The sequence below is a fragment of the Polyergus mexicanus genome, unplaced genomic scaffold, assembly GCF_030449975.1.
Source record: "Polyergus mexicanus isolate NDT 795.1 unplaced genomic scaffold, iyPolMexi1.0 SCAF_12, whole genome shotgun sequence".
NCBI classification, from domain to species: domain Eukaryota; kingdom Metazoa; phylum Arthropoda; class Insecta; order Hymenoptera; family Formicidae; genus Polyergus; species Polyergus mexicanus.
Genome location: NW_027223332.1, coordinates 1,271,670 through 1,560,027, shown reverse-complemented (window position 1 = coordinate 1,560,027; position 288,358 = coordinate 1,271,670). Strand labels below are relative to the sequence as shown.

Genomic DNA, 288,358 nt, shown 5'->3' with positions numbered 1-288,358 from the left:
GTATAATTTCGTGAAATTGTATACTACTTCGATAACAATTTCAGCACAAACTATACCACAGATACGAAATACACGCGGGAAATTTACTGCCCTTTAGCCGCGGATGTCGCGGAATTCCACGACGAAATTGTTTCGGAACTATGTGGCTAGCTTTTTGTTTCGGTAGCGTTACAAAAATCCTAGCGAACGACAGTGAAAAAATGCTCTTCTTCCTTTCGTTGCCGTTTTGGCGGTGGGTTTCCGCTCCGGGAATTTTCGCTTGTCGCAAAACTTTCTCGTCGACACGTACACGCCAGCATACGCGAACGGTTTTTCGAACATTTTTAATACCTGCTGCAGTGCTAACGAGTTAACTTGATAAATGGCAATATTCCTCTCTTACTATTACACATCGCTATTTTATCGGAACGCACGTTGCATATCTAAATTTTCAACACCTTCATACGTTTAATTATTCGATCGTATTTATCATATTTGCATAATACTAAACACATACACAGACATTTTAATATATTTTAGAGAATATAAAACATACATACACGCACATGTCCGAAATATAAAAAAGAAAACAATTATTATTAGAGAGAGAAATGTTATTAGAAAAGATAGAAATAGAATGATAAATCTTTTCAGAGAAAAATATAATAAAAATATATAACGAAAAAGGACGATGTATGGAACGACGATAAAAATAATAGTTAATGATATCGGACGGCATTTAATTTAGCCTGACATATTTCCGTTTCGTTTAAACGAAGGGTATTTAAAGGCGTACATAAGTTGGTTAATTTATTCGACACGCACAATTCTTTGCTACATCGGTGGCTGTTAATTTCAGTTTTCATCATTTACGATTGGATTCCCCGGGGGCGCAATTCTCGATAAGATCTCAACTACCTCCACATCCTTCACGATCTTCCTTTCGTTAGCGCATGCGGTAATCTTTTCCCGTATGAAACGGTCGTATACCCTTCTTATCCTCCTTCATTTCCTTTCGACGAAAAGTAATTATTTGAAAGACGATATACCGACGGGTTTTGCGTTACACGCACGTTCGGCGACCTGTGTAAAGCCATACACTGACCGCGAGGTGCACACCATTACTCGGGAAACATATACACGTCTTTTTACAACCATGTTTTATTATGGATAAGTCCACTCTCTGACAGGTCGCGTGCGCATCTCAAATTTTTAATGAGATCGCATTGTGAAAAAAATATACCGACTGACCTCCCTCGTTAATAGCTAATGTCATTCAAATCTCAAAAAATCCTCGTTGCATTTAAAAATGAACACCTTCGTTTGACTTTATGTATGTTTTGACTTTAACATCTCAAGATTTATGATTTAACGTATGTATTGTAATTGTAATAATAATGTATTAATTATTATATATTTTATTTTGATTGTATATTAATTCAATAATAATCGTTATTTATTTTAATACAATAAAATTAATTTAATTCGATAAAAATAAAAAATAATACATATATTAATTATAATATATCATCAATCAACTTCTATGAGGTAAAAATTAATTCTAAATCGAATCCATAGAATCTGTAGTTGAAAACATTGGCGGTTGTTATATTTGATCGCCTCATGTAGGCCTACGGCATGAATTAATGACTTTACCGGGCACACGTACAAAGTCGATTCCACGTCATTCGATCGTGATATGTCTGGCCGATTCATAAGCCACCCTCGAGCGGTACTCTGGCGTGGCGTGGGTGTTTTATACGTACGCGGTAGCCGGGGTCCGGTGCCAGTGCGTTGCGCGTGTGCGTGTGCGTGACTTCGCGGTGCGTTAACGGAAACGGATAAAGCGCCGCGCGTACAATCTGATTGGACGATCCTTCTCGTAATTGCCTGTAGATCCCAATCGCGATTAGTCTGGAAATTAATACGATACTGTGTCTGTGCGATTTATGTGACCCACCCGTGGATTACGCACGAACCGTGACTCGTGCGTAACCGCAACGTTGTATACAACGCCTAAAGATCTGTCGAAGGGAATGCAAACGCTCTTTGTGGACGTTAATTCCTCGCTGTCGAGTGTATGTCTTGAAATATGATATTGCGCTATTTTCGAAATAAATTTATGAAATAAGAATTATATTGAAAATAATCATAATATTAGTTAATATCTTTCTGAAATGATTGATTTATTTATGTGATAATTTATAGTTAACTAAATCCTGTTATTCATTTTTTATTATATGCAAGATGTACAGTTTTTATCAGATTTATACAAAACTTGATTAATATACTGCTGAGATTTTTTTATCTTTTGATTTTGACGTGACATTTTAATATTATTAACAATCGAACAATTGACCACCGTATTTCTCCATCGCATCATAAATGACAGAAAGAAGAGAAGAATAAACGAAGGCATCGAGAGAGGAATGAGATAACGAAAGTTCGCGAAAGAAAGAAAAGAAAGAGAGAGAGAGAGAGAGTTTGGGTTCGTGGTTTGCGAATCGCATAGCGATTAAAGGGTGACCATCCCCGAGTCGGGTCAACAGGCATTGTCCGGTGGAATTACCACCAACGGGCCCCTGTGATTAAATGCTACTGCCCCTCCGTCTCTCATCCTTCCAAGAGGATCCAGAGAGGAAGCGAGAGGAGAAACAGAGAGAGAGAGAGAGAGAGAGAGAGAGAGAGAGAGAGAGAGAGAGAGAGAGAGAGAGCAACTAATACGAATGCCAAGAGGAAACCAATGGCGGAAGGGAGATGGTAGAGAAAGCAGAGAGATACGTACATACCTATATGGGGGCTGCTGGCTCTGCCATTCGTACTTGCATACCGATACCTTGCCGAACCTCTCGACCCTTACCCCTATACGGAGACGGGATAATGCCCATTGTTTCGAGCATCCTATGCATCCCTGGTCCAAGACACGATACCTGGGAGCCTTCCTCGAATGCTTGCGTCGCGATACGATACGTCTAAATGGCATCTAAATACCCGCCTATCCACAACTGGATCCTCTAACGGACTTCCGCCTTCCGTTTGATTTTGCTCGATGATCGCCGGATACCTGACGACGATTGGCATTCAGGTGCAAATTGGGCATATGCGACTATGAATATCATCTGTAATTTCCGATCTTCTCGAGCGCTCCGTCATATCGTTTGTTAAAGACCGTTTCATTAGATGGAATTTGCATTGATTATCGAATGCAATTAGTTGGAATTAATGAATATAGAAATGAATTGTTATTAATATTAATTTTAATAATAATAATAATAATAATAAATCGATTATAAGAAAAAGAAACTAATGTAAAAGAAAAAAAATTTATTAAATAATTAAAAAAATATATCTAGTTGTTCTCAAAAATATATAATAATATTACAAAGAGCTTTCTTTGTAAAATATATATGTTTTCGTCGACAGAAACGTTATCAATAAAATTTGATTTATTCAACTAAAATTTTTTAACAATATATTTCCATTTTTTTATTTAATAAAAATAAAGACTTAATAATTACGATGAAATAATGACGATTCTTTTAATTTACGGGTAAAGAGGATCATACAATGAGGATGTGAAAAAATATTGCATGACATATAAGTATTTGTTGTAAAGGACTTTTATGTACAAATATGACCAATATTTATACAACATAATTCTACGTCCATTTTGTTAATATATCATATAATGACTATTCTATTTACAAAACTTTTGTCTCTCGCGTTATAAATTTGGATATCGTTTATTTGTGGCAGTGTAAGTTTTTTATAATCTCTTAGATCCATGGCCCCAGACGACTCTCTAGTACGTTAGCCGCGTCAACGCGTCCCATCAGTCTTAAATGGTTTAATAAATCTGCTAGAGCCGTAGCTTCGCGATGTCTGGCTTCCCATAAGTCCAAAATATGTTCCGTTGGACTCGCCTTCGTCGCAAAATAGTCGACATATCTGTTAAAATGTTACGCCGGTGTAAATTTATCTCGCAAATCCGCAAAAGAAAGATAGATTGCAAAAGATTATTTTAAAACTCACCGATCTACTTGTAGTCTCTGAGCCAGCATCCGCCAATCATTTCCGCGTACGCTTGGCGGATCTAGACATTGGCATAGTTGCTTTCTAAGCGTCTTGGAAAATCTACAGCGAATCGAAATAAAATTTCATTGGTTTCGTTATATCTATCAATTTTGATCTCTTTTAAATTAAAAATAAATGTAATAAATACCTAAAGGGTCTCGGTACAACGGATTCCGTGGATCTTGCGGAATTTTTCGTTCGTAAGACAACCGAGGATTCCGTCTTATTGGCATTCCTCTTTCCACTCATGTTATTCCTTTTTACAAAATCAAGATCGATCCTAAGCAGCAAGCATTGATCTTCAAAACCACGTTGACAAGCACGAAGCTCGAAGCCGAGTCTGAGCTCGCCGACAATTTTTTCTATTCTAAAAGAAAGCCGGATACTGATCCTCGAGGATGCCCAAATACGCCGGTAAGGTACTTCCAATCGTTCGGCAAAACCGCTCTCTCTGTCTTCGAGATCGATACGAAGCGAAGTGCCACTTGCACGAAATCCGAGGGTACCATGATCGATGTGAGTGCTACCTAAACGACATTCCTGCGAAAAGAACACAACTCGACATGACAAACGCGAAAGAAGATTCCCTATACGAACTATAACTGCAATCTCTATATACACATACCATATTTATGATAGACATGCAAATTTTAAATACATATTTCGAACTCACCTGTTCGCTTACGAGCTTGAATGACGCTTTAGTGTCTTCGAATACGCGGCATCTGACGTGATCGCGTTCGCGAGACAGGAAAACCGCTACGCAGAGCCGCTTCACTGCCAATCCAGGCGCGACTACTGAATTTTCTCCAGCGACTGCGTAAACACTGGGTGTTTCCGTAACAAGGAACACACCGGCATGATCGAGTTGCGCGAATGGTTGGCCAGGCATATTCGTTGGATCACCGCCGAGCATCAGTATCTTGCGCCACGTTGTCACAGAAGTCGAAGCGCTCGAACTCATCGATGAGCTCGTCGAGTTGTTTGAGCGAGTCTCTAGATCGATCTCTGCGGACCACAGACTCAGCTCCCAGTTTCCGGTTCTCAATTCGGCGCAATGCTCGAACTGAAGGATCACAGGCTTCACGAGATCGATACCTGCGGGTCCACATGCCACCACAGCGGATAACAAGGTGAGTCCAGGTGGAAGATTCGGTCTGAAGCAATTTTCTCCCAGAACAGCGAGATGTAAACTATGTCGACGACCGCGTGGGATCGCACCTTCCGGCACAGACATCGAAACGCCGACTTCGGGTACGACCAGGAGAGCACCTTGCTCATCGATTATGGCTTTCACGATAAAGCCACTACCGTCATCCGACGCGGATCGCTCGTTCTCGTCTGGCCTTTCATCGTCGTCCTGTTCGTCATCGTCTTCGTTCGTGCTTTCTGGATTCGCTTGATATGTCGAGCCTGAGATCATATAAATATAATTTGCCATAGATGAAGAAAGTATTCATCTGTGCACGCGGAAAGGAGAAGTGTATTTAAATTTATTGGACATTTTGATGACGTATTAATTTTTCAACTTTGATTGAGTAAGAGATCCGAGTTATTTGTTTGCAGAATTATTTTGCAAAAGAATAGATTTATCGAAACTGATTACATAACGAGTTCTTGTGTTCTCAAATTTATAAGAATTTCTTACGAGAAGATCGTCCCTCCTCGTTATCCGACATGCCGCGTCCTCGTTGAGAATTCTTGCAAGAAGACCTAGTTACGGAGGAACTCGGCGATGGTCTCGTTGTCGACGGTAATGACAATTGTGGAACATCATAATGATGCTCGGAACAAGATCTGCACATTGCGTCAGCGCGTCGTAAAATTATGTAGATGTAATCGGATTTATGTATCGTGTACCTTGTTATCTTGATCAGAAATATATATATATATATATATATATATACCTGGGTAATCTGACGGCGTTCGATTCATCGATTACATGTTCGAGACGTCTATCGCTAGCCAAGACGGAGCGTTCGTTCTTAGAAACGACTGATTTTGCGAGATCACCCGGACGACGGAAGTCTAATCTCGCAACACCATATAACGCTTCCATTCTTTCTTTTCGGCGCATTAGACGAACGAAGAAAATTGTCGTTACCGCCAAAATTATCGCGGCTAAGCTTAAAGTAATCCACAGTGCGAGAATGTTTCTGTAATCGACTGCTCTAGTCGCTAGAAGAAAAAAATATTTTTTCTCTTTGGGAAATGAAAGTCTTGTCAAAAATCATTCAATCGTGTTTTTTTACCTTCTTTGAATACTCTTGGACCATCTTGTCCGAGTGCTACGTATAACAAGGAAGGAAATATTTCAGTCTCTAATTTATATGATAAAAGTATAACACATAATTTCACATCAAGAAAGAGTTTACATCGAGTTTACGAGATTTAGAAGAATTAATCACTTTGGGACATCTTTGAAAATATCTCAATTTAAGCATTTTATCGATGAATCATCGCGCATGCAAAGTCATCAAGTTTTACGAATAGCAATCGAATGCGGGGCGATTAAAAGAACGCTTGTCCCAGATAAAGCATCGAACGCGGGTCACGAAGAACAATAAGAAACAGAAACTCGGCTGGAGCTCACCGTTACATCGATCCGTGGAGCAGGACTCGACGATGACGTCCTTGCCTTGACAGGGACGACCGCCGTTGCTCGCCGGGGGGTCGTTGCAGGATCTCCTTCTTACCCTCGAACAATCAGGACCGCATACGGACCACGAGGACCAAGTTGACCATCTGCCGTCAATCGCTGTATGCAACGGGGTGAAGTTGAAAATCTCGATTAAATTGCGATTATCTGATTTGCGAGCCAGCGAAAGAATAGATACATCTGTACCCGCGTATCTTGATCGGGCTACACATATTTACAGCGTTTAAACGTCTAGTTTCTATCTACATTTCAATATAGGGTGTGTTTGTTAATTCGTACTCTATAATAATTCACGCGACGTTGCTCTATATTATTTTGCGTGTGCCGCGTGAATGAGTCTTTGTAGTTTACCTACCCGGGCAGGAAGGATTGCATTCTACCCTTTGTGTGGCTGGCCCTGGGCACGTTTGACCGCCGTTGATTGGAACAGGATTTGTACATGTTCTTGTCCTCTTTTGTACGCCTCTACCGCAGCGAACGCTGCACTCTGACCACCCGGACCAGGACGACCACCCGCCGTTCACTGAGAATGGATCGGGTAGAAAGAAAAAAAAATATCGACGAAATTAAAACGGGAACAAATAACATCTTGTTATGCCCCGCGGCTTCAAACGACCAAGACGTGAATGATTTGCTTATCCAATGCAACGTCAATTAAAAATAAAAAAATCAAAGTTTAATCACCGTGAAATCTGCAAGCGCATCGATTTCGAATTTAGTTCGTGACAAAGAGCTATGAATCTGCGGTGTAGATATTGACTATACAATTCTTATCTTGAGAATACAATATAAAATGTAAATAAGAAGAAAGAAATTTTAGCAATGCGTAAAATAAGAAGATAAATATATATATATATATAACAATATAATAAATAGAGAATAAAGAAAAGATTAACTTTATATATAATATAAGCTGATAAAATCATAAATTCTCTTTAGTATCTCTATCTAGTATTACTTCTTAATCACCAAGCATTTTTAAATCGCATCCGTTTTGCGATTTACATAGATGAATAAAAGGAAGATTGCTCACCGTAAATGGTGAGCACCGCCGGTTCGCTGACTCTCCTCGCAGCGAGGTTCTCGGCGACGCACGAATAGTTCCCTTGATGCCTCAATTCGGCCTCTCCGAGGAGTAAATGTCCGTCGGCGGATTGCACGAAGCCGGACGCGGATACCTCGTTGGGATCCGCGTCGGAAGAGGCGGAAGCGACGCCGGCGGCCGTTGTTTCGAGAGGCGAACCGTTCCTCAACCAATATACCTTCGGCGTCGGTACACCCAAAGGTGGCGAACATCGTAATTCCGCGTTACGGCCGACTTCCACCGACAACGAGTACGGCGGCGACAGGAAGTGCTTCTTCAGATCTATACATCGGTCGCGATACCAGAGGCAGTTTTTTAATATTCGCTCGGGAAACGCGCTCGAGAGGACGTCGGGACGACGAACGAGAAATAAAGAAGGAAAGAGTGGTACTCAGCGATATTAGGGGGTCGCGTACAAACGCGAAAGGGCTTTTACGATTTTGCCATCGGAAAGGCGGAAAAAGATTTGCGGCGCGAGAACCACGGAATGCATAACGGCGGTCATTCGTTCAACGTGGGCTATCCGTCGCGGCATTATTTGCCACGCCACGTCCGCGCGCAAAAAGCGAGGCTTTCATATCGCTCTCGCTGAAGAGCATAAGCATCGGCCGAAGCTCGACGTTATAGTAGTGCTGCGATGCAACGGTTGCGATGCGCTTTAGAACGTGGAAGAATTCTATGCCACGGTATGTAGACCGGACTGATAAATGATACGTCCGGCATCACAAAGTCCACGTTATGGACCATCTACAGATGCATCAATTCAAATGCATTCGTGTTGCCTTTGTGGCTTTAAGATTTTCTCGCGTCATATGTCATAAGTCAAACACAATTTTAATACGTCACTTTAATTCACGCTTCTTTTCGAAAAATTTAAAAATTTTTTTTCCATTCACATAGACTCGCGTACGAATGACTCAACGCGAAAGTTATTTTTACTTCGCGATCATTTATGAGTAATAAACTTCTATTTCGAACTCTGGTATCCTCAAATAGCAATTACGATCGTTTAATGTCCACGCAATTCATTTTCTTCGTAATTGTCGTCGTCCGCGCAAATGTATTTTATATGAGCGCAAAATATTTAAACGTTAAACACGCGCGTGTAATTAATCGCCTGCGCTTCGTTTATTCGAAAGTAGAATAAGATTGTTGTGCAGAGAATCGTTCTACGGCAAATCGCGTACACATCGATTCGATCGACATCATGGATTCAATTTCGAAAGCGCGTCTGCTTTCTGTTTGAACGCAAATATCGATTTAATTTTGTATCCTGTTTGCCACGCTTATTTGCGCGGGATAGTGCGACTCGAAATGTCTAAATGAAAATTGCTCTTGCCCTACACCTTTTACGAGGCGCCCGCACCACACACTCCCAATGCAATCGCGTATCGTTATTGGAATTCAATACGCGAAATACCAAAATACACTTTTCATACAGCTTATCGCGATGTATATGCGACTTTATTTTAGCTTTGATAACCGACGAGTGTTCTGCATTAAATGACAGAGATTGTCCCTCGTTTCCTCTTTGAAAAAAAAGAAACGCAACGCTATTCCGAGGCTTACGCGCCTGTCGTTCGTTTTCAATAGAATATCGATTGGATTTTGTATTCGATTTGCGCGTCACAGGACACTTGATGAAAACCTAATCGCGCTCGCTCTGTTGCTTTAATTTGTTGCATCTTCCAGCTCATTGCAAAATGTGAAGATAAACTTTACATCGAGCGTCACGTACGCGCGAGCGTCAAAAACTTTAAACGAATTACAAAAATATCATATTAATAAAGTTACTAAATAACTAACACATTTAACGAAACGTAAATAATTTGCATGAGACGTTTCTGGAATTTCTCTTTACACGCAGGTGCAATTATATAGAAAAAGAATATCGACAAATATAATTATATATTACAATATCTCTACAAATATAATAATCTTATAATAATTTATTTTTACAATACGAATTAGCTCGCCTAAATTATGAGAACGTTCTTTGAAATAGTTATTATTATTGTCCGTTCAAGGGCTTCGTACTTCCCCTCATATTAGCGCGAGTGAAAGTGACGTAATCTCCTGAGTTAAAGCACGTCGTGTAACGCGGGAACGAGCGGCGCATGGTCATTACCGCAACGAGAAAAAGAAAATCCTTTCGTTGCGCCGGTGAAGAATAATTCAAAGGGAACCGAGGGAGAGGACAGGGAATAAATATAGGATAGCAGGGAGAGAGAGAGAGAGAGAGATAGACACACACACACACACAGTGGAGGACTCTCTACTTACAGGCGACCTCAACCGTAGCGGGTTGCCCTCGAATTTGACCTGGTCCCGACCATGCCACGCACTCGCACTTGAATCTCTCTTTCCCGAAGTACTCCTCGACCTCGTTCCTCGTCACGTTCAACTCGACCTCGACGACCCTCGTTCCAGTACGAGGGTCGACGAAATCCTGCTGCTGCGAACGCTCGGCCCGGTCGCCGTTGCAGCGAAAATACACCTGCGGAAAAAAAGAGCGTGGTGGAGCGTGCAGTTTCGCGTGCCATGAAAGAAACAGCTTGTCTTCGTTAAATTGCGGCTAAGTGGGTAATAAGAACGTGGAGAGAGGAGAGAGAGAGAGAGAGAGAGAGAGCTCGAAAACTCGAACCAAGAAGGAAATAAAGACAAAAGCATTCTGCGAAAAGTCCTAAGAAGCATTGTATGAGAATAATACTTTTATGAATAACGTGTAATATAAAAGAGTAAGTTGTAATACGAATAACGAGAAAATATGTACGTAATAAAGCAAGAAATCTTCATACAAAACGTAATGTAAAGAGGTAGGAATTATAATAGTAATTATGAACAAGCGCAATGCATTACCTGAAGAGCGTGCGCGGCGCGACAGTGCAACGTCGCCGGTTTCCCTTTGACGACAAACGTGTCGACGGGCTCCGCCAAGAAAATCGGCAGGAAACCGCCAGCGATGAGATCGGTATCGCTCGTTATAGTCGCGCTCTCGTAGTCACCGTAATCATAATCTTCGACAGGATAACTCTCCTCGTCATCCTCCTCTGCGTCATCCTCTTCCTTCGTACCTAGCGAGCAGCGCAGCATACGCTTATCCTCTTTTGCGCGAGCGGAAAAAAATCGATAATCCCAACGCGATTCATTCCGCTAATCCGATAGACCCGTTAGCGTAATCCCTCCCGACACCATTATCCATACGTTCCCAAATTTTTCATATCGAATCGATTGAATTAAATCGTCGCCGCGGGGCTCGCTCTTGGTCCATCGGGGAGAAAGGGGGAGGATTAAAGTCGCGTCACCACGATAAAGAGAAACGGCGATGCGTGGTGACGGTGTTATCGGATTACTAATGGTGCATTACCGGATCCGATAACGTGTCGAAGGTATATTTCCACTCGTCTTTTCCTGAAAGTCTATCGCTATCCGAAGACACAGCGTTCTCGCGACGCGATATATTTAGACGTCGAGCCGGATACGATGTAGAACGAGCTTAACGATACGTAGCGGATTTTACATCGCGCGTATCAACCCCACGCTCAACGCTTACATCTCGCGGACTTTACGCTTCGTGTTCGCCGTCCCGCTTCTAAGTCCCCGCAGGAACTTTATTACACCCCGAAACGACTGCGCCTCTCTTTTTTCACTCGTCGCAGTAAGCCAAGCACCGGCGGACGATGATTATACCCCCGCTGTCACGCTCATGAGAAAACATGTCACGATCCGTAACGAGGGGCTTTCGCGAAGAACGCGTGGCGTAAATTTACGCCGCGATTCGAACGACTATATGCACGTCGGCCGGAAGCGAGTCGAAATGAATTTTCAGTCGTCGCGGAAGCGCCCGGCGTTGCAATAATAATTATTGGTATTTAGATCGATTTTTCCTTGGTGCGCTCAACAATATAACATGATGCGTATAAAAATTTTTAACGAATGCGATATTACATTTCATTTCAAATAATCAACATGCGAGATGCAGTTGTATATTACGCAAATATTCAAGTTAATTAAAAAAAATCTTAACATTTTTAAGATAATTAAAAAAGACATTGTCAAACATAAATCTACTTATTTATTTACTTCGTTACTTACTTTCGAGCGTACTGGCAAGGCGAAGAAGCGTTAAAAGAAGAATACTGATCCTCAGCTCCATCGTTACCTCACATTTCACTCAAACCGACGCCGTTTTATTCGATGCCACTTAGACAAATTGGGCACAACAAATTTCATGCTCTACGCTGATACGTCTTACTAGCGTCTCGCTTCTTATCACTCTCATACGATTTTAACTTCATCACCTTAATAATTATTCTGTCAAATTTCATTTAATATCTCGTACGATTTTAATAAATATCCTCAATGCTCACAATCAGTCGCGCGTTATCACCGATGACTCGTGTATCAGGACAAATCGAATTTACCATTGATCGAGCAATGGAAGCAATCCCGATCGATTGTTGGTCGCACGCGAAATTCATATGGCAGATCCAACGATCGGGCGTCATATTTATAACTGTGCATTCAAATTTTTCAATTTGCAAAAAGAGATCCGTCTCTTGGAAAAATATCATCGATAATTAGTCGCGGCTCATCTCGAAGGCTATATGACGAATCTGAACGAGGGTGCCTCGCACTTGCATGGTTGCACTCGCGTTCGAGCGTGCGAAAGGGGGGACACGTGACCGGCCTAGAACCCCTCGTACACGACAGCGAGCGAAACGGGGGAAACGAGGAATTCGTTAAGGGAGGGTGGCTGCGCGATGCTCGCGGGTCGGCACGCGGTGGACGACTGAACTTGCCGACGTGCGCGCACCTCTATATATACATATATATACGTCTCACTTCGACACCAACGCTCTTCTTCATCCCCTTGTCGTCGGGGGTGTTGCTGCTGCTGCTGCTGCTGCTGCTGCTGCCAATGGTGGCGGTATTTGCGGCGGCGGCAACGACGACGACGATGACGGTGATAGTGGTGGTGGTGCTTGCGATGCCGGAGGCTGCGCTTTCTTCCGCGAATGTTCTCCTTTCGCGCTCAACGATGATCGACAGATCTCTCGATATATGCACACATATCCGTCTGAGTCTTATATCCGCTTTCATGAAAGGAAGTCGTTTAATTTTCTTAACATGTTTATTGGCATATTAAATTACGAGTAAAAATAATAAGAATTAAACGATTGTTGTTGTGGATATATTTTAAAGAAATATATTTTTTCAAATTATATCAAATATTATATTAAAGTAATTATAGCAAATTAAATCTGTATTTCTTTAAAAAATATTTTAGCTTATATATATTTTAGATTAAATTTGATATAATTTGAAATGTGAAATATATTATATATATGCGAGAAAAATATATATAATTAATTTTCACGATGTTAAAGAAAGCGATCGTGAAAAGTAATATCGGAACATCGATGACACAATCGACAACGATCGAAGTCGGGGATGAAAGCATGATTGAGGGTCATTTATTTCTTAACTAAGATCCCATTTGTCCAGGACATCTTCTCGAATAAAGTCGAGTACTTATTGGCTCGTCGGGGAACGCATTGTTGTGTTCGAAACGTCGATACGTCCGTTCCTTGACGATTCAATATTCATACACCCCTTCATTCATGGCATGTCGTAAAGCCAGCGCTGTTAGCCTCGAGGTCATTGTTATCGCACCTCGTCTACCGTCGAGATCCTTTGGTAAGAATCGAATGGATATCACTCGAGCATCCGCTTGGTGGTGAAGGGGTCCTAGAAGAGGATCCTTGCGGGAACATATGGCATTTCCTACAGAGTCGATCACTACCGATCCACTCGAACGTGAAATCGCATCCAACCGCGAGGACGAGTTCGAGTTCGTCGTCGCGGCGACGGCCCTTTAACCTCACGACTTCGTATGAAGGTGGGTGTAACGGTAAACGAGTTTCCGAATCGCTTGGTTACACATTCGGGAAACCGATACCTTGTTGCTACTTCGTGTAAATAGATCGGAGAGTTTAGAACGTGCTCGCATCGACACGATGCGACACAGCACTCTCTACGGGAGAAATCTTGCATGAAAACGTTATGTGCGATATAGATTTTTTTATAGACGATGTTAGGTAACAGATATTTTTAATGAATATCGTAAATGAATCCTTTATATTTTTGAGCTCACTTATTGTCAGATAGAAAAATAGAGATACCAAATTTAGAAATATTTTTCCATCGGTCTATCGCCTTTTCTGCAGATACAGCTAACGTACCTTGACAAACATTAAAATGCATTCGAGCATCTTTCCACGGAATTTCGTTTCGCTTTATTTATTTTAGGTATTTCGCGACGTTCAACCAGATAGGAAGATCCCCGCAACGTTTACCGTAATTAATGATATCCTATAGAAAGGATTAACGTGTACACAAAGTATATAAGTACACATTAGTGCTCGATCCAAGTTCGGCATATATCGCGATAACGTTTAAGTTGCTCTATACCCATGGTATTAAAGAGGCTGTAGCATCGAATGGCCTTAATCCGGATCTATACGTCGTGTATTCCGTCATTATACATTATACTCAGGTGTATGTATATCGGTTCACCGAGACGTCGAAGCTTGACTTATGCCGATGGCCCTCACTCGCAGATGGTTATCTCCTTGCCTTTACGAGAGAATCGATCCCTTCGTGCAAGCGCAGAGCGCTTAAGCGATTTAACGTAAACACACGTAGCAATTTGTCCCGGGCTTTATGTCGCCCTCGGGAAAAAGGAACCCACGCGCTCGTTCCGTACCGTTCTGGATGAAGCGGAGAGAGAAACGTATCCGCGATATGACAGAACACATACGACGAGAACGACGAGTGATAGGAGAAGAAAGGAGTAAAATGTAGAGTAATTAAAAAAGAGACGCGTCTTGTTGTGTTTGCCCGCGGATATTACGGATAGAAATAAATAAAGAAAATATCTGTTAGTAATGATGGCCAAATACGGTTGTACGAGATATCAAGATTAGTCTTGGTTATTGTCTCGAAATTCGAGACATGATCAGGATAAGATATTTATTTAATTATCAAGACAATAGCAAGATTAATATTGTCAAGATTATTGATTATTATTGATCTTGTCCAGTTTATTGGTTTTCAAAAAAAAGCTAAAATATGTATATTTGTGTAAATTAGATGAGAAAAAAGATCACTATATTGTAAAAACTTAAAAAATTTGATTTAATAAATAAAAACATTTATATTAACAAATTTAGAAATAATTAATACAATAAATAAATTTTTTTGTCTTGAGCCTTGTTAAACTCTAATCCCAAAGACGAATATTACATCTTACTGTGCGAGTCGTTTTATCAGCGACGATTAATCACACGCGCGATCGCTAATCTTGCATGTTTCGATAGAGCGCCGGTATGTGAGAAAGAATTTTTGCGTTAAATTCTCCATTCTTAATGAAGGTGATTAAAGAAATAAAGTAGGCAAATTTATTATCAAGGCAGGCTCTTCATAGATATTATGTCATATCCAAACTAAATCCCGTGAATATAAATTATTACGTATTTGTTTCGCGTTTTACAGCATATTATATATCATAATAAATATATTTAGATAAGGCGCCGTTAGAATTATTAACGCGTGTGGCCGTCGCTCTGGCAAAGGCAATTATTTATTAGCAGTTATTTGAAGAGAATTAAAATGCACATAAGCTTATTGAATCGCTATAATTATCTAAATCATTATTAGATAAGCTAAATCATCACGAACAGATCGAAGTAACAATTTTAATATTAACTCTGTTTTTTATGTCGATATATAACTCTTAGAAAAAGATGAGATTTTTTTTTTTTAATGAAATGAAAGTAAATTTAGAGCCCTAAATATGTCATTAGTCATGGATCAATGACGTTAATTGGTCGTTTTGGAATGCAAATGCGCAACGATACGAATGATCCCACCGTAACCATTGTTATCCATCTTTGTCCGCATCATGACATGGGCTATCTACGGGGGCGCGCGTGTTTGTGTCGGGCGACGTTTAGTGGAAATCACAATTCGCATAACGAGATAATCGGCGGGCGTAATTAAAAACAATGTCGCGTCACATATGATTACGCGCGGCTAGCAAACCAGTGACAATGAATATTGCCCGTTTGCAAACAGACACCGCGCGTAATTGGCTTCCGCGCTGCGGCCGTTAAACGCCGGACGATAAACACGCTTAACGCGTTTCACCAAATATGTCGCGCGATGATCAATGCGATTGACAGAATACGCGGATAACGCGACGACGCATCCGACGATTTAATCGTTAAACCGGCGACAGTGTGTTGCGTGTGTTCCGTGACGTATGCTCACAAATAAACTCTGCGCGCCAGACAAGACCGTACAAAGACCAAGTTGGCCAAGTTGTGTGCGAATCGAACAAATCGAAGATATTGAGCCGCGAAATATCAATTTTGGATGCATCCACAGATTTCTATATTATACCTAGACTGCGAACGGCAATGTGACAGGCAGCCAATCAATACTTATTTTTGAAGAGAAAGTTGCAATATTTAATATAACTTTTATATTAAATATGTACAAAATTTTTATATTGATATTGCAGTTATCCCTTGAAAAATAAGTATCGATTGACAACCTGGTTATACTCTATGATAAATGGTTGCCATGGCTTCATCTGCGAGCGCATCATCGACCGGAGATAATGCATCGCGAAAATAGTAGGTCTGTTTTTTATAGCTGAACTGGCTGCACTAGTTCAGAGTTTATCTTTCTGCTTCCAATATGGAAAAGAGATGAGCTCTGAATTAGTGAAGCCGATTAGCTATAAAGAACAGACCTCAATTCTTTATTTAATTTCTTCTGCGCGAGTGCACAATCATACTATAAACATCTTTCATTCATATTCTTGTCTCATAAAACTTCTCGAAAAATCGACATCCTCGCTGTCTTTTTAAATTTAACATAAGAATGAATCGTGTAAATTTTATTTACACGAGGATAATCTTATTTCGAAAATGTATAAAAATCTATCTATAAAAATTGTTATTTCCGTAATTTTAGAAGAAAATTTTTGAATTTACTCGAAAAATGTAGTTTCTCTGGATATATTTTTTTCAAGATATAAAGACATGTATATACCCTCGAGCTATTCTCACTGATACGACATATGTAGGTACAATGTTGCGCCGTCTGCCACGTATTATGTCATTTCAAGCGGATGACCATCTTTTACGCCGCTTTCGCGTTTATACAGTTCAAGAGAACGTCGTCAGTATGTATATACGTATCGAGCATGCACGGGGTTGAGGAACCGTTGGTGGAACGTTACTATCTCTCTCATGGATTGTATCCCTCCTAAAGGGTTGTCCGTAGGATCTACCTCTTGCGTAGAAACTTCTTAATATTTCAGCGAGCGTGCAGCTGTTGTCTTCGCAAACTCGAGAGAAAACCTAGAGTTCTCTTATATATCTCCCAACGAAAGTGTTTATGTGTGCGGTTGTGACGAGGTATAAGGAACTTGGCCCGGTATATAGTTCATTCGCGGCGATGTCGTCCGTTTCGGAAACGCGCGGGCAATTGTAATGCAATTGTTATTAATTCAACAGGGGCTAAGAGGACCCCACGGACCGACCGCGGAGCAAGCCGAAATACCCATTAGCCATCGGTTATTCATGTCGAAAGTTCGTCGCACGCAAAACGGTCATGTCGCAGCTGTCTCGACGAAACAACGCGCGATACACGGGTATCGCAATGTCAAAATGCGTGATCGGACAACCTGGGTTGCGGCGAAATTGATGGATATCAGCGAGGAAAATAATCGTGGGATGGTACGTATAGTTTAGCAGGATTCGTGTAATTATATTATCACTATTAATGCCATGTAAATCGATTCACCTGAAAGAGAACGTTTAGACAATGTTGAACATTTAAATTAATTTATTTAATTAATATAAACGGAAAATATCTCTTTGATAATAAATGAATTACGTGAAGTGCGCTACAACAAAAATAACAATTAAAAAGGAATACAAAGAAAAAGGAAATAGAAAATTATTAAAGATCACATATTAAAATTATAATTTTTATATTCTTCACTTTCTCTTGAATTTTTAAAAGAATATTTTTGTCATACGTAAAAAATAATTTATTGATTAAACGTTTCGACGTTCATCAATATATTCGAAGAAAAAATGTTTTGCAAAATGAAAATAGATATCACCAAGCTTTCACCACTTGCGGTTGCACGTATGCATGGTGAACTTTTTCGACGTAAGACCGAACAAAGAAAAGGGATCCGATCTAGGGATACGTTGACGTTACTTATAATGCATGAGTCTCGAGGTAATAGAATACTCGTACATGCAAAGCGGCGACCAGCGCTCCAGGAAAACAAGTCGCTTTCAACCCCTTCGACAGAATTTTACTTCCGCGTTACATGCCGGCACAGAGCATCTGTATCTAAGTTTAGAATTATGTATCATACACAGTAAGCGCGTCTCTTCAAACTTTCACGATTGCGACGAGGAAGAAACTTAATGTAGAGAGAACGAGTATAATATAATTTGCTAAGGGACGTTTGACTCTTGATCGGAAATAGCTGAATGCATTTTGATAAATCTTCAACCTCTTCCTTTTTTTAATTAATCTTTTACTGAATATACAAACTTAAAAACAAAGCTCCATACTTTGTTTTAATTTTCTTAATTGCATAATAATACTTACCTCCATGTCACGACTATGACAATACGGCATTCCTCGTAAAAATAAGAGCACCCTTTTCACTCGGCGCATAATGGCCTTATTCGCGAAACGTTCACCACCAAGAAGAAACAAAGACCTTGCTTTGAGACCAAACTTTCATCATTCTCAAGGGCATGCTTCGCAATTTGCAGCGACTTGTCGCGCGGCGAGAACTCCCTTAAGCCGAACTTTTCTCTATAAGACTTAGCGAAAAAGAGCAACTATCTTCGACGCAGTCTACTTCTCGGCATTACGGGAGCGGGACAAAGCTCCCAATTCCTGAAAGCACTCCGCGAGATACGTTCCCAGATCTCGACACACACTCTGGAATCGGCAGCGATTCCACCGATAAGCGAGGATTTGCTCGCGTTCGCAAAAGTACGCGGAAGAAGTCGATCGTGTTCTCCTCTCATAAAGAGCGGGAGAATCGCGGATGGCGACAGAAGAGCGAAGGAGCACCGCTCTCGAAAGGATACTCTCCGGAGGATTTTCCGGCATCGGAGGTAGGAAGTCCCGGCGGGCCTTTCACAACGAGAGGTCCTCACAATACGTCGTTACGAGACGGCTAACCCTCCCCCGGCGAGGGCCCGTCGAGTGGATAATCGTTTTAGGGAGGACGCCACAGCCACGGTATTACCGCCTTTGTGGTCCGTGTTTGAACGCCGCCGGCACTCGGGCAATCAGGTCGATTCACAATCAGCGCACTTTTCGTACTGTATGACCGATCGCCGACGTTCTTGTATGACGGAAATCGCTCCTTGCCCGATCGCGCGCTCGCGTGCGCAACGAGAGACGGTGTGCAAATATTGCGGGTTTCAGCTTCATTTTGTTCGATCGGTCCTGCATCGGAAAATTTCGCGTTTCAATATTCAATGCGCGCATAATATATTTACTTTCTATTTCTTTTTCGATATCGAAGAAAGTTATAAAAATTGGCATATTGAATAAATATACATATAATAATTGTACGTATAGTTTTTTACAAACGTTATTAATAAATCAATTAAAAATATGAAAAAATAATGAAAAAATATGACAAACTATGCAAGAATAGCAACAACTATTCAAGGTCCTATTCGGGGTCCCAGACAGAATACATTTGCAAGTGATGACTAATTCATCGGCTCATGAATTAAAATGTTCACGATCTCCATTGTAACAGTGAATGTACCTTCAACCATTGACGATGCAGCATTTCGACGCGTGAATCCGATGTTATATACACGAGAGGAAACCGTTATGTGCGAATGGAGAGTTAATTTTGAACTGTCAAAAAAGTACAATAGTAGTAGTAGCCATCGCTGAGAGAATTCCGAATGAGACAGTAAATCATTTCGTTTTATTCATTTCCATAAAATCTTTGTTTGTTTCAGATTTATCAAAATGATTCGTAATATGTGAGAAAAGATGAGAAAAGCGTGATGTAAAACTGAACTTAATTCTCAGAGAAAATCATTATTTTTATTTTAATAAGCATAAAAAAATTAATTGGAAATTTTACGAATTAGTATTACAATATATTTTTTAGATTCAAGAATATTTTCTCCAAATCTCACGAAATACGTCATATATTATACAATAATTCTTACAATATTATAGGATGATCTAATCAATAATTCGCTCATGTGTAATAATAAATAAATATGTTATATCAATCCAATGCAATATCGGTAAAATCTTGAATACTTTTCGTGCAGAAGTTGAACTCCCTCAGCTGACGTAGTTGTATATACGAAAGTGATTTACTGTACCAAAATCTATGTGGGATTAAACAGGAACTGTGTGTTCGCTCGCTATAAAGCACATACGTGTCAAACTGGAAGTACGAGATTTCGGTATAGATGCGGGTTCGCGACACGCGGTCCGGCGAGAAAATCGGAAGCCACGAGAAATTCAGCTTTTCGGATTCGCACGATATCGTCCAATTACCTCGTATATAGCATTTACATAACGTATACAAACGCCTATTCGCCCGACGACGAAACCGCCGCTCAATGTCGCCACCCTCACGAGGCGACGGCCTCACGGCAACCGAAGTAATTACAGACGCGTTTCAGGGAGCGCCGACTGAATACAGAAATTATGCAGATGGCGTAATAATATTCGCTACACGTTTGCTCGGGTCAATATTGAACTAAGCTTCCTCGTAATTCCTCACGAAAGACGCCACCGCGCGATTCACCGTTGGCGAATACACGTCCTGCGAGAGATGCGCGCGAGCCTTTAAATTTTGTTGCTCACTGTAACCAATAAAACTGCCTAAAATCAAAATCGTTCGGACGTGCCTGTTAAAACCGACGCTCGGTCGATTCACGAAAACTGTCTGGTTTCTCTACACTTTGCAATTATAATAATATCTCGTCTCCGATACGACGGCATATTCGTCTCCCTTGAATAAATCAGCTGTTAGTCATTGAAGCCAGATGTCATAAAACTTTTATCGAGACGATTAATTCGTCATCCTAATTCGACGAGCGTTACAGTCGTGATATTCAATTTTGATAAAAATATCAAGCTTGAAATCTAGATTATTCTAAACATTATTTGAATATTCTCAAAATTTTATACGTCAAATATTAACGCAATTTCCGTAAGTTACATAAGAGTAATTACGACGGATTAAACACCATAATCGGACGCTTAAATAGTATCGGATGTTCAAGTCTACGTACACCGAGTTTCGCCCGATTCTGTTTCGATGCGTTTACTCGACTTCACCGAGTTCGCGGCGCGTCTGCGGGATAGAGATATATAATCCATTCTCGCGCGTGAGAGAAAACGGTCGGAGAATCTCGCATCTTCTCGTAACGCTCTCGAGCGGGTGGAGTGGAGGATCGGCCGTGGAGAATCGCGCTATAAATCAGCCGTTACCGAGTCAATTGAGACGTCGCGAGCACTCTTTGCGTTCTGAGTCCGCGCCGTTGGTGGCTTTTTGTCGAGCACATCGAAAGGACGAGTGAGGAAGAAGTAGAAAGGGTCGGGCGGGGGTGCTTCGACCCTTTTCCACTGCGCGGTCGTTAAACGCAGCCGTATTCGAGTGCCGAAGTAACGATATGCTAAAAGGGCGAGGGAGTCTCACCGTTCTTCCCCGATCGCTACTATGCGATGATATACGACCCGATACGTCCTCTCGCGCGCGTACTTTTGTTACTTCCTCCTCTTTCGTCGCAGACTCTCTCTCTTCTGAAATTCTCTTTCCGACGCCTTCTCGTTCCTTCGTACCATCCGACTCGCAACGACGCAGCCGACAGTAAAGTGGCCCCTCCACGATGAATTACGCCGAAACTTCCGTTTCGCCAAGATCGATATACAGCCATCTAATTACCGATGCGTAGACAGAGGCAGAAGAGAAGAGGAAAGCACGAACATTCGAGCAAATATGTACAATAACCGCGTCTCGTTACATCAAACATGTGGCATGAGTTTGTTGTGAGCGTTTGTTCGCAGCTTCCATCGTTTCGCGTTGCAGTGACCATATGCCACCAGATTCAGGTGCACTCGCGAAGATCTAATTACGTACATGCGTTATCCTTTTCCCCCGAGTCGCGATCGCACAACACAATTAGTATCGAAACATTATTATTGATTATTATTGCCATTAGAACTATTATATATTTATATGTGCTGTTATATCAGGGGAGATTAGAAGACGAAATGATAAAAATTATATGAAAGAAATGCGTGTTTATTTTTCTCCCGATAAATTCATACGAGTAAGATGTACACACAAGAGTAACAGAATTGCAATACATCGCAAATTAATTCTGGAAAATATATCTATAGCTGTAAATTTTCCGCTATTCGATATGAAATATATGAAATAAAATTGAGTCTTTCGTAATTAAGACTTACGAGTGACTTGGTAAATCAAGTTTATAGAATGCAATAATGTATTAATTCATCACACATAATTATTCCGAGATTAAATTGATAACACGCCCTACCTGGTCAAAATTCATAATCAGACTAGGAACACAATCGAAACTTTCGCAATGCCGCGCCATTGTTTCCACGTCGGTACTAGTTCGCGAGCGACTATCAGTGTTATGCTATTAAAAGTTGTAGCATTAGTGAGCGCTAGTTTCCTAACTCGTTGAGCATTATGATTATACCGCGAAAGTTCTAAACATTATATCACTGCACAAATACGATATTTATCAAAGTTTGCGCGCGTATGGGAAGAGACTTTCCTCGCGATAAGTTATGTCCGGCGAAACTTCTTCCATCGAAAGCAGCGGCAATGCTAACATAAGCGTCGTCGATCGTGTTCGGTTCTGTTCAACTAACGAGTTTTACTGACGTCCGAAATTTGCTCGGTCGTCGCGGCTACAGCCGAGTCTGGCGAGGATCGGTGACAGATGAAATGTCAGGAGACGCGTCAAGCCACTGCCGAGCATTCGTTTTTTTCCTGTCTAACGATTAAGTATATTCGGTTTTGGAGTATTTGAAAAATAATGTATGTAGTCGATATACGATTATATATTTATATATATGATCTATAAACGAGATACTTAGCAGCATCGCTATTACTTTGTCACCTTCGACGTGGCGTGTATAAAAGCGGATCACGTCGGGACGTTAAAGAAACCAGCTTTATCTCTCGCATTTCTTTTTCTCGCTCAGGTTGTCTGTAAAGTTCGAATAGAACGGGGGGAGCGTATCAGGTGGAATTTAATCATATAAATGGACGAGCGTCCAAACTCGGCCCGATGCAAAAAAATAAAAGTTCTACACGCGCACGGCACCTCGTCCCGTCCGGAAGAGGAAAGGAAATCCGCTCGGAATTTTTTCCGATCGAATTAGCCCCGGTGAAACTTTATTTCGCAGCGCTTGCGAACCTGCTTTCCCCCTTCTTCGTGCGTCTATTTTTTTTAATTTGCCAAAGAGAACGTGCATTCAACCATGGGGTAAAGTTACCCCATGTTTATTCAGGACGATTTTTACGCGGTTTAGAGACAAACACCGAGGTAATTATACAGAGTAAAAAAGAAAAGAAGAAAATATTATCTAAAATTTATTTTCTTTGTTTATTCTAACAAAAGTACTCGTAAATAAGTATGTTTATAACGCTAACTTGGTGAATTAAATAGTTACAACATACAATATATATAGGCGCGTTTGTAACGATAAGATACTTGTCGAGCATTATCGCGCAGTTTTCTAAATGTCATATTTTTTCCCCATAATATAATACAATAACTTTTTATATATTGCCCTAGAGATAAAGGTCCCTATAAAACATTGATCTCAATTCCGTTGTGGCCGAACGTGTCCGAAATCAGCGCAAGTCGTGAGAACGTGGCAAGAAAACAACAGTCGTGAGACTTTTGTTTCATTTTGCCGTCACGTTCGTGGGGCTTCGCGTGCCATCGCGTCGCGGATACTAATCGAACGTAAAAGAAAGCAACTAAGTCGTCCGCAGGATCGACGTCGCCGAGATTTTTTTTTTTTCGAGCCCGAGGGTAGCTTCCCGGTGCTCGTCGAAAGAACAATTACTATTGTCGAACGAACTCAAACTCCCGTGCGATGTGCTGCTTCGAACATAGTTACTCCGGGATTTTTCAGGATAGAGCCAATCGTAGAACCTGCTTTATCGATGTCAGTATTTTCGAAGTTCTCGACAAGTCTTTTCATGCTGGAGTAGCGGCCGTCGAACTTTCGTACATACAGTGACATCAAGAATAAATGGATTTGATTTATTGAATATACTTATTGAGTTTTTTCTGTATTAAATTTTTAATAATAATTCTAATATTTTAACGCATTATAATAATAATTATTATTATTATATTTCTCTAGTTATTTTTAGATAAAATTTGGTAATCGTGATATGTAATATACATATATCTAATTATGTAAATTATATATATATATGGTTATTGTAGACCAACCATCAAGACATATCTGTCTCCACGAATTGTAACAATTACTGTTCTAGCGTGAGTATATTTTTAATAATATTTATTTCTCTAATATTATTTTTAAATTATAAATAATTTTACAAAGGTATTGATCCATAATTATTACAGAATCTTTTATTTGCTGACGGCTGTTCTTCATTTTGTACTACTTAAAAACTCCAAGTCGCTATGTTTCCAATTAATATTTACTACGATTGTGGTAAAAGATAATTTGCATTCATATCATTAAAATAAAAACAAATTTGCGCTGCAATTCGTGACAGCATTAATTAAAAATAATAGTTTCGTTATTCATAGAAAGTGGTGCTTGTGCTTTTGCTTTTGACGCTATTATCCATGACAAAAATGGAAGATTGGAATGCTACTGGTCTAGTGTCATTAACGTTAATCACTATCGTTATCATAAAACTCTTCAGTATCGCCATTGCGTATCCTGATTTGGTATAATCTCCCTCTCTCTCTCTCTGTAAATTATATTAAAGAAACGTTTATAGCGAATGAAATAAATTGCATTGGCCATTGCGTCGAAGCTTGTTCACAAGCATTATCGCTCGCGTTAAACTCGACAAATCAATTGGTCGACAGGTGGACATGAGCGGCGACTGGTCGTATTTAATAGAATTTGCTTTCGGCGTTATATTAATCGCCATCGTAGTCGGGATAGAATTGCTCGTAATCATGCACACGTTGACAGTAGTGGCTATTATTGCCGCTGTATTCGGTACATTCCTCAGCTTGGTAAATATCATACGGAACAAACGTTGCATTTAGCGATCAAGCATGTTATCATTAAACTAATAACCGTTTATTTTAAGATATCGCTGATGGATCTTCATCAGAATATGAGTATCAATTCTTGGTGGTGGGATGAAAATATACTCAACGGATGCATGTATCACGTGTTCAGGCAATACACATTGTTGTGGTGTTTACGGATCGAGGAGAGACCACGCGTGATAACGATGTTTGATAGTACGGCTCGGGTGCAAGAACAGGATGTGACCGTGTTAAATGGCCAATGAAGTCTGCCTCTTCTTAATGCTACGGTAATGCTTGCTACGAATTTACACACGCAGTATCGGAATCAAGGATTACGTTTCTGATTTAAAAGATATCACCTGGTCTTATCGCGGGATACGACGTTTCTCAAATTGCATTCCGCGCACGGTATGGCACCGTCACAAGCGCATAAAGTATCATTAAAGTATCATATACGTAAAATATCGTCGATTCGATATCCTTACGATCCACGTACGCGCATAACGGCTAACTAGAGGGACTTTGACAGACGGTATTCCAAAGAAAACACTGCACGCCGATAATCCCGGCCACGATATCAGCGTAGAAACTGAGCTCGCCTTAAATTAAGAGACTCGGTTTTACGGCTGTCTCCGTTCCTTAAGTGTTATGGGATAGTGTATATGTGTGTGTGTGTGTGTGTGTATTGATGTCCCATCGAATATCTTTTGAATCTATTTTACGAGCAGCTCGCGGTCTAAGCGCGTACTACCGGTTACACTGCTTCTTCTCGAAATTTAGACTACACGCATGCGGATATCCAAGTTTTTAAATTTTATTTTACTCCAATATATTTTTCTCTTTCCTCTTTATTTTTCTCTGACATTTATATATTTTTTATTATAAAGAGTAAAAGTTTATATGTATGTCATAATCTCGTCTTCTTTTTGAAAGTTGTAAATATTATATTCGTCGCACATAAAGCAATAGTAAGGAAACAGCCTCCATGTCAAATGTGTATTTGACAAGCATTCTGCAATTCTTTCATGCTTTCTGAGCTTTTCACGCCAACAAAATAAAATGTTTCAAGGATGTCCTTTTTGCGTTTGACAATCAGGCAAAGAGAGAAAATAAAGACAGAAAAAGAAGCAAAAAGGCACGGTAAATATTTCGCCATCTTCGCTGGGACTTATCGGTCATAAAATGGTACTTGGAGGATCTCGAGGGAATGTCGCGGTGCACTCATGGTCGAGGGACAAATCTTATCGACCTGTAGCGCGGGACGGAAGGTGTGCGTTCTGTCGGATCACTTTCGGAAAAGCAAACAGCGGCGCCGGGCAAGCCTGGCGAAGAAGGATCGTGACAAGAGGGAGAGAGAAAATAAAACACGTAGCGATCTATGCCGGGGAAGAGGAAGTAAGACGGATCAAGGGTCGGATGTGCGACGAAGAAGTAAGGAAGCACCTTTCCCAGTTCCCACGAGATTTTGCGGCTCGTGGTCGAGCCCGAGGGAGCCGATGGAAGCGAATCAATTTTACGGACGGCCGGCCATCGATACCATGCCGATTGGCATCGATCCGATAGAGACAAGGGAAGAGAAAGAGAGAGAAAGATCAATGCATTCCTTCTATCCTCGCAGAGGGACGCGACGTGACGCGATATTACCCGCCCTTGCAATCCGGACGTTCCGCTCTCGTCGAAGCGGCTTACAAGTCCTTGCCTCTTCCAATTTGCAGGAACCGGCTAGCGACCGTCTTGTATACCGACGACGAAACAAGGTTGCCACTCGCGTTATTTCCATCAAGCTGCTGTTCCCTCATTCCCGCATGACGACTACCTGCCGAGCTTATTCCTCATGAAAGTTCGCACAGTTTCGGAGATACCGCATGTATGACAGAGTCGATTTTCCTAGAATGGAGAGTCATGCTGGAAAGCTTCCGTCGAAGCAATCAGTGCGATTAAAGATTTTCCCGTTATCGTTCATCTAAGAAACATCGTAAACACAATATCATTTTTTTATTTCAAGAGACAATTGTCATTTATTGTAAGCTTAATGCAACGATATCTTCTATAAAAGTTTGACGAAAAACACATGTGTAGAATGTGTGCGAAAGACAGATGATATTTACCGGTTAAAATTTTTTTTAAGATCGACTCAGACAAATCACCTCTCTTATTCCTAGCGATTTCTCTTCCAGAGTCTTCGTGATTCAATCGTTTACAAGGTGTTGCGCGATATAACGGTATTGTCGAATCTTACGATAATAATAGGTTGAATACGATTTATTAATCGTAACCGTTCGACACAACGATTAAATCGATAAGAAATATAAATGCCGAAGACTAGGTAGAATCGTGCATTTGTGCAGCAATAGTACGAGCCGATAAAAAAGAGGGATAAGAAAATGTGACGAGCGTAGTAAAACTACGTGCATTTATTATTCTTATAATAATGCCGGAGAAGGTATTTGCACGTCATACGTAGAATAAAAATAATGATTCTTTATCTAACATTGGGGCTCGTAAACACACACGAATCTCTATATCTTCGAAATAAAAATTCTCCTGTAAATCAAATACAGCTTAAATAATTAAACAATGTTATATACATACGTAATGATTCTCGTATAGATCTTCAATTAAAAATTAATAATATAATGTATATGCGTGTGCAAAATCAATATGAATCTCCAATATTACATGTATAAATCACAAACAACGAGATTACATTTACTTCATGGAATGTTTAATTGAGAAACTGTATACAAATACGAAACGGATATCGTTTACCGAACGGCTCGTGGCAAATAGTTAAGATGATTTACGGCGATGTTAAAGTCGAAGGTGGTGCAACGTGCGGTAGTCGCGTGATTCGCTTTCGCCCGAGCAATAGGCGTCTAAGAGAAGATAATTATCTCGGATCTTTCGTGCCGCCTCGTGAAACGTTATTAAATCAGGCAATCAGTTTTTTCAGACTCAAAGCAAAAGGAGGATAAGCGCGAGAAATACGCGACGCGAGCCAGACTGATTTGCAGCTAGCCGGCAAGGCGCCGGTCTCAACGAGCGACTAACGACAGCCACTTTATGACACCCACGCTCAGCACTCTTGCCGCTCGAACGATTATTAATTACGCGGCGCTGGGTTTTCGTGTTCGCCTCCACCCTTGGTTTTCTCCGTCGTATTTTTCTCGCATGCACCGCTCTCGACGACGCTTTGAAGCCGCGCGCTTCGATCGATCTCGCGACGATATCTCGCACTGTCCGCGCATTTTTTTTTTTTTACTTTTAAGTTTGTATCCTAATGGCTCTCGATGTGTCTTTCAAAGTAGACGTTCCTTATCGTTTGTTCGCATGAATCATCTCCGATTCGAGACACGAAGCTCTTCAAAACCTACCTTGTTAGTCCAAATGGAATTCTCTTCGACATACATATTTTGAAAAATTAAAAGCTAATTTATCGATTGGTACCGCTAATCGACATTTAAGGATGTTTTGACTATACAACAGTATTGTAGCAAAAAGCTGTTAAAATTTTAAAAAGGACATGTTTCTTTTATTTTTACTGCCTGGAAAATCAAATAAATCTGGATTATAGAAAGAATTAAAATGTCACAAAATAATATTTTAACGTCTTTCTAAAAGAAAATAATTGTAATTAATATTTCAATTCAAGAAACAAAAAGGAAGGAATAATTTACAGAAAGATTTTGGGTTACTATAAGTATTTTGAAATAATTTTTAGTAAATAACTTTTAAACGAGTAAGTGGATCAAAATCAAATTATGCAAGAATATTTATTAGAGTTTTATTAATACATGTAAAGAGTTTTATTTCGCTGACAATGTTCTTTTCTTGTCAAATTTTTCAATAAGTGCTACAATACGCGATTTTCCATAAGAATCGATACAAACACTTCAAACTTAAATAATTTTCAAACCGTTGAGAAAATTGTATTCAAGTTTTGCACAGATACTCAGAAGAGATAGTAAAACAATCTACAAAATTTTCATGCTTTTGTCAATGGTTTGACATATAACGCATACACCCTTAAAAATATTAAAAGTATGCGGATGTGTCCTCGAGAAAAACACATTCAGATTCTATTGTATAATTTACATATGACGCGCATATATTTAATCGACGCTCGATACGTTGCGGGCTATAAACCGCCAAAGAAATGCAAAATGTCCTGAAATATCATTACTCGTGAAACACGGATACAGTTCTTCTTTCTAAGTTCTCTCTTTGAACACGGCAACGCTTTGCGACGTCGTCGGCCTCTGTCATTCATCTGAAACGAATGGCGGCATAGTATATTCTTTTTTTTACATATCGTAACAGGTCCCCTCTCTTGCCGGCTTTGACGCTCTTTGTCGCGTGCCGCTAGGGGAAGTTTCGACGCAGTAGACCTTCTTGAAACTTTCTCATTCGTCAAAATAGAATTCGCCTTTTCGTCGACGCATCGCGACGGCGGACTCCCCGGGGGTTCTTCAACGACGCCTCGCATCTCTCCCGTCAAGACAATGGATCAAAGGATCACGGCTGTACCTATCAACTGTACCGTATTTCCCCTGGACCCTGGATACCGTACACTTGCTAGGCGCGCGAAACAATCTGATGGAAGAGCAGATCGAATGACGACATTGTTGGCGTTGAGCGTGTAGGAGGGAATGCGGAAACGAGAAACTACGAGAAAACCGCATTTCTCCGACTTGGATTCATTCGTATACTTTTTTTTCTCTTTCGTTCCTTCTTGTTTTTGCACGAGAAAATTAGAATGTCGGAGGTACCTGTTGCAACGAGAACGAGATGGCATTCGCGGGAGAGAAGTAGCATTGGATAAAAAACTCGGAGCTTTCTATCTGTACTCGTCCTTCCGTGTTGTACGTGAAAGGAGACTGTGCAGCTAACGCGAGCCAATATCCCGAATAAATCCATCTTAAATCAATCTTAATAAAAATAAAAGGAGAGAGAACGCGTGGAGCAAAACCAACCAGGAGTTCTCCTTCCTGGCGCTTCATCGACAGCCAATAAAGCCGCCTGGAAAAACACTGGCTGATAGAAGTTTAATCAAAGTCTTCCACTTCGTCATCCAGCGTTATATAACTCACCCCGGTCTGCCTAGAATAAGCAAGCTGGCATCGTAACCGTTCAATCGGTTTGTTTTCACGACTTAAAGTTACGACATCGCGATCGGGAAATGTTCGTCTCGAGACTGCAGTCGAGAAATCAATTTCGAAATCCGTCATAGAAGTTACCTGGCGCGGCGGAAAATATCCGATATCAAACGTCGAGATAGCATGATATGGGGGTATGAATGGAAAAGGAAGAAAGACCGGGGAGTGGAAGTGACTGGTCAGACTTATATAAGGCGACTCAATTAGGATTAGCCCGCCGTCAGCTCGGAATCTTTCGGTCTTTGCGCGCTGATCTTCGAGACTCATCTCATCGTCTTAGGATTTACCTAAGGATCTTATTGGCATCGAGGCCGAACGATCGATACGCCTACCATTTACGAAGACCCGCGCGTTCACGAAGTCACGAAATCGTGATCCGACAATGAGACGAATACGACGGCCATCAGTAGACGTACCACGAACGTAGGAACGGATAAAGAAACTTTGAAAAAACGTTTTCCCCTTGCGAACGGTGACGTAATAAAGGCACCCTTTTCAATAATTATCGAGCAATGCCTCGCAGACTTCGATGCCGCGAAAGATCGGCCGGTTAATTGAACGAATTTCAATGCTTCTCGCCGGAGGTACGTTTACCTTTCTAATTGAAGACTCGGATCGGCGCCGCGCTAAAAGTTCGACGTCGACAGTTACAGGGAACGTCCATCACGCGGGATATCATAAAAATTTATTTCTGCGTAATCAAACTTTACGCTCGCGAGCACCACGATCGTGAGCGCGTACACGATGATATTTTTATCGAAAATGCGCGCGATCGAGAATCGAATCTAAACGAGACGGAAGTTCTTTATCATGTCACACGTATCGCCATTGGTCTATTTGTGAAACGTACGGTCGCAGTCGCCGGTGTATAGGATTCTCTTGCTTTTTGTCTCTCGATTCCACGTGCATCAACGGGTCAATCTTGTCTCTGTCTCTCTCTCTCTCTCTTTCTCTCTTCCTACCTGTTACCTGTATTTATCCTCTCTCTTTCTCTCCGTTGTCCCTTCTACCGGAGAATAATAAGTTTCCGGCGATGTGATCCGTGAAAATCGAATACGCTTGCACCGGTTGCAGCGACAGCTCGGTCGACAAGGCAACTCCGCGTCCGGTCTCTCTCGACTCGGTTATGGAAATCCCTTCGGCGCTGGCTCATCACTACCACAGTTTCTCCATGATGTTTCCAGCGAGTTCACTTCTCGCCCCGATCTCTGTTCAAAGCCGATAGCGAAATCTCGTTATTTCATACCTTGCCCGCGATAACGAGAAAAATTGCGTCTGGTTATACGCGGCATGATTCGACGCGGCGCAAGAATTCACGCGGCAATATTTCAAGCGCTTTATCGCCGCTGCTAGTTTGCGTGACGTTATTAAAGCAATGATATATCCGCGAAAGTATTTTAAATACCACTTACGCGGCGGAGTTTTATGCGGTAGCGGATATCGAAATAATAGAAGACAGGTTTCTCTACATCGTTAGCAATTATAAATTTGAAGAAGGAGAAGCAAAGGAGAGGGAAAGAAAAGCCGGACTGTCATCACACTCGCGATGTATGTATTTATATATTAAAATATATATCCTTATGTCATTCGGCTGACATTAATTCTTACTTTTCAATTTTTAAGTTATTTCTCTCTCGCAAGAGTTACGGCCACGTCATTTCATAAAGTTCGCAAAGACTGGTAAACTTTTCCCATAAATTTGCGTCTTCTCTTTTCCATTTCCAGAGACTCGGTACATCGATCATCATAATAATTTCTCCATTGCTTCTGCACCTTTCACGCTGACGATTGCCAAATTCCTCCCAACCGACACAAGTTCTAACGAAGCTATCTAATTAATAGATAAATTCCGAAGAATCTGCGAAAGTCCTTACTTTGCTTAACTTGAAGCGTAATGCAGAATTTTTGCTAATAATATTTAATTAAAAATGGAATTTTGAAATTATTCTTTATCATAATATAGTATTTAAATGTATGCTATGCTATCTACGCTATGCGTCTAATCTTGGATTTTTCATAACACGAGAAAATAAGAGACATCATCATGATTAAATTATATATATTTAACTTTTTACAATTTTATTTCAATCTTCTAAAAAGATTTTATTTTCTTCTCGCAACCCAATTGACGGTACAATAAATATTTAAAAAACTCATTAAGTCACTTGGGGGAGAAGGGAAGGGCGGGAAACCCAGTTTCTCCGATTAGACATGAGGAGTTTACGTTACAAGAAGGCTGGAACTTCTTGCGAGGGGTGACGAAGTTTAGCAGTTCAAGGAGGGCGGTCGGACGTACCGAAGGGCACGATTGGAAGGGTACCGACTTGTCTAAACCGCCTCATTGTTTACCCGAAACTCGATTATGGGTTAATAACGTTATCGTGACCCTTCGTTTCGTCTCGTACAACGTGTATACGTTCCGGCGGTTTTGAGGAAGACCACATTGCTCGCCATATAATGGTGTAGCTGATACATAAAGGAGTCGATCGAACGATCCAATTACCGACTAGCTGTTTCTTAGTTCGTGGCTCGTTAACGGAAAGAAGAGTCCGGGCTTAAGGCGAGCTCGTAAGACTTCCTCGGCATCTCATCGGGAACGTCTCGGCGACCGCGACGATCATTCGCGACTCGAGTTACTACCCGAGATTGCACGCAAGAACCAGACGCGAACGCTCGCGTGGGTCTTCCTGCGGGCGTGTACGTTCCTGGGGGAATTGCGAGCTGTCGGCTAAGATTTCTTTAAGCCGGCAAACCGCGCGATCCGCCTTTGCCGAGACTCTTTTCGGGGACGCAACGAAATGGTAATACACCGCACGAAATCGGATTATCCGACGCTATCCCTCGCATCGTTAATAATACGTCGATATTGCGGTGGAAAATCCGAAAGCAAAGTTGCTAGTGATATTATTGGAAGCTGAAAAAAGAAAGAAACGATGGTCGAAAAGTTAAAAGAGAGAGATATTGAAAATTATATTTAACATTTAGTTAGAAAGAATAAAACATTTAGAAAATATACGCGTCCTAGAATTAATCTATTAAATTTATTAAAAGTAGTTTTATCAATATTATGAAAATTAAAAAAGAAGTCTTTCCGAACGAACGACGGGTGTCGTTTGAACCAGTTATACCACTGAATCTAATTCAATTACTTAAAGATATTATACTCACGCATCTTGAAAGATGCGTTACTCTGGCAATAATTAATGATGACAGTCACAGGAACGAATGAATACGCGATCGAAAAAAAAAAAAAAAAAAAAAAAAAAAAATTCTATATGTAAAGCTGATGTTATTTCGGATTTAATTTTGCCGTACAGAGATGAATATGTCAAACAACGTTCGAAATTTATCGCCTTCGTGCTTCGAATAGCAATTAACGCTTGTAGGAGAAACCGGTGCACATAAAACCCGAGAATCATCAAAGTGCGAAGAAGTTTATTCCAGTTTGGCGACGTGACGTCGTCGTCGAGGAGAGAAGGCATACGCAGCCGCGGCGGCCGACCTTGATCGGGTTTGCGAAAAATTACGACGGATTGTAAAGAGGATTTAACGATTTTCGTCTGGCCGGGCACGCCCTGCCGCCGTCGCCGAAAACAACGAAAGCTTGCATTCGATAATTTGTGGCTCGCGAGCCACCGGGCGGCGTGGAACCGGCCTCGCTGTAATTACCAAGGTAAATAATGCTTTCCCGGCGTCCAATGGCGTAACACCGTTCGCGAATAAATTCGACTCTATATACGTGCCTGGGATGTGGAATGTCGTTCCGTCGCGCTCCCCGCGCGTTCACTTTGAACGAGAAAACGAAGAGATCGTTACGATAATCACGGATTCGTTTTTTGCTACGGAGATTTGTTCCGCCGGGAGGATTACATTTCCGGTGGCGTTCCCTAATAAGCTGCAATGGAGTATCGACTAATGTATTTTATAATACCGGCATCGCATGAGGCAATTTTTTTTAATTACATTGCGACATCTTTCACCGCGATATCTTTGACTAGCTATAGTTTTCGACACGAGCTGCTTCCATTTATCATAAATTCTTAAAATCGGTTGCACTAAATAAAGAATATGTGTATAATTATTTACATTTATTAACTCTAGTTCTCCATTTTTTCAAAATCAATTAAACAAAAATTATATACATACCCACTTCATATTTGAACTTTCAAATACGTCGCTCAGTCGTGATAGACTTTTATTAAACAGACTGATATAAACCGCATAGCGCAGCGAGATAACCAATCATCAGCATCACGAAAAAAAAAAAATAATAATGCGAATATCGATTCAACATGCCTTTTTAAGAATAGATATCTCGATGAGAGTTACTCATGGCATATTATTAGAATATTACGAAATGTATGTGTGTGTTATATAAAATATTATGAAATGTGCCATTTAGTTTTCATAAATGGTAATAAATAAAAATGATATCTTTTGCAATATTGGTTTGAACATAAAAATGTTGAAAGTTTCTTCTTTATTTTGTGGGATATTATCCAGAACTAAATAAAAAACCAGAAATGCGAAAAAATCTACCTCTCTCAATACTTGGATATATCTTTATACGATACATATGAAAAATTGTGATTTTTCCAAAACGCGGAGATCTATTCTATTATAATTATTATGTTTTCCTATAGTTTTTACTGTATTCTTTCGAAATCGATAAAGTTTTAATTATTAACAGCGTTAATTAATTCTTTCATGTTCATATGATCGCCTGATGATAGATATACCTGCCAGGTTTTCGCAAAATGTCATGAAAAACGATGATATCCCTTGTAATATGGGGTTTGGAGTGTAAAAATGTTAAGTTTCATTTATATCTCGTGGGATGCTATCCAGAACTCTAAATAAAAAGCTGGAATTACAGAAAGATTTATCTTTAAAATATTTAAAATTAATTTAAAATATATACTTGTATATATAAAATTTAATATTTTATGTATGTATATATTTATATATAAATTACAATTTTTCATATGTGTCGTATAAGGATATATTCAAGCATTAGGAGAAGTAGATTTTTTCGCATTTCCGGTTTTTTATTTAGTTCTGGGTAGTACCCCACGAAATAGAAAAGAAATTTTTATATATATATATATATTCGCTCTCCCTTGAATTCCTTTTCTAAATACGATCACGATGAGTATCGGAAAATTATTTGCTATTATAATATAATTAATAATTAATTAACATTTAGTAATATGTAACTACATATATATATATATTACGACGATAGATCTCGAATCGCTTATTTCGTAATTTATTTATTTAATCAAATAAAAATTAAAGTAATAGAAAACCAAATTATAAATTATCATGTCTCGTTGAAATCTTTACGGACAAAAATTATTTTTTTAATAACACATAAAATCAAATATATTTTGTCCACGATGCTATATCATTTGATTTTTCAATGATGTAGATATACTTTGGATTAAGAACGTGTAGAATGATGGAATCGCAAAATTAAAAATTAATATAACGATAAGCTCTGTGATACATTATTTGTTTAATAAATAATTGATCTATAATTTAAAATACTTATATAATTTAATATTTCGTATATATATTTTATAATATCTAAAATATTTTTCGGCAGCAAGTTAGCAATATCTAATATGATATTCGGCCTTGGCATAGACATTGGCGCGCTATTCTTTACGTATCATAGACTTATTATTTATACGGAGACATTTGAAAATAGAACTATAGTGGGCCGAGACGCTCAAATTCCTTTCCTTTCGTGTTATCATTTGCATGGCGATACTGAAAGTATCAAGATCGCGCAATTAAACAATCAAATTGCAAAATCGAGTAATTAATATAATGAAAGGCTTCTCGTAATACATCAATCGTTAAATAAATAGTTAATCATAATTAAAAATATACTTTATATACTTTAATATTCCGCGTACACATACACCGTATATATACCGTATATAATATAATAGTACGTAAAATATTTCGGCAGCAAATTAAGACAGTACCTAACATAGGCCTTGGCGGCGTAAACATTGACGCGCGTCAACATTGTTTACGTATCACGGTCTTGTTATCATTTATACCAAGGCACTTGAATAGAACTGTAGTGGGGAGAGACGCTCGAATTCCTTTCTTACGTGTTTGTTATCATTCGCGCGGCGATACTCGAGCAGTAATGTAGCAGTGCGAGACTCCATAAAATTCCTTTCTTAAACGCGATCGCGACAGATATCGAGAAGATTAATAATTAATTAATCGTCGGTACCGTCATCGTGCCGCGGACGGTTTTCGCGTGTTTCGCGTCGCGTGTCACCACAGCATTGCCACGAGTCGCACAATGGCTCATATGTGGCACGCGCATTCGTGCGTTGAACGCACCTTGGTGCGTCGTCGTTGCCGTCATCGTGTCGCACGAGCAACGATGCGTCGCGTTTTCGCGTTTTCGCGTTTTCGCGTCGTCGCGTTTTCGCGTTGGACCTTTATCTCGTTTTCACGATTGTAATCGAGAATCATACTTCGTTGCCGGCTAAATGGGATGTCTCTCAGCGTTGCAATCTTTAATATATTAATACCTATTAATACAATTAATTTTATATCAATATCAATTAATATTAATACTATATTAATATTATATATTATATAAATATTTATATATTAATAAATTTAATATATTAATGTAGGCGCAATGTTAAAACGCCTCAGTATCGCGGCTGAGGTGAATGCCGACCGCGTAGCAACGTATGTTCGTGCATAGTATAGATGCATGTTCGCGCGGTTAATCTTGAACTTCGGTTCGAGAATCGGCTGTTGAGGGCACGTTCTGCTCCGACGAACGGTTCGGCCCGAATCGGTTAGAGTTCGGTCGATTGTTTTGGAATCGTCGTTAATGGGTCCCTTCTCTTGTACCGTCTAACAGCACATTGTAGAAATACTAACATGTTTGGCATCTGAGGAGTCGGCTGTTCTAATTAGGTTCGATTTTCGCTCGCTAGAGAAGTTGATCTCCCGCTTTCGAAGTGCTAGATTGTTAGCACGTAGAAGGTGGGTATCTTCATTCTCGACCCGTCTATCAGCCTTACGATAAACCCGGCTCAGTCTGTATGATAGAGACTTGGTGGTTCGTATGAAATCGTTCCTAACGATGTTCTAGTCGGCCCTCGATGGGAGCAGGCGCGGGTCAAGAGTCGAGCGAACCCCATTCGCGATTATTCCATCGATCGATTTCGTCTTCTTCCGCTTCCGCTTAACCTTTGCTCGAAGTAATCGGTGAATTCCCGACTTGTCGACTCGAAGTGTGATTCTCACGTGAAGCGGGGTTCGATCGTGCCGAAATTCGAAAGTGCGGGAGTGTCGTTCAAAGTATCGCGCGTACAAGTGCGGAAGTAATCTTTTAATAAAAGTGCGGGAATGCGGGAGTTTAAGTATCGCGTGTGTGAATCAACCTGAGAGGAGGAGGAGGCCTAGGAGAGGCATCGGGCATCGGTGGACCAATCCTGTGGTAAGTAATTTATTTGTAAATTAATTATTTATTAATTGCGTATATACAATTTAATTTAAAAATTAATCGCGTAATTTGGTTTTTTATTTATATGATATAGACAAGAGAGAATTAGAGAAAAAGATTTTTATATGAAAGCTATAATCTTGTAAAAGTTTCTACTTTTAGATTATAGCTTGTATATGAAATTATTAGTAAAAGTGTTTTTTTTTTCTTCAAAATTTGTAAAATTATTTTATTAATCTACATATTATTGTATGCGTCGAATATAAAATTCAATGCGTATAATGAATTTTTTAAAATGTTAATTATTTTGAGCGCTGCTACAATTTGGATCTTCTATTTGTATGTTACAGATCAACGTAGCGACTTTGACATTCTGAGAGGAGGAGGAGGCCTAGGAGAGGCATCCTGCATCAGCGGAGCAACCCAAGGGTGAGTAATTATTATTTGTATTCTGTTTGATAAAAATCGCGTACGCGCATTAATTCGGTCTAATTTATTTGAATGAATTAAACAAGAGAAAATTAGAAAGAAAGACTTTTACATAAATCCGATAAATGTTTTTATTATTAGAACAAACAATTTATTTAGAATTTATAAAATTATTATCATTCGCATTGAATATAAAATTTAGCATGTAAAATAATAATTTTTTTGAAATATTAATTATATTTTGGGCTCTGTTATAATTTGAATTTTATATTTGTATGTTACAGACAACGTAGCCTCAAGACCAACAACTCCGCTGTTGCGCATCAGTGCCGGTGAGTTACAAACTTTTGTTTAATTTTAAAGTAACGGATTTGTAGAAATTGTAGATATAGACTGTAGATTGTAGATTGTAGATAAATCCGTTACTTTTAAATGGATGAGCTAAAATAGATCAAATTGAATAACTTTTAATAAATTTTTTTGATATGCATTACATCCATTGCAAAAGTAAATTAAAATCTAAATTATAAAAAGAAGATTATAGAAAATATTTTTTGTCCAATTTGTAGATTTGATTTGATTTGATTTATATAAGACTAAAGAAGAATAAAAACCGTTAGTAATTTTATCAATTATATTATTTTATAATTAATTACGTGTGATGAATTAATTTTTGTAACGCACGCCGATCTTATCCTAATTTCTTACAGCTCATCCATTTCGTAGAATTTGTTTGTAGACATTGTTTTTAAACTTTATTTCAACTGATATAAGAGAGACCAAATGATCAATTTAATTATCTGTAATATAATAATAAATGGCATAAATATTGTATAAATTAATTTTATTTTATAATAAATTAAATATTATTATGTATTATTATTATATATATGTATTATAATATTATATATTAATATAGAAATTTTAATCACATTTATATATTTATTATAATTTATCATAATTTTTTAATCAAAATTTTGATTGATAATTTGGTTTTGTCTCAGTTAAAATAAAATTATATTAAAATGAACGTCTAACGAACGATCGTTATTGAGCGTGAAATGTTTACGCTCATCTGCCGATGACAATAATTACTCGGCAAAAAAAGGAGTTTATCTCCTTACGAGCGCAAAAAGAATCTTGCGCCTATCCGCCGGCGACAAAAGGAGTGTGTATGTCCTTTTTCGATCTCGGTTTAGAGATCGATCCAGAAAGTGGCCAGGAGCATCGAAAGGTAGATCTAACTGGCCCGAAGAATGGATATAGGCTACGCAAAATAAGCGGCCAATATTGGCCAAAATACGTAGCGAGAAATACATAAGGTACTAAGATTAGGGTGCGCGAATAGGGCACGCGAATAGGGCACGCGGTTAGGGCATGCGGTTAGGGATATGTTTTCCAAATCTCCGCTGCTTCAGTCAGCAAATAGGATTGTTAAGGCTATAGGGATTATTAGGACATTAAAGAAAAATCTAGAGAAATAAGATCAAAATATATAATAATAATATTCAATTTAAATTTTATTTTCAGAAAAATTTTTAAAAATAGATCACAATAAAAAATATTATAAAACATTCTAATATATATTTTATGTTAAAAATTTACAAGTTACAAAAATATTTATATATATATATATATATATATATATATATATATATATATTGTGCAACTTATGTAAATATGTATAAGTCCAAATGTATGTTAATGCTTTCAGTATCTAATTATTTGCATTATAAAATATTTATATGAATCAATATATATATTTGATAGTGGTCAATTATCAATTTCTAAATTACATAATTAAAATTATATTTTAATTTAATATTATAATTATAATTGTATTATATAAAATTATTTATTATAATTGTATGTAAATTATATGAAATTTGTATTCTTTTGTAAATTACACGAAAAATATATTTCTTAATAATGGAAGAACATGTTTTCTCGCGCAATTTTCAATCTCGCGAAATGAAGATAAATGGTAACTGTCGTTGATTCATTACCGAAATCATTGCTATCGGGAGCAGTCCGGAAGATCCGGGATTCGTTCCCTCCTGCAGCGGCTCTAACGTTCAACGGATCATTTAACTTTTCTTTGCGGATCGATCTTGCAGAAACTGATGTAGAAACAAGACGTTGGTCGTTCTCCATTTTTAGGATCGTTCTTCTCTTTGTCGGATATTAACCAACGTGTCACTCGGCAGAGGGAGAGCCTTGTTAAAATCGTTAAGTCTGTTATTCTCGTATAAAACGTGGCAATAACGCGATCTTTTATCAAAATATATTTTAAGATTTATAAGATCCATTTTATCCTGTTAAAAGTCATCCGCGAGATAGAATATATATCTTATTTTAGTTGATCGTGATATTCGTATAAAATGGCGTATTGGAAAATAAATCGGGCGGTCGATGCCATATTACAGATTTCGGATGTCTGTCGAAATATCTTTGTATATAAAAATGATAATGATTACATTACGCGCGCGTACATGTGTATGGGTTTCGATTATTATAGAAATTACGCGTATCGCAATCGAATATTACGAATATTGTCGCTTTATTTATTTGTTTGTCGCGTTTGCTCGCAAATTTAAAATCACAATTTATCTTATAATTGAATCGTTAATTTCCATCTCGAAGCTTTGTCTATAATTTTGCATTTTGAATATTTCCTTTGAAAGTCTACGCAAAATGTGCCAGTAGTATAAGTACTTTCTTCTACAATTAAAGACGATTAATAAATTTATTAATGACTCTTTTGGTCGCGAACTTTACATTATATAAAACTTATTAAGCTTTATAATTTTATGTCGAATATTAATAATAAATATCGCGTAATTAATCGTCGACTAAAAAATCTTCTCTAGTCTAAAAACTTCTAATAAATTTTTTATTATACGCATATTTTGGACATTTCCGTGTAATAAATTATTTTGCATTAAACTGTAGATTATGTTTTGTATTATATTTTGTATATTAAATTTATTATATTATTTTGTTTATATCAAAATAAGAATAAAAATAAAATAAACCCTAACCTTGTGAAATGAAAAAGAGGAAAAAGCCTATCCTCACACATTTTTCCTCCTCGATGGTATCTCCACCTTAACGAAGGCATTTGCCGGGTGAGGAGGTTTGCGTACTCTAATGAACCTAAGAGTTATGCCGGCGGCCAAACGTATAGCGTTTTCAAGTAAAGCAAATTTGATCGTTCTGAAACCGATTAATGAATAAAACTCATAAACTCTGTCTTGGATTTTAGGAATACTTGGGTTATTAGATTAATTAATGAATACTTCGAGTAAGCCTTTGATTGATTAATCAGAGCAAAGAATCTTGTACTTTAAAGACAAACTAGCGGGAAAAACGGAGAATGTACTTTATATTATTTATATTATCCACATATTCTTTCAAAACATATTTTTGATCAAATATATATTCATCTTAAATTGAGTTTAATCGCGATTAAACTTTGCTTCATTCGAAAACGCTAATAAATTACTGGTAGGGTTACCCATGCCGGACAGGTCAAGGGGAAAAGTCAGACTAAAAGAGATACCGTAATTATTATATATATATATATTTATTTATTTATTATATTAGTATTTCTATTATGATTATTATATTTTCTTATAGTTTTAATCGTATCCTTTTGAATCGAAAAATATGGAATTTTAATCATTAACAGCAATCATTAATTAATTCTTTTCACACACAAACACATATTTATAAAATTACTTAATATTAACTCTAGTTGTCCGTGTTTCAAAATCGATTAAATCAAAACTATACATATATTTATTGACATAAAGTAACGCACAGCGCAATGTCGAGATAACCAATTAACATCGCGGGAAAGAGGCAACAATACTTGCGAGTATCGATTTAACATGTTTTTGTTAGGAGTGCATTGTATAAAGTGGATAAGATTTTATATGCGTAACAAAAGATACATTGGTCTTAGCAAATTGTACATGTTAACAAATATTAGAATTTAAATTATATATCCCCATAAAATCTCGTACTACAGTTTACAGTTTCTTAGATTAAGTCTTGCAGCCTGAAATACGGAATAAAGGCCTATACTTTGTAATCTTGTAAGTAGTAAGTAACAAAAGTAGATAATTCTGAGAAGAAACATACATTCGCTCTTGATTCACTTGGGCAGCTTTTTCCGCGAATCCATAATTGCGATTACCGAGCTGCATTGAAGACGATAAAGGAGTTAAGATTGCATTTATTATCCGCCGCGAAACAGCTCTTCTCTCGCGCCGAAATTATCTTGGCAGCCGTCCAATACCGATTGCGAGATGCTCGAAACGTTGGGCGAAATGAGAAAATAATCGAGTCCACTTGAAATAAAGAAGAAGTTGAATAAACTGCGCTGAAAGCGAAGGTGCTGGAGGCGACGACAATGAATCGCCGTCCATCACCTCGCCGACGTCAATGATTTTCAAAGGAGGAAGGATGCGAAATTTCCATCTCCCCTATTCTTCCGTTTATTTTTGCGCTCTCCTTCCGGATCTTTTGCCGTTTCTCATTTGCCGAGGAACATCTTTCTTCGCAAAGTCCGCGGGGCGCAACCGCGCCTCGATCGCCCGAAACCATACGGAAAGAACGACGGTAGACGTGTTTTTCGTTCTTTGATCATCCGCGACTCAATTGAATTAGAGATGAAGCCCTGCGCGACGGCTGTCTCGCGTACACGCTCGCTCGAATTGTTAGTTGTCTCGTTACATCCTGCGAGGAGCTCGATCTACACAATTGCTTCCTTTCCCGCGCCTCAAAGACCCGATCGAGTCCTCGCTGGAGTTTGATTGAGCATCAGTTATATATCAGTTGCCTTGTCTATTGCTCTTTGATAATAGAAAGTAAACGTTTTCTCTATCAAAATTTTTATATCATTCTAAAATTATATTTTTAAAATATTACCGTTTACACGACCGTTAATATTTTTGTTAAATCCCACATCTGTTCATTTATCAACCTAGATTCAAAATATGAAATCATATATAATTTTGACAAATTACGTGCGTAAAAAAATAAATAATATAAAAATAAATTTACATATTTATAAAGACGATTTTTCTAAATTTGTTCGAATCTTGATCGAGATTCTGCATTTATGACTCAATGTTTAGAAAAATAAAGGCGTTTGATCGCGACATATATCACGTTCTCATTATCGGGAAATAGCGTCGATTTCGATAGGGAAAAGCGCCAATTTGCGCCGAGAGCCGAGATCCCCAGAGACACCGCTGTTAAAAAGTCTTCGGAAAGCAATTGAGAGATCTCGCAGGGAGGATTCGGAGCTTAATCGTAGTCTTACGACATATAAAATAATACAGTATTTATATCTACAACAAATCCTTATTATCGTAATAACATTAAATGTAACAATTGCAAAGAACATTTTTGCAAATATAAAATACTAAATATCTTTCATCTTGTAAAGCTTTTATCATCAGAATTTTGTAAAAGTTAACGCGCACACCCTTGAAGCCCTTGCTAAACGTCTTCGTAAAATACACCGAAACGTTTCTCGTTCCATGCCGAATCCTTTCTCTTGCAGGGAGCAAAGAACACTTCTCTTGACATTCTAACGTAAGTACTGCGCCATTCAGATTCGAGGGGAGTCTCCAATTTGCGCCGATGCCCGACGGTCAGGGTCGCGTCCCCGCGGGTCGTGTGATTTAAGCCTCGTTCCAGTCTCGTCAACGGGAAAGAGAACACGAGAGAAAGAAAGAGAGACACGAGCGTTAAGCGTTAAGCCGTGCCGCGCGGGGATTCGATGAAAAGGCAATTAGCCGAATGAAAATGTAACACGAGACCGCACGTGACTAGGAAATACGAGGGGGGGTTTACGGCACCCCCTATCCCCCTTCCCTGTTGAAGCGACCGCCTGTACTCGTGGATGCGTGCCGCGTAATTGTCACTTTGTCAACGTGCACTCTGCTTAGCCCGAGGGGCTTCTCGTCTTGTCGAGCGTGAGAATAGAGAGTCACTTCTCTTTTAATTGGCGCGAGGAGCTCGTCGCGAAAAGAAGACTGGCGTAAAGAGAATGCACGGGAAAAGGAGCGAGATGAAATGAAGAAAAGAAGAAGAGAACCCGTGAGGAGATGTCGGACAGAGCCGAGGAAAAGAGAGGCAGAGTCTTCCGGTCGTAACAGTAAGTCACGGAAGGGGGCCCGAGTCGCAAGGAAGCTGTCTTCGAGGTTGCGGAGATGAAGCATGAGGAGAGGAGGGAGATGCCGCCAGACCGCCATAGAAAGAAGAAATCAGGCGTGATCGAGCATCCACCCGCGCTTCGCCTTCACCGTCATCGTCGCGCCGGCTTTCCCTCCGAAAGAGCAGCAGTCTTCGACACACAGGATGCTCTTGCGAGCGGAGAATCGTTACTATGCCGCGGTTCCCTGTCCTTCCTTTCTTCCTTCCTTCCTTCCTTTCTGTCACTTCCTAACGATGTATTTCCCGCTATTGGTTTCCCGCGCGAACAATGGCCAGAAGAGAGGACGAAACATCGAGGGGGGAAAAGGAGATCCCCGGGGGAAAGGGAGAAAAGCGCGAGGAAGAAAAAAAACAGATAGCGCGCATCCTTTCCTCCATCTACCATTTTTTTCCTTCGCTTCACGATATGTATATATGCACAAAGCGATGGGGAAAAGGAAGAGGAAGGGAACCGACGGAAGAACGATAGAAGGATCTATCGAGGAGCGAGAAAGGAGGCAACAGGACCGGATCAATTGGAGGTAATCCCTCGGGTAGAGTCTCCCGCTTCGCAGAGCATGAAATTCTTCCTGTCTCCTCGCTGCACAGGCCTGCTCGAAGAGTGGCCCTCTCTCTTTCTCCTCCCGTGTCTCTTACACGCGTATTCGGGAATGTATGGGTGCGTTTGAGAATACACATACACGTTCTCGCTTTCGTATCCTTCTCCTTTGCTCTAATCGCTCCTTATCCGCCCCCTCGGGCCGAACGGGGGTTACGCGCCTTGATTCGAGCCAATTACATCGGCGGTTCACAATTCAATTTCACCTAGAGAGCGTCTCGGCTCTACCGGTTCGCGACTCGATGTATCGATTATCGATCTACTTTTGCCTGCGCCAGCCGAAAGAGAATTTCGGAGGAACCTCAAGCTCGGGGGTATCGTACATTGCGATGCGAATGCAGGAAATGATTCGCTGCAATGACGAAAATAATGCAATGAGCAATTGAGCCATGGCAATAATTTTCAAAAATTTTATTTGCTTTTGTCTTCTTCTTCATAAATAATACACTGCCGTTACATTTAAATAAAATTAAAAATCTATAAAACGGAATATTTTTATTTGTCGCAAATGTATCGGTTCTGTTTTAAAGACAGCACTTTTCGTAAATAAAATTCAGACAGAAAAAGCCGTAGGTGCTTACTGGCTTACTATTTTTTTTATCGGCGCAACAAAATTGATCACCGACAATTTTTCCATCTTCCTATCTTCCGTTCCGTCTCTCTTCGCCCGACTAAAAATCAAAGGAATGAGAAAATAAAGAAACGCGAGAGAATGAGAAGATGCAATAATAATGCAACAATGAGCAATCGAGCTATGGCAAGAAATTTCAATAATTTTATTTACTTTTGTCTTCTTTATTAAATAACACACCGTCGTTATATTTAAATAGAATAACATAAAATAATAAATAAAATCCATAAAGCAGAATATTTTTATTTGTCGCGTATATATGTATCGATTCTATTTTAAAGGTAGCATTCTTTTCGCGAATCAAATTCAGGCAGAAAAAAAAACCGTGGCTCTTTACTCGCACATTTTTTATCGGCGCAAAATTGATCACCGACAATTTTTCCATCTTTCTATCTCCCGCTCTGTCTCTCTTCACCGGACCGAAGATCAAAGGAGTGAGAAAATGAAGAAGCGAATGAGAATGAGAGGAGGACCACGGTCCGAATGAATATCGACGGTTCGAGAGTCGCGTGGGCGAACCCGCGCGCCGCTTTCCGTCTCGTATATCGCCTCGCATTGTTTCTGACACGAAAGATTTATATTTGCCGCCACGGCCGAGCACTTTTTCCATCGATTGAGCTCATTGTTCGCGAGACGATCGTGATTAAGAGACACGTTAACGAGCCGCATTGAGCGGCTCCGGTTGGCATGCGCGCAAAACGCGCGCGCCTGTTTCACGGAAGATCGAAGATTCATTACACTTACGTGTAACCGATCGGGAAAAAACGGAAGGACCCATAAGTATTCGCGCGAATGCACCGCCGCTGCAACTGCCTGCGAATGACCGGTTCTCGTTCGATAAATTTCTGGCGACGCCATCCACGTTACGTTTCTCGATTTATAGCGTTTAACGGGACGAGTGTTTTCGTTGGATATAGGATCGCGCGCGCGTCACACTCGGCCGAGCAACCCAACAAACGTATATAAAAGGCAAATCGATCAAACCCGTTGTTCGTTTACTCGTTTTGGCGGATTAATCGAACGGACATTTGCTCGTTTTGGCTGGCCAGTTGGGTGACCGATTATTCGTTTCGATCGGAATCGAATCAAATGATTAATCCCTTATCCCCGGTTAGCGCGAAAACTTCTTGAGCTAAATCGAGTAGTTAATCTTCATTCATTATTACGTTTTTTTGTGTTATATGGCAAAAAGTATATAGAATTAAATTAGTAGAAATCGATCTTTACCAATTCAAAGTACTTTACAAGAGGCACCACAAATGCACTCTCTCTTTAAATATTTATAAATATTTTTAATTATATAATATTGTACTTTTGTAAAGAGAGAAAGAGAGAGAGAGAGAGAGAAAAGGCACTAAATGTCACGAATGTATGCCATATGCGAAGGAATGTTTTTAATTAAGACGTGGACATGTGTGTGTCGCGCACTATCTGAAACGGAAGTTAGGCGATGGAGATGAACAGACGAGCTCTAAACTCTAAGAGAACGATTTCATACACGAAGTGGCAATCTACAGGACGCTTTGAAGACAACGTGTGGTTCGAATTAAATTTCTCGCTACAAACTTCCGTTAAAACCGTACGAGGAGGAGACTCCCAAGCGCGGCGCCAAGAGACGATAACATCGGGCATCGCACGTGTTTTCATTTTACGTGTTGTACTCGCATCCGCGTACGGACGCCAAGAATATTTTTGTACCGTTCCTTTATGCTTGGCACCACGTAGAAGTATCGATGAACGAACTTCCAACGACGCGTATACAATACTAAAAAAAAAAAAAAAAACCGAAGCATAAAAGTTATTTTGTAAAAATTATCTGTGCAAATAATACAGATTTATTTCCAATAAAATAAGAATTTTAATTTCTTCATGAATAAATTTTTCCATCATTATTATAATATTGATAAAAATTTTATAAAAGATTAGACTTGCGCGTATTATTTACGCGAGAGATACAGAATTATTATTATTTTTTTTATGTGTCAAAATAATTAATTTAATTTAGTGTTAATTAGCATAAATATCAATATTTGTGGCAGACTATATCAGATTGACATTCCTCAACGAATTGCGCTGATATCGTCGTAATTAAATTTTTAATAAATTCTCGGCACGAATGGACATCCGAGGCAATAATCTTTCGCGATATACAAAATAATTCGCGCGTACGAGCAAACGAAGTGGGATTTCTGCAAAGCCATTGTCGTGACAACAAAGCCGCCATTCGGCACAACGCCGGGTACTTCGGGATCGACGTTAAGGAGCCGACGATAGATCGTCGTAGTGACGGAGAGGCCGGGAATTTCGCTCGTTGAATATGGAGAGGCCAGAGGCCTGTCGATCGCCCCTAAACGACGTGCATTCAAACTCGCGTCCGTTGTCATGGAAATGGAAGGACGACTTCGTCGTAGGTACCCGTTGCGAACGTGACGCCGTCAACGTGTTCTCGTACAAAAAAGCTGCGAGATTTCAGTCTTCTGATCTGTCGCGAGTTGCAAAACATGCGGGTAAATTTAACATTTGTAGTTGCATTTTGTACCAGATAGTTGATTATTATTGAAAACAAACTGAAAATCTCTCTCTCATAAGTTGAAGATTTTTATAAATTGCGAAATAAAATTATTTTATATATTGAAAAATATATTGAAAAAGAGCGATCTGAAAAGCATGTAATTTTGCTTTTTAAAACATTTAGCAGCTTGCGATAACCACCCACGCATTGAAAAATGTAACTATAAAAAAAAAAGATACCACTGTCCCTCGTGTGATTAGCGAAAGTGGCGAGTATTCGCCAAAAAAAAAATTGGCGTATCCCGCTTTATCTGAGCCTTCAGACCGGAATGAACTTAATCCATAATCTGCTTTCCGGGAAAATCACATTCGCAATCAGGGTTGGTGGGCATATCAAAAAGATTCGCGCGTGAACGACTCGGCGAGCAATTATGTTTCTGTCCGCCTGGGATTCTCCTCGTCCGAGAGCCAACCCTTAGATCCGTAATTTCCCGCTCTCTGACAAAAAAGTCACCTCTTAATGTTTCCCATCTACCAATAATTCTTTAAGGCAAAAGATATTCGCGCGTCAGCCGAAAGGTATAATCGCGTCGCACGATTCGAAAAACACGTATCGCGCTTCGCCATGATATTATGGTTGCTTTCGCATACGATCGCTCTCTTTTCGTCACGCGACGTCCCGCCTGACATCCCTTTTTTGACACTCGACGCGATCGCCGTCTTCTTGTCAAATATTGACCTTTCAATACGAGGGAAGACGTACTCCCCCTCTTTCTCGCTCCTGCTGTCTGTCTACTTTCTCAGTAGGAACATATCGAAATCGCGTCTCGTAGAAAGAAATGAGATTTCGCCATGGATCGGAGCTTACGTCGAATGCAAAAAATAGCGAGGGTTCGAAATATCCTTCCGTTTCTCCAATCCGGGATTTCTCTGCCGTTTTATTCCGACATAAGACACGACGGCGATATTATTGTCTTTGCGCTGCGCTAGATATCAGTGAAATATGTAGCGGCGACTCTGCTGCCGACACTTCATTAATTACAGTGGAATAAATTGATGCTGAGGGAGAGGGGAAGGAGCAAAAATAATGTAAGATGGTAGATTAAAAGTAGAACTTTTTAATTAAATGAAACCATTATGTCTCTCTCTCCCCCCCCCCTCTCTCTCTCTTTCTCTTCATTTTTCTCTTTATCCAGAAAGATTCAGGAAAGATTTAGTCTGTTGATGTATATATATCATATCATAATTTAGATTATATTATAAAACTTAGTGAATGCCTTGTAAAAATTTATTGGATAAATTACTCTTTATATGTATTTCTTCTAATTTATTCTCATATATTATTCAAGAAAAGTAGCAATGTGCTTAACAAATACAAAAGTTTGCCATTGTTCTGAAATCATTCTCACTAAAACAAGTTATAAGAAAATTGGAACGGTAGACGAAAAAGTGTGTAAATTTATTGAAAAATTCATGTACTTAATCTCGTGATCGTGATCATAAAAAGAATTGAATAGTGAACCAACAGCAATTGTATTATCGTTCCGCTGACACTTTTGAACGAAATTTCATATATCGTAACTAGCAACCCCCTCGCAATCGTTAGTACGCCACCAACGAGGGGTGACTTACCCAAACGTACGCAAACTTGTTAATTGCCGATATAAACACTGCAGTTTCCGGGCTGGCGCCAGAGACGCGGGCGTCCGACCCCGTCGTCAAAATTCTCCCCCAAGCGATTCCGGTTTTATAACACCAATACCCATTTTACAGCATTTCTCTGATGAGCTCCGATCGACGAGATTGTCTAACGGGCGAATCCCTATTTTCCTATTCCGACTTTCATACCTCTAGCAAAAATCTGGTTCTCGCAAAAACGACGATTTTATCATAAAAATTGTCGATTTTTACATCGCATGGATATCTCTTTTAAAACGATATTCGGAACATCCTGACCAGACATCTCGTCGACGATCAATCCCTTTATGTCATCTATTGTCCTTTATCGCTCGTGAAACTTCCGTGTTGCATGTAATAATCCAACGTCTTCTTCATTGACGATCTTTGCAATTCCATTCGACAATTTCCTCTCGATAAAATAGTAATGGTATTCTTAGTCAGACATGATAACAGTGGAACAAATATACTTGTAAAAGTCAATGGAAACTTACGTTAACTTTTATTGTTACGGCATTATTTTATAGAGTATTTTATGAAGTATAAAATAATGATATGTAGAAAAGTCACTGTTTTATTTGATTAAACTTGATATCGCATTCGCGAGAAACTTTTCTAAAGCTGCCAAAAATCGAACAATAACGTATATAAATACGTTGGTACATACGTACGCAAAATGATTACTTTTCATTTACATTTACGTGATTCTCGAAATCTATGATTCGCGGTTCGATATTCTCATGCCGAAACGCGCATGCCTGAGTTTCTGATATAACCCGACGCGTGCAACTCTCGCGTCAAGATATCCGTACGGTAATTCGAATTTCAAACAGTCTGGCGAATTTCCATTGTGCTCGCAACGCAATATATGTAATTGCTACGCTTGGATATCTGTAACTGGCTTGCTGCTGTGCTGCTGATTGGATGGCACGCTAGGTACATGAAACGTTCTCTGACCGAATTCAACGAAGCTCCAGATTATTTCAATGCGAGGGAGATCCAACTTTTTAATGATCTGTCGCATACAATAGCTTTTTCCTACGCAAAAAGGATTTGTCTAGCAAATTTTATGACAGTAAACTTTTGGACGCATTTTTTACGATTTTTTGTCGATTATATTTTTTATTATATAGTTATCAAATCAGCAATCGCGACATCAGATCGCGTAATCAAACCGATTTGTTAATGCAAGAGAGAACCGAGATGGATTTATTCACATACATAATGCATGTCCTTATCGCAATGTCCGTGATACACAGACGATCCCATCAAGACCGGTTCATAAAACGAGACTTGGTTCTGTGGAAGGAAATTGAATTATTACATAGCTTTTCATATTTACGATATTAATCGAAGACTAAATTGCTGTCCTCGATGCAATAATTTCTTTCCTCTCTTTCTCCAAAATCCTCACCCCACCACTCGCGTTCGCACGTCGTTTCATCGTTTTCCTGCGGCATAACGAAAAATATCTACCCTCCAGAATTTGCTCTCTCGCAGGAGAACCGAAACAAAGTTCTCCCTTTAATCCGTATCTCGCGTTCACGCCTCGATTGCCAAGCTACGCGGCATAGTTATTAAGAGAAACTTTGCCCTACGGACTCGCATCTCCCTCGTACTATCTTCCCCCTATCTGTCTATCTATCTCTTCTATCTGTCTCCTCCATCTCTTACTTTCTCGCTACTACCGCTTTGCTGCCAGCGCTGATGCTGCTGCTGCTGCTGCTTCGGTGTCTCCAAACTTTCGAACGTCTCAGGCAGACCGTGAAATCTGTCGCCAACGAAAATTTCAAGTAATTCGTCGACGATGCGGAGCTGGTCCCACCGTCGCTCATCGTCGATCGAGCCCCCCAGACGCGTACGTCTCTTTGCTCGTCAGGAGACAGGCGGACGATCAGTCGTGATTCGCGCGTTTCTACTATGCCAGTTATTCGAGAGAATTTACGTGTTACGCGGATTGTTTCAAGTTACGCAGTTCGCGAATACGGTACAAAGAAGCGAAAAGTTTAAAACGTCTTTCGATTACGCCGCTGGCTTTGTCAGTTTATTTCAATTAAAAGAATAGACGTAATTCGTATCCGAATAAAAAAAAATTGATTTTAAGCAATTTAATTTATTATATAAGCTCCTCTTTCCAAGATCGAATTCTGTGCATATAATATTAATTTAATAATGAATAAACTTATGTTGAACTTGCGTAGATATTTCTTAGAGATAAATTCTTGACAAATTAAAGATATATCTGCTCGATATGTTAATGTTGCGCAAACGCAGAGACCTTTATCGCGCGATTCGACGGCATAGCTACGATAAATATTCGTGAAGTCCCAACAATGATAGGGCAAGCCGACCGACCCACTCCGGGAACCGGCGGTATCCACAATGCCCTCGGATCGCAGGAGGGAAGAAAGGGAGCTCCGTACGACCTCCGACCTTACGTCGTAACCGGTTCGAACAACGAGCGAGTATAAGCGTCGTATACTCCTTTCGTACGCGCACACATGCAGCAAGTAGGTGAGTTATCCCGTGGGAAAGGCGATCGCGCGTGAGCCGAAATATCCGAGAAGGGAGGGTCAGAGGAAACGCGAGACCGCGAAAAACCCGAGAGGCTCGATACGTCAAGAGGACGGTGAAAAGTGTCGCGTCACGTCGGGTCAAAACGGAGTTTTTACGCGGTAGCGACTATTACGGTCGTCACCGACGATGACGACGACGACGACGACGACGACGACAACATCGAGGACGAGGACATCAGTGCGACGCTGGTACTTCGGAGGTGAAAGTTTCTCGAGGGTGGCCGAGGAAAATTACGACAAAAAGAAGAAGGAAAACGAGCACGACGACGTGTCTCTCGTTTCGAAGTTCGAGACTCCGCGCACCGATTACTCTCTGCTACTTGGTTGGTCCTTGGTCCGTTTCGTCCACCTCGTCCCATCTGCTGGCTCCGCGACGAGAGAAACAAAGTTTATTCGTTTCGAGGTAGCCAAGTCTCTCTGTCTCTCCTTCTTTCTCTCTCCTGTACATCTCGCTCCTTCTCGCCGACCGTTATACCGTAAAAAGGTTTCCGAGAAACTGTAAAAAACGTGATTAAACGGCGGGTACAATGTAACATTGCTCGTTGAATGTGCGCGCCGCAAGAGAAACTTGGAAACTCGACGCGATCACGCCAGTCTGAACCGCTAATTTAAACGTCGTCCCAAGCAAGTTCGCTTTCTCCTCTTGATCATTTATTCGTTTTTCTTTCTTCATGACTTACTCGCGCACGGGCGGTCACAAAGGAACAACCGCAGGCGGACCGCCCCGTTGTTTTAAGAATGAATCTCTTTACTAATCGCTACTTTACTTACCGCTTCGCTACTGCTGATCGACGAATGAATCGCAATCGCACACTTCGAGCTTTTTCGAAACGTATGCAGATCAGTCAAAGTCCAATTGTATCATTCGCTATTTATTAGTCGCGACAGCTTCGGACACGGGCAAGGGTTCGAAACGTAAAAGGAGTGGTAAGGGACGTGAGATCTCGGGTGAAGGGTGCGTCCAACGATACGCCGGATCGTGCGAGGCATTTGTGTACGGCGAAAAACAATTAATGGGCGCGGTGTATCCGGTACACTTGTAAGCGAGAAGGGTACCTGGCACATACGACACATGGCCCATTACGAATTAATGTAGCATTTCACGGCAAATTAATTACACGAAGCAGAGCCTCTCGAGTGTTCTCAGATGAGAGCGAAAGAGTCGGGCGAACCCCGCTGATTCACCGAGGTACTCGAGTACCAAATCGTTTTAATGGAACAACTGTTACCCGTTGAACGTGTACAACCGTGGACTGAACATAAGTATCGTGGCGTATTTTTTGAGGGAGAATCGGCAAGTAGGTTTTCTGTGTGCTTGGAATAATTCATGCAATCTGTAATTACAAAGTTTAAAAAGTTACAAAGTTTAATTAAAAATTAAATCAAGAAAAATCAAGGAAAATACTTTCAAATTTTTAATTATTTATTTTTAGAATACATATATTGAAAAATACATATTTATCAAGCTACATTTCTGGATCCTTAATTTATGATTCGTTATCAGCAGTGATCTTTGACAACTGAGGTAAATAAAAATAAATAAATAACTAAACAAAACGTGTAAAATTAAAACGCGCCGTTTAAAATTATTATAGTGGTTAGAAGCATGGCGAATAAATCCAAGAAAAATATAGAGATGCCAGCGGGCAAGAACCTGATACCATAGGAGAAATGTACCACTTAAGCTTACATGTACCGCGCATCTGCAGCAACTATTTTTCATTAACGTATTCTACATTTATTCCGTTAGACATATGACGCAATGATTTTCATCTAAACAATATGTTTTATTGCTTTAAAAATCCAAGAACTTGAAAGTTCTTGCACAAGCGCGAAAATACTTTGGATTTCACGTTTCACAGAAATAACTAATTAATTACTAATATAAATAAATTATGTATAGTTGGCGACGTTAATTAGAGAATATATATATACATATGTATTTCTAATACCGCATATGCTATTGTTATACTATACAATACTATATAAATATTTTCTGTCCAATTAAAAAAAAATTGCAGTATTAATCTAAATTTGGATATATTTCCGTTTCTAGTAAAATTAATTCCTGTAATATTGTTATTTCACAGCGATTATTTACACACTGCAGATTTTATTTCTTTTAGAATGCGAGTGTGGTGTGAAAAAAAAGAACGACGAGACGCGACCGCTAAATTTCGGCAAACGAAATCGTAGGTCGTGTGTATCGCGCGCGCTGCAACCCTCGCGTCGTTTCTCGTTCGATTTATGACGCAATCAGATACCATGGCGCACGGAACTGACCATAAAACATGGGAAACTACGTTGTCACCCAGTGGTAGTGGTACAGTCCTGGCCAGAAATCATCGTGCCGGTTCTTCCACCCTTTTTTCTTCCTTCCCGTTCTACCGCCACCGAGAGAGAGAGAGAGAGAGAGAGAGAGAGAGAGAAAGAGAGAGACAGACAGATCGGTCCTGAAAACAGAATAAATAATAATTATTACGCGCCGCCAAACAGTCGCGTCGAATTAATTATTTCGCGTTTTAATAGAGCTAACAATAATTTGTGGCTTCGCCATTGGTATACCGGACGATGCGCGATGTACAGCGGTACTACGTCATGTGTTTCCCATTTTTGCTCTCGAATTTATACATTATAATCGTAGTATAATCGTAGATTACGAGAGAAGTACTCAGCCGCGTGTCGCCCTTCTGTCTGGATTTTGACACGATGCCGTATATAGAGCGCGTTGCCAATACAGGCACGCGATGCACCTGTCACATTCGTCGAAACGTCCATAAAAATGAGCTGCCATCCCGGACGTATAATCTCGGAAACGACATCTGTCGTTTAAATTTTACCGCGTATATTTTTGTCAAAAATCAATACGTCGCGCATCGCCGGCAACGCGTTCACGACTACGAATAATAACGAACGTCGTAAACATGACGAGACTATAACTTCGGAGATCATTTCCAATATTCATAATCCGCGGGAAACAATCGCGAATGCAGGAGTGTTTTCCTTTCAGCAACGGCACGCTCGCAATAGCTATATAGCGATTGCAATTCGATAAACCAAAATGATTGGCGTGTATCGAGTTGCGTATATTTTTTTTATTTTCACCCCCTCCGTTGATTTTTCTCGCTAGCTCCGGAAACGGTTGGCTTTTTTTCCAAATCGCAACAACTGCTATGATAGCCACACCGTGGGGGAGGAAAAAAAGAACAGGATCGCAACATCACCGAGTTTTTAATTCGATCAACGTGACTCACGGCGGTGGCTACATGCCAAGTGAAAATCCATAAACTGTACAGTTTTGTCGTGTCGGATGAACGACTATCCACCGACGGCGGCGTGGTGGGAAAACCGACGGTAACCGAAAATCGAATTATTGCACTACGGGCGATAAATGTTCGTTAACGCGTAGTAGTCCTCGTATAACGCTGTCCGTTTCGATTTCGATTAATCGAGCAAGGCGCCTGGTTCGACGCCCGGCGTCGCCCCGCGTCGCGTCGCGTCGATGCGCCGGAGCATTGGCGTGTGAGCAAGAGAAGGATATAAAGGAGAAGAGAGCGAAAGAGTTACGTACGCGTACGAAATTGTGATCGACGGTAGAGCGGATAGGTAGATTGACATTGACGTGGCAGCTTCACCAATTTGTTTAAATTGCATTTCCGGCTAAACTGCAACGGATTGTGGCTGCGCGCGAATTATACTAACGGAGATTTAAATGTGTCTTTTTTTTTCCTCTTGTTATACTGTCCGTTCTCTTTCCGCAATAATCAGCGACTAGAACAAGCAGATATTTCCCTTGTCCTTCCGCCAAGAATAAGTCAGCTTTTTATCGATCAACCGATTGATCTTCTTCTTTTGCCGATATCTGTGCTGTATTTCGTTCTTCGTTCTCGAACGTAATTATGATAAATATTAGATCGGGAGAGTTCTTTCGGTTCTCGCGATATCATTGCGATGCAAATGATACCGCGTCGGATATTAAATTAAATCACATTAATTGTTACATTAATCTTCCGACTATCATTTTAAGAATGTATGTCATATGTCAACACAAATGCACATGAAAGCTTTGTAAACTATTTTATTATTTATTCTGCGTATCTGTACAAAATCTGAGCAAAATTCTCTAATTTGGAAATTATTTAAGTTTAAAGTTTGTATTGATTCTTATGAAAAATCATTTCTTATGAAAGGAAAAGATATTGCCAGCAAAATAAAGATTTTCACAAGTATTAACAAAATTCTAATAAACATTTGTGGAAAAACTTGATTTAAATCCTCTTATTCGTTTAAAAGTTATATACTAAAAATTATAGCAAAATACTTATAGTAACTCGAAATCTTTCTGTAAATTACTCGGTTTTTTTCTCGTTTCTTCCAATTAATTTCAGGGGGTATTCACGACCAAAAGTTTTTGTCATGAATTAGAAAAAAATATTAATTACAACTATTTTCTTTTACGAAGATGTTAAAATATCATTTAATTCTTTTTATAATCTAGATTTATATTGATTTTCTAAACAACATAAACACAAGAAATGTATTTTTTTTTTTTTTTAATTTCGACAGCTTTTTGCTACTCTTGTATAGTCAAAACATCCTTAATATCATTATCATCCTTATCGCAATGAATTAAGATCTGGTCAAAGAGTTGGCGCCGTTGAAAGTATCGCGTAGTCGCATAAATTGCACTTTTAAAGTGATAAACAATACTGTGAGAAACTTATGACAGTGTGTAACGATGATATACTCTCGATATTGTTTCGCAAGCGGAAGACAAGAAAAGGTTTTAAATATACGCGCAAAAAGACGTATCGCTTATAGAACTTTCAGCGTTATCTAACGGTTTGAATACCACGCACGGGCATTCAATCAGAAGAACGAGGCAAGCAAATAATAACGAGCAGCACGTTGCTCGTGCGCGGAATAATTGAAGCCGTGCAGTTAACCGCCGAGATATATACAAGTTGGGTCAGTACTGAGAACTTTATATACTCGGAGGAGTTGCAAAACGATAGCTTGCTTAACGAACCAAAGTTCATTCCTACCGACAGACAGACAGACGCGCGAAACAATCGATCAGCGCGCGTTTCAGACGTGATTAGCATGAAAAGAGATGCATGCACGCCGTCGCGCATTCTGTCAAGAATGAGAAAAAAAAAGAGTATTCAAAGAAGAATATCGAGAAGGTCCAGTAGACGCGTCGGCGAAAAACTTGCCTCACACGATTATTTTCTTAACGGCATTCTTTGCGCGAATAATGTAAAAAATATCTCGCGCGACGACAGTTACGTACACGCGAATAATTCTTGATTTCCCGCAACGGACATTTCGCCATTTAAGCCATTAATTCACTCGGAAGAGCGCCCAGCGACAGATCGTATAAATAAAAAACGAGAAGCGATCTGTCAGACCGCGTTTCACGTGGGACGCAGTCACGAGCTTACGCGGCGGTAAACCGGTGTTTACGATCGCGCGACGAGGCGTTCGTCGTCGCGGTAGAAGAGGAAAGGAAGGAGGCGAAATCGTCGTCGTCGTGGTGCGGCATGTAAATCTTCAAAGAGCCGTCGCGCTTCGATCGTTCCGATCGATCGATCGATCGTGATTTAGAACGAGCGGTCGCGTGCGTCGCGTGACTCCGGCGTTAACGATTTTGACCATACAAAAAGTATCGCGCGCCTAGAGGGGACATTTATTCACGGGGCGGATATCATTTCTGTCGTCCAGGACACAGTAATTTCTACGACCGTCTCGCTCATTTCCTCTCTCTCTCTCTCTCTTTCTGTTTTTAAAATGACGACAATCTACCGATGCCGGTGTATCTTTTCCGTTAAAAAAGGGCCTCTCGCGAATTTTATGCGTACTACCTTATCAGCGATAGAGCTGCCGTGGCTATATTCGTTTACCCCTTCTGTTACTTCCGCTTTACTACCCAATTTACCGTGGAAGAAGCGCCCGGGGGAATTAGGTTCGTTCCTCTTCGGGAATCTCCTCGAAAATTTGCCCTCGTCATCGGTCCCAGGAGAATCGGAAACGATTCTCCGGGTTCGAATGCATGCTCCTTTCCCTCGCGAGTACCGCCTCCTCCCAATCGTTTTTTGGATGAAGTGGATGAAAACGGATTAGGAAAGTACTTTACTCTTAAAAAGGAGGCGCCGAGATATAGCTCGTTGCCTCAGTATCGTACGCATTATTATACGAAATACCGATAAGTAATCAAGCTTCGTAAGCGTTTCAAATAATTGAATTTCTTGTGAAAAAGCAAGTATGGGTCTTGTGAAAAAATATAAAGAAACAAAATATCTTAAATAACGAGCACAATATTAGTGAAATTAAGGTACAAATAAAATGAATGTAAAAAATATATCTTTGCGGAAGAAGCATTTTCCTCGGTAAATAATTATGCCAAATAGCCATGCGCGTTACAGAAACGAAATTCGAATATAATTAGAGCCTCGCAGATATACGTGTTAATTGCGAGTGTGTCTCTAGCAAGTATTTAATATTTCCCAAGCCGTAATTACGTCTCTCACGGTAAGATTATGTATTTTTATTTGGAAAGAGGCATTACGAGACGAAGGCATAACGACCAAGTAGGTGAGCAATTTTTCAAGCCGCTAATTACAAAGAGATTATTTCATTACCATTGTAATAAAAAATTATATATACGTCTCGTGTGCTCTAAGCGTACGATTTAACTCGCTTCCCACTCGAAGACTTAACATACAATCACGCGATACACACCCACGCCGTATGTACAACGAGATAATTTATTTCAATAAAAATTAATTAATTCACAGCAAAACATAATCATCTGCATTTTATGGCATGATTAAAAGAGTTTCTTCGCGATGTTAATTATTTCTCGCTTTCTTCACACTGTCATTTACCTAATTGAAGTTCGGAAAAAAGTACATCATCATTGCTCTCGCTACGATCATTCGTCTGCATCGAAAAATATGATCGACCGACTACAGTAGGAATTAGCATTAATTAATCTCGATGCGCGGATTTCGACGCGCTTTGTCGCATGAACGGCGTAATCGAAAAATCGACGGACGCACGCGCTAATAATTAATCCAAATAACGATACGCGTGACAAAACGCTTCCCTAACAAGGTATCCTCGCGTTGCATACGTGAGAGTGGATTTTTTTATTTATTTTCCGGCAACAACGACCATCATACGAATATCGCAATCCACAATCACGCAGTGCAAAAGCGAGCGGAGGGTGACAGCGGCAACCGCTTATTAGAATCGTGGAAGAGGAATGAAATTTTGTTTCCCGAAACGGGGAATAAGTGAGACCGCCGTCTCTCTCGCGCGATTCGTACACCCGCGAGTGCGAAACTACGTAATTTCGCGCCCGGCTAAACAGGTGCCCCGATTGTACGGGACTCGAATAAAGGTGAGAAGCGCGGTACTTTGCGATCTGCGACCAACGACCAACATGCTGCTCGACTTTTCCCCTCTCTCTCTCTCTTCCTCTTTTATCATTCGCGACCGCTGCCACCGGTCATCGCCGCCGTGGAAATTCGACGAACGTGCGAGCTTGGACGCAATTAAATTTCACACGACATGGGCGCAATTGGTCCTCGACCGACGTCTCGTGCATTCGTTAGAAAAAGTAGAGTATTTGCGAGGTATGTGTAAATTAGCCAAATTCGAATAAAATTTATAACTCTCACAATACGATGATCTCGTACGATTTGAAGGAAAGAACGCATCATGAAAATGTGCTTCACGAATCGTTAACTTTGCATAGATAAGAATCTAATAATGCACTTAAACAATATAAGAATGAATTAAAATTTTTACATCAATAGACGAAAAATCTTTTTCTTATATTTCAAATAATATGAATCGTAAAAAACCTGCTGTAACTATATATCATTGAATGCTAAACGTGAGCTCTTTGAATATAACGTTTAAATAGAAAGCTCGTTTACATTCTTTCACTTTTTTCTTTCGTAACGCGATAATTATCCGTTACATAATATATAAATAAGCACAAAGTATAAATAAACAAAAGAAACTTCGTTAATTTTTCTCAAGACTTCGCTTCATCATTGTCCTCTCTCGTATCACTTGGCAAAGTATGTATCACGTTTGTACAAGAATCGATTCGTTGCGTGCAAGCGCGCGTCTTTTTAACAAGCTTAATTATTAGTAAGGCACTCGAGACAGCTTCTAACAGCGTCAATCCGTTTTCATCGCCGTTTTTCTCTGGCTTTGCCTCTCCTTCACCGTCCACTCGTCGCGCTCCTCTCTTTCGGACGAACGAAGAGACGGCTATCCGGACACCGTCAAGTGGTTATAATTAAAGTTTCACTAACGAGAATTCGTTCGGTTTGAGATAACGAGGTCTTCGATTTAAAGGGACCTCGGGGAACACGTGGCAAGCGAGAGATGAGATGTAGAGCACACGGTGTAGAGGAAGAGTTAGAGAGAGGAGGCCCCCATCGTGAGAGGATCTTTACTACCCGCGCAAGCGATGCGTGCGCGCGCATACATTTGCGTATGTATACATATGGAGGCAATGCCTACGCAGAAAGTAACGAAAAAAGAAACTGTATTCCCGGAGAGAGAGAAAAAAAAAACGACACTCACGCATACATGAAGGGAGACTCGCGTCCGTCTACTTCCTCTCTCCCTTCCTCCCACCACCACATTCGATTGGTCGGTTAATATTTTATTCAGGGCGGAGTCGGATTTGCATACGTAGTAGGGTTCCGTTCCCTTCTTCCTCTCTATATCTCTCCTTCTTTCGGGACGTACGTATCTGCTTGGGACATAATACGGATGATACTGTAATCGGGAAACGAAAAGTGCATACCGTTCCAACGCGAATTTCAATTTTGATTCTCGTAAAAGAGACTCCCTTGCGTGTCTCTGACATAATATAATTAGAGTCGGTATAGAAATACGATTATAATTAATAAATATTAATCTCTCTCTCTCTCTCTCTCTCTCTCTCTCTTTCTCTCTTAACAAAGAATCATTTAGTCGTTATCCATTAAAATCTTAAATTTTTCATGAACTCTCGGGAAACAGCGACGACGGTACGAATTTTACAAAATCGATAATGCAATAATATGGCCTGACATATGCATAAGCGGTGTCTGTGTAACAAGTGTTCTATTGTAACGGCGAAGCGCAATGTAAAAGATTAGGACGAGTTAACGCGACATTTCCATATCGCAATGGAATATGCATGAGAGGATGTATCGCAGCATCTGTGGTCCAAATAACGAAAGCAGGTCAGCATGTTTCATCTAGATGAATTTTACTTTATGATTCCACGCTAATAAAGTACCGCGACGACGAGCCACAGCCACCGATTCCTTTATAACCGACTAAACATTCAGCTAGAATTGTATATATAATAAAATCTCTGCAGAGGGGAATCTCGTAAATTATGCGATTGCATTTTTTTTTCAAAACATATACAATATTAATAAACGAAAAACGATAAAAATTTAACACGGTTTTCGAAACAGAAGCAATCATTCAAACCAAATGTATAGGACTGGATTATTACCGATCCCCAGTAAAATCTCCTGCATAGGGCATCCAATTAAACTCTCTGAATTTATGGCGGTTCGAAAATTCGTGAACAATTTGACTAAAGTTTATCACTGACTTGCCAATTAGCTATGCTTACGCTACGCAGTGCTTTCACCGCTACAAACGACGATATGTTACAGGGTGACAAGTATATTAAAAAAAAAAAAAAAAAAAAAAAAAAAAAAAAAATCGTCGCGCCGGATAAGGTTCCGGCGGAACGCATCGCTAATTAGTCGATTACCGTTCGCGTAAACGCTTTCACGTACTCCAATCGTCGCGTTCTCGGACTGGCAAAGCCTTTACGCGGCTACGCGTAATCTGATCACGCGCGGGGAGCTGGTAACGCGCTCGCAAATACTCCTCGTCACGTACCGGGGCTTAAGGCCTGATACGCGCCGACCCTGGAATGCACGACACGGAAATCGCGAACACGATCCCGCGTCGTGTGAAATATCCGCGAAACTTGGTGCCCGTTCATAGAGTGGTACTGTGGTTAAGGAAAGGGGTAGATTGTGCGTCGGAGGGGCGAACGCGGACTAAAAGCGTTACTTTCGGGCAACGAAAGAGGCACAAATGCATATTGATGGGAATCAATCACGCGACGATCAAATCATCGGCGCGCACGACCCAAGTGATACGGAAAAAAATTACGACGATTACGCGATTCGTGTGTGTTTGCGATGCGTGAATGGAGGCGGCGAAACGGAGAATGGAACGCGCGGGACGATAAATCTGTCGCTCGATAATTCGTTCGTTCGTGGCAAACGTGAGAGGTATAACGTTATCCGACAAGGCGTGGCGTGCCCCGAATACGAAGAACGTGTCACAAATGCGTAGATTCGAGAAAATGTAAGAGCGTTTAATGTTACAAGGGAAATGTATCATTTGTCGAGAAATAAGAAATGTTGCGTAATCAAATGACAAAGAACATATGGTAATAAAGTTTTTTAATATCGCATAAGTCGGGAAGTGTGCGCCTTAGGAATATATTTCTTTAATTTTTTCTCCTAAATTTTTCTCTACATGAATTGTACACCAGAATAAAAAAAAAAAAAAGTAATTTTAAGTAATATGTCGCGATATGCTTACGAGAAAAATTTTGAGAAACGGATGTTTCTTTAGTATTGATCGCGAAAGGAAATAAAAAGAAAATAATTTCACAATCAATTAAATAAATTACTCGTGGAAATATATATATATATATATATATAGTTGAAAATCATTACGAATAAGCTCGTTAAAAACTACATGTTGGCGCTGAAGGGCCAACGGGATCAATACTGACAATCGGACCGAGATACCTTGTTAATCTTACTACCGGTCACGTCTCTATCCAGATTGATCATCACCGTGAACATACAAATGTATAAAGCGAATCTCGATCGGTCTGCTCCGGTGTCACATCGGCGGAATTAAGCGACGAAAAATCATGTACGATCCTTTCTAAGCTCACCTCTTACTAAACCGACTTCGTCGTCTCGTCCCCTCCTTTCGACCGCAATGTCTTCGCGAGTAAATAGTATCCGAGTATATGTAGAGTCTTGTCACACCGAACAGTAGACTGGTTAGAGAAGACGCTTATCGTAAGGAGGGATCTCTCTGACAGCCGCCAATTAAAACATGCTAACGAGCTGCTGATTCTGCGATATCTCGAAGCGGGGCCTAATTAAACTCGCGGAAAAGAGAAACGGAGAACAGAGCGGAGAGAGAAAGAGAAAGAGAGAGAGAGAGAGAGAGAGAGAGAGAGAGAGAGAGAGAGAGAGAGAGACGCAAACATGGAGCGGGAAGGCGGAGTAGAAAAGGTGAAGGAAGCGGGAATCTACGAGATCTCGAAGCATCTGTACTTATCGTCGATGGGTTTAACGTCGATCTCACCTACCACCGATGAACCCTAATGACGCGATTTCCAAGTTCGAGATAGAGTTCTCCAACTGATTTATACGCGTGTATTGTACGTGATCGCTGTAGAGCGATAGAAGTTAAGCTAAATTCTCGATGAGAATATTCTGGCAATAGAATTTCTGTCAAATTGTATACTTTTTTCGTAGAGAAAGAATAATAGTTATTTGTATATATGTATCTCTCTCTCTCTCTCTCTCGCCATTTTTATGAAATACTTTGAAATTGTGCAATTTTTGTTTAAATATGACAAGAAATCTATTTACTTAAACGTAACAAAAAAATATAACGAGAAATACGTTAGAGAGTAGGGCGGTTGTATGGTATATTTCACTTGAGATTCCGCAAGTCTTGGAGTTTTCTAAGAGCAGGGGAGTCCCCTGGCATTATCGTGCAAGATGATTTGTAATTCGTGATAAAAGCGTGGAGGGAACGTTTCAGCGAAAAAATATGTATGAGTTAAGAAAGAAGAATAACATCTTTGCATTCGACCCTTCCTGCATAGTAGGGAGAAAATCGCTTTAGAGATCGAAACACGTGAGCTTAATGTTTCTTTATCCCATAATGTCGCATCAATTTTACTTAAGATTTTGATTTCGTCGTGATCCTCAAGCTTACACATGCACACACAGCGCGAAGCGAGTTAAAATAATTTATCATAAATAAATTCGTATCAGATATTGTGCAATTTCGTATACGTATCATAAATGTCATAAAATAAAATAATTATATTCAAATCAAGATAAATAAAATACATGCAAGAGTTTACTTTGCTGAAACGTTCGTGATAAGCAGTACAGCAATATTAATGATAAGAGACAATGTTAATTTTGTTCGATGTAATATCTACTTTGGTGTTGTAAAAGATACGTCGAAATCCAATAAAATGATTAACTAAAAGAATAACGAAAGTATACTATCGCGGAATGCACTTCTGTCGAGGATAAAATTATCATCACAATTTTACACCAGTGTTTCTGATAAGCGCATAATCTCTGCGGTAACGGAGAGAAAGAGAGAGAGAGAGAGAGAGCGATAAGAAGTATATGTTGCATCCGCCTCTGCTCACTGAAATTTCAACGCATTTTAAGAAGCCATCGCGCGATATTCTCGCGAGAGCTTTTTCATTAATGGCGGACGATTCGTTTCGCAGGATCGCGATCGCGTAATGGAACAAGGATTCTGTTAAAAGGACGCTCAGTCAGTTGCCTTACAGATGTACAATATATATTTTATCAGCACTTTGCTCGCCGTTACCGCCGGCGCGCATTACTCAGCGGACATTATCTCGAGAGAAGAACCGCCATTGCGACGAGCGAGCGCCTCGGCCATTTTCGCGTCCCGGAATCGGTCTATGCAATCTACTGCTTCTTAGCGCTATCAGTTTACTACCATCGACCATCGTCGACTAATATATAAATGAAGGCGACGTTCATGGAATAATCCGCGACTCGCAGATCCGGTTTCCCTTCCACGATGTGGCGATTTGAACGGAACGTCTCGAAATGTAGCACTCGAAGTAATATTGCTACCTAAAGGCCCGGGTATATCAGCTTTACACATTGAATGGTTCCCGATGCCGGTTCGGCAGTGAATATCCTGCGAGACAAGTGGACAGAAGAAAGAGAGAGAGAGAGAGAGTAAGGGGTTGGAGCTACCATTCTGAGTAACCAGAATCTCTATTTGCAGTAGGATTTTGGAACTAAGCCCAGGTTTGCCCAGACAGATGCACCCACTTGCCGCCCTTAATAGCATAGCTTACGCACCGGTCGCACCGATAGACCGCCAAAGCTCCAAGTAACGTTGCGCGCTTCCTTCATTCATTCGCCGATCGTTTTACCCTCGTCGGGAAGAATAGAGTTGGGCTTGATTGTTGGGAGATAGACTCTCCGCGCTACCGATCGCGCTCGGTTGTAGGGAGAACACCTACTCTTTTATTTCAATCGCGCTCCATCGTCCCCCGAGATTCGAATACGGAGATTAAGCGCTTAAACGGTACCCAATTGCATAAATACCGCGCATAAGAACTGGATTAACGCACTAATTACTGTACGAGATACGTGAATATCAATATTAATGAGATCATTTATAACGCGAAGCGACGCAAATGATTTAAGAATGGTTAACTGCTCCCGAAAATATTATCAAACTTTAAATTAGACTAAGATACAACAAGGAAGAAAAAAAGAATAAATCGTCATTCATAAGCTCGTTTTGGAAAAAGTCAATCTCATTTTATATCGCATCTGTGTACGCCGATATACATATAAGCCGTTTGAACAGCGTAATTAGACATATTCTATGCATTCGCAGATCGAAAATTATATATACCGTGAGACGAGAAGAACTCATTATTCGAACACTAATTAAGCTTGAGTTCTCTATCGAGTGTCGAGTGTCGACATTGTCCGCCATCGTCGACGCGCTATCCTCGTCTCCTGTAATTTTGCATTTCACAATGCAGCAACTGATTAGAACGCCATACACCGCGGGCTCAATCCGCGCGCTCCATGTAATCATCGACACGATGCTTTAGCCGGAGGGGGAGGAAAAGCGGAAGGGGACGAGGTTTTACGGGAGTGCGACATATCCGTGCAGCTTCTATCCGCACAATGCCGCTGTAACGAGATGATTACAGGCGTGTCGTCGATGCTCTCGGGATCCCGTGGATCAGCAAGCCCCCCTTCCCCCCCCCCCCCTCCGCCTCCCATCCGGTTTCCCGTCTCCCACGCCCCGTTCCGTCCCGCCGTCCCTTCGACGAAACCGAAAATACCTGATCCGAAGATTCCCGGTGTCTCGATTTAAGTGGACGCGCAAACGCCCGCTCCCGTGCTCAGATTTGTCGAATCTCGGCATTGGACGAACATTCGTATTCCGGTTACGTGCGTCGCCTCGCCGTCTTTCCGGAAAAGATCACGTAAAGGGATGATCTCCCGAGTGGGTAGTATTTGTAAGATGAAAGTTCCGAAAGCCGTTCCTGCCATGTAAAACGAGACTTGTGCGTAATATACAAGTACAACTTGGGAATGTTGTTTGTAACTGAAAATATATATCTACATAATATGTGTGCGTTATATTTTTTATAATATAACGATATAATATTATTTTTTATACAGCAGTAATTGTATAAAATATTTACAAGGGGATTAGACACGATTAGATACGTCAAACTTTTTCTGCCAACTTTTTAATCGGGATATATCGAGAATGCTTCCGCGTAACTGTTTTCATCTGGTTTCGAAGTACGGCGCGTTTATGATAGATACCGATCACGTCCCTTTCAAGCCGGCGCCTCAACGAGGGCAAGGAGGCGAACTAAAAAGCGGATGGTGAATGTCGCGAGAACTTGAGAATAAAACGGAAAGCCGTGCTTTGAGGGTAGCGACAGCTGGCTCATAGTTTCGTCGAAATCGACGGCACCAACCTGTGCCAGAATCGTCGCGATTCACTCAGAACCCAGCTGACGTTACGACCCTTACGAAGAGAAGTCTCGAGCTACATTCCCCTTCCTCTGTTACATCTCCCGCACCCCTGACATCCGAGAGAGCCTACGCATACCTTTTCCATTTCAGCAGCTGGTGATACGAAATAGCAAAGGAGACTGTTTTTCGAATAACATTCTTCCCAACTTTTCGAAATTTATCCTCGAACCGTTGTATTATCAGAGATATATTGCGGTGCTTGTCTAATTGTTTTTAGATATTATTTAGATTTACATTTTGGTATAACGCAAGTTGCTTTTGATATTTACGCATTAATAGTATCTCTAGCATTATATATATTTATATATTCCAGAAATCGATCAATTTGATAACAATAGACTCCTCAAAGCCCACTCAAGAGCTTCCTAGCCGCATGATTCCATATATCGATGCGCTTCCATCCCATAATTGCGAGTACGTCCCTCGAGTGCTCTCGCGATAACGCTTACACCAATAGCACGGTTGCATTGTACATTAGCAGATCAAATTCCGCAGCGGTTAACCGAGGCATCTACGATCCTCCGGTCGTCGTGAGACAAAGATCCTCCGCAGATGATCATCTTTGTTGCTTCGTTACAATTGGAACGCAGAACTGAAAATGCAGCGTAACAACGAGATACCGGGTGTATCCGCGTCCGAGTAATAACTCTATCTCTCGGCCGTCGTTCAATTATCGGAAAGCCTTCAGTTTCGCTGACTAGTTTTATCTTCGGTCGCTCGCATTCGCGCAGAAATCGACATGGGCAGTGGGTTTCGCGCGACTCGAAAAACATTGTCCGCCCCGATCTGGCAAGAGGAGCCTGGACGCAGGCACGGTTGCGCAAACTCGATTAAAACGAGCGTTAAGCGATCGAGCGTCCGCCCGCGGGGGTGGAAAGCGCACCGCTTAATAGGGTGTGATAGATCGGGTAAATTGCATCGGTGCTAATGGGATTGCACGCGATGGTGCTATAACCATTACCGCGGCCGTAGAGACTGGGTATCCATGCCCTGAAACCACCCCATAGAGCAATCCTGCCGGTCGCTTCTATCTCGCCTCCTACCTCTTGTCTGCCCATGTCTCTCTTTATCTGCTTCGTCCTATCCTTCGTTTCTTGCCTGTCGCTCGTTTTCGTTTCGCGCCGCCTTCTATCCCTCATCTCGTCCATCCTGGCTGCTCGTCCTGCACGAATCTATCGCTATCTCCTTTCCTCTCTCTCTCTCTCTCTCTCTCTCTCTCTCTCTCTCTCTCTCTCTCTGTTACGCTAACACACACACACACACGTTGCCCGATTTAATAATCCTCCATGACCGCGACATCCTTTTTTCCGAACAAAAGTTACTCACAGGCCGGCGATTGCACGGCAATGCACGCTCTCGCATCCATCAGAATCGATCGGCTTCAGATCTTTATCAAATATGACGTACGGTCCGAGCGACCGGTCGTGCTTCAAAATTTGGACAGGCTCCTAGAGGGTGAACCACGTAATCGTTTTAGAGGCAGTTTGAAATTTCATGCTAAATTTATCGGACTTTCTCTCTCTCTCTCTCTGTCTCTCTATCTGTGTGGGTATGTGTGCGTATGTGTAATTTTGCCGTGGATAAAATTTCGGCTCATTGATAAAATTAATACAATTTAACTATAAATCGTGTTAAATATCGACTATAAATTGTATTAAATGTACACTAATGTAGACTAATCTCATGTTAACGACGCGAGAAAACTAATTATCGCACGCTATATTAAATAGATAATATGCGCATCTATTCATTATCCAGATTATAATTTAATCATACATGAAGCTTTAAGCTTTAACGAAAACAATGTAACAGTGTAATTATTTTAATTTTCTAAAAATCTGGAACAAATATAAATTATTTCCATAAATATTGTCATTAAGATAAGCACCAGTTTGGCTTTAAAGATAAATTTCGATGATTGTTTACCATCTAATGATTTTGGACCTTGGGGACGACCGCGACGGAAATGCAATCCAACCGATATAGAAAGGTCGCGTCGGCATCCTGGCAAATATTTCCTGCTTCAACAATTCCATTTTATCGTTCCCCGAGCACAGGAGGTTCGCGAATAGTTGGAAAAATCGGTGTCACGACGTGGATGGAGAGACTGCGAGGGTTGCGACAACTCTCTCCCCCCTTTCATCTCCTACCACCATACGATTGATTTCTCCCGACAAAACATAAACCCGGGCCGTTCCCCACGCTTCCGCAGAACGAAGCCGACGACAAGAATAACGAATGCGAAGAATCGCCGATCAAAACGATTCTCTTGCTCCCTTTTGCTTCCTCGCAATAGATAGAGGAGCGATGACGAAGATAGAGCGGGGTAGAAGGAGAGATGGCGAGTTTCATTGACATTTAGCATGATGAAGAAAAAGCGCGGACAACGAGGGGACAATGCCTGTCGAATTCTTTGTCCCGCTCCCGTAGTCTACGGTGGATTTTTAATAACGGCGCAAAAATAATGGAGATACCGCGGCGACAATGGGGCGGTGGGTCTTCATTAGAGGGCCCGCCGCTGTTCGTGATCAAATACTTGTCTAGCGGCTGCCGTAAGCCGTGTCGCGGTGGTTTGCAGCTGCATGATGTAACGAACGACGAGGGAAAACGGGAAATTTTACAACAGAGATCATAGCGTGGTCGTAGTACAGGCGTTTTACTGCCTGTCGTGCCACCCTCGCGCGCCGACCATTACTACGCTCGCACGAGTTCGTTCCGAAAGCGCGACACGAGGGTAATCCGGATTCGCCTTGGGCGCCAAACCGAGCTATCCAATAGATGTTTTAGGCGGTAAGGTTAATACCTACAGTGCGGAAAATACAGAGTTAAATATTGCCTGGAGAAATTACGGCTCCTCAACGTGTATTTATTAAAAAAAAAAAAAAAAAAAAACTATAATAATATTTTTCTTCTTCAAGACGTCTGGTGATACGAACATTTTTAGATCGATGTGCATATACTATCTTAATTATTATTTTTAGGATATAACTGCATGTTGTTACCATGCAAATAAAAAATAAAAATTATAATTAAATTAAAGAATTATATTTTTAAGAAATATATTTTGATTAATATAATTCTTTTTAGAGGAAGAAAAATTATATAGTTGAATTTCTTCTTTAAATATTTTACTGCTACTATATTACTTTCACAAATTCATTCATTTAACACAATAGATGATTGATAAAGAAGAAACACTAATATAATTAATTTTATCTCACTCCGCTTAAATTCCGTGTCACGCGGCTGTTATATTTTATACATGCTGAAAGAAATTAATGTCACTTTGCTAGAACGATAATTGGACAGAACAAGAATCTATTGCATAATAAAAGCTTTCTTAAAATAAGTGGCGGAGATGGAATAATATTTAAACGATGAAGGAAAGAGCTCAATCAAATGTCTGCATTAATTCTGACTGCATCATCTTTGATGCCGATTCTCATAAGGAATACAAAGACTTTTTTTATCCTACTTTACAGAATTTAATGCGTACTAATGAAGGAATAAATCTTCATTCTTTCTAAAATTGTCCGAGCAATTGTTAGAAATAATATTTCGTCAATATAATGACTGTATCTCTCCCTCTCTCTCTCTCAGTTTCTCTGAGAAAGACATATAGCGTGCGATGCCATCCGCGCACAATCCCTCAACACAGGTCAGATAAATAAATAGCGGGAAGATTCAGCAAATATTTGTATATCCTCGTGCACACCTGAAGAGGCGATCGGGACACAGTAGTATTCATTGCGGATGCTTGTCACTCTCGAATTTTAATCTCACATTTTCCCACTATTCAATGCGAAACGAATATACCAGAATTTTATTTTACCATGGATAATACAATTTCGCGTAGAATAATAAATCATGTATAATTTATTTAAACAACGCGAACTTGGTTTATATAAAAAAGCAATCCTCACTTTAAAAAAAAAAACTTGAGATAAAATCCAGTATAAAAATACATAAATGCTAGTCTCTCACATATGTGTAATTTGTAATAATATATATATATATATATATATTAGATCTCTTTCTTATATTTATGCTTATTTTTTATAAGAATAAATATATTCTTCACGCGAATATATCTGTTATTTGCATTATAATTATGTTCGACTCTGCAAGATACCGTTATTTTTTTCATGACATTACCGGATGCAAAAGACTGACATAACTAAGACGTATACGCCCGGAAAAGGACGTAAACGGGAATTATGGTGCGTGTGAAGGGGATTACACCGGCATATCGCTACCATCGCACTTAACTTCTTGTGAGCTCGCGACGTTGCGGAGGGTGTTTGTTAATTCATACGCTGGTGTCACTGTAAAGCGTCGTCTTCGCAGACTGAAATACACAGTTAGTGGTATATTCCCGCGGTATATTGCATTGCTCTCGTGAACCGTACATATTTCACGCTTCTAAATATATCTCAAGCGAAGATCCCGACCGCATCTGGAAGTGTTACCAAGAAATATAATCTGTATAAAAACAAGTTAAACTTTTAACGCGTGTGCAATACTTGATTCTTGACTCTTTTTAATCACAAAACGGCGTGATTGAATTCGCGTTTCGACGCGATCGTTATACTTATTGTCAAAGGTTTAATCGCCAAATTGTATTTTAATTCAGAGTTGGAATTCTTGTCAATTTGTAAACAGAAAGCCTTTACACACGTCTACACGCGACTTGTAACAATGAAACATATATATCGTATATAAATTATCGAATTATTGATAAGCGTGCTCGGCGTATTGTTGGCGTGGCTTTTGAAAACTTTGATGCCGCGGTAACTCTATGTCAAGCCGAATCTCGGTGGATATTACATTGACGCTGCAGATTACCAGGCCGAACCATCGTTTGCTCAGTACATATTACGAACCACCCTCATTCTCGGTATGTCAAATATTTAACCGAGTTTCAACGCGGAATATCAAATGGTGCGCGATCGATAGGAGTCAGCGGCTTTAACCGCGCGACTTGGACGTTGTCGGTTACGCGCACACGAATGTGTCCCCAGGTTTGCCTTCCCTTTCCTTGTAAGCGAACCACCATCCTCACTTTTGTACCGTCTTTCTTTTCGGCTCACGACTTTCTCCCGGGATCATAAACGTGCGCAAGAATTCGAAATATATATATTCGTCCCCAGGCAAACGTATCATTTTACGACTTTTGCTGTGCACGGCAGAGCACCGGGATATAATCGCGATATATGAATTATTTGAATTGGCGAAATCTAAGAAAAGAACCGCATCGAACTGGTCGAGCGGCGCGAAATGAATTCTAAGAAGAGATATCCGCGAGAGAGCTCTTTCTTGCGATTGCTCAAATATCCGCGAGCTCTATTTGCATTCAAGTCTCTTTATTATCGGATGTGAAATTTTATATTTCTCAATATTTCGCAATATCTCTTATATAAAAATAGGCTACATATTATATATAATACATTGTGTATGTGTGTGTGTGTTGATATAGAAGAGTATAGTAAAAATAATTTCCTTATTTTAAGGAACAAAAGAAAATTTCGTAAAAATACCTAATGTGTAAAAAACTGCTTTATTTCATAGCTTTATTTAAAAAAGTAAAAAATGCAAATAAAACAATTAAATAATAAAAAATAATCCATTAAATTTTTTATTATATCTAAAGTAATTTGCATGAAAGCTACTTTATTCGACAATTCTTATTTCACGCGTTAAAATCTAAAAGAAACAAATATATAACCTTTTCATTTATAAGTAATGGAAAAAAAATAATGCATCTTTGTCATGAGAAAATCGCTGACTTTTAAAAGTTCCTGTGAAAATCAGTCGATCTTTACAATCCTTATCCTTACATTCGTCCCTTCCATCTCTCTCAGCGCCTTCACTGGGTGGTTGTCACAATACGACCGCTCAAGCGTGTCGCCCTGATATCTCTCCCTAGTATCAACGACCTCAACGAGTTCTACGTCATCCAGAATACATTGGAAGTACCTAAGACCACGAAGTTAGCTCAAACTAGTAACTACGAGGGAGCTCTTCGAGATATGTAGTAACCTATGAGAGTCTAAGTATAAACCAGTTATGCTAAAATAGAATCAACCAAGCTATGCTTCGCCTTCGAGCAATGTCGAGTATCCCAAGTGTTGCCAAGTAAAATAGGCATTTATATACTAACGTCAAATTAATAATATTTATGCTTGAAATTGCTCGTACAGAAGTTAAATGCATTTAACGTTACAATCGTAAAGTATAAATTCGTAACAGGATAACAGGAAATACTTGGTACGGATAGCAATATACGTTTAGTACAAGCCCTTACTTTAATACAATTTACAAGGATGCGTCGCATTTTCCATGATAATAAATTCTAATATTTTCTCAACACCGGTAACAGCGGTAATTGCGCGCGCCGCGTGCCGCGAAATAATTTTTTAACAAGCGCTAATTTATGCCACGAGGTCGCGACACGTCCGTATCAAGCGTGTCTTCAACATGCGGACGATGATTCTTCTCACGTAAGGATTACGATTTACGTCGGCACGTGCTCCTTGTGATTTCTAAAGCCATCGGGGGCAAAGGATAATGATCGCGAGAAGAGAAGCGCGGAGCCGGCGAGAAGGATAGCAAGGGAGATGAGAGAGAAAGATCACAAAGAAAGACGGATGGACCGGCAAACTTGGTGGATTCGACGAAGCCGAGGGTCTTCCAGTCTCCTCCAGCTTATCGATTCTGGAAGCTGACTCGCGGGTGGTCTCTCAGCGTCTTCCCGATCTTTCATCGTGCTCTTCTTTTCTTTGTACGAAAGACGGCACGAAAATACACAGGCACTGGTCCGCGAATTGCCCCCGGGAGGAGGGGGAGCGGATCCTTCCACGTGGGTGGCTCTCGCGTGCCGGGGCCTAATACGCTTCTAATTGAAATGTTTATCGAGAGGCTCCGAAGGATCGTTGGCAAATAGTTTAGATGGATTCTCGATAAACTGGACGCACGAAAGAGGCGAGTGTTAATCAACCGTACGTCAAGTTAAAAGTGATTGATTCGCAAATTAGATTTCTGACACAATATTTTTTGTGCTTTTTTTTCTATTTTTCAAAAATGACGTCCCTCCAGAAATCAATAAATATAAAATGACATTAAAGTCAAGACAAGATCCGCAAATTACGTTTGATTCGTATTACGGGTGAGAAAGCGAAGTAATAACAACACGGGAATAAAAGCGAAAAACGAAGTTACTCTTACAAGGACGTTCACGATCTATTACGACTTCAAATGCGGATATTTGAAGTCTTCTTTGATCCGAAGTCTTGTACCTACAAGGAAAGTGTCTCCAGACAGCGAAATGAAAGATTGCTAGGGAGAACTGTCTGCCTGCCATTCGCGCCGCCCGTCCTCTCTTCGCGTCTTACGCGCTGACGGGAGAGCATAATCCAGCTTAACCGATCGCAGCCGTAGTGCATGATGGCACGTGCGCTAAAGGGATGTTTGTCATTGCCCGTCGGCTTCGTATCTCGTGCTATGCGTAATTGATTTCGCGCTGGCTCCGGGTCCGTCTGGCAGGCAGCGACGATAGCGGAGAGAAGAACGAGTAGAGACATCCTCGTCTCCTTTCAAATTATCTCACCACACGCAGCCGCACAGTCATCGGCGTAAACGATTTACGGTCTATAATGAATTTAAATTTGTAAAATTCTTCGATGCCATTCTCACTGCAATGCACTCTACAAATATTAATCTAATTAATTCTAAATTTATATCATCACATTTACATTATTGATTTATATTATATATTGTATATATAAAATAAATCAAGAAATAGAAAATTATATTCTATATATGTATAATATGTACATATATATCGTGTATAATTTTTCATTTTCTTTTCCTAAGAGAAAACTATTAATGTCGAAATTTAAAACGTGATTGGATTAATGTTGAATGAGACACGGAAAGCGGATTTTACAAGATTTACGTGTCAAGAACACTCCAAAATGTTCCAATTTCAAGATATATAAATATAACTGTGAAGCACGTTCACCATTTTAATCAGAGACCAAAGACGGCGCGCACTGTACTCTCGACGCGCGACGGTGGTCCAGGACGTGCAACGCGCCGCGATCGCGTGCGCTGCTCGCACGCTCTCTCAGAAACGCTTAGATCCCGCGCGACAAATTCTCAAGCGCACCGCTTCGTAATTGCGATTTACGACTGCGGTCCTCGCTCTCTTGCGGCCCTCCCTCTCCCCCACCGACCTTCTTCTTCCATCTCCTTTCCAGCGGGTCGAGCACTTAATGGCGTGTTGAATAACGGATTTATATACGGGGCCTGAAATACGCGCCGGGACGCTCGCGATACGCGAGACGGACGTGTTTACGACGCCGAAAATACAAATTACATCGCGCGGACGCACGATGATGCTGCGCTTCTTCGGGCGTCGCAAAAAAGGTCCTTCCGCGCGACGGATTCATGAAAAATGAAAGACCGCCTCCTACATGCTTCATTAGGCCGCTGGCCGATGAGCGAAAGAAAGAAAGGGGGAAAAAAAAAAGAGAAAGAAATAATTTCGGATCCAAGTCTCTTGTTAACGACGTTCAGGAGTGTGTTATGTCTTGTGTATCCGGTTGCCGAACAACTTTCGTAAGCTAATCACGAATGTAAATAGTAGGATGAACTCCGGTAGAAAGATCTGTCTGTGGTCAGATAATTATAGGTTGCGTTGGGATTATTTTAAGAAACTTCATTTCGTATCAAAGCGGCCATGTATATATTAATACGAAATTTTTAGAATGCTACGTTTATTTATATATAACCATTTTAAATTAACAAAAATTGGCTGCAGAATTTTTAAAAATATATCCACAGTTATTTCGGTTTTTTTCTCAGCCGAGTTTCACAAATGCAATGTAAATAATTTCAAGAGTAATATTTTAGTATAACAAAAAATAATTTGATTATAACGCAACACAGATATTAGAACCTCATAGCCCTTTTTTGGTTTTATTTGAGGTATAATCAATCCCTGTTTTTACTAGAAATGATGAATACATATGTACGGGGACTCGCTGCATCGAAAAAGCCGGTCTCCAGCTGTGTGTGGCTGCCATCCAGACTAGCGTATAGGAGAATGAATAGCCATAACTAACAAACACGCAAAACATCAACGGACTCTAAATCATTTGTATACACGCTAGAACTTACGAATCTTTGTTTCTTCTCTTTATTATAACTAATATCGCGCGCATAATTTAGAAAGACTATCTGCCAATAAAAGATACCGCAAATCAATCTGAATCTCAAATATTAAAATGATAGTTGCGAGAATCTTCTCACAAACCTTTCTCCGTGACGGACAATTTCCCCGGGAAGAAATGCACAGTAGGATATTATGCGAGAGTTCCGAGTACTTATCGTTCGGATAAACTATCGGAAAGACTCCGATTGCGTGTAGTTGCTATCCAAATTCGTAGAAGCGATTACGAGAACGCACACTCACCGTACAGTTCTATACGGGAAACGTAACGATGGCATGCAACGCGGAGTGAGTCGGCCAAAGTCGAAGACGAAGCGTAAGGGAAGAAGTATCGAGAGCACACGCGAAAGGAGGATGAGAGTCGGGTGGACTCGCCGGCGTGTAGTTGGCAATCGAAGGAAGCGATAAACCACGAAGACAATGCGAGTCCTCCATTGTCGGAGCCACAGAGTCTGGGACGGTGGGTTCTCCTTGGAGAAGACGATGTAGAAGAAATGAGAGAGAGAGAGAGAGAGAAATAGGACAAGCAAGAGGAATACGAGAGGCAACGTCGCGAAGGTCCGCGCAAAAAGTAAACCGACTACCGCGGCTCTTAGTCCTATTGACTAACTTCAGCATTCGCTGCGGGTACCCGTTTCCTTCACCGTTTTCCTATCCCCCTGCGAGCCGCACGCTTCCCTATTTCTCCCCCCCCCCTCCCTCCCCCTCCTTCCGTTTCTGCAATTAATTAGCTCTCGACCACGGCGATCGGGCAAGCCGATGTTCGGCGAACTTTTAATCCCGACCACTCGTGATTCCTTTCTAACCCCCGTCTTCCTAGCTCCCTCGTCACCGTGCTCCGCAGAATTCGCTAGGTCGGTCGGTACTCTTTCTACTTCTGCATCCTCGGCGTCCGTTTCCACCCCCGTCTCCCGATGCGCGCGCGCAACTCTTTCTTCAGGAAGCCGCCGTGTATTTCTTCCAGTCGGGCCCGCACGACACATGTGCTCATCCCACTCGCGTTTCTCCCAGGACGCTTTTTACATCGAGCACGAGCGAACTAAAGATCGAAGCTACATCCACGTAATTGCGAAACGCAATTTTTTACCGTGTCCGGGCATTGATCACGAGCCAGGGATTATCGGAGTACATCGAAGAGAAAAGTTCTACGCGGTCGTGTAAAATCTCGATTTATTTCAATATCGAGCTCACATCTATGTGAAAGTAAACCGAGGGTGGATACTAGCTGAAAAATAAAGGTCGAATCCCCGCACTCGCCGTATCTATAAAACATTTCGACAAATCTTACTGCTTCTTATATCGTTTATCAGTATATTGGAATGTTTATAATAAGAGAGAAGATACTTGACAAAATTTTCAATTTGATTAATATTCTCTTGATTCGAATTGCAATTTGATTTTTTAATAAAATCGTAAAAATATTTACACGAAACTATTTATTACGATCTTTTATATATATTTTTTTTTATGTATATAAAATATAAAAAGCATTACTTCCAATATTGATGATAATGAGTATTCATCTCAGAATCCTTTCTGAATTAATAGAACGAGAACATATATATAAATTATATATTTTTCGATATCCGCAATGCAATTAAGCCCAACTAGTCCATCATGTCCAGACATCCCCGGGAAAGTACCGGCCTATTCTCGGGTCAGGAATCTATCGATTATCCCCGACGAGGATCCATTTGATATCATTTCTCGCTCGTCCTTCTAAGGAACCTTTCGTCCTCCAGACCGTATAAATGATTGTCTCCGTCCGTTCGCTGCCACCGCAAGCGTTTTTCTCCATCGCGACCGGTCCCCTCACCATCCACTCACACCAATGTCTCGAATTCTCCGCCATACGGATTTGTCCTCGACGATAATCGACGGGCGGATACCGGCTGCGTCTTGTGCATTATCAATCCCGAGTAAAATCCCGACGACAATCGCTGCCACTGCCGGCGAGGATGTGCCGTAAGAAAACCGCCGGAAAAACACGTCTGTACGTTCGAGGAGATTTCCCGCTCGAACTGAGGGACGGGAAGTGGAAGGGATATCGCGGAAGAGAAAGGGAAGAAGCGGCCGTAGCGGCGGGCCAAGGAAGATAGCTGAAAAAAGATGAAGCGGTCGTTTTCTCGCGGAAAATATGATTCCCTTCCGGCACGAGACGTTGATCGAGAATCCCTCGATTAGGAGGGTTTTCTTTTCTTTTTTTCCCCCGACGTACCTCTTTCCTTTTGAAGGGAAGAGATTTCTCGGCGATCGCTGCGCTTGAAGTTGGTAAAAGGGAGAAGGGAACGGCCCATTGGCAACGTCCTTGCAAGTTTTCCGCGCGAGAAGGGCAGAAATAGAAAGAACGGAGAGAGTTTATATTCCGTTGCTGAAAAATATCGTCGCGTTGTGGCTCCTCGAAAAGGATGAAAACTTAGGTGAGAAAATGTAGCGCGTAGCTGCGCATCTCGCCCGGTCGTAATGGAGAGAAGCGATTTATGGCTGTTATAACTCAGGAATACGCTAACCAACTTACCGTCATCGATCGCCAATCGCACACGATGGCGAAAGTCTCGAAGGAGACAAAGCGTCCGTGCTCGCGCGACGAGCGCTTATCGCGCGAAATAAATAAGGTATCAGCTTGTGCATTATAGTTTCCTCTTTATATTAAACCCGGCAAATTTGCGTGGTTCGTGGCGTCAAATTTTTTTATTAAATCTTTCTCGCTATTTATTCCCGTTTGCACCGTTCGCTTACGAAGATAGAACAAAGATATAAAGTATAAAATGGAAAAATTACAATTTCGTTTTACAATTTCACTCTCGCGTCACTACAAAGTAATTTCTCAAATCTGTAGACGTAGCAATTATAACATTTTTCTCCGGGCTCGAAACCGCTAATAACTCATCGTGTGAAGTGAAGCATTAGCGAATGCTCTTCTCTCACAAGCGGAGCGTGTCTTCTGCGTGAGAGCTGTGCCGAAAAGAGCATCCGGCATGAAAGAGAGAAAGCGCGAAAAGAGAGGACTGAAAGAGAATGAGAGAAAAAATTCTCGTCCTGGTTCGAGTTCCCACCGTCGCGAAATTGCAAGGATGACCCCGGAGGTCGCAGGACTAATGTATGCGGACGTATAGTTCTTTACACGCATTGCCCTATCTCCCTCCACCTCCCCTCCCCTGGTCCTTCCACTGCTCTTCCTCTTTTTCTCGTAATTTCTTTCCGTCTAAACGCCGGTTCTTGCTGTGCATGTCTACATATAAAACGTACCCAGTGTACTCTTCTACAACCTTTCGCACTTTCCTCGTAACTTCAAGTAATACAGCTGTAGCTTAAAAGTAATCGCGTTGACACTAAAGTATTTTACTAAAGTATTTTACGCGAAAGATAAAATGACATAACGAATATTAAATACATGGCAACCAGAAGAAATATTGTTTGTTTCCTAATTTTTATATTAATATCATATAATTCTAATTAATATTCGAAGAATTCGAACCTGTGATATCTGCTTAAGAAATCTTTTTCAGAAATAAATAATTATAAAAATATAATCTGTAATAAAAATATAATAAATTCTTCCGGGCAAAAATGTCTCTTGGACTTTCTGTAAAATGCAAGTATTGTACATTACGAACGTTTACATGATAACTATATTAAGCCGCAATCGCTCTATATCAAGCCCAATTTTCGACGATGCGCTTTTAAGCTTTGCGAGCCGGTCTCTCGCGACATAAATGCAATACGGCAGCCGCGTAAACGACGTTGTCATAAAGCGGTGGGTTTGATCGAGTCTGCGCGGCCGCATCGAACGAGCCGTGCGATTATCTCTCGCGCATCTCGCGTAACACAATTTGTAATAGCGCGACACGGCTCGCTTCCATCACGAGCGAGCGAGACGAACGAGCGTACCGGTCGCTTTCCATGATTAATGACGAGGCTTGATTTAGTGGCCGGTTACGCACGCGTTACGCGCGTGTGCTGGCTCACGCGCGCGACGACGATCGCGTGACTCGACGGAAGAGAGACTTCGGCGAAAAATGCCGAGTCGATAACATTAACAATTCTTTCGGCGTTGTAATGCGGTATCGACCCTTCAAAAGATCGGGAATCTTCGGATAATATCCGGCCGGCGACGATGGCGAATGTGCCCTTTGGCGAGTGAGCCCTTTGGAGTCCAATTTCGCGGTGAATTCATTACGGTTAGTTGATTATCTTATCGGTATCAGATGGCGAGCATTTTTCAAATGAAAGGCGACGATTACTTCGATCCGACGAAGAAAGACCGATGCGTATCGAATGTATCGAGCGTTTAATTAAATGAATACCTACAAGGCACCCGAACGGGGGTCAAATAAATTTTTCGCGTGAAAAGATATTACGAACGACTTTAAACACTCGAGACCGTCTGCCCAATATTACACTTTCCGCTCGACGCTTTCTTCCCGGTTAATTTCTTCCTCGATGATCGTGCTTTTACGACGCCCGTTTCCTCGAACGTCACGGGCGTTTCTCGTTATTACAGGAACCTTCGTACGACGAGGGATGACGGACGTTACTCGTTCGCTTCGCAAAGTCATTTATCACGAGAACCGTGGATGCGTTGGAAGGGCGTGGTAAGGAGCATCCGCTCGCTGGAGTTTTCCAATGTCTCATCGGGGGGGGGGGGGGGCGCAGCAGCTTCGTTAAAACAGTCGTCACCTCGCTAGGAGATAAAAGCAGCGACGTGCGAAAAGGAGCGCGGATTCTGCGGCAGTATCGCGGGGAACGGTATAACGACGAGCGGAGAACGCCGTTACGGATTTCGCCGATCGGCTTAGACTGAGCCACCGTGAGCCCGGTCGCAGCTGTCGCGTCCGGAGAGCGGAAACTCTCCCTGTCGTTCGGAATCCCAGACACGGTAGAGCTAGCGCTCCTGTTGCGACGCCGTCATTACTTATGCAAGCTCCACTTACAGACCGTCCTGAAAGCCGTCCCGCACCCTTCCCCGTCGAAGAATGCGGTACCCGTGTGCGACTCGCAACCCCTTGGCTCAAGGTCGGCCCACCGCGGAAAAGCGCGCTCCCCCGAGTCCTTTTCCTCGATTTTCCGCTTGTTTTCGAATGTCTCGAGTGCGACGGATTTCTCTCCGTGCGCGCGCGGATCGGGAGTGGGCTCTCCGCTAAACAGATGCCATTAAGCGACCCTCGCCAAGTGGAGGAGATGTATCCAGCGATGTCTAGCGCGTCGCCGATCGGATTTCAAGGTAAAAGTGACGCAGCTGCCACCCTCCCCCTCCAGCCCCTTATTGCAGGGAATTGGTTATTTCTCTGGGATGGGTAAAACACGGAATGACAATGAGAGCATTGCAGATATATATGTATATGTACAGATATGAAAGAAAGAAGAGAGAAAGAGAGAGAAAATGCGCGATAAAATTTAAAAAAATTCAACAACGAAACTTACTTTCCGTTCGATAAAATCTCGATGGCGTCTTGCCGTGAAAAACTCGACAGCTTTCATGGACAACTGAATATATTTAGCCGAAAAATATCGTCTAATATGCAGGATAATCGTAGATCGACGATAATTGCTGAAACATGTAACAGGAAAGAGGCCGGAGAAATGAAGGGAGATCGGTTCTTCGTTCTAAAGGCACACGTGCTCGCGCGAGCGCTCGTACGTTCGCTTCCTGCTTTTGCTACCTCGAAACGAAACGAGTCTAAGCTAACGGATAAGCATGGCCACAAAGAATCGTCCTTAACGACTCGACGGACGAAACGAGGGCGAGCACGCGGTTTGCATCGTTTTCTCGCCGACGATATTGCTCGTAAAGTCTTAATTGGAGTACCTCACGGCACTCGCCACTAAAGGGAAACCTCTCCGCCTAAAAAAAAAATCTCTTCTTTTTCTCTCTTTCTCGAGGATCGACAGACTCTTCGATGATTGATTTTTTTAAATTTATGTAGCATTAAATTTACATATATTATACCGTCGTCGCGATGAAATTGCAAACAAATATTCTCAAAGTACAATACATCTTCTTTTCATTAATGAATGCTCACGAATGACTAGCGAATATCGAATCAATGTTCGTGATAATTAATTCACGAGCCGTGGAAATAGAAATAGAAATAACCATCACTGGTATAACCACGATCAATGATGTGTTGCAGAATGATTCGATCGCGTGATATCTCGCGATCGTATAACGTATCAACGATCTGTTTTGCGAGGAAGGTTTTTGCTCTTTTGTCAGGAGTGTCATATGCTTTGTATAAAATGGCGGTAACGAAAAAGCCAGTGCAAAAGCACACCGTTGAATAACGCAAGGCGCTTGCCATTCGATTTAATACGTGTAATAAGTGTTGTAAAATTAACTGGAATTTTTGCTATATTTTGCATTTTATGCGCGATTAAATTCGAGAGTGTCCGATATGAAAAATATATAATGTACGTATTGCTTCATTGAGAGGCTATTAATCTTGAACGAAATCCATTATGGACATTAAAATTGAACATTGTCAAAAGTGTCCATTTAATACCAAAGTATCAGATATTCACATATCAGATAATTATTAGGATTGGAAGTTGAACGTCATTACTATTATGGAAATATTAACAATCACTTAATTAAGCGCTACGAATTTATACAAGTAATGGCTTTTTCATTAAAAAAAAAAAAAAAAAAAAAAACGCTCGTACATGTGCGAAGGATTCTTCTACACGGAATCATGAATCATAGCAAGTTTAGAAATGTGTGTATGCGCGCAATATATTTAAACCGCGCAGTGATAAATGGTAGTTACATTCTCTCCCAATAAAAGTATCCGATAATTTATGCAGATGAAATGTACCGAGAAGCGTATTAAAAATATTGGCTCATTTTCACGAACGGATGTGTCCGAAATAAAGTATGCACTTTGTCTCATCCATCGAAAGCGACGAGCTGCCACCTCTATTAAGCTAGCAGGACCAAATCAGCAGAATCAAACTGGACCTATCAGATTATTTAGTACCCATTTTGTACTAATTTGTACCAATAATAATAATTTTGTACCTTGTGCCATTTTCAAAAAAACCGTGGCGCTGCTACCATCAAATTAAGCTAGCAGGACCAAACTAAAACAAAACAAAAAAATAAAAATAAGACCAGAAATAGAAAGGGCTGAATTTGTACTAATTTGTACCACCCAAATAAACTCAATATATTTAGCCCTTATGCTTAAAACAACCCCCAATTGAATTTAGCCCAATTAAGCTCAAGAGTAAAGTACTCTTTCCAATCAGCAGAATCAATCGCTACTTACACACTGGACGCGGCATAATTTGTACCGCCAAAATGTGAAGTTTCAAATTTTGTACCCCCGCCGTTCCTTCGAAAACTACCCCCGACCCATCTCAATCTCAAGAGTAAAGTACCTTTCGCCACGAGCAGAATCAATCGCTACTTGTACACACAACGCGACATAATTTGTACCATCAAAATCTAAAGTTACAGATTTTGTACCCCCGCCGTTCATTCGAAAACTACCCCCGACCCATCTCAGTCTCAAGAGTAAAGTACCTTTCGCCACGAGCAGAATCAATCGCTACTTGTACACACAATGCGACATAATTTGTACCATCAAAATCTAAAGTTACAGATTTTGTACCCCCGCCGTTCATTCGAAAACTACCCCCGACCCATCTCAGTCTCAAGAGTAAAGTACCTTTCGCCACGAGCACAATCAATCTCAACTTGTACACTCGGCGCGGCATAATTTGTACCGCCAAAATGTGAAGTCTCAAATTTTGTACCCCCGCCGTTCCTTCGAAAACTACCCCCGACCCATCTCAATCTTAAGAGTAAAGTACCTTTCGCCACGAGCAGAATCAATCGCTACTTGTACACTCGGCGGGACATAATTTGTACCGCCAAAATGTGAAGTCTCAAATTTTGTACCCCCGCCGTTCCTTCGAAAACTACCCCCGACTTCTATCTGTCTCAAAAGTAAAGTACTCTTCGCGACGAGCAGAATCAATCACTACTTGTACACACAACGCGACATAATTCGTACCATCAAAATCTAAAGTTTCAGATTTTGTAGCCCGTTTTTTTTTTTATTATGTTTTTCATGTAGTTTTTCGTTCACAAACACATACATACACATCCTCATGCATACCCGTATACATGCAAGTACGTATGTTTATTTCAATACCTTTATACGTAGAATCATTAAAAAAATTTAGAATAAATTCATTACTGAAAAACATAATAAAAAAAAAACAGGGTACAAAATCTGAAACTTTAGATTTTGATGGTACGAATTATGTCGCGTTGTGTGTACAAGTAGCGATTGATTCTGCTCGTGGCGAAAGGTACTTTACTCTTGAGATTGAGATGGGTCGGGGGTAATTTTCGAATGAACGGCGGGGGTACAAAATCTGTAACTTCAGATTTTGATGGTACAAATTATGTCGCGTTGTGTGTACAAGTAGCGATTGATTCTGCTCGTCGCGAAGGGTACTTTACTCTTAAGACGGATAGAAGTCGGGGGTAGTTTACGAAGGAACGCCGGGGGTACAAAATTTGAAACTTCACATTTTGGCGGTACAAATTATGTCGCGCCGAGTGTACAAGTAGCGATTGATTCTGCTCGTGGCGAAAGGTACTTTACTCTTGAGATTGAGATGGGTCGGGGGTAGTTTTCGAAGGAACGGCGGGGGTACAAAATCTGTAACTTTAGATTTTGATGGTACAAATTATGTCGCGTTGTGTGTACAAGTAGCGATTGATTCTGCTCGTGGCGAAAGGTACTTTACTCTTGAGATTGAGATGGGTCGGGGGTAGTTTTCGAAGGAACGGCGGGGGTACAAAATTTGAAACTTCACATTTTGGCGGTACAAATTATGCCGCGTCCAGTGTACAAGTAGCGATTGATTCTGCTCGTGGCGAAAGGTACTTTACTCTTAAGATTGAGATGGGTCGGGGGTAGTTTTCGAAGGAACGGCGGGGGTACAAAATCTGTAACTTTAGATTTTGATGGTACAAATTATGTCGCGTTGTGTGTACAAGTAGCGATTGATTCTGCTCGTGGCGAAAGGTACTTTACTCTTGAGATTGAGATGGGTCGGGGGTAGTTTTCGAAGGAACGGCGGGGGTACAAAATTTGAAACTTCACATTTTGGCGGTACAAATTATCCCGCGTCCAGTGTGTAAGTAGCGATTGATTCTGCTGATTGGAAAGAGTACTTTACTCTTGAGCTTAATAGGGCTAAATTCAATTGGGGGTTGTTTTAAGCATAAGGGCTAAATATATTGAGTTTATTTGGGTGGTACAAATTAGTACAAATTCAGCCCTTTCTATTTCTGGTCTTATTTTTATTTTTTTTGTTTTGTTTTAGTTTGGTCCTGCTAGCTTAATTTGATGGTATCATCGCCACGGTTTTTTTGAAAATGGCACGAGGTACAAAATTATTATTATTGGTACAAATTAGTACAAAATGGGTACTAAATAATCTGATAGGTCCAGTTTGATTCTGCTGATTTGGTCCTGCTAGCTTAATAGAGGTCGAGCTGCCATTAATACCAATCGCCAATACATAGCGCGAGAGAGATCGATACTGCGAACAATATACCGCACATCCCTTCTTTTGTCTCTTTGTGGATAATGGCGACTATAAAATTAAAGTTCCATCTCTCGGCACGGCTTATTACTCTTCCCCCTTATCGTGAAAATTTCTTCTCTCATTATAGCCATTTGCTTTATTCTGCAAATGATTACATTTTTTTTTTTTTTTTTTTAATAGCGATAATTCCGCTGCAATTTGTTATAATCGATAAAAAACAAAGCATTTAAAACCAGACGGCAATAGAATTGTCCTGAGAAATTGTAAGGTCGCGTCTATTTCTGTACTATTTGTAACTAATGATATATAAACATGACAAGTCTCTCTCTGCCGTTTCCCTTTCTCTCCGACGATTATAAATTTTAACGAATTTACCGCGACGGTATTTCCAAGTCTTGAGTTTCACCGTCTTTATCATTGTATGTCCTCGAACGAGGGTTACAACTTACTCGATTAACCTGAAAATCAGGCACCAATTTTCAAAGTTCTCAGCGCAGAGTCATCGTTCGACACGATGAGATCGTTCCACCTGCTACATAGGATAGGCGCGACACCGTCGCTTGGTGACGAAAGTTGCGTGCTATTGTTTAAGTTTCACAAAAGAAGAGTGGACAGCGGGAAGGAAGGGACGCGGGATCTCCTCCTCTCCGAGAAGGAAGGGACGGAGGGACAGAACTTTCCCGGACGCTCGGTCGTATGGGTTCTTTCTTTCCGAGGTTCTTTATTCTGTCGGCCACAGACACCGAGACGTATGATGATTCATAAGAACGCGATCTTCTGGAGGGTTCGACTTTCTTCCGCCATTCCTCTTCTAGCGCGGGTTTCCCCCTCGGACTCGCCCGGGGAACACCACATCGATCTCGTCGATCGTCGCGTGAGTTTCAGCGATCTCGTAAACAACGCTAGTTTCGCGAAGATCGTCGACGGGGAGGAAAGGTGGCGGGCGATAAGGGCAAAGGCGACGCGGGGCAGATGAAAAATTCGTAAACGCAACTCGCGCAACTCCATGAATATTGCATTGCGAGCGGTGGTCAGTACGTCCGACGTGGGCCGAAATATTTGCCGCCGCGCGGGCCCGCGCCCGAAGGGCTCCTAAATTATTCCCTACGTGTCTCACTTTCCGGGCTGGAAGCGCCATCGTCGAGGCTCCAATCTCGCGGATACGCCGCCGGGGCGCCGCAACCCGTTGGGCGTTTACATCGCGCGGGGGATTTTATGATAGTCGTTTCTCTTTCGGCGTATTACATTATTCGGCGTCGAATTGCGTGCGCACCCGCACCTAACACGGAATGCTCGGCACGTATCTCAGCTTTGTTAGCCCGGGATTTTTAATTATCCTCGCGATATTCCTATCCACCGTATATATCCGTTGAAACACAAGCCGCGCAAGATAAAAGAGGATATCTTACGTTTAGGTGTGCTGCTTTGAATATAAATATTATTCAGATATGTAATAGCGGACTACCATAAATCCTGATTTCACATCGCTTTTAAAATCATATGACAGAGTAGTGATAGATGAATGTGATATGAATCTAATTTGATACAAATCATTTGACTAAAAAAAAATTTTAATATAAATAAAAGCATATCAACAAATGAGCTTAAAAATAAGGAGAAATTTTTAAATATTGTAAATTTTATATTAAATTGTATCGCCATCAATGCATAATCACGATCAATAGGAAATGAACGTATGTACAGAATAAAGGGAACACGCAGACATTGCTATACATGCGCTGCTATTAATTCCGTTCAATCATGATAAGCTAAAGTCAATGTGTGCGGACAGTCGTGTCAGACATTAGAGGGGGTCGCTTACGCATGAACTGTCTGTGCAATTATATGTGACACGGGACAAACCCGCTATCGTCTCTGTATAATGATCAACCAGATCACAGTAGCGTGGATACCTTGAAGGACAGTTGAGGCTATTGTGCTAAACTAAATGCAATATCAGATAGATGTCAGAATGCACGTCCAGAATTGCAAGTGTTGCAATGAGCTAAACGTCACTTGGAAGATTATCATAAATTAGAACTTTTTGTTATGTTGTAATACATATAACACTTCAAAAATAAAAAAATACGATTCACAACATCCCATTCTATATAAATTTCCTGACAGACCTCACTTCGTGCTTCTTTCCCATCCTGCCAACCTGCGGGACACTCTATACCCGGTTATTAAGCTGTGGATCCTCGACATTCTTTCGTAATCTCACGATGAAGAGACTGCAATGCCTGGGAATTCGGGGCCCCAGGGGGGCCATTGCTCGTCGCAACCGGTAAGGGGAAAGCGATAGAAGGGAAATAGACGATGTGGATAGTACGAGAGGGAAAAAAAGTCACAGAGAGAACGGCGTTCTCTCTACGACCATTAAGACTAATTTGCGTCAAATCGCATTGGAACGCGACGGCGGCTTTTTCGAGAGAAACGCAGCGGAGGCAGTGGAGGTACTTCAGGAATGGCGCGAGCACTCGTCGATGCCCGCGGCGTGTATGTTCCACGTGTTGTCTACGTGACGCGAACAAATTGTATCAATTTTCTACACAAATCCCCTCCTATTCTTACGCACGATCCGCTCGCACGTCCGTCTCGTTGCGCGCGTTCTTAGCGCGTGCAGATTTTATCATGTTTCGAACACGCATCCAGTTACTTTAACCCTTAAATGACATGCAATAATTTCAGAATCTACCGCTACAATTGTTCCCCTTCGTTTCTCGTCACAAAAGATTAAAAAAGAAAACATAACGTTAGTCATAAAATAACTTTTTCTCTCTTTATTAATAAAGCGAAAATTGTTGGCAAATTTTGCGTCAATCACATGTTTTGGTTCCATCGTACAATAATTTCCCACGGTAAGTAAATAAGTAATACTACCTATTGACGCAATGATAAACGATAATCAAAGATTTTCTGGCGATACGAGAATTGATGTATAATAATTCCGCTGTAATATTATAGTAGTTCGAAATTAAAGTTTTAACAGCGTATCATACCGGCGAACTTTACGCTAACAAAATAAATGATAACTAGGGCGAGCGCACTAATAAAATCGCGATAAAACGGCAGGTGGCGGCGGCTGGGTCCGAGTAATTATGTTAATTCATCTGCTGTGGTATGTAAAGTAAAATGCGCGCAGCACGATGTTTAACGGGCGCCGCTGTGATATTCGTTTACTCCAATTAACTTAATCGTCACGTATTCAGCGCAGATATCGGCGATACGAGTTAAGGAGATTGTAAGACAGGAAGCTGCGTATTGAAATTATGGTCATTAATAGCGTATCCCTACTCGACGCGTAATTTTTAACCGTTATCCTGAAAGCAGCGGCGGCACGATTACCAATCTGCTGAGCAAAAGATTACGCAGGGAAATTGATACGCCGCTGGTAGTTATTGTCATCTATGGTCGTTATGCGTACGTGCGCTGGAAGCACAAACCGGTTAAGAGATGTCTTCATGGTCTGTCATCAAAGCCTCGTGTAAACGGGCACATGAATCTCATAAAAATTCTCATGGTTACGTCGAAAGAAAAAGAAGAACCAGTAAATGTATTAAAGAATCTTTTATGGAAATTATTAATCACTGCCTACGTCGAGAATATTACGATGTCGTGCCCCATTAAAACTGTGTTTAACATTTTTACTATTAACATATACGAAACTCGGACCAATTTCCTGGGAATGAAGAAGCGCGCGAGTGAATTCGAAAAACACGTTTTATTTCATTTCTGAAAGTTAGATATATCGCATTACAGAAAAAAAGAAAACGTTTCCTCTCGAACGTTTTCGACATAAATTTTATTCATCGGAAAAGATTTTTACGATTATCGGAACGAGACAGCATTCTGCACCATTGCGCCCGCAATCTTCGATAGCTGTAAAGTTTATATCGCTATAAAGCGCGCGAGTGAATTTTTTTTTATCAACCATTCCTATCGCACTCTAAGCTGAAGAAGCGGAAGTACGCGGGAAAACGAAGAAACGAGATTTTCGCAAAATTTATCATTTGCATTATATTGCATGTTATTTCTTCATCCGTGTATGAAGAAAGCGCGGGTAATCATGCGTGGAAATTTGCGGAATCGGTGTAGCGTCGTTTTACTCTATTCGCAAAGAGAGAGACCATCTGGTCATTATCCGTAAGAGTACCACCAGCGAGTAACAGCTATAATTTTCTGATGTAAATTTTTCACATCATGATTTTTACACACAAACACCTATTTTCGCTGGTCACTCGCGAGCATTGGTATGAGATGACTTCGGCATAATTTACTCTGTGAATAAATGCGGTCGAAAAAAAAAAGCAAACCGCGCTTTAAAAATTTGTTCGCGCAAATGTGGCCTCGCGTGATCAGGAATTATGGATACGATCAGGAATTAAAATCCTATTCTAATTGTCTCGCGATAATTATCGTGCGATCAGAAGAGAGAGAAAGGGAGAGAGAGAAAAAAAGAAGAAAACAAGAGTTTCGACGCAGGTGCAGATATCGTTTATTCAAACTAGGTACTTAAAAGATTGCTTTGTTATATAATGAAAGGTTTTCCTCTAATTTTCCAGTTTTCTTTTCCAGTTTTCTTTTTTTTTTGATAGGATCTAGCATCGTTGCGACTAGCGGGAGTAAAAATTAAATGTCGACCTCTTCATCTACGAGCAGCTACTAATTTCACAACTACTTTAAACGCGTAGCTTTACGAAGGGCGTTTTCACCCTTTTAACAAATGACTTTTACGAACCCGTTTTTTTTTTCTAGCGGCACTTAACGCCAGAAAGATAATAACCTAATGCGCGCGAGTTTGGATAAAAAGTAATCTGCGTTATTTAAATCATAGAGCGTAATTTGTTCGCCGCCCTTAACGCACAAACACACGCATCGTCGTCGATACGCGGAGGATGACGTCGAGGACGACGCGTGTGTAGACAGAATGGGAGGCTATTTCATTCCTTCTCAGCAATTTCCAATAAATCTTTTGTCCGCGAGACACGCACTCGCGTCTAGGGGAAGAGAGATACTAGCCCCCGGGAAGAGATTGCGTCTCGACTTCCCGCTGAGAAGAGAGATTTAGGGTCCCCTAACCGAAAATTCGCGCCAGCCTACGCGCGACCCTGGCATTATATTTTCATTTGCGAGGCGCAAATTTCGAAATCGCAAACTGGCGGGACACAATCGCACCGCATAATACGCAAATGATAGTCGCTTCCAGAGACATTCCGGCGAAAATCCGGGTCCTGGAATTCGCTTCTAGCCACGCTTAACATCCCTAGACTTTGCATATCCCTTTACTAAATATTATTTGCGTGACATTTTAAGCGCCTATTGTATTCGTTCGTTGAATATGAATCGTATTCATTTTATTAATGTAACTAATATACATCTTGGATAAAAAGAAACTTAGACAAAAAATTCAATCGTAAATCATAAAAAAAAGTTTTATACATTCTCAAAATAATTCGTGAATAGTAATGCGACAAATAAATTAGTACAATTTATTAAAGATAAAAGAGAGGAAGAAAAATTTCCACGAATTTTTATAAATGCTTATATCCAGCGAATAAATAGTGGTATTCTATACTTTATTGAAAACGTTATTAGATTCGTTCAAAATACATATTAAATTCGTAATTTTTTACATTTCACCGCCCGTGAAAGTCGTATCGTTCCCTATTACAACGGTATGTATTTGAATTTTATCCGGCGTCGTTTTTCAACCTTGTAGAATCCTTCGCACGATCCATTTGTCCGGTATTCGCCGTTTTCGGTGAACAGCAAGAAAAGATACGCAATACGAAAAGTGGTGCAAAAGGAAAAAGACCGAGTGTACGTGGAGAATAAGAAAACGCGGCCTTTAGGGAAATAAATACTAAACATACCTCCGTCTCGTTGCCGCTTTCCCGGCTTTATTTCACTCGACCGGGTAAAACGCCTTTTCCCGGGGTTTTTCGCGAATTCGAAAGGAAACACTCGCCACTAGACCGCGCTTTTGTCGATTGACGAGGATGCGCGTCTTATCGAACGGAAATGTCGGAGCCACCACGAAAAGCGTCCATTCTCGACACGGCGAAGTGATAAAGTTCGCTGATATCTCTTTGGAAACTATGTTTCGCGCGGCACAACTGTGGAAAGTGTGTTATCGACAGACGATCGTTACATCTGTGAGAGTCAAAGTTTTCCTTCGCAATTTCTAAAACGCTCGGCGGAGAGATGAAAAGTCCGCGGACAGAAAAAAAGGATCAGTCGAGAAAAAAAAAAGAAAAGAAGAGAGAGAGAGAGAGAGAGAGAGAAAGAGAGAAAAAAAGAGCGAGAAAATCTATGGGCGTGACGGGTTTATTATACTCCCGAATGTAAACTCACTTACCTTGTTCCCCGTTCCGATGGGAACCGAGCAAGAAAGTTTGAACGTTAAGAAACTCATAATCAGAGCGACTAGAAGCCGTAAGAGTACCAACAAGACAAACACGAACATGAATGAGATTGCGATTAAGGGGCCAATGTCTTGTATTACGCGAGGCTTTCACAATCTTTGAACTTTGTTAATAAGCGTTCAAGAATCTGTACCTGTTATATCATGAAAGATGAAATCATCGAGAAAATTTAATTTTGAAATTAGAAGTTGACTTTTATATCTTCTTCAATCTTTTTTTCGAATAAGATCGGATAAGGTTGCCTTAATTGAATGAGGAACAAAGACTATCGTCCAATAAACCGACATTAAAGATAGCAATCAAGATGGGTGCGACGAAAGTAGATATCTTTTCAAGAAGAAAAGGAATGCGATGAAACCGAGCGTTCCTCGTCACATCGTCCATGATTACAGTAACAATCGTTCTTCGTTTCAATGGCAGACTCGCGCTGCGCCGAAGGTTACTCTAATGGTTCGTACTCCGCCGTACGACTACTTCAAGATTTCGAGGACAATGGGAATCCGTTAAAATGGCCGTGGAGGAATATACATCCGACGGGTGGAGAGTGCGCGTCTTCACCGAAAGAGGTGAAAAAGATGGCGGTTGTTGGGACGCGACGAGTACAGAGGAGGAGGCGACGATTCCCCAACGAGTATACCGAAAGCTTTTATCGAACAACGAAGAGAGGCGAACGGAGATAGAGGAGAGTTGTCGTATCTATATACCAGCATTATTCTTTCAAGAGGCTTGCGAATGGAGAAAAAAGTGAGACGCCTTCATCGTTCGCACTTTATCGACGCGCATATAGAAATACATATGAGAACGGTGCATTGATCGGCGATCGATAGTAAGGGCTACTTATAAATAATCATCCCGGAAGAATATATATTTCCGCGAACGAAAAAAATGCTGGCATAGTTTGAACAAAGCATTTGCCGTATTTGCAGGAAGGATTTCTCTTACGTGGTACGCTTGAATTTATGACCCTTCGCTACCGCTCGCGAGAATTAATATCTTTCTCGTATCTGCCACTTTAATAATGTCAATGAAAGAGATGCGTCATAGCACGGAGAAATATACGAGCGTGTAATTTTTAGTGTCTCTATCATATATATTACACATGCTTCGATATAGAAAATAATGGGATTAAAGAAAATTTCGAAAAATATTCTTATAATCATTGAAAAATACTAAATTATTTTCCATGGAAGTTTTGTAAATCAATTTTCATTCTTTGTTAATATTTCGCAAAATGTATTCATCAATCTTGTATCTTATATCACCTGTTTGAAATGGCCGGTGCAATTGCTTGCTTCGTCAATAAGAGCTTGCCCCGATTTAGCTATATCGATTGTGCCAGCCGAGTGGAAACAGACACTAGCTACGTGCTCCGCTTACGATCTTTAGACTGAGTGGCTCGATTAAACGTGGGAGGCGTTTCTTCTCGGATTCCATTCGGCGCGTGGTAATGACTATAAGGACTGTCGTTTCCTGACTGTCGAGCTCCAGGAACTTATCTCGTCTCTCGATGCCACGTCGAGAGTGAAAGAGAGAGAGAGAGAGAGAGAGAAAGAGAGATCAAGCTACGGCGTCGTTGCCGAGACGAGATTAATCGACGTCCCGTCGACGTCGTCGTCTCGGTTTTATCGTTCCAACTATACCGCGTCAGATCCGTTCGAACGCTTTGTCAAGGAGAAGTTTTGGCAGCGACAGTGTGCGCGTCCCTCGTCTCTACGGAAATGGAATATCGTCGATTCGGCTTTCGTGTCAGCCACGACGAACTTACCGTACTTTCCGGCCAACTGCTAACGATTTCTTCCACTCCACCGCGAGCAACCAGAACTGTTATCTTTGTCTGCGACACGGGAATCCCGTCATTCCGCTCGCGAAAAGTGAGAACTAGCCAGAAATGCTACGTTTATTCGTAAATCGAAGGGAGCGAATCGTGCTGGAATACAGAACTCTCGGATTAAGACGGAATCACGCTTTAAGGATATCCAGTCCTGATATAATACGATTCGATAAATCTGCTACATCTGGTATTGTATATACGTACATGTATATCAAGAAACAAGTTCCGCACCATTGAATTATTTAACGATTTCCTATCGAGATGACGATATTATTGATTTTTCTCGTTAGACGACTCTTTTGACAAGTTGTTGAAGGAGAAACGCTCTCGATAAGTCTCGTCATCTTTCCGTTCAATGAAATTACCACTCTTTGATCCGTGTGATTTCTCTCAAAGAATGACATAAGTCTGATCAAGAGTGCATAAATAAACTCTACGCGCAATTAAGGTCTGGAAAGATGATGAAATTGATTACATGACAGAGTTATGTGATAAAAGAGGGAGAACCAGATGAAAGCTTATTCTCATTCGATGCAAATATTCAAATGTATTAAAAATTAAAATCTTTTTGACGCACGTATTCTCCTTTAAGCAATCATAATAAACTCTTCTCTTCATCTCGTTTGGAAAAAGAGAGGAACGATTTTTATTTTTCCTCTCGTTTATCGAAGATAAGTAAAAGCGACGATTTTATTGAATGAGAAGGAACAGTTCCTGGCGCTAAATCACACCGCGGGTAGTCCAACCGTTCTGCCGGAAAGGGCCTCATAACTTCACGCACCCAGCAGCCACCCTCCTATCCCTGGCACCCCTTTTTACCGCGGCTCAAACCTGCGGCCTCGCCCTTTCCATTTTCTCAACGCCGGAACAGCCGGGCACATGAAATATTAACTTCGGCGCTATTCCGGATGTTGGGCAGAGAAAGAAAAAAGAAAAAAAAGATGAGTAGAAAAGAATGGCGGGACGCCACTCTGCGACATTAACAATTCCGCCGACGCACACATATCATTGTTATTATAATATCAGATCGTTGTATCTCCTTTACTTGTTTTCGAGAAAATCTTATTTTTTACGCGTTACTCTCGTGACAAAATAATATTGTTTCGCGAATATTCTTTCTTGTTATACGTTATATGTTATATCTGGAGATGCGCATGAGCTTGTTCGATAAACAACCATACGTTTACTAAAAGCGGTCGGGAAACTTCGAATAGACTAATCTGCTATATAACAACTAAACGGTAAATTCTAAACTATGCGTACATTCTGTTTTCTATCGTAAGTCTGAACACGACGAAGCTCCGATGCAACCATGTTCTGGCGAAATTATGCGAAACGAGATAACTTTATATTCTCGCAACGCGTTTCATTACAAACACAAGAGAATAGTGCACATGATTTCATCTACAAGTATCAGTAAAACAAAAATTATATATATATATATGCACACACATATAGAAATGAACGTAAGATTACGGGAAAATACACGGAAAATAAGAAGACTGGTAACATGAAAGTTAGTAAAAATATCGTCTCCGTAAAGTAATCTCGAATAGAAGAAAATTTCTCTCCATTTTTTCTCTCTAGCCGATTATTTCTGTTGAATTACCAAAAGCGCGGTACAACTCTTTTGTCGTAATACGCTTATATCTGACGACAAAATATGATATCCGACCGTAGATTTCGCCGCGACGGCGACGACGATTCAACCGACAGGCTCGGTCAAGATGCAATTAAATCTGCAAAGCGCGGACTGCAGTGAATCCACAACAGCCCATCCATTTTAAATTCATGAAAACTTAATGACTCCCCGCTCGGATATGAAGAATGAGATAATGTATTTAGAACAGAAAATTAACGAACGAATTGGGAAGAAAAGCAGATATAATTTTAGCAATCTTTTAATATTTTTGCATAATAATGTTTCCATAAAATATAAAGAAAAAAAAAACTGAAAATTCTTCTCGAATTTAAAGAAAATATCTTACTGTCAATAGAATTTATTCGAAATATTCTTATACTAAAGCGCGTACCGCGATGCCATTTCGAAGATCCTTTCATCGGATCTGGCAAAATCTCCCTCGGTGAAGAAATTCAAATCGAGTTAATCCTGATGTGACATTGCTCGAGAGATTTCACCGCGTAAGTCGTATCGCGGATGTCAACGACGAGACCGCGCCAGCGGCTCGTCGGTCAAGTCGCAATTAAATTGACGGGACTCCGGCTTCCGCTCAGCGTGGCGGTGTTGTAAAAGGAAGGGGAGGCCGAGACGGATTTTAGAGAGGAAACAGAGACGATGGTGGAGCACGGTAGACGCCCGCGGGGTTTGCAAATAAGGTTAGTTAGCGGCAACGCGTGTATAATTGGGACGCCGACGCCGTCAACAAGGAGGCCTCGCACATCCCACGGCCAAGTTATAATGAACCAGGGACTCGAGTCGAAACCGCGCGCGGGACGAGAGGCGCGTCTACATCTCCTGGGCGCTTAGCAGACACGCGCCGAAGTGAGAGAAAGCGGACGGATCAGCTGTTCCGTTCACGCTTGCATGCCCGTCCGTCGCGATCGGCCACTGCCGGAACAGTCGGAGGCGTCTTTCGCCTCCGCGTCGCGACGCGCACTTGTGCTTAATCGTCGAACTTTGTCCAACTTTCGCGGAACTTTCACCGCCGCCACTACGAATGCTTTTCAAGCGATTGTCGAGGACTGAAGAAGAAGACTGCGAAGACAGGGAAATCGACAGGGAAGAGAGGGAACGTTCGAGGCACTTCCGTTTACACGCGCGCTCGTTCGTGCCTTCCTATGAGTATGCATAACGCCAGCGATTACGGAATAAAACGGCTGGCGTTACATCCTCGTCGAATACGCACTCTCGCTCGTGACTAGAATGGTAATCTGTCTGGCGGCTTCTTCTCCTTAAAGCGACGGACTTTCGGATTATGCGTGAATGTCATGCAGCGAGACCTATTCGAAATCGATAATAGCTGTCACGATTTACCATATACAATCAATATATTTCTATAAATTAAAAACCAGCATTATCCGATTAACGAATATTTACTTTGCGCTTTATCTACGCTTTTGTAATATCTCATGTGTGTATATATCTATACTAAGATATTTTATTTTAAAGATTTTCAAGATATTTTATTTTATTTTAAGATTGTTATTTTAAAGAATTATTTCTTCTTGATAGTATTTTGATATTTTTTTATTTGTTTGAGCCCTTAATGTGTAAAACTACATCAAAGACCATATTATCATTGCGTTTCTAATAAAAAAATTATATGCGATAATAAAAGCAATTTTGTTCCTCGAACGAGAGCGTTGCAGTAGGTTGGAAGAAGTCTCCTTTAACAGATTGCCGAGAAGTTTTTTTCTAAGAGCAAGACTCACCTCAAGAATGGAGTCTGCTTTATTTCACGGGCGTCTCCCGCGACGGACGTCTGGGCCGACAGGAGGGGGCAGGAGATCGGGGTTCAGCCCTCTCGAGACTAGATTGACACTTTAATGAACGAGAAAGACCTTCGGCCTGTATCGATTGTCACGAAAGGGAAAGCGACAAAGAAAAAGAGGCGATGCGCGCGGAGGAAATCGAGCGCCCCCGAGAGGCGATAATGTCTAGTGCCGTGGCGCGTAATTGCCTTCGTTTCGAGTCGGACTCTATCGTCGGAGCTAGAACGGACGGGCGAAGAGCCTTCGCGAGTAAAATGGTGATCGCGATAAACCAGCGGAGAGACTGCCTTATTACTCGAAAGATGCACGGCATCGCGATGGGATCGATGGAGCGAGAGTCGACGACGGCGCGACTTAATTCGCGGGATTTATTTACGTCGTATACGTCGTCGGATTTTACAACACCGAGAAGTAGGGAAGTAAGCATGAACTACGGCGTTGGACGGATTAAAGGATCACCCGCCGCCACTGCACCCGAGGACGCGAAACTTTATTTTCACGCAAGCTGCTTAGCGTAGCGAGAACAAGAGCTTGACAGTAAATATATCAATGGTATTACGAAATAAATATAGCTTTCGTCGACAGAGGGAAAGAGATAAAAGCGTACAAGCTGAGAAATGTTTCCATTTTATAATATCGACGTGACATCGTCACTATTTCTTTCCAGTATGCAATATCTTCTGGAAGAAATATCGCTGTAATATTTGCGCAAAACTGCGATGTGTAAATACAGCTACTAGTTCGAAACTTCTTAACTCCTACCTAAACCACATTCCAAGTTCGCTAACAATAGAGAAGCGGTATATAGATACACAACGCCCTGTGTTACTCGAGGGAACATTTATGACAATATATAGCTTCAATAAAATAAGCGCGCAGATTTAGTCATAAGAATTAATATGCGAAACAAGCTAAGATCACTGTCGACCCTTATTCCCCGGGGTTTAGAATTATTGCGGAGTCATTGGGCGTAAAACCTTTATTCATAAATTTACTCGTGACAAGGCAATAAAATTACTTGGGCATTAAATCACAGAATCGCGAAATAAGGCAGTCCGATTTAAAGTGGAATGGCATATAATTTTTACAAATTGCCTGAATAAAGTCGTTTCGCTTTCACTGGCGAGGCAGCCGCTTTGTTCCTCTCACTCAGATAGCAGGCGAGTGCAATGTTCACGATTGGTCGTTGAGCTTGAGGCTTAGCTTTTAAGCTTCCTTACGTACGACGCGGCCTTAACACGTCGTGCGCGTTCGCTCGGGATCCTCTTCTGCAGACGCGCACTTGTGAGTCGAGAGAGCGTCTCTCTCTCTCTCGAGAGGATTGTGGCTTTTCTCGTCGTTTTCCATCCTGCTCTCCCGAACCTTTACCTTGCACTCGAAGCCGGTGGTACCGGCTGCACCGAGAGGATGTGGAGAGAATGTGGACGCGAGTGTGCGGAGCGAGAGAGCGAATCACTTTGCCGCTGAATCATATATACGTATCTCCCTGTATTTTTCATCCCTCTATAGCTACTTCTACAGTCACCGTCCTGTTTGCCAGCGTGCGAGGTGACTTGAAACGAAGCCGAACTCTTTGCGGATTTCAAACTGCTTCACGAGCGACCGATTCGTGAAGATTTCCGACATCAATTCCCCCTGAACATCTCAACTAGCAAATCTTTTCGAGAATATGAGAGTATGCTTCGATAAAGTTACTTTAGAATTCGTCGCTACATTTTAATAAATACGGCAAATTAATGTATCGAATTAGCAGATATTGATCGTATGAAAAGAGAAAAAACGTACGATTACATGATTAAATATATACGCTAGTATTATTTACTGATAATTATATTGTAAAATAGATATTTTCGATATCATAAAATCTTTTTTAACGATTTCCCTATCAAATATTATTGAAATTAAATAAAATTTTTGACAAATACTCAAAACCGCTTAATCGTGAAAAAAAAATCGCGGATTATACGAATTAAAAAAAGCTTTTATGCTTGCAGGATTTACACTTTATATACGATTAATTGTATTGTGAAAAAACCAAATATACGTCGCAAATTGCTTTTTTATCAGAATGCAGATACATATACCTAAAGCGAAACTGTTATATCCCATCAATAAATAATCAAATAATTATTTGAAGAAATTATTAAATATTTCAACGACTCGCGGAAGCTACGAATAATAAATGAATAATGCTCGATCGACTGACGAGAAATTTCATCAAAGTTCTCGTTAATATCCGACTTGGAAGTCTAATGAAGTAACATTATCAAGTGACGTCTATCGATGAACATCTCGATGTAAGCTCTCGAAAAAATCTCGAGGATCGTTACAATGGCGAGAGAGACAATGTTCGCGACGATCGAATCGATTCGTAGTCGTGAAAACGCAACCGATGCAGAAAAATCTCTCTCCACTCGGCGATCGAGTCAAGGCACGCACGAGACAAAGAGACGACGGTGAAACGGCACGAAGAAGCGAGACGGAACGAAAGCAGTCAGTCTCACGAGTTTCAATCCGATAGGCACTCCGCGAGCGGAAGGGAAACGTCGTCGAAGCGATTTGTAAGCTGATTTTAATGTCGCGTTTACAGAGCTCCCCGTAGGGCGCTTTGGGAAATCCCTTTTGCCCTTCATTCTTTCCCCGCTTCTTTCGCCGTCCCCCGCCTTCCCCGTCGTCGATCCAACTCGTCGGTGAATTTTTGTCCGCGGGTGTCCTCCTTGCGTTTCCAGCGCGAAAAAGTTCCGCTCGCGTCTCGGCTTTCCCTCCGCTCCATGACTGTACGCTATCCATTCCCCCCTCTTTCTCTTTGTCGCTACGCTTCGTCATTCGCGTCGGTGTTTTTCGATAATAAATCACGTTTCGGGCTTTTCTCACTTTACGCACGACTTCACCTCAGATAAGGTCAACCCCAGGGTCATTAGAGGGCCATTAAGACGACGCTAATGAATGCAGCGCGAAGGATTGATTTCTCCACGCGCGAGGGCGCATACCCGGCTACGGTAAAACTTGTCCGTATCTTTGCACTTCCGTTGTTCCTCGCTGCAGCAAAGAAAGGAGTACAGAACCCGGAGGACTTGCTTGGTAATGAGATGGGATTCGAGATTTCGGTCTGCTTATCGCATGTAACAATAAAATCCAAACGCTCGAATTAAAATTCGCGTAACATAAATTCGTAATTACGGCGAAAAAGTTTATTTAAATGTAAAATGCTTCAATAGTAATAAGTAACTTGATTTATGATCTCAAGTTTTTCAATGTGCCCTTTATAGGTATACCCTCCCAGTATGTCGATAGCGCAACAAAGGGCACTATCATAAGTGATAATAGCCTATCGACGACAGAGACCGTCGTCGTATAGCGCGTGGAATGTCAACGACGTAAAGTGACTTCGATTCCCTCGTTCTAATCCGGTGAGCGTTCCCATAACTGTCGTGAGAACGTTTACACAACGGCGGCTCGTAACACGTGAGTTCCGTCCCGACTTATTCTTCGCTTGAGCTCAATGCTCTTTAAAGGTCGTCTTAGCCGTAAATTCTTATATTGCGCGCCAGTGCGACAGCTTTCTGTCCGATTTCTCGCGACTCCACAGATACACGCGAGATCGCCGAGGAAAAAAAAAAAAAAAAAAGACAGATAAAAACGCCTCGAAACGCGCGCACGAAGGCCTGGAAGAAATTAGATGGTTTCGGGCTTCGTGCGTCTCCGTTCTTTCGCGGATCCCCTCGCCATTTCCGCCGCAGCTTTCTTTCTTGTTTCCGCAGTCACGCGAGATTTCTGTGCTTTTTTTTCCCTCCCCCTTTCCGGACAGCGATATTTCTCTCGTCTTGCGATCGTTTACACACACCGCGTGTCGGATCAAGAGCGAGGAACGGGCGAAGATGCGAAAAGACGTCGCGCCGGTAGGAAGCGCGATGAAACGAACGTCGAGACCGGCACTTTACAGATATTAAAAATCTCGTCGCCATTAATCACTCGCGCAGGGTAGACCGCTCGGTTTTATATATATATATATCTGTCGCGCGCGTTCTGCTTTTCGCGTCTTAATGAACGCGCGATAATTTAATTCCGGCGAATTCGCCGCAGACGGAGCGACACGGGATTGAATGCGTTATTTCAATATCGTTGATTTAAAATTTTGCTACTTTAATTTGACAGTTATTCAATTAAGGCTATCTTCCCCGCGATGTTAGGATAGCAAGCGCGGGGATTCTTCGGAGCTGAAAAAAAGTTAAATTGCTTCTTCCACGGTCGTCAGTCATTCGGCTTTTTCGTCGTTTCATTTGTCCTACCGCGTCTTTTTTTTCCATTTCCAATGTCACGAATGATGGGTCGAAGCGATAGAAAATAATTTTAACGATACCGATAACGCTAGAAGAATATTCATCTTCGTGGATCTTTAGAAGATCACGTAGATAATCATGTCTCGCCATCTATCAATCTATTATTTATATCTAACGATAGTTTAAATGTTTAACTACTCCAATAAAATTTGCTCCGATATCATTATTCTTCCATTAGATATCATTTCCTCCAATAATAGACTCTAAGATATCGTTTATTAATTCGGCGCCATTTCGACTTGATGTCGACAACCATCTCTCGTGTCTTTTAATCATGGAATTACATTTCAATTTAGACGAATCTATATCCGTAATGGATATTTTATTTCTCTAATCCTTCACGTCACGAGTTTCTTTGAAACGATCCTCTACTCTTCCTCCCCTTTTCTCTTCCCTGTCGCTCCCATCGATCGTACGTCCCCCGTTTCATCGGGCGCTTTTTCAGTCCCGCGTCCTTTCGCTCGACGGGCACGTGACTCGTTGGATCGTACTTCCGGCCTGCGAGCGGAGGTAGAGCCAGCCCCTTTACTCGTATTCTGTCACAAAGTCGACATATATACGTATAGTATAGTTAGCCGCGCTGGCTCATCAGTTTCTCCTTGGACTTCCACGAATGATTCCGAGGGTATCGGGATGGCAGGTTGACTCCACCGCACTGCCGGCTGCCCTTACCGAGGCGTACTTCCTGACTGAGTCATAGATCAACTCAAACCCTCCTCCCGCTTCTCTCGTATGCCAAGGGATGACACAAGCATCAAATACTTATCCCCCCTCGTGTCTCTTGTGGGCATACATATAATATACATATATCCCGCTCGTAGCCGCTCTGACCTCTGTCAGATCTCTGTCCCTAAGGGAGGATATTGATTTCCTTAAAGGTCAATATCTTTTGAGCGCAGATCTCTCTTAATTTCATAAGAAATCGATTTGTTAACTCGGCACAATCAGCTGTTAATTTTCCAAAAGTATTTTCCAGAACTGTAAGTGTATTATGGAATCAATTAACGCGTTATTGTTTATCATAAATTATCGATACTTAATCTTTAATGATACACTGACATTTCATATAGAAAATAAGGTATAACGTATTACTATAAAATGGTTTACTTCATACTCCCGTTTATTCTGCGGGAGACTGTTAAATATTTGTAGGCAACTACATTCGGATAAACTATTCGTGTTAATCATTTTTCGCGATAACCATGCACGTGTTTTCTAACAACCGATAATACTTTACTGATTGTAAATAAATGATTTTCGTGTAAATTTTGTATTCATCTCAAATAAATCGATCTGAAATATTTAATTAGAATCTGCTTGCTTTGCATGTAATACTGATAAAACAATCTAACATTTCCCTTTCTGATATCAATATACATATATCCATTGGTTCTCGTTGCAAATTTTAGAAACTGGAAAGTATATTTATGAAAGAAATTGATTTGTATTCAAATCCGTACATAGCAAATATGCCGAACGATATTTTTCGCTAGTGAATTTACCCTCACGCGCGATTTAGTCGAAGAATTATATGTTGAAAGGCAGACATTCATGGATGCAGAATGACAGAGTGAGATAAAAGGGTGGAAGCGCAGTAATTACGCACGTACCACGCAAGACATCGTCATCGCTGAAGCAGCGCTGGAGATTCGTTTTATTGCGAGAGGTGCTATCCTAATTTTAGTCGGCTTTATTTCTGTACATCCGACAACTATCTTCTCGACGGCGACGGGTAGCCCGGTGTATATGGCGGGAACGCCTCCATTCGTCGACGAACGATGATAGTCAACGAGAGTTGCGAACCTACACGTGTTCCATATTCGAAGCGGCTTTCTCTCAGATCTCGATGCGGCGTGTTACGTTGTCAAACACATGGCGTTTAATGCTCGCGGTATTGCTTACGGGTCAGAGAAGCGGGGCCCTTTAATCTTCCAGAGCCAAGCCAACCAACGTTTTTCTGTTCCGGGCGAGTTAATCGTTCCGCGCGCAATCCGCCAATTCGGAGTATCGAATGATTCTTGGAAAACCACTTGTGCTTGTCGAGAGAGAATCCCGTGAATAATCGATTTTCATCCGCGTAGTTGAACGGATCGGAATGTATCTTATAAAATTTCAAAATTTTTAACGCAATATCATACACACGCGTACGTTACTTCTGTCACAAGACGATAAATAGGTTTTTTAAAAATCATAAAATATATCATCGCATATTCAGTTTCTTTTAAACATATTTGGTTTTAATATACGATACATATATATATAAGAACAGATTAATATTATGTGCGTGCGTGTTGTAATATTAATTTTCAAACCCCTCGAATGAATAATGCGACGAGTAATAAACAATGTTTCGCACTGCAATGACGAAAGAATCCTCATAATCGCCTTACACTCGCCCACGAAAAGCCTTTCCCGGAATTCTTCGAACCGCGGTTATTAATTTCAGACACTCATGGATCACGCGCATTTACAATGACTCCTTAACATTATAATGCTAGCGGTAGCAAACCGTTTTCTGGAATATTCAGTGTGTCACATTAATTAGAACATTGAGTCAACAGCAGAGGACGTTTAAATTTGCCGCAAGTAACGTCTGCGAAAGGCACGGATACCGTTATGCCGCAGGGCCCTAAGGCCCTAATATACCTGCAGCGTGCATAATAATTAATAATAAGTCGGGTTTACCTGAGAGAAAGAGACGGACGTTCAGGTACTAGTATCCGAGTCGTCGAGTAGTCGTGGCGACGATCAATTAAGCGCAGCCCACAAAGTGCTAAGACGTTTATGGCCGACATCTTATTATACCGAGCAGATGGGGTGTACACGACGCGACTGAGCCGGGTCGTCGTCCTCCTCCTCCTCCTCGGGCGGTTGCTCACGATCGCGAGCAACTGCAACGACCAACTATCGAAGAAGCGGAACCCGTGAAGCCCCAGTGGAACGCGACTGTCTCCAGTTGGATGTCTTACAAGATTCGGTTACGCTAATCTCAATGCGATCCCGTTGCTTTGATAACGACGCGCGATGAAATTAGTATTCGTTAGGGGTTCACTATTGAACATCACCGACCATAACGGCGCCCAGGAACCGCTGGGAATACCCTATATCAAAGACGTTTCTAAAACACATTAGCGTTTACTAGAAATGGACACGAGAAGAATTTATACATCAAGATTAAAGTGTACATGTGCGCGCCCCAAAGTATTCGGCACGAAAGAAATGGTAATCGTAGGAAAAACAATACATCTCCGTGGGCCAAGAGAGGAGGAGTTTGGTCGGTCTCGCAAAAATTGCTATCTAAATCATAAGATTCCGCGTGGATGCGCTGACGTGTGTGCGCGAGAGCGGTCCGCACGGAGGAAGACAATGCGGAGAAGACAATGGGAGAGAGAAAGCGAGCATTCGCGCGGTTCACGCGAGGCAGCCCGCTTATCCGGCGACCGCCGTAAATCAACTTGGGGAATAAATGAAAACCCGGATCCTCTCGACTCTCCGGAGAAGTTGTACGAGAGCGCAAAGTCCGATTCGAAACATACATACGGCCGTGTTCCGGTCGCGCGCGCGACCGTATGTATTAAGCCTTGGGTATTGCTGTCAAGAATTCGACGCGGCTCTCTTATCAGATCGGTGAAAGCCGTGTACGCGCTTCTTGTTAAGACGGACCGGTACTTGAACGCGCGTTCGACTAAATTTTTTGTAAGTTTAATCAACCGTCGTCCTCTCTAAGCTCGCAATGGTGCTCGAGAATGTCGCCCGGGGCGATCGCTCACCGTCGTTGTCGCCCGGGTGCGGCCTCTACGTTTAATATGCACGCGTAAAGAGACCTGCGTCAAATTGTTAATTAAAGTTAATGCATGCGTCGCTTGCGCGGCGTTATTATCCCCGGGCGCGTCAGCTGGTGCATGACCCGATGCCGAAGAACGTGCTCAGTGGCTGCCACCACCGGCTGTATCGGCAGATCGCCCGCTCCTTCTTCACTTCCCTTTTTTATATACCGGGCATTATTGCATGAATTCGCTCCGCCGGGACGCATAGTTAAGACCAGGGCGATGCAGCAATGCCCCGTTGATGGCTGTCGACGATCTAAAGTGCGCGCCCCGAGCTAGAAATTTAATGCACTCGAACACGCGCTTCTTACTTTCAGAACTCTGCATCGCCTCGCTCTTAAATGGACTTGTTAATGCATACATCGTCAATAAATGAAATGATATTTTTAGCCGCGTTTAAAAATAACGATGAAACTCTTCAATATTGTCACATGCAATTCAATAGTTATAAAATTAAACGAAATATTATAAGTTTTTCTCCTTCAATATAGCTGCTAAAAATAAAAATTGATATTTGTGTCCATCAGACAAATTCGATTCGTTATATTAATATAAATTGATTCGTATCACACGGACTCACAAAACGTCGACGATACGTGTCACGCTTTCATCGAAAGTTTTCGAACGAACATAAAGATACACGCGCTAACTACCGTCGCACACGAGTTTCCTTCGACACCTACGTACAGGCCTGAAGCAATAATTCATTGCGAGGATTCGACCTTTCGACGACGATTGACCCGTAGCATCTGCGCGACGAGAACCAACGGGACGATGAAAGGGCAAGATTTTTTACGAAAGATGACCCCGAGGTATCGGTTGACCTACCCTCGGCCAAAACGATAATCCGCCTTTTTCGTGGACTCGCGTTCATCGTGAACGCGCGGTATGTACAATAAATACACGCACCGTGTGATAAACGTTCTCGAGCACTGGCACCGCTCTCGAACGTCCATCCAGACGGCCCGGCCGGCCCTTCGAAACTCTTTCGTGTCTACCAGCACGTTTTCAACCAACCAACGGATCTGGTTCTTGTCCTACGATACGATCTACTCCGCGAGTATAATAACGCTATTATCCTAAGTCCATGACGTTTCCTTCTTGCGCCTTCTCACGCGTGCGCGATATTCCTGTTGAAGCGCTCTCGATTAATGGTCTTTGGTCTCATCGATTCGTTTTGCGAGAATAAATACAGCGAGCACTTCACGCTCCGTATTAGCGAGGCAAAGAGAAACGAAAGAAAAATTCCTCGATAACAAAATACATTATAATTATCATTTCTGTATCTCTTTTTTAGGCGCAAAATCAGAAAAAATACATCATCATATAATAATTTCACGAATTCACAATTTTGATACAAACTCGATTTATTACAAAATTAGAATCATAACTTTTTTTATCGTTTTATCACAACATTAAATCTTTATAAAAAGATCATAGCTAATCACACAATATTTATATATATTATAAAAATTATACATAAAATCGGAATTTTTTTCCCTCTTTTGTAGAAATATTCTAGTGCGTAATAATCGACGCGCAAAGGATAATATTAACTTCTTCGATAACGCGTCAAAGTAAGAGTATGGCAGGCAATCGAGTTAGCCCGCTGGTCATCCGTCGTATAATTCGTCGTGCACCAGCGACAGAAGCACCATCCCCTATTCTACTACGAAAGCCGACCACTTCGGCACGAGACCGCCGAATTAAATTAAAACTTTCCTTCCAGTCGACTTTTGCCTCGCTGCTCTCCGCATTAAAAGCGGATACAGACTTAACTTGAGATTTTAATAAGATATCCTAAATTTTCCTAATAATAAATGATTCAGCAGAAAAAATGAGTAACTATTAATAGCAATAATGACTTCTTCTTCGTAAGAAATGTATAAATTATTGTATATAAAATATATAAGTTGTATGAAATTAATTTACACTATCTATCATATTTCTTTGTCAATAACTCGAATAGCTTGATTTTATTAACATCTTTTTACATCTTAATAAGAGATAATTCTCATATTTTCTAATTTTTCCCGGCAATGCTCATAATAAAGTTATAAAATCACAAGAAATAATTATATTTTACTTTAATTGCGATAGGCGAAAAGAAAAAACATTTTATATCGACGTTTTTAACGCATGCATTAGATGCTGACTGCATATCCAGAGATCCTGCAGAATGAAAATAACAGTTATCGGAACACTTGCGAGATTGTGTATTGCAGAGTAAGTTATAAGAGAGTGCTGCAGAAAGAAGCTGCAGGAATTGCTCGATCCCGCTGGTCTCTGGTTAAGCTCGAAAACGATAACGGCTTATCGATTCGCGGTCCGCTTTGAATTTAGCCGAGTTATCTGACGAGCGTGAGGCACGCATCGGCTACCGAGTAATCGGGGAGGCATCTGTTCAAGTTCCTCAAGTTCTCCAGCAGCGTTCCCGGCTGCGCCAGCCTGCCCGTCTATCTACGGAGATCGGTATATGCGCACTCGAGCGATGAGACACGTACTCGTCATACTTGGAAGGCGGTCGGTCGCTCGAGTGATGCTCGAATTCCCGATTGGAGATGTCGAATGCCGATCTTCAACGACGGATCTCCGATCCGAGAGAGATATCTCTGTATACCTCTGTAACTTTAACAGATAATAATCGCGTATCGATAACTCGTGGAAAATGACGCGAATTATTTCACTGTAAGATATTTTAATCGGACCGATGGAAAAAAGAAATTCGCCAAAAACTAAGAGCAAATTAGAAAAATAAATAATACGAGTATATATTGTATAATATACGGCCGATAAATTATGCGAAAAGTGAAAACTTTCTATATTTTGCGATATAGCTGCGCGTTTCTCCGCGAATAAATCGCTCTTTGAGTTCAGTACGAATATACGAGAAATGATTAATGACGCCGAATTCATAATTTCTACGAGCCCCTATTCATGTCCATTAGTTAATAACGATTAGGCAGTAAATCTCATTTGCGGCCGCATGTAGTGCAATATTTTCGCAGTCGGTATAATCCTACGATTAACGATAGGGAAATATTCCGCGCGCGCCATAATCGTGTTTCATACGCCAGGATACATTATGTTCGCGGCCATGAAATTAGAGCCACTAAAGTCGCATATAAGCTGTCCTTCCTCCCCTCACCCCTTCAAAAAATCTTGAATGCGCTCCTTTATATGCGGCACCAAGAGAACCCGTCAAAAACAGCACGGTAGATACGTTATCGTAACATGACTTTGACGACCTCTATAACTCCGTAATAACGCGTCGCGAACGTTACAAAGTCGTAAAATTTAAGACGACAATCTCGTAACAATGCACGCTTTTCCGAAGCGCTCTTTAACGTTAAATTTTGCTTCAAAAGGCGTAAAACGAAATTGTTTCATTCTGACGCCGAGTAAGAGGCGGTTTCCTCTGGCGACACTTAAAGATTGGTTCCTCTGAATCAGAGTCTTATATATTATCGCACACAATTGCGCATATATTATCTTACTTGTAGATATTATACAATAGTAATTTCAAATTACAATTGATCCTTCTATTGTTAGTGTATAATTACAATGCAATTATCTTGCTAGTGAGTAAATTTTAAACTGAAACGACAACATTTGAGATGAAACAATCTTCTCCAACTTTGATCTTTGAGCCTCACCTGCTTTCACTCTCCGCTTGGATATTCTCCAAGTAGATCCTGGCGACTTTCGTTAAGCGACGTTTATCCAATTTACAAGACATCGGTTTGCAGTATCTGCGTTTCTGCGGATCAGCCGCCAGTGAAAGAAGCGCCCGTAACTTTGCCAGCCATTAGAGGTAATAAGCTACGAGAGTCTTAAATAACACGAGGGCAGTAGATGGTTGGAGGACAGTTATGACAGGCACGGCCCATTGTTCTCAGATACCAGTAATTATTGGAGTTGCGGCAGTAGCGTTACAGCGAGCCCAGGATTCACAGAAAGTACTTCTACTACCTCACCTATCCGCGATATTTCAACTTCAGCGACCGAAAGCGGGGTCGGATAGGCAAGGGAAGAGTGAAGGGAATAGGTGGGTACTTCATGCGCCATTTAGGAGGGTAATGAAAAGACCGGCGTCGGATATGACGAGGGAGAGTAATTGCGTGTATACCCGAGGACGTTCCCCACGTCGCACTTCCGTTCCATCTTCGTCTAATCGCGCTCTCATCCTCAGCCGCGCGACTTACCGCGAGAAGGACGGAAAGAGAAAAAGAGAGAACGATGGACAACAGTCGCGTCTACTCTAATTTCATTCTTGGAGCGTTTGGCATCTTGAACGGGGGCAGCCGGCTCCGTTCTCCGGAGCGTCGTCATTCGTTTGATCGTTCCAGCAGTCCTCGTTAGTAGACACCGTGGAATTTGCAGACGCGGCGCGCGTAAAATATTAGCAAGGACGTTAATGATCGGTGATAAAAGCCGGAGGAAATTTCACTGGCTCGATACGCCAGCGAGGTGAGCGCGACTCGCCGCGTGAAATTGCGCGATCTCAGGAAAAGATTCATATCTGCCGGGTATTCATAATAATGGATAAAACATACGAAATAGATATCATTTTTCTCAGATATTATTGGTTAATTCATTTGACTCGAGGCCATGTCTCGGATATGAAAATTATAAAGAAAGAATTCAAATTTCAAATCTAAACGAAAAGTCTGTTTATTAAAAGTCAATGAATTTCTAATTAAACGTCATACTCTTTTAATTATTAAAATATCTAAATCATAAATTGAAACAGATTATTTTGAAAACGCAAGCTGCAAAATGAAAGTTTAGCCTTCCCTTTAATCATTTCATCCGCTTCCGCGATAACGATCGGAATATGCCATGCAACAAGCTGTCACGTTAGTACATTTTCCCGCCATAAAATCTGATAGGTCCAACGAAATGGACAATAGAATGCTATTCGAAACATTACGTACAAGACTATAATATGACGGCATGAATGAATATACCATCTTATCGTCGATCGCCACGCGATACTGGCTCAGAATCGGATTGTTATACTTTCAAATCAGTCGAGTCCGGGAATACGAAATCGAGGACCTTCTCCCCTCTTCATCTCTCTTCGTTTTTCGCTCCGCTTCTTCCCTCGCATCCGTCGCGCAAAGACGATTCGGCGGTCAGTCAACGGCTGTATTTTCCGAGCTTCTTTTCGACAGTAGTCTTCCTCTACCGAAAAGGAAGAAGTAGGAGAGCGAAGGAAGCCGGATACGCGATAAAAGAGAAAGAGAAGAACGACAGGGGTCGAAGTCGGAGGGGAAAGGAGTCTGGTCAATGCTCGCGAAAATTGGCTTCTAAATCTTGCGGCCGGAATGAGTGCCGCACACCCTCCTCCACCCGTTCCCCTCTCCATGGCGACCTCAAACCACCACCACCACCATCACCACCACCTTCTCACGATCCTTTCCCTTAGGTCCAGCGAATCGCTAAGGTGGAGGGAATGAGAAACTGCTGCGGTCGGGAACGAAGAGACGGGATGAGGGGGCGAAGACGGGAACGGAATGGAAGGCCATTGTCGACGACGTGGAGGCTTACGGCCCATCCCACAGGCCGAAAATCCGCGAGGCAACTTTGCCGAACGGACTTCCATAAGTTGCATTCAATGGGACATCGGTATAAAGAGGGTATAAAGAGGAGGAAAGGGGAGGAATAGGGAGGTCGTATTGTCGCAGCGGTGAGAGGATGTCCCTATATTCCCCGTCTGCGTTTGTATCTTATTCCGCTGCCTTTTGCGCTTTTTCGCTCTGCTCTCATCGAGAGACCATTGTCTGCTCATTTGACTCAATGCGCACAATTATCCACGTAATATCCCTCTTCTGCGATTTTTTAATTCCCGTTTTGCCCTTTTTCGCGTCGCGGTATTATTTATATTTCCATTAACGTTAATTTTAACATCACGCTCGCATTACCGTCAGTATTACACTCATCTAACATTGTTTGCGTAGATAATGCTCGCACGGTCATAGTAATCAATATAATAATCAGTATAGAACAGTATAGAGATTATTAATTCCCTGCTCGTATGGATAGTAATCAATATAATGATCGTAGTAAAAAACAATAAAAAGGAAGATTATTAATTCCCACATTTTTTTGCAAAAATAAATCAATCATTCAATTAATGAGAATAAATGAATATTGCATGTATATGATTTCCAAGTTTGCAGGAGAGTAAATGTGACAGGTGACGCGCGCCGCATTTATTACAATTTCTTGGAATTCTGTAAGCAGAAATTTGCATGTAAATAGTTTTTATCTGGAGTTACCGGAAGTCGTTTCGGCTCGACTTCTTCTTCGTTGCTTCGTGACGGTCACAGGATCGTTACTTCCACGGAGGTAGCTATTGGTTGCCACTCCGCGTCGACATAATCAAACCTGTCCATCTCGCGCGAACCGCGAGCACTTGTTTCCATCCGGATCTTAATAGAGAATTTGCTTTGCAGATTAGACTTGTCTCGGTTATGGATCCGAGAGAGGCGTCGATTATACGTACGCCAAAATAAAAATGAATTAAAATTCTACTCAGCAAGCTCGTGATAAATATTGTAATATATAAAATGATCATCAAAAAATAAATTATGCAAATCAATAAAGAATTTTGCACGAAATCTTAGAATCTCAAATTATTGTATATTCGTGCCTTCAAATGACTTTTGAAAATTAAACGTTGTTGAGACAGTTTTTTTTTTTTTTTTTTTTTTTTTTTTTAAGTACAACCACGATAAAAAGCAAGATTTTAAATATGGGATTTTATTTCTCGCGATTTCGATAACATTCGCACATTCCACAAATACGTTGCAGGACAATTTTTTTTTTTTTTTTTTAAGTATAACCACGATGAAGCGAGATTTCAAATATGGGATTTTATTTCTCGCAATTTCGATAACATTCCATAAATATAACGGTATATTACTTATGACACGATTGAAATTCGAGCAAGAATCGAAGATGCTAGATAGTAGATGTCGAGTGTACGGTCTCTTGCTCTTAAGTATTCCGAATGCATCGGCAGCCTTATCTCCGACATTATCATATCAGGAAGCTCTGGGAAGGATGGGACGCGCACGCACGCACGTGCGTACCCCACATGTAGCCCAGGGGCAACTAACGCCGCGTGCAAATACTAACAGGCTGCCGGGTGTGGTCCCGGCCGTAGAAACGTGATCTCCGTGGCAAACCGCTGTTTAGATAGAGAAGTGGCCTCCTCCTTTCGATAGAGAAGCTGTCCATCGAGTTGATCGATGTACACGCGTTAATCTCTGTTTAAGAATGTCTATTCCTTCCGGTTATCTCTGAGGACGGACAGTTTCCGTCGTTAACGCGTATAGATGTCTTGACGGCCAGGTGTGATAATGAAAAATAATCTTGTCCAAGGAAATTCAGATTTTCTTCGTGTGCCATTTTTGTTAAAATGACAAGATACATACGTGACATACAGAACAATGCCGTGATAATCACGCGCAATACCTATCTAATATTTTTTCGATACCGTATGTAAACTGTAAATAGATCAAAGCGAGAAGGAAAGTAACTCGTCTTTTGTTTCTCTGAATGATAGAACTGTGCGTTCTCTAAATCGCAAATTGACGTATTTCGCTATTATCGACGACGTAATAGAATAACGTTATAGCGTGATATGAAAGTTATGCCACTCTCTACGCGGTGATCTAGCGAGATTATACAGAGCAGAAGAAAGCAGTTGTACGCTTTGCATGACAGGAAGTTATCTGTTTGTTGTCTTAGCTTGAATCCGAATGAAACGCGAGCGCTTCGATGTCGGCAGCGTTTGGAAATTCTTGGTGTCATCCTAAATAAACATACGAGACGCCAGCAGTTATGAACGGGTTATGAGAAAACAATAGTTTCCGGATAAAGAAACCAAGCACCTGCGATCTTTAATAAAAATTGCAAGTTGATGTTTTCGCGCTCATGTGCGATTTATTTCCGCGTTTGTATCTCGATCAATTCCGACAGACTCGTCATTCGGCAAAGAAATTCAATCTTTCATAAATCGAACAAATATTTCAATTTCGCATATTGCTAAATAATAAAAACAATATTTCCATTGTTTTTAATTAATGAATTCCAAGATCGTGATTATCGAAATTAATTATTAATTATTTGTAGAAAAAATATTAAAAGTTAAAATTAGCCAAAAATTATAAAACAATTGTGGCGAAAAAATACAATATAATACAAGTGGATACACACAATAAATATAATTGCATCACGACTTTCCTTCCGTGAATAAACTGATTGCTTAATAATCGTGTTTCACAAAGCGTTTGCATGATTGAATGTTAACACAAGAACTAGGCGCCAGTTGTATAACTTGTAAAGATAGCATTACGTATCGGACGTTTCATAGAAATCTTTGCAGAAACAGCTACGCGTCGAAACGTTTTTTTTTTTGCGGTAACTTTCCTCATCTCTCATAAATTCTCTCTCTCTCTCTCTTTCTCTGTGTGTGTGTGAAATTTTCTATATTTTTTCCAATCCCTCTTATCTCCTCGCATTGTCAGCTTCGCTGTGGTCCTATCGGGGGAGAACTCGAAATGGGAATTCGGCCAGGGACAAACTTTTGTCAATCTAACAAAGTCGCTCGGATAAGACGATTATTTTCTTTTCCTCTTTGGCAAAGATGCCATTTGATGTATAACGAGAGAAATACATCTTGTGTCGTACCAATAAAAGTTTCTCGTATGATTCCAATAAATCAATTATATTCTTGATTAATTATTTCATTGGTTTGATTCAAAAATAATCTTATATAATTTGTTCAAACATGGTTATAAACAATATCTCAATCTCAAATTTTGACACTTAATCATTTTAGAATTATAGCAGTATAATTTTCCTGTGCATCAATATTGAATTATAATATTTTTTGAACATCGTTTCTTATACCGGCTCCAAAGTAGGACGCGACTAGATACGTAAACAAAAAGCAAAAGGGATCGGCACAGCTGTTGAGATGATATTACGGCTGTCGTTTACATGTTACAGAAGGATCCAGCTCGAATTACAACACTCGTTACGCGAACCACAGGCGTCTCTAGTTCCGGAGCGCACTTTTAATGAGTCTCTGCCACGGTCAATTAGTTCTGAACTCGCTGCCCTCGCAAGACCGGAAGATTTGGATCGTTTGAGTGTTGGAACTTGCTCTAATGCGACGAGAATTGTAAGATAATCGTTATGACCTTTATAGCGTTCCAGAGGAATGGCGAAATTGCATTTAAATGAACATTTAATTAGTGACGAAAAGTTGCCTGACAAGATTGAAATTAAAAGATACGTTTTGCCTTTCCCAATAAATTATGTCAAAAATTAAGGATATTAATAAACCACTCGTTAAATTTATTCTCGAGTTTATCAACTCCAAGAATGAGGCGTTTATAAGAAATTAATTGCGTGATAAAATATAGAAGTTATTTCACACAGATTTCGCGCAATATCAATTAGTATAAGTTTAATATAACTTAGTTATATTACAAGATTATAACTTAGTTTTAAAAATATGTTCTTTTATTGAAACATAGTCATACAAAATAATCAAGTTTCTCAATATCACGAATTGTACTATTCGTTACAGATAGTAAGAGCGGCATTATTTATAAATGAGAGTGTAGTAATTTTGTGTCAGATAACGCGAGAACGAGGAAGGAGTGATCCGATATCATAGTCACGACTGTGCGATGGTGCTTTTACGGTAGCAAGTAGGCCGACCATGCAGAAGAAAGTAGAGCGCAACGACATAAAGGTTAACGATCCACAAATGTCTGAGCGCTGATGAGAAATGCCAGTCTCGAAAATGAATAGCGCCAACTTAACCAAGTACAGGCAGCTGATAAGGCCGGAGTTCTCTCGTTCAAACAGCGCTATCGCGTGAAATGTACTTGTTCCGTACGTTGATATGGTACGCAATTCGACATCCGAGAAATGGGGACGGTAGGAATAATTTACAGCGATACTTCCTGGCAACGATGACGAATCGAAGGCAACAGACTGCGCTCGATTCTCACAATTAGAATAACGAAGAATGCCGACAAAAGAGCGACACATGTCAGCGCTAGAAATATATTCCAACCGACGAGAGCGAGAGCTTCGTCGGTTCGTTCCGCCGATCTTTATCATCTAACAATGCAATAACGAGGAGCATTAGCTTTTTGCTTTATTGCGTTACGAGTTCCTGCGTCGTCGACGACACGAGGGATCAAATAACTCTCATTAAGACAAACGGCTTAAACAATGCACGAATCACGTCTCGTAGTCGCAAGCGACTACGTCGGCCAATGGCCTGATGCCATCCGAGTACCGACACATTATCGATACTTCTTTCGTTAGCGAGCACAATCGACACGTTTATAATTAAAACTATCGATTAATGCCGCGAGCATCTAATCAGATTCCCAACTTTTCCAGGAAGCGATCGGAGCATAATAGTTATGGAGGATTGCGAAACCGTTACCATTATGGCACGAACGTGCTTTCTCATCTTATTTAATCCGACACTGATCGCGAAGCAATCTATCAAGTGTCAGCTCTCGATATATCTTACTGACGATCTGCATTTTATTGGTCTCACTTTTATTCAAAGTCATCCTATATGTGCAAAAATTAAAAAGAAAGTTGTGAGAAGAAATAATTAATTGCTTATGCCGTTTTTTTATGATAAAAAAAATTTTTATATTCTTATACTCATATATATATATATGCGTGTGATGATAAAAATTCCTAAAAGATCCAGTTTCAAAATATCAGTCTTATAGAATATGTATTCTCTCTCTTCCTCTCGCACACACAAAACACATAATATAAAATAATATATAATATATATTATTCGATAATTAGAGAGAGAAAGCGAATAGCTCATCTCTAGTTTCTGTACAATCTCTTTCACATTTTTCAACGTATAAACATATTTCATGCGTCAAAATTATCATGTTATCGGAAACACATCCTCCGATTCTGTTCCCAAGATTATCTAAAGACGGATAAAAAAAAACTGAAATTTTTTTTGACATTACAGCAGCTCTCAGACGTCACTAAATTTGTTTCTTAAAAAAAAAAAGCATCTATATAAAAGCTTTTTAGAGATTGTACAGACAAGTATATATGGATATTGATAGCGGAAATGGACCAACTGATGTAACATGCATTCAGTCATCTCTTAATTACTATCTTCTTCTCTTTATTTTCCTTTAATTTTATTAACAATTTTTATTTGGCTTTTAAAATATCCAAATCAAAATTAATATTTATTTATTATGATGATCTAATCTTGTTATAATAATCAAATCTCCAAAATTTAACTATAATTTAAGCATTAATATCTTTAAAGCTTGATAAAATAGCGAGAACTCGCTCAATGATTTTCTTTCTTTAAAGTCATATCTAAAATGATCTCCCCTCATTCACTTTTTCGTTGCCTAGATTAGATTTATTACAACGATCTCGTTTCAAGATATAAATAACAAAGCGACACGAGGTGCGAAACAACACGAGATATAATTGCTACTGAAAAATTTCGCTCCGGAAACGAACGGTAAAGTTATGATTCTTTAAAAGAAATGACGTTTGTTGTAATGATGCAGCCTCTCCTTCTTGTCAGGGAGAGAAGAGAGGGACAGTACAACTAACGACGTGGCAGACCAACTAAATCAGAAGGGAGAGTGACGATAAGTTTTTGCTCGTTACAACCGGCCTGGGAAGCTCATTACGCGGCTCCCGCGCTAACCCCACCAGAAGGGCGAGATGAAGGTGGAGGATGCGAGGTGGGTAGAAAGAGCAACGCGGAGGCAGGCTTCAACCTTTTCACCCTCGACCAGCCGGCCGAACCAGAGAGCGGTCGGTTGCTCGAAAAGTTTCGCATGAGTTTGTTACTTCGTCGGAGCTTTCGGTGAAAAGCAGACGAGAGGAAACCGCCGATGCCCAGCTTCCTGCGGCGTGCAATTGCTAGAAATCCCGTCTAAAACTATGGTTAAGCGAGAAATGTAAAAAACGTGGCGGGAGATTGATGCGATGGTGCGAGACGCCGCTCGTTCGTCGTAAGAGCGTACAGCACGATCCTCGCGGACGGAAGCTATAGGAGGGTGAGAGCTCTCCGTAATTGGATCTATCCGCTTTAAGGTAAACACGAACATTGCCGGCTCCCCAACAATTAGCAGAGCAATCGAACGGAAACATGCTATGCCTATTCTGAGGCGTACGTAACGGTAACATGCTTTTTTGATCACAATCCTACATTTGTTATGAACGCGATTGAGTATAAGTAGAATTGTATAATCGGCAGTATTTTAATATTATTGATAACATATACAGAAGAGAGAGATGTCGAAAGCAGGCTTATATGTTCATTTAACATGTAGATTACATTTATAAAAAAAAAAAAATAGAAAATAAATTTCACCCTCGGAATGAAAACGAAAGAGAATGCGCGCTCATCGAATGAACGAAACATTCCAGAATACGTATGTACAGGTTCGTCGACCGAATCAGCGAAATTCCAAGATTAAGTGCGCGAAGTTAATGTACGCTTCTACCGCGCGGCAGGCAAAGGGTCGACGAAATAAATTTGACGGTGACACCAGACTTTCCCGTTCGCGGTCGTGGCGAAGCCCAACGACGCGACGGACGCTCATCGTCGTCCATGCTCGGGCTTTAACGTCGCCTCCAATTACGTCCCAAACCAGTTTACGGAAGGGTTTGCCGGCCAGGGACTGCCAACCGATCGGTGGCTGGCAAACGGCGTGCAAAGAGTATACCGGGCAACGGCGTGTTTTTTTCCCAGGGACGATCGCGCGCGTAAAGTGTCCCACCGTGAGTCGTTACTTTTAATTACGCGAAGGGGAATATCCGACGGTATCGCGCGAGAAACCCCGCCGATCTTCTCCATTGCTTTCCCCTCCTCCCCCCCCCCCCTCCAGATAAAACGGTTAATAATTAGAGAGGTTGTTCTGGTCCGGGAACTGCTTCCCCGGCCTATGCCTCTCTCGGCGAGATGCCAGACGCATCTTCCTACTTCGTTCTGCCGGTGCGGCGTCTCCGCCCGTCAGGATTTATAATCCACTTGGCGGCCGATTAGCTCCTTTCGTTCCTTCCGCAATCGGGAGATTAGAGTCACGGAACGGAGAGCGGGAAATGCGCTAATTTTCCACGAAAAGTCCGACCCTATTCCCGCGCTTCATCCTGAGAAAAATAATGAGCGGTCGACATCGCGACTCGCGCTGAAGAACTTCTTCTTCAACTTTTTTTCTGCCTTTTTCCTCATAATTATAAAAGTTTGCCACCGCTACGAGAAATCAGAAAGGAAAATCGAAAAAAGGTATTAAATTTTATTTCGTTTAGTTGTAAAGATTTTGCGCATAATTTCTTCTTCATCAATGTTGCTGAGATAATGAGATGATGTGAAATAAGAGCAAAGAATGTTCGATAATACTTTCTTTCTTCATTATCAGATCCGAGCGGTAATAAACTAATTATGTGAAATTATAATTATTTTATCACGCGAATTGACAGTTTTATACAAAGTTATCTGCGCAGGTTTTAACAAAAGAAATATAATAATCCCTGCTATATAAAAAAAATGTGTAATTTCCTGAAACGTTTCCGCAATAGCCGTTACTGCAGCGTGCAATCAAATACCTACACACAGCCTTCGCGTCGAGCGGCGACATAAAGGAAATAAATTGCGGCGCTTTTGCGGAGCGAACGGCAGCATCGGGAGGAGGATCGATCGATTGTCAGTCGGAGAGTAGAAATATACAGCGGGCCTGCCTCTCTTCCCCGAGCATGTCGAAAAGTAATATAATATTTTGCCGAGCGCGCATCGCGCGTCTGGTTCCGGTCGAGTACAGCGGTCGCGAACAGTCCATTGTCTTCTAATCGCGTATGCACCCCCTCGGTGGCTATCTCCATGAGATAATAACGGGAGCGCGCACCTGACGCGGGGACGCGCGCGGAAAATTATCGTTCGACGACAACGTACGCGAATATCAAGTTTTCTTCGTCGTATGGCGTGTCGCGCGGTCTCTCCACGTACTGGTTACCAATTTATAGCGTCTATCCGACGGTCAGACGGTGGTGTGTATCCGCGTCGTGTCTACAAGCGTTCGCTACAAGCATCTAACATGCGTAGTCCATTAATCGAGAGAGCGTACGGCTCGCGGTGGCATGATGGTATCCTCCTCTAACCCTGAGGCCCTTCCACCCCGCTCGTTCCTACCTCGAAACGTCGCCGTGGAAACGCAAGCCGGGCATATACGTTTTCCTTGAAACTCGAGCGGTGTTGAAGGTGAGATAGGACTGTTTCGAGGACGAGCACGAGAAAGTGGAGAAGTGGGAACAGCGCGGAGATGGGGCGAAGACAACCATCGTCTACGTTCGCTAAGACCAAGATATTCAGGGTATGCATTTTTTTTCCCCTTTCTTTCTCTCTCGGTACATTCCTCAACATCGTGCAGATATATGCCTGGTCCCAAGGCACCCGGTGATCCTTAAAAACGACTTGGTCTTATGTTGCTAAGTTAAGTATTTGAAACTATTTTTGTTAAGTATTTGAAAAATATCAATACAAGAGACTTGATTGTGTAAATTGATACGAATGACCGGAGACATCGATGAACAGATGGTGAATCGTGTTCCCTAAGCACGCTACAAATCGTCGATCCCATCTCAACCTGCGCCCGGGAACCTCAAACGGATACGTAATGGACCACTGGTCGAGACTACACGATACGCGCACATATACAAATAACAAATCATAAATATCTACGGCGACAGGGTTAAATGTGCGCTTAAATCTCCCCGAAATATAATGGACTTCCCGTAGGTGGAGGTGGATATTAATAATGCCACGACGGCACCGTTGTTTCTAATGGATTTTCCGAAAAAAAAGAGAGAGAGAGAGAGAGAAAAGGAATTTTTTATGACCGGCGTCAGTGTCGTCGTTTCTCTTCCTCTATCTAGACGTTGCGCGGTTTCGTCCTACGCGGCTTCCGTCGCTTCATGCATCTTACCCACGGTACTTCGTGCATGGAAACACGTGGCGAGCGTCACTTTAAACGACTTTCTCTCTATTCCCTACCTCTCTCCCTCCCTCCAACCGTTCGTCACGCCAATGGCACGGGATGTGAAAGAGGCGCGTCTTCTTTGCGGCATCCCGGTTACCCTTCGCGGCTCATAAAGGGTCTAATTGTTCGGAGGGTTCACGAGAACCCGACGAAAAAACGACAGCCGGCAGCAGTAAATTATTTCACCCAAGATTCTTCGCTTTTGATTTAGTTACTTCCTGTATCGAGTGAGAATCTAGCCTAATGCTCTCGGCATTAAGAATGAATGAGAATACGCATCTTCGTTAAAGAAGTATCTTTCTATATATAATATATAATATATGTCCGTATTCAAGAAATGTAATCGATATTTTTTCACGATATAACCGAATACCGAGATTCGATCTCGTGTGGGAAACGCATTTTATAAATAATAAATGTCATCTAAATTTTTTTCTCTTTCTATTCATGCGTATGCGGTTCTTCCTTAGACAATCGACCGCTTTTTTTTTCAATATAACGTATATTCTTGTCGTAATAAGAGATAGCTCGTAAACGAGTAAGTCGCGCGAAATATATACACACATCGAACACAATTTACAATTATTTATCTACGCTTATGTCACGCGCACCTTTTGCGAACGCGCGAGAAACGTACAGATAAGGTTTCATCTTACGCAAGACGCGCGCCACGCGATCCTATTATTACTACATCACAATTTTCTATTAAAGAGTGTCGTATACGATTACGCTCGACCGCAATTTTTCTCGCGCGTGGCTCCGAGATCTGCCCACACGCAGCCTCATCATCCACCCCCTCTTGGACGTGCTCACTTATTATAGTTCCGCGTACGATCTATCCTTTATCAAGCCCGAATCGATTTATCCCCACAGCTGGATATCGATCGGACCCGCCTCGTGATTTATAACCGGCGCAAAGTTCGACGATCTTGCGCCCGTACCGCGAATGTGGGCTCTGTCGCCGGTGTTTGCGGTAGTGGATATTTCATGTCGTGCGAGGCGCGTTTACACGGATCGAGGAAGTCCGATAAGCTCACGAACGGATATCGCCGGCGTCTCTCGAGCGTGAGCGCTGGCGAGAAAATATACGCATGTATACGTTTACTTACCGGGTGCTGTGGAAGTTACGCACTTTCGCTTCACTGCAAATTCTTCCCTCGTATCCGTCATCGATCTCTTTATCGAGAATGTCAGATAAATCTCTCTCTTTCCCTGTAAAAAAAAAAAAAAAAAAAAATCGCTCGTTTATCGTCTTTTCTGTTACCGTCGCACACAAACAATTATCAATTATTTAAATATTACTACAACTAAAATTCTCGTATAAAAGAATCCATTTAACATTAATGAAGAAATAAAGTTTTTAATATTTGTACCTCTTAAATTTAATTTCTGAAATTCTTGAACGTTTAATCGCTCAACTGGACAAGAAGAAGAATATATGTATCGATGCCACAAATCGCAACAAATACTATTTTTTTTCAGCTCCTATCATTTTCGTTTGGAAAAAAAAATGCGCAATTTCTCGGGCACGTTATACAATGAACATACATATATGCCATTGCAGCCGTCACTTCCTGGCGCGTGCTGCCGCAACCAGGTCGCCGGCCTGCTCCGGAACCCGGACACCGGCGACGAGGTGTGGGATGAATGGCTGCGTTACGCTCCGTAACCTCTGTTAGGGAGGCGTTAGCATATCTCTGTCCAGGAACGTACTAACAAAAGTCCGGCAATTTTATGATCGTTCTAGAGAAAAGGCCGAGCGTTATCCAACGCTCATTTGTACGGCAAATAATTATTTGGAGACATAAGTTTCCCCATTCGACATATTAGTTTCTTTATGTAACTATTTTTTTTAATTTCCTATATGTTTATCCCACAAATAAGAAGAGGAATGTAGATAAGTTTTAGCTACATGATAGCATGGGAAAAGAAAGAAACGGAAAATGTTATTTTTCTCCCACCGCCAAAAAATATAATGTAATTAAATATATATTTTTTTAAATTCCGATTGCAGAAAAAATTTTTCCATTTTATATAAAAATCCTCAGATTATCAATGATATTGATTATGTTAAAAAAAGCAAATAATATCTTTGGCTCTTGAAAAAAATCTGTGAAACACATCTAACGATAGGTTTTAACCTACCATTTACATTTACAGCCAGCACACACTCGTAAAACTAAACCCGCTTTTAATGCCGGGCCATTATCGAAATTTCCAAACGAGTCTGAATCGTACAAGCGCGCCGACGAACTGCCTCAGGCCCGCAAGCGTCTAAGTACCTCACTATCCCAACATGTGGTCAGAAACCACAAACTCGCACGAATAAACGCCCAGAGCGGGATACTTTTTCTAATGTTCGTGGAATCGTGCTACGACGGAGAAGGAGAAATACGAGAGAAGGAGCCAAGATTATGCGTGCGTTGAATATGAGTCAGCCGTCGAGGCCCCGGCTCATAATTACGCTCCAATTGTTGCCTCTCGGGCCTGTTGCAAGGAGGACTTCTCGCACCATCGCCGGGACGAGTTTTAATGCGTCTCACCGCCCCCGCGGCCTGTCGCTCTCGTTTCGCGCATGTTCGCGCTCTCTCGTGAAATATGAGCTCTTTCTCCGTTCGCCGGCGACTCGCAAAAATTCTCATCCCGACGATCCCGTTCTCGAAAATGGTGAAACTCGAAAAAAAATTACTTCCTGAAGGGCAAACAGATCCTCTCGAGATCAGAAGCGTAGCTTCGGTAACGAGAAGAATTTAAACTAGAAAATAAAACTTCAAATTATATATATTTTTCTCGTAAAGCATCGTACGATCGACGAGTCGATCCATCCTTCAACTGTCCGGAATGATTGATCAAGTGAATCTAGTCCGCCGCTTCTTCTTACCGCGAATAAGACTTAACCCGTTCTCCACCTAGGGGCAAATCGATAGGCCCTTTATCTGCTTGATGGATCGCTGATGGAATCTCGCTATCGTCGAAAACCGCTCATTGTCTGCGCGAGATCCTCTACTGCGATACATTTATGAAACATTGATTGATCGCGATAATACGAACCACTTGTTACGAGCATCGATATTAGTGTTCTCAGGCTTCCGGTATTATCGTCACTCCTTCAAGTTTGTTACCTTTATCGTTTATGTTACGAGTTTCAGTGTTAATACGAAAGGGCGTCTAGAATTAATTAAATTAATATAGTATCATTATATACAATATATTTGTGTGTGTGTTGCTATAATTATAAAATATTTGTAAGATAACATAATTTTGTGCGTGATTAGTATAGTTTCTACTTCTCCGATAACAAACACGTTACGGTATCGTGCAACAAGTTGCTTTAATATCCAATGTGCAGCTTGTATCGCAATTCTTCTGTGAATTAATTTAAATAGTTTCTTATCTAATACAGGATGTTAGTCCAGGAGAATATAACTTCCTAGGAACGACAACGTTGCAACGTAAAATAGCAATGTAATTTTCAGCGAGAATACATTTAGCATTCCGCATATGCAATTAAGTGTTTAACATGCTGCGGAACGTGAATACGCGGGGAACTAATTACGAATGATGCTATAAATGACATTAACGCAATAAACGATATTGCAAAAAAATGACAGTGCGCGGAACCAGACGATACCAGACGCTGCATTAACGCACACTTGGATGCCGTCCGTCCGTGTTGAACGTCAGTGACCACTTAACGATACATTATCGGGTACTTCGAACACTCTCTCTTTCTCTCTCTTCTCACCTCGCCGAATCGCTTGAGCGTGAAATTGCGGGCATTCAAAGTATTGTACAATGGCGTCGCGGTCATCATGTAACTTTTTTCTCACCGTCGTCATCGAAAAATCCCGCACTTGTCGAAAGAAGGAGGGCCATGCGCCAAGCGCGAGAAAAAAAGAAAGCGAAGACGCAAAGAGAGAGAGAGAGAGAGAGAGAGAGAGGCGCACGGCGATTTCATTCCCACGAAAACTGCTCGAACCCATTATCCCCGGCCATTGTTCCGCCCTGATTCCACCGCCGCACGGGGTATTATATATCCGCGCGACGATAAATCCCGTGTGCACATTCCGCCGGTGCTATATCCGGCCACCCTTGTGAAGGATTTCTACGCGGTTCGCGCTGTACTCGGCGCGGTAAATAAAATCGGTAAGCGCCGCGACGATTTACGAAGGCGGGCGAGTAGGCAGGCAGTAACGGTTTCCGCTCCATCAGCCGTAAGCGCGGATGCTCCATGTACTGCTCGATACACGATAACCGGTACTTCCTTCCTCGTTCTGCCACGGCTCGACAGCTTTCCTCGACGACGTACCCGACGAAATTCTATCGTTCGACGAGGCTTTATCGTCCCGTATCCGAATATCTCGCCGCGTTTACGAGCACCATCGTCGGTCCTCGTTGTTCCTCGAGCGAGGCCTGAGCGATCGAGACGTCAACCTATGAAGGCGGAGCCGCGTATTTTGTGCCGAGAAAGGCGGACGCGAGGATAACGATCGGATAATGGAGAACTACGACTGACGCGAACGTTTTGCCGGCAATGCGCATCTCGGTCTCTCTGATTTACGGCGACAAACATTCCGATTGGAAAAACATATACGACAAGCGAGTACGATTCAGGGTGATTTAGTTACTTTTGTCGAGTATCCTACATGGTCCGATGAAAAATCAACACTTGGATAAAGTGCCATCGCTCGGATAAGAGAAAAAAATTTTTCTCTCTTTTCTACTCGTAAACAAACTCGTAAAGTAAGACTCGTGAACACATTTTAGATACTTTGCCTGTACTATTGCTAAAGACTATAAATGTCCGTCAAGAATATAATCTTACCGGAAAATTATAGCAATGTCATGCTCCTCGGCAATGCGCACGGAAAAGATTAACGCTCGTTATATCGCGCCGCAATAAAGAACGAGAAACCTGTGAAACCACATCATTTCGGTCCACGATGTCGCCACAAATGTCCCTTCATACCGGGACGACGATTTTTTTATTAGGGACTTCGTTTCACGCTTTACGCCGCTCTGCCGAGCTCTCGTCAAGTACAATATCTCGGCGCAATGACCGAGAGAGATCCTGCGAGAGGTCCTCTCATTAATCTCTTGTCGCCAGCGAAGAGTAGAAGGCGTTGACGAATCTCGGTCGGGCGCAAAGTGTACATTCTCGTTACCTCGTTCTCGGCCGTGTCTTCGTGGATGATGATCAGAAACCGAGAGGGAGCCCCCCCGTCTCATCCTCCACCTCTTCTTCCTTACGTCTATCCATGCTGGCCAGAGTGGGCGAGAATTACAGGCATTGTGTGCGCTGGCCGTTGCGGTAATGCGGTTCGCTGATTTATCGCGGAGGTGAGCCACGAGGAGGTGTAGCTAATTGTTCTTGCATGCAGATCCTCGCCGAGGCGCGTCCCGGCTCGTTTCCTCGTCGCGATGCTTCGAAATTAATTGTCCGCCACGGTTCTTTCCCCCCTTTAGACCCTCTCCCGCTTTCACGCGCTATCTTACCAGCTCTTTTTTTGTATTTTTCCCGGGTCCCTTATCATCCCGTGCCCTCCCTCGGACTAAACCACGCTGAATCGCATTCTACGAACGTTGTCGGCCAACCTTTCGCGCTGACCTCCGCATCAGCGGTAACGTATTTATTACGGCGCGCTAAAGAGAGAGAGTTACAATATGTAGATACCAATCTCCGGAAAGTTCTCTATGATGGAAAAAAAAAAAGAAAAAAGAACAATCCGCGTGCAATCGATCGCGGTGTCGAATAATAATCCCACGCGCGTACATTTGTACGGTACTTTGGCTTTCAAAGATCAATCTACTCCTTTCGCGAGAGCAAAGTTTATTCGCAAGCCGTTATTATCAGCTTGTTTCCCAAACATGCTTATTACGATACGAATAACACTCGCTTGTCGCGAAATTATATTTTTCCATTTTATGAATCTATTGTTTCTTTCGAGATGAGTAATTCCGTACAAAATCGTGACTCTAGGAATGAATTATTTGTTAGATAAATTTATCATTGAAGTTTGAGAGTTTATCTCTCATACATATTTTCTCTTCTGGAGGTTTTTTACACCGTGCAAAAATAAAACTCGCCATCGCATTTCATGCTAAATGTGCGCTGTTTACGGGCCGCAGCCACTCGTCTCGCTAGATGAATGTCTGATTTTTCTCCCGAGTGTGGATACAGTCGACTCGAGCGTTGCGGCGAGTCGAAAATAGTAGCAAACGCGAGTCGGAATCTTGGAACGTAGCCGTCGTCGTCGTCGTCGGCTATCCGACGACCCATATTAATGACGCGCCACGAACGCGTGTGGTTCAAAGTCGGGGACCATAATGCCCACGCGCGATACGAAAGGCTCTCTCGTCGCAGATGCGCGGTTCGCAGCGCGGCGAATGACGCGAGAGCGTTTCCTCCGCAATCGTTCTCCACCGCACCAACGAGTAAAGCCAGTCGGCCGGCATATTTAGCGATGAGTAGCTTCGATATTTTTCTACGAACGAGACAAGAACGGCGAAAAGGAGCAGTTGGACTTGTCGTCGGTCGCATCCCCGATCGCGCGAGTCGATCGCGGCCACTGCGATTATAACGAAAACGACGGAACGATAGCGACGTCCGTTCTGTGCGACGAACCCGAGCAATTTGTTTCGGCGACAAAGCGCGGCGAAACTTCTTGGATCTCGTCCAGCGAGCTCCGCCGTTCTATCCTTCTTCCTCTTTGATGACTCTCTCCCGTTCCTCTCACGCGCGTGCATAGTGAGACGGATCCGTTCGAGCCTCGCGATACTCGCCTCTCTTCCACGTCGACATCGTCGTCCTTGTCTACGTAGCTCCGCGCGAAACCGATGGCCCCTGTTTGTCAAGGGGCATCAGGGAGGAGGCAACCGTTTGTCAAGGGGATTACACTCGGCCCTTTCTCGCGCCGAGAAATATTAAAATTCCGACGTATCTTCGTCGAGCGTGGCGCGCGAACCCGCCTTCGTTGTACATACTTCTCGCACGTCTGCACGATTGCCCGAGGCCGAAGACTTTTTTATACCCTCGAGAATACTCCGCCTCCCGATGCACATTTCACTGTCGCGGGGAACGCGATATAGCCAAGTCCTGCGTCATCTCCGCGGTACGTTGATATTCGATTATCCGATTTTATTACGCTATTAAATTTTTAAGTCACAATGTCACAATCAAGTTCTTGGTATCATCACGTTGCCGTTTCGCGTTTTTGAAACAAGAAAAACGTGTTGTACGAACATACGTATATCTCTTATTCTTTTACACGTGTTAAATTTATGAAAGATTTTGTCATCTGTCAGTCTATATTGAAATCGATCGATCGATCCTTTCTTCCAGTTCGCTCACGTTCCCGGCATGGATTCCAACTGGTTCCGAACAAGTCGGTGATCGCGCGCGATCGAACGGCGGAAAGAAAGTCGGCCGGGTGCAACGCACGACGCTCGTTAACTTCATTATTTATTCGCGCACAGCGTTTGGCCCGGGTCACGGATACACACGTATCGGCTTCTACGGTGCAACTTCGGTCGCAATATCGTTGGTAGCGAGAGTATAAGCCGGAGATAAAACGGCGAATGGGAATGGGAGCGCGTTTTTCCTCGGACGAGTTAATTGACTCGACGCGCCCGCTCTCATTAATAAATAAAAGCAGTTAAACAGAACATTACGTCCATTCTCCGACACTAGCGCGTGCCGTGCCGTGCCGTGCCGTGCCGTGCCGTACTGTGGTACGAGAGAAAAAAAGAAGCTTGTGCGCGCATTCGCGACGCTATGCACGTAGCGACAAAAGAAAAAGAAGCACGAGACGGGAAACGCGACCGCTCTCGCTCGTCCGTACCACGTTGCATCCCAAAACGTTGCCGACTCGACGAATTAATTCGTCCATTTCGAATTCCCGCATGATACACGTGCGATTGTTAAGGATGTATGTGTCGTATGTCAAAACACTGACAAAAGCGTGAAAATTTCGTAGACTATTCTACCGTTTCTTCTGAATATCTGTACAAAACTTGAGTACAATTCTCTTGAAGAATAGGTTATATAGAGGAGGTTTTTCTGAGTAATTCCCCGTAAAAAATAAGTGGTGGACGGCATTGGTTTAGGAGATATAACAAATTAAAGTTTCACAGTTTTAATGTTTTTTTTTTTCTCAGATATTATAAAATAATATTAGGAAGAGTAAAGTTTGTGTACGTTGTATTTGTTGTAGAGCACACGTGGAAAAGATGTTTGTTTACATTTACGGGATAGGTATACGGATAGATACATGGCTATTTATCAATAATGTCTTTCACCTATTTCTTCAAGTTTGTTAACAATATTCGACATGGAATTACACGAATTTCTGAGTCTTAGTTTGAAAGAATATTATTTATGGCACGCGTAAATATCATAAAACAATTTTTTTAATGAAAAAATAACAAATTATACAACATACATATACTCTAATGTCAAACTTCAATTTGTATTATCTTCTAAACCAATGCTCTCTGTCCCCCAAATATTTCTTGCGGGGAATTACTCAAAAAAAATCTCCTCTACAACATATTTAAGTGGCGATAAAATCGAAGGTATGTTATCTTTTATGCAATTTTATCAAAATTTATATTGATTTTTATGGAAAATCTCTTGTCGACGTTATCGGACGTAATGATTGGCGCCAATCTGTTAGAGAAAATTCTTAGAATCTTGATAGAGACTCTAAAAATTCTTTATTCGATAGTCAATTATCGCATCCGACAACGTCGACAAACGTTAAGTGATATCATATCCTTAATATCGACGCACACATATTCTCGAATATGCATGCAGGAAAAGCGTGCGAGGGCGCACGTTATGCGCCTTGAAGCCGCGTAATCGCATCTAATTCAGAGTGACATATCTTAAGTTATTATCTTGCATGTTACGGGAAATGCGCTGTCTGCCATTAAAACAGTCGCGTGCGCCGATATATATTACGTGGGATATATATTACGTGGGATTGTTCAAACGGATGACACTCGCATTCTAATGCTAACTAGATCGCTCGCGACATAACGACGCTCATCTTATTACTGACACCAACCGGTTTCCCGGATGGCATCCCGAATGCTCCGGCAAATGCTTCGATTCCATGAAGTCGCGCGAAAAAATATTTTATCTAACGTTATACCAGTTAAACTCGCTCTGTTTGCAGATAACTCATAATCCATGCAACGTGGCATCGATATCTCGTATGCCAATCGAAGCTCTTTATGAAAATCTGCCAGTAGGAAATCGCTTCCTCTCCGGCTGCTTTAATCGCGGTTACCGCCGGATAAGACGATCGATATATGGAAATGCCTCGAATCAGCTGCAACGCGACGTGCAATCGCTATGCGCCGTCCTTTGCATGCGTGTACAAAAGGAAACGGTGCACCCGTGTAACGGAGCGTTATCGAAGCACACTCGATATCTCGAAGCAAGTCGTGTGATTGTTTACCTAGTGTGCAGCTACGCTGTCATGAGAATTTGTATCGCATTACACGAGTTAAATTGTTTTCCGTAACGAGAAATGTTAGATATTCGGTGAAATCGTTTCGTTACATTATGCACGCACGTGCATATTTTACGAAATAAAATTTCATTGTTACACGCATATTTTTGCCTTTTTCCAAATCCTTGTATAGCAATAATGTAATTAAAGCAAAATTATATTCGGGCGATAAGATTTATAAAACAATTGTGTTTTGCAACGTGAACAAAGATAAATTCAAGTAGACTCGAAATAAATGATCGCGAGACAACTCGTTCCAAGAAGCATCATTCAGTTTTTAGCTTTAACAACACAGCGACAAATGTTTTCCTCTCCCGTGATAATAAATAGCATTGGCAGTGATGTTTATTCCAAAGACCGATAAGACGCGGCCTGCATCCCAAGAGCGGTATTCTTGGCTAATTGCTCTTGAGATAATGCAACCGCTTGGTGGAGGATATCGTGGCGGATACGACTCGAGTGTTCGTAGCAATAAGTCCGTCTAAATACTTTATAAAGAGTTTCTGAATCCGGCTACCCAAGTTGCCAAGGATATACCTTATAAAAGAATCCATTGTTGCGGCAACTTTTAGAGACGCTTTGCGATGGTCCGCGCAAAGAAGAAGTTACAAGTTATGCAATCGAAAAGAAAAGGCAAGAAGTAGTTCGAAAAGTCAATTAAATTCTCATAATGTTTATTTTAGATTGGACGATAATAAGCGCGACCGGAATAAGTTATGGCTTTGTAATAAGTGCAAAGAGCGAGCCGGCCTTCTTGCGACTAGCTTGTGACACGACATTTGATTTGGATTAATGAATGTATTTGTACCATCGTGACCCTTAGTGACGATCGCCTCGTTACCAGCACGGGTCATAAAATGACTTTATTTAAAAGCGACTCTCTTTCTCCGCAGCCGGCGGACTTTCGTTTTATCAAATAACAAATTAGAATCTTAACGTTATCGATATTTATTTGAATTTGCCATCCTATACTTAATAATAAAATAAATTTTCAATACTCCAGATAATAATACTTTGTTTTTATAATAGCAAAAATTTCATAGTCAAAATTATAAAAGATATAACATTTTGAAAAAAATGAAAAGATATTAGTTCGCCTTTGCTCTCGGGAATCCTGCGGATTCTTCGGTTCCTTCCTCCTTGTTCCGTCCGTCGCCGCAACAACCTAGTCGTATCTATCTAGCTTGCCTTTCTCTTTTTATAGTCGACAACGTTGCCGTAATAGTTGCTATAGGGATACTCTCTTCGGCTTTTGTTCGGCATCAGGCGACAGCGCGCCCGATTTTCTCCTCTTCGTATGCAACCCTCGCCTCGTGGCCTCCGACACGTTCCTCCTCTTCTTTTTCTCTCCTCTCTTCCTTCTACATTACAGACATTCTAAGACTTTCACGCGACGTTGTTTATTCGTCAGAGAAACCATTTCTTGCCGAGTCTCGAAAAAAAAAAAAAACGTCGTTATAGCTTATTCGCGAGCTTTAACCTTTTTTTGGATAAATCGAAATTCTCGCGGATAGCTACAGATTTTTCATCAGCTGTCGTAGCTGAATTTCAAATATTTTCTGATTCGTTGTTACTTGGTGATGAATTTTGTTTAAAATGTTCGCAAAGAAAACATTGCAATAAACGTGTTATTGTTAAAAGAGAAAATAATTTTTTTCTTCTTTAAAATCTATGGATAGATTGTACACATTAATATAAAATAGTAAATAATAGATAATTGTCTTTGATATTTTTGTGTAACAAAAAGTAAAATCGAAACGTTCGTATTACTAATCATTTTTTTCAAAAATCTTATCTTGTATCGTAGTTTGTTGCATTGCAGATGAGCATAATATATTTCGTGACCTAGGGGCATTTTAAGATAAGAAAATACTGAAAAAAAAAGACGTTCCCCGATTTATTGAGCGTATACCGCATTCATTCACGTCGTCAGCAGGTTGTAATTAATAACCCGTTTAATCAGGCTCATGCGCGTTGAATCTCTCCAACAGAAAAAGCGCATCCGTAAAAACGTACTGATTTATAGTCAGGCGGGAGAGACAAAATAAAAGCGTACCGAGGAAGCGATGCGGCTCGGATTGATTGACGTTAAGTCGACCGGCAGACTCGATTACCGTTCGTCTCTCGTCGTTAAGAAGAAACATCGTTCACTTGGAAGCAAAACTTCCACTTACGCGGATTAAGATAAGTAATTACGTTTTATAGTTTCAGAAGGTTTTCAGATTAATCGATTTCCAGCGAAAAATCGGATAATGGAATGCCAATGCGTGCAACTATTAATTTTCCTATCATTCTGTATTAATATTCGTGTGCTTTCACGACAACGGCATTGCCGTTCATCTGGAGCGTGTTATTCCTACATGGATATCACTGAAATCAATTAATTGCCTCATTAACGCGAGTAATCGTACGCTGAGTTGAGCAAAAAAGAAGAATATAATTTATCATCGAGAGATATAGCGCAATTAATGATACTCTTATTATCGATAATATTTAGTTGTTTCGCATTTGCAAATGTTTTCCAAATACCGAGATTGATATTGAATATATTGAATTTCCGTCCCCGTCGATCTCATTCACTTTTGCTTCTCGATAACGAGAAACAGCCCGATCAACTTCCGCGCGTTTCAACTCGACGGCGACGCGTCTTCCACGCCGAGATACGGTGCTTCCCCGCAACATTCCCATCTTCAGCAGACTCCCCGACTTGCCGGAAGTCCTTCGCAACACGCTCAAGGGCTTCTATTGTTTCGCAAGGCGCAATACGTGCGGCTACTGCCGGTTGAGCAACTTGTCCGCCGCAATCTCGCCAATATCGTCCGAGTTTGAGCGTTACCTCCGGAGAACGTCGGAGCGTACGCCGGAAAGCAACGAACTCGGCGAACTCTGTGAGAGGTGGGACCGGGTCGCCGGTGAAGGGAGACACACGCGAGATAGACCCCATTCAATTTTCATATGGCCCTCAGCAATCACCTGAATCTAGAATCATGAATTTCACGAAATCTCGTGACCGGCATAAATCCCCTTCGGGGAATATTAAATTCCGCGGGTAGGAGAGAAAAACCTCGCGAGTACCGCGAACCGTAGATTTTAACCTTTTTAAATCCATTATCAGAATTACATGCTTGCCACCGTCGAATATCGACCGCTACCAACGCTCGCAGTCATTCGACAAAATGCGGCCGTGTTACATCGCTGCGCGAAAAAACGAGATTGAGAAAGATCGGATCTCGTGCAAGAAATCTCTGCGCGCGAGACGCGTACCGAGCGGTATCAATTAAAATTGATGGATGAAAATTTATCGGCGATCGATCGTCTCCATCAGTTCATCTGCGGTAACGCTCGAGATGAATGATGAGAAACGCTCGCAATAAGGCATCTTACGAGAATACTATTTATTAGGCGTAAATGCGTAATTACATAGAAATATTCTAAAATTATCTATCGATAAATTTGCTATTATTATAAATTTAACACATATGCACCCAATTAATTTTAGATTAAAAAACTATTATATAATAATATATATAAATATATTGTATAAAAATTATTTATAGAGTTTTGTACGTTTTTTTTTAAATTGTAAAGATCTCAGACATTAATACGTAAGATCGTTGAATAAAAAATGAAATTTGTTCTATGATGAATTTTCTCTGCGACTCAATCAGCGTGTAGTCGTAAATGTCGATGGAAAATTTATCTCCAAACTTACATCGAAAGACAAATTATCACATGAAGACATATCCATCTTCCTGATTGATATCTGCGGACAAGCCAGAACAGATGCGAGTGGCTGGCCGTTTGGATAGGCGCGGGAATAAGCGAAAAAAAGGAGCGGTGGAAACAGAGGCGGATGAATGGAGACGAAATCTCTAGAGTGCGAAGAAAATCCTCCCGTAAACCAACGCTTTACGTTCGTCGTTGGCGAGCTGGAAAACGTACATCTATTGTACATTCACTGAGAAGCGAATTAAGGTGAATAGATTTTTCCACCTATCGTCGTCTCTTTCTTTTAAAAGCGAGAAAGAAAGAGAGAGAGAGAGAGAGGAAAAGGACGACGACGCCGGGCACCACGATAGGCAGAAAGAGCACGCGTACGTGCCGGCGTTGCACAAAGGGCCCGGTGTTACCCCGATGCATTGTGCAACGGTCCTGCAATCCATTGCGAGAGCCACGGGACTGTCAAGAGAGCAGTTCTTGGCCCTCTCGACTCTAAGAAAAGAAGAGAGAAAAAAAAAAACAGTGGCACGAAACTGTTCCATCGACCACACGATTCACGAGCGACAACGTCAAGGTAGACTGAGCGCCGGGGCAGAGTGAATCACAGAGCGAATCGCATCGGTGAAAGAAGGACAGCGACTAGTATAAGCCTGCAGCTGTCAGATAGAGCGGTCCTCGTCAGTGCGCGAAATTAACAAAATCTACACCTGCGATGTGAATACAGGTCGTCGTGGGTGTGGACATGGAATTTTTTTTCAGAAGAGGAAGGATAGAGGAGGGATATCGATCGCTGTCCGGCATCTTCGTCCTCGATTCTTTCTAGAGCCTTGTCGCATCCATCCCTTTCTTTATTCTCGCTCCAACGAAGAACTATCACCGAAAGGATAGACGGACGGACATCGAACAACCCCATCCGTCTATTAATCCGATCTTTTGTACCGACTATCGATCACTCCCTCCGCGCTCTGGGGGGGCACTACGTATCTTTCTGAGCCCCATCCTTGATATCCTTTCTCTCTCCGTACTATCTCCACTCAGGTAAAGCCACACGCTGCGTAACCGAAAGTTCTGCGGCTTGAGCCAGGAACCGCGGGAGGTACTCGTCGGTCATGTATTAATTATGTTAATTATACCAGACACATTCTGAGGCCGCGTAACAAGAGCCGGGAAGAAAATAACTTTGGAATAAATTTCCCTCAGATATGATAAAATCAAATCGCTGACTATCGTGTCGAGGAAAAACGTCTCAGAATTTCTGCTTCGATTTTATCATACAATAGAGCAATAGACAGTTGAAACAAACGAAATATCTAATATCTCTGTCGTAAAAATTTTACGCTTAATTGAACATGCGATAAAAACTGTCAAATTCGCTGAAATGTCTATCATTCTTAAATACGTCGCGTCTTAACTCGTCGCAACAAACTTTTTATTTAGCTCTCCTCATTAACTCTTAAGAAATACTACACTTTTGTCTCCCTTGCCGAACGATGCTCGCGTGCCGTATGACGCAAGAGAAAATAATTTCGTCAAATTCCGAACTAACGGCAACATAACACGAACCCTCGTAACTTGGAAGAAAATTACACCGAGTTGTATCCGACCAATAGACGCTCGTCTCCTTGAGGCGAATATCTCGTGCGGGCGAAATCGACAATCGACTATATACACGACGTATTGAAACGTACCGCGCGGGAAGCACGCGGGCGAAGGGAGAAGAGGGGGCGAGGGAGGGGGGATACCGACGCATTCATGATTGCATAAGTAGCGCAACGGCTTGGTATAAAAGCCTGTTGCACAAATGCATATCCCGCAGCGAGAGACCGCCGCAGGGAGATCGCCGAGAGCCTACTCGAGTTACTCGCCGCCGCTCACAATTGTGTCGTCGTTGCGTGTGCGTAAGTCCTACCATTTCCCTTTTTCCCCTGCCCCTCCTGCTCCTCCCCCTCCCCCTTCCCCCATTCGAACACAGGCGGCGGTTCGCAAACTGCCGTGTAATAGCACAATCCACGGGATCGCAGGGTGGTTCGACGTTTTCAGAATGGAATTCCGTGGAAGAGCTCGAGTCGTACGAGAGAATGTCTCGAGAGCTCCCTTTTCCACGCACGTCAAGTTTTCCTGATTATTATTATCCACGGTCGTAAACCCATCGTCGATACAATGGAACTTTGCGGCGAGTTAGAGTTCGGATGCGAACATGCATGCATGCGTGCGCGCGTACGTGCCATGCGCACGCGCTCGCATATGGTAGTTTAATGACGACAACTTTTGTACACCATCGGATAGTGCATTGTTCGCCTCTACGGGCGCGTAGAAGCGCGAATCATAAACTCGTGTGCTCGTGTTACGATGCGGATCTTTATTTGCAATGCGCCTCGAGGAACGACACATACACGGTAGTCGGGGCATTCTTTGAACAGCGATCAACGAAGATTGCGTATCAGCTCCGTGTCTCTATGAATTACAAGAGATACGTAAGATCGTATTCTCACCTTCTTTAGCGTCTTTGATACTAAATTGAATACTAAATTTAGCTATTTCATTTGGTATCTTTTTGACGTAACATAGAAAGATTAACGCGCAAGAAGCGGACAATACAACGCTGAATAATTGAACATTTCGAATCTATAAATAAAGTGACCGATCCTTTCTGACGTAACTATTTCATCGTTATTTCACAAAACACATTCGGGAAATAATAATATATTTCGCCGCGAGCACTCGACCTAGATCTCGACTCGGAGTTTAAAAATTGGAGAGCTCGCGCTGAAGATCGAGTACTCGAAAGCTAGTAGCACACTTTATACCAGACGCGATTCAACGTAGCATAGAAAAAAATCTCTCGTAACAATCCCATTATATCACGACACAATCGCAACAATCGCGATAATAGAAACAAGCGTTTCTTTAACGTGGAACGTTCTCGTCTCTCGGGTATTAGCGAGCTAATGAAACGTGAGTTGGATTCAAGTCCGTGGTATCGCGTTTCCGGAAGCTGAGAGGGTTCTACCACCGCGTGTCCTGCCGGCAGCAGGAAGAAGCGGGACAGACGTTTGTAGAAAAAAAAAAAGAGACCGAGGGACGTGTGGCGCGCGGGATGGGAAGAAACCTGATCAATTTATTTATTAAACGTTTTTCGTGCCTTTGTTGGGGCTGTTGGGTTTCCCATGGGAAATACGAAGCGCTTAAATGAGTACCAACGGCGAAGAAGACGGGAGTGAATCTCGTCGCGAGAGGGAATCGTCGCGGGACGGAGGAAGGAGTAAGAGCGGGATCAGCCGTAGATTCCCTCTCTTAATGGAATCAGTGTGGAGTGTTACCGGCGGCCGCGCCAAAGGTCCGGGATGCGAAGCAAAGCTCAATACGCGTGCGATAGCATTTCGTCGGCGAAACGCTTTTCCGTCGATCTTCGTGAGGACGGCTCCTGAGAACCGGACCGGACGCGCGGAGGGAAAAGAAGCGAGAGGCCGATTCTTCTCCCGAGAGGAGACAGCGGTTCGCCATTAGCGCAATCTAATCGTCGGGGGTCCCTTAATAACAGGTTGGCCTCGGGTTCGTCTCGAAAGAGCTACAACCGCGCCCGAAGAAGAGAGAGGAACGGAGAAGGAGAAAGGGAGAACCATGTCGGAGGCTGCGCGGGCTCGAATTCATTCGGTTTCTCGGATACCATTCTGCGCGAGGATCCTTTCTGTAATCTCTCGGCCTGAGCTCAATTAATGCTTAACGACAAAACCGTCGCGAGAGGAACCCTCGCTAGAGCGATGAGCGGTGCGTGGGATCGGGAAAGAAGCTCGGTAAGAATGCTGCTTCGGAAGATACCGCTAATTGTAAAGCGCTCTCGTACCCGCAAATTGCCGAGCATGCGTCCGAAGAATGCGCGTCCAATCTTTCGGACGAGTCCTTCTTCCTTCCTATGAACGTTACGAGGCGCATCGCCCGCGTCGAATACGTTCCTCCCTCGTCCTTGGACCGGATCGAGTCAAGTCCTCCTGTCTTCTGCGGCGCTCTCGGCTCTTTCCGCCGCTTTCATCCATTCCGTGTACCTCCGTTAATTGAAAATCGCGATAGCGGCACGGTACGGTGAAGTAAATAGCACGTTCGGATTGATTGAGTTTATTGAGTGAGCGGACTCACCATGTAATGTTCAATGATACACCATGTGAATGGGAGTCTGATTGGCAGGCACTCGGCTGCGCGAAAATACACGGTCGTTAAGTCCCGATTCTGATAATGTATAATCGAAATAAATATCCTTTCACTTTATCTCGTGTACTCTTCGTCGTCTTTTCAGAAGCCTGAGCCTAACGAGCGATTTTGTTAGCCTTTCGTAAATTCACTGAAAGTACTATTATTATATAATATCGATGTTGATGAGTTATTCGTTAATCACGTAAACGTTCAGATTTTCGTGATTTATCAATACGTTATTTAATATATCGTAAAGGAACGATCAAAGTCTTCAACTAACTTCATGGCGTATCGCACGTATGATTAATGATACGAAAATATAGCGCGTACTCGATAAATGTTAAAATTGTCACGAATTAAGATCGTTGACACGATGATAAATCGAAATTATATTTATCGAAAATATATTTGAATTTAATACATCGCACAATATCAGCCTAATAAATATTCGTATAAAATCACAGAGTACATTGCTGTTAATAAAATGCTTCTACGATGAAACACTTGTTGAATTAAAACAATATATAAACAAAATGTCACAAATAATATTTTACTATTACAAAATCATCGATAAGTCTCTCACCGTCGTTGTAAAAAAAGCTGTGCGACGAAACACGACAATTTCTCTCATTTTAAACCTCACAATCCGATACACGTATCTATATACGCGGATACAATTTGTTGCACGATTCTTCCCGGAATCCTGTGGGAGCAAGAGCTTTGTCATTATCTCGATAGGTATCGGACGCCGCCCAGGGAAAAGCGAGAAGCAGGTACGGCGAGGGAAAGAGCAGGGTTCTCAGTCACAAGTAGAAACTGAGGGAGAAATATCTCGTTTCTGAATTATAACCGGTCGACGGTATAAAAATCTCAAGAAAGATGGATCAGCCCTACTGCGGTCCCTTTCGCGTACAGCCAACGTAATTCGCCTCCTAGGCAGAGCACGAGATGCAATCTGCCAGATTGTGGGGCACACCGAAATTACCGGGTTACGGGAAGAAGTCTTCGTAGATCGGCTCCGGACCGGAGAGCCGTCGGCTTTCAGAAAACCAACGTGCCATTAGCGGCCTCCCTTCTCCCTCGTCCGCTCGTCAATATCCCAACGTGCACGCGGGCGGGCCGCAACGCCGGTAAATAATGCGCCGCGAGAGGGTGTGCCCCTATGAGACAAAGGGAAGAACTCGGCCCCCTTTTGTTTTGTCCGTAGATCCCGACGTCGTAATCGCGTCGCCCGTTTCCTGGATCTTCTTAGCTCGCGTCACGTGGCCGAGAAGCTTCGTAAAGGCTTTTCATCGCCAACGGACAATTATTTTGCGTCATGCAAAGCTTTCGGAAAATTAAAATTCAAAGAACATATCTAATGACACGATCGTGAAATGTACGACCTTTAGTTTCGGTATTCGCTTTAGGAAATCTCGCTGTACAAGATTAAAAACATTAATATTATAACGAGTATCACGCTCTCGTAGTTTCTCATTATTCACAATTTTCAGCGATATCGGCCAAGAGATTCCGTAAATGCGTGAAAACGCGTCGGCGTTGATGAAACGAATGACCAAGTTAAAAGTAAGCGTATCATCCGTAAAGGCCGCGGAACGATCGTAAAACTCACGGTAGCTATAAAAAGACAATCAAAAACCTTCAACTATCTTCCCGGTCCATACATTGCCCAATAATGTAAGAATTCCATCCAAACGATCGAACGAAACGCACTGCCCGCATCGTTCGAGCAGATCGAATTTACGACCGGCGCGAGTTTTATACGTGGGATGCCAGAGATTTGTCGGACAACTTATCGATTCCATTAAGTACTATTAGCGAAGCGGACTAGGAGAGACCTCGAAGAACTGGAATCGATGCACACTGCTTACCTGCCTAAGCATACCCCTCGACCGAAACGTGGACGTATTTGTTTTAGGTGGGCTACAAAGGACGGAGAGATCCTGCGTTCCAGATAAAGGACACAATCTTCGAAGGTCCTCTTTCTCTTCGCACGCGGTCAGAACTTATCCTCGAATATTTCGAATGCATCGACTGGACACGGCGTATTCATCTTCTATGTCTTTTCGTCTCCCCCGATATCTTCGTGAAACCTCCGAGACGCCTAGGTAGGGTACACGTCGAGCGAACATTTTTCATCTTGCTCTTTCTCTCCTAGTTTTTTTCCTTACTTTCCTGCTTCTGCTTTGGACCTTTTTTTACGAGAAATGGAACAAGCTCGAATTTCACTCGTGGGGTCTTCGAAGAGACTCGTAATTCTAGATGGTCGACATCGATTTTCCTCTTGAAAATTAATGGATACGCTGACACACGCAAAAAAAATTATATTCTACTCTACTGAGTTTCCTACGATTTTACCGCACGTCAATTTCATCGATGCGATCATAGCATTTCCGATTAATTGTACCGCGTTTCTATTTCTCGTCTTATCTCTTTTTTAAATTAATTTTTATACTATTCAGATTATATAAAAAAATGCTTATTATATAAAAAAAATTTTGAATTTAATTTCATAAACATCATTTAATCATTTCGTGACATATTCATAACAAAATATTCTATATATATTTATATATTAAATACGAATATATTTTTATGTTTATGTAAACCGGCTTGCCTCTCTCACCCCCGATTCGATTCAACCATAGAATTTCTCGTCTGGTTTTCTCAAGGGGAGAACGATACGGGAGCGGCGGCATCTTCGAGTTCCGTTGACCTCCTGGCGAAACGAAACGACCTTACAAGAGTTTCCTCTTAAGAAAAGCAACCTACGAGAGCGAATACGAGAGTCTGAGAAAAAAATATTCTACGACTTGTCGGGGGAAACCTTCGACGAGGTGCTTCTGGGTGAATTCCGCACAAGGAAGAGACTTGTTATATATCTGGGCCTCGAAATGTACGTTGGCAACTTTTTAGTTTCCGGTTGATAAGGACCGATTTCCGACGGGTTTTTTTTTAGAGGACGATTATATTTTGACGACAGTGTGCCTGCCGCATATCATAAAGTAACAAAAAGAGACTTTTAAATGTGAAATGATTTATGAGCGTCACATGCAACTGAGACTTTCGAGAATGAATGCATAACACACGTTATCGCGATTGGCCAAATCAATTTTTTTTAGCCACGATCATCCTAAAAATCACAGAACCCATATCTATTAACAATAGCGTAAAAATATACACATAATTACGTAGCGGTAAACAAAGTACACCGATAAATACATCTGTCAAATTAAAACATATTAATAATTTTTTCAGCAAAGTCGATGATAAAAATCCATTACTTTTTCATAACTTAAAAATAATAGAGAGTCTCTTCGATTGTTTACGATAACGATGTATAAGCGCATTCGTTACGCATTAAATACTTGTGAGAAATGATCATTTGTTGATGATTCGTCGCTACCATGTTCCTTTCGAGACACGTTATAACGTTTCGAAGAGGAAGGCATAGAATTCAATAGAATCGTACGTAAGACCGTCGGGGAACCCGGCGACCATTTCGAAGGACTGTATCATGGTCCAGGCATATTCAACCCCCGCTGTTAAGCGGCTTCGTGACGCCAGACGGGAGGGGGTGTGGCACGTGAAACACCCTTCGGGATTCTGCGGTCATCCCCGGCCGTCGGCAGCCTTTAAAGCTCCACGCACAACGAACGTGGGCATTATGCAGACTCGAGACTACACGGGCTGTTACGGAACCGCCCCGTAATGGGATAAAAATAACCGTGTTTATATAGGATTACGAGGTGATCATCTTCTCCATTCGAGACTCTACGTAAAGCTGCGACAAAAGGGGTTTGCTCGAAGGGTACAATTTTTCATCTCTCTCGCTCGCTATATTATTGTCTATTTAAAAAGACTCTCATTTATCGATTAGAAATCGTATAACAGAGGAATACAAACGACAAAACGCGCGGCACATCGTGTTACTATGTTATCAAGATCAGAGATACGAGCTTAACATTATCGGAAATAAAAATACGTAGACAAAGAATTTCCGCTACTTCAAATCTGTTTAATTAATATTTTTTTATAAATATACACAAATATATATATATATATATATCTTCTTTTTTTAAAGAATTACGGAAGTATGTAAAGAAAACTACGACAAGTCGGAAAGAACAAATAAATTTTTCACTGCGATATCGCATAAGATATGTGTATTCAGTTACTATAGCTTCCGCATTAATATTCTCATAATCTACATATTTTTAATATTAATTCTTCTCTCTCTCTCTCTCTCTCTTTCTTTTTTTCCCTCTACTTTAAAATATCTTTCATACATTGAATCTAAGTAAAAGAAAAATCCAGCATTTTCTATTACGTTCGACGAATATCCGACATATATCGTATGAAAATATAATATATTCAAAAAAAGAAAATAAATACAACGTAAGAAAGAGTCTAAAAATTCAATGAAATATCGATCGATCAATTAGACGAGCTCAAATCAAAATGTCTCTCATATTTGTCGCCCGATAATGAAAACATTTAAAATTAAAGAGATTATATTTTTCGCACAACTTATCCTTCCGGAACCCATCCCCTTGAATGTTTTCCGACATTCTCTTCGATCTCTGGGAGAGAAAAGGGGGGCGATATCGAGCTATCGATGAAACTGTATGTTTGTCTTTGTAACGCGTGCGTTAACGAGATACAGCGGTTGGATATCGAGGATTATTTGATTACAATCACAAATTTGCATGAATTTACTTGCCGGAAGTCTCTCACAGTTAGCCATTCTCTCTCTCTCTCTCTCTCTCTCTCTCCTTCTCCTCTCTCCCTTTGTACCATGACCACGATATTACCTCTCTATCTTTTTGACGAACCGTACCGATCGGCGGTTAGGGAAGAAGGGACGAAACTGGAGCGGGGAAATGCATGAAAATGAACATTATTAAATTGTTCTTTCAAATTGACCAGGATCAAACTAAAACGCGCTTGTATCCGATTCCACGTATATTGTATCCGAGTACACATATATACAGTACCGTGACGAGGTTGAATTTGTGTGTTAATAATGGAGTTGTTTGCGGTGCCCATCTCGACAGTCAATATTTATTTATCGAACGTTGCGATACAAGTACGTTGCCACGTCGCGCTGCCGAGCGGGAAAAAGACGAACGGGAAAAAAAAAAAAAAGAACGGGAGATGGGTAAAAGGGTCACCGTAAATAAATGGCTGGTGTATTTATTTGGTGAAAAAGCAAATTTATGCACCGGCCAAAATACGGATTCTATGCCTGAGCCCCGCTGTCGAAGCGGGAAGGATAGCCCTCTCCGATTTCCTAGATTTTGTCTTTTTCTTCGGACGTATCTCTCTTTTAAAATAGAGACTAGTAATGTTTCTCTTGGCTCGATATATACTATGAGTTTCGCGCAGTCGTCAATTCAATTGTTCCACAAAATATCGTTCATAGATTTAATGCGCGAAATATATTCCTTGTCAAAACTAATTACTCGCGATCTCGTCATACATTTCTAACACGCGTATTCGTAACCAAATGAAATGCTCCAAAATTCGCCCGCGGTGTCCCTCGAGTAATCGGGGAAACAAGCAGCTTGGACAAACATTTCTACTACGAGGGTATACGATGTACCATCCGCGACAACCGGATGGGATGAATATTTAACAAAGTCCGCGGCCTTCTCTCTATACACGGAGGTATACACCTCCATCTCGTGCGGCAGTTCGGACAGCACTCTGCGGCATCCGCGTGTGCAGCAACGACTGCAGAACAGCATCCACGCTCCCACCAGCGCTCTTTTCCTCTTAGCAGCCTCTCCGCCTCTGCCGGTACCTACACCATCACGGCATCGCCTCCGCGCCGCTACTCTACTACCGCCAGCAACTACCACCACCATCACCGTCACCCACCACCACTACCATCGCCACGACTGTCCGCGATACCTCCACCACCGTCGTCAGCGACCTCCACCACCATCACCATCACCACCACGTTCGCCCAGCACCGGCGCCCAAGAGGCGAAGGGCCCCGAGCCCCGAGTTCTCCGCGCTACGAGTCAGTTGGCCGACATGAGCCGCGCGTGCTGGGGCTCCCGGTGTTTATCCGCTCTTAACGACTAATCCCGAGACGCGTACCCTCGTATATTGGGACGTGCGCGTGCACGTACCCGCTCGTGAAACATACACGAGGGGTGAAAACGACGTTTCTCACAGTTCGTACCTGTGGGGGGAGAGATTTTGACATACGGACCTCCAACTATGATTTTCGAACAGCGTGAATAGCTTCCTCATGACGGAGAAAATTTAGTGTGTTCTTTGTCAGCGCGTTGCCAGCATCACGATTACAAAGAGTTCGAGATCAATGTGAAATAGTTTATCCCTGAATTGGCGAACGAATACGTATATCGATGGTCGCGGTCTCCGGGAGTGAAGAATGACGTTACGACGCACGGTGTAACGAACTTGCAACGATGATAACGCCAGTGTCAGTGCGCAGTGGGGTTAAAGTGCCAGCCGGTTTATGGATAACCACGCTTCGCTGATTGGCTGCACGAGTAAGTGATATCCGACATTAGTTGCGTAATGCGTCGTGTAGCGAAATTTTTTTTGTACGGCGTCGATCGAGGAAATGTGTCCCGATAGCGTATGTAAAATAGTGCTTTCAAAACGCAGAATAATATAAAATGTATAGATATCTCATGACTCGTGAGAATAATATCATAAATAATATCACAAAACTGCGAAATAAAATAATAAAATTTGATCGCTATGTGCTACGATATTTTGTCGCAGTTTCAATATCAATTCAATCAAAAAGTTAAATATAAAAAAAAAATTTCTTTCAAAGAATTAAACGTATCATATATTTTTAAGCATAATTGTTTTTTAACGTTTCCTTTAAATGTGATTTAAATGCTTAAACGCTGGCTGTCTCTTGCGACATCTCAGATGTCTAATCGAGATAATTCATTATGTATTCTCTCGGGCGACTACTCGAATATTTCCGATTCATTCCAGTGACTGCACATTTTCAAAAGCCCGCTAGGGACCAAATCGAAGGATGAACGTTAGCATTTAACCCCTGCATTCCCGCTGGGCTACATCCACATACAGTCCAAAAGTCTCCGGGAGCCTATTAAAAACTCGCGGCCTGTCATAAACTCGTGCTCGTCGATCCAAGTCTCCTTCCCTCGCCTGTTCTCGGCTTCCTCCGAAATACCGGTTCTTACCAAACGCGACTCGGTGATCGCTTTCCGATATCAACTACCGGATTTGCGCGAAACGACTATAATCTTCGACCCCGCTGCTCCTCTGGCAGGTTAAAGTACGGCTGACATTACAGGTCTGCGCATCAAATGAACGAAGTCGCTGGAAAAATTATACGAGCGTCGTTAACTCGAGATATACGTTATTACTTGTTGCTTCATTGGAGCTATGTTTATATACCTCCTTTATGCCGTCAAAAAACAAAATATGCAAAACATTTTAAAACATTTTTAAATTATCTTAAATCCACTTGTTTTCTCAGCTTTACTAGATAAATCGAAATACGTACGAAATAAACTGCACGCGTAAATAAAATATCGTCCAACACGATAAATGGCTCTCGGGTGATCGGTAAATCTACAGAGACTGCGCGCGAAGAGAGAGAGAGAGAGAGAGAGAGAGAGAGAGAGAGAGAGAGAGAGAGAGAGAGAATACGCGTAATCATAAAGTATCCTCCCGTATGCACCATCGAATAAAGATTTACAAGTACTCGCGGGCACTTACTAGGATTACGTGTACAGGAGCACGTTCTTCGATACTTGGACTTAATGGCAGCGGTAAGTTGTCGGCGATTTACGTCGCCCCTGCATCTTTTACCCACGCTTTAAAATTTCGTTCTGTTGCCGCTACCTATTCCGTATCTACTCGTAAATACGCGAAATGTGTGCAACGGGGGGAAGTTTTTCGAAGAACTAGAGATTATACATCGCTATTACTACGTTTCTACATTGGCTAGATCGTTGATGGTGATTTGTACAACGATCGATTCAATCACGGCCTTTTCGACGATACCCTGGTAGAAACGATGTTATCGCGATACGTTTGCGCGCTTATAACGAGGAAAACGACGCTGTAAGCACGGCATTATCCCCAACAAATCGGTAACATTATGCTTCCAACTATTTACGGCATTTATTGGCTGCGAATCGTTAGTCGTGACACTCGCGACCCCGCAATCGCTCGTAAAGATCGCGTCTTCGTGGCGAATGAATAAATCTCTTGGAATGGAAAACGCTCGATACAAGACAAGCGCACTCGTTCATTGAGCGAGCGTCGTTAATTAATAATATCGCGCTATCTCTTTAAACTGCGACGGTAGAATGTATTAATAATATTAATGGCACCGTACATTAATAATTACAGCTTTGTTCCACTTGGCGCCCATCATGCTCGTTAAAACAATTTCGCGTATCATTCGCAGTAAAATGTTAACTAATTACACGGTCATAAATTTCGCGATAATAAACGCGAAAAAAAATGAAACGGATGACAGAATGTTTCTCGCTGATTGTTATCCTATCGCAAACATTTATACGCGACCAGGGCTAAATCTGTGGATCGATAAATGCGATTTTGAATAACTCGGCAACGTACGATTCCATCGTTATAAATAACTTCGGAACGCGACTAAACATTTCGACCGACTACGTTGGTGGTGCTTGGCGATTGAAAGGAGGACGGACCCTATTTGACTTGGTCGGAGACGTTATTAACGACTAACCGGCCCGCTCACAGTCGCATAATGATCGCTACAACGCGGACTCGTGTATCGCGCAGAAAAGGGTTGGCACAAAAATAATGAAGCGGAGCGAGGCGCCTTATGCCAATGAGTCCCTTTATTATTTCTGCTTTTACCGCGTTTCGTCGCTTTCTGTAAATACACTGAGCGCGACACGCGCGCTTCTTTGAATGTTGCCGTCACCGACGGTTTGCCTCTCAACCAACATTGCCTTCTTCATCCGCGCCGATTCCGTATCGCCGCGCTTTCAACTTCCGCTCTTTCTCGTGTAACAAAAAATAATCATAAATGAAACAAGTTTGCGCTTTTTACAAGATACTTTTGCTTCTTTTTTGCGTTCTCATATACAAGATATACAATATATATGAAGGTAATTAATTTAAATTATTAAAACACTTTTTCACGGGAAAGGAACAAATCTTAATGAAAAATAAATACCGTGTATGAAATAGCATGAGATTTGTAAAAATACTAGTTACATTTTATCTGCTTTTTAATCTTAATAGTGAATTAATTAATAATCAAATAAAATGTTTGGCAATTTTTTTGACGCTGATTTGAAATATCGATCGATGCATTGGCAATACCAATTCATAAAAAAAGCTCGTTCCCGCTTTCCTTGCTTCCTTCGAACGTGAAATTTTAGCTTCATCGCGCGCATCGTAATGCGTTCGCGGAAACATTTCCCCCCATCGCATATATAAAAATATCATGTCGGGATATTCTGGAGTGAAACTATTACGCGAAACCTACACTCTCGAATCTCTACGGGATCCGTGTAAAGGCCAGCGGTCGGCCCGATACATACTCCCGGCACAAGTTAATACGCCATTCACACGCGATATTATTCGCGGAAGGGTACACATTGGTCACGTTCGTGTCGGGGCCGACGATTTTACGCAGACGTCTATCATTTTACGTCGCCGCCGCCGGCGTCTTCGTCGAGTGTTTCTCACCCCCGGCGCGCGCGTTTCCCCGACTTCCGTTCGCGTCTGTACGTACGATGATACGCCATACGTGCCCGGTCGAGGAGTTGGTCGCGCGGACGCTCCGTCGAGGAAGACAGGAAACTCCCTGCGTACGTGCTACGAGTGCGTGAGCCGGCCAGCAACCAATAATTGCTCATGGGCACCGTCGATCCCACGATACCCCCGCGCTTTCCGTGCTTCGACCATTAAAAACTCGGTATGGTTTCAGCCTCGTCCTTCGTTATCGTACCGTCAGGATCAACGAAGCCTGGGCCGCCACGCAGAACGCGGCCGCGATGTATCGCGGTCTCGATCAGCTCGCAGGAAACAGCGTTGTTGCATCGGCTCGAGAAGAGAACCGCGTCATCGAGAAGGGCCCACCTGGCACGCGCAAGGGGCCCCATCTGCGGCGGTCGATCCGTTCGGGGCCTCCGTGAGAACACGAGGTGCCTACCTGCCTCGAAGGAGCGCACAAAAGGAACCAGAGGGCCCGGTGTCCCTTTGCGAAAAATATATTCACGCGTCGACGAATTTCTGCGGTGGCGAAACGCGATCGTGTCTCGGAGACCGCGCGCCGGCCGATCGATCGCACGATCGATCTTTAAGGGTCCACTGGCTCGATATAGCTCAATCTGATCGAGGAACATGGCCGATACGAATCGCGAAATTCGATGAAGATGCTGATTGAACGGCAGATGTTAGGCGCTCTAAGATTATTCGATCGAACGATAACGGTGTGTCGAGCGATGTTCTTTAAAGAATTAATGTACGAACGGGAAGCACACGAGATGAAGATAATAAAGAAGCGAGTAATTTCGTTTCATTCGAATCAAATCTGCGCGAAATGCTTTTACGTATCTCCCGAATATAACGATGCGATAAAACGACATGAATAAAATACTGAAATAAAAATGCCTTTTAACGACGGTTATATCACATATGCGAAATTTTGCGTAATTCGGAATCTTTAGACGAAGGCATTGAATTTCTATCGATTACTTTATAATAAAGATTACGTGGGAATCGTCAGAAAAGTCACGCATAATGCGTAAAGCACGCAACATCCGTGGTAAACAACGGGAAGCCCTCTATCCTTTCTTACGTCGTAATATCCGAAGGCGCCGAACGCCTGAAAAATCTTGGCGCGCGCGAGAGGAGCATCCTTTTCGTTTACGTCCTCCGATATGTGCGGCCAAGGAGAGCTGCGTCCTCGTTTTCTCGTATAGCGGCTTTCGTCATATATCGTACGCATAGCTCCAGCGCGATACCGAAAGATATCTCGCCCGAGGCGCTCATAGTCATACATTATACTTTATATTCATGCAAAAACGTCAAATAACTTCCAGGCACGGTGTTTGCCTCGTCGACCAAAAGCCAGACGCGGAAAAGCGACGTTTGATCCTTCATCTAAAGTCCGGGGAAACTCGCGTTGCCAGTATCTATCGTCGACGTACGCGGGCGCGAACCGCGTCTCCACGATATATGTATTTTCGGCCCGTTCTATCCTTCTCGGCGTTCCTGTTTGCGAGATGACTACGCGCCAAAGAGCCACGTATAGCCACGTTACAGCGCAGCTGTAGCGCTCTGTGCGCGGGCGATGAAAACGATCAAAGAACCAAGGCAAGGGGGGTGTATTTCGGTGTTTGGTCGAGCGAGCAGAGCTGACGCGACGACAGAGCAGAATTTCTCCTCCCCCTTTCGTCGTGGCAACGCTCGATTTTCGAAATGCCCTTGAAAGGAGTGCGCGGACAGCCAATGGTAGATCGGGGAAACTCTTTAACCGCGGTCGCGGGGTCCTTTGATCCGTTTCCGTGTTGAAAGTTGCCAAAGATCCTTTTGTGTCGGATGCCCGGAGTCGCGACACCGTTACTTCTCCCGCGCTCGATCCCGCTCGCGCGCAAAGTAATCGCAAGAGTTCATGAATACCGCGACGCTTGATTTTACGGATTGCGCTCTTTTAAAGCCCTCCCGCGAGGCCCTTTGATCTCCCGAGTTATTACGTTTACTTTACATTGGAAGCCGAAGCACGCGCCGCGCCAAAGTTTTACTGGAATGGACGCGGGGCTGAGAGCGCGAGATAAATATCCTTGATACTCGCGAACAGATAACTTGTGTTGCTGCGCACCGCGATCTCTTGCTTAAAAGGTCTCAGTGTGAATTACGATTGAAATCCCCTCGTGTAATAAGCGCGGGGAAACAATCTTTCTTTACACGTGATCCGATAATATCGCAAAAATGGAGAGGTCAGTGACTACGTTAATGAAATATCGAGACCGCAAAAAAAGAAGCGATGAGTTATTTCTACAAACCGCAAGCAATCAGATTCATCCCGTTACAGACCATTAATAACCGCTAGACATCGATAACCACATCAGCACATCTTTGAACACCTGCAAATATCTCTCTCCTAACAATACAATTGCTTTTAAAACCGCTGAAACACGGTGCGCCTCAAAGAAGCGCATAAATGGAATCCCTTTGCCGCAGGTAGTCACGAATTTGTATACGTCCCACGAAGTCGCAAGTTTCCACTCCCGTCAAGTCCGGACCTCGCTCTCGACTCGCTTCTCTCTTTCCTCTCAGACAAGAACGATACCGTGTATTTATATAAGAGGAAAAAAAAAAAAAAAAAACGCACGATACGACACGATAAGATCGATCTGATGAAACCGCGATAATCTATCTTTGATTGAGGAGGACTCAGATCTTATGCGGATAAGACGCGCGACCCGATCGAGTTTGTGTGACTAGACGCATCTGCCCATTGGCTAAATAACAGCCAGCGAGGGAAGAAGGACCGGTATCTGGAGGAATCTACGCGGAACATCGAGAGAAAGAGAGAAAGAGGACGACGTATATAAGCACGAGGAAAAGAGACAGGCCACGGCTAAGGAAAAGAAAGGCGATACGTGCGGTCTATAAAGACGCTGCGCGAACCCACATCCCCGCGGCCGTTGCGCCGCGGGGGAGGTTGACATGTTTATTTCGCTCCGTAATCTTCTCGGATTACGTTACGGAGGAGCAAACGAGAGAGAGAGAGAGACAACGGACGCAAAGTGGAGAGAAACGAACCGAAGGAACAGTCGGCCCTCGGCGAGAGAAATTCTGGACGATATTCGTAGGTCGATGTGTGTTCTGAGGGAATCTTTTGCGGTTGTCGGTACATCCTTGAGGAATATTCGCGTGGCTTTCGCGGATTATTTCGTGGTTTCCTACATTTATGATATTCTACGCAAAACCAGTTTGCGATACACGCGACATGCATCGATGCGTTGCATATTTTTACGAAATGCGACCGGAAGCGTTTGCTGCGAAAGAATTATTTCTATCATTTACATCTCTGTGCAAATGAAACAAAAATAAGTAAATATATAAACATATTCTAATACTTTAGGACGGTTATAACTGAATGAGAATCTGTTCATTCAATTATCAGGAATTAAGAGGTTGAAATTTATGTCTGATATTTCTAATTAGCAGGCAGGATTATCGTCATTTATCTCTCGCCGGTGAATATTAAACTATTGAGAGCGCCTGACTCTTTCAACTGAAATTTATACATATAACCGCATTTATATCTATCTGACTCGATTTTTTCCACAACATAACGTCGCTCGCATCCATCGAAAATTCCTCGAAAGTGTGATCGTATATTATACGCATATATTTCCTGATTCTCCTCTGAAAGGCGACCGCATCGAGAACCGGTAGCTGTTGTATCCTTTTGACTAGGGTCCAGTTTGGTAGTCGCCCTACCTGTTGTCATACGATATTCAAGATGCATCATTTAAGCCGCTCTTGTATCGCGCTCGCTTTCTAGTTGTTACGAAAAAGAGTATCATCTTCGCTCGCTTTAGTCGCAAACGCCGACGTTGCGACGATATTGCACCAGACAGAAGACGACGCCGCGGTTTACCTCTAGGCGTGTTCGACAAAAGAAAGAGAAAATTGTAGCCAGGCTTTTCTCCGATCGGCTTTTCCAACCAAATGGAGCCCAGGACAAGAGGATTCGTGCCAACTGCAGTGTAAAATGCCATGTGGCAGTCACGCATGGCGCAACTCTGTCGAGTGTTTTAAATCTTTGAATGGATAATACCGAACACGTTTATATAAATTGAATTCTCATCCCATAGGATTAGGGCGAACTCGAGATGAGAAATCTGTGTATAGCTCAGCGATATACACGGTCATAATGCGCATATTGCACGGGTCGTCGTTGCATCGATTATTCCGCGTCGTGAATCTTCGAGAGTATTTTCGGCCCGCGTACATTGCTGGCAACGGTATATACACTAGTTTCATCGATTTTCCGAAAGCTGTTGTCGATCGAAAACGTGAAAAGCGATATCGAAGAGATTCAATCTCGTTGGAACAAAAAAAAAAAAAAACACATTGCTCGCGTTAAGAATTTACCGTAAAAAAATTGACTCAAACTTCAGACAAAATATCCGCAGCTTTTTCGCAGCGCTGTCTGAATTTTCAGAAAAATGATTCTGATGATTAAGATCAGATTGTTTGATATTTCTTCCAGACATCTAGATCTTAAAATTCAAACAAAAATGTGTATGAATTTTTAGAACATTTTTTACGATATTCGTTATACAGAATTATATATATTTTTACATGAAAAAGTTACCGCATTGAAATAAAGTACATAAATATCGTACCGTGTTAAAAATAATATTGTAATCCGATTAACTTGATTATATTTTGCACTGTATCGTTTTAAATGGAGAGTAAATTATGTTATCGTGATTATATATCCGGGGAACAAAAACTTCTATCGTGAACACGGGACTTAAAAAGGCGGCTCGCTGTTTCTTTTTTCACAGCACGCTAAATTTCACCTTATTCCATTACGCGTTTGCTCACGAGAAAGAGTTTGCTGTAAAATAGCGCTTACGGATATAATCGAGCATCTAGCGAAAAACCTTGACGAACGACATTGATAAACGATCCCTTAGTTGCGTTTCAACTAACCGACTCGTAGGATCGTATAACAGCTTGGTACTAACAAGCTTTGCATATACGCACGCCAGATGTATGTTCGCGTTCGTAAGTTTCTGCGCGAATTTTGTCGCACGATACGCATGCATCGCGTGGATTTTAAGCATCTCGCTAGGAGTTTAAAGTATCGATCGATAAGCGAGGGTAATTCTCGCGTAACATTCGAGGTGTAACGCCCTATGAAAAGCGATGTTATTTAAGCATAAATGTAGATTAATATGCGCGACGAAATATGTATACTAAAATCTTGTTGCAAAGCGATATACGTTTCGCGGACAATATATTTTATTTAAAGATAAACTCCATGAAATCTCTTTAGGCGAAGTTGACTCATGCCTGGCTTTAAATACAATACATCGAGTGTTTTAAATTTTGAATTCAAAAACATATATATATGAGTAATCTTAAGAGACCATATTTCCGATAGACGAAACACGCTTAATAATTAATTCCGACGGTTATCGATCCGGAATGCCTCCTCCTGGAAGAAACAGCATTCTCGCGTTCGAGGGAGCTATCGAAACATAAGGGGAAATTACGCCCTCTCCCCTTGGCTTTCCTTACGTTCCTTTCACGGTAGCAACGACTGGAAATGAAGGCGCCGCGAGGAAATTTCGCGTGCGGGAAAGTGTCTGCCGCCGTTGGAATATTTAAATGCCAAGGGCTACCAGCAAGGTCGTAAGTGGCACTCTCGACTTTCCTCTAACCGTCTCTTACGCTCTCCGGTAGAAACAACGTCGCGGCGACCCGATCGACGTTAAGCCCATTTCACCTCGATACTCCTTCGCCCTTCGTTGCGTGCGAGATGGAATTTTCATTTTGCGCAAAGAATATATACCTTCCATATGCGTTACGTAGTAGAAGCGAAGTAGGCTGCTTTATCGTGTTTCTCGAAATTACTAAAAGTCGCGTATATAATTTTACTTATGCTCTTTATGTCCAAGATTTATGGCGCGCACGATTATATTTCACGTTCGCAGAAAATTATTTTCTCGCGTTAACAAGAAAGCTGGATGTGCTGAAATTGCTATATTAATCAACCGTTGTTTCTCGTTTGTGTTGCAGGTGCGGGTTCGTATCAAGCCGACGAGTGGCCAGTGTTGTGTCGAGTGGCGCCGAGTGACCGAGTATTTAAGTGTGATTCCGATCGTTCCTTTACACAAGAGATGAACGAATGATCGTACCGCGGTCAATCCCTTATACGCGATGAGGCGGAAATCTTGCTCGCTGTTTCTCTTGTTCTGCGTGCTCCTACCAGGAGCGGTTCGTCCCTTCACATCCGGCGAAGGTAAGTAAAAGAGCTCCGCATATAAATCAATATTATGTGTATATAATTTCAATTTTATATATATACATGCATAGAAAGCTCCATCGCGTCGATCTCTCGTAAAACTTGAGGCTAGCTACGTCAAGGCAGCTGAGGAAGAGATCTCGTAGAAGATCGTTAAGTTTGCCATTTAACTCATGCCGAGAAGCCTATAATGATCTTCCATTCCCGTGGATACCAACAGCCATGCGGCTAAAGTATTCTCGCTCGAGGTACTCGCACCAATGTCCGAGTACTACTTTGCGCGAGTCCTGCCGGACGCAGGCGTCGGAGAAATATACAAGAGAAATTACTGTTAGACTGTAAATTACGTTGTCATTTTTTTTTTTTTTTTTACGTCGTTGATGAAACGATCACCGATGGCGTTAATTTGCCTCATCTGCTTTCAGACTTGAGACATTTATATATTTTTTGTTTTGCGGAAAAGAGAGACGAAAGAATTACACGAAACGATACAGGTATTTCAAACCGCACTCTTAATCAAATCCGCGAGAAAGAATCGTATAAATGCGTTTCTGTAAATAACGTGTGTATATATTTATTTGCAATAATTAGAACGCGACAAGTGGCTCGAAAATTCATCCGTCTACTGGGGGGATCGTAATACTCGGAGACGTAATACACCGTGATTTAGGTGTTTCGCTAACGATCGCGAAGGGAAAATGAAAACAGAGGCATGCCTTTTGCGGGCTACAGCGAGGAAGGAAAGTCGAGCGTTGCGGCTAGAGATATATGTATACGAGCAAGCGTTACGAATACGCGCGGGAATATCCGCCGCGGGAACGAGATCGAGAGAGAGGCTGCTAATTATACGGCGAGGCAGACTGACTGATTAGTCGTCGGCATAACCGGCCGGTTACATTACACCAGCCCGTTTTCGATGATGGATTATACTCTACCCTGAAGCTACTTTTGAGAACGACCTCCTGGACTATACTGTACACGTGGTGGTATGCCCCCAATGCTACGCTCTTCTTTCTTCAATCTTCTCCTCTCACCAAGGGACACAGCGGCTGACTAATTAGCGCTTCTGACATATCCTCGTCATCGTCGTTCGCGTTAACGATGGATTGTATCTACAGCGACGCGGATATTTGCCATGGTGCGCGCGCGCGCGCGTTAATGTAAAAAGGGCGAGCGATAATCAATCTCTGTTAACCGGGGACAAAAGTATCCAGTAATCTATTTTCCGCGTTCTTTCGTCAACGCATCTCTTTCCATTGTCCAAAATCTCGCTCCCACCGACTAACCGCGAGTTACCTACGTTAGCTCGCGTATATCGTGTAGTTTCCCTGGTAAACGAAAAACGGATATGTATAATGATTTAACGCTGGCGCGAAACGAAGATACAATTATGACTCGCTAACCGTTTTCTCCTCCAAGATCTAACTATATAATCTTGGCCTATACACGCGCTTGGCTCTCTCATCCTTATTATCCCGCACGAAAGGCGCGTTTGCCCAGGCGCGCGCACATCGACAGGAACAAACGGCGCCGGCTTGAAAACATTCCTTTTCCATTCCCCTGGGTACGTGCTGTACAATAGAAATCGCAACATAATGCGCGTACACGACGTACACACACGTCGTCTTCCTCTGGCTATTTTTCTCGCAGTGTGCACCGGCTAGATAAATAATTCCCATTCTGGCGCGCATCCTCACGATGGAAGCTACAACGAGCGAGGATATATTCTTCGCACGGTCACCGTTGCGAGCGAGAAATCATATCTCACACACACACACATATATATATATATATATAGGTACGCGTTGGTATACATACACGTGCTCGCGAAGCGTGCTTTCCATTTCTCACGCACGTCTCTCGGATAAGTAACAATTATCTTCAACAGACACACGTCGAGGAACAATGCGGATGTAACAACGCGGTTAAAAACGTTATGCGTGAACGCTATACATTTACTTGTCGCATATCGAAGACTTCATTGTGCATGATTAGATAAAATTTAATGAAGCACGATTGTCGTCCGAAACACCCCGCATAATGGCATAGGCACGACTGGCTGCACCTATCAAGCATATGAAAAAGATTGCAATCTATTCTCCAAGTCATCGCGTGTAACTCGTAGATAATTGCCGCACTCGTTACTATCATCGTTATGTGAGAAACAAGCCTTAATGGCGATATACTTACGACTCGCTGATAAATATATAAAATTATGGCCTCTGACCTCGGAATAATTTCAACGAGAGTTACACCGGCGCCTATCGTGTCCGTCGAAGGCGCTCCGTTGAACGAACCAACGCGGCGCGATCAGTCTTTTCTTCTACTCGATTCTACCCTATCTAAGGCGTAATCATCAACGTCGTCATCATCGGGCAGGAAGCGGCGAACAAACGGCGCCTAGCGCCGCTCGCTCGCACAAGCCATTCTCCTACGTGCAACTTGCCGAGAGAGAGAGAGGGAGACAGCGCGACATATTACAAGCGTGAATGCGCGCACGCACGTACACACATTCGCACGTGCGTGAATAATTACCTCGACGATTTATCGCGACGTGAAATCGCGTCATAATTTCGCCGTCTTGAGCGGCGGCCCGCCCGGCGCTGCCGCCGCGTGCGGCGAGAAAAATATTAGCCGCGTTAGTAATTAACGGGTCGCCCGCGGAGAGGACGTGCCGCTCCAACGATTCTGCGTTCTCACGTTTTGGCCGTGCATGAGATAGCCGCCGCACCGCACCCGGTTTTCACCGTTGCACCATTGCATTCGCGAGCGCGCGCGAGCATCGGCGTGCAATTTTTCAGCCGCACTCGTTATCTCACGGCGCGACTGGACTCAACGCGACACACGATTCGCGAATTTCACGTCCGGAAGATGAATACGGCTCGCGGCGGAATTTTTTTTCGATGCGGGAACTTCGCGGACGGAAGCGCCTGGCGATACAACACACGATGCATGCCGCAGCATCCTCAAAGCCCAAATTCGGGCTTTCACCCGAATGGGAGAGCTCTCCGCTTCCGGCATACACACGCTCCCCGTACGCGAGTATTAAATTTATGAAACCGATAGCGTCGCGCGTGCGCTCCGCTCGAAAATTTATGTTCCGCGACGCGGGATTATGCGGGAGAAATTGATCGTTAATTCGTGCGCGTTCCGAGTTGCTTGGTGATTTACACCGGAGCTTACACGGATACGCGTGTGCGTGAGGGAGGAACGGTTCGCGCAGCCGCCAAGTGAAACGCAACGGCGAAATTGATTTTGCGATCCATGTTTTTACGACTCCAACGAGAGAAGAATTTCGTCAAGAGTTTCGGCCGTACTAAAATGACTTCGGGGGTTATCTTTGGAAATAATTTGTTCCGCCGCTTCGAAATGAGCTTCCTTAATCGCGCGGTGTAATAAATTACACGAATCATGACGTGAATTCGTGCACCGGCAATCGCCGCGGTGTTTCTAATCATACCTCGCGAAATGATCGCGCTATAAATCGCCGGGCGTTATATCATCGCTTTCACGATCAGATTCGTTATCCTCGATCACAGCGCGGCGCTTACACGTCGAGAGAGGATAATAGGATCCCGCGCGCGAATGCATCGCGCGAATTCGAAAGGGATCCGCTGCTCACGCCGTCCGGTCGACCGCTCAACCCTCCCGCTTTGATAAGTATCATAAGTAAATCGCGATTATCGTTCGCGATATAATCACCGATCAAAGAATGCGATTGGCTGCGCGAGCGATGGAGCGATGGGAGCCGGGAAATCTGGTCTCTCGCGAAATCGCCATGGGCAAAAATGCAAAAGCCGCGAACACGTCGCAATTGGTACGCGCGCTCCCTCCATCGTACAATTACCCGGTTCGTTCCAAGAGGGGCGGACTCGTCTCGCCAGATTCGAAAAGAACGGTTCTTGTGACGGGGCCAGAGAGAGGGAGAAGAAAAAAAAGTGAAATGAATGGCGATCGGGAATGAGGATGAAAAGACGAAAAGGAGGAGAGTCTCTTTAATATCTCGTAATCTCTCATCGGTATCCGACCGATCGAGAAGGAATATCGCGCGTTCTTCTCGCTGCGACGAAAGGTCAGGTCAGGCTTTAATTATCGTAAATCAAACGAGCGGCCGCCGCACCGTGCCGGCCGAGGAGGCCCCGGAGTTGCGCAAGCACGATTATTGTTGAAATCGGGGAGAATATTGACGCGGAGGAGCCAGAGGGGGGACGGTGCCTCGCGAATATGCGAGGGAACGGCGATCGTGAAATATCGACCGATCGGATTACGTTCCTCGGAGTCGTGATATTCTCGCACGATAAAATTGCTTTTTTTTTTTTTTAATGAGATTATAGCACACGGTTCTTATGATTACCTTCAATTAATTATGAAATTATAAATAATGAAACAAGAATATCTGTGAAGTAAGCTTAAGGAATATTAACGATTTCAAAATCTGTCTACGTCAGGAATTAACATTACACGATGTCAGTGTATATTTAAGCAGAATATATGAAAAATTTTCTCTTATGTAAATGATAAATTCATATATTACTTCAATTGTAGATTACGCGCTGTATAGATAGAATAAAAAAATTAATAATATAATAATAAATATAATAATAAAAATTCTTACCAGATATCGCGTATAAAGCTTATATTATTTCGGCTTTGTTTCATCGCGCTCGCTTTCATTTCGAATGAAACAGAACGGATCGTTTCCATGCACTTTTGTTGTAGAATCGTTATGCTGCGCATTCTATTCAATATAACCGCAGCGATGATCCGCTGTAATGTTACATCGAGCGCCAATTCTCATTCGGTTTTAATAGCCTGAAAAGATACGCGCGAGAGGGTATCGTGGAAATATATCGGCATGACGTATACGATTCGACCTCGCTGTTATCAATAGAACTCTCTAAGGAGCCACCGCGGGTGGTAACACGCCAACAGTCGTATCTGATTTCGTTATTCGCTTAATTACACGCCTTAACGTAGCGGCGATGCCGGGCCGCAATCGAGTCGTATAATACGCATCATCACCCTCCATTTTCCACTCTTTGCGCTACTCTCACCCTCACTGCTCATGCATTTGCGAGCTCTTTAATTCATTTAGTCGCCGTCGACGCGTACGCGGCCCGCCATACATGTGTGTCACGCGCTTCGGGCTATATTCGATTATTCTTTCGCAAAAATTGTATTTCCTAGCCCTCCTATATTTCGAGAACTTTTCGCGAGAGAAATTTGAAAAAAAAAAAAAAAAAGAAAATAAATATGACCATATATACAATTAAGTAGAGTTAAAATCAACTTGAAATTAAGCAAGCGATATCGCTACGAGCTTGAAACAGCTGCAGGGCTTTTCTATCGGTGATTCTAAAATCCTATCGGTACACATATGCTACTTTCACACGCATGCAAAGTAATACGCCCGATAAACAATCCCCCTCTACGTCTATACGTGGGATTAAGATGTATCGACCGATCCGGATCAGTTGGAATAGTTTAATCTTTAATCCGTCCCACGGTGTCATCTCGTCGCCGATCTCGCCGGAGCAAAGTATCGGAATAATCACGATCTCCATCAACCTCTCTTTAAATCTCAAGCGATCTTCATTCGCGTTGGACCGTATCTCCCACGCATAGATCCATGCGATATCGATAGATAAAAAAAAAATCGTCGTATCGACCCACTCGTTGTCATGTCTCTCGTTAGTCGGCATGACGGTTCGACAAAATCTCGACAAGCGCGGAGCTTGACTTGCATTATATGGATACGGAGGTCGTGATCTGTGAACTGTCTAGAATACAATGGTGACCCCCCCGACCTGACTAGGCGCCGTTCGCTATTGTGACGCGACGACGCAGTACGTCCGCAACGTCCTCCAACCGGAAACGGATCTCTTCGCTACGCGACGATAGATGAACGTGGAAACGTTAATTCAATACGACTTTTGGGCTTTATTGTCGGCTTGCTCTCACTCGAAAATCATTCGAAATATTTGCCCCGCACCTGGATCGCGACTTCTGACTAATCCGATTTGAGAAAAGTCGTCGGAGGGATAATCGCCTTTTCGCACCTTTCGTACTGTTCGAGAAGAGAGGATCGAACACACTTTATTCGATAAGATTTTATTGAAAGAACTTCAACGTGTTATTTTTGCATGTTTATTCGAATCTTACTGTTTTCTTATTCGTATCGTCGTAAAAATCAGGGGGTAAAAAACATACAAACCGTTGGGTCAATGTTGCCGCGGCCACGCAACAATAACGGGTGATAGTTTGAACGTTGCTCGGCTCGCCGGTTAAAATAACAAGGCACGTGACGCGAGAAACAAGGAACCCCTTGTCTCTTCTTTAATTCGTCCCCTCTTCCTTTCGTTCGCGGCATCTCGTCGCGCTCGTCCGTACACTTCGTGCGTACCCTTCCTCGCGCTCGGTACCGTCGAGCGTGGCCGTCGACCGAGCAAGAATCTCTCGACGGTGTTCTCTCGGTACTGTTGCAGGTACTTTTGTTAATTAAGAGGCGTCATGTGTGGTCTCTCACCCCGGCGTACAGACGCATCGTGAAACCGTACACGAATGCATCGTGCGACTCGTGTCTCTGTCTCGTTCCGAGGACGATACGTGGTCAACCCGCATAGTAGCCACGTGGGGTTCGAGGATGCGAATGCACATCGCGTTCATGTATACGTGTGTATGTAGCCGCTACCGTCTGCCTGCCTGCCTGGCCGTCTGCGACGCGTATCTAACGGAGACACGACTAACTAGCTTACCCGCCGTGGCTAACGAGGAGGGGGCTCATGCTGGCGCCGCGACCAGGTGATTCGAGCGACGATACGAGACCGGATACGTTTCCATCCGGGCCCTATCGTCCATCCGATCGAGCCGAATTATCGGAAACCGATGACAATTCTCCGGACCGGCGAAACGACACGATCGTCGCGCGCGTGTCGCGTGACATCGCGCACGATTAGGTTACCCCTCTCGTCTCGCGCTCCTCGTTGTCGCGCGCAAAATTTTTTGCAGTATCGCTGCCGTTAATCGGCGGATTAAGGTAAACGTAGCTTTCGTATCGCGGAACCAATTCGAAATATGTACGGCGCGAGTTATAATTTAACGTGCCGCGTTACCCGACTACGCGCGTATAAAATGAATAATGATCGTGATGCTCCGAGCGTTCACGGTCATCGAATATTCATCGTGGCCAAGATTCCACGCGGCCGCTGCGGATAATTATCTAGACCCAATGGAGGAACTTTTTTTTTCTCTCGCAACTGACTCGACATTATACGGTGTCGCGTGACCTGCCTCAATTAAGTCGTCCGCTTCGTGTCTGCATTCTCTCTCCGCGGCTCTTGTTTTCGGCGTTTAAAGATCTCGCCGTGCTCGACGAAACGCTTCGGCGTAAGAGAACTAACCGCGTCATTGTTAAAAATACACGCGAATCGATTGAATAACGGCGACGCATGTCGTATTCGAGTCGGCGCCGAAAAAGAGAGAGAGAGAGAGAGAAAGAGAGAGAGAGAGAGAGAGAGAGATCGAACGATTCCGCGCGCATTCCTATCAATGATTCGATCTGGTCGAATTGTCAGGAAGCAATGAAAATCCCATTCCATCTCGTTCCACTTTCCGCGCATCGCGTGACGTTACCCGATTAAATCCGCGTCTTGTTATCATCGCGTGCGCTCTTTCCTTTGTACGTATCCAATGTGCTGGAAAAGCCGCTATCAGAGAACATTGCTATATAACCCCACCGTACAAATAGATCGTGGCTACAAATTATACATATAATACGTTCGTCCGATTCGCAAAACGAGAAGGCCGTAAACGCGCTCGAGGCAACTGCAATTAAGAAAGCCGGATATAAAACCAATTGGGGGACTGATGGTTATTTCATTCGTGCCGATATTAAACGCCAAACCTTCAGCTTGTACGCGACGTCACGTAATAATGTCGAAGACATACGACCAGCGATACGACGATTCGTCGTATGGCGCTTTCCTATAACATCCCCGCGTATGAAATATGTACAATAAAATCCCCGACGAATGCAGCGAACAGCTATACGCATGTTCGAAATGGTTAACGAACTGGTCGCATGCCCCCAAACGGCTAACGAGAATTCGTATGGATGAATTCACCATCAGGAGAAACCGGGTAGAATGATTTCGATGGGTTCTATCGGCCATTCGATCTGCACGAATTATCGGAAACCGATGAAAATCCTATTTTACTTACGCGTCTCTCGTATTCGTACGAGTAGGTCGCGCGTTACCGAATTTCTGCCTGTGACTCCGACGTCATCGTTACGTCCCTGTTCGGGAAACCCCCTCGACTATTGCCAATCCCATTGTAACGTCATCGCCGTCGCGAATCTCTCTCTCCCCTCTCTTTTTCATTCTTTTCTCGAAGGCGGCTATATGTTGTTTAACGCGCCTCCTCGATTTTGTCGAGGTACGCCTAAAACAATCAATCGTAAGACAATACGCGCAACTGTATTGATTCCGTAACACATCGCGTTTATCCGGCATCGGCGCCGTCGTTGCAATTCACTGACTTCGATATAGACGAGGTGCGATCGCGTCTCGTGCTAAACTGTTCGTGTTAACAGCCATACGATATTTTCATCCCCGTATTTATATCGTAACTGCAACATCCGATTGTTCGATATCGGGAACTTTGTTTGACAAATTGAGCACTGTATAAAAAAAACGGAATACACGGACGGTTTATTATGCGTCGCATTTTTTTAAGCTTAGAGAGAGAGAGAGAGAGAGAGAGAAGAGAGCGAGAGAAGAGAGCGAGAAAGAGTGAAAGAGGCGATGGTATAGGGTGGCGCGTTAAATTGTGGCCCCCGGCCAAATGTCGCACGGGGATAAAGGTCTAACCACTCGTTGGCGGAAAATACATCGGACTTGTGCACCGGTGCGCCGCGTAAATCCGAAAATTCATTACTGCAGCGTGGACCGCGCGATTGTTCGTAGCCGGCGTTTCCTAGTCGGTCTGCGCGAAGCGACGCCTGCATTAATGGCCGGGCGTCAGGATTTACAGTTGGGACACACCATTGTGTTGACAGGCGAATATAAAATTTTCGCGACTCCGATGGAAAGCGCCACGCGTGAATAATATGATCGTCATCGAATTAATAACTGAACCGTGAGTTACGCGGTTACGGCGTATTTAGAATATAGACGACGATCGATTCCGCTCCCATGCCGCTTCGTCAGACTTTCGCTGATAATGAAATGCAATGTAATGATAGTACGGAATCGACTCGATTCATTACGTCGTAATAGTCTTTAATATCTTCGTCACATTTAATTATTGATTTTAACGTACAAGCTTTTTCACGAGATTGGTTTACAGACCGGATAAAAATACTACATAAAAAAAAAAAAAAAAAACCTTTTTACTTCTGCAAATAATAATGATATGGATATTTAATGAGAGATATTATTATGTATTATAAAAAAAGGCAGTTTAAAAAAATCAAACTATTTCTTTTTGCGTTAGAAAATGAAGATGCCGCAGAGGAGGAGGACTCGTATCTCCTAGAGGAAGACGATGTGCCTTCGGCTACGATAGCCAGCGATACCGAGTTGATTTCCGAAGGTGGCGGTCATTTACCAGTTTTTCTCACGGAGCCCATAAACTCTTTCGTCGTGAAGAACAAGCCGGCAACTTTGCATTGCAAGGCCGCTCACGCGCTACAGATTTATTTCCGTTGTAACAATGTGAGGGCGGAGGATTCTCAGCAGCAGGATTTCGTAGATCCCCATACGGGAACAAGGATCGTCGATTGCGAACTCAATATCACGAGAGATCATATTGAGGAGTACTTTAGCAAGGATAAATTCAAGTGCGAATGCATCGCTTGGTCTGGATCAGGACAAATTAAGAGCCAACCGGCAATTATCGATGTTGCTTGTAAGTATATACAAAAGTAAGATTGTATCGATCCATTAATCTTCTTAAGAAGACTTTAAATTTCTTATTTCATCGACAAAATTTTTCAGTTGAATAAAAAGCTGCCATGTGTAGCGACATTATCATAGCAAATTACAACACGTGGGTTAGATTTTCTTACTTTTAAGTCAAATAATTCTTGCTCTCAATGTATAGTTCAAGTACGTGAATCAAAGAGGTTTGAAATAAACGTCACGAGGATTCTGGGGACAGTCGACTTTTCGTCTCACTTTGTCTTTGTTCCCTCGTAATTATCTTGATTCTCCTGCTAGCCAAGTCGTTATTTAATTCTGTTCCTTAATTGACGACAATGCAATGAGCGTCGAGTTTCCAAGAGAATCAATTTAAAGGGACAACCACTTGGCCAATTTCAGAGTTACATAACTCAAAAGCTAGACGTAAAAATGCGTTTGGAGAGATAGAAAGAAACATCGTATAAGTTACCAAAAAAGTTGAAAAGCTATTGCATTACAAAAAAAAAAAAAAATTGATATTTGTATACATATATGAGCCAATATTTTTCTTTTATAAATATTATAATTAAAAAAAAAAAAAGAAATTAAAATATTTAAAATTTCATAAATTATAATTTTCTTCTATTATCATTATTCAAGACGGGCACGTGAAATTATTTTTTTTTAGATTTGAAGAAACAATTCGAATCGCCACCATACTCCGTATCCGTCGAAGCAGGTCAGAGCACCGAACTCAGGTGTTTGCCTCCGGTAGGAGTGCCACCACCTAGAGTTTACTGGTTAAGAAATAATATCCCCGTGGACACTGAGTCGGATACGCTTCTCGTGTCCAGCGAGGGCCATCTACTTATTGGTCAAGCGAAACTTAGTCATCAGGCGAATTACACGTGTGTCGCTGAAAACATCGCCGCGAAACGACTAAGCGAACCAGTTAGCTTAACAGTATACGGTAAGAGTTCGTATGATTTTTTTTCTCTTTCAAAAATTCTTTTTTGTATATATATAATTAGATCTGCTATCTATTATATATTTCCCGGCATTTTATATATTATATTGCATAGCGTTCAATATCTAAATATTAATAGTTAATAAAAAAAAAATTCTCTCGTTTCATACATTTGAAAAATATTTTTGTTGGTTTCGATTAGTTAACGGTGGCTGGTCTTCCTGGTCGTCTTGGTCGGAATGCCACTCGCGATGCGCGAAAGGCGGTCAGAAGAGGACGAGAACGTGCACGAATCCAGCGCCCATGAATGGCGGCCAGCCGTGCCTCGGCCCGTCTCAGCAAAAGATGGACTGCAACACAGCTTGCCCCGGTGAGTCCCTTGAATTCATTATCCGCGCGCGTATAAGACTTTCTAAGAAGAAACCTCTCTCTATCGAGGAATCTTCTTGCCCGTTTTCGTATATTTCTTTATTCTAACCTACTAAGGTAACGTCGCTCAAGGTACTTAACGTGTAGCAAGCGAAAAAGGTGTCTTCCTCTTTCTTCTCATAATTCGTGTCGCGTAAAACGATAGACGAGTCGGTTTTGCTATGGCGAGACGATATTACCGATGCTGAAGAGAGAAAAGTCTCGTTTGATTTACGATCCGATCTCCCCCTTTCCTCTCTCTCCGTTCTCTTTCCACGTCGAGCGTATCTATTGGCCACGTCACAGTCTCTTCGCGAAGTCTCTTAAATCGTATTCACCTTTCGAAACGTTTGCGACATCTTAGAAGCATCTATGTCTATTCCCGTAAAGAAGACGCAGAGTGCATGCAAACGATTTAGTCCGCTGGAATAATATTCGAGGGAAATCGATATCCGCTTTTATACGCGAACGGTTGACACATTGATCGATCCGATATTCTTTTAACATTTTCACACTCACGACGCACTTTTTATTCCCCTTAACGCTCGCTCACTTTGGAGTAGCCGGCCCTTTGGAGGAATTCACTAACACCCTGGGTAAGTCCTTCACGTGTGCATGAATCATGGCCCTCGGCCACGGACGAAAATTAAACCGCGACCGCAGCTACGACCGCGTATGTAAGGGCGTTTTAATAAAACGTAGTAAACCATGTCGGAAAGCAAGCGCACCGCGCTGTTTATCCGGTGGCGCTTAAGTGCCAATAAAGCAGCCGGCTTTGGAACGAGAGACCGAGGATGTAAACGGGTTCGGCGCGGTTAGTCACCATCCTCCGCTTCTTTTCTTTTCTCCTTCGCGCGTGATGACTTAAAGGAAAAACGTGTCGATACGAGTCAATTATATGAAAGGGAAATAAACGTCGCTGTAAAAGCCGGTAACAACGGCAGTAAACGTAACCGAATTGACAAGTATGGTACCCTCGCAACGAGACCGCGAAGATACGCGCCGAGTTACGAGCCCGTTTTGTCCTGTCCAAGTTTTTTATTGTCGCCACACGTCGATCGGACTCGTCTTAACAGCTCTGAACGAAGGGGGATCTCCATCTTCCTCTTTTTTTTTCTCGCCAGTTGTCGACGGCGGATGGTCCAGATGGTCGGCATGGTCGGTGTGTGGGAGCGATTGCACGCACACGAGAAGGAGATCGTGCGACGAGCCGCCACCCAGCCACGGCGGCCGATCTTGCCAGGGCAGGGACATCAATGTGGCCAATTGCACCGGTGGCATGTGCAACGGTAAGTCACCGGGGCAAACTTTTCAGGTTGCAGTCTTTTTGCGTACCGCAAAGTTCCGATGAGAACCATCGTACTACAATACTTCGGATAAGTTTTAAACTACGAATATACTCTTCATTTTCTCGTAATGTAAAACTAAGTACCATCTACGTTTTTCAACTTTTTAAAATAACGACGGCTCCATCGAAATACGGTTTTATTCTAGGCGATTATATCGTTAGTTTAATTATTTAAAGGAATTTTTTTTTAAAGTCGTTTCCACATAATTCCCTTCTAGTTGTAAAATTTTGATAGAATAGAGATCACGATATAATATATTCACGGTATGAAACAAATAGTATTAACTAGTAGATATACGACAGTTTTCCAAAGTAATTTATCAGAGAAGACTTCTCGATACTATCGAAATCCTTTAATTATCCAACTTACCGGCGCTTCCTTTTACAGTGAACGGCAATGTGAAGGTGGGCGGCGCTCATTTCACCGAGGAAGGTGAGTTGAGCAAGCGATAAAGCATTTTCTCACTCTTTTAATCTCCGTCGATCCGTTTCCTTTTACGATTTTACCTCGCGTCGTTCCCCATGCCGTTGATCGGCCGCAAAGAGAGAAAAGTTTCTCGATTAGACAAGCTACGATCTCTCGGCGATGTACTCGAACCTCCTCCGATTCGTTTCGGATTTGTAGATGTTGGCGAAAAAAATAAAACGAGATGAGAAGAGTAGGAGGTTCCCTCGCGCGCAGGGCGCGACCAAGGTCTTCAACCGCGAAGAAAATGTCCTTAACTCGTCGTGCGACATTCTTCGATGGATTCTTCACGCCTGGTGCACGCCATTTATATTCCCGGTGACGCGGCGCTATACCCGACGATCTGATACCATTCAAATCAGATGTTTTATGCGCTACGAAAAAGACGGCAAAATAGAGAGCGTGAATGCAGGCGCGGTGAACATTAGCATTATTCATTAATCCGGTATAATAACGCGAATCGTGGCGCCCGCGTCAGCGCGCATCAGGCTCGTCGATCTCTCTCGGCGCGCTTATGCTAAAAATATAATTTCCGCGGATGAAACGAGAGCCGGTCGACTGCCTGCGATATCGCTCGCTTTACCACGACGTATTTGCCAACGCGTTTTTCCGCGTCAATAACGAGCTCGGAGCTACTATTTACTTTTAATTACTCGACTGGTTAATTATTGACGCTCCCGCGAAGGCCCGGCATGATCGTCGCGACCCCTCGTCGCGTCGATCCAAACAATCGTAACAATGAGGTAGCCAAGGGTGGCCCACTGGTCCGCACAGACGCCATTCTACCTCGCCGACCCTCCTCGCTCTTCCCCGCCACCCTAAGGTAGCCAATTCTATCGATCGAGGCACATCAAAGTTGCACGCGATACGGCTGCACTCTCTCTACCCCCTTTGCGCCGAGGGGTGGAGAACCGGCTTTAATATCGAAGAAAATTATGTAATCGGTAGCCGTTACGCCCTCGTCGCGGAAGGGGGAAATTGATCGCGCATGCAAATAAAGTGCCATTATCCCGTAGCGTAGACCCGAGCGTGTACATGACTGGATCTCTCTCCTCGAGGGGGCTGGATGCCCCGAAACGGCTCCTTCTCACCCCCCCCCCCCCGCCTCCCTCTTGAATCCAGAAGTGAGTTCGATTTTCCTGAAAGCGACGATAAAATATAGATGGAAGATACGGCCGTGCGCCGACGCCGCCGCCGCCGCCGGAGAAACGTGATGCGATTTACCGCCTTACGCCGACAAGCGTCTTGCGAGAACCTTGAGTCATCCCGGACGCTTCCCTGGTTTAAATATTTAAGACGCGATACCCTTCAATCGAGATAACATTAAAAATGGACAGCTCGTGATGATCGATATTTAAGCGCTTTGAGATGCAACGAATTATTATATGATTTTATCTCGATGATGAGAAGAAAATAAATGAACTCTCTAATAAGTCTCTAATAAATATAAAAATAATTTAGATAATATAAAGGAATAATTAATTACGATAAAAAAAATTTCATAAATTTTGATCACTGACAGAACTTGAAAGCATTCGCACAATATTACCGTCTCTCGGAAGTAAGAATGAAAAATAGCTTCGGATATATTTAAGCCGGGTTATGAAACGTTATCAATGGTCTCGAAGAAAATACATCCCGATACCCCTGCGAAAAGTCAATTTTTCTTGTTGCCTCCATAAGGAGGGAGGAGGAGCCGTACCCTCGTTTTCGTCTTGTCGCGTCCTGCGTGTAACGATGTGGAACTATTGCGTTTCCGAAATCCCTTTTCCGAATTCGTATGCATTTTCGTCGCTGTCGTTATATATTGACGTGCGAGGCACGTGTCGAGAACACGGCGCGCGCCAACGAGGCACACATGATCCCGCGAAAGAGAGTTTGAGCTCGAAAGTCACGTAGCAGGGTTACGACCTCGTATGGCTTTGACATTCTAAAATTGGAAGAAGCTTAAGAGTGTCAGGCTCGCATGGCAGGCAGTTGAGGTATTTCTCGAAAACTTTTACGACTACGGGGGGGGACATTTTCTACGTCGTCTCGTTGTCGAAGAACATCAGGCAGCTTCGTCAATGGTTAAGCACGCAAAAAGTAATCCGGTAAAAGAAAAAATCGCCCATAATTCAGATAACTGCGACGAGAGCTTCTACGCCGTCGCGTTTTACTACGCGGCCGAGTTTTATTTTTCGAGAATTTCATTTTCTTCGATCGCATTTACTTCCATTATCCATATATCCGGAACGGCGGTCGTCAAGTATCGGGATGAATTTCGTTTTTGCATAAACGCGTCCGGGCGATTCTCGAGGACATGACATATCATCGCGTAATTCGATTTATGCACGCCGCATGCTTCGTTAAATACCTGCTACATTGTGATGCAATCTCGATCGATGGTTTCAAACCGCTTCCCACGCCGCGGTTTTTTGCCGACGGATTTTCTTCCCTCCACGTCGGCCGCGACACGGCAAAGACTTGAGATTATTATTCCGCTCGAAGCGTGTTAGTGTCGCAGTGCTTTTATTGCGTACGTTAATGGCAGCGATAATAATGATCGGAATCTTTATAGCCGTATGAAATAACGCGGAGCTGTAAAACGATAAATTGACGCGCTAAAGAAAACGAGCGCGCGCAAAGGAAACGAGCTTGTCGCCGGAGAGTAAATGGAGAGGAACCTTAAAACTTTTCTACGGCGCTCATAATATTTAGCTTTTGGGCTTCTTTTGTCTTCGTAAAAGGAGAGTCTCGCATAAAAAGTAAATAAAAGTTACGACGTTAAAGTATTCATGAGGAAACGGTGCGGTCGTTTCACGCATAAAATTGCTCGCAATTTTCACACCGTTTACAATAATAAGCGTTATATCCTCTACTAATTTAAGAAAAAAAATTTCGCGCACGGTCCCCATGATTTTTTCTCCTTTAAAAAAAATATAGTCGGAAGAGATAGAAAAATTCGCAATGTAATTTTTACAGCGAATCGCCAGATGGATGTAGCCTTGTATGTCGGTCTAACGGTCGCCTGTGTAGTAATTGGTGGCTTGGCGATCTTTCTGGCGAGACTCTTGCGACGCAAAGGTCGCGATCATTCCTTGTATTCCATGGCTCGTAATGGTAAGCATTTTAGAAATAAAAACCAATATGTGTGAGTGTGTACGTAGCATTAAATCAAATACAAAAAGATAATGTATCTTAATAACGTTAGAATCTGGTTTGAAAATAAACTGTAAAACTTTTTTTTTTTTTTTTTTGGCAAAGACTAAATTTTCTCTTTTCAATTATTTTACGATTAATTAAATGCACGAATAAAGTAAATATCTGTATTACATAATATATAGTTTTTAGTTACGCTCGTAAAAAAAATTGTTTCCTATAATATTTTCAGTATCGCGATAAGACGAATCTCTCGCGTGACTCTCTGGGCGTAATTAAATATGAGCAAGATACTATTTCGAGATAAAAATTTACATCTAGGCGAGAAAAAAGAAGTAAATATTTTTGTAAATATTGCTAATTTCATTAATCTTTCTCATTACCTAATCGCAATATGATATATCGCAATGTATGCATATGACGTAACGATGAATAAAATGCGCGAGTCGTTCGATCGTAGCTCATATGTAAAATCGGAATAGTATCTCGGCGGCGTTTATCCGCAGCGCTCAGAGATACCCACGAGCCGTACTTCGGCCGTGTACGTTTCAGAATTCCAGCCGGAGTTCTTCCCGGATCAGGACAAGAAGCTGAGCCTGCAACCGGACGTGACGGCGACCAGCGTGCCGGCTTGCTACGAGTATCCTTTCGACCCGAAACTGTCGATGTCGAGATCCCTGTCGGAACATCACTACGATGTACCGCACTTGTCGATCGCGCCGCAACCGTCGCCGATGTCACCCACACCGAGCACATCGACCCAAGAGTCCTGCAGCGACAAACAGATCCATTCCGACAGCGAGAATAGCGTCACTAGCTCCTACCCCTCCTCGGACTCGACGTATAACGTCGCCTCGGAGAGCGTCCGGTTACCGAAGCTGGAGGCCGGGAACGTCGCCAGGGCGGCGGTGAACACGCGAGGCGCCCTGCTGGTTCTTCCGGACTCTGGGATCTCTATGTCGGTACCGGAGGGTGCCGTTCCCAAGCCACTCCGGGCGGAACTCTATCTGGCGGTGCTCAACGAGGATCGTTACAGGCCCCGATTACCCGGTGAGTGCAAATTATTCATGGCGTTGCGCGCGTTACGAACAGTCGAGAAGCAGATGGCAAGCTTTACGATCGCAGCTGCGAACCTTCCAAATGTACATTCGAGACATTCGCGATAACGCGATGTTATTTTTATATCAATGCCGTTCCGCGTGTGCTTCGGATTATGTATCCTACGTTAGATGCTCAATATAGACCACTCCTACACCGATTCTTTCGTGTCACGAACAACAGAATAAAATCGTTTACGGAAAAAGAAAAGATTTAATAATCTCCGATAAATTTACTTTAACCCGTTATCGGAAGATTATATGTGCGCGGTAAATCATATTAAGTATATTAAATACAATTAATCATACGCGAAAGTTTAATGTAGCGGAAACTGTAACGCGGCGATAACGATAACGTACAATAACGGCATTAAGCTCGATAATGAGCGCGTACACGACTCGAATCTCGATCCCGTTTTTTTTCCCTATAGACGGGATAACCCAGTTATCGGCTGTGGTGACCTGCGGTCCATCGTCGGCGACCTTCAATAAGCCTGTGATCCTTCAATTCGAGCATTGCGCCATGTTGCATCCGGCAACCTGGGAACTGAGCGTTTGGGCGTGCGACGGTGTTAACGTCGACGACGGCTCGTCATCGGTGATGTCGAAAGATCATCAGTCAATTACATGGAGCAGAGTGCTAACTCTAGGCAACGAGACTATCAATACACCGTTATTCACGCAGTTGGATCACGCGGAGGCTTTCATTGTGACCGAGCAGCTTCGCGGTTACGTTTTAGCCGGCCAGAGTTGCGAGAGTTCGATCGCCACAAAACGATTGCGATTAGCACTCTTCGCCAGTCAGGCTGGTCAGTGTTGTGTCAGGGTTTACGCCGTCGAGGATACGAAGGCGGCCATGAAAGCCATCGTCGATCGGGAGTCGCAGATCAGAGGCTATCTGTTGGACAAGCCGCGCACGTTGCTGTTTCAAAACAACGGGGAATCGCTCTGCGTCAGTCTTGAAGAAGTCGGCAACGAGTGGCAAAGCAAGTCGCCCACGGAACGCCAGGAAGTCTCGTTCCGAGACGTTTGGAATTGCCAGGAGAACGCCAAGCACGTGACCTTCGGCCTGGATACGGCTTTTGGCCCGACCACCACGAGGAGCTACAAGCTGCAAGTTTCGCAAGGAAACTCTGACACGAGACAAGTCTTCAGAATCGTTTACGATGGCGCGAAACAGTTGATCTCCTCGGGTAGCGTCACGAGACCACTGAGGGAAGTTACCGTGGTTAGCAGCGGACACGCTAACAACGCCACAACAGACTCCACCACGCTACGACCTTTTCGGTTTACGAGATCCTTAAGGAAGCAGCTCTGCCAATGTTTAGATCCGCCGAACGCTCTGGGTAATGACTGGAGAATGTTGGCGCAAAGGCTTCAAGTCGACAGGTTAGTGCTTCGGCTTTTCTCGTTTTTTCCTCTATATTTAATCTAAGACTTCTTTAGATACGCTAGTATGTTTATACAGACTATATATATATAAATACATTCGTTAATGCGAAAAGATTCGTGCTCTTCAATGCAGATAAAACAACACGCGATAACAAACAAATATTTGCTTTAATAACAAAGTTGAAGAATTTCTCTAAGACGATTAATATGATTAATAAAGTCTATGAAATTTTTTTACACATTGCATAATTAACTTAAAAAATTATAATGTCTAAACGTAATAAAGTTGTATCGCGATGAGGTTTCTAGTTGCTCGTCGCATTATATAAATTTACTCGAAACGCGTGTTCTATTTCACCGGCGATCTATCCGCTTGTACCACTTTCCTCGGTAATCACGCAGCCGGTGTCTTCGCTCGTGTAACAGGTACATCAATTACTTCGCGACTAAGGCCAGCCCGACCGAGCATATTCTCGATCTGTGGGAGGCGAGGCACCGGGAACCGACGGCGGTGACGGATCTGCTGAACCATCTTAGAATAATGGGCAGAACCGACGCCGCGACGATTCTGGAGGCGCAGCTCGGCCCGTGGCTCTGAATAAACAGAAAACCGGATCTCGAGAAGCGTTTCCCCAGCGGTGAGTGAAAGTCGAGACCGTTGTATGCCCACCCGCGACGGACGATCAGTGTATGGTACCGCGATTGGTGGCTGATCAAACGGCGACCGAAATCGATCAGTGAATACAGTGAGCCCGGATCGCCGGAATACGCGCGAGAGGGAGGAGCGAGAAGAAGGAGGAGGAGGAGGCAGGAGAACTAGGATTCTCCGAACGGACTCATCGAAACACTGCCTTAATTGTGCGCGACAAACGCGTCGGTACTTTGTATATAAACGTGAATTAGTGGCAAGTCTGAGAATTCCCTTTTGAGGGGAGATCCTACGGACATCGAGAAATGCTTATCCGTGAATTCAAGAGCGGTATAATCCGCGTAAAAGAAAACCGTATATAATTGTGACGAAGTAATTAGGGACTGTGCATTTAGACGGACATACATGTACATACATACACTAAAAACACGCGCGCAGATGAATATATCCATTTTAGATGGATGTTTCTATATAAATATATGTTATATATAGATTTATATATATATATATATATATATATATATATATATATATATATATATGTATGTATGTATGTATATACATACAGGACACCAAGTAAAGTTCGGGCGGATCGGTAATATCCGCAACACCTCGACGCGATGACGCAATTATTATCGATTTGTTAACACGAACGCACGCGAGCACGAGCGAGTGATTATTATTTTTTCTGAAAATCGTGCCAAAATTACTTCGGTTTCGTAAGCGTACACTTCCGTTTATTGTTACATTAGATTTTTTCGTGAACGCCGTATTATCCCTTTTACGCGTGTCGACAATACAGAGATCGCGGTATACGAGAGTACAGGAGGACGTGGTGCGCGTTGCGTACAGAGTCCGAGCAACGAGCGATCGCATAAAACGAGCTAATTATAACAGACATGATTTAAATCGACGATTTATTTGAGAGATTGTATATTTGTTACTTTCGACGAATAAAATATTCTTGTATACCTCAGAGTCAAACCAATTTGTTTTCATTAATATTTGCATCCGCTCTTCCTACACATACATATTCTTCCCATCGAGTAAAATATTCTACCAATCAAGATTATTAATTTGCACAATTTTGTTTCTCGCTCTTACAACGATATACATATACTACAGTATGTCTTGGAACGAGTTTCATATTTCGTGACAAATTTAAGCAAACTTACATATATCCACTTTATATTCATATCAAATTTGCTTAAATAATAAAAAAAGAAAAATAAAAATAAATGTGAGATTGCGATATAATCTATAAAATCCATACGGTACTTTCTGACGTGAAATCTCATATCAAGACTGCCCGTGCTGTAAAGAAAACGTTGTACCGTAATAACTCTGCAAACGTACTTTATCGGCATACTGTCAATAATTTTTTGCCAGCGAAGAAACATCCTTCTTCTCTCGGGGTTGGTATTAAAGGCGGCACCTTCGCGCGCGCACCAGAGCAAGGGCTGTATATTACTTCAATTTCAGCTTGTCTCCGGACGTTCGACAGGGACAAGATATTCTATCTTTCACCCCCTCGATCCCGGCCTCCGGCCGGTCTTCGTCGATTTTCTCTCGTCAAAAATAGGTACGTACTTTTTCTAGAAGTTGAAGAAGGCGGAAATATAGGTGACAATGGACGTCGCGAGAGTTGCAATTTTGAAATGTCGATACCCAGTCACGCGTGCACTCTCCGTCTCCCTTTCGCTCTCTCGGTCCGCGTTTCCTTTACGAATTCTTTTCCAGTTCTCCCGAACTGGACAACTTTTCGCGATATCTATACAATGTCGATATAATTCGCTAACCGTATTTCGACGTGGCGATACAACTTTTAAATTTCTAGGACAGTCCTGTCTATCGGAGGTTTTGAAAACGATTGACTTCTTTCAATTAACGGAAAGCAAACACTGATCACGTAAAATCACCGATAACGTATAAAATCCAAGCGTCCAAAAAGAGATATTTCGTTGCTTAAATAAAAGTTAATCTCGCTGGCTCATGTACACATATCTATTTCAATTGTTCTGAGCATGCAAAATTTAAATAGATTAAAACGAAAACGTTACAATAAATTCAACGATCGAACGGAATCGCTTATCGATTATCGAAACGAGTGACGTTTCCATCGTATTTGTATGTGTTAGCGCGGTAAATTAAACTTTATACGATTCAATAAATGCTTTATCTCTGCTGAATTGTGGGAAACTTTCGTCGTTATACTGGCGACGCGGCATGCCGGAAATTAAACGGGTAAGGCGGCACTCTCGACGATATGGAATGGGAATATAGAGGAGCAAAAAGAAAGTATTTAAAGTTGTTTTTAATCGCAGAAAAAATTATAAACATCGGAATTAACTTGTTAGCTTAAAGCACGGTTTTACAAAATTGTTGAAACTGCATTTCACATAAACTATATAAACTATATTTAACTTGCCTGATAAAATTTCTTTATCGCGATATATTGTACTTTTTAATGTAACGGAAATATATATATATATATATATATATTTTTTTTTTAACATATTATAAAACTGATTTTTCACTCGATAAATACACACTTTTTGTAATCAATTAATCGTTTCTATCATTTGTTTTTCTTTTCAACTTTAAATAATATTTCTCAATGCTGTTTTACATTGATAATTTATTACTTATAAATGATAAAAATAAATAAATTCTCTCTCTCTCTCTCTCTTAGATTTTTCAAAGTATCGTTTAGGGCAACTCCAGAGATGTAACTTGAACAAAACTCATGGGACTTTTCACGAAATATGAAGGGCATATTCGAACTTGAAAAAAAAGATGATAGATGACTCCAGCGCACGTACCTATCCAAAAATTAAAAATGCTCGGCACTAAAGAGGCGCGGTGCGCAATTCCACTTCTTTTTCTTTCTCTTTCTTTCAAACGTTCTCCGCGAGATCGTTGCGTAAACGTAACGGAATGCGCACAAGTGTTTTTCAAGTGCTCCAGCATGTTGTCGGTCAGACAGACTAAGCGTTATAAAAATAGCTCTAAAGAGCAGTTACTTCCTCTCGCGATAACACGAATGAATTTCTTGAACAGATTTTGTTACCTGTGTGATAATCGATGATCTATCGATCTATCTATGTGTATCATCGTTACTCAATCCTGTGCTCGCATTCTTTGCAATCATACGTTTTAATCAAACGTAATAATATTTTTTTAAGCTTTTAATTATCTTTGTTAAGATGGTTTTATCATGATATTTCGTTTAGATATATACAATATATTATGAGTAATGGAATTTTCTTACTTCATAAGATTTAACATATATTGATTCAAAAGTATCGCGTAGATCTCTCGCCTATTACGGGATGCTAATACCATCATCATATGATATATCGAACCGAGTATCGCATATCGCTCACCATTTGAAAGACAGTCTCAATGACGCATCGGCATGTCGAATCCTCATTGAGAATGCATAGGCGAAAATAAGCGCTCCGATTCGTTCCTGTCGTGAGGCGCTGGGCGGACAGATCTCTCGTCTTTTTTCGCTTCGTCGGATGTTCGCGTGGGTATACACGAGCAGGTCTAGAACGGCCGGCGTTAGAGCGTGGAGGCAGATAGGGCGTAAATTATAATAAAGCCACGCACGCAAATCTCACGCAGTTCTCCCGAGCATCTCTCTTCGAGTCGATTCGACTCGAGGCGCGCCGATGTTACATCGACATTAATGACATATTGGCATGTTGAATCATCATTAAGAGTGCTCGAACGCGCGCCTTCCGATTCTTTTCTTCCGACATAGACTTCAACGGGGGGAGGGGGGGGGGGGTTGTTTCCGGTTTTTTTTTTTTTTTTAGTTTTTTCTTCTTCTTTCTCCTTCGTCTACGGAACACGCCAGCTTCGCGTGCGCGGATGGTCGTCCTTTCGTGACAGAAAGTGCAAGTAATAACACGCGTTGCGGCAAGCTTCGTCATTATTTTCTACCGTTTGATCGCGCGCGTGTGCGCCACCACGTGTGTTCCGGTCACGGCATGCGCGAAAGGTTCGGTATCGACGTGCAAATGACACGTTAGACAGAATCGCCACACTTGCCGCGCGTGTATATATACCCGCATCGAGTGTGTACCCGTTTCGAAGGATATCGTGTTGCAAGAATTTAAATTTATACCGAAGGCGACGCGAACACGAAACGTGCTCTTATCGCGCGCGATAATTTTCAACGATTCTCATCTGTTATACGCGAGAGCCAATTTTTTTATGATTGTTTAAGCGGAGAAGTTTTATGCCGCTTATGCTATATTTTCTATCGATGGTTTAGTATACCCGCTCGATACTCAACGACACGTTGCTTTCATAGGAATTTACGCTCGCGTTCGTTACCTTCGCAAGGATCGTGTAATACTACATTACACCTAGACTTTGCGTAGAGACGCTCAAGGCGCGTCTTGCGGCGAGAAATACTAGTTCGGTCGATTGTCGCGCAAACATTCTCACGAAACCACCACTGGCATTTTATAGATTAGCATTTCAATGATCGGAGATAAGCAATGATTTCAGCACGGCGAGATAAGATAGATTTGAATCATTCACAGATTTGAATTATTGATTCATGTCAGAGACTGGAGTTTTTCTTTCGATAATCGATTGTATAAAAACGAATTATATTGATGAATATTTTTTTCAAGACATAGCGACTCTAATAATATCTAATTACAGCAAGGAAAAATGATCTTACGTCTTAACATTGATAACTTTAATCAACATTATTATGACTCTTGAGAGATATTTATGAAAATTATGCAAAGATATGCACACACATAAAGCGTAAAAGGAGGTAATATGATAAACATACGTTTACGTAAGTGCGTAACACGCGCGAGAATTTCGCAAAGTAGGCGTCGAAAGCCACTTATCGCTGATTTACGACCATCGCTGCCGTCATTCGATCGCTCGCGGAAAAAGGCCGCGTGTATCATCTTCCGCAATCTTCACCTCTCGACGCACCGCGAAACGCCGCGTCTGCGAAATTCTGTAAATCCTTGAGAGACACGTGTAAATACGAGACGAAGAAGATTACGGTGCTCTTTTCGCGCGTCGAAGATGCGGGCGTTTCAATGAGCGCGGATGCATAATATTGTACATACACATCGAATCTCACGTACCCATATCTCCGTACAATGCCAACGGCAATACGGAGGCGTATTTATTGCAGGCTCCATTGGAAATGCCTTGACTGAGGGCTCGTATATAACGCACACGCAGCATTATTACATCGGACGGCGTCCTATATGAAATCGATTTCGGCAGGATGACTAGCGCGGGAGGGAACCGTCTTCATTCTTTTCAACTTGCTCCAGGGAAACTCACCTGTTTTACGAAATATATTTCCGACGTTTCTCCATTTTTTTTTTTTTTGCTCGTTGTTCCGTATATTATCTGCGACATTTGTTGTTACGATAGCCGCAACAAATTCCTTGAAAATTCTCTGATCTTCCTGATATTTTTCTTCAAAATTTCAGGTAAAGAAAATATTTTAAAAATTTTCGGTGCAATTTTCTAAAATAAGTTTCTATATTGTACGCGTTTTCTAATGCTTTTCATTCATACGAAGGAAAAACACAAAGCCATTTAAATCTCAAGTGCTAGATTTATAAAAATAATTAAATAGTTTTCGTTAAATAAAAATTTTTATAACTTATATAACTTCTTCATTTATCACTAAAAATTAAAGTAAAGAATATGTACTGCATATTCAATATTTTCTTAAGACATTATGAATATATATATAAACAGAAATCGATTTATATTTATAATATATCATGAACACATAATTTACAATTCGACTTATCGGTGGATTGCAGATTGCTTACAGTATAATTGTAAAATTATTAAAAAGAGAAAAGTTTTCAAGAGATTCCCAATAAAATTCCACGAGAATTACCTGATTTCTTCAGATACAAAAAAATTCCCTGAGAGAGAGAATTACAGGTTGAAAAGTTCACAAAAAATAATAAATATATCTTAAATAAAAATTAAATTTTTTATTTATTCTTTTTTCCACCTTTTCTTCCCTATTCTTACTTTGAAAGTTTTCATCTCGTTTCGCAAAATACATTATCGGATTTCTACAATATATCTTATGATTGGCACTTTAATATCCTTGCATACGAAAGAGAAAAAGAGGAAACCATCGCAATTGTATGGCCGACGTACGTACGTATGTATCCACCCCTGCCAACCATTGTCGACCTGGTTCCGAAGACAGCAGATATAAACGGCGGGACGGATACTCGTTCGTAAACCCACGCGATTTTAGTGACTCACTTCGGGATATGCGAGAGAGGCGCTACGTTTTACGTGTCATTTACAAATGGTTTCACGACAGAGAGCCGCATAATGCACGAAAGACAGGCGGAGGTTTTATCATGCATTCAGCGCGATAAGATCGCGGAGATAGGCCGGTTCTCTCGCGATCCTTCCTTTGCAGATACGTCGCGCGTCCAATTAAACACTTTCCCTAACCAGAGATAATTACGACTGTAATTTATTTGCGCGTATATGTCGTTATTTAGCCATTATTCCCTTTGTTCAGTCGTAATTTCTTTCGGGAAAAACAGATGTTCTCGTGCCAACGCAAGCGCAACTCTGTTGACGCGTATGTTTCTCAAAATGTTTTTCGACGTTTTCACAACGACAACTCTGTTGATGCGGCCAGATTACGCTAACATACAATGTGGTAAATTTTACGCAGTCGTGTTCTCTTTCTGCATCGCATAATAATAGCTGTACGTATCACATCATAGTGTCGCGTCGCGCGTACACACGCTGTCCCGCTATCAAGATCCATTTCACAACAAGCTTTTCTCCCTCTTTCAGTTCCAGTATTCGTGTATTTTCTCCTTCTCTCCGTCCTTCTCAACGTAGATACGTATATACCTCGGCAACCCTTCCCAGTAATATTTCACTCACCCTTAACGTTAAATCGAGTTAATGTTTTTAAAATTCCTACCATGACCCAAAGCTATACATCTAGTCACAGACTAATTCTCACCCTTCCCTCGTCAAGCTCCTCGAGATCGTTTACGTTTACATGAGGGAACCAGCATGTATACAATCCCGCGTGCAACCTCTGGGATAAAAACGCTTTCGAAAAGCGCATCTTCCACGCTCATACGTGCAACGGAGTTGTTATTAAAAATGAGAAAGAGAGAGAAAAGAAAGCCTGAAAAAAGAGCAAATTCGCGCAAATCCTAGTGTTCAGGGATAACTTGACGGTGCTGAACCCCGAAGGACGAAGGGGCTCCGCACATTGTGCCTTCAACTTTGCTCTCTCCGCTATACAATAAAATCCTCTTTGCACGGCGCGTCATTGTTTAACGGCTGATTGACGTTGATCGAGGGGCAAGCGTATCGGCGCGTCCTTGTCCCCCTCTTGGCCAAGTGTCACCGCATGCGAAGACTCACACGCGTTCGCGCGCGCGAATATAAACGGGAATGGAACGGAAATCGAAACGCACACACGTGCGATTCCCTGACTTGCGGGATATCTTTGACGTCCGGCGTTGTCAGTATCGAGCATTGTGCGACGGGAGATGCGGGGAACCCAGTGACGCGTGACACGTCCCTGGAGAGCCGAGGGTGCTGCTAAATAGAACGCCCATTAGTAACGAATACCGCGAGGAATCCCCTTGTGCACCACGAATGCGTAATGCGTTGAGAACGGAGCGAAGGTACCCCCACGGAGGGGCCCCCTTCCGGGAACGATACGCGGTCGTGATAATTTTCTGTTACCCGCTCGCGCCGTCGAGGGTGCGGATTTTCGGCGCGGTCGAAAGCGAGCGCGACCAATCACGCGGTGCACGTAATGGCTGCTTAGCTTTAATCATCTTCGCGTGTTTCCGTGTAGCCAGGCTTGCACGTTTATCTAAACTAAAGGAACTGCGCGCGCATGCTGTTACAAGAACTGTTCGAATAACGGAGCAGCTTGAATCACGACCATTTGAATTAGGACACCAGATGCTAATTTTTGCGGATCAAATTGGTGCTAACGGGAAGAGAAAAATATTATTCGTTTGTTCGCATTCAAGTATAGAATTCGAGTCGCGATAATTTAGATGCGTATCAAAAAACATTTGTACATTTTATATAAAATGTAAAGAAAATTTTCTGCGAAAATATGTTTTGTACGAACACATCGAACGCTATGCTATTTTAATTATAATGTTATGAGTTATGATAAAAGGTACATAAATATATCGAAATTTATGTCGAATGCTTGAAAATGATGGATAATTCAAAACGAAAAATTTCAATGAAATTTCAATTTACTGTTTAAGCCAAATAATTACTCAATCAATCGTGTAAGCAAGCTTTTTCGAGTCCATAAAGGATGGCGAGCCACGAGCTTGCGGATTGATTAAATATGTATGATTGTAATTTGGAATGCATTTTACACAATGTTATATAATCACTACTGATAATTATATACTGCAATAAACAATGCAGTCGTACGATTTAAATACTTTTGTTTATCGAAATGTTTGCGATCGGAACGTACGTTGAAATTGCCAACTACAGGAGTGACAGCATTTGCATATACATGTATTTATACGACAGATTAGTTAATTGCATAGCCGGGTGTAATTAAAAGCGTTATTATTCCGACCTTACATTAAAACCTAAATTAATACCGTTTTTTTTTTTTTTTTTTTTTTAATCACAAAGTGATATCTCTTTTGTAAATCAGAATAATAATATTTCAATCAGTTATCCGCGTATTTTATCACCGTTGGTGCAAAATTCATACGCTACCCGTGTTACTATGTAATTAGCGCGTTTCAACATCCTTTGTACCTATCAATTTGAGCCTTACTTTCTGTATGATTAAAGCAGTCGCTGACAAGTGAAATCTTTCGCATCGGCGAGAAAGTAGGTATTTCTCAGCGCGGAAACACCCGCTCGTTTAATAACGTGGAAATCGTTACCCGCCAATTGAGATATCAATCTCGACAATCATTTAATTGCACGATATCGATGTAAGAGGTACGATCGTAAAGCGCGATTGATCCAATCGCCGCTTGCGAAACGCTGGGCGTCAGCCGGCGTGTAATTACGGATTTTCACGGATTAACATTCAATCCTACCTCTTTTCCCCGGCGTGTTTACCAGCGGCGGTGCGTACGAGTTCTGTAAACTGATGTAATAGACGAGTGAAACAGAATCGAGGAGATTTCTCACGCGAGGTCTCGCGCCAACGAGTTTCGGACGTTCGAAAATTATCCTTCATCTCCCGCTTTTGCAAAGCTGTTACAAAGTTCGGAAGCGTAACGAACAAATGGAGAGAACGATTTGGCTTCTTGATCGAAGCGAAAAGTTCGTGAAAAGGCGCGTGAAAACCGGACGGTCGTGTTAAACCTACCTGAAATTGGCAGCTCTGCCTCTCGCCGCCCGGTACTCGGAGGGTGCTAATTTCGGAAGGGTCGGCTCCGCGGTCCTGTAATTAATGGGGTTTGTCATCCGAGTAAAAAAGTCCCGTGGGTGTACAGCCGCATCGGCGCTACGATCGTTGATTGGTATCGGTAATTGGCCTGATTGTCTCGTGGCCCAATTAATTTAATTACCTTCAATTAAGGGACACTCTCTTCCGCCGGACTCCTTTGCCGCAACCTACGCTTTTTTTTTCCCTCACACACGCGCGAGCTATTTTTTTCCCCGCCGAAAATCTAATAACCGCTGTGTTTCGATTTCGGTGCAAGATCTTTGTGCGGATTTCACGTCGAAACGTGGAAACCGCGCGCTCGGGTTCTGTGATATTAATAGAAATTCTACCTCATTACGCGCTCGGATCAGCCTTCCGCGCCATTCGTTGCCGGTTCATCGCGTGTTATATATCTACATACGTGTGCGTATATATCTACATGTTTACCATGTAAAACGCATTTACAGAATTGGAGAGATAGTTCAATAAAGTTTGTAGTTTATACGATATTGCATAGCCTGGAAAGTCTTCATTTATAATTCCAGCAGAATATATAGACTGTGTCGCGAATGGATGGCAAAGCACTTTAGCGTTATCAGATACGAATTTAGATACAAATTTGAAGACTCGGTATTGTATCGAAAATAAAAATATTTTCCCAAATTGTATTGTAAGAATATATTATGTGCTTACCGAGATCCAATTTTTAAATTTCAAAGTAAATTGATTACTTTTTTGAATCTCACTTTTTTCAAGAAATTAATAATAATACCAATCTGAAAGTTACAACACATACGTAATGATCATTTTTTCGACAATATATTTTTTGTCTTGAGAAAAAAAAAGAAGAAGAAGAATATAAAAATGTCGCGTAAAAAAAAATTTGCGTATCTGAAATATTTTTTCATAATTAAATAAAACATTCTACACACAAAACATTTCAGGAAATAGTCTAAAAGGAAAGGAAATATCAAGGAAGCCGTTAATGAAGACCAGCGAATGAGCCCCGGCAATATATTTACGCGAGACACAGACGCTAAAGTAACGGCGGAGTCGGCGAGAAATCGCGCGGGAGAATTATAAGTTTACGTCGCAGTTGCGTTTTGTCATTCTTGAGCGCCTAGTTTATGTAAATTACGGGGTCGGCACACTCTCATGCGCGCAAAGCCCCCCTTAAAATACTACGACGACGATATTGCCAAGCGGGCGGGCGGGCGGGCGCGCGGGGGCAATCGTTGTAATGCCATGCAAATCTCAGCTAGTTTCGAAAGTTCGTTATAACAAGCTGCCAGAATTTCGCGAGAGGAACAAGAGAAAAAAGGGGAGAGAACGATGCGCGACTAAGCGGCGGAACGAAAAATTACGCGCTAACTCGCGACAGTGCTTCGCGTTATTTCTGTACGAGCTGCGGCCGCAAAATGGGAAAAAAAAGAAGGATCGTCGACTGCTAGACGATCCTTTGTGCATGAAAACTGGCCGGAAAATGAGCTTCCTGCGGATCCCTTTAATTAAGACTCGGAGCGAAAGAACAAAAGCGCGCCATACGCTTTCATCATTAAACAGAGTTCTAATCTCGCGAATGGTCTCCCGATTTTAGCCCGTAGTTTGTATTTTTTCTGAATATCCGCATTTCACGCGAGAGAGAGAGAGAGAGAGAGAGAGAGAGAGAGAGAGAGAGAGAGAGGAAGTTACGCGATATTTCAGAGAATAGAGAGATGCAACAGATACAATAAACACAATTTAACAAGCAAACCCTGTGTAAAGACGATGTCAAACAGCTCGAGACTACGAGCGTTGAATCAAGTCGTCGCGTATATGTATACGCGAGACAAATATTTTCAAAGACCAATCAATGCGAAATACCAGCGACACACACACACACGACACGCAAGGATCTGGAATTCCGAAATAGGCGACGATCTCTCGATCGGCTCGAGAGCAGGCACGCGTCGCGCGGACTGCGCAGCAATTTCCGGTTCGGTATTTTCGGATCGATTCGCAACCCCTTTCCTCGCTCTCTCGACGTACAACGCCCGGCACAGCGTTCAACGCGAGTGCGGGTATTCCGTTCGTTCTCTCCCTTCGTTCGCCTCGTCCAGTCAACCCTCGTTCGCTCGGGCACCCCTCGCATCCAATTTTACCGCTCGTGCTCGAGCGTGACAGAGACACGCGCGCGCGAGAGGAACAGACACATAGAGCGGTGAGGACGGAGCGGAGAGAGGGAGACCGACTTCCAAATGGATATTAATAGTTCTGCTTCGAGCACCCCGCGGATCGTCGCTGATTACGCCGTTACAGCTGTTATCCTTGATTAAAGCCTCTGGATGCCGGTGGGTGCTTAGACAAACGGCGGCGACAACGGCAACGCGAGAACGCGGAGGAAAAACGAGAAAGAGAAGCGGAGCGATAGGGAAGAAAGAGCGAGAGGGACAGAGGGATCGGGAGAGAAACGAAGCTCGGACCTATTTATATAAATTTAACCGCGGTAGCGCCACGACAAACGGCCCCGGTGGGCCCGGTAAACAAAGCTGCCCCGGCGCTGCTCCGGAAACCGGTTTAGAAGCGCATCTGTAACGCGCGCGTCTGCATATACGCCCGTAGTTACGCTCGTGTGGTATTTCGCGGGATGCGTCCCGCGAGATTCGCCGCATAAAACGCCGAGCCTCAACGGTTAAACCGGTAACGATGCTGGCAGCGAGCGATGAAAAAGTACATGGCGCGATATAGCGCGCGGATGTGACATCGCGATCAAGAAGGAGGCTTTCTTCTTCGTCACGGTGTAGGCGAACCGGCGGCCTAATTAACCGGTAACAAGGCCAATAAAAGTATCGTTAATCTTTGCGAGGTCAAGCTCTCGGCGGCAACGGCGGTTCGCGCGACAATTGCGGCAGGAAGCGATAAACCCCTCCGGCAATTCCGTGTAGCGAGAGGTAACGCGACGTCGCGTCCCATCGCATCCGAGACTCGCTCGAGAGAATGCGGGAGATATTCGGGTCATCGGACGTTACGAAGAATTGAACGATATAATGCGGGGCAGGGCAACGCGCGTGCTCCGCGTAATGGATCATTGATCAAATTAATGATCGCCCGCGAGAAACGTCGAGCGGCTCGTTAAAACGGAATACGAAAGTTTCATCATCGAACGGTACATGCGAAGATATCGATACTGCGTACTGATACTGTGTCAGATATTATAAAGTTTGAAATAGAGATGATAACGAAAATATTCTTTTATCGCCCAATGTATTCCTTCACTCGCCGTGCATCTATAATATTTTCGCGATAATGTCAATTTTCTCGGAAAAAGAGAATGTTACGAATTTTATAATTCCAGTTATTAATACTCGTTTAAAAATGTCCCGCGGTATATTTTCAAAACGGCAAGGATTATTATACGCCCCTCTATAATTATAATGCACAGTCTCTCCGAAATTATAATCTCGACTGCATTCATGATAAATTTCATGTTTATGTACCAGCGAATGCGTGTGTTCTACATCCTGCGACGCTCAATCGGGCATTGGATTAACAGACACGCATCGTCAGTAAGAAATCGTCTCGACCTCCTTGCGAGAACATATTTGTGCGTGGATTACGAGCGAAATCACGAGCGAGAAAAGTCGCGTGTTGCGAAAGCAAACACGCGTTTCTGTTATTCTATCAACTGCGAAGCGGGACGTACGCAATATGCCGCATGTGAAAGCAAGCCCATTCGATATTTTATCGATTCTCGGTGAGACCGCGCGAATCCACAGCCGAAAAACGAAAACGCCACGTTATTTTTTCGACTAATATTTATGAATGCTGTAGCATAATTGGTATCATAAATGATAAAGAGGAATAAATATGTCTCCTTCTCTCTCTCTCTCTCTCTCAAATCAAAAATAAAAATACCGAAATTAAATCTGATTACGAAACAGATCATAAATCTAGATAAGGCTATTAATCCGACTACAAAAATAATTGATAGAAATAATAATCTCTGTTACATCGTCATAAATTCCGAAACAACTCTATAAAGTACTTTGCTTTTAATTACTACAAACTAACAACGCAACCTATATTTAACAAGATCGCGTAACGTGGCCATGGCAAATCTGTCGATCGGCCGATTTTACGCCGGCGTGAAATACGACTTAATCGTATAACCGGCATAAGGTAAGGTTAACGACGATGGGAAGGCGTAACAAGCTGAGGCGTATTAAAGAGCGAATAAAGATATTCAATTTCTTGAGGAATACCGCGCCTCGTTCGGAATCGATCGATCTTGCCGGGATCACTCGAGGTCGGATAGGGCCTCGACGGAATATCCTTGCTTTTCTGGCGCAGCGTGTTCCACGTGCCGTCGCGATACCGATCTTTAACACGGTGCACCCTCACCAAGAGGATTTCGTGTACGGCACTGTTGAACAGAGGCCTACGGCCTTCGTTATTTGCCGGCACGATTACGCGTAGGAGTTGCGCGGACCCTGTTAAAATCAACGGGGGCCCAGGCGTAGTTAAAATGCCGATGTTAATCGCCCAGAGGCCTCGTTAGCGGCCTTTACCTCGCGGCCTCACCTTTCTCCTCCTTCCTCCTCCACCTCGTCATTCTCGCGCGTTTTCAATCCGGAACACGTCGTCACGAGGCTATGACTGTCGGCTCGTATGCTTCGCGGGCGCAAATAGATCGCTCTATAAATAACGGAAAATGCCTGTACGAGAGCCGCGATTTGTTGCGGGGGCGTAGATTAATTAGCTGTAACAGGAAAATTACCGAGTCTTCCTCGAGGTCAATTCGATATTCCCTTAGTGTGTAATATCGAAGCAATTTTCATTTAGATTTAGATTTTTTTTTAAATATATTGAAGAAGAGGAAATAAAAAAATCTGTTCAATAATGTTTACGAATTAAAATATGAATTGTAAAAATATTTATAATGATTGTAATAATTAAATGACAAATATCGAAGAATAAGTAAATTAATTAAAGGTGTCAAATTTTTTCTCGTCTTATAATCATTCTTAAGTTATGATGAAAAAAAAGAGAAGAGCCGTCTCTTCGAAGCTTTGTTAGCGAAACGCGTTTCGCCTTGGCCAAATTAAATTTGTCCCCCAATTCGGTTGTTTCCGGCCTACGGCTGCTTCGGGACGGCTCCGAGTGCCAATTTAGCGGCATCTGGTCACGGTCTGTTTTTCTTTAAGGGACTATCGAACGAGAGAACCAGATCTCGCAACGTCATTCCCGAAAGCTCTTATTCTCCTTTTAACATCATACTTTATGGTAAGGTAAACTTCTCTTTACGTTGATTAAAAGTCGCACCTTTTCGAAATAAAAACGAAATTTATTGGACGAGATAATTCCGTTCCCCGAAACGTTCAATTGAACATAAAAGAACGACGAAAGCGGAGAAATATAAAACACATATTTCGAATTCCTATTGAAATATTTGCCTCTCGGCAGACTTCGTTATATCCCGACCTAATTTCAATAACCAGTTTATCCGCTTATCCCGCCGGGATTTTACCCTACACACATCGTTCCTTCTTATCCCGCGACTCGATCTACCGAGAAATCCTTCGGTTCTCTCTGCCAAAATTGTATTATCAATCGTAATTCGTAATCCCTCGCAAGCATCCTTACAATGTTTTAGGGGAGAAAATGCCGAAGCTCTTCGTTAACATTAAAACATCATCTCTTCCCTCCTACATTTCTTTTTCTATCCGAAAGAAAAGAAGACTCGTCGAGGAGGCAGAGGGGTGGTAAAGGAAATTCGTTTACTCGATGCCGCGAAAGAGGCTCGCATAAATCTCGACTCGCGCGAACGGGGAGGACACTGTCGTGAGTCATCCCTGTGCAACCCTCATGAAACTTTCGACGCATCTCTCCCTTCAGCGTCATTGTGATCTTCATTGCCATTAAACCGCGATTCCGAGTGACGACTCTCGGTGTGGGTCAGCAAGAAAAGTCGGGCACACAACGTAGAAAGAAGGCCGCTTCTCACCCCCGCATCTTCCACTTCTCGACTCTTACGCAGCTAATGGCACGTGGTCCGCGCCTCCGACTACGCGCGTGACGCATGTCATGGCTATATATTGTCTCGTTGAGCCTACGACTCGAAAAGAAGCGAGACAAAGTGTATACGATCTAGATCGTAAAAGACGCCCGTACGAGCGATCGTAAAGCGACCGTCGAGTATTGATCCTGGATATTTCGAAAGCGTGACGCGGTGTACAAAAATTCCGTGCATAATCAAATAACGAAAAGCTCCTCAATTACGCAATAAAATTGCATGGTTGGAAAGTGTAGGAAAACAAAAAAAGAATTTGATTATTTATCGAAGAAGGAAATAGATTATTGTGAAAAACCCGCGGAGAGATACCGATTTTTCAAAACTTTAAAATGCGATTTGATGCTGCACAATGGTATCTTAAAAATGCCAAACTATATATAAATCACCCATGTACTCGTTTTATTATCGCGAAAAATACCAAGCGGGACGATTAAACGTCGCACGAATCGCTCGTTCGTCAACAGCGTCGCAAATGTCACCAACTGTCGTAAAAATATCGTTTGCGAAGTAACATTTTACCGGATAATCGTCCCGTGGCATCGCAACGATGCGAAAAAGATTACCTGCGTAACTTGCAGCGGACAGAATTACGGACGACGACTCGCGGACCGATAATAGCGAAAAGCCGACCTTATACAATATCTTCCTTCGCTTTCTCTCTCTTCCTCGGGGCACGCATCTCGTTGCATTCTCTACTACGACCACTACGTTTACTATTGCGCCAGTGCCGTAAAGTAGGCTACCGTACGTAAGCCTGCGCACACGGGAGCTACGAGGCATTTGCATTATTGCAAATTTATGGCTGCACAGACTACAACCCCTCGGATGCCCGATGCCAACCACCGCGGTCGCTCTTCGCCGTCTCAGATATGTATTATGCATTATCTTTCCAGCATGTAGATCAACGTTAGTCGAACTTTCCGAAGACGCTGTCGCTTCTGTCAGATTCGCGATATCTATGCTAACCCCGCGAATCGGTGAAGATTGCATGGATTGATTTACATTCCCAAATCATTTAACATGTTCTCAAATAATATGTATAGTTCATTAACTTTAAGTAATTGATAACAGACGTCGATCTTTGAAACGTCCATCCCCCTTTTATCTCCAATAGATTTAAATTGTTAAAATAAATTATAATTATTATTTATTATAATTATTTTTATTTTTAGTTTGCTCTCGCTTTCTCTCTCTCTCTCTCTCTCTCTCTCTCTGATCTATGTTTAGTTGCTTAAATTATGATCGATAATCCATTAACTCAATCTCGTATCTATGCAACGATGTGTAGCAGCAACACCCACATCATCGTGTCATAACTTTACTTTATTATTCTATCACATCGAAAGCATGATAAAGATCAAAAGACACGCGTAATGCTTACCTTTTCGGTACGTGACAAGTTTCGATTGACTTCACAAAAGACATTCATATGCTCGGCATTCGATAGCGGATATTAAAGAAGCTGTACCTTGACTAGTATACCAGCCGCGGCTGGTATTTCGAAATCATCGCGATGATTCGTCGAATCGAGATGTCATATATTCAAAGATCCTAAACTTTTACGATTGCTCATTACGATACTATATTCACAATCTCTTATCTATAATTATCTCTCTTGTTCACTTATACGCGCATATATATAATACATACGATTGCTTTTCGAGTAAGTTTCACGTGGTATTGAGATGTCGCGACGAAGGCAAACCGCACAGCTTATCCATCGGCGCGACGAAGGTGCCGAGGAAGTGGCGGCGCGTCACTATTCCGGCTATTCACGACCGGAGGCCTTTCTAAATCGGCGCAATAATTCATCGGATATGCAGTGCGCGCGCAAGCCCCCGGCTTCTAGGAATGCCACTGACTAAACCCGGGGGCATCCCATATCCGCGAGGTCCTGGCAACTTGACAAGCCAATCCGCTCCGCACGGTGCCAAGGCGCCGTGTTCCTATTTGTACCAAAACAAAATGCATGCACGTGCCGCACGGACCCCTGCCTGCTAGAGAAGATATCTCGTGGAGATCGCGCAGCTTACGCGCGCTAATCCTCGCCTCGACTTTACGCACACTATCTCTACACGCCGTTCGCGAAATTCGTAAACCACTCGAGAGAATTCACGGGATCGTAGCGTAAAATGAGATGGAATAAATGAAATAGATTAAATAGATGAAATAATTGAAATAGATCGAATTAGTAACGAATGGCACGAATCGCCTAATTAGCGAAATCGACAAATTAATTATACATCTCGCGACAAATGTCTCTCGCTCACAATTCCGATTACTGATATATTTGTAACTGTATATCTCTCTTTTTGTACATGTAAAAATATAAAAATTTATAACTACTTGATAAACAAAAAAATTTTCAACTTGAATGACATCTAGTACTTTTTTAATCGTTGATAAATTATTGGAATTAAAAATTGCTAATCTGTCAACGATTAAAAGTATTAAAAATACTCGTTAAATAAAAAATCTTTTAATAAAAAGACATAAATTTCGCATCTTTCTCGAAAAAGAAAAATATATCATTATAATGCAATACGATTCTAACCGCACAAAGTTTATACGATTGCTTATTCGTATATATCTCCCCCTTACTCTTGATAATAGCAGCGAGTTGATTAATCCTACCGCGGGTGCTCTCTATCACGCAAGCGTCTTTAACTCGGGCTACTCCGACGAACTGTCCAATTAAGATTTCTCCGCGAAACATCCCCTTCCTCCCCCCACCCCTGCAATCTCACCCCTAAATCTACAAAGGGAAGGGGAGACCCGGGCCCGCTGTGGAATCAGGAAATACCCCTCATCCGAGTAAATCTGTCGTTGAGGACGAGCGCTTATCGCCGCGGTATAAGAATCGTGCGACGACAGAAATCCGGTAAATATAGAACGCCTTATATACCCTCGTACATCTACGTCCGTTAAGCCAGATGTAACGTTTCACTTCCGTTTTCGCCGACACCTCCTCGCCTCATCTCTCTTCTCCGCTCCATTTTTTTTTTACGCTCGATTTCCCCGGACGAGCCCAATGGTACGGTACAGCTTGCCGCGGCCCTCCAGTATGATGGATTTAATTGGGAAGGACCAGGGAAAAGCGGTTCGCCACCAAGAGGAAAATTGCGTGTATTTATAGTTAAGTATGCACCTTCGCGAGGAAATCGTTAGCGAAAATGAGAAAATGAATTATTGCGAAATCGTAACCGACCGCTTGCAAATAATAAGATGACGTGATAACGTGATAAGATAAATCGTCGGCATTTGATTATAAATTTAATTCCGTGTTACGTAATAAGAAATACAAAATGCGATAATAATATCTATCCGTTGGTATTACATAACATTGCTGAGATGTTTTTTATTTGACAATTTATAGATTTATCGAGTAAAAAAGAAAACAAAGAAACTGAAACTCGTCACATTTACTCCTCGCCTTCTCCACTGAGCGAATTCATATTCATGCTGGAAAGTTTTAAGCGAGCACTTTTCCGGGCATGAGTTGGGCACCATTTCAAAAAATCGTTGGCAACCGAGCGCGGTCTTTCGAGATAAATGGCGTCGACCGCAAGCGCCAGTAACCGGGAACACATTCGCGTTCGACTTCACGGACCGTGTCGAGCCTCATTAGGAAGCGCATAATGATAAACCCGAATTTATACGGTCGTGGAAACGCGATCGTGCATTCGTGAGCTCCTCCGAGGAGAGGATTTCCAACTCGGAATACCTCAATAAAGCCGGTATGCATGTAGGTCACGGCGAGACGAGCGAGCGGGACGTTACATTTCTCTGATCTATCGCGCTGGCAGCGAGTCAACGATGGTGCACAGTTGGCGGGGGTCTCTCCTTCGGACGATAGAATTAAATTTCGCCGGCTTCATTTGCGCCGACCGCATTGCCCCTACCGTTTATTTGCTCTTGGACTTGGTTACATTCCAAGCGATTCGGCGGTAAGGACTTTTCCGACGACTCCGGCGCGACGCGACGCGACGCGACGACGGCTCCGATGGGATCGATACTCTTTATTCCGCGGCGACAGAGATCTCTTCCTTTTTCGCATCATAAGTAATTGCTTGCTTACGCCTCGAGTGCTGCCGAGAGAAGTACTCCGAAAGCAATACGCCTGGCAATTAATCGGCTAGCCAAGCGTGTACATATATACGCGCAATACGATCGGAAGAGGCGTCCATTCGCCTACCGAGTCAATCTCTTAAGCATTTCGCGCCGAAGCAAAGCTATTCCGCGTTCCCTCCACGCGTCGAATAACATAAATCAGACCAGAATAAAATAAAAGCAACCGCACACTCTCTCTCCAAGTCCTACCTATCACTCGCCACGGCGATTTTCATCTGCGCGGCTTTCGTTCGTATATGTATATCTGATTATAAGCCAAGTATACGTAAAATTTCTTCCAAAGGGATAGCATCAACCATTGGCACGCTAACCGGATGAGTCCATCTACCCATAATAGGATCACTATCAGCGTCGAGCTCATGACTTCGGACACGTACAAGCCAGCGCGCGCGGGCCCTATAAATATCGTTTCTCATCAGGAAACGCCAGATTTTTCATTCGACGATGATGCACGGCGCTGCCGTTCTCTCTTTCTTTCTCTTTCTCTCTCTCTCTCTTTCTCTCTCTTTCGTCTCCAATCGCCCGCCACGTAAATATAGACGCGTCTACACAGATATATCTCGCGGCTCGTTGTGCGACCGGCCCGTTGCACTCTCTCTCTTTTTTTTCCTTTCTTTTTCGTTTTTTTTTATCTCTCTCGTTCTCCCGATCTCTCTCCCTCTCTTTTCAACTCTTCTGACGAATAAAAATATGTCCCGCGAGTCTTAACCGAGTAGTCCTTCCGAAACGAGTTCCTCGCTCGAGTACGCATTTACCTATGTACGAGCCTCGTCATGTCCGATGCCGATAAAGGTAGATCGAGATGGTGACGAATTCGAACTCGACGGAGGTAAGGACACCTATAATACCGCACTACGCATTCCATATCCTGTCGCCAGTGCCGTGTTTGCTTATTTTGTCATAAGAACCGGTCGTTTGTCACCGCGATGCCTATTTATATCAGCTCGCCACAACGTCTCTTCGTAGTGACAAATGCGCCGGGTTCATGACGCGATTCGCGTATTCCGAGTCATCGTTTCGCTCGCGCCTCAAGAGCATCGTCTCGTTCTCGAGACTTATTGCTAGTATAATTGTAAAACTTAATTACGATATACAATGAGCAAAATTATGAAAACATTCGCTGATCCGAGTCAGATGCTACGTAGGCCAATAGTCGCTTCATACTGCTCCTTTGGAAACTTATATCCGCGCGCGCGCAAACAGGAAGTAAGAAAATAATTATGTGTTAAAAGGCGGGTGTGGCTGAGACACGTGAAAAAGGTGTAATCTAATGCGTGTAATGACAACACTCGGTTGTCTCCATAGATCCTCAGAACATGTGTCAAAAGAAAAAAAAAAAATTCGTATTTTTATCTCAGCGTTCTTATAAGAAGAAATTTAAAAAATTATTTTTAAAATTCTTTTGCAGTTATTTTGAAATGCATTTTCACAAATTTTTGTTAATTTGATGATAAGTACGTTTTGCAAAAATAAAAATAAAGGATACATTGAGAAAATATATAGTAGACTATATATATGGTAATAATGCTTTTTGAAACATTCGCGTTTCTTTAAATTTTATATAAAATATTGCAGTCACGCGCTAATTTTATATTTAACACGCCTTGAAAATGTTAAAAGTTCACGTCGAGTTCATAGTTTAAACACATGAACAAACTGCGTAAAAAGTTTAGGCCAAGTTTAAGAGCAAAGCTTCAGATGCTGCGAGAAAACTTTTTAATGAAACATTATTTCGTATGATGTATTGACACATCGAATTAATATTAATATCCCTCGTGTGCAATATTATTTTAACGATCGTAATATGTTAAAAACAGATATAAAAAAGAGAATTCGACATTATGTAGAAAAGAACATCGAAAATAATATTTTTCGCGGGATTTTCGTGCCTATAAGCGTTTGCATGTAATACAAACTCTCTCCCTCTACTCGCTAACCCATAATTTAATTTTATTATTTCCTACCTCACGTGTTACGATCTACCTCACAACTTGCCGCAACTTGTCCCTAAACTTGGTTCGTTCCTGTCCTATACGAGTTTGGGAACATTTTCCTTAACCCGGTACAAGACACCCACGCCTGGAAAGAAAGAGCACCCGAAGTCGTGCGTGCGCGACGGCAATTCTCGTAAGGGTCTCACTTTGCGAGTTTCCGGACGGTGTGTTCGCAACGCCTTACGAAGGTTGCGTTACGTACATTTGGAAGGCATTAACGCGTCACTCCGAAAATCCGACAGCGTCGACGAAATGCCGCTCATTAAAATTCCATCGGGAGTCCCCCGCCATCGCGTCCTCGACATCGCGCATCAGCTTTATGGGTTCCGCGTGTGTCATCCTGTCACTACTCGCCGCGTAATGACGTGACTTCTACACTCGTGCATCCGTCTAGAATAGAGTCGTGGACAAGACGGAGAGTCCGACTACTCTGGCAACGAAGAAAGAAGCAATCTTTTCCGGAATAGGTCAGCGCAAGACGGGCGCGAAAGAAGTCAACATTGTCTAAATAAAATTCACCTCCTTTAAGTCTGAAATGCAATCTCCAAATAATTTGACGTGCGTCTTTTATATATCTTATCAATACTTTTTCTGTTCGTTAAAATATGCTTTTGCCTTTGTTAACTTAATTAATAGCGAGATAAATATCAAAAGCTTTGTAATGAGGATATTATTGTACATTATATATAATTTATCGTTACAAGGAATTGTGTCTGTTAAAATGGGCTTCATATATTATCCCGTTAACGTATCTTTCAGGAATAATGTGATAAAATATCAAAGGAGCTAAAATCGCCGATAGAATTATTCATATTATAAACAAAATTGAATCAGGCTACTGCCTATTTATCTCGCGTCAAATAAATTGCAGACTCATTAAGGCTAAATGTCGATCGGTATTATCGCTTATTACGATCCACGTCACTCAATGCTGATTTTATCATTGTTCGATGTTTATTTGTGGTTTCACTTATTATACATATATAATTTAACATTGATTAAGAGAACTTATTAGCTATTCAAAAAATTATTTCAGGAAATGCAAACTTTCATAAAAATACAATAATGTGGAAGCAACGTGAAAAAAAAAATACTTTGTAGCAGAATCCTTTAAATTGCGACCTGTCTCATAAGCTATCCCTTTTATTATCGCAGAGATAAGAGCAGAATATAATACACCGGCCGACGAGAATTTATCGTCAATATAAATGCTTGCAAATAATCTTTATAGCCGTAGCATTGCATGGTTAAAATCGCGACTCTCATAACCCAATATCTAGCTACCACAAGTTGCGCGATCGGGGAAGGGCGCTTTCAAAAGATCGGGAGGAGACCTTCTTCCTTCCGCTTAATTTCGGGCGTAGTTCGACCGTTAAAGAGGAGCTTTAAGACGAAGATGGCATATTTCTGCTCGGAATTGCAGGCTTTAGACCGCAAGCAGCCCTCCTGTCGCCCGGCGCATATCAAGTACTTGGGGATTTCTCCTGCCTCCGCCGCCACCTGCCCATCCTCTTTCTCTCGCGACCGTCTTCCTCCATCCTCCGAAATCCCCCTTTCCGTGGGTAACGCGTGTCACCCCTTTTCTGCTCTTGTCCTGCTCCCCACAGCCACCTTGCCGAGGATTACCCGATATTATGCGGGTTTGACGGCTCGCCTTGAGAGGAGCCTCGTAAAATGAACGGTGGCAGCCGTGAGGGGACGCAGAGAGAGCCATATCGCCGAACAGATGCCCCCGAGTAAGCTACGACTCTTCGGATTCCGACGATCTTGCAGAGCTTCTCGGAGGTGAAGACGCGCGATGGGGAAGCGTGAGTTCGCCTTTACCCGAGTATTATACGATTATTAAGACGCGCGCGGGGCGTCTGCTGCAATATTCGGGCGTAGCGTAACATCTCCCCACCTTATAAATTTTTCTACATATCGTCTTGTTTCGCTCATAGCTCGGAGAATCTCGTTTATAAAAAGGAGAAAAAAAAATTAAAATGACAAAATAATCGCGTATACCGGGGGGCATGACTCGACGAAGAGTCATTAAACGTCAAATTAAGTGTCGTCGGATTTATTTAAAAACGCGAACAATGTTTTATGCTTGTATTAAGTTGAGTATACAACACATACGGTGTCTTTCCTCATATTTAACTGTCATAATCATTCGTCCGATCCATTTGTCACTCAGCATGGTAGCGTGCCAGAGACTGAGAGAGAATTATCTCGAGTGACGTAGTGAATTCCGTAGCAACGAATTAGATTCGTGCGTCCGTCAAACATCCATCGCATCTGAGAGAGAGAGAGAGCGTTTGTACGTCGCCGAGTTATAAAGGACCTGCGTACGTCCGTTCTAACAAGAGCACTCTCGAGCGGAACTCGTCGATAACGTGGAGGAATCGGGCTCAGCAAAGTGCAAAGGGTCATATTCGGAAGAGAAAGAAGGATCGTCAAGAGTGGAGAGAGAAGGAGCGAAACGTTGAGGGCCCGTAAGATCGCCAAGATATTTACATTGGAACGGTGGTCGGTCCCTTCCATTGGCGGTATTATCAATATTCATAATCCGGAGCTGGAGACATCCGTGGAACGTGCAGCACGCCAGGCCGACCGCATGCGGCGCACGGACAGAGGCGAACGACGAGGAAAAAAAATGAGGAAGGGCCCGACGGGAACACACGAGGGGGCAGAGAGCGTATAGAGCAAAGAGGGCCCCCGACGAATAATGGAGGGAAAGAGAGAACGCGCTGACCGCAAAAGATCCAAATCGACGGGTAAATACGTTGTTGATTCTGCGGAGAGAAGACCGAAAGCCAAATGGAATTCGGTTCGGTGATTTAGTGGGCGGTCTTCGGAGACCGCCGGCCGCCACGACTGCCTCCTCTACCACCCTTCCTCTACTCTCTTCCTCACGATCTCTATACTGACATTTCGCAGCCGTTGCCGCCGCCACCACGAAGAAGCGCAGCGATGCGGACTGCTACCGTGCGGACGCGTACGTGCCGATACCTCTCGAGAACTCGAGCGCGCTTCGCAGGTTCCGTTTGGATTCGATCGGAGAGCACGGGACAATAATGAGATCTAACAAAATAGTACCCAGTTGCGCTAATGTATTTTGGCTTTAAGTGAGACTTACATAAAACTTTTGACTTTTAGCAATAACGGATGTTACTTGGCTTTCGGCTTTAGGCTTTAGACCATAAGTTAATCAACGATTAAATTAAAAGCCAAAAGTTTTAAGTCTCGCTTAAAGCTAAAATAACATTGATCGGGTCCAAGCTACATGAAGCGAATGCAGGTGAGAGGTGAGCAACGTAGGAAGATTTTAAATCATTAATGAGAAGTATTTTGGAACCGTCTATTCGATCCAATACGTATGTATCTCACAGTTTATTTAAATATACATCTTTAACTATATAAAGATCTTTTTTCATCTGATCGTAATAAATTTACATTTGACACATTTTATTTTTGACACATATCTTACAGAGTTCAATCTGGATTATAAAATTATCTCAATCAATATCTTGAATTTTTCAAATCTTTTAAAATAATAGGGATAAGAAAAAATTGAAAAGAAATGTATGTCAAAGAAAATTGCATCATAATTTTGATGTAGCTACGAGTATATAATTTTAAAACACATAAAAGTATTTCCGGATTCGTAATCTCTCTAGTTAAAGAAGTCTTCAAAGAATGCAAGATCTCTTTATTCCTTCGAACGTGAACGTTTTACTCAAACATACCAATGTAATAGTGGGTCACGGAAAATATCGTTCCGAAAAGTCGTAGTCGTATCTGTGCCGAGCTTCCTGCAGCGGCAAGAGAGATTCGGGGAAGCGAACTAATTAGTGTTTTGCTCGGTTAATGAATCGTCGTCCGGGCCATTCCTGCTCCCGGTTGCAGGCAGGTTAGGTTAGTTTAAAAGAAGATATGTCTGGCTCGCTCTCGGAAGAAGGAGAGAGAGAGAGAGAGAGAGAGAGAGAGAGAGAGAGAGAGAGAGAATCAGGTTTGCAAGCGAACGAGCAAGTCCACGAGACACAAAGGCCGAGCTACCTTGCCGAAGAAGTAGGTTATTAATTATCAGTGCTGCCTCTGTCCCCTCAGCTCCATCTTACTCTTCCTTCGCAACCGCCAACAGCTATCTTACCTATCTCCAGTGCCTGCAGCCTCCGACTGTCCCGGTTCAGTCGCCAACGTACAAAATAGAAGCGTAGATGCATTAAACATACAATTCGCGCATCCCTCATTATTTATATTGTCATTAATTATTCATATAAAAAAAATATTATAATCCGTAAAAGTCGCAATAACGGATACAACGACAGTTCTTTGACATTTGCGTAATTATGATTAAAACGCGGGATGAATGTAATAAAAAGAATAAAATATTTTTACTTATAGGATATTTTATTTATATTTATTTCCCGTTGTTGTAATGTAATCAATATAGATGCAACAAGCCAAGTAATATCGCGAATAGTAAGGAATTATTAGACGATAATAAAAGCTGAGAATCTCTTATTCGTTTCGCGAGACTTGGTAAAAAAGATCCACAATTGCCTTCATGGCGAGTAACACTTTGCAACATGATACTCGCGGGCGTCATGTCCCTCCTCGAGAGATTACGCTTTATCACCAGATTGCACAATTTTGCCATTCCATCGGAGATTAACGACCATGTACCGAGTGTGTTGTACACGTACGTGTTTGCCCGTGCGGCAAGTCGTAGCACAGAAGCATTCCGTGGTTAAAGAAGCTGCGATTGCAGCGATACTCGGAGAAAATGGATACTCGGCAATGTACTACTTATTGGACGACGATATACGAAGAATTCATAGGATATGACTTCGAGGGATTAAAACCGCGGGAGAGAGAGAGAGAGAGAAAGGAGAAGGAAGAAAGAGGGAAAAAGGACGCGTAGATAGAAACGAGCGAGAGCGAGAGCGAGGCTGAGAAGAGGCTGAGAAGGACCTTGAACCTTGGAAGGTTCCAATCACCGTTGCGCGAGTTCGTTTGCCTAGCGGGATGAGATTTATACCTCAATTGCTACGAAGCTCAATCAAGAGTGCGCATACAAATATTAAGCGTCGCCAATACTCCGAAGCGATTACATGTGCAACGTTTGAATGATCACGCGTGCAGCAAAGCGTTATTAATCGAATCAATCTCCAACGCCCATCGTAAATATATAACTCTTAATTATTTTTATCGATCAATTATTTATAATTTCCATAAATTAAGGTAAGAGTAGTTGTACGAGTCTACTGATCGCGACCGGAATGACAGTACGAACAACTCTCGCGCGACGTTAACAACGTTAAGATCACTCTTTCGTGTAATTACTTCCTGTAATAAGATAAGGCGCACGACATTGATGCATTAAGTAGAATTCAAGCTTTACATTTCATAATAACCGTAACTCGATATCCATGCAAATCCTGACAAATCTAACTTGTGAGAAAATTAGCTTGCCGTTCGCGAACAGCATGACGCCGTCGATCTAAGACCCCTGTCTATAACTGTTATTTCTACTACGCGCTACTATAATCGAGCGTGTTCACCGATAAAATTTACGAGCGCCCGCATTGTCCTGTCTGAAAACGGTCGATACGATGACGTACGACAGGTACGATGACACGCGGATTACGACCAGCGCGTGTCGGACACCAAGTATCGCTCGGTATGAACACAGTCGTCTGTCAAGCGATAAAACTCGCTATACGCATCTCGTAAGACACGCGTCGATGTGCGCGTTACGGTCATCCTCCCTCCTAACGTTCTCCGACATCCTTTCATTCGCTTCGATCTTCGAATGACGCGCAAATTCATTATCGTACACGGAAATCTGCTCGATCGTCGACTCAAGGGAATTCGACCGCGACGATTATTGATAAAATGCGATTAAATATTATCGGGATATCGTATCAACGCACAGAGATTTCAATTCGCTTATTTATGATCAACGACGTGTCTTATTGCGCAGGAATTCCGTTCCTGCACGGATATATCTCGCGTTAAAGATCGACGAAATTAATTCTTTCCCGCGAATTAGCTCGTAGAATCGTTCGAGACGAGAGTTGCCACATTCGCGAGAAGCTGTACCTATATAAGCCAAAGCGATAAATCAGCCGATTGCGAGAAAGACGGTATTATACATTCTAAACTCTGACACTTTCGCCCATCGATCTAACTAATGGCGGCCCCTTAGCTGATCATAGGCGCTCGTTACCGCCTTTAGGCAGTAAAAGTCAACTTTGCCGTATTTACGATCAAAGGAGAAAAGACGATAAAGAGAAAAGACGACATCGTTTTAAAAATCTTTTAACACATTCGGGTTTAGATGCCATGAAATTTTCGTTTCTACATTTCAAGTATTAAATCGTGACGGTCGGCGGCGTTTTTAAAGATCATTGCGCTTTCTATCTCTTTTCAAGCTACAAAGGATCGACTCTACAACGGACAACGATATTTCATCGCGCTCCGCGATAGAAAGTTCTCGGATGAACGAGCGCCAAGTTTGTATAAAGTCGATTTAATTGAAGAAATCCCGCGCTAATAAAACCTGGCCTTACTCGCCCACTCGCTATAAGAAACGCGGATCAGGAACGATTAATATCGCATTTGCCGGCCAATCACGGATGTCCGTTCTCGCCTTTGAACGCTGGAGGCGAACAGCTCGAATGATATTTACGATCGGCGGGGCCCGAGGCTTGTTCGCAGACATCGCGCGGACCGACTTTCTTAGTCACAATGTAATAACGCGCCTTGCGCTAGACGCGCGCACGTTTACGAGACGTCGTCGGGCGGATTTTACCACGTAAACGTAGGCGGCAACACCTGGGGGTAATTTACGGACACGAATTTACCGTCCTTTGTCCGGCACTCGGCACTTTTCTACCGTTCCCCGCACCGAGAAATGGTTTGTTTAGTGATTTGCGCGAGAACAATCTCACGAAACAATTTCCGCGCGAGCAAGTGAAACACGGAGAAAAATGCTGATTCTGATTCCGTGTCTCATTCGTACTAAATAAAATTTTCTCAAAATTCAGACACATTTTTGCCCAAATTTCCAGATTTAAGTGCCTGAAAAAAAGTTCCGACAATCTGTCTTAATCATCAGAGTCGTTCTTCTGAAAATTCAGACGGTGTGTCTGCCAAAGAACCGCTAAGACTTTGATATTTCAATCTTTTTTTTTTACAGTGCAAGAAAAAAAACGGACTATTATTCTGCAATCGTTTATATATTTTCTCAGACTATTCGATAATTTTCGGACGAAATTCTAGCTTAACTATCGTGTAAACGATTATTATTGAAGCATCTACTAACGTCTCATACGAGAGTATGCGCCATCTTGGTATGCACAGTATCTTGAAACTTGAAATGATTCATATTCCAAGATCAAACGGTTCCTCGGAGAGGAAAGTCCTTAAAGTGCCACTTAAACGTACCATTAGCTGGCCAATGCAATCGGAACGCGAATTGCATCCTCCACGGTAGCAGTACCATCCTCCAATTTGGATGAATTTTAACAACAATATGACCGATACAGTTGGAGTATACAAACTCTGCAACGACCGAAACAATAAAGGGGAAGATGGAATCAGTGGCAGGATAAAGCAACAGAAGGGAGAGAGATGCAATATATATATATATATATATATATATATATATATATGAGAGGAAGGGGGTTTATCATGGGCACCGCGTGACTGCCGAAGCCGGAGGGCACTCATTCTCTTAATCTGATCGCTTAGCCCCGGTTATTATGCTATTACGCCGTATGACTTGACGAGTTCGAAGGCAATTATCGACGGTTAGATTTCCAAGCTCCGACACACTACGCCATGGACAATGGCCGGTGAAAGGCGATGGTTCGATCGATATCTCGTACGGACAGCAATGCGAGCCACGTAGCTGCGGCGGCTGCTGCTTTCCGGCGTAGCCGTTGCCGCTGCCGATGGCTGCCGCAGCGGTTGCTGATGCTGCCGATCCGTGATTGCCATGGACGCTCTGTGTGCGGCCGTCGCGATTACTAGCCCCCGAGGAACGGTATCGATCGGAAGATCGAGATGAAGTAGTCGGTAGGAGAATCTTTCGTTTAAGTCGCTCGTCGGTTTATTTAAATCCTTTATAAGTAGCGTCGCGTAAGAGTAAAATTATTCCAATGTGGCGCGACATAATGCAGTGTCATAATTATAAGGACGCTGTTAAATATTTAATGTTACGATATTCTTGCTAAGAAAGAGAGAGTGAGAGAGTATTCGCTGCCTAGAAAATATATATACATATAGAGAGGTAAAATATGGGGAGAACCCAATCTCCGACGTATATGGGTAGATGATAAAACGCGTCACGAGGAAAATCGTCGTACCGCGATCGGTTAGGGATTAGCCGCAGTATCGCTAATCGCGCTCGTTTCACGCTTCCTTGGCGAACCGCGGAATGGCTCGGTCGCCCCATCGCATCAGTGCATCGCGATAACGCCGCAAATAAGCAAAGATTCACGATGTGGGGCACGTGCGTGGAACGTGGGCGGTACACACGTGGCATTAAATCCGCGCGCGCGCAGCCTCAAGCCCCGCTCGCTAAGTTCGATACATAAACGACGTCTCATTCCCCCGGTTCTCAAAGTCGACGATTGCGTCGTTGCGGAGGTCGATGGTCGCCCATCGTTAACGGTCGTCCCGTAGGAATAATTAAATGCCTCCTCCACGGATAAAGACAATGGCATATCGTGTTAAGATAGGGTTACGTCGCCGAGATTAGCGGATAGCACGAGTTCCGGCTCTCCTCCCTCCTGTTATCGTCGCGTCGATATCGGCGGGCGCGGGCTCGTGATTCGAGAGATGCCATCCCGCCGACCGGTTGCATCGGCACGATCGAATTAATCCGCGGCGACGAACGCGCGGTATCGGGCTGCACGCATATAGATTGAACGCTGACGCGCCCCGCCGTTCTCTCTCAACGATCGAACAATCGCGCGGACCCGAACGCTCTCCCGGGACCGGCAGGAAGAGTCGTTTGTTTTCAACCATCGAGCCCCTTTTTGTGTTTTGTGCGCTCGAGTTGCGGTTCGCAATCAAATCCCCGTCGAGGACTTTGTCGTTTGACGCCTGTTGACGGCCGGCATCCAATTCCGTATAACTCACGGACAATCGCAACGATGCCGGTTCCGTATACGCGATGTATAACTACAGAACCGATCAGTCTCGTGTGTTGCGTCTATATAACTATTGGACTGGAAAAAACTGCGTTGATAAAGATTGGTTTTTGATATATAATCTCGAAAAAAACATATCGCAGCACGTTTCAATATTACTTCAGAGAGAGAGAGAGAGAGATTTCAATTTAGAATATTTAGATAATATATATAATACAATACTTTTTTTCTTCATATTTTCAATTATATAAAAAATATTATAAATCATCCGTAGTAATTAAATTATGATATAAATCATTTTACACTATGACATAATAACGCTACAATTGTCCTTTTAGTAAAGGCATAAAGATTTTTGAAAGATTATCGTCGCGATATATACTTTTTTTTTGGAAGCAATTAACAGCATATTGAGAGAGGAAAAAAAAGAAGTACGAGCTTTTATTGTTAGAGACAAGACTCGAAGAAAAATACTAAACCAATAGAACCTAACCGTTCCTTTTATAATTTTCTAATAATTAAAAGTTACAATATTAATATTCTCGAATCTATGAGATATATCTGGGACATTAAAAGAGACTCGAGTTTCGACTGGCGCAAAATGAGAATAAATTGCATTTCAACTTCATTGTTCTCTGCCGATTCACAATGCCGACCGGAAGTCGGTCGATAATGGGACCCGTAGAAGAGAGCAGCGCACTTGTCGCAATAAAACTTCTCCGCCCCTCCCTCCCCCCTCCCCCCCCCCCCGCTCTCTCTTATTCCCTCTTCTCCCACTGTACCTCGCGCTACGTACCTCAGTCATCTTAACTACCAGACAGGACATTCACACCGGGCGATACAATCACGAGAGAGAGAGAGAAAGAGAAGGAGAGAGAATCTCTCCTCTTCATCTTACATCCACCTCGTCGGCTACTCCGTCTCATCCCTCTTATCCCACGCGCATAATTTCTCATCTTCGCAATATACGAACGAGTACTGTGTTGGCGCCTTTTGCAATGACTTTCATTGTGCATCTATGAGCACAGTTCTCATTATGTTTATTTTATTTATTAATTTTTTTTTTTTTTTCGAATAAATATATTTCATTAAAAAAAATGTATCATCGTATAAAAACTATATAAAAACATTTTATGTAGGTAACATTTTTATACATAAAAACTATAAAGATTTGATAAACCTAAAACGTTTTCGAATTTATAAATATAATAGATATATTATGCGCAAAGTACGAGTCTCGAGAGAAACACTCTTGCGACTCTACTTCAGTTTATTTTTCCCGAAGAAATTCCCCGACGGATAAAGATATTCTATAAACGGTGTAGCTTTTCAATTGCCGTTAATAATACGGAGCGGATCTTTTTCATCGGAAACCGTGACCTTTATCCGCGCGTCCCCAACTCGCTCTCGTGGCGGTACGTACGGTAACGATTATCCTGATCGCGGGATTAAGGGCCGCGGCTTGTCGTGCCGAGGTTGAGCCATGGCACGATCCTACGGCTTAAGGCCGTTTGTCTGTCGGCGCGGTGGCTGAATTTAATCGTCTGAAACGTACCGCGCTCTCGGGAACAGCGCGAGCGCCACTGGAATCCTTCCTGTCAGATGACGAGACGTTAAACGATATCCCTGGAGGTATTACCGGTCCGGAGTACGAAACAGGCGAAGGAAGGAGACCGAGGACGAAGAGTAACGCCGTACGTTTCTCCATCGTGTTGCTACGAATGTCCCGCGAGTTCAAAACAAACGTCTCCGGGAAGGATGTCATCGGACAAGACGTGATAAACGTCTAGGCGCGTCTGAAAATATGAGAGTGCCACGCGAAACCCGTAATGTCGTCGAGTAATTTTGATCGCGACGTGAGGCAGTGAACGCCATTCGTTAAAACGTATCGCGTTCTATTGTTACGTCCGCAAGGATCTCATCTCGCGATACACGTGCCGCTCCTTTCAACCTTTTTCCTACATATCGCGCGAGACACGAACCCTGTCATATCACGTATATCGTTATAAAACGGGAGGAATCGCGCGGAAAAACATAGAATCACCAGGTTTCAAAGGAAGGAAGAGATTATAAAATAAAAGCGTCTAACGTATAACGCGAGTATAAAATACACCGTTTAGCTTCACCTAAAAGTTTAAACCCTCTCATACCCTCTATTCTTTAACGATCGATTCTGACTTCGATGCAAAGATTCGAGAACGCCCAAGGGTCATCAAAATCCCCTTTTGGTAACAACTTTGAGCGCTTTGGTCCTACGCTCGCGAGGATGACTCAGACGACGAACGTAAGATCCGTGTGGCTTCCAGGAGAGATCAACGGCTCGCGAAAGGATTCGCCAACCGCGCCTGTAACGTATCATCCGGATCGTATCACGGTAGAGTCCGTTTCGGGTCGCCCGGGATACTGTAACGTGTGTACGCGCCGGTACATAAACGGCGAAAAGAGAAGGTCGAGGATACTCGCGCGACGGCACCTACGCGGCTTAACCCCGCACACGTACGTCGTAGGGTGGGCCGGGGCTTTATTTGAGGAACGTGCCGCGGGAACATCCCGAGAAGCTTTTCGGGTAAAAATAGCGGAAATTGCATCTCGACGGGGGTGGTGGATGAAGCCCAGTCGCCAGTCTGTACGTGACAGTCGTGCCCCGCCACCTCGCACACGGCGGGGGACAGACTGACACCTTGTGTCTGTATATTGTCGTATATTTGGATGCGGTGTTGACTCTTTACAGCTGTTACCTACGTACTACGGGCCGACGGGACGTCCGTGTTTCACCGCTCCATCTGAACCGGGATAAAACCGAATAGTCTTCGTTTTTTTCCCCGCCGCTACGCTTGTTTCCGAAACGTACGCGCTAAAATCTTCATTTAATATGTATGAAAGGCATTTCTAAATTACTGTCTATACACACACGCAGAAAAGATCATTTTCTCACGAGAGAATTTTTCTTTTACAACATTTAATTAGCTACCACTCTTCTCCTAATCTTCTCTAATTTTATCAATATTCGTTAAAAAGTTATTATATATTTCGTATTCTCATTATAACTGATAAAATTACATTTCTATTCGCAAAGTGAGAATTGCAATTGAATTGTTTTACAAATTGCGGCGTGGCGCTAAGGATCGATTGTCGTTCTACGCGCCCCGAAAGTTTCGAAGAAACTCGACAGTGACAACGAGTACCCTCAAGATTCGTCTTTACGACGCTCGAGTTTTCCACTGAATAAATCCAACGTTATCATCGTCAACGGAATTGCCGGAGGGGAATGCGCGCTCTCGCGAGCCACTCGCTGATTGCTCGCTCGCGCGGGCAGAAATTCTGATTTCTTAATCCATAATGCATGAACCGTTTAAGGAGCGCTTAGCCAAAGACATAAACTAATGTAGCGGATTGCCGAGCACTGGGATGAAAATATCGCCCGATTCGCGGAGCTTGTTTCTCTTCGCGCACTACGGACTTCGTAAAGGGAAATTCCGAACTCTGCACATGATACAGGATTCGCAAAGGAACTAAAAAAAAAAAAAAAAAAAAAAAACGGGAAAGCAAGGGAAATTTGTGTGAGATTGCAGCGTCATGATTCTCAAAATAGCTCGTAAAATTAACAATAAGAATGATCAGAGAACGAGTATCGACGAGAAGCGAGAAAGAGGAAAAGAAAGACCCGAGATATATCCATCGGATAGGCAAGATCGATGCCGTTTCAGGCACGACATTTTGTATGCGTGTGTCTAATACGTGAACGCAATCTTTGAGTGTGCGCACGCGTATGTATGCCCGCGCGTATGTGAGTAAGTGCCTCCCACGCGTGTACGGATAATGGTACATCCGCGTATCTTGCGAATACAAGTCGCGGTATCCTTATATCGTCGGTACTCGAGCAAGCTTAATCGCGTTGCTGTAAACGATTTTCTGCTCGATGTGTTCGCCGGCATTGCTCGACACGCGTTTCGCGTGATTACTAGACGCGTGCGGTGCTCATCTTTATCGGATTTCAGAAGAAATACGATGTCGGTCGTAAAGGATATATTGAGTAACACGTGCTTTTTAAGAGATAATTTTATCGCCATTTAACCTTCGCCTTTCGCTATGAAACAGAAGCTTATATATCTAATGAAATATAAATATTCCCCCCCCCCCTCTCTCTCTCTCTCTCGTTTGGATTTAAACTAGGAAAATAAAAAATATTTCTTCAATAAATTTAAAGTAATAAAATCTGTTTTATTCTCAAACTATGCTCTTGATTATTACGGGGGGGGGGGGGGGGGGGAATCAATATTGAAATTTTATATTATCATTAAATGATAATAATAATTAAAAAAAAAAACAATAAAATGTTTAATGTTATAATAAAAACCATATAATATTATGTTACTTTTATAATATTATTTTTATTATAAACATTTTACAAGTTTCATTTTGAAGCTTATCATACAAGAAACAATTATTATCTGACGCAACACATTATGACACATTAAATCGGATTCGTAATTTTTGACACGATTTCTTTCTTAAAATTTCTGTACACGTTGCGCATGAATATTAAAACGTGGTATCCTCGTTACGAGAGTGTAGATGTATCACGCTATAATATAAGCTGCGCTGACAATAACGGGATTATCTTCAAAACAGACATGTAATTTTCGTATCTAAGCCGTCCTTCCTTTAACTTCGTGTTCAATGTGCTAAGTGGTCTTGTCCGGCATGTTTCTCGCGTGGTTGCCAGAGGTTCGCCGACAATCGTCTTTATTAGCGTTTCAAAGTGAGAGACGCCGAGCAGCGAAAATTTCTTAAAAGAGGGAACGCGTCGATATTTTAATTATACAATACGAATGGCGTGAGAAGCCGCCGTTAAATGCTCGCACGCGGAATCTCTTTCGTGGCAAACTATCGTAAACACGAATGCGTTCATCATTTTCACGCGCACGTGCGTAATTACATTCGTGCGGACGGACGCGTGGCTTTGCGCTCTGTTTCTTCAATATTATTATCGGACGGGCGTATCGCATAATGATTAAGGTAGCTTAATATTAAACGCCGTTAGAATTCATAACATGCGCAAGGAAATATCAATAATCTCATATAATTTGGATTAATTCAGTCGAATAATTACTTAATGATAAAAAATATTTTTATAATTTTCCATTACTGTGCATTATATAATAATTACCTTCGGCTGTATCGGCGATACGTGAGTAAGGGAAACATGTAGATCTGAAAATTAGCCGTCCATTCGCGAGTTTACCTTTGGACACGCGTCCGTAAAGCACGAACGACGGGAACGACGTCCGTAAGTATCGTTTCGGTCCCTCGAACCGGAGATCCACGAGCATTGCGCCCCGTTTTTCGCCTCATCGGAGAAGAAAAAAGTCGTACGGACGGCTTTGCCGAGCGCGCTCCGCACGGAGTAATTTCGCTAATGGTCTTGAATTGCGACGGCGCGGCGGGTCGCGTCGCGTCGCGTCGCGTCGGCTCGCTCCCTGCTCGGTTCGACCTCGGGGTCCATCACCGGACGACTCCAGCGGCGGTAGAGGTAATTCGCCGCTGGAAATTCGGAAATTAAATTGGTACCTACGAGAAGGCTCCTTTTAATGCGCGTAATTACGTGATTATGCCGCGGAGGGGTTCGAAACGGTTTGAATTCGGCGGCTCGCATTAAAGTATATCGCCGTGGTGTCGAGCAAGATGAAAGGAGGATAGAGAGAGAGAGAGAGAGAGAGAAAGCGAAAGAGGGCTCATAAATTTATGTGTGTGAGTTATAACGAGAGGAAATACAGCTTATGCGTTACGAAAACAGGACGTGGACGCCGGTCCATGCCAGACGTGGACGCGTTTTAAACACGACGCAAATGCATGCAAATGCGTAACTTAAAACATAATTTTCACTGTATCTTTCGTGAAGCGAGAGATGGCTTAATACATATGTAATGTTCCAGATGCAATTTTATATATTATTCTTATGCGCTTTAACGTACAAGACAGTGTACAAAGCTAAATTATTTCAACGAAAAAAACATCATTCTATTGGAGATACAAAAATAATCTTAATATATTTTGTTCTCTTCATCTCTTCTTTATACATTTGAATAATTTCAAATTGCTTCATTAAAAAAAAAAGCAAGATTAATTAATTACAAAATAACGACCGACAGATAAGAAATCATATCGCTCAACAACTATAATAATAATAATAAAAAAAAAAAAAAACACAATTTATACAATTGCACTTGAACGTTGCGTCCGCGAGATATTGCGAATAATGTTAAAGGCACATGCGTATCTCAGATTTTCAAGTGCCACGTCTATGTTCTAAGAAGAGATCTCTTCTATCACAATGCCGGCATTCATTTGTTTTCAGCACATCATATACGCGTCAGAGCGATAAATTACGGAGAGCGTCTGGACTGCGGTTGAGAAATAGCGCGATTAACTGTTCTATCTGTGTGGTACTTAACGAGTAACGGTAATGAGTAATTTTCGCATAATATTAGCCATTAATTGCAACATTTGTTTTGTTAATTGACGTACTATCCGCTTAACGATATACGCGGTACGTTACATTGCACCGCGTACGATTAGCGTCATCGTCATCCAATGGCGCGTAATCAATTTCATTTCCTAGATAAGCCGGGGGTACACGGGGGATATATTTCTTTTAATTAATCGATAACATTTATACTTTCACGTATTACCGCGTATTACCGCGTTACGCCATAGCGTTATGGCTTTCGAGGGGAAAGTCACGCTTGAAAAGCCTTTACGACCTGATGGGACTGATTCTAATCAAGCTACTAGCTGCACGGCAATTTCATCCGAGAAATTCTAAAAGATCTAATATCGTATGTAAATCGTACTATGGAACGAGCGTCGAGTTAGAGTTTAGCTAAATAAATTTTGAAGAAAAAAGATTTAGACGTTGCTTCTTCAAGCCGTTTAGGGAAAATGAGGATAAAGCAGTTTTTCTATTTAAGAAGAGTGAAAATAACGATGGTACTCTCTTTCTCTCTCTTCCCGACCGTGAAACGGTAAAAGACGACTATCGTTATTTACAACGGGAATATATGAATGCCAGAGTGGCGGAAGATGCCGGGTGATATCATCTCGCAGCGTTCGTAATGGCAAATCTCAACGATGTATTTTGACTTCTGTTACCGCCCATCGTAAGCCGGAAAATATAATGCTGCGTGATTTACAATTCGGATGTTTGGCCAAATCATCTTTTTCTTTCTTTCTTTCTTTCTCTCTCTTTGTCTATCTCAGTGACGAGCAGTCTCTATTACTGTCAATGGAAAGCAAACACCAGCGCGAAATACGTCCTGGCCGCACGACGAGGCAGAAACTCCAGAGACGGGTAACTCGCAATAAGAATGCCATAAACTTTCATTTCCTGCCATGGATGTGACATTGCGTCATTGTGTTATGTCGCCGTGACTTTTCTCATGTCCGTGTACATACACTTTGCAAAATCCCAACAGGAGGGAATAAATTTCAACAAGCGGCCGATACGGCTCTCGGAAGTCCGACTAATTATTATATCTTACGACAAAAGGACGCGACGGATGTGAAAATATTTTTCGAATTGCTATTTATAAACGAAATACACGTGCTTGACTATTTGCCATACCGATCGATCGAGAGACCGACGAGAGCTAAAAGGATAGTATATCTTCGCGCGCATCAGAACGGATACTTGGTTGTCACCGGCAGAAATAGTTTCACGTATGACGACTTTTATGACATTCGCGACGAGGAGGAAGTGCGAGGTGTGCGAGGGGAAAAGGAGAATTATTCCCGTCCTCTGTTCTTCATTCAGTGATTTACGGGAACCGCGCCAAACCTTCCGACCCGCGCTTGCCTATTCGATCCTTATCTGCGAGATATTATCGATGACGGGGCCTGTAATTTAATCTAATTAATCGCACCACAAACCGTGCGAGTATTGTTCACGCGCTCCGTAATATTAAATTCGCATGAGCGTGGCGGATTAAAATTACCTTGTCGCTTATATATATATATATATATATATGTATTTAACTAAACTAGGTTCGAGGCGCTTACTTTAATCCCCGTCCGAGATACATTGTACACGGTGCCTGATTATATTCGTTATACCGCAAGCCCCATTTGTTGCAGCACTACGATTGCGCTATAGCGTTACAGATTCGTTTAACTACGTTTGCCCCCGGGACTTCCGGCGATACTATTGTATTACGCGCGCAATATTGCTTCACCAATATATAAATTAGATAGTAAATTTCCCGCAACACGTTGCTTCCATATAAAACATATTTAATTTCACGATAGTGCGTAAAATCTAATTAGAGATATAAAAATGGCGAGTAAAATGTAAACGTCTTAGAGAGAAAAATATAATAAAATCCATTTTCTTTTCGCAGAATTCACGCGTGTGTTTAAAATACCATTATAACTTTACGATCGCTCAAATAGAAGTAAATGCGAATCGCTTGAAAGTTTGTAACGATTTTCATTCATTCCAATCGCTTCGTGTCAATTGGTGCAGACGCATTTCGACGGATCTCTTTTTTACTCACCGCACAATCGATTGCCACATGACAATGCAACTCGCGGCAACTAATAGATACATTTATCAACCTCCACGCACGGTGCGAGACAAATACATATATAGTCGTACTTCTGCTCTTTTCTCGATGATAGTTCTCTCATCCTCTGCGAAGCGACAGAGCGAGAAAGAGAGCAAAATGAGCGGCGCTTGAGTTATGACGGTCGTGGCCCGAAAATATTTCGTGAGCTTTATAATCCTTGGGAGCGTTTCGTCGGGACGAAAGATGTCTATGTATAAATACGAAGCACCGGGTATATAAACATATAAATGCGAGCGAAGGGAGAGCTACCGCGAAAAATGTCTCGATGGACGTGATACTCCTTGCCCCTCGCTACTGCCGCCCTTAAACGCCGTCTTTCAAATAGCTCGGGAACGCATTTATATGCAGAGTGCACTTTCCGAATATGCATAAACCTTAGGAAAGAGCAGAGGGCGGCCACGTAGATAGATATAAGAATTCTCACGCGATATGTCCCGTTTGTAAAGTGCAATGGGATGTCGCTTAAAAGCGAGTGGAAAAATTGAAATTCGATACGTTATATTTGCTGAATATAATCCGAAAATCACTAGTTCCAACAACATTGCGCACAAATTTTTAATTGCCCCGCCCATCATTTAACTTTCAGTGCACGCTGCGCGTTATTAAAAAAGCAGCGAGCTTACTCGATAATAAAGAAGAATGCTCTGATTTAGCAGAGCGTGCGCATGGCCATTTCCATTTTCCGCGATATTTATTTAACGACAGTTGCATTTTTTTAATACAGAATAATTACTTTACGCGTCGGCTGAATGAATGTACGCACCCGCGATATAATTGAAATTTATTTACGTGTAATTTAATAACCAATTTTATTATCCCGTTTTGCATGACTCCGTAATAGCCCGTTTTATCTATCTAGCGATTTATTCCTAACATTTTGCAAAGTACATGGTAAAATTGCGATGGCAAAAAGCTTGTATATCTACCATATATAAATAAATCTAAGTAAAGTAGATAAATATTAATTTACACGGTATTTATGTAAAGGATTTTACGCGCAGCTTCCTTTTAATTATTCTATAGATATTTTAAAGAAATTTTTGTATTCTCTTATCATTCGCGATGTCAAACAATATTGCAATTATATATGTTACAGCACATAAATAAAAAAAATAATTTATCATTAGATTTCTATTAATTTTTTTTTTCCCCCTCAAAAACTTGAGACGCATTACAGATGCGTTTAAATTGACCACTCGGCTATTCCCTATGTTCAAAGATTTAAAAAAGCAGCTAACTTTATTTTCGTGTCAATCGTTTGCACGATAAATTAATGTTTGTGTAATGCCTTTGCGGTTGAGGATTAAAATTTATGACGATGGCGCTCACATGTATCTTAACTACATGTAACTATCGTATCTTCGACTGATTTATTTTTCGAATTATCAACCAGCCTGTGAAAGTATCATTTATTTGTGTACACCTTATCGCGGAACAAGCTTCATTTTCGATTTAAAGACGAATATATTAAGTGGAAAGAAATTTTAAAAATATCGTTTCTTTCGAGACGTAATAATTCGAACGATGTGCACGCGAAATGACTGTAATTTGATTTAACGCAAAGAGCGTGGAATTATCGACGGGTACGTGATTGCTCTGCATTAGTCTGAAATCAGTCTTGGACGAAATTAGATATAATCACTATCGTCCGGCAGTTAAATCGATCCTTTCGTGAGAATGAGCATCTTTAAAACCTTGGCGTTCTCACAAGATTATAGGGTTTCTCAGATGGGTCTCTTAATATTCTATCGCCACACGAGTGGACTATTTCCCATCGTCGTTATCATCATCATCATTATGTCATGTGCCTAAAAATTTCTCGAATCAACATATATTTGCATATTCAGTGGACCAGCCGTTTTAAAAGGCGCGTCTTTAATTTATCTTCTCACCCTTCCCTATCTACAGCGCACATTCGTGGCCCGAAACTGGAATGAAATCAGGAACACGCTCAACAATGTACGGGGACCAGGATTTATTGCACCACGTAGAAAAGCCGGTTCGCGAGAGTGACACTCGTTTCGTTCTTCCTTGGCAGGCGTATTCGTCTTTTCGTGAATTTATTCCGCAGTTTACCGTGCGGTCGCGCGCACGACAATTCTCTCTCTCTCTCTTTCTCGGCCCGCGTTCAAGGCACGTGAATTTCGTCGGTAAGCGGAACGTAGACAAAACTACTTAAGTACGATACAAAGAAGGGAAGGAGGGAAGGAGAGGGAGCGAGAGATTCGCGCGGGAACAGAGCGGAAAGCCAAGGGAAGCGGCCAAATCCAGTTTCGTATCTGCAGCACGAATTCCCTGTCGGAGGCGCCTCTAAGTAGCCGTAACTCATTTCATGCAGGGCGGTAATGGGTTTTCAACTTCTCTACACGTGAATACTGAAAAACGTCTCTCCATCACGCCCATTTATCCTTGGCGATGGAACTTGTTAAGCGAATCGTTTTGCCACAGTGGAAGCCAAATAACATTTTATCAGCATTAATCGTATAATTGATTAATATAAAAAGTATCTCTACATTCGTTACTAAAAATATTCCTCTTCCGAAAAGAGTGATTTTTGGTGTTTGCTTCTTCGCAATTATTAAAAAAAAAAAAAAAATGTGATAATAATTTAAATAATTAATTAAAACTTTCTTCATTATTGTCAATTATACAACATTATGCATCTAAAGATATGAACATGTACACAAAAATATAAAACACGATTCAAGGATATATCTACAATATAATGTAAAAATAGCTGGTACTACTGTATAAGAGTTACGATCATTTGTATTTATAAATTAAACACGATAATTACCTGGAGCAATATATATTTTAAACTATATTAAGGTTCATGAAAATTTATTGATATCTTGCAGATGGGCATTGATTCTTTACGAGGCGTTGAAGTATGTCGACTTGAAACGTCGAAGTAATGACATCTTTTCGCGAGAGGTGCGTGTATACACGGCACGATGCGACGCGTATATTTAAATACCGACTACTATAAACTGGTCGGTCAACCGTGGCCACTTTAATACCGAGCGCTAGCACGACAAATATTAACAGCGCGTATTACGAAAGGCTCGTAAAACAAAACGCGCGTATAGGTGAGTATATACGTATTCCGAACTTCGACCGGTCCAACTGGCTTTAAAGAGTCGTCAGGAGAGACGATATTTGCATAAAAATGCCACGTGTTCCTGTCGGCAGGAAGACGAGAGAGAAAGAACGCATATTGAAGAATAATACACGCGCAACAGTATATATATATATATATGTATTTATAAGCATTATCCCATACATGTGTATACGTATTCCTCAAATCGTATGCGAACGAAGACCGAAGAAGGCCAGGTGTATAATGAATAATCCCCCTCCCTCCTACCTCCCCATTTCTTCCTTCGCTAGCCCATGGCTACCGCAATCGAGATAGACGCTAATGTCCAGCTCGATCGATAAAACTTATTATGCGATCGCTCAACTGTCATAACAGATCGCCGATAAAATTCTGCCGACGTCAGAAATGGTACAGACCTATTTCCCGACGATTCAAAAGAGCTAAGAAAAGATGTCAGCTGTCCTATTCATTCGTGAGTTTGATCACATCGACACAGCTGGGGTATCTTTAGCGGAATAGTCTATTTACAGCCGTATCATTCGTATGAAATAGTAAAACAAATTTATTTTATAAACGACTCCCGCTTCCCCAACGTCGAAATATTAATGCGTCATTCAAATTTTAAACGCGTTTCAAATGATACATTATAAGAAGCATTAATTAAAAAAATATAAAAGTAATTTATTGTTTTTTTTTATTCGCGAAATATTTCTGAATAAAGATATTTGCAAAATTTTGAAACAATTTTGTAAAATTTTAAATCTATACAACATATATTTTGTTCAATTTTTGCAGCATTTGTTCGTAAAATAATTTAAAAATTTTTTAAAAGAGATAAAGACAAATTTATATTTAAAATAAATTGATTTGATATTTAACAGCTATCCGCAATTTAATATTATCTGAAAACGTTACTCTGGCATGTACAATATATAGTGGTGGAATACCGGAAAAGCCCAATAAACAGATGGAAATATTCTATGATACGGAAAGATTTACTAGTGAATTTGACAGTTTATTGAAATCCTTTACACGGAAAAATATTCTGCATTTCTGGAATATATTACCGATATGCTTTGGTAAAAGAGAATACATACCACTCGCTGTTTATACCGAAGAAAAAAATTTCTATACCAAGCATGCCATTGAAATTTTGATACTTTTGCCTGGAATATAAAAATTGAGCTTACTAAAAATTCTATTTTATGCATGTGTGTGTGTATGTGTGTTTGATTAAACAAGATTATGTTAAATATTGATAAACGCAAAAAATTGTGTAAATAATAATTTAAAATATTTATATCCTTCAACAAATCGATAAAAATCATTATTAAAGCATGTCACTAGTGTATAAAATTTCAGATAATTTACAATTCTTTTTTATAAGATTGTACAATTATCTAAATATAATCAAAATAGTGGTATTTTAATAATCTGTCAAGTGCCAAACTATATATTAAAAAAAGAATTTAGCTGGAGAATTTGTTCGAGACCGTTTATAGCACGGTTAACGTCTGTTAGACACAGGTGCGTGGGATTCGGCAATTTCGCGATAAGACGGCAGAATGAAGGAGAAAAGGTCGAGTGGTTCGTCGGCTTCGACAGTTAATCCGGCGCCTAATATCCAGGGGAAAAATAGGCAACGTAATTCCACTCCCGTTTTTGGTGCTTGACAGCCCGCGCAGAAGCCATTCTTTCAATCTCCCCCGATTGGATATCTCGTGAGCAGGAACGAAAAAAAGGAAGGTTAATTGGTCCGGCATTGACGAACGTATCGGACGCGTAATCCAGACTAACCCGTCGACTCCACGAAATCGTGCGAGGAACGTCACGCAGCCAGTGATTGCCTCGGCAACACGTTTCTAATTTTATTTTCACGTCGAAGTGTAAAACGAAACAAGCAGCCGGTTGCTATTTTTATTTCTATCAATGAAAGAGCAAAATCGATATGGCTCGCCGATATCGTTCGGATACAGCTTGCGCAGAATTTCCGTAATTGGGCGCAGATAATTGAGAGTAATTGTCACTCGCATCTAGCGTGCGTGACACTGGTTAAAAGCCATATACATTCGTTATAATAATTACTATAATAGCGCGCGTAAATCATCACTATTTTTCGTTGTCACTATAGACGATTGTATCGCGACGATTGTATTTCGCCACGTTAATCTGACAAAAGACGAGCTAATAAAAAAAAAAAAAAAAAATGCGCATTCATCATACGCTTGTCGTAAAATCGGATGGTAATATGTCCCTTTTGAGAATGGCACAAAATTTTCAATATTTCCGACTCGTTTTCCCACGCGAATCGCTTCAAAAGACAGCAGGGAGCAAATTTACGTCTCACGCCGGACCTTCGACCACGAAGAACAATAAAATGCATATTGTTATTATTCTCTTATTTTATTCGAACTGTCATTCGCCGTGCGATTCGTCGTGCAATTTATACGTAAAACTCGAGGCAACTGTTCGCCTAACGCGACAAAAATCTTCCGTAATCGCATCGAAGAGATAGATAAGTAACGGAAAAAAAATTTGCACGGCATTGGAAAGATCAAAGATCTTAAATTGGTGAGAGAAGTAGCTCGTGAGTAGAACGGAAAGGATCGATTGCATAATGCGTGGAACGCCCGTTATATTTTTTATTATTATTAATTTTTAATCTTGCCTCGATCTGTGCACTTTATCGAGCAAGTTCAAAAATAGCTTCATCTTCGCCGTGACGTAATTCACGAGCCGATTATCTTCATGTAAAAATCAAGAAAATATGTCGCGACGAACATTGACGGCAACACGATTTTCACAACTGCATCTCTCGTGCAATAAAATACATCGTTTTATAATGGCCGAATAGAGCAATTACATTTACAGGGTTACAACTTGGCACTACACGTTGCCCGAATATCTCGCATGCGCGCCTCGAGAAATAAGAGAACCCGCTCGTTCCTTTTCTTCCTCGGCGCGTGTCCTTGGCCCTGCCTTCTCTCGGCTTGTCATCGTCCGTCCTTATTCCGTATCGTGTCGCCGAAACGAGTTTACGAGATCTTCAACAGAAATGGCTCTCCGTTGTTACGGAAGATAGCATCGCGATGCTTAATCGAGTGCTCGATAAGCGCTTATAAGGGCCTTGCTGTCGGCAACTTGTTTATTCTAATTAGCAGATATAAGATAGACAACAAAGACGAGAGAAAAAACGTGCTCATTATTATACAGGATGTCGCTAAGGAACACATGGTAACAGCTTTCTTAGAAAATTTCAATTATTGTAAATCACATCAAAATTTTCAACAAGCGTGCATTAAAGTTTCCGCTGATCCTAATAATTATAACATTTAAATTTTGTTTGCTCATGAATCGGCAAAAATAAAAAAAAAACTTATTTATTTCGCGTTACTGCGAGAAAAAAAAATTATGCATATTTTTCGCTTCAACGTTGATGTGGCTGCTGCAGCGAATCGAGAGTTTTAAAATACGCTTGCGTGTCGTACCGACCTGGCCCATTAACGAGTCGTAAAGGGCTATTAGCGTTAACTGGATAATTAATGCGACGCTTATTAGCGTTTCTGTTACGCCCGATAATCGGCAAAGCCAATCATGCGCATTCATCGATATCGGTAGCTTCTTCGAACGTTTCGCGCTCGCGGCGAACCATCTCTTTGCGGCGGCTCATTGCTTTCGCAACACCCCGTAGTACTCGCGCCGCACATTTGCAACGGCCGTGCCGCTCGTAAGCCGACGACACGTACGGCTCGTTTGCATGAGTAATTATCAACGTCCCGAGGGACAAAAGGCGATTTTCTCTCCCGCGGCGAGTCGACGTCGGCGAAGCGACACCAGAGAATTCCGTGTGCTCGTCCGTTGCGATTTATGGCGGCCAGACACTCCGCGCACGGTGTCCAGCGAGATGAAAAGAGTAGCCGCGAACAATGGGGGACCTCGCGGCTGCTCGACTGGCCGTGTTCTAACCGGCAATAAATAGAAATCGGTTGAAAAGTGAATAGGCTCTCTCGGTAACCTCACGCTGACATATCGCACGTGCGTGCACAGAGATCTTCGCATTTAATCGTGAAAGCGCGTGCCGGTCGGTCGAACGATCCGCGAAACGCGAGTTACGCACGAAGTAAAATCCATCCGCGCGATACCGTGTATTCGAATTGCGCGTTAATTGGTTTAATTGATTTACGAGTCAATTCGGTGAAAGTTTCATCGAACGTATAGCGGAGTATCAATTTTATTGAAACATTTGGAAGAGATATTTTTTTATATCTCTTTGAATACTAATATAATCCTACACACACGTACGCACGTAGATTAAAAAAATAATGAACTACGAAAGATGTATGTTATATACATATAAATTGTATTATAATTAGAGAATTGCGTTAATAGGTGAAATTAATCATATTCTATTTTTCAGAGTCAATAATATATTTGCAGAATAAATTTAATTTATCTCGCAGAAGTCGGTATCTCTCCCTCTCTCTTTCTCACTCAAGGTGGTCCAATAACAACTTGCGCAGCTAGTAGAATTTATTTCAGATATGGATATGCGGATTTATTCGATATCGGGGCGGACACTCGGCGAACGATACGTATCGGGCAAATAGAGATCTATTAAAACTTGAACGTTTACAATTCCCGTGAGTCAGTACGTTGAATAGCGCGGGATTTTCGAGTGGGCGGCAAGCGAGTTAGCTGGATGGATATCGCGATTTGTTCAACGATATTAATGATGCGTGACCATTTCATACGTCGCTTATTTTCATGGGTTTGTTATGTAAAACACGTTACTTGTCGATATTTAGTATATTTATGACTTCGCATGCCGTAATCCCTAATTTAAAGCATGAAACAACGCTAGTTAATGATTCGGATTTGATTATTATTGTAATCTCTCTCTTTCTCTCTCTCTCTCTCTCTCTTTCCCTCTATCACTTCGAAAATTTGCACGTATTAGCAAGTAAAATATAACAATGATGGAAATTATATCTGATTCGTATGTTCGTAATATTAAAGATTAAATGCTAAATTGCTGAATGCCGTGTTTTCTAAATCATTGTTAAAAATTTAAGACATGTATCCACAAATGTATGTCTCCAAAGTATACAAATTTTGGCGCGACCTTCCGCAACCTCACAGATTAGTAAATGGTATACTCTAAGCAAATAGAAATCCATCGAGAGAATGATATTTGCCGTTCCGTTATATGGCTTCGCAAAGAGTTTTGAAACAGTGACCGTGTGATCCTTAGAATAATCACGTCGTTCGTGTAGTCGTACGAAAATTATATAATATATTTTATCTTTGTTACGCCATGCATTTATAATTAATAAGAATTAAAATATCTATCGCAAGACTATTTTTTGAAATCTATTTAAAAAATATTTTGAGTAAAAATTCAAAATTCAAATTCATGTCTTCAATATCGTCGTAAAATCTATATTGTCTTAAAGATGTAACGTGCCCAATTTACGTAACGACTAAATGCAGTTTGATCAGCTGAATGAAACGCGAAAAAAATTTTTATCGACTGGCTACAAAACGTCTCCCAATTCTTTCGCCCATCGCGAATGTTCACACGATGTACGAAAGAGAATTTTGTGCTGTCGAGCATCATCGTTTAATGGAAAGCTGCCTCGTAATAAACTGCCAGAAAAACCGGTACCACGGCGATCCTGGTGGTTTCCGAAAGAGAGGTCGGTGTACGTCTCGGTAATATTAAAAGCAGGAAGAATACGAAGTGTTTTGCTGATTATTCGCGATGCATCGGCGATTCGACATCGACACAACGGCTTCAAATCATACCAAGATCGAGACGATTGCATCAAGCCAAAGTGACTTGTATCTCAAGGACTATTTATTTATATCGAGAGAGATATATTTGAGACCGTGATCGAAATAACACGCTGAAGCGCCACAATATTTCTCTATTTACATTTATAAAAATTGAATATTTTAATAAATTTAATTATTGAATATCTTAAATTTATAAGTTATATGAAGAAGAAATATAAGCGTTTAAAATATCCAATAACTTCCTTAATAATAAAATTCTTATTAATTTATATATACAGCAGAAATCAATTAATTAATTATAAATTAATAAAAATTTCATTATCAAAGAAGTTATTATATTATATTATATTATATTATATTATATTATAAATCATATTAATCAATAGAGACAATTAGAGATTGGTTTTTTATCAAAGAATAAAATTATCATTATAATAAAAATTAATATTCAATATATATATATATATATATATATATATATATATATGTATAATATTGAAGTGTAACTGTTATATATAATAGCTTTACTGCCATGCAACCATTGCGATCGATGGCATTTTATCAGAACTTGATTTACCAACATGCGGACTCATGGTGCGTTTTCGAGAGCCACCGACTGAGTGCTTTCGAAAGTGACCACTCTAAATGAGGCTTGTGTTTGCAGTCAGCTTCAACCAAACTTGGTCCATATGTAAATGATAGAATAGAAAATCGAGTGGCCCATTCTTCGGTTCCCATTAATCTGGCATTTTATCATGGCCAGACATTCTTCACTCTACGTCAATCATCGAATTTAACGTTAAATATTCATCCATGTGATAAAATGCTCATTATGTATGCGAAAACTGATATATGACATAATTATTTTACATATTCGAATATTATAGAATTTAGCGTCACAAAATTACAAATGTAACCAAACAAAAAATATTCTGTTATTTTTTTCGTAAGAAAAAAAAAACTATATGATAAATATGATATATCCAGAAAATTACTCTTTGTCAAGAAGAAAGAATCACTTAAAAGATGAGTATATTTTACATTATACCGCAACAATTGATTGCAACGATATTTTCCCAAGTCCTTGAGCGAATAAATCTCGTCAAGTTCAGTATCCGATACCTTTCCGTCGACGGATCAATCGATCTTGGTTCATCCTAGGGAAATTCGATACCGCCGCCGTCATTCGTCAGAGCGCAACGCTAAGTGCAATTTAAATCCGGGCGTAGTAAAAAGAGAAGAAGAAAAAAAAGGAGAAAGGAGGAGAAAAGTAAATCAGGCTCGCATCGCGACGCGACTGGAACGCCCGAAAAAAAAAAAAAAGTCGCGGCTTTAATTTAAGCCAGGTTTACGATCGCGCTCGGCACGAAAAGCTCCGAAGCAAGCACGTCGCGTTGCGTCGCGACCCGTCGCCGCGCACGAGCATAGAGCTCGGAAATGAGATTTTTATTCCACACGATAGGTCGACACGCCCCTTTAGCTCACCTTTGTAAGCGCGGCGCGGTAATTTTGCACGAGGCATTAAGCGCGAATTTCAATATTGTTTTTGCCGCGAGCGGCTCAACGCAACGCCCGGCTGATTCGCTCGGCGTAGTTATTACGAGGGCACGCGCGCTACTTCGAGTCGCCCACAATTTACGCTTCGTCTCATTGTTCGCTACTATTAACCGTCATATCTCTCGCCGGACAACGAGAGAATTTATATCTCGCGAAAGTACGACAGAGAGTACGAAATCGTCTGCTACTTTCCAACGAGATTGAAAAGTTTTATCACGCTTCGCGGAACGATTAATTGAAGCCAAATCTGCTCGCACGACAAAACAATCAATTAGAACTTATCTCTGACAGAAACGCGCATCCTATTGCACGATTCGGACAAACGTCCCGAGATATTCGCCCGAGTCGTGTCACTATCTTGTTTTTTTTTTCCCTCCCCATTTAATCGCGATGATCGTGCACATTTGCTTCAAAATATCCAGGTATTAATCGTAAATCTTATCGAGTAATAGGTCGTAAACACTATAATGCCTCGAATGTGCTATAAATCAAGAGTTATTATTGGCACGACTAATAATTAAAAGTAATAGCTACAGCAAATATCTTTAAGGTAAAGGCGTTCGGTTTTTCTGAAGAGATGCTTGTTAATAAGCGCGTATATTACCGTAGCGTCGATTTATTCAGACCACGTACGGCATTCCTACGGTTCGTTGATGTTTGCATGCATAAAAGCCTCATCTTATTCCGCGTCTAGGTCGTAAAGGTACAACACGCGCGTACGCTGATTCGATATCATGGATGATATTATTTATACATAAAGAATCAAATTTTCGACATTGCAACGTTTCGCGAATCGATGACAATGGATGAGTGAGACATCGATTTCATTTAATATCACGATCGCACGAAAAATTATATCAACGATGCGCGAACGAACATCATCCGCATCGACATGGGATAAGCGATCAAACGGGCGTCCCGCTGTTTCATCATCGGCGAGTATTTTCACTTATGGCCTTTATTACGGACGAAGGAGACAGAGAGTGCGCGCTATACCCGCATTACGTAACTGGTGGGCATTTATTGCTAATTATTTTTCTCTGTTTACGAGCGGGACCTTCGCGCTTTCCATCCACACGCGTAATCGAGCGTGACAGTAATAAAAGTTACGCAGCTGCCGTGCCGTAGCTTCTCGTCTTCCCCGTTCGTTCGGCATATAACTGTCCAAGTATGTAACTAGTTTGTGGAACAACTATACTATCTTGAAGATGATAGTCGTTCATCCCAGACTCGCTAAAGAAAGAGAAACCTCGTCGCGTATAATCCTTCCGTTTTCGCGCAAACTAAAATTTGCATATAAACCAGTCGCGCTCCCATCGATACGAAACATTATACTCCCATTAACCATTCTTATTTACAAAAATTTATCCGGATCAGGAATCGCGTATATCTCGTCGTAGATGATAATATCCTGCTGCGGACGGTTACTCGACGACGAGTAATATATATATAGGTGTAAATGCGTTATAAATTGTATTTAAGCGCGGACTGGAAAAGATGCTTTAAAATTGTCAAGTGCCTCCATATATGCTTACCATCACGTTTTCGCAACAAAAAGTCGTCCATGATAAATAATAATTAGATGTATTAAAAAAAAAAAAAAAAGTATACTGAAACTCTGGTAACTCAAGTAACGTCCTGTTTCTACGGTGGAAAATATTATCGGACTGCCATTTCCGTCGTGATAATCACAGTGATGACAATAGCATCGCATTTGAAATAGAAACTTCCTATTCTCATATTAACGATTGATTCCTATGTATATTAAAATAAATCTCTCAAGAAAAATGAATAGCTTTTAAAGAGAATACTTGTCGCTTAAAAAGAATAGATTGTATGAACATCTGGCTTCTTTTATGTCTACATAACTGACGTTACTGCGTTATTTCGCGACAACGAAACATTCTGCGATCATATACCAGATATCCTACACAGTTAGAAAATTTGACTTAAATTTAACATACATATATTACAGGTGCCAAACAAATTTAACATATATTGCAAATTAATATTTTAACATAAAATATATGCAAACTTCATAATAAATTGAAACAATATACGGTTAATGATAATTAATGTAGATTAATTTCGAAAAACAGTTATTAACAGTCTACAGTTACTCTCACTCCTCTATTGAAGAATAAAATCAACATTTTTTTCTGTAAACAGATAAATCTTGTCACTAATAATACGGAATATATTTATTGTGTAAAAGTAAAAATATGTAGATATTATTTTTACATAAAAAAAAAAAAACATGTTCAATTAACACAACAGCAATATGTTAAATTAATAAATGAATGTATTAAATATTTAACGCAAAGCTTTTAACCGGCATATTTTTTTTGCAAGAAAACAAATTTTCCAACTGTGTTCTGTCATCCGTGGAGATGCGCATCTCTTAATGCATATCGCAATTCACTGTAACGAATCTTCCACGCTTATATAAACATCAGAAACAATGTACAATTACCGTAATAGGGAACGCTTCGAAGCTCAAGATGGATTCACGGAATATTAAAGCCGGAGTCAAAACTAACGGGAGCGCGATTTAAAACTCGACGTCGCGCGCGATTGCACGCACATATCAGCCCCGCCTCGTTCCACGGAACGTGCTAATTAACAATTACAAGGACGAATCGTTCCGATGGCGCCGGCCGGCGAGTCTAGTCTGCGCGTTTATCGGCTTGTACGACCCGTATGTATATACGTAGCTAGCGACGCGGGCATAACGACGTCGTTATCATCGTGCCGATCGTGCTGCGGTTTCGCGCGATGCCCTACAACGCGTTCTGATTTTCCCGCCGATAAAATGGCCGAATGACAGTAAAACTGCTATATATATGCGACTGAACATCGGTCGACGTTGTACACACGGTAGTGCATACGTATTCAAGAGTTTAACCATCGTCGCTACCGTGCGTCGAACTTACCGGCGCCAACGGCTAAATGGCGCCGGAATTGCCGCAGCTGAAACACTGGACTCAGTTTCATTAATTCCAACCTGGCAATCGAATTATTTGTCAGCGATAACTAGTTGAAGATTGTAATCACAATTGGCAACAGCTCAAACATTTCCGACCGTTAAATTTGCGTTTATTTGATTGATACTAGATCTTAAGAATATGCGGTTTTTACATCATATATATAGTCTTGCAATTTATATTATTTCTTTATCCGTTGACAGTGAAAATATACTCTTTAAATAAAGATATATATGTTTATAAAGAATTATGTATTTATTATATTTTTATATACTCTTCTGTATTATTATTATAATTGTCTTTTCTGAAGAAATATCGTAAAAACAAAGTAAAAATATACCGTTAGCATTGAAACGATGAGAATAATACAAGATGCATCTCGTAAAATTCATGTTCGATAATGCTATTCATGTAATCGCATATTATCTCAAATATTAAGATTCCGACTTACACTTTCCTTTTCAAAGTTTCACCGTGAATCTCACTTCTCGACTATTTCGAGTACCGATGAACGTGGGAACGAAAATTCCGAAAGATCGGACCAAGTAGTAAGAAAGATGATGACCCGAGACCTTTCTCCATTCCTACCTGGTTCGAGAAGACTGTAAATCTGTTCACACGATATTATTACGACCCTTATTTCCACGCTCATATTAATTATTTTTCTAAGAGATATTTTTTACTTTTTATTTTCCCGCCTAAAATAATTTTTTGTTTTTGTAGAATTTCAGTATATATATTTTCACCTTATAAAATGTATATATATATATATATATATATATATATATATATATATATATATATATATATAAGATTGAAAAACAATTTATACTTTTCATTTTTCAATTGTCAATTTCCACGAATGCTTGACAAATAACACACGAACGCGTTGTTTTCACGAAATAATTACATGTATAAATTTTCGGATATTAGGAGTATTGAGACACGTGTAATCCTACTGTCGAATGAATAATCTATCGCGCCGATTACCTCGTTTATTTGAATTTAATTAATTATAGCTTATGCCGTTGCATTTGTTTGATTATCCCTTCGCGAGAGCAGGCGGATAGGATGCCGTGTGTACACGGGAAAAACAGAAGTCCGCGCATTGTTTTCGATTTTAATGCTTCCGTCAATAACGCCAACAACCTTTTCACGTCGGGGACGTGCTCGTCAGAGTATTCACGGCTTTCAATGGCTGTCTCGATGAATCATTCTGCCTGATTTCAAAGCGTAATAAATTCAAATGTTTATACATCGCGAATAAATTGAAGAACACCGGTATCAATCGGACACATGTTCGCGGCTCGATACTCGGAATCTCCATTAAAAATGCGTTATTTCGATTAAGCAGATGCGCGTGCATCAGGCGTGTAAAAATTCGCCGCCGCCTCTCGATAAACAACGACGAGTGAGTGCATCGCCGATATCACGCTCCGGGTATCCATCCACTGCCGAATACCAGATAACACTGCATAAAGCCTCCTCCACGGCGAACACGTGTCCCTAATAAACGTCATCCCAGCATGTGCGACGAGAGATTGATTCTATTAATACGAGTAATTACCGAGTGTACTTGGCGCCGCATGCATAATGTAATTTCGAACCCACTTCTCTCTCATGCTTTCTCCCTTCCTTTCATTACTCTCTATCTCTCTCTCTCTCTCTCTCTCTCTCTCTCTCTCTCTCTCTCTCTCTCTCTCTCTCTCTCTCTCTCTCTCTCTCTCTCTCTCTCTGTCTCTCGTCCATCTGCGCGCGACTGACGCTTTTAGAGCCGTATATTTAAAATCCGATTCAATCTCTGAATTTCTTCAACGATTTTTCTCGCGTTATTATTATTCCGTCGTGTGATTATTTCACCGTAAAAAGCGTTTGATTCGTACTTTAAGCTACTTTAATAAATGCTTGAAACATTGAGATGTTGCAACTCATTGTCAAAGATTTTCTGTAAAAGCATGTGGATTCGGTTTACAATAATCTATCCGCAAAGTTTCTGTCATCTCTTCAAAGTTTCAATAAAAATTTTATACAAAACTTTTGTGCTCTTGTGATCGTAATTTTTCGTACCCGGTTAAATTTTATATTATCATTTTCTTTCGTGCCTCTATTTGACTACAATAATTTTTTATTAATTTCTCTGATTTCTACTAGAAAGTTAACTCGAGTCCATCTAAAAACGCTTTCAGTTTATATCGCTCGCGCATTTCGTGTTTTGTAAATTCTCTATAGAATAAACTCACACACATACAATAAGGAATCGTCGTTCTCTTTCTCGCGAGATTTTTCTTTTCCCGAGCCACATCATAGCATTTGCTAGAAATCGCTGCCCTCGCGCGGTCGTAATTTTTCCTGCGAAATATTCGCAACCGAGCGGAGGCGGATAATCGAAACCCGCGATCTTAAGGCTGTTTTCTTAAATAGGGTTCGATATTCTCGAGATACTATTCCAATCATATCAAAGGCGGTTGTCGTTGAGAAAAAGGAAGTGAGACAAGGGGATGGAGTAGGAAGACAGGGCCGAGCAGGATCAGGTAAGTAAGCGAAACAAAAGAGTGAAAGACTGCAGTCGACAAGTTATGCAGAGCCCCGGAGCGTGCATTTGACTAAGCTCGGATTCTCTTTCTTCTCATCGTTCTCTTTCTTCTTCTTCTACCTCTGCTTCTTCTTTTTCTTCTCCATCTTGCCCGCACCTATACCTTGCTTCTCCGACTGTCCTATTCCGCTTCATCTTCTTCTTTCTCGCCAGCGCTCGCTGGCTGTGACTTTATCTCGATATAGCAGCTTCTTTCTGGCGGCTGATTACGTATGCGCGAGAGAGACGAGCCCAGGCTTATGAAAGTGCAAGGTGGATAAGTGGGGGGGAGGATCCTCCATCCCAATGTCCTCTCTTTACCTCCGGCACGGAAGAGACGAGAGGCAATAAACAAGACATACTGAATGTAACCCGGCAAAACCTCGCTGTGTTTCCACGTGCGACAAGGAACGACGGAAGAAGGAAGAAGAAGGTATAACCTCTCTAAATATATGTATATCGTACGGCTTAGTCACGGTTACAATGAGGCTTTAGTTGGTGGCTCGTAAATGCAATTCGTTCACTGGAAAAATATTTCCTCATTGTCTAACAAATTATTCTTAAAACGATTTTAAAACGAATCTATTCTGAATTATCCTAGTGCTTGCGAAATTTATAATAGGATATTTTCGAAACGTTATTAACGCTTTACTAATAAAGGATAATTTTTTTTTTTGATATAAAGAAGCCATTTTATATTCGTCCACGTCATATTGTACGATAATTTTACTGACGGTGACATAAAATCTGGTATAAATAATATATTCTTAATCCTATTTAAATCCCATTTTAATTAGACCCTCGCGTCCATATAACTTAAATATAAGAATTTCCGTCTGTATCTTTATCATCTGTCATATTACGTTAAATTTCGCGAACGTGTCTGTCGCGCGAGTAGAACAAATTAATTATTAAAGCAACGTCCGTCGAATATTTTAACGTTAATTACCGTTCCAATTTTAATATTTAAAGATCGCGCGTATGCAACTTCTTCCAACGATTCGTCGCTGCCGATTAATTCAAAAGGGCTTGGAAGGCAATTAATATTCGAATGGCGCGGGAGATAATGTTACATCTGGATCAACGCGTAACCGCGTTCAATCGGGCAATCTTAATCGATGGCGCAATCGGTCTCGAACCGTATCATCGGAACTTTCACTTCCACCGCATTAATACGCTATCCGACTCTCTGAGCGACCGCATGGATTCCCCTTAAAAATTACGACACCGCGCTGTAGCAGCGGAATGCCATTAACAAAATCGAATTACAGTTGCCGACTCCCTGTAGTCGAATGCCGCATGGCGCACCGCCATATGTAAGCGCACGCAGGTGTACGTGAGCACGAAATGCAGGTAAATATACACACACGTACGCAATGATGTCATGCACACGGGATTCGCATTCCAATGTTTCAAATTCTAGCGCCTAGATCCTAAGAGAATTTTCACTAATATAGCGCTTCACATTTAATCGCGCGAATGATAAGGATGATAAGGATTTGATTAGGAGGTAGAAAAGGTGGAAAAGAGGGTGGGTGATAGTGGTGGCCAAAAGAGTGAAGAACCTTAGGGGTTCCGATAATCGTTAATAACTCCTTCCTCCCCTCCGTCCGCGCATTCGTCTTCTACTCTTTTCGTCTATCGCGAAAACCCTCTCTCCTTTTTCTCGACCAATCATGAGAATTCCCACGAAGAAATCCCAGGATCGTTCGTGAAGAGAGGAGGTATCTTAAAGCAAAAGGAATCCGTATTGCCAGTTCCTCTATCCGTGTGCCTTTCTCTCTCTGTCTCTCTCTCTAACTTTCTCTGTCTCTCTCTTCGCCATCCTTCTCCCTTTCCGGCTTCTTCAAAGATCGAGATATTCCATCCCTCGGAATTAATATGCACCGACTGGTTAACATCGAGCGAATTCCCAGACAGACACGTGAATTCAAGGGGATTCGGCGCGCACCTTTATGAAGGTGTTTCGGCACGAATCACTCATGCGAATAGACTCTCCTGTTACAAAGTCAAATCTTATTGCAAGAAAGTTCCCCAATAAGAATTATGCGACAATATCGCATCAAAAAGGATTAGTACCGTAATAATATATCGCCGTCTCATACTTTTGTAGAAAGCGTGATTTTCATTGTCACGTAACATTTATCTATATATTACATTATATGAATATGCGATAAATCATTTTCACTGTCAAAACAGTCGCGCATTTCGCAAGGTGCGCAAGGCACGCAGATATGAATTACATTTGTGGATATATTTTAACGGATAACGCCGGTCGTAAATGCTAAATAGTCAGACTATAGTCAAAAATGCTACTCGTCGACCATAGGCGCTCATTTGCACACTGTATACTTCATACTTTATATCGTTTATCGAAAATATCAGTGGTCAGTACACTCTGACAAGTCGAGGAATCACGCGCCGACAATATGTCATCGAGAAGCAAACAGGTTTTCGCGGGGAAACTCACAATCGTTAAAAAGTTGGCTAATTACGCACGAATCCGAGCGAGGCGGGTGAAAGGCAAAATTGCAATTCGTGCCGACAATGGTGATTCTATGGCGAGACTACGAAATTACGATCGTTATTCGGCCACATGCGACGACATCGAATATTACCGGCGAATTGGTAATTCGCGGCGGAAGATCGTAAACTTGCTCCTCTCGCTAATATCCGAAGCGAATCATCCAGAATTATTGCAGCAACCGACGAATCATTTTCAACCGTCGCGTCGGTACCGGTTCGTCGGCAATTTCAATATATTTCTCGGGATTACAAACACTCGGAGGGACTCATCAATTTTGCATTATCTCACCGCCCCTACCCCTGAGCAAGCTATTAGAGAACTGATCGATCGTTGCGGATAATCCACATTACTCGCTCGGGGCTGACGTACGGAACTACCCACTCTCGGTTACACCAGATCTCATCGTGTAATTCTGGTAGCAAGGTCAAGGGCGATAATTATAGTCATGAAAAACGACACTGCCGCATCGTGATATCGTTATCCCTGTATCTGCTAACAAGCTCGTTTTTCATCAATTACCAATAGAAATATATAAGATATCACGACAACTCGAATTGATTCGACGAAGAACACATGATTTTTATATAAAAAGTGCATAAAGATTATGAAAATATAATTAAAACATTATATTTTTTATTTCATTACTCTCTAATATAAAAAATGTATTTTTATTTCAACTATTATAATTTAATCATCGAAGAAAACATGTATAGCTTGTCATATTTTGCATTTTTTCATCATTAATATCGGCAACCATTTTTCGAAAAAACATAATTGAATTACGAAATAAATAATTAAGTAATTGAAAAGCGATTTCTTTTAGCAAGAAAATTATTTGTTATAGAAAAAATTTTTATAATTTGTCTCGGAAAATTATACAATAATGTGTCAGGTGAAACTTGGCGACATTATTGGTCGTATTATAAAATTCTTGTTTCTAATAATGCAAATTTCACGGAGTTTTATCGGCTGTTTTATCCGGCTCCAGCGGTTACGTCTTACGCTTAAATAAACTCGCTAAACTAGGCCTTGTCATAACAAACTGTTTCCAATCGTTGGTCGTGTCAAAATATTCGCGGACGCAAAGTCATTTCTTCTTTCTACAATCATTGTTTTGTGTTTCGACTAGTTTCACGGTGTCTCTCTCTCGATCCTTACCCTCCACATTAGCAACGAACTTGTGTACTGGCTATCAGAGAACAGACCCGAAGACAGACAAAGGCGCAAGGCGCAAGAGAGGAAAGGACAGAAAGTACCGTCGTATGGATAATTAACACGAGCCAGCTTCCCGCGGCTCGTTCTATATTTGCTCAAGCACGGGACGAGCAAGCAGCCAAGGCCAGAAAGCAATGAGATGGCGAAACTGTTTTCCTTCATTGCAACATAGCAAAGTGAAATTAGGGATGCCCTGTAAGGATATTTATAAAAGGGTTAATTAAGAGCGCGCCGAAGCCGAACAAGTTCGACGCACCGAGTGGCTCAATCGTTTCATGAAAGCCTTATTATATACCAGACTTTCTTTCTCATCTGTTTGTAAAAGTAGAACTCGTAAAAATGTTCTTTTTAATAAGCTCCTTGGATATACTTTTTAATATTCGCAGAAACTGGATCAGTTGTCGCGAACGTTATTGATTCAATGAAATATGAAACTGCTGTGAGAAATTTTAATTCGCTTAATTAAATAACTGGACTGTTCAAGGTAGGTATAAATTATAGTCAACGTGTTAACATACTTGTTTTTTCAAGCAAAATTGGCTACTAGTAATACTTTAAATTTTATCGCTATATCATATTTATTATTCGTGGGAAAAAAAAAACAGATTAAAAATCTATCATAATAATTTATATTATAAATTTACAACAAAGTTGTAATTACAAATTTTTTAAACATAGTTTTATATTTGGTCTTTAGTTTTGGTATTTCTTACAATTTTTACTTTTCCTATATTTCTTTTGTAATATTTAATAAAAATAGGGACAATAGTTATTTTTCAATTATAAATATCTAGTTTTAATGCTGTATCTAAATAATCTGTGTAAAAAAAGTGTAATTATCAAATATCTCATTATTCTTCCATTAATAATATTTTTTCATAATTACTTATGTAAGCATTACTAATATTACATATATCTTCTACAATATTCAAGCACATTTTTAAATAATTCTTTATATTATATATATATATATAATGAAAAATGCATTTCTGCAGAGAGCCACGTTTCAACACGGAAAGTGATTGTGTATTACGCAAAAACTTCTTAACGCCGAGTTGTTAATATGCGTGTCGTACAATCTGACACCTTCGGTGCACCGCTAGACTCATTAATAATGCCTACTTAACTAATTCCCCGTCACGCCCCGGTAGTCCAGCCTACTTGGCGCTTATTTCTCATCTGAGAATCTTGCAACCGTACGGAATAATTTTTTATTTTTACAGTAGCTTTAGTCATTCGGAACGAAAATATATTTTGCTCTTATATTTATATATAAATATATAATTAATGTTAAAAAAAAGTGTTGTACATTTATCTCTCTCTACACATTTCATTCTTAATATAATTACTTCAATCCTTCTCGTCAACCTTTACATTCCTATACAAAATAAATATCAATCGAAATCCTTCAATGCGAATAATCGGCAAATGTATTCGCGTACGCGAAACGAGAATTTCCGTGTGGCGATGTCGATATCAATTAATTAGTCGGTACGAAACGCGAACGCGTACATTGCATCGTCAATTATCCTGTTAATTACGATCGTTCTAATTAACTAGCCCAGATATCTACCGACACTGTTCTGATTTGATTGCATTTTTTCTACTATTACCATGCAAATATATATTTCCGTTCATCTCGCCCGAATGCAACGCGGCAACTCGCGCTCTCTTCCTTCGTAAGCTTCGTTGATCTTCATCATCCGTCAAAACGTCTTGCCCGTTTTCGCTATAGAGTCGCCGCCGCGTTTGATCACGTTTCAAAGCTGCGTCGCACAGACCTTTAATAAAGGACGGCGAACTGGCGCGTCGTCATGGCGAATGTTATTCCCGGTATATGCGGCTGACGACATTAAGCCACGATCCTTACCTCACGTGTCTCGACGTTTTCATTCTCAGTTTTTCCCTCTTTCTCTCTCTCTCTCTCTCTCTCTCTCTCTCTCTCTCTCTCTCTTTCCGTATCTCTCGATCGTCGCGCGGAAACGACGATTCTTCCGCATAATCAGGTGCGAGATACGATCGAGATTACACGGGATGGTACACACTCGTAATCGGAAATGCGCGTCGTGACTGTCGGCTTCTCGCGCGAAATGAAGTTCGAAGGCGTAAAAGGACAACGCGCAAAAATGCTCGTAAAACCGAGTCTCTCTCTCTCTCTCTCTTTCCTTCCCTCTATCTCTTATTCTTTCTATGACGGCAGTTTGGCCGCGCGCGAGAATGAAGAACAACGCAAATCTGGACAAGCTGACGACCCGTTAAATACACTGAACACGTGGAGAAGCCGACACGTCCGAGTTCGCCAACGATAAAACCTCTCCCGGTCACGAAAGCCGTTTACTATATCGATAAGGGAATATTTACTTTTGACGTACGGCACTTGTGCCCCGTAGAGAAAGAATTGTTTGAACAGAATGTGGATGGTATCGGGCGCTCGGTAAATCCTGTTAACGAAATTCATGCTTTTCCTCGCGCAAGCGTGAAAATATTTTTTACCATACGTCGAGTTGAGATAGTTTGGCATTTTGCCTTCCATAGAGAATAAAAAGTAAAAGAGTACGCTCTTGATATCTGAAGACTGGCCCGACGCCTTCGTTTACTGCCTTTTTTTTTTTTCTCTCTCTGACATTGGCAAACTGTCAAGCCTCTGTATCCCGGAGATAAAGAATTCACACTTTCTCAGAGAAAGATATTCACAGAGTTGTATTCTCGCCTGGCTGAAAATGACAAGTGTTTCGCGTCGAAAGACAACACGTGGAACGTTGGCAAACGTGACGTTTTCCAGCGCTTCCGTATTTATTACGTCGTTTCCGCGAAAAGATTTTTCTATGTACAAACGAAATATCATATATCTTAATATAATGTCGTAATTTGGCATATGTACATAATTCTGATATTAACATAAATGTAGTTTATAATTTACTCAAAATGTGAGTTAAGTATATATTTATATCTAACTATGATTATCTATGCTGTAAACTACGTTTATATTATCATCAAGCGGAAATCGCGCAATTGTGATGCATAATTTAACTCCAGTTGCTAATACAATAGGTCTACAGCGCCGAAGAGCCGTTCTTTCTTCAATCTTCACTTCGCGAGACAAAAGAACGATTTTACAATTACATCTGTGTAGCGGAGAATAGCGAATGCTTCTATTCATTAAAATCCCTGAGAGAGTCGACTTTCTCAGGAAACAGCATTATAGCCACAAGAAATTCGACTTTTCAATCAACAAAACTCTTTTGCGACTTCTTCGGCAAAACAATCGTCGACACAATCATTCTTAAATTTATATACCGATGTTTTAACCGGATTAAGTCGCTTGTAATTAATTCCATGTCGCTTTTCGTCTCGTAATTAATCTTCTTATATTAAGTCTTGGCGAAAGTATCTGAATAATCAGCTATATACATCTCTCTCAAAATACAAAATTATATATATATATATATATAAATTATATTTACATTTTTTATTTAATTATTTTAATTATATTTGTTTTAATTAATTATTTTAATTATATTTATATTTTAATTGTTTAAAAAATTATATTGTATTTCAAATATATTTTAAGTTATATATAAAAGAGAAAATATATGAATGTTAATTGATTCATTAAAAATAATATAAGAACATTTTATATCTTCAATCAAATGTATCCATGTCAGAAACTTTTCTCGTCAGATTAAAAAAACTACAACGAGACAAACGAGCTCCCCCGCATACAAAAGCGACAACGATCGCACTCTGATTACGCTAATCAATCAATCGTCGATATATGTTTACGAGAGGAGGCTTCTGTGAAGACGCGCCGCCACTGTTTATTTAGTATTCGAGCTCCGCTTTGAGACGAACTGACTCTCCCCGTTACCACGAATTCCCATTTCCATTACCAGACTCGCTGTAGCCTTCTGACTCTGCTTCGTCGGCTCTATGCAAGGGTGATGCCGCGTCTATCTAGATGGCGTAGAACCGACGAGTAGAAATTCGTGTACAGCGGAGGGTCCTTAATACTGGCGTTTGCCAAATTTACACAGGTGACGAGGGCCGATAGAAGAGAGATCGAGAACAGCAAAGTAGTGAATGGCGGGCAAAAGAGGGGTTACTTGAATCCCGCTCGATTCATCGATCCGTCGAGACCCAGTCGTGATTCTCCACGAATTGCATCGCGACGTCGTCGACATTCAAAGACTATGCCGTCGAGAAACAGCGAGAACGGTGAGACGTACAACGAAACGTTGAATGGTAAAACTATTGTCAACGATCGAGAATGATTGCTAACGCGAAACGTGGACCAGAATTTCGCCGATTGATCATTAATAATGACGTTTACGCGAGAGGCAGCAACGAGAGAGACTTGTAAATCATGTTATCCGCGTTATCTATCTCATTTCTAATTATCGAACGATTTTGATACGTATGCGTGTCTTCGAATTAAAAAGTTTTATTGTTTCCCGATTTATCATATTATACTAGTAATTCTATGTAGATAGATTGTTAACATAGTATCATGTTTTAATCATCAAATGGATATCTCACTATTAAGTCGACATGATAGCAATGTATTTCATTACAATTTTCATACGCGTAATATAATACAATTGTTTTGTATGACTATGACAATCACGATACATTATAGATAATGATGCATCCGATACGAAGTGTACAAATTATTGTAACAATATGATTTATAATAATATAATTACAAGCACAATCGTCGCGATAATTTGATTATACGTTACTATTGCAATACAAAACAATTATAATCTATAAATAAAATTAAAATGTTAATTAAACCGTCTTTAAGAGATTTTATCTATCAAGTGGCATAACGGTATTACGCACTTGTTGCCGCGCATCTGTTTCCAGGAAATAAAAATTTTAAAAATTCTTTTTGTATTATTAATTTTTTCATTTTATTGAAAGCAAATTTATATCGACCGCGCGCGTTTCTAGTGACATCGATTTCCATTCTCACGATCTTAACGACTTAAAATCGAATATGACTGGTAAACGATTTTAATAAAAATCCGTTAGGTTTTGTCGACGGGACTTTAATCGTTGATTAACAACACTACTCCTACGTTCATTTCTTCGTAATGTTCCTTTCTTTATAGACCGTAAACTACGAGGGAATTTTCCTTTACGAGAAAATTAATAACTCAAATTTTTAAATAATTCTTGGAACTATCTTCTAACTTTATCTAAAAAAATTTCGAAACAATATCCATAGATAACTTTCGAAAAAATCATACGTAGTAAAAAAATTGCATATATGTATGTATATATAAATATATCTTTCATATTTAAAAGGTGAACGAAATAGATGAGACTGTAAACTATTCTGCATGGGTTGTAATACAATATCAATGTCCGAATTTGCATTCGCGAATGACAAGAAATAATTAATTAACAGATAACCATTAACGTGAATGTCGCGATGCGTCATGAGATAATTCCATGCGTTTAATGAGTTATCGTCACGTTTCGAACAATCCCGCGCTCTCGTGTTTCAATGCGGCATTTACTCATCGAGAACGATGCAAAGCGTAAAATGGATACTTGCGCATCGTGCGCGTGTTTAAAAAGCGAGATGCAAAAGCACACGACATGAAAGAGGATCAATAGCCGCATTAACGTTCTCTGACGGGTAATTAGCGGAGATGCGAGTTGAATTACCGTATAGATGTTGGCAGGTACCAAGTAGCTTTTCGAACGGCCGGCGGTGTAAAAGCTTTCAACGACCGGCGAGGCAAAGCAAACATTGGTTACAAATGGAGGGCCGCGTTACCATTTTTCCTCTCTCGCTTTTCTCACGGCGCATCCTCCGCCTTTCCTTCTCTCTTTCTCTCATCTCATGCCGCTCTCCACGTTGCTTTATTTCTTTTCGCTTTGCCTTTGTCGACCGACCTTCGTCTCTTCGTTTAAGCGGGGGCACGTGCAACCACAGTTGGATATCTTCCGCATAAGGGGATGGCACACTTTCACGATCGTCTTCCTCTTTTTCCAAAGGGTGCGCGAGCGGCCCACGGGGACGAGCGGGAAACGATCTTGACGACAATTTCATTTCCTCTTATTGCTAGCACGTGCCGACGATTCGCTTATCCGTCATATATATATATATATATATATATATATATATATATACATATATATATATATATATATATATATCGAGGATGTTTCCGTATTTCACACGTTGCCGCGGGAGTATATTAATCTCCGCCAGTCAGACAGAACTGTCGATATATTTGTCGATAATGTTTTTCGTCAGTCCGAGAATACTTGCCACTATGAAAACGGATTTTCATACTTTATCCGTGTAACTATCTCTTAATCTATTTTTTTTCCGGTAAGTTTCAGTAAGACTGTCAAATCGATTTTTTAATAAAATCGAAGTGTCTCGAAAATATTAATGAAAACTCAATGTTTGTCGAACTTTATCTTATCCATAGTGTAATTACATTTGATGTCAAAATTTACAACTAATCCGTATGTTAAGATAGTAATCGACTCCCTACGCTGATTGCCCTCGCGTAATACCTTCCGCTTCCGCCACCCTCGTTGCGATAGAGGTCGGCAACCCGACGTATCCAATTCACCAAATATATCGCCACAGTATATCAAAGTTTGACTATCAACAAGCTTCAATGAAGTTTCCATATATTCACGTAGATCAAGCGCTTCAATTTTACCTCGCACACGCATCATTCATATAAAAACAACGCGTACACGTAAACATAGGTTAAACACGGTGTAAGTCTAGGGAGTATACTTTGAACATCTCCTTATTTTAAACCATCGCTATAAAATGCTATAAATATAAATCTTGTAAATCGCCATAAAATATTTTAGAAAGTCGTTCGTCGCAAGTAAACTCCAAATTGATTTTATAAAATCTTTCCCACCTTTTCTTTCGAAATGACACGTATAAAATCCTATATAATCGCGAAATATTTATTGAGCTTATGAAGAGAATTTTTTTTTCCCGCAAAGCAACCGTATCGTCTCGCAGATAACAGTCGAAACGCGAGATGCACGCGTCGCCTACTTATAGGAACCACGAGATATACACGCGGCAACGTAAACGTATTATAAACGGACGATAAATCGAGGGTCCCGTAGATTATCCTTGTACACGACGCTTGGCGGGAGAACTTCATTACCGCTTCGTTCGGTCTTGCATAAACCATTTAACTCAAACCTCCGTGGTTTCTAGGCGGAGTCGACGCCTCGTACTAAATCTGCCGCTAAGCGAGTTCCGGTTCCAGCGTGGAGATTTACGTACTCCGGAGGCAAGTCGGCATTGCTACGTTACTTACTCCCATGTTCTCTGCGAGCCTCCTCCACGAGACGTGTACTCACCACTCTATCTTTGAAGGTAAGATATAAAGAGGAAAGCACTTATCTCGCTCTATCTCTCGCTCAATCTATCTCTCTCTCTCTCTCTCTCTCTCTCTCTCTCTCTCTCTCTTTCTCTTTCTCTGTGAACGGCTAACGTCAATTTCGCGCTGCGATTTACTTAGGGAACGGCCAACATACCAACTAATTTGTATCGCCGCAAAGTGTAGCCTTGTATTTTGAGAAATACCTCGAGGCAAAGACGTATGGTAACATTGTCGAGCAGCATTAAGCATATATCTTTGTTTCGTGAAACTAATATCTTTATCATTTGTGCATGTACGAAAATGTAACAAACATCTAAATAAAATAAACATGCCAATTTTAATGTAATGTTTTAATAGTTTTAATATCTCGGCCAGAAAAATTAAAGATGTAAATTTAAAAAAAAATGGAGAATTATATTGATGTAAAAAGCATCTTTCAAAAAGTCCAATGTATATATAAAATCACATGCAATCCTTTATTTCTATTTTTGTATTTTTTTCTGTAAGTGTTTCTTTTAGATTATTAAATATGACTTATAATCAGCTGACGCGATTTATGATCGACGGCATTCAATTATATAAAATCGGTTTACCGATTATGTTTACCTGAAATGACTTCACTATTCGAAGCGTGAAATGGTATAAACAGAGCAGAGATATTGGCTTAGATAATAAATAGAAAGAGGTTGCTGTCACGGTTTGTTACTTCTCTGAGAATCTTCAGGAAATGAATGCTCTCGAGTATTCTACCCTGTTCTTTGCTCATCGTTCGCTTTTTTGAACCCCAAAAGAAATCGGTATTTAAACAATGACCTTGTTAAATATAATTTCTGTCTTGATGTAAATTGTGCTGACATGAGCGCGCTCATGTATAAGAAAAATAAAATTAGTACAAATCAATCATCGTCTAGATAAAAAATTTGCTTAAAATAACATAATAGAAATAAGAATAAAATTTAAAATCGCCCGTGACAAAAATAGATTATAATTTCTAATTTCAGAAAATGAGTACTATCTATAATTTGTGGCATATTTAATTTCTATCTTAAAGCAGAATATCTTGTTTCTCAAAAAGCCGCGCGGTTTCTTCGACATCGCCGCCGACATCGTCGTTTTCTTCTCATTCGTCGAGGGTAGTCACAGCATGTTTACACAATGTCAGCGCCCGTGTTTGCCCTCGACGCCTTGAATTTCCTACTCTCCTCCTTTTTCCGATTCAACAACGAGTTTCTTCGACCTCGTTTCTAAACTGAAAATGGATTTTAGATGCGCCGTTACCGCGCTTTGATTGTTAACGTCTCGACGACGAATCGATGGCCAACAAATGGCATTCGTGACGATATAAGCGAGGTTTTTACGACTTTAGAACGACAGTGTCAAGACCTCACAACATCACGCTCGTATCGTTATAGCGGAATAAATTATCGCTCGACTACTTCCCAACTTCTGAAAGAATACCGTTATACGACTCATTAAAATCTCACGACGGCTATCAAATTTCAGATTCCTGTGCTTTATTTTATTCTGAACGCGCGTGTATTCACACTCTGTTATATTTTCATAAGCACATAATGTATCACATTTATAAAAATCTTTTACAAATCCTCCTTTTATCTCTTCTTATCTTTTCCCACAACTTATGTTAGCGTAAAAAAAGATTTGAAATCCACATTGGTGGACAGGCGATCCCGGCTTATCGTCTTCGGGAAGGACGTTATCATAGTATAGGTTATCCTTGAAAATCCGTAAAATAGACCCCGTCTGTAAGCCAGATTCGTACATCTAGCTGCGACCCATAACCTTAACGGAAAATCGAAGATGCTTACCATAAAGTCCCCCTAAAGCTCCAAATCCCACGTGCCCTGTCGCCTTTTCCTCGGTCCATGGAATTGAAAAAGCATCATAGCTAAAACTCTTTTTCTATTTTAAGAAAGAAAAAAAAACGTAAAAATGAATAAAGAGATAGAGAGAAAGAGAGAGAGAGAGAGAGAGAGAGAGAGAGAGAGAGAGAGAGAGAGAGAGAGAGAGAGAGAGAGAGAGAGAGAGAGAGAAATCCGACGCTGCATTTTCTGCGAAATATCACAGCAAAACTGTACTTTACTGGAAGTCGGAGAATCCCTTCTCAAAACCTATTGTTTCTAATAAAGAAAAGATTATATTCAACCTCTATATATGCCTATAAAATGGATATTACGATAAAAACAACGATGAACAAGGAAAGAGAAGAAAGCTACGGCTTAAGATAAAAGCTACATATATACATAGATGCTCGCACGATTTCAATTCGAATCTAATAAAAGAGATTTTTTATTAATTCTGCATTTCCGCGTTAAATTTAATATAATATTTTAGTCGGTAAAATCCGCTTTAGATAATAATTCACGACAATCCATAATTCATGACAAAAATCTATTTATAATTTTATGTGCTGTATCTTCTAATATACATACAATATATGTCGGTATGTGTATATTTCACTTGTTCAAATATTTTCTGTACTGTATGAAATTATAAATTGAATGCGCTGATCCGAATTTTATCGCAAATTATATATCGTCTAAAGTGGGTTTAAGTAATAGAATCAAAAGTTTGCTAATAGTATAAATCTATTTATGAAAATTTTATGTAACCCATAAGTAATGTAACACAAAAAAGAGAACATACATCCCAGATATAATATATATTTCCCATAAAAATTATCGTAGAATTTCTATGTCAATAAACCCGAGGCACATTAAGATATACTCAAGACTATTAATTAATTTCAAAAATCGAAAAAAAATCGTATCATATTCTATAAAAATAAATTATTTTAATAGGAAAGCAAAACATCGAAAATGTACAAATTCGTTAATAAAATAAAATTTCTAAATATGAAATGAATATCGATAGTCATTGAATAATGTATAAACGTTTCTATAATTATTACAAGCTCCTTACTAGCAGATATAATCTAATCTCGTTATAATTAGATCAATATATGTCACATAATCACGTTGCATTAATTGATGATTATAAATTAATATTATTAGTTTATTTTCATCTTTGTGTAATCGATGAATCGTGAAATGGGCGCATTTAGTGTTTTCCAATTTGATAAGCTCGTCTAATTTTAGGGCACATCTGCGATGATTTGGATCCAAAGGGGGCTCTCCGGGATTCTTTCCGTGCGGATAATGAAAGAGAAGGAGAGCGGGGGTCTCGAGGAGGGTCACACGGGGTCTCCTCACGCGTGCACGGAATAATCTCCCTGGCTGAACAGCGTAAAAAATACTCGAGAGAGATTTATGTTGAGCGTACAACTGTCACAAAATTCTCGAGTGTTCGCGCTCGTTGAAAGAGTCTCTCTTTTACGGCGGTTTGACTCGAGCGTCGAACGACAATGACATAGTCGAGCGTATATACCGGATATCGACACTTCGACAAGCTCGCCGGCTTTTCCAGGAGATAAACAATCTTTGTATATCCAACCTGTCCACGACCATTATCGATTCTCTTTCGAGAGCCATAGGCAACTCTTGAGGGTGAATTGACGACGCGGCGGTACACGAAGAGGACTGCGAGACGCGCGCGCGTTGATTTCATAACATTTAGCAAATATCAAGGTGATACAAGTCGGAGAGAGGAAAGCTGTTTACGGATGCTAATTCACTGCCGGTGGATGAATGATTTAATGGGGATGTCAAGGCGGATATTCAGACGCGCCGCCACGTCGCGTCGTGTCCATCGCCCTGAGCCATCGTCCCTTATACATCGCTTCGGATATTAAGCTCTAAGTTGTACGTTTTGTCACTGTGTACACTGGGATTTGGCCCGACTTGCCGAGCAAACACAGTTGCATCCCCCGACCTCCATCGCGCCGTAGGCAGTCCCGTTTCTCACGCGATGCAATAACATGACTTAGCGCGTGGAGATGCGCGATGGACCATTCTTTCATCCTATCGCTTCGGGCCGGAAAACTATTGTCGAAACTACTCGCGACGATCCGTATAGCCGCGTGTATAGTATAAGCGCATCAATGTCTGAATCGCGCGCGACGAGAGAAATGTCATTTGGGTGAAGAGCGTCGACCCAGGCGCGGTTCTAATTTCTGAATAGCGACGTGATGAAATTCGATCAAACATGCGATCCCCGCGAGCTTCATCTCTCGGGACGTAAACGTACATCGAATGACACGAATAGGTAAATTTCGTAGAACGCGACAGGGACAGAAGACATACAGCCTGATTCATCTGTAGGGACTGCAGACTGTAAAGTTACGTTTAGTGTCGTGTCCGGATATATCCACCGTGCGCGACAACTTACGCTCGCGGTTACGCACGCGAAGCATTAACTCATGCACGCATGCCACCCAAAGCGCACACAATATACGTGTATACATATATACACATATATATATATATATATATATATATATATATATATATACGAGTATATATAACACGCGCGCTCCCTCGGTGTGTATTACAGCCAGGTGTAGAGCGGGAACACGGTGTTCGTGTTCCTGACGGGTTCCCCCCCGTGACGCGTGTTCCACTGGATAGGTAGAGTAGGCAGGCAGGCAGGTAGATAGGTAGGTAGGTAGGTAGGTAGAGACTGCTGTACCCGGGAGTCTGGTTTACATCTGAACGTGACAGGGCCGCCCCGCGCGCGCGTATGGTTTGTCTTTATGTCATGGGAAAGTCTATATCGGCGAGCGTCTAGAATCCGACCGAGCATTATCGACCATGCGCGCGATACCAGCCTCGATATGAATGTTGGATTAATTGCAAATCGCGGCTCTCTCCGGCATTGTATCGGCATCGATCCCTTTGAACCGCGGAAACCGATGGGTTTTGCGAATGGATTTGGTGTATAACAAACGCGCGATGCCCTGTTTATAACGACCTGCATACCATGTTTAATCGAAGGAATCGGTATAGAAAATTAAAATCAATATTTTTCATCGATATGCTTTGCCGAAAAGTGTATCGCCTTTCGTTGTTTCACGTGTGAAAGCGAGTAGATATTAATCATTTAATTCTGTTTTAATGCCATTATTACCTCTTACTATGTAACATAAATAAAAACTCGTATAACTTCTAATATATCTATTATTAGTAATAATCATCAAAATAGTCATCGAAAGATTATATTCGCCAAACTTTGTTCGCTCGAGTTAGAAGCCATATCATTTTCACAGATATCGCTATTCGTTGTCTCATTTTCTTGCGTAAACGTCGAGAATTTCGTCGGCAAACGAGCTGTGTATCTCCCCCTGTCTCTCCTCCCGCCATCCCAGGCTTCCCCAATCACTACGAAGAAAGACCCTCACTTCTCGCGTCCCGATATTCATTACGAATTCACACGAGTCCACCAGTCAACATTTCAAGCCATCGGAAAGTCCTGCTGTCTTTGTCTCTGTCCTACAAGCCGACAATTGCGTCGGCGGCGGCGCAAACACGGAGCGAGCGCGGCAGACAATCGAATTTCAATTTAGATCCGTCGAAGCGCTACTTCCCGTTACACGGTTGAACAAGCAATCCTTTCCATTAATACGACAATAGCGCCGAGCCGCTCTCTGACGTATTTACCCCGTTTCGGATCGCGAGCGCGCGCGCGCGCGAAATGACATCTCGTCGTCGACGGGACACGTGCGGATCCCGCGCACACAACCGGGATCTATTTTCCATAAGTATCGGATCGTCTCCTCTCTCTTCCGAATCGTCGCGGTTCACCCGGCGAGAGCGAACCCGTCTCTTCTCGCGGTACGCGAAACATGAACACGGACGGGAAGATCTATGAATGCAAAGATGTGCCCGTCGCGAATACAATGCGCGCGTTTCGCTCCGGTCTCTCCGGCACGCGCCGCGATATATGTCACTTTGCATAATGCAAGAGCTCTTTCCTTCCGGCGCGATTTCGGGAGCGAGCAAAACGCCCGCCTTTCGTCTTTTCTCTCCGCGAGCTCTATATATTGTAACGTTTCCTATTCCTTGGCGGAGTACTCTGTAAACATGACACCGCGCCGGAGATGATATGTAATATGTAAAACGTGTATACATATGTAAGGCGCGGAAATAAGATATGTCGGAGTGCTATCTGGTATAGGAGCTATGCGCGAGACAAAATTTGATTAGAATACTTGATTTAATAGCGTTCTCGACACGCGCTCAATAATTTCTCAAAATTATCGCTCGTATCATTAGGATATTTTATGAAATATTATTTTATGAGATATTAGGAGATATTTAGAATTATATATCTGCATGAAATATTATTATTAATTCAATTGCGTTAATAGTTAAGCTATTTCTACAAATGTGCCGAAAAGTATTTTTTCGGCTATATACATATATGGAATGAACAATATATCTGATAATCGCACTATAATTTCTGCGACATAAAAGTATGAAATAATAAAATTTTCTGTTTTACATTATCCTATAAGTAACACGAGCTGCAGTTTTAGCCGGAGACGGACTACGCCTTCGAGAACGTATTAGAATCGAAGGGAGAGAGGATGAGCAGGCGAATGGAATCTACATATTCATCGAATCTTAACGCAATAGCCCTTGAGGTGTATGTACTACGGACAAACTTCCTCGCCGGTAGAACATAGACAAAACAGGTTCCCGTACAATCCTAACGACGAACCTAACGGTGGATGCACGCGTTCAAAAATCAAAAAACGAGCAAACGACATTTCGTCCCGGTAGATGAAATTTGTTCCATGTGGATGCGCGCGCGCGCTCGGCGATGGAGAGCGTTAAAAATGCAAAGAATTTTTCGAGTTTTCGCAGTCCTCGCTCGCACTCTTTCTCTCTCGTTTTTCGTATACTTGTTGTGATCGAACCGTCTACACAGACGAGAGCCAGAGGGAAGGAGAGGAAGAGACAGAGAGAAAGATTAAGGCAAAAAGGAAGACTCATCTGCATATTCATCGGTTCCTAGGCACGCCGCCCTCGAGATACGTACGTTACATGAACGGCTCTTTTATATGAACGCTTCTTTCCAGAAGTGGATGAAGGCACATATCGCGCGCGCATGTCTGATACGTAATCGCACATACCCCGGAGCGAGCATCGTCTTAATTAATTCCCGCAATTTCCTCTCGCATCACCGGTGATATTGCGCAAAAAGTTAATTACGTTATAGCATCATGTATTAGGCGGAACAATGCGGTGCGAAAATCTCAACTCGCAACGACGCGTTCAACGGCGTACAGCGATCGCGAAACAGTGATTTCAGACAAGCGCGACTGCATTTTTAAGTTGAAACATATCCGCGTGTCAATTAAATCCCCATTATCGCGCTCGCGCTTCCAATCGCGCGTGATTAATTAATATTGACCGATATCACCCGCATCCACGGGACGTGATATCGATCCCTTTGCTCTTTGTTCGGCGACGCGATTCATTGCGACGTGGCTCGAAAATATACGCCTCCCACCCAATCCGCCGGTTATCGAGGGAATAATCAACGTTGCTTACAATACCCGTCTCGTTTCCATATTATATCGCGAGGATGATGTCCAGCGTTCAGTGAACCAAAATAATAGTTAGATAATTATGTATTATATATAGACACGATCAAAATCGATCATATGGTAAACGGAAAAGAAAGAATAAAAAGGAGAAAATCGACGTACGTCACTGGGTTGCCGCACCATACTCGAGCGACACTGAAAAAACAATTCTCTATCGAGATTGTGACAGGAGTGCAGTGGCTTTTCGACCGATTCTCTTTCTCTTTCTCCCTCGTACGATTGCTCAATCGAATCGGCATCGCCAGAATAATATTTCTACAAAGTGGGAAAGAGACAAGAGTGAGCGCGAGAATGGGGCCGGATCTTTATTTATTATTAACGATATTCATGCGCTTGTCAATAGCAGAGATTTCCACTCGGTGCGATGATATCGACTGACACGCGGTTAAACCGAGTGACATGCGGCTGCGGCCAAGTCCGCCGACGCCGATCCGTCCTTTCTCGCCCTATCCTCTTCCTACATTGTAAACGTTCGACGCTTTATTTACACGCGCTACCCCAGCCAGTTCTCTCAAATCGCACGCGCCATCGATTTCGATCAGCCAGCATCCCCGACAGGATTGCCCGCCTTGCCGCGTCGAGTCCGCATCCGAGCTAACGAAAATCGGCTTTGCATCAATAGCTCAGACGCTCAGACGCGGGGATGATATCGCCCGATTAACTCGAAATATGACTCGATTAACCGTCGAAGCATCAAAAAGTGATATAAATCGGAAGGTAGATACGTCCGGTTTATCGTCACGAAAGTAACAAATCTGCTAACGACACGCTCGAAAGCACATTCGTCTTTAAGTAATTGCTTTCAAAGATATCTTCCCGTATACAGTCTGACCTGGAATAGCGACGACGGTAATACCTACAACTTCAAAAATCAATGATCCGAGCAAAGTATCTCGAGGTTTATCTCTTGAAAGCAAAGGCTTTCGTATCAAAAATCGTCCTTAATTCGAAATTGTAATACTCGAGTAATTAAAGTATAGCTTACAAGAATAAAAATGTAATATCATAAAGGATTTATTACGTGATGTGTGTAATATGAAATAATTGTTCAATTTTGTTAACGTTATATGTATATATATATATATATATATACTTGTAATTATAAAAAATATTTTTAAACTGACCGAACGAAAAAATATGCGAAGCGTATTTTCACTCGACGCGAAACGAAACGACGTACTTTTCCGGTACATAAGCCTGCTGCATCTCGCGAAAAAAAAAATTAACTGCACTACATTACGCTCGTTAATTTGTCGAGAGCGAGAGTAAAGAGAATACCGTCGATTGTATAAAGAAGTGCCCTCCACGCGGAATCGATCCGGAAATTCTCGCCGATACCGAGTTTAGTCCGCGCCAGAATTGGTTTCGGACTTTTTCTCAACGAGCCTTTTCTCTCGCGTTTCGATTTCCTATGCCGTGCTTTCCGCCAACTCAACAACAAACAAACGCCAACAATCGTTAAGGCCGATAATTGCACGTGAAATTTTATAAACTTTATTTTAATTACTGCTAGAACATTTATCGGAATAAAACGATAAAAATTAAGCTAACGAAACCAAACGTATTTTCGAGACGAAACGAATTGAAATTTTTTATATTTCAAAAGTCTTTTATAGCATAAAATTTTCAACTTACAGAAAGACATAGTGAGAACGGCTGCTGCCCTTTATATAATGCATTTTTTTCAAATCTCTATATGGCTTATCTTGGGACTCTCCGTGATCCCAAAATGCATTATCTTGCAACGGAATAACATTAGGGATTACCTTTCTGAATTTCAATGTCGAAGGGATATAATGGATAAAGTGAAGTACTCGATCCAGGAATAAGAATAAATTACTTTTATGTTGAGCGTAAAGGGATCCCCAATTTAACATTTGTTAGAGGCTTGTCCATATTTTGCATTATTTATTCCCGTGCGTCTGTTTATCTGCGTGACAAATTTTGCGAAAATTATGTAAAATATTTTGTAAATGTTTGCGCACAAGCCGCGTATATAAATAGTGAAACAAGGAAATATTTTGTTCATTTTCTTGTCAATTTTGCCAAAATTTAAATTATAATCTGCTTCAAAATCGCATTTATTTTGCAAACAATGCAATACGAAATCAAAAATTATATTCTATATTGATTTTAACATCGCGTTTCCGCCTTTTAGTTTTAGTTACCATCTAGACGAATGTCTCTCTCCTTTCTCTCTAGCATGTCACAAAGATTCACGAGTTTCCTGCACACAAAGCGAATAAAGGACATAGATAAAATGAGATGCGATATAAATCCATTTCATGTCAACCAAGACCAATCAATGTTTTATAGAGAAATCCATCTTTCCGACAATCAAATGCATTTAATTTGTATAAGATATATTCAAGTGTATGTATATATATATATATATATATATATATATATATATATATATATATATATATGTATGTGTGCTAAATAGAAAAAGAACACGTGTCATGGCATGCAAATATTTACGAAATATATATGTCAAATGCGTACCATCTTACATATCGCAGATTAGTTTTGAGTGATTTTGTATTACTAGGACATTATAGGAAATTAATAGATTTCGTGATTGCAACTGCTCCGGCGAAGCGAACAGACGATTAATAGACGAAGGTACTATTGCCGCAAAAGGGAAGCTTGGTTCAACCAATGGTTCCAATGATGCCTTTATCGGGCGCTGACAATCACCGCGAAAGATTCAAAGCCGATGCTAAAGTTCCAATTAATTAAAGGAGAAAGGAGTCTCTATGGATCGGGCATTATTACAAAGACGATAAACACTCACTCGATCTAGAAGATTTACCTTTGTTGTACTGCCAACGCAAATTCTTCGGCTTTTATTAACATTCTTTAGAAGATCCATCTCTTTCATTTTCAACGTTTTTTGCTCAAAGTCTTTTTACCAGATATATATAAACCTCTTATGGTGGCAATTAACGTTATTGACAAATGAAAATTACATGCATCGATTGCCAATTATTTATGGTTTCTGAAAGCGATTTTTATTATGACAAAAATAACGCTCTGATAATCATAATGCACGAGGATATTTTGAAAATTTATCTTTAAATAAAATTGCATTTAATAAATATTAATTTTCTATGTATATGGATAGGCTGTTAAAGATATCCTTTACTCTGCGATTATTTCTAGTATTTGTCGCAGCTCGGTAAAAGATTCGAGAGAGAAAGAAACCATAATTCCCACGCTATGAAGAAAATTATTCGCAGCATAAATAAATGCGAGAGAGTAGATCGTATAACACATCGATGCATTGCATCTTCGAATACGTGCGTATCCGGCGCGAGCCTTTACTCGGGATCGTTTCGGGCGATAATACGTTAACGGACGATTTAACGCTTACCCGCACATTATTTACCGTACGCGCGCGGTAATGTGCCGAGAGGTTATACGAGGAAACTTTGGAGCCCCGTCCCATTGCTCATAGGAAACGAGAACCGCGCGAAACGATAGAATATTCCGTTTCGCCGCCTCGATAAATCCCACCATCTCGATTCTAAGTCGGCGAATTTTACGACGGTTACAGCCCATCGGATTATATCCTCCCCCTATTCGCAATCCGCGCCCGCGTGCTTTCCTCTGGCCATTCGTTTCGGTAAAAGAGAAGAAAAGCTCGAGTTTCCACGAGAGAAAACAATAATGAGTACGGGCGAAATAGGTCAAACCATTTGCTCGGTCCGCGAGGGGTCACACGGAATCAATAGGACTTTAATAAAGAACCCGGCAATCCTTAACAAAGGCCTATTGTGCCGTTGTTATCTTGTAACGCGATACCGTATCCTTTCAGAATCCGGAGATTCCGTCCTTCCCTCCTCGAGCTTCCTTCCAACTCGACCGAGACGAGACGGACAGGTACAAGAGCCCGCGCACACCTGAGGATCGAGTTATCCTTTAAATCTCGAAGAAAAGATATAATCCATATATGAAACGGAGGAGCCTAGGTTCGTGAATCGGTACAAACGCAGAACGATCCCATTCGGAGAAACATGGATTCGTCAGTTAGAATATCCTCGTTACCGATAGCGCGAAAATAGCTCAAGGGCCAAATTGCATCCCGCAATCAGTGAATAAAAGTTTGATCTATACAGAGAGTGTGTATGTCAGTTTTGCTCGACATTGACGAGCGACCGTACGAAGAGAGAACGAGGAAAATATATCAGTCCCTCGTATTACACGAAGGAAACGCCACCGAACGATATGGCCGATGATAATACCCGCGGCCGTGGGTTAAAATCAAGCTTAAAAAATCAAACCGACCGGTATATACGCGCGCGTGCGCGCGTGATTGTGTGCGTGTGTATATTACGAAACATGACTCGCGGGAACGAGTGGTGGTGATCGTGCCGAATATAACGATTGCCGCCAAATTGCAACGCCCCGTTCTACTTGCACGCGAACGACCGCGGGCACCGCAAAACCATAACACGACACCGTATAAAATACAGTACGATGCCGCCGCAGGCCGTCATCTGCCTGTGACGGCAACAACCTCTTCAAGCCGCCACCCCCGAAGCTGATTAATTGCTACACGTGTCCGTCGAGCGCGTGTTATTTTTCAGGGTAGCGAAACACCCCCGTTTAAGACCTCAAAAACGTTCCATCATTTAGAGATCGGTATCGAGATACGGCTCCTCTAGCCTGATACTATATTATAGCGGCATATCTATGAATCACGTGTATGCATTTAACCCTAAAATCCTTGCGGGCTTGCTGATTTAATTTGAAATTTTCTGCACAAAACTAAACTTGCGAATAAATTTTATAGCGACGAGTATACATTTTTAACATTAATTTTTTTTTATGATTAAAAAGCTCAAAATTTTCCAGAACGATTATTATACGTAAAAATTCACAAAATTACATTTCGAATAATCGCGATGGGAAAAGTGAAATATTTAAAATTCACTCGTATTCTCGCGTTGTCAACGCGTCGCTTTTCGCTCGCGGAGCCGAGTACTAATTTGCGAGTGCAAACACCGGGGCGTTTAATACGCGTCAGTACTTTCGTCCGCTGACTTTATACGCTTCACTTTTCCCCTCGTTCGACGAAGCGCGCGCGCGAAAGGGTCGCGCGAGAATGCAAACGCAACGGCCACGGCCGAAAAGGGCGGTCCAGGAGGAAGGCTTCGCACGTTTATCAGCATCGACGGCGTGTGTCCCCTTCGTCGATTCCCCGGGTGCAATATCGCCCGCCCGTCGCGCGTTTCCTCGGCATGGAAACGCTGAAAGCCAGATAACGTCACGACAGAAGCGGAAGGCGTCTCCTCTCCGCCCTCGATGACGGGCACCCCGTACGCTTTGTTATTTCTCCTACCGTCTCTTCTCTTTCTTTTTTTTTTTTTTACTTCTTCCTCCGTGAAAATATTACGAGCTCGACTGCATCGGGTGGTAGCTATGTCGCCATCGTCGTCGCGGTACCGGGGTGAATAAATTTAAGGAAATTGTTTCTACCGGGTAGAACGAGAACGAGAACGTGGATGAGAAAGTGTCTCGCAACTAATATGCGAACCGTGTCCTTGCGGTCGCCGAGCTTGTCTTAACGGCTGGTAAATCTTGAAAATTGGATCCGCCTCGATCGACCGTTCGTAATCGCGAGATCTTGTCGGACTAACTCTCTCTTTCTCTCGCTCTGACGTCGGGAAAATTGGACGAACAAGCTGGTTAAGCTTTCGCAATGTTGACTATTTATGTCCCCTACCGATGTCATTGGATGCGCGTACGTAATAAGCTTTGTGCATGTTCGCATTTCGAGATACGCAAATGTGGCTCGTTCGCCTTAATAAGCGCGTTACGCGAATTGATTTCAACCGTGTTCTCTTTTACGAATATTATCATACGCGTGCTGCGGCAAATTACGCATTGAAATAAAAGCTATTTTAATACGCGACATAGAAATATACTTTTACATAGAATAATCAGAGTATTTTTGTTGAAAATTCCAGGTAAAGAGAATATTTGAAAGATTTTTTCGTGCAATTTTCTAAAGTAAATTTTTTTATTGTACATATTTTCTAACGCCTTTCATTCATACAAAGGAAAAACACAAAGTCACTTAAGTTTCAAGTGCTAAATTTGCAAATGTACTGAGAAACATTTGAATAGCTTTCGTTAAGATAAAAATTGTTAACATTTTCATTTTTTATCATTAAAAATTAAAATAAAGAATATATATTGCATATATTCAATATTTTGTTAAAACATAGATATATATTTATATTTTAAACATATAACTCACAAAACGGATTAGTTTATTGGCAAATTGTCTAGTATTCTATAAGAGTAAAATTATGAAAGAGAGAATTTTTGAAAAAAATTTCTGAGTCTCGATAAAATTCCATAATAATTCCCTGATTTCTCCTGGCACAAAAAAATTCCCTAAAGATTCCAAGTTTTCCATATTTTTCTAGGGAGTACCTCTCTAAATAATTTATAACAGTTCACACGGTATCACGATATCAAATACGAACTAATCGCTACAAATTACGCGAAGATAGACAGATGCATAGGTAATTGACAGATACTTATTCCTGTTACTTTATCAATCCCCGATCATCATTTTAATATGTCCGCAACACGTCTTCCGAGAAAGATTCAATCACCGTTCGTGAACGGTCCATCTTTCAGGCCCTCAGGCGCATAGCGCTGACCCATGGGGCCGTCACAGCGACGTCGATCGTCACTCGGTAATTTCCTTCGCGGTCTGCTTACCGTGCAATCGAGTCGGTCAAAGGCGATACCCATCGGCCGCCAATATAATTACTGGCCGCGTCGTGCGCCGCGTCGCGTTTCACCTCGCCTCGCCTATCGCATGCGCCGCCTCGCATACGCGCTAGCCGCAAGTTGCGTTTGAAGTCCGTTCGGGATTGCCATTAGCCTCGCCGACCGATACAAGGGATTTCACCCTGTAAAGAGAAACGCCACCGAGAGCGACCGACCGGTAGATTAATGTACGGGGTGACCGGTTATTGAAATTCTAAAATGATTTTATACCAAGTGACAGGTAATAACCGATGCTTTACGGGCGACCTAGCGAGCGAGTGCGTTAACGCTGTGAATATTTAATCCCGCGAATCAGGCCCACGTCTTTGCCTTTTAACGTAACTTGATTGATTGAGTGCGTTTCATTCGACGAGCTTGAAAGACGGGCATTAACGAGCATTAACGATAAACGTGTCCGCTGCCTGCTTGCCTAGCATGGCGATCAAATTTTTATGAAGAAAGAGAATTTTCTCATGGAGAATATCGATTAATGAACTACCGATTACGTGAAATATTTATCGAATAAAATCATTCGATGACGTGTGTTGTAACGTTTCAAAAATAGTGACAAAAAGTTTTTTCTTTGTTCAGGGCATTAATTTATTACAATTTTTTTTTTTTCTAATGAGAACTATTATTTTTTTACCGTTCAGCATTTCTGTCATCAAATTTTTACAATTCATCATTTACACCAAAATAAGATAGAAGTATAGGTAATGCAAAATGATGGAAATTTTAAAATATTTAATATAAGTATTGTATTTGATGTAACATATATATGCATATATTTTATTTCTGAATCAACTTAATTAAATATTACTTCAACTATTGACATACTATTATGTGTGTGTCACTTGTTATAAAGATAAAAGTAGATGCACGAGATACGTACTCGCGTAACAGAGCCGTCTCTTATCCGTGTAAACGTGATAAAAGCAGTCTACATTTTCTAATTACGCAGCATCGGCGTAAACGTCAAATCGGAGCGCAATAGTTTAATCGGAACGTCGAATCTCGCATTATCTTCATGCACGCTCCAGAGGAAACGGAGAACAGAGGGAAAGAGACGGACAAAAAGCGACGCGATGGAGAGAGAGGGTGACGCGCGTAACCAGCGACCCGTCAAAAATGTGGGACAGAACTCTCGCCGGTCCCTCTTTATTTTTTTTTTCTTCCACTGCAAATAGCCCGCATGCATCACGCGGATCCTGGGGCTCCCGTTTACAAGGGAACCAGAGTTCTGGAAATGATAGCCTCCGCGGAGAAGGAGAAAGGCAGAAGCGCGTGTATTGCGGAGAGGATATATACGCATATAATGCTATTTATTCTTCCGTTTCTGTCTGCAAAAGCATCCCATCCTCCCCTTCAACTCTCTATCGAGAAAAACCCTCACCTCTTTTTCCTTGCTTCTTTAAGCCCGAGTCGTTCGTTCTCTCTTTCTTTCCCCCCTCGTCTTTTTCTCTCTTCCCTCTGGTGTATCTGCGATATATATCAAGGGGGTCTCGTCACCCTGACCCAGAAATACACTTGGAAATGCCCCCAAAGTCGCCGGATAAGAAGATTAGCTACCTCCAAGAATTGTTTCAATCGCCGGATACGGAACATTGCGACGCACCCTCGCATAAATTCCGGTTAAAATCAGAAAATAAAAGAAGAAAAATCGGAAAGATACCTCTTTTAACGCTTCTTAAAGTCATAATAATGTCAGCTGATGGTAGTAACCGTCGTTTAGGATCGCGTTCTCGTTGAAAGACGTTTACGAAGGATGCAATTTACGCGATGTCATCGCGTTTCGTTTTAAATCGCCATGCAAAAGCATACGTGAGGTATAACGCCTCGGGGCTGCCTTACTCTCATCCCGGAGGAATTGCAAGTATGAGCTCTCTGCGAGATGGATATTAATAGTGTCTTGCGAACGTCAATGACCGAAGAAAGAGCGAGAGAGCGAGAGCGAGCGAGAGAGAGAGAGAGAGAGAGAGAGAGAGAGAGAGAGAGAGAGAGTTTATCACAGAAAATAATTCCGCTCTTATTAGGATAAATTTCATTGAAACGATGTGCCGACACGAATACAACGGAGACACGTTCCAGCACTTTAAGAATTGTTTGTTCAAGATTCCGTCCCTCTCTCTTTCTCTCTCTCTCTTCCTCTTTTCTCGGCGCATAAATTTTAATTCGCAACTGGGGTAGATATTGCTATGGGAAAACTTCAGCCGTCCCGCCTTTCTACTCTGATTGTAATGTCGTTTCCTGTAAAATTGTTTGGTGAAACCGCCTCTTTACGACTCCCTTAATACCTCAAATTATTTTCGAATTTACGATCGCATCTCTTAAAGCATCCTTTACTACTCTTACACCCGAAAAGTTTTTATCGTTTGTCAACGTATTTTTCGCTTTGAATTCTATTACCAATATCTCACAAAAAGCTTTACATTGTCTAGAATTACTTTACAAATATCATAATCATAATAGAGTTAAATATAAAATTTTAAAAACCTAATTTTATATCATATATATTGTATATTAAAATTTTACTTCATACATCTTTCTCAACCAAACATTAGATTTAAATATAATAAAATAACAATCATGTACCATATGCTGTTATACTCAATGTGACGATAAATAATATTAGCTTACGTATAAAAAATATTAAAAGACTCAACGAGACATTTTTAATGCTAAAACACATGCACGAAAATCTGCGAATCCAAACGAAAAGAATCATATTTATTGTCTTACAAGAATGACTTTTCGCATTCGTCTACGACGTCGATGATATCGGTTATCATCGTCGTAGCCGCCGTCGAAGACGCCGCTTTGGCAAGTGAAGAAAACGAAAACGTCGCGATTCAAAATACCACGTGGAACGAGACTTGGATAGTTCGAGAATTCGAACGAGAGAGAAAAATGTTAAAAGGGAAAACTTGCTGGGATAGCTTTGCGAGTACAGAGGGGGAGAATTATAAAAGACGGCACTCGGCCGGCATTGGCGCTCCTTCAATCGAAAAATATTTTTCCAAGCGTTTCTCTAAATTATTCGCGCACCTCGTTCGGCGCCGAAAGTATTTTTCTATAGAACTCATTATCGACAAAATCGCCAGGGCGAAAAAAAAAAGCGTCGACGAGAACGACGAGAGAAAACGATTCAAGTATGAAGTATTAACAGTCGATGCTCGCGAAAAAAACGCGATTGAGCTCAAATCTACGAAAAGTTTTTCCGTCGACACCTGCGATAAAGGCGTTCGTTGCACGACGGTTGGCGATGATTTCTTAAATGCGATGAAGAAGTTTCTCAATTCAATTACTGGCATATTGCCCGGTGTTTCTCTTGTTCAGATCCCCTTAGCCTCTCTTCTACTTCCGACTGTATCTTTCTCTATTTCTAATATAGCCATTGCACGTAATAAAAAAATAGATACCGCCAGCTGAACTTTTTTTGCTAAAGGAATATTCTCGAACATCGTCGAATTAATCTTGAGATTCTCTGAGCGAAAAAAAAAGAAGAGGGCCGAAGATATCGAACTTTACAGCTACGGAGAATAAATTCAGTTTAATACTAAAGCGCAATCTACCGACACAGTCTATCTGGAAGAACAAAAGCCAAGACACTTGATATAAATCAACTGTGCACTCGATGCGACTTCAACATCGGCAAGGAAATGAGAGAGGGGAGGGAGAGTGAGAACGACCGATATTGATTTTTCCATTTCTTAAGCCTAGACTATTGTAAGGTAGTAGTCTATCGTCAGTGCGTACAGTGAGAAGAAAAGAAACCACCGATACCACCCTCGTCCTTTCGTCTGCGTCCCCTTCCCCTCCTGTCCATAGAACGGACCATTACTTCGCCGTAACCCTTCTTTAAGCGCGGTTTGCCTGCAGACCTCCAGACTCGGTCACGCCCAGCGCTATCTTAACGCCCGTTTTCGGGGTTTCGGTATTTTTAGAGCGCCACCAACACACGGATAATATACCTGAGGAGAGAACGCGGTCTCGGGCTGATCTATGGTTTCGAGGAACGAGATAAGAGGAGAGGCAAGGGACTACCGGCGGTCGCGGGGACGAAGATTCCAACGGTATAAAGATAGTCATCTCTCTCGCGCAAAGTCGACCTTAACGCGGTTTCACATTGCGCCAAATACTCAGGCACGCACTAGAGGCGCGAATAGTACTTTCCGTAACGCGTTCGTCTCATGCCCATCCCTTATATAGTTTCGCGCACGATATTTAGGCGTGCCTCGATGCCATCGAGTTTATCTCCTTGTTCGTTGCTAGACACGCGTTACCTCGCTAAGTATACGTTTGCGGTAAGGCCGCGTCTACGTTGCGTGCCAAAATCTCTAGTTGTACTTCTCGCGATCGCGTTTTGATAACATGTATTGTTATCTTTTATCTTAGGTAGTAAAATCTATAATAGAGCGTGACTGCTATTAGCACCTCTTGCGGAAATTTAACTGTATTAAATATCGTGTTTTGTATTCTCATATATTTGATACGTTCAATTCTTTTTATGCGAAAGCTTTCAAGATATCAGAATATTGCCAATTTTTTTTTTTTTTTTTTTTCGACTCGGGACATTCGCAAGTGGCATTTTAAATTAAAAGCATTCGTATTACAGTACGTACATCCTATTTTTATTTCGAGGTGTAAAGTAGCAGAGAACAATATTACAAATTTCGCATTCGAAGGAAACGCAGAGTTAAACAAATATGTCGTTCTCAAATGTCGGGCGTTAAAGACAATACGGGTGATTCTTTGCCATAACTCGTACTAGACGGCAACGGAGAATCAAGCCGTAAAACGAGCTTACACGCGCATGAACATTTCGTCGCGCGGTTTTCGCGAGATGAGGCACATCTTTCGTGCCCGCGATCGTACACGCACGCATACACACGAGGCCGAGAAATCTCTCCCCAGCAGCAAGAAATCGCGGTAACAAACGCGAGCAGCCACTTGGGTGATTTACGAGGGCGTTCAACGTGCCAGGCTGGTAATGGGCCAGATAGACCAGACCGCGGCCTGGCTCAAAGTCTGGCGTCGCGCGACCGTGAAACGCCCAACGGGCCCGCTTGAAAAACCGCCACGAAGGAGAGCCACGTCGCTATCGGTCTCACCACGCTCGAACGAGTTCGCGCGCATCCTGTTTGGCCGCACGTGGGAGCGCACATACGGGCTATCCTAAACGAGATGTACACCACGTACAACGGCGAGTTGCCATTCTTCACACAATTCGAATCAGAACGTGAATATCTGTACGCTATGTATTATTTTTCAAATTATTATAAAGTTTGTCTTTAATCTTGTAAAAAAATTCCCTCATCTTTCAGGTATTTTTATTCAAAATTCCATGTAAAGAAAATATTTTAAAAATTTTTTGACGCGATTTCTTATAATAAGTTTTTTTATTATACGCCTTTTCTAATGCTTTTAACTCATATAAAGGAAAAATACAAAGCCACTTAAGTTTCAAATGCCAGATTTACAATCGAACTGAAAAAAAAAGAAAAAAAAAGCTTTCGTTAAGATAAAAATATATATTTTTAATTCGCTCAACACAATTTCATTTTTTATCACTAAAAATTGAAATAGAGAATACGCCCTATGTTTTCAATATTTTGTAATATTATAATATATTTTAAATACATAATTCATAACTTGCTTTATTATCGAATTGCCTACTGCACACGATGAGATGAAAATAATTAAAGAGAGAATTTTTTTTTAATTTCCCGAGTCCTAATAAAATTCCATAAGAATTCCTTGATTTCTCCAGATACAAAAAATTCCCTGAAAATTCCATGTTTTCCATGTTTTTTTCAGGGAAGTAGACACCCTGTATATAAAAAGTAATATTACAGTAGTACAGATATTAATTACGAGATTACTGCCGTGTATTTTTAACATCAAGTAGCGTACAAGTACGTCGACGGAATATCGTGATCGAAATAATAATAAGGATATTTAGTGATTTTTGTCGAGATGCGTAACACGTCACAGAGGCCTATAAAGTTCCTCGCGCGGCAGTTGATCATTATAGTGCTCGGTATACTTCATTTAATCCGCGCCCCATTATTATTCGTAATTTAAGTGTTAGTAATTCCCCTCCCTGCAAATTACGTAAAACTCGTTATTGCGATAGCAACTGCCGTAGGACGTAACAAAAGGAGGAATCTCGTAATTACCATTCTGAGAAGAAATTCCGCGGTATGAACTCTCCGATCGATCTTAGGTTCACGCTCGAATGAATCCGCGCGCGCGCGTCCGGTTCGTACGCGTCGTTATCCCCGTCAAGAATATTTCTGCAAACGCGGGGCTGCGAAATATCGTAAAACCGTCGGTCCTCGATAATTAATAGCGTCGGTCGGCATTATCGATGGGAAGTAATAAATAATTATTCTATTTCCAGGGACTGTTTATTACGAATCGTGACTCTTTATTGTCGATGCCACTCGATTGCACATTGTACAACGCGCCTTTCTATTGTCTCCGTCGCCACGCACTGTCGGAACTTTGTAAAAACGCAAAAATACAATGTCCGTTTCGTTTGCGCGCGTTCTTTCCTTTGAGGCCACTCGATAATTTACGATCGTTATCGCAATTTGCTCGTCGCATCGCGCCTCGTGAAAGAAATGTGACCAAATAATCGATAAAATATGCATGCCCTCATCGATTGCGAATCGTCACGTTCAAAGAAACGTTTTATTAAGTAAAAAAATATCGATACCTGTTCCGATATCACCGATAATTAATCGTTTCCATGTATCTGGAGACAATTGGAACAGTAAGAATGATATAGAATTGTAGAATTAATCTATTAGCGCGTATCTCTTGAAAATTCAAGATATGATCGAAATAAACTTTTAAGAATCTTTTTTCAAGATCGTACCAAGGGAATTATAAAGAGGAAATTTTATTGGCGATAAATTACGCTCGTAGAATATTCCTGCCATTATCCATCGCCGATATCAAAGTTCGCGAGGAAATCAATGGCGAATAGATGAGCGCAAAGCGCGTGGTGGGACTCGCTATGCGGAGTTATAGCTTTTAGAGTTTTAATTCGTCCTGTTAGAGAGAGAAGGAGAAATCTTCAGTCACGATATTGCAGAATGAACGGCGGGATTTCGCCGAAAGAAAATGCTTTTGCCTTTAACTACATTTGTATCTCGAGAAAGAGAGATAAGATCGCGCAGAAAACGTGCGGGAAAAGGACCTGCATGAATATTCTTACATTTTATATCAATTGCATTAAATACGATTCTTTGTGCTTCTACGGGATTGCACGAGTACGTAGAATTTCCGCAAAGACGATCTCGTTATCGACTCGATAATCGTTGCTCAGAGTACCGCGGTACAAAGAGCGGAGCCGTGATCCTGAAAGATCATATACCCTTCTCTTCCCGGACTGCTTCCTCGTTCCCGTTCTAAGTGCTCGTTCATTAAAAATAACGAAGGTCGACTACCGACAGGAAAGCTGGCTCAATAATTGAATTTCCAATACCTATTTACTTTTGCAGAGTAAGAGAGGGAAAGAAAAGAGAGAGAGAGAGAGAGAGAGAGAGAGAGCGCCACAGCTTATCCCCGAAGGTCTTGCAAAACCTCATCACGCAATTACTCGCTACGATTTAAACGGAGACGAGCACGAGCTTCCTACGGAGACTTCTCCTTCGGACGTAAGACGAAAGTTCGCGGGGTACTGTACGTGAAAATAGCGAAAACGCCGAAAATGTATCACCGCCGTCCTCTGTGACCGCACGCGAGCTTTAACGTAGAGCACTTAATGGAAAACCCCTCGGGTCGTGCTTGAGAATAGGCGGGCGTCGCTGTGACCGTCTAACCATCGCGTATATTTTTCTTCGTACGGGAGGAAAGAGCTCCGTGACCGCCCCTCGTTTAAGAGACGCGCGAAGGGAAGAAAACGAAATTGGAGGCAGAATAGAAAGAAGGAAATAAGGACGCACTAGAGGCACCGAGACGATTACGGGGAAAAAAATAGCGCGCGCAACGCCCAACGGGAATGGCTATAAGGGTGGACCTTAAAACCGAGAGGCACGTCCCATCCCCCGTGGAATTTAATTTCGACGTTTTAAGAGGACCTACCCTCCCTCCTTCTCACCACCGTTCGGCCTGTCGATAGACGAAACAAGTTTATTGACCTATCCATCGGTGAAATCCGCGAAAAGTAGCTATTTACTATCTCGCTTTGTCTAGCGCTCACTCTCGCGCATACACGCACGCGAATACAGATCCGTCCCTCTCACCCTCAACCCCCGAATCACGATCCTCTCTCCGCCCGGATGATTCAGGCGCGCGACGTCGAAGGCAAACTCGAAGACCAATCGATTAATGAAGGTAAATTAGCTCATCCGATCCATTAGCATTCGTTATCGTCAATCGACCGGCTTGTCCATTCCGCCCCCTTGTTCGTCCGTTTACCCACCATCCGACCCGCATGACGTGTAACCCGAGATCGTTGGGAACCTTCGCCGAGTCTACGTCGCGCGCGATTCTTTTCAAATTATACCTATATAATACGATATTATCGCGACAAGCAGCAACACGCATACATATACATGCCACGATCGCAGTTACGTCGCATAACGCAGGAGCCACTCTTGGTTTCAATAACCGCGTCACTGAAGGCCCTTTTCGGAGAGCTCTCTCTCTCTCTCTCTTTCTCTCACTTTCTCTCTCCCTCACAGCACACTATACACAATCGTGCTCCCGGGATCGAACCTGCTGCTCCCATTGTCGGAGATGGTCACCGTCGCTTTCGCATCGCGCACAGGTCGAAATTGACAAAGAGCCGAGGGAACAAAATAGAGCGCAGACTCTCTACCGATCCCTTCATCTCGACTCCGAGGGGCTTCGACAATCTAATTCAACTAAGCCCGACTTAGCGAGACGCTATCTCTTTCTAGATTATGATTTTATTCACATAATATAATAAGCACGGAATGTATATTTGTGATTCAGAATTTTTGCTCAAAAATTTAATTAACCTTCGTTAATGCTGACAAATCCACGGTCCGGTCGGTTTTATTTCAAGAAGCTAAGAACTTTATTCGCGAGGGGAACGGATTCTTGAATCATGAACGCGTCGATTAAAGCACATTAAAGGATTTTACGGGTAATTTAAAAGGAGTAAGACTTACTAACGACAGACAGAGAACAGAGTACGCGTTCTTGCTTAATAATTTATAATATTCTTCTATGTCTGTTACCTGCCAGTTCGTTGTTATACTGAAATTTGTTGGATAAAGATAAATTATCCCTTTTCAAAAAATATCGTTCATTTAAAGAATGATAAGAAAATATAATATAATATAAAATTTTTTCATAGTTTATTTTTTTTTTTTTTTGCATTTTTTCGTCAAAATGTGCACTCATCTCTCGATTTATACATTTGAAAAGTCTTTGAAACACATGTAAAATAACACGTTATTTTAATAATTACTCACGTTACTCGAGTAATCTTTAAGAGACTTTTAACTGTACGAAAAAAGATATCTCGTAAATGCATTTTTATATCCAACAGAATTGTAAATTCGCGCAACATTGTCGGTTTATGTGTAAGCGTTTTCCGATACAAACGAATCAATCAAACTCGTCTCTCTCTCTCTCTCTCTCTCTCATGTGAAATGATAAAAATAATGTAATGCTACGAAAGAAAAATCTCGAAAAATAAAATTTCGTAATTTCATAAATTTGTATGAATAAAGAAAAAGGTATGTCCGTAACTCGTGATTCAAAGCGTCGATCTAAACAAAGAAATAAGTCTACGTTACTCACAACGTACCTCTCGCAAATCAATGTGTATCCAGGATTCGAGCAAAAGAATTTTACCTATAAACCACAGGCTTTATCACGCCGTTTCTAGAAAAACGATTGCGCACGCTGAATACTGACTCACCGAAATCGTAGTATCGAGGGCGGAAAGCCCGTCGAGAGTTGGGTGAAAGAAAGGGAACGAAAAAATCTCGGGACACTTTTCTTCTTAACGCGGGGTTAGGTGAAAGGGAGAGGTCGAACGAGAAAGCGGAAAGGAGATGTGGAAGGATAGAACGAGACGAAACGTACAAATAAACGTAGGAAAAAGATAGGGGAAGGAAAGAGAGATAGAAAGAGAGAGAGAGAGAGAGAGAGAGAGAGAGAGAGAGAGAAACTTCTTTAATCGAACGCACGTCGAATCGATTGGCAACCGGCGAGGGTTTGGCGGAGGGGGTGGAAAAAAAAAATAACTGCTACGGAGGCAGAGCAGCGCACCGGATTCATCGTCGAAGGGAAAGATCCGGTTACAGATGGCATAAAACGACTGGCAGCTTTGCATTAGCTTCGGTAATGGCGTACGTGACCGCGAGCTTAATATTCCCGACGATCGTGCACTTCGCCGCCACTCTTTCACGCCATTTCTTCGCGCTATCTTAACCGCTATCACGTTCGCAGTCGCAACTGGAACGCGAATTTATCTCCCGTTGTTAGTCCGTACCATGATAATCGCCGGACATTGCGCCAAAAATAAGAGAAAAATATATGACAGTTTTATTTTAGATTTACATATCTATTATATCAATCTCTAGATTTTCAATCGTCTAATATACAGATAGACTCTGTATTCGACACACATGCACAATACATATTCAAAGTTTTTATACTTAAAAAAAAAAAAAAAAAAATTGTATCTCTCTCAGATTCTTAAATTTTTATCATATCTCATATTCCTACGTTCGTGCGCATCACGGACGAATTAATAGAAAATCGACCCGATATTCACTGCCGCCCACCATCTCCGCTTCGATACGGATAGTCGGCGGTCGCTGATCGGAGATGCGGCAGCGTATCGGATTGTGTATGCGCGCGCGCGCGCGCGCGATACGAATTTATATTCGTGTAAAATTAAATCACATGGGCGAGCGGCGGCGACGCGGCTCCCGGTCGCGCTCATATGCATAAAGAACCGATATTGTGTGGCCTGGGTCCTATCTCCCGTTCTGCAACATTAGCGGACGCCGCACGCAATCCAGTTGATTATCTTTTAATTAAATGTTTGCGTTTTATCGGCTCCCGTCCCGACCTCGGCGTTGCACGCGGCAGCTGCAACCGGCCGAATCTCCATCGTGCTCGCGGAACAAGCCGACCGACCCAACGTCCCCCGGACCATCCACCACCCCCAGCTGCCGGCACCCATCAGCCGGGAAGGGATGGCACGACGTGTCACGACGGCTAACTCAATTATACTCGGTAGCGAGAGTGAGAGAAGGTAGGGAATATTTGCACACGCGCGCGCGCCCGCGTCGCGATTTTAATCGCGGCGCAGGAAAACGAGTTTAGCCGTTCGGCGAGGCTGATAAATGCTTATCTGGACGCGACATTTTGATCACCGAGAAGCGCTCTAATTGCTGGATATGAAATATTCGACATTCGCCGAAGTGATCGCGCGCGAGATTGCAGTATTTAATCGAATGTTCGCGATGGCAGTTCGCCAAGGGAATTTATGAATATGAAATAACAGGAACTGTGGGTGTCCATTTTTTTTCAACGAATAACGTAACGACTACACGGCACATATTTATCATATTATATGTGTGTATATTTTAAAAAATTAAAAAATATTATGTGCAATATTTTAAGATATAAAATATATGACCGCAAACGCGCGAGTAAATTTTCAATGCCATAAATTTCTACCGTATTTCCAAAATCTTCCGAGATTCATGATGCGCGTTTTGAAGCGTACCTTAGATCGACCGTATAAATTTCACGATAAACAGCATGCCGCTGCCTCCGTACGCGACAAATACTATCTATCTTCCGCGTAGTCACATTCCATTCGATCCAGCGAATCCATTGTCTCGCGAACAGCCCATAACAGCATCGCGTAATCCGGAATCGCATCAGGATTTCGCACAGACGATTCTCGCATGAGCGGCAGAGCAACTAGCAACGAGACGGAGTCGACTAGTATCGACTAAGGCTTCTTCCTCGTACGATTGCAATATAGAGCACTCGCGGACGCACTCTCAGAGACGGTGCGCGTCTCGTAAAGTTCATAAGAAAGACATAAAGTTAGTCCGCTGGCGTCGTAAACACGTCGTAGGAAGATCGGAATTGATACTTTATGCTCGAACCACGCGCAATAAACGTATATGCTCGAAAATTTCTCTCGAGGGAGTGCGCATTGCCGAGAGAACGTTCTCTCTCACAATCAGCTGATCGGGTAAAATATCGTGTGCTTCAAAAAGCTTTCACCTTTTGATTAATATGTCCATCCATAGGTACCATTGTCGAAAAGTGTTACAAAAGATATAAAACGAGATCTTACGTTCAAGAGGAGTTTCGACGATCAAAAAAAATCAAGAAAGAAATGTTCAGATAGCTTTAATGAACCTTGAAACAAAGTGTATTAACTCGTCGGTTTCGGCATGTTACACAATTCGATCTTCACTTGTTTCGTGCGTAGGAATAATACGGCGTATCGTTGATTAATCCTGCGATCTTGAAAGCTGCTCTTGTACCAGTAATTAAGCCGTAAAATTAAACTTCAGCCGAGAGTGTAATATATGATACTTTAACGTACGCAATGCTACGCGTGAAATTTTTTTTCATCGTTGTTGAAGTGGGCTCGCTTTTTCAACTTTCAATATGTCGCAAGTACCTAGCAATATACGATTTTTTTTTTTCGGCATGACTACGTTGTACAATTCTATATATCGTATCATATAAACGAATAAATAAGTTCGATTAATTACGAGAAAATATTTTCAAGTATCATGGTGATAAAGACAAAAAAAAATAGATCATGAAATTAATTATATTGTAAGAGCACAGCTTTGTTCCCTAAATGAAAATCATTGTCGCGACTATTTTTCCGAATGAGAATTTCTTCCGCATGCCATATACATGAAAGAAGATGCCTCTCTTTCTTCCTGTAACTTCGCGTCATTGCATCTCTATGGGCAATAATGACTCGATAAATAGTCGGGCAATATTTTATCTCTATTTTACGAGCTACCATTTCCTTCGAAATAGCTGGATTCTCGAGGGAACCCGAAAACAAGGCGCTTGAATCCGAGACTTTCGCTTTGAGAAGCCGCTTGTAATTATCTCGAGGATTTCTTCGCAACGTCCCTCCCATCTTCGCGCGCCGCACGTGTTTACGGATAAAACGTGCCTCGGAAGACATCCTATCTCGCCCTCCACTCACTCTATTCCATTCCGCATTTTGAAAGGGCCAACAATGGTTTATTGTAACACGCTGGTTTACGATTACACGTATACGATCTCATTACGCGATCGTAACAAACGTCCATTTATCATCATCTTTCTATTAAATCCGATAACAGTATTATAAATTATATATAAAGAAGATTATAGCGATCAAAGAAAAACTATGTTATAGTGTAATATGTATGAAAACTGTGCGTTGAATATTTTTAGATGTTTAAACGTACGTAAATCAAATTATTAATTATACTATTTCGAATCATTTTGGCAAGCTTTAATATTGTAATACATAAAAAAAAAAAAAAAAAAAATTATTTTTTCAGCGACTCGATTTGTTAATAATCAAATTATTGAGTATACGAATTTCGTTATTGAAATTTATTTCTCGCAAGAAATTCAAAAATGGCTGTCAATCTGAAGATGGATATTTTAATACGACATACTCCCGGTATATCACCGCATTTTGCATCGGACCAAATATTTTTCATCTCTTTTCGCCGGCAACAAAGTACGATAAGAAAGATACCCGATTGCTCGTCAAAAAAAAAAAAAAAATTAAAATAAAAATAAAAAAAAACAGACAGAAACGAGTCAGAATGATACTATAAGGCGGAATTCCCCCAATGAATTATTAAACGAGAACCATCGCTTCTAATGAAGCTATAAAACGACCAGAGAGCCACGGCAAAAGGCACAATGGCGGGAAGCGGAACGGAACGACCGGAGGGGAGAGGGAGAAGGGACGTCAAGGGAACGAAAATGAAAATGAAAAGAATGTCGAAGTTCTTGAGCGAAACGCGGCTAAATTAGCGTCTCGCGAGAGTTTCGCCGATCCGGCGAGAAACGACGGCCAAAAAGAGCGAGACAAATTATTACAATGACGAATCGCGCGAAACAGCACGCCGCCGTTTCATTTACACGTACGCGATTCGTTAATGTCAACGGCTCCCCTTTGCCTGTTTGCGCACCGAGTAGTTTCCAACTGTGTTCACCTAATGACAATGAGTCATCGGTCATTCCGCGTGCATATATTAATTTATGATTTAATCGCCGAAGAATCCTACGCGTTACGTGATTATACCGATGTCATTATTCACTGATTTTGATACAATTTCAAATTATAACAATATTATCTCAAATAATAATATAAAAAATTATACAATAATGTGTATCATCGTCTTTCCTACATAAATTTAAAAATTGTCTATCTTTTTCCTCCGTCCACTGTTTTATATTATTTTTTAGATAATATAAAAAAAATTTATTGTTATCTATTTAAAAATCACGGCCCTATATTTGCACATTATAAAGACGGGAAAAAGAATATATTCGTATTAATGTAAATAAAATATATTCGACTCACCGCGATAGACGACTAGTAGATCCCTGTTGCAATAATCCATGATCCCTCGATCCTCTTGATGTTCTTCGATCCACTTACGATGCATTCAATTACACTCGCGAATAACACGGAACACGTACATTTCTAAACAAACATGTTTGACAGAGTACCCATCATTGGATCGAAAAATATATCCGATCGCGATCATGTACAGAGTTCGATCGTGACTACGCGGATCAGCTGATATATTAAAATGATCACATACTTTTACGGCATTTTCGATACGCGATTATACATTCGCGAATATTGCGAAACGAACGTAAATAAAGTTTTCCGACAAACAACAATTTGACAGAACGCGTTCGATATCGTCGTTATATATGTCAGAAACCATTTGATCGTGATCGCGCGGATCAGCTGATATACTGAAACGTCCGTATATTTTTTCGACACTTCCGACGCCCGATTACACACTCGCGAATATTCCGAAACGAACGTAAATAAAGTTTTCCGACAAACAACAATTTGACAGAACGCGTTCGATATCGTGGTTATATATGTCAGAAACCATTTGATCGTGATCGCGCGGATCAGCTGATACACTGAAACGTCCGTATATTTTTTCGACACTTCCGACGCCCGATTACACACTCGCGAATATTCCGAAACGAACGTAAATAAAGTTTTCCGACGAGTAACTATTTGAGAACGCGTTCGATATTGCGGTTATGTATGTCAGAAACCGTTCGATCGTGATCGCGCGGATCAGCTGAAACGCCCGTATATTTTTTCGGCACTCCCGGCACGATCACACATTCGCGAATAATGTCACGTAAACATAAATAAAGTTTGCCGACGCCCGTATACTTTTTCGACACTCTTGACGCGCCCGATTACACTCGCGAATAATGTCACATAATACAGATGAAGTCTCTTGACGAACACCGATTTGACAGGATGCAATCGATATTATGGTTACTCGGGAAACGATGATTGTGATTGTACAGATTACCAACATACTAAAATGTCTGCAGACCTCCCGGGCATAGATAGCGCAGTTGGGGAGAAGAGTTAAACAAGGACACTCTGAGTCTCTGAGTTTCCTGTCTTACTAATGCTGTCTTTTTTACCTCTAATTGCAGGGCGCACTCTATCTTGAACTATATGCACCCGATACTCCCAAACACTCCGATTTGTGTGGAACACTACCAAGCGTTCCACTACTGATTATTAAAGATGTACATACGTCACTGTCATGGCGGAGGAATAACGAACTTTTACGAATATCATGGACAAGTCTAATCACTTTGCGCTAATTAATTATGATGATTCTTCGATGTCCTCGACGATGCTCCTTTCGATGAGTTTCAATGCTTCTCGATAATTCAAATACTAAATAATACTCGGAAAGCTCGGCGAACCAGCAAATCTTACGAAATATGTACGTGAAATACGCGTATTCAGAAAAATGGACTGTTCCGATAAAGGGGATGTATCGATGAACGAAGGCACGTACCGATCGCGATTACCGAGACTCACGATCGTCTCATCTCGCGAAAGACGATCACCCGTCGTCAAATTCGATACTTCCGATACTTATCGGCACGCGGGATTCGTCCGAACCGGGTAAAAAGACGCGAGAATACAGAGCGATCACGATCCGATTACACACCTCGACGATACTCTGTGCGACTGGTGCGGTAGGAAGAGGAGGAGGAGGAGGGGGGGGATAGGAGGCTAACGGGCAACGGTCGCGAAAAATTTGATCACGTGATTGCAGTCAACTTCACGCGCTACGCGGGAAAAATGCTTTTTAAGCGTCGTCTCGTAGCGCAATGTATGTTGAATTATTTATTTAAATTATGTAATTAAGTGTAATATATTATTTGGTACGCTCGATATTAATTTTTATCAATAACTAGCGCGTCTATAAATATGCTTAAATATTTATAATCGATATCATTGCGCATTTTTTTATAGGAAAATATATGCTAAGAAATTTTACTTTTCATTAATCAGAAAAAATGCATTTACCTAATTACTAGTTAATATATTAATGGATATCTCTATTATTTTTTATCTTTTTTTTTTTTTTGTAAATTTTCATAAAGGCTGATCTTCTTAATTGACATACGCATATTTGTATGCACATGTGCAATATATGTTAGTAATAAAAATTATTATATGTTTATATTATGATTGATAAACGTATTGATATACTATGTCGCGATATATCATATTAATATTTACATTTAATAAAAACTAGCATTCAAATAATGCGTTTTAACAGCATCTAATTCTCGCTCAAAGAGCTACTTTCGTATGCATTTTATCTAGATCGTGTATCTTGATTAAAAAGGATTAGCAATATTCATCTGTCAAAAGAGGGATAAAAAAATTATATTGTGTTCTGCTAATATTATATTTAATTATAATAAATGAAATGCTGCCAAGTTAAAAATAATTGTCGAATCAAGAGCGCGATGCGTTTGAACGGAATCCTCAAGCGTGAATACATTCACACGTATAATAGCTCCGAGTATAAAAACGCGGAATCTCGGAATCGGGTTAGAGTAAATATTATTCTAAGGGAATCGGAACTAAAAGTTAGTCGTATATCGCGTGTGATCTCGTCGAGAAATTTATGGTACAGATGTAAATGGAGTATCGTGAGTATCAAAAGAACGGAATCAGTCACACTGTAATTAATATTATCGTTGTATAATATCGGGAGTGTCGAGAAAAGTATTGGACGGTTGGTATATCGTGCGTAAATATGATACATCACGTCGATAATGCGAACACGTCTACCAAGTGAATATGGCGCTATAAAACTTCGAATATTATTCAAGTAAGCATTAACAAAATTACTAAAAAATTAAATTATATACCGAAAATACATATATAGCCCGTAAATAAATATGTAGTACTGGGCTGAAAAAAATATCGAGCAACTGTCATATTACGTCATCATCATATTGCGAAAATATATATCATCGATATAATTGCGTGATTTCGCGTGACCGCTGCTTAAATAATTGTTAAATATATTAATAAATTAATAGAATAGTATATGCCTATATATATATATAAAACAGCCCTTGCGTTTGTGATTTTTATATTCATATTTTTTACAAAATCTTTATTATTATTAACTTTATTAAATTATATTCGGATACTTATATCGCGATGACGTTTAGGTGCGTTCTACGATAAGTCGTATGACGTTAGTCGTAAGCAAATTGACCAATCACAGTCGAATATTTTAGGAATAATCGATTGTCACTAGTCAATTTACTAACGACTAACGACATACGACTTATTGTAGAACGAGCCTTCGGGAAGGAATTTGATGGAGCGTCTCGCACTGTTACTTTACCACTTGAACGTCGCCGTACAAATGACGATACGTAGGAGAGGAATTTGACGAAGCGTCTCGCCCCACTACAATTCTATTCAAGTGTCTCTATATAATAACAAGGCCGTGATACGTAAACAATGTTTACGCCGCCAATGTTTACGTCGCCAAGGCCGAACACCATGTTAGGTATTGCTAATTCACTGCCGAAAAATATATATTAGTATAGATTATTTGAAAAATTAACAAACAATGTAAAGAAAGACGCGTCATCGTTTCTTACATATCATATGTATAATATTTAATCTTGATCAGTACATCCGACTTTCGGATGTGTTATTTCGTTGCAATATGATAAAGTACACATCCTCTATGTACGATTAATGTTGGAAAATGTTATCTAGTTATAAAAATATATAATTAAATATATTCTTATCATTTTACATATATGTATAAATAGCTATTTCTGTAAATCTGCTTACAATTAATATTAATTGCAAGGATTTGCTTCGAAAATGTTTTAAACTTCAACGAGATGCAAATAATCGTTTTTTTAAATAATTTTTTTTATTTGTCTTGCGATGCTTATTCTATCGCGTATTTTCTCAATAAATGAAATAAAGATATTTATACACTTCGTTAATGTTCCAATATCGCGGACGATATTACTCGATAACTCAAATTATATTCACACGAATCAATGATTTAAATAAATCTTATTATACATAATGAAAAGTTTATTTTACCGTTATTATAACATTATTTTTCTACATTATTTCTCGTCATATACATTTTGGTTATCAATATATACGAATAAAACGAGAAGGAAAAAATTTTCCTGGGTGTAAAGTTATCTGAAGAAATATATTATCGGACTACAATAAATATTTTTTCAAAATACGTTGAATCTCGAAATCGAATGAGCTTCCATCAGAGTTGATTCCGCCGAATTTGAATTTCGGCTCAAGAACGACGCGGTTAATAGATCCATAATAAAATGGAGGCGTTAGTAAATTCATGTAATTTGATTCGGTCAAGTTAACGAACCGTGTCGCTTGTAACATTCGTAGTTCAAGTTGACCAAACAAAGGACCATTAAATATGCTAATGTCTACCTGGACGAGCTCGTGGATGCGTTCACGAGATACATAAGTGTGAATGTCGTAAGTATCGCAAAGATTAGAATTCTTTAAAGTCTGTTTATGAGATTAATTTATCATGTTCCATGGCACGATAAATTGTCTGAATTTTTCGAAAAATATCTATAAAAAGTGTGATAATTTTTTATATATTTATTAAGCGCTTGGCGTTAAAGGAAAGAGATCCGATAAAAATTAAATCCATAATTTATCAGATTGACGGGTTTAGATTTTATATTGTACAATATATAATATATATTTTATCATTTTATATTCACTTATACAGCGAATATATAAGCTTAGCTTTTTTAACAGTGAATAACACATATATATCTTTTCTATTTATTTATTTTATTTCTTATAATTAAAAAATATTTTATTTCTTATAATTCAAAAAATTATTACAATCACCATAATAATTTGTCTTTTCTATAGCAATTCGTGTTTTATTTAGAATAATTAATTCGCTCTAATGGTCTTTAAAAGATTTCTATCATCGTCATAAAATATGGCGTGCCTATTTTTTGGACAAGCTTTGAAAAAACGACGCGCAATATTTCTATCGATTTACGTGTAATCGCGAGCACAATTTGCATACTTCCATTTGTAAATGATATCGCCGAAATCGACGGCTATACGTATACGCGACTTATCTCGCGAATATCCATCAGCGTAATTCGCAAATACGCGCTCGAGGACGCGTTTTATTAACATAAAAACGGCATATCTCGCGATCTCAGAGAGACACGCGGCACTAATTTATCTCATCCGTTCGCTTTTACTTGCGTTGTACAATATAACACATACCGCCTACGTAGTATCTGGTATCGGGAAATGTCATTCGAACGGAACACGGTAGCGCATCAACTTTCCCTATCGTCGATCATACTCTCCTCGCGAATGTAGCACCCTGGAATATGCGCACACGTGTGCACTTTTCAGATATAAATCTTTGATTACTGACAGGAAGGTCTATGCGAGCGTCGTCGTATATTTATGTTTCCTCCTCGTTTCCTTGCTTCTCTTCTTTCTATACGGTTCTTTGAAGAGAGCCAGCATAGTATCTACTACTGTATCTTTCACGTTAAGATAATAAGATTCCTTGCTCATTGGCCACTGAGGGTTTGACTTCTGTATCCTGGATGGGTCGTCATCGATTTTAAATCATCGTGACATTAAGCGAAACGTTACGAGAATTCTCCTACGCCCTATGGGAAAGAATAATGTTAATTTTTCAGATACTCCCCCTCGTACGCGCGCATTTCTCTCTCCACGAGTTATATCCCTAGGCGCTGCAACTAAGGGTGTTTCACTTGTTCATTATTATTCTTTGGAATAATTTATCTCTTCTTCCTGTCATTGACGTGACCAGAAATTGCGTGCTAAAATGAAACGGCATACATACACGCTGCAAGTTACGAAAGATTTATACAAAATCTTCGAATGTCTCACGAAAAATTATCTCATTTATTTTCTATTATGTTCTATTTTTAAGAGATCAGTGTCCTGTTACGCGATAGTGTGGCGGCGACAATTGGTCCGCTGGCAAAATTGCTTTAAGCAAATTCGTCGGCAAACTTGGCGAACAGACGGCTTATTGCGATGCGAAGAACCGCGGCGAATTAATTTCGAGGAACTTGTTAGACCCGTCGTCGTTGCACGCGTTACCGAGCAACCGCCACGGATTTAATTATGCGACTCACGTAAACGCGAGGAAACTTTACGTGTGCTATCGTATTTTATAATTATCTTACAATTATAACTATCTTTCGTAATCTCGTATCATTATTCGATATTTAAATCGGGAATTTAAGAGATTGGCGCTAAATATAAAAAAATAAGTACGCGTCTTACTTCGTATTTGTCTGTCAATGTATTTGTATTCTCTTTTACCATCTCGGGTATATCTTACCCAGAGGCGTTGGAAGATGCGACGCTACGGGACCTTGACTTTGTCATTCCGTTAATCGCCGTTGGCGATGTCATCGTGGAAAGTTTTGCCATTCGCCCGGCGGGATAGATGCAGTCAAGAAAATCCGCACTTTTCCAAACGACCCTACTTTCTCGGTAGTTCCCTTCGAGAGATCGAGCCGTCGCGCTTCGTAACGAAGAAACTAGATTTACTCCTGCAACTTTATACGTCGTGCTCGTTGCTGCCGGAATTCCCTCCCTGCCTTTCGAATTACGATGCTCTCGATTGATTCGATTCGACTCGCAATTCGACGCCGCACGCTTTTACACGCGACCGTACTTTACGCAACTATCGTCACATCCTCTCAATTATGAAGAAGAGCTCACGCATGATCGCGAAGCATGACCACCCTCGGCGTGACTCATTCGTCATTTCGCGGATTCATCCCCCAAATTGATGGTCTTAGCATCTTGTCATCATCGTCGTCACGGTGATATTTTTATAAGGCACATGAAAACAAAGCTCAACAATTTTATTTTCAAATGGATGAATCTTGACAGTTCGTAATTTTTAACATTCGCGTGAAGATGAAAAGCGTATAGTGAAATGTACGATAATATGATTTTCAGCAGTAAGTAGCAAAAAGTTTCGGAATCGTTGACACCGCAACGGAAAACTCCGTACTCGGAGCAGTTCATCAAAATGAAATAAAGTATTCGTTCCAAGTTCACGGAATGTTTGCCCTGCGCTTTTTACATTTCTTCGCAGCCCCGCCTCGCGTTTCCGTTCTTCCGCCGGCGTATATAGATTCCAACGCAAACGAGTCGATTTTTCTAGCGAGAGAACTCGCGAAAAAGTGGAAGAAGAGCGATGTATGTAAAGTGGCGCGGCCGACCTTGAAGAAAACCGAAGTTGGACGATAAATTTTCATGCGACGTCGGCAGAGCGACGACGAGTCGCGGGGTCCAAGGGAATCACCCTGGTGTAACTTTCGAGCACGTTGATTATAATTGTGATTTATGCCAGGGACTTTGTTCCTTTCTCCCTCCCTCTCTCTTACTCTCCCTTTCTCTTTCTTCTTCCCCTGTTTTTTGCTTATATTTTCTTGTTCCAACACCCGGTTCTTACCCTCTTCTCCTTTGCTCTTCTGCTTCTTCTGAAACTGACGTATTTCGAGAGGAAGATAGAATGGTTCCTCAAGCTCGTGGAGTCAAAGTAGTTACTGTATCGTCCAATGCAATTCGTACACAATACCAGTTGTGTAAGCAGGACTTAACTTTGCATAAATTTGCATAAGACTGAGATTTTCAGATAGCCTTGGCCATTTAATAATAGAATGGCGTGTGTCGACTGGATATACAAGATTTCTCCCCGTATATACTGCCTAGCTTTCCGCCAAATAATGTATTTTATTAGAAGCAACACAGAGTGTAAAATTAGTTGGAATTTGCTAAAGCAACAAGAAACTGTAGACCAACCGTATTTTCAATTTGGAACTATGGAAATGTTCGCATTTGAATTTCTATTTTTCGCCGCAGCTCCTGCAAGTCGTTTTCCATGCATAACAACCATTTCATTATCCTTGAACTACAACACGATGGGGCCCTTTAGATTTTCCAGTTGAAAACTACGTAAACTACGTGCCACGTATGAACCGCGAAGCACGCGCGAGAAATTTTTCGAGTATCTCTGAATCAAAATAGTTTCAAGAGTCACAGAAGATCTGTGTAAAGCGGAAAAATCTTGACATCATCGTTATTTCTTGAATTTCGTTTCTTCATATTTTATATAAATATATAAAGCATTTTATACATTGATATTATAATAAAGAGAACAGAGAGAGAGAGAGAGAGTGAGCTACATATAAAGTTTGACAATGATAATGTATATATAATAATGTATGTAATTGATATATTGAGTTGAACGGAAAGTTCGTGCCGTTTTTTCGGTCTTCATCTCTTAGGTAAAAGTTTATTCCGTTTTTTACTAAGAGATAAAGACCGAAAAAACGGCACGAACTTTCCGTTCAACCCAATATATGTGATTTTTCACTTAAATTTTCTTTTATATTATATTTGTTGCCCGAGTAAAAAATGAATACTAAAAAAATCGCGCAACAAGCATATTCTGTCAAGATTCTTGCACGTTGCTAGGTGGCTCCGTTCCTCTACGATCCGTGACGAACGCCTTTCTTTATGTTTATTTAATCAAGATTCTCCGACGAATGTCACGGCTTTTCCCCTCTAGTCTCTCCGGGTGTCACGACTCGATGTCCCTTCACGGTTTCGTATCCAGTGGATTGAGGGGATAGTATATACTATCTCTATCTCGCCTTTTATCAGTATTGTATGGAAAAAGAGGGGAGACGAGGGGCTGTCTGATTTATATATAAACCATTTCAATTTTGTAACTTTACTCTAATGTCTTCCATTGCTCATACATGTCGAGAAGCAATATTAAATTATCAATGAATTAACGAACAATATGATTCTTGTTGTGTATCACGCAGACGCTCTTCAATTAACGACGCGCACTAATTGTTCCGCGGCAAGTCATTATGTGGCAAGGTATTTGACGTTTCTAAGGTAACGGCTTTGCGCCTCACGAGGGTCCGAACGAACAAATATACGTTCCTGCGTTTCATCCGTTCGGCAAACGTCAACCCCTCGGACCGCGCTGTCTGTCATTCCAGACTTTGGGGATGCCAGACAACGAGATGCGGAGCCGCGCGAAAGAGCGAGCGAGAAAGAGAGAGAGAGAGAGAGAGAGAGAGAGAGAGAGAGAGAGAGAGAGAGAGAGAGAGAGAGAGAGAGAGAGAGAGAGAGAGGGAAACAACGGAGGGAACGACGAGGATCGGTAGAAGCAGGAAAGAGACAGGATATAGGTATTGTCTGCAGGAAATGGAACGAGGGTTGCGCGCAACATTCGCTCGCGAGAGGGATGCGAAAGGAGCGACCTCGAGCTAATAATCCCGAGAAAGAACGGCTTAGCGGCTAAGTTGTCGAGCTTATCTTGCGCTTTTTGCTTCAGATGGAAGTGATGCAAGCCACGCGGTGTGAGACACCGCTAGCGTTCCCTTTCTCTCGTTTTTTCTTTTTTTTTTCGAAGAAAGCGCTCTCGCAAATTTGTGCATTCAAGATTAGAAATTTATTAGTCACGCGCAAAAAAGTTCACACGAATAAAAAGTTTAATAATGTGTCGATTATTACGTTACATCCACTCGCGATATTAATAATTACGTAGAACTGGTAATAACGTCCGTTAAAGAAAAACCAATGAAATTGTATTTCTTTTATATCCTCGAGAAAACTTTCCTCGTTTAGCCCTCCAATTTGTGTTGATAAACTCTCGCGTGAGGCAAGTTACTCCTTTCCTCTTTCTTTACCCCGGATATATTTCTCTAATCAAATAACTTCCCTTTTCATCTAATATACGAACGGACTAAGTGTCTTCGTCTTGACTGCGCGGGTTTATCTTCTCTCTCGGATCCGACAAGATACACGAAATGATATCGGACTTGAGGTAAAACGGGAAAAAATTCGAAGAAATCATATTTGCTGTAAAATCTCTACGCGTATAAAACTCTCTACGTGTATAAAATATCTCTATATAAGAGGACGAATATATATATATATATATATATATATATTTTTTTTTTATGAATCGTTCGTAGCACGAAAGAATATTCCCGTCGATCTGCGCTATCCTATGCAACGTCAAACACTTTCCCGATGATATGTTCCTTCAAATAACCGTAGTACGCCATTATATTGAGTACAATGTCTCCGCAGCCAGGCACTCGTCCAATATTGCCTACACCCGGAATATTGTCTCAATGTGGAATTTCATATCGCGTACGAAAGATAGAAGGAGACAAATCACCAAATGTCGAGACTTTTTTTCACGATTGGATCATATCGCGCATTATTGCTCTGCCGATAGTTGGTGCATCGCGTCGGGGAAAGCCAGCGAAAAAGGGACATCAATGAAAAATATCCGGCAGCGACTGAGGAGAGGAACAACGTTTCTTACGCGGCAAGTCTCGGCTTGCATTTTTCAACGTCGAAACTTCTTCTTCGCTGCCGGCCCCGCGGGATGTTAAACGTAAGAATCGGAAAGAAAGTCACAGAAAGAAATTCCTTCGGCGTCCCCAGATGGACATTTACAAAAATCTCAAATGAAAAGTCCAAAATACCTCCGGCTATTCCGCGCGTGTCCCTATGGAAAATTTTTCTCGCGCTCGTCGGGAAATGTGAAAGCTCACGCACACCGCGATAACGAATGCCGCGAAACGCATCTTCAATTATGGAAAGCATGAGATAATTTTGTTAATTTTTTATCGGAAACATGCGTTCGAAGATTTTATCGCCCCTATGAGACCCGTGTTTGCTCTGTTGGACTTTGAAGTCGTTAACATTGACAGGCAATTATCTGGACGTCAACCGTGCGTGTTCATGTGCATATTATTCCGTAAAATATATTTAGAAAAATATCATATCATATTTTAGATTTTATAGAAAATAATGTAATCATTTTTTTTAAATATATTTGAAAAAAAAAACATCTTTTGCATACGGAACTTATTATTGAGTAGCTATTATAAAATAGATAGAAAAGAATATAGACAATTATTTTGCATTGCATCAAAGACAATTATTATTCAAGAATATATGTGTTTATATAATATAATTATATATGTTATAAAAAATATAAAAATTTTACATACATACATGTATTGTATGTATGTATGTATGTATGTACGATATTTTTACATTTTATTTTATTTGTCGCAGACACATATACATTATCAATATTAAATAAAATGAGAATAAAATTTGAATCGATAAACGGCGAAATAGAATCAACATGAATGCAAAAAAAAAACGGTTGACTCTTCAACAAATACGGGCAACAATTCTCTCTTCGTCATTTTCCACCATTTTCCCAAAGTAGAAGCACCGACGTCGAAATATCCCAACGCGACCCTCTATTCTCTCTTCAAGTACAATTTCCATACTTCAAGTACGTTCCATTCAGAGTCTCGACTGCCACTTTTTCAAGCATCTCTCTCTCTGCTGGTTGCATACGAGAACGTAACGCGACGGGCATTAAAGGGGATGAAACGAAACGCGCGTGACACAGATTTAGATAAAATGCGTCCTACAAGACATTCCGTGCGCGTGCACATACGTGTACCTATGCATGTGTGTGCAAGACGGACTTAAGCGTGGAATTATAGAATTAGAATCGGCGATTGCGATATCCCTTTATCGTGCGGCAGCACTACGCGGATCCCGGACGTTTTCGAGGGGATATCTCTCTCTCATCCCCCGGTTCTCACCCGATCCCCTGTCCGATCCCTCAACCCCGACGCCAGAGACAGAGGAGCAGAACGAGACGGGCGTGTGCGCGACCGAACGTGGTCCGTGTTCCGAGTTCCGAGGAATAAATCCGCTCGTACTCTCGACGTACACGCGGACCGGCAGCTACGTCGGTTAGCGCGTACACCCACGAGATTTCCATAATTTGAATTGTAAAAGTATTCGGGCGCCAATTGCAGCCTCCGAATTTATGCAGTCCACCCTCGTGACTCGCGTCCCGTCTACCCGACGCGATAACGCGCGACTGTCCCTTAAGGCGGACTTTACACATGGGAAATATCGGAGCGTACTTGTCTCGCGAATTTAAACTTGAATGCGGCCCCTCTCGAATTAAGCTCTTTTACGGTGAATTATCGCGAGTTGCTCGGCGAAAGTTAATTAGGCGGCGCGGACTCGAGACGAAGCTGCCTACCGGAGTAATTACGCGCGATAAAAAAGTTTCGCGATGGGCGATCCGTACGATCGTCGCGAGAGGCAAACTGTTTCGCATTACTTAATTGTACGGTACTTCTCGAAATTATAAAAGCAATCAATCTAGCCAGATCCGACACGGATTGAAACTAATTAGTACGATATTTTTATTTGTGAAAACGGAACGTAGTTTACGTAGCGCGTTCTCAAAATGAAAATTTATGTGAACCGCTCGTCAGAGAAGACCCTCTTCGAACCTACAACGGTGTTCGCATAAAAAAAAAAAAAAAAAGATCGAGTCGACTCCATAAAAAATGATGTCGGTCCACGATGACGATGCGGGACTGACAGCGAACGGGGCGATGCGGGTTGTACGGTGGGCGCGCTCGACTTTTAAATTGCTGCCTGTCTGAGAGACAGGTGAGGACTTGGGGGATTGGGACACGATGAAATACAGAAATGAGATACAGGAATAAGGGACAAAATCTAACCGTTACCTACGCACACAACAATGAGATAATGAATTTGAAGAATAGCAATTCCAAGAAAAAATCTTCGGTGACAGGCCGGACAAATTATTTTCGTGTTTGTAGGAGAAATCTAAAAATATATATCCCGCGATGTAATGTATATCTCATTGTGCCTCGATCTGATTGCGCGAGCGAGCGTATTACTCTTTCACACGCATTGATCTTACATGCGAATTACACCGCGCGCCGCGGCTTCGACGGCGCATAATGAGCCAGTGTCCGGTGGGTAGAACGAGTTAATTAATCCTCCAGAGACGGCGCACGTTATGCGTCATTCGATAATTACGCGCGCAATTGCATTTGCGATCTCATGTGCCAGATCGTATCGCGAACCTCCTCTAGCGAATCGAAGAATGTGTATATATTGGCAACCCAAAATATCGACAACATTAGATATTAAGAAAGAAGCTGAAGGTGTATTTTAAAAATAATTTCTGCAAGAGATATTTCTTGCACAAAAATATTAAAATGTTAACTTTTAATTTTATTCCCTTTCTTTTAAAATATTCGATACATTTATAATCGTATATCTTAGACGTTTGTCAAGTATAAAGTCTTGAATCAAAAGGTCGAAGCAGAACACTTTAGATCCTTTGAGATTTTACGGCAAAAAGGATTCTATCTAATCGAGCTCATTAGTGGTGCTCCTACCGACTAGTAGCCGCGAGAGTGCGGAAAATAGAATTCTACGAGCTAAACTCTCTCTTCCTCTCTTTCTCTTTAAGCGAAAAAGTAACAGGAAATTCAATTCGGTCGTGGACTCCGGGGAAATTCATTTATCGTGAGAAATGTTAATTTAGTACGACGACCGTGATACCAGGCTAAATTCTCTGATATTCGCGCAACGACACCGGAACCTGCCAATTGGATCTGAGATTGCAAAGCACGGTGCAATAAGCCGCCCGAGCTGTTACGCGCCGGGATTGCATTCTGGTTGCGGGTTCTATAATAAACATAATCACAGAAAAAAAAGAATTATTTTATTGGCTTGCATTATTCATTTCGTATCGAGTTTTAATTTAAAATTAATTGAAATATACAGATTCTCTCAATTACGAAATATCGATCAAAAAAAAAAAAACCTTTGAATGCAAATCGATTAAACTAAGACCAGGCTCTCGGAGAGAGAAACACGTATTACATTCTTTACATGTAAATGTTTCTTATTCGGATAAAATATTTTTGATATATTGAAATCTACAAAGAAAGCTTATGTGAATTTTACGAGCACTTTAAACTATGTGTAATTAATAAGGATAGAGATACTGATGGGAACTCGACGCATAACCATTCGCGTAATATTATCGTCTGAACGAAATACGAGCGATGTTAAAGGTTAACATGTAGCGCTCGGCGTTCAACGGCATTCGCGTCGACGCGCAGAAAGGCAATTATCCTCGTCTAATTCTAGCCGAGAGAGTATTCGGCCGGTAACGAACCTGTCGTGCGTTTCCAGTCTCATCCCCGCAAAGTTTTGTCTTCTTTTTTCTCTCATTTTTTTTTTCTTCTTCTCGATACGCTCGATCGCGACGCGCCTCTGCATACGGATCAGAGACACGGGAGAGACGTGCCGGGTAATTATCCTCGAAACGGAAGCGCGCACCCTAATCCTCGGGGTCCTCCAGCGGCGGTTGGTGGTCCCAAAGCGCGCACATTAACGGCATGTGTGCCGAGTGCGTGCGACGTGATTGATTCTCTCGGCGTGTGGCTAACTCAAATCAGTCCGCGGTACCCACGAGAGTCACGGTTCTTCTCGCTCGTACACTCGCGATACCATATGTACACGCGATCCCGGATACTTGTCGGCTTATATCAACGGCTCGCGGAGAGAGAGACAGAGTCCCCTTTTCGAGAATCTCTTCGAGAAGTAGGACCACCGCGTCACGTCGCTGTGGGTCCATCGAATCGTAGACTCGACAAAGAAGCGTTTTGTAGCGCGACTCTTGGAGCAAGAGAGCTCTTTCGCGGTTGCAGCTGTCCTTAAAAGCGTCGCAATTAATGAATTTCTTTGGCGACTATTCAATCATGTTCGAATAAAACTCTATTGAGTTTTATCGAATGCTGCGTATAATTCGCCTTTGCTTGAGATCGCTTTGAGAAATCGAGTGAGAAGCAATTAGACTCAATATTTATTTTTAATCATAATATTGTTGTTTTAATAAGTATATATATATATATATATATATATATATATATATTGCTTCTCTCTTTCAAATTAAGATGGAGAATTATTTGTTAGAATTATTAAAGAATCACGTGTTCACGTTTGTGCGACACCGCATCAAAAAACGTACATTTATATATCCCCAAGTTAGACTAATAAGCGTTATTACTCAAACACGCTGACTGTTTTATGAGTTGCATATGATCTCGGAGCACGTGTGCGATTCCCGTCTTCAGTTGGCAAGGAAAGTCCTTCCCGCTGTATGTCAGGAATATGGAGCTCCGAGAAAAATATGGCATGTGGCTCTCAGTCTGTAAAGTCTTTTTGTACAAGCAAACATTTCATCCATCTACCAAGAATTTCCGAGTAACCGAATGACTTTACCTGACAGTTTATATATCTTGCAGAAAACAATATTTTATTTATGATATCAACTTTGATTCATATCGACGCAACGAATCTGAAAAATATATTATATTTATTGAACATCTCCATTTTGTTTATGACGGCAATATGAAAAAAAAAAAAAAAAAAAAAAAAAACAATTTGTCGGAGTATATTGTAATAAATATGTTATAATATATTTATATAAAACTGGTATGTTGTGCACGTTTTAACTCTAAGTAATTAAAAATTATTTAACATTTTGAGAAAAAAACTTTTAATTTTAAGTATTTCTACAAATTTAATATGCTTGTATATTAATGATTACGTAAAAGTAATATTTATTTACAGAATATTTCATATATAAACAAGAATTGTAAATATTCTGTTAAATTATTTAAGTATTCTAATTATAATCCAATGTTTGTGAGTAGAAAAAATGGTGTATTGATTTTTAAGATACTAATAGAAGTTGAAGAAACAAAGCTCTTTTGTTGGCGGTAATAAAACTTTATAAAATATTTATTAACCATTATTAATTTTATCGAAAAATTTTATAAAATTAATTAATTTTGTGTATACACGATATTGCGATACCTTTACAAGCGTACAGTGTGCTCGATTCCTCCACTACTAGCCAGGTCGAATAATGGCCATGTCGCGTAAAGCCGAAGCGTGTGTGGGCGACGTTGTGTTACTCCTGTGCTTTTGCAAAACGCCGACGTTTCTCTTGCGTTTGTCAAGCCCACGATACTCGGCGGGGTTGTGAGTTCTCTTTGAATAAACAAGCATCTCGAGCAACTACACAACGTTTACTCGACATCTTTGACGACTCTCCTCAAACTCTCATGAGCGTAATTGAACGCTTAATTAATTAACGCCATCTCCCATTAAGCAATATCGACTGTTAGCTTTATCAGAAGACAGAGATAATTAATACCTACAATTAAATTTGCGGAGACATTTTACGAATATTGGTAAATAATTAAGATATACATATAATTGTGCACGCACGCACGTTTATGTACGTTTATATATGTTTACATTTATACTGCTTGACATTTTCTCTAAATTTAATCAAATATATCTTTTTCAAAGAGGCAATAGGGACGATAAAAGTTCAATAATCTTTGACGGTAAAAATGCATTTGTAAAAAATATACTATTAGTTGAAAAAAAGTTTTGCGAGCGAGCATTAATTAATTTTTGAAAATTGCAGAGATAGCTTAAATACATAAATATATATGCGTTTTATACACGATAAAAAATATTATAATATTAAATTATTATAAGTAAGCAACAGTATTCTTGAAGATACGTGAGCGAAGAATAACTGCAAAAGGGATAACGCAGGATTTATGTTTGTTATCAAATAGCAAAGTAGCATTAAATTTGATAAGGGTATCTACACAGAGCAACATTTCGCGTTTAATTAAACCATACAGTGGTCGAGAGATAATATCTTTTCGTTTCGCGATGATTATCTAGCTTTTCCTCGGCTAAAATAAAGCGACACGTATTATTCGTCGTGCGTAATGATCGGAAGAAAATGCGCTCTCGTTAAATCGTAACATTTCTGCTTCTGGTTTTTGTGCCTCTGTCGTATCTTTTGTCTTCCTTCTGCTAATTGTCTTCTGCTGGCGCAATTTAATTTGCCCTCTCGCCCTTCCTGGCTCTGACAAGTTCGCCTTGGAAATCAGCTTCGCAAGACGCATTCCGGAAGTTATATTATATAGACTTCGGAGTAAGGAATGTACAAGGAGCACGTTTTAATCCTTTGCGGTGAATATTTACATTTTAATGAAACGTTTTAAACGTAGTAAATCGCTTCGTTCGACTTTCTTTCTTCTATTAGTATTTTAAAAATCAATACACACGCATTCTCTCTACTCACAAACATTGGATTATAATTAGAATATTTAAATAATTTAACAGAATATTTACAATTTTTGTTTATATATGAATATTCTGTAAATAAATATTATTTTTAATCATTAATGTAAAGGCATATTAAATTTGCAAATAATATTTAAAACTAAAAGTTCTTTTCATGTTAAATAATTCTCAATTACTTAAAGTTAAATAGTACAATTTTATTAATATATATAATATATATAATATATTATAACATATTTATTATAATATACTAATAAATATATACAAGGTTTGCCATCTCTGCTTGAGAAGGAAACAAAATTAAGCCAGCTTTGAGTAAGTTGACCACATTCGAGCTGTCAATTTAGCTGTCTAGATTACCAGCAGCTGAAAGCAAAATTTATGACATTACTAGCTATTAATAAAGATATGAGTAAATTTTATTATACATACTATCTATGTATATTAAGTTTCCGAACAAATTGATTTGTACCAAATAAGATATGTAACCGATAGCAATAACTATAGATCGAAAGAGAGTCTCGAATCTCCAGATACAACACACTTTCAACAGAGCGTCCGTGGCAAACTTGCGCGACTACCGTTGCCGACACAATCTACCTACTGCCGACAATGTACAAAATGCTTATAAATATAATTATATTGCAATTATTATAATATAATAATTGCTATTTAAAATATTTTATTATATCATGATATTGTGCACAACATTTAAAATATGAAAATATTAAATTTATTGCTATATAAATCATCAAAATCTTTAGTTTAACAATTCAAAATTATCAGTGTCAATACGACACAAAGAAACAGTAAACTAATATAGAAAACTAATATAGAATCATTAAATTAATAGCATCTTAATTATTTTTTGTGAAAACTTATAAAATAAAATAAATTCAGAAAACATGATTGCGGGCGCGTATGTTTAAAAGAAAACACGGAAAACATAAAAATAGATCTAAATTTGTATATTATGACGTGTACACTTCTAAAAAAAGCAATTAAGAGATTAAATGAAATCCGTGGGAAAAATCATGTTGCCGTCAAAGGAAAATGATCGAGATACTTTGATTAACAGAAAGTCTATATTCAGTCAGCATGAAACAAACGACGGGTTTTTTTCCTCGCTTAAAGTCAGTACACCGTGGAGAGGAAGGGTACTTAGAAAATCAGCATTACGAAGTAAAATCAGCGAAGCATGAAAGGGGGGATTCTACGACACAGGATGTACTCCTATCTTCCGTGTCTCCTCAGGCTCTACTAAGCCAGAATATTGTCTATTCGTGGAAAGATCCGTCGACGGTGTCACTTGGAACAATGGCATTGACGCATAGGTACGTGCGAATTGTAAGATTAAACCCAGATGCGAAGCTAATCATTATTTTGAGATCGTCGAGAGAGAAATCGTGCGGGAAAGTTAGAAAAATAAAGATAATTGCTCATTATCTTTATTATTATTATTATCACAGTACATATCACGGTGACAATATATAATAAGAATTTCCGAAACATGTTTTACATTTAATAAGATATGAGATCTTTACTATGAGATAAATAAGAATAGCGTTATAAGATAGAAACGAATAATGGATCGAATATAATTATAAGCGATTGCAATATATGTATTTTCTCTCTGAAATTGTATAATTATCTTTTATTATTAATAACACTTGGATAACATCTTTTTTACGGTTTTTTACCTACGCTGAACCAGTTCAATATTATTAAGTATTCC

General features: G+C 41.4%; 2 protein-coding genes and 1 long non-coding RNA gene across 6 annotated transcripts; 1 reads left to right on the top strand and 2 right to left on the bottom strand.

Annotated features, from left to right (window-relative positions):
• Positions 1-3,626: 3,626 nt before the first annotated feature.
• Positions 3,627-12,575, bottom strand: LOC138938261 (netrin receptor UNC5C). Of its 3 annotated transcripts, XM_070305110.1 has the most exons (13): positions 11,892-12,575; positions 10,656-10,870; positions 10,080-10,293; positions 7,746-8,078; positions 7,068-7,235; positions 6,647-6,811; positions 6,306-6,341; positions 5,961-6,231; positions 5,702-5,850; positions 4,727-5,466; positions 4,202-4,593; positions 4,012-4,113; positions 3,627-3,927 (listed from the first exon to the last, which is right to left on the bottom strand). In XM_070305110.1, exons 1-13 carry the CDS (start codon positions 11,950-11,952, stop codon positions 3,756-3,758), a joined length of 3,018 nt encoding a protein of 1,005 aa, XP_070161211.1. In that variant the 5' UTR covers positions 11,953-12,575; the 3' UTR covers positions 3,627-3,755. The 3 variants fall into 3 exon arrangements, with proteins under 3 accessions (XP_070161211.1, XP_070161212.1, XP_070161213.1); XM_070305111.1 differs by lacking the exon at positions 6,306-6,341; XM_070305112.1 differs by lacking the exons at positions 5,702-5,850; positions 5,961-6,231; positions 6,306-6,341.
• A 41,952-nt stretch (positions 12,576-54,527) lies between these two features.
• LOC138938060 (uncharacterized) lies at positions 54,528-271,107 on the bottom strand. Its single transcript, XR_011447643.1, has 3 exons — positions 269,470-271,107; positions 122,330-122,432; positions 54,528-54,958 (listed from the first exon to the last, which is right to left on the bottom strand). It is a non-coding gene; the product is annotated as an uncharacterized lncRNA (long non-coding RNA).
• Positions 144,658-175,024, top strand: LOC138938059 (netrin receptor UNC5C). Of its 2 annotated transcripts, XM_070304788.1 has the most exons (12): positions 144,658-145,173; positions 154,445-154,667; positions 164,166-164,579; positions 165,261-165,542; positions 165,742-165,909; positions 166,511-166,543; positions 167,072-167,236; positions 167,684-167,728; positions 170,726-170,863; positions 171,455-171,952; positions 172,431-173,388; positions 173,818-175,024. In XM_070304788.1, the coding sequence occupies exons 2-12, from the start codon at positions 154,586-154,588 to the stop codon at positions 173,987-173,989; spliced, it is 2,955 nt and encodes a 984-aa protein (XP_070160889.1). In that variant the 5' UTR covers positions 144,658-145,173; positions 154,445-154,585; the 3' UTR covers positions 173,990-175,024. The 2 variants fall into 2 exon arrangements, with proteins under 2 accessions (XP_070160889.1, XP_070160890.1); XM_070304789.1 differs by lacking the exon at positions 166,511-166,543 and having other exon boundaries at positions 144,659-145,173.
• Positions 271,108-288,358: the final 17,251 nt, after the last annotated feature.

Bases quoted from the DNA above. Each gene is read 5' to 3' on its own strand.
- LOC138938261 (XM_070305110.1), bottom strand. From the start codon at position 11,952: ATGGAGCTGAGGATCAGTATTCTTCTTTTAACGCTTCTTCGCCTTGCC. The intron at 6,342-6,646 runs GTGAGCTCCAGC...TGTTATACGTAG, and splicing joins CTCCACGGATCGATGTAACG to CACTCGGACAAGATGGTCCA. The intron at 4,594-4,726 runs GTGAGTTCGAAA...TTCTTTTCGCAG, and splicing joins TCAAGCTCGTAAGCGAACAG to GAATGTCGTTTAGGTAGCAC.
- LOC138938059 (XM_070304788.1), top strand. From the start codon at position 154,586: ATGAGGCGGAAATCTTGCTCGCTGTTTCTCTTGTTCTGCGTGCTCCTA. The intron at 164,580-165,260 runs GTAAGTATATAC...ATTTTTTTTTAG, and splicing joins GGCAATTATCGATGTTGCTT to ATTTGAAGAAACAATTCGAA. The intron at 165,543-165,741 runs GTAAGAGTTCGT...GGTTTCGATTAG, and splicing joins AGTTAGCTTAACAGTATACG to TTAACGGTGGCTGGTCTTCC.